We start from the raw sequence: 288,358 nt of genomic DNA, 5'->3' as shown, positions 1-288,358 counted from the left end.
GTCAAGGCAAAACAAGGTCAAACACTGGCAGGCTGATACAAAGGCTAAACAAGACGAGAAATGGCTGGAAGCGAAATACATTCAACAATCGAGCAAGGGACTATGAGACTGTGAGGGCTTAAATAACTGGTGGTGTGATCAGTGAAATGAGATGCAGGTGTCTGTGAAGGTTCTGGACGGGGGCGTGACTAGTGAACAGAGATATGCATGAGATAAGATAGTGAAGGCAGGAAAACAGAATGGGGTGATGAAACAGACAAAGATGCCTGTTTAGGTGCAAGAGCGGGAGTGAAGTGAAAATGCAAAGCAGACAGAATCAAAGTGTGGGAGACAAAGACACGAAACGGGTGCAGGAAGTGGAGTGAACATAAACAAATGAGGACGACGTAAGGACAGAGCAAATACCGAATATGATACGAGGGGACCAGGACAGAGCAAGAATCATGGGAACTAAAAGCAAACCAAGATACAAGGTCTGTCAATAAAGTATAGGTCCTTTTTATTTTTTTCAAAAACTATATGGATTTCATTCATATGTTTTTATGTCAGACATGCTTGAACCCTCGTGCGCATGCGTGAGTTTTTCCACGCCTGTCGGTGACGTCATTCTCCTGTGAGCATGCCTTGCGGGAGGTGTGGTCCACCCCCCTCGTCGGAATTCCTTGTCTGAGAAGTTGCTGAGAGACTGGCGTTTGTTTGATCAAAATTTTTCAAAACCTGTGAGGCACATCGAAATGGACACGGTTCGAAAAAATACAGCTTGTTTTCGGTGAAAATTTTAACGGCTGATGAGAGATTTTGAGGTGATACTGTCGCTTTAAGGACTTCCCACGGAGCGGGATGTCGCACAGCGCTCCCAGGCGCCATCGTCAGCCTGTTTCAAGCTGAAAACCTCCACATTTCAGGCTCTATTGATCCAGGACGTCGTGAGGAGAACAGAGAAGTTTCAGAAGAAGTCGGTTTCAGCATTTTATCCGGAGATTTTTTTTAATGAAAGACGTGCGGCTCGCAGCCGCCGCGACAATCCGCCACTGAAAAACACCTCTGTTGGAAAGCCTTAAGGACAAGTTGGAACATGCCCAGCTGTTAAACAATTTCTCAGATACTCACTCCACTGAAAGCCATCACTAGCCGCCTGGATTTTACAAATGGTTATCAACACGGAGGTGTTTTTTTTTCTGTGGCGGAGTGTCGCGGCGGCTGCGAGCCGACGCTGCAATCTGTCCGCACATCTTTCATTAAAAAAATCTCCTTTAACAGTGGAATATCCGGATAAAATGCTGAAACCAACTTCTTCTGAAACTTCTGTGTTCTCTCACGACGTCCTGGATCAATAGAGCCTGAAGTGTGAAGGTTTTCAGCTTGAAACAGGCTGACGATGGCGCCTGGAGCGCTGCGCGACGTCCTGCTCCGTGGGAAGTCCTTAAAGCGACAGTATCACCTCAAAATCTCTCATCAGCTGTTAAATTTTCACCGAAAACCAGCTGAATTTTTCGAACCGTGTCCACTTCGATGTGTCTCACAGGTTTTGAAAAAATTTTGATCAAACAAAGCGCCAGTATCTCAGCAACTTCTCAGACAAAGGAATTCCGACAAGGGGCTGGATGACTCCTCCCACAAGGAGTGCTCACAGGCGAATGACGTCACCGACAGGCGTGGAAAAACTCACGCATGCGCACGAGGGTTCAAGCATGTCTGACGTAAAAACATATGAATGAAATCCATATAGATTTTGAAAAAAAATAAAAAGGACCTATACTTTATTGACAGCCCTTGTATAATAAGTACAAAAGGAAAAAAAAAACTATGAGAACTGATCAGAAAGTCAATACTGAAGCAAAACTAAACAGGAACTGACTAATACAGAAAGCAAAACCCAATATAAAAGTACAAGAGGAAAACAACAGAAATGAGAAAAGCAGATAAACAAAACTGGTGACTACAGAATAGTGCAATAAATAAAAAGAACTAACTGATGAGCAATACGTGACAGAACATAATCAGAAGAAACACTTGAAGATAAATAATAACCAATACCTGTGACTAAAGCATAGTACCAAAAAAAAAAAAAAAAATGAAATAAACAGAATCAAACTAAGACTGGAGTGACTAACTGACCAAGAGTGAACAAATACAAGGTTAACAGAAACAAAACTAATGATAATATGAATATGGCAAAACATGGATAAAACACAGAAGGCATGGAATACAAATGTGGATACAGATCCATACTAATGACAGTGGCCCTAAAGGGCCGGATCATGACACATACATCAAATTTTCAGAAAGATCCTTGTGTTAAAATGGTGCTCCTGGAGTACAGGAGACACCACCTGTACACCACCATGGACTCCCAAAATTTCCTGTATTGTCAAGTGTGTTGGTAGCATGGCCCAAGCAGAGGGTCACCCCTTTGAGTCTGGTCTGCTTGAGGTTTCTTCCACAAATCATCAGAGGGAGTTTTTCCTTACCACTGTCACCTGTGTTCTTGTTCTGGGGGTTGGTAAGGTTAGACCTACTTGTGTGAAGCACCTTGAGGCAGCTTTGTTGTGATTTGGTGCTGTATAACTGAAAATAAATTGAATTGAAATTGAGTGAAAAACACAAAAAACATTAATGTACCGTAACACCTTTTTTTAATATATATATAAATGAAAAGACACCTTATCACAACTTAAAGAACAACTTAACTCTTACATTTGACAACTGCATGATAAGAAAGAATTGCCATTGAAAATAAATAAATAAATATTCTGTAAATAGAGGCACCGACACCACTTTAAACAAACTTAAACTGTTCTTATGACCCTTAAAATTGCATCATGTACAAGTAGTTATGAATGTCTTCTTGTGTTTTATGATTATTTACATCACACTAGTGGCCACTCATTGGCCACGTCAGGTGCAGACAGCAGTAAAGACGTAACAGTTACAGCCAGTCTGTACTTAAAGTGTGAGGGTAAAGATCCCGCCTCTTCTCACAGGATGAAGGGAGGTGAGCACTGAGATCTAAATACCCTCTGGTCACCCTGCAGGTGGCACATGGAGGTACTGAGGGACCGTTTGGACCCTGGGGGATGGTATCAAACTGGGAGGCGGCCACAAAAAGAGTCAACAATCATATTTGTGGTGATAATATGAATGAATGAATGACTGAATGAATTTATTTAGCACACAGACAAAAATGACAAATTAATCTCACAGCAAAAACAATGAATAATGTGATGACTAATATAATTTTCAATGGAGATTATTTACTTTTCTCTATTTCACGTCAATGACAACCATAAATGTGGGGAAACTCCATAAAAGACAAGACCAGTTTTGAACACCACCTGGAAAGAACAAGACTGACCACCAACCTATGTGACCATTGACCCCAGTTTCCCCTATCATTGCCTGGACTCAAAGCATACATGATCGCATTCAGCAGCAATTTTTATTCTCATTCAGGTTGATGATTTCATGAAGCAGCTTTTCAAACACACTGCTTTTTTGTGTTGTTCGTGCTTCTGTTAGTGAGCCTGTCTTATTGACATTATTTAACTTGTTATATAAGACCTAAAGACCTGACCCGAATGATTCTGTAAAAGAGCCGTCATCCTCCCACAGGGGTCGGGGGGTGGAGAGAGAGAGTTGGCACATGAGTCAACACATGATTAACACAATACTCAGAAGGGTATTGGAAACAATACCACTGGTTGAATGAGCAGTACACCAGGACTCGAACACCAGGCAGATCAACCTGAGCACAGCCTGGATTGACTACAGGACAGCCTATGACTCAATGCCTCACACGTACTGGAGTGTTTGGTACTATGCAATGCTAACAGTGCACTGATAACCTTCATCAGGAACTCAATGGGACTGTGGAACACGTCACTGGAGGCCAACACAAAGGCAATTGCACAAGTCACCATCAAGTGCAGAAAATACCAAGGTGATGGACTGTCACTGCCTCAACCCCCTCAGCCAACCCCACAAAGAGCAGATATAGATGTCAATCCAGTAGTGGATTAACCATCAGCCACCCCCTGTGCATGGATGACATCAAGCTGTACGCCAAGAGTGAGCGAGACATTGACTTACTGGTCCACCTCACCAGGATCTACAGCTGGGATATCGGATGTCATTTGGATTGGATAAGTGTGTCCGAATGATGTCAAAGAGATGGATGGTGATCCAGAATGAGGGGGTGAGTTGCCAGAAGGCAGGATAGAGGACATACAGGGTAACTTCAAGTACCTGGGAATCCCACAAGCCAATGGGAACCATGATGAAGATGCAAGAAGGTCAGCCACAGCCAAATACATTCAGATGGCAAAACAGGTGTTAAGAAGCCAACTCAATGGTGGGAATAAGAGCCGAGTCATCAATACTTATGCCCTACCAGTCATCAGACACCTAGCTGCGATAATAAGTTGACCTCAGGAGGAGTTAGATGCCACTGATGTCAAGACACGAAAACTCCTCACAATGCACGGAGGTTTCCATTCAAAGTTCAGTGACCTGAGGCTCTATGAGAAGTGCAAGGAGGAAGGGCGAGGATAAGTGAGTGTCAGAGTCACAGTACAGGATGAGACGAGAAGCATCCATGAATATATCAGAAAGATGGCCCCCCGAGATCAGCTGCTACAAGAATGCCTCAGGCAGCTGAAGACAGATGTGATAAGGAACAGGAGGAGGAGATATCATGGAAGACCAGGCCCCTCCAGACAGAGGGAGTGGCTTACCAGTGGCCAGAAAACACCTGAAGGACAGCACAGAGGCTCTGATCATGGCAGCACAAGAACAAGTCCGAAGCACCAGATCCATAGAGGCAGGAGTCTTCCACAGACAACAGGACCAAGTTGCAGCCTGTGCAAATGTGCCCCAGAGACAGTCCAGCACATAGAGGCAGGATGCAAGATGCAAGCCAGGACAGTGTACAGTGAGGGGCTCAACCAAGTGACGGGAATCATGTACAGGAACATCTGTGCTGCATACGGATTAGAAGTCCTCAAGTCCAGAGGGGGACAGCACCAAAGGTGGTTGAGAATGACAGGGCTAAGATCCTGTGGGTCTTCAAATTCCAGACAGACAAGCACTGTGCCTGGTCAACCAACCAGACACAGTGGTGGTTGACAAGGAGAAGAAGACCGCAGTTGTTATCTGACAGCATCAAAAAGAAGTGTCATGCTTGGCCGGCTCAGGGTTTAGGTCCTGATTTTTGGCACTATGTCCTTTATGGTTTTATAGTTTTGTTTTCATTTGTTTATTCTTTCTCTTGTAAATGTCATTGTGGTTCTGTTTAATGCTTTGCTTTGCTTTTCTAGGTAGTCACTGGTTCCATTCTTTATCTTATCATTTTGTTTTTCACATTTATTTATTCAAGAGTTCATTTTTGTATTGTTTATCATGGTCCTTTAGGTTTCTTTAAGTTTTGTTCTGTTTATCACATTTATTGTATATGATGGACACAGGTTTTTTATTATTTATCTTTGATGTTGCTTTTCAGTTTACGTTCCATTTGTTGTTTATTGTATTATTCAGTTGTCACCTGTTTGTTTTTTTGTTCATCCGTAGTTTGTTCTGCCATTTTTATTGGACCAGTTCCATTCCAGTTTTTGTTTAAGCAGTGGTTTCCTGGTTTTCCTCTTGTTACGGTAGTTCTTAGTTTTCCCCTTTTGGTTTGCTCACATTCATTTTTTGCACACGTCATGTTTCTCACAGTTAGTTTTTCCTTCACTCTCTTCTCTTGTTTTGCACCGCTTTGTTTTGTCCTGTCGCACTCTCTTGCCTTTCTTCTCTCTTTTTTGTTCACTTCACCACACCTCTTTGCTGAACTTTCCACACACCTGCTTCAGAATCAGAATCAGAATCAGAAGAAGTTTGTTGCCATTGCCAGTGAACAGGATTCACAGACTAGGAATTTGCTTCGGTACAATGGTGCAACATTAAGAAGCGATAAAATGCTAAGATAAAATATAACATATGTGTCAAGATAAAATCTAAGATAAAAAAAAAAAAAAGAAATATGAAATATGAAAGGCTGTGTGCAACAGAAAAACAGAGAAACAGAAAAAACAGTGCAGTGGGAGGAGTGCAATTAAAAACCAAAGTACACTGTCTAAAGTGACCCGTGATAAGATGATAAAGTGACAGAGTTAAGCTTAAGGTGACTGAGTTATGAGGAGTTCATGAGGTCTAACGGCAGAGGGGAAGAAACTGTTCTTATGCGGGAGGTTCTGGTCCGGATGGACCGTAGCCTCCTGCCCGAGGGGAGTGGTTTGAACAGACCGTGTGCAGGGTGAGAAGGATCAGCTGTGATCCGACCTGCTCGGCCCAGAGTCCTGGAGACGTGTAGGTCATGGAGAGATGGAAGGCTACAGCCGATCACCTTCTCAGCAGAGGCCACAATGCGCTGTAGTCTGTGTCTGTCCCTGGCTGTGGTCCCGGCGTACCACACCGTGATGGAGGAGCAGAGGATGGACTCGATGATGGCCGTGTAGAACTGCACCATCAGCTGGACAGGCAGCTTGGCCTTCTTCAGCTGCCGCAGGAAGTACATCCTCTGCTGGGCCTTCTTGATGAGGGAGCTGATGGTTGACTCCCACTTGAGGTCCTGGGTGATGGTGGTGCTGAGGAAGCAGTGACAGACCACAGTGGTGATGGGGCTGCTGGTGAGGGCGAGGTGAGGGCGGGGGGGCTGTGGCTTTCCTGAAGTCCCGATCATCTCCACTGTTTCTGAGCGTTGAGCTCAAAGTTGTTTGCTGCTGCACCAGGTCACCAGCGGTCCCCACCTCCCTCCTGTAGGCAGACTCATCCCCATCTGAATGAGTCTGATGAGGGTGGTGTCGTCCGCAAACTTGATGAGCTTTACAGAGTCGTGGCTGAAGGTGCAGCAGTTAGTTGTAGAGAGAGAAGAGCAGAGGGGAAAGGACACAGCCCTGTGGAGATCCTGTGCTGAGAACCCGAGTGTTCGAGACATTTTTTTCCCAGCCTTACACGCTGACTCCGGTCCGTCAGGAAGTCTGTGATCACCTGCAGGTGGAGTTGGGCACGTGGAGCAGAGAAAGTTTGTCCTGGAGCACAGCTGGAAGGATGGTGTTGAATGCAGAGCTGAAGTCCACAAACAGGATCCTAGCGTAGGTTCCTGGGGAGTCCAGGTGCTGCAGGATGGAGTGCAGGGCCAGGTTTTATGGCGTCATCTACAGACCTGTTGGCTCTGTAGGCAAACTGCAGGGGGTCCAGGAGGGGGTCGGGTGATGGACTTCAGGTGGGATAAAACCAGGCGTTCGAAGGTCTTCATGACTACAGACGTGAGAGCCACAGGCCTGTAGTCATTAAGTCCAGTGATGCGTGGTTTCTTGGGGACTGGAGCTATGATTGAGGACTTGAAACAGATTGGAACATGGCATGACTCCAGGGAGGTGTTGAAGATCACCGTGAAGACTGGGCCAGCTCATCAGCGCAGTGTCTCAGGGTGGCAGGAGAGACAAAGTCTGGGCCCAGGGCCTTACGTGGATTCAGCCTTTTGAAATGTCTCCTCACGTCCTCCTCTTGGACCGATGAGGGCAACAGGGGAGTGGGGAGGACAGCAGTGAGAGGGGGGAGGTCCAGAAGTGTTTGAATATCCAGTTGTGTGGGGGGTGGGGAGGTGTGAGTCCTTGTCTCAAACAATAGAACACGTTCAGGTCGTTGGCCAGCTTGAGGTCGTCAATAGAACGAGGTGCTTTGGGCTTGTAGTTGGTGATCTCTTTCAGCCCCCTCCACACAGAGGCCGAGTCGTTGGCAGAGAAACCTTTGCTGCAAACGTGAACTGTACATGGATTTAGCCTTTGCCACCTCCTTGCTAAATCTGTACTTTGCACCTCTATAGCTGTCTCTGTCTCCTTCTCTGAAAGCCACCTCTTTCTACATCAACTGATTAGTTTGCTCCTCTTTAAAACCCTCACAGTTCCACTGGCCGATTGTTGACTTTGATCACTTTCTCGCCTCTCGTCTTGTCCAATTTGTGCTCTAGTATTTTGACCTTGCTTGTGTATTCCGTCCTCCGCCTCGCCGTAGCCCTGAACTCTGCCTGTTTTTGACTTTGCCTTTGCTCTGCCTGCTATACTCCTTGATGCTGTTGGTACGAGCCCTGCTCGTTTCTTGGACACGACCCTGCCTGTTCCATGTCAGATACCTCTGCCTATATGTCTGACTTCATGTGTACCGAACCCACTGCTGGTCATCAGATAAAGCTATTTATCCTCCACAATCAACCATGTCTGCGAGTTTGCATTGGTCTGCTACTGCTTCTTGCATCAAACCATCACCAGCCTTGACAAGATGGAGCATGCGACATTGAGAAGTACCAAGGCTTGAAGGAGGAACTGGTGCAGATGTGGAAGGTAAAGTCCAAAGTGGTCCCAGTGGGAATCATTAAGAGCTGTAATCCCCAGATTGGAAGAGCAGCTCCAGGGGTCTCTGTCCAGAAGAGTGCAGTCCTAGGAACAGCTAAGATATTCCACAGTGGTTCGCCGACTCTGCCAGTGGACAAGAACACCGACGAGCACATGACATGTTATGAAGATGTTCAACAAACTACATGTAAATCCAACCACCGCTGTCACTAACCATCCACTAGGTGGCAGACACGTCTATGAGATATTACACAGGGAGAATAAAGTCACTTTATTGATTGATCTGGTACATCAAAATTCACTGAAGGTGACATAGTTCATTCTCATTAATTTATTTGAATCGTTTGACTTTAAATATGATCCGTTTGCATTGTTTTGAGTTAATGCTGACACAAGCAATGGAATAACTCACTAACCCACACACTGAAGATTTTACTGTCCAAACCAGGGAATTAAAGCCTGTTCTCGCCCACTTTTTGATACTAATTGCACCAGAATTAGTCTTCTCAGGAGAAAATATTTGCTGATGATTTTGAAACCCACAAAAACACAAAACATAGTCGTACAATAAGTTTCCTGAAATTTCAAAGTCACAGCAGAAGCACAATAAAAAGGCTGTTTTGATCAAACACCAGCTGAGAAGAGGGAAACAAGATAACAGGATGGAAACTCATCGTTCAAGAACATGACAGGAGGAGAAATATCCAGAATTAAAGAAGAAGAAAGTGACTGAAAGGAGAAACGAAATGGGCAGAAAGTTTCTCTCTCATTTCAAATGTTTTTTTCCTCCTCTTTTTATCATTTTAAAGTGAATGACGCATTTCCATCCAGAAGCCCGTCCAAGTCAGCATTCAGGGAGCTGCAGCATTTAGAGTGAATGCAGATGACTCTGCAGGAGTCACTCCCAACCTCCCTCCAACTCAGACTCCTCAAGACATCCATTATTAAACCATCAGGGGAAAGTGAGTCAGAAGGACCTCAGCCAATCGGTCAGAAGGTTCATCAATTAACCATCCATTTACTAAATACAATCAGGACCATCAGGCCTCCCCACGCCACGCTGTGCCACTTCCAGCAAACAGCTGATACAAATATGATTCAGGACCACTTTGGATTTTCAGCACAGACAATAAAACAGTATTTCGGGTCTTCTGGGGCTGTGATGAGGGAGCAGACTTTGATGAATGCATTATGATGATTTTCATTACTCGGATTAGTCCATCCTCAGGGAAGGCTGGAAAAATGGCATCACATTTTCACTCAGCGTACATGGAGTTTCTGTGACAGAACCTTTTTATCACAAATATGTTTCTCTTACAAGTGTAATGTATTGAGTTTGATTTACTCCCGTGGCTACAGCCTGTTCTGTCCAATGAGTTACCCATAGTGCTGTATCTTGCACATGCGCAGTTCAGGTAAAACCCCTGAGTTGGCGTAACCGAGCGTGTCCTTCGTCTGCAGTATATTACATGGAGTCAGAAGTCTGTAAGACACCAAAACTGAAAAAAATAAAGAAGAAAATGACTTTGTCTCAGTTTGAACACCCCAAGATTGATTGGCATGCCTCTGATTTATATCAAGAGTTTGAGAAATCCCGCAGTCACATCACGTTCGACTTTGATGGTCCCCTCGCCGACCTAGCAGCTAAACAACAAGCTGGCTAGGTACATGGATCAGAGAGCAAGGCAGAAGCCTGGGAAGAGGGAGACAAAGAAGATCCAACTAAGGTACAGGACAAGGTCGCAATCTATATCAGACCTCAGAAAAATAAGAGGATAGACAGGCACCGTTTTAAACAAAGAAAACAAGGGCCAAATGAAAGTTTTGATAACTTCCTGAAGGATTTAAGGCTAATTCTGATGGACTATGAGTACACTCAACCCGACGATATGTTAACTGATGGCAACATTGTGAGAGTGAGAGAGAAAGAGTCCGAGAGGCTGCTTAAAAGAGGCGAGAATCTCACGTTGAACAAAGCCGTAGAACTTCCTTGGCAGTTTGAATTATCACAGAAACAAATGAAAATCGTCAGAGATGAGGATTCACAAATATCAGCAGTGTCTGTTAAACCAAAGCACTTCCTGTCAAGTAAGGAAAATGCCATACAAAGGAAATTCTAATAAGCGAAGTGCGCAATGCATCTGCGCATGCATTCAACAGGGACAAAAATTCCAGCTACCAAACTCACACCGCTCCCACTGAATTTCGTATACAGTAGAAATTTGTTGTCTCCAGCTATCAACAAGTACTGGTCATTTTTGACAGCAGCTCTCTCTCCTCCTTTGTCGGCACCAACAGTAGTTTCTGTAACGATGCAGCATACGCAAGGACATCCAGCTCTTCTTTCCGTTTCTGTCCACTGCCTTATGTAGTCCTGGTTATAACAGGCAATCTGCGGATCTTACAAAAATGCTTTAAATTGTCAACTTTCCAGTGGTTGAAATGATCCAAATCATAGCCCTCCTCGCTGCTTAACTGCTGTCATAGTATGTGGATTGGTAGCCGAAAAATTTAGCGTACCCATAATGCACCATACGGTCCAAGATGTGCACTTTGCTTATTACCAGAAACAAGCATCGGTCCAGCTTGTCAAAAAAACTGCCACCAAGTGTGGAAAAGACCCACAGTACAGATGGAACCACGGCAAGTGCCCGGCAAAAGGCTCTGTTTGCTCCTATTGCCACAAACCAAGTCACTGGGTGGCTGTGTGGAATAAACGTGCAGTCAGCACAGTAAGTGCTGAACCTAAACGATGAATCCACCAGATGATGAAGAGAAATTCTGAGCATAAATGCGAGATTCAGCCTGATGATCCCAATGTTGACAAATGGGTGGTAGAATTGGAAATTCTGGCTAAAAAAAAGTGCCATTCAGAATTGATACAGGCGCAAAGTGCAACACATTGACTCTAAATAGCTACCAGTTGCTTGCCCACACAGGAGAGCTGCAGCACTCTGGAATAGTGCTCCGCTCATAATCCAATCACCAACTAAGCCTGTAGTTGGACATTGCCCAAGAGAATGTGCTCAGTGCCACTACAGCTGAGACATTGGGGCTGATTGCACGCCTTGATTTGCTGGAAAGTGCCACAAAGAAGCGCCACACCCCTGGCAATGCAGAAATGCAGTGGACTCAATGAATTCCCAGAACTGAAGAGCACCTAACTATGCCAGGTAAATACTCCATAAAGCTCGAACCAAGTGCAAAAGGTGTTGTCCACCCTGTACGCAGGCAACTAGCTACTCTCAGAGGAAAGATAATTGAAAAGTTGAATGAAATGGGAAAAGATGGCTACATTACCAAAGTTGAGCAGCCTAGTGAGTGGGTGAGTTCCATGGTTGCTGCAGTAAGGAATGGCGAAGTGAGGATCTGTATAGACCCAAGTGACCTGAATGAAGTCATAAAGACGAGAACACCATCCCATGTGCACTGTAGAGGAGGTGGTTTCAATGATACCAGATGCAAAGGTCTTCTCAGTCCTGCATGCAAAAATTAGGATTTCTACAAATAGAGCTGGACGAGCTGTCATCCCTTCTCAACAACTTTCAGTACGCCAGTTGGTTGGTTTACGAGGTCTGTGAGAAAAGTATCCGACCTTTTTATTTTATGCAAAAAATATATGGATTTGATTCATATGTTTTTACGTCAGCCAAGCTTGAACCTTCGTGCGCATGCGTGAGTTTTTCCACGCCTGTCGGTTGCGTCATTCACCTGTGGGCTGGCTTTGAGTGAGCACTGGTCCACCACTCTCGTCATTGTTTCATTGCGAGGAAATGGCGGAATGATTTGGGCTTTTTTCCATCAGAATTTTTTCAGAAACTGTTAGAGACAGGCAGGTGGAAACAATTCGAAAAATTTATCTGGCTTTCGGTGAAAATTTTACAGGCTTCACAGAGAATAAGGAGTGTTACTACAGCTTTAAGGACGGCCCACAATGGCACACGGCTTGTCACGTTCCGAGCCGCCATCGAGAGGCAGAAACCACCACATCATTCTAAACGGATCGCTGTGTGGAGCCGGGACTGTTGTGGCAATTTCTCTGGCTATCACAAGAGCTGGACATCAGCCATTTTCCGGCAGATTTCATTTTAACTAGAAATTTTGTCATGGAAAGCCGCGGGAGGCTTCGCGCATCACGACCGATTCGCTGATGAAGCGAGACAAGGAACATCTCCGTTTCGGAGTGTTAGAGGACAAATTGGGACATGCCTATCTCGGCTTTCAGTGCTTACCAGTCGAGTGAGTATAAGAGAAATTGTGGAGAGCTGGACAGGAAGAAACAGGTTTCTTCCTGTTAAAAGGGAGTTTTTCCTTCCCACTGTTGCCAAGTGCTTGCTCATAGGGGGTCGTTTGACCGTTGGGGTTTTTTATAATTATTGTATGGCCTTGCCTTACAATATGGAGCGCCTTGGGGCAACTGTTGTTGTGATTTGGCGCTATATAAGAAAAAAGTTGATTGAGTTGATTGAAGTTGAAATCCATATATTTTTGCATAAAATAAAAAGGTCGGATACTTTTCTCACAGACCTCGTAGATGGCTCAGACTTCCCTTTGAGATTAAATGCACCCTGGAAATCTACCAGCGCATCATGGACCAGATGCTTGAGGGGGTCTCAGGATCTATAAGCGTGATGGATGACATCCTTATAGCTTCTCCCACAGTACAGCATCATGATGCAGTTCTGCACAGAGTAATCGAGAGAGCTACAAGCTACAACCTGAGGCTCAACCTCAACAAATGCCACATACGCCAGTTGTCAGTGCCATACATTGGACACCCGATAACAGCTGATGGTCTTCCAGCAAAGTGGAAGCTGCTCAGGACATGCCGCTACCTTCGGAGAAGGAAGCTGTCCACACTTCTTGGGCTTCTTTACTTACCTGTTGAAGTTCATACCTAATCTCACTAAAGTGAATGTGCTGCTGTGCCAGCTCCACAAAAGGGATGTAGAGTTTGCATGGCAACCAGCACAGCAAGAAGCATTTGACAAACTGAAAGAACTGTGCACACATCCCCCAGTGCTAAAGTATTTAAATCCTGCAAAGCCTGTTATGATATTCTGTGACGCCAGAAGCAGTGGACTAGGAGTGGTCCTGCTGCAACATGACCAGCCTATTGCCTTCTCCTCAAGGTCACTTGACGCAAAAACGTGTTACGCACAAATTGATAAAGACACACTCTCCATTGTCCATGCCTGCACCAAGTTCCACAACTACATATTCGGAACACATGTATACAATGATCACAAACCTCTCGAAGACATATTCAAGAACCCTTACCAAAAAGTAGTACATGCAAGTATGTTTCAAGTATACGTCCAGTTTACTTTTATATACTTATCAGTACTATTTTTTTGGTAAGGGAAGTCCCTGTTGTCTACACTACACCAATGCATATACAGAGAATGCATCTTTGTTTGCAGTGGTATGACCTGACTGTCAAATACAGAAAAGGGAAAGACATGGAACTCCCTGACACACTGTCCAGAGCACAGGTATTGGAGAACAAACCAGAAATGGATGGCTTAGAGTGCATCTTCATGCTAAACTTTGTCTCTGTATATGGAAATTCAAGTATGGACAAAAGAAGACCTCAGCTGTCTCCAACAAGTCATTCAGCCAGGCTGGCCAGAGCACAGACGCAAAGTGCATGTTCCCGTGTAGCCATATTGGGACTCCAGAAGCCAGCTCGCATTGTGGACAGCTGCTGTCATCATTCTCCTCCAATGTGCTGTTTGCATCATCTGTATATGAGTGCAGTAATTAACGTGATATACTAAAGTGAACGAGGAAAAAGAGCATTGGTTAACTCAACGACAGACTGTTCATGAAGGTTACTTCGCTAATAAACTCCTGGGATAAAGTAACATGAATCCCCAACATTAACTTGAACTAAATCCACAAACTCCAGGCTTTTCGGTGTCTCAAGGTGAACCTTCCTCTGGTGGAAAACCGACTTCTGCTCCAGTGTCCTCCTTGGAAAGCGGTCGACCTCCAATTATTACTCCATTAATTCATAATAAGAGAAGCTGGTTAGAGCTGCGACACTTCTGCTCATTTTAAGCTTCTCCTTGTAGAAGCGGTTTTTAATTTGCTCAACTGATCTGCTGACTCCGGACACAAGTCTGTGCTGCCAACTTACGTCCGTCAAGCTTTTCCACTTATTTTAAATTCTTTTAATACGTTGAGCAGAGAGTCTTGCAAAGTCCAACTGTGTTTTGCTAGCTCCATTTTCACGAACACAGAGCAGGAAGCGTCACATGGTGATGTGATGTAACAGACATGCGCAACAAGGCTCCTCACAGGCGGACAATCCGACGTGCCATTTACATGGAAGCGATCGGGTTAGAAACAAGCTTACATCATCTCCTCTGACCCGATCGTAATTTCAATCGGATTGGGCGAATCTAATCAGATGGAGCTGTTTACATGGCGTGATTTTGATCTGAGTGTTCAATCAGATTCCTTCTGGCTCATGTAACCGCAGCTACTGTCTGATGTAATTATCTTCAAAACACTGCAAATAGTGGTGCCCCCACATGCGTGAACACCTGTTTGAAGCTCATACACCATCCGATGTCCACCTTTAGAGCAAAAATAAACATGTTTTACAGCCTGTGTACTGTCCAAATAGTAATAATAATAATAGTTGTAATAAAAGTAGTAACAGTCGCATCACTGAGATCCATGCTCCAGTGCAGTTACCAATCACACTACACTACACATGCACTGACCCCAGACCACAGATGTAAATGTGCTCAGACACTGAACTCATCGCCAGTGTAAGTATGGCCTAAGTCCTGTTTCCACTGAATGAACCAGGTCCAGATCAGGTTTGAGCTTGCAAATATGTTCATGTTACAATTGTTTCAACAACTGTTTCAAAGAACCAGGGAATCAGGGATCATATAAAATCATCCTCACTTTAATCCAGCTAATAATCCACATACAGAGGGCGGGCCTCTTATCTACGAGAGAGAAGAAGTCCTACACAAGGTCTGAGACCCCCTAGAACCTATGCTTGTCCTCAGATATTATACTGTGAAGCCGATGAGAGTCTATGCCTGCCCCTGGGTGGGGATGCCAGTTGATCACAGGTCGGTAGCCCCTTGCAGGTGTCTGGTTTGGGATGATACTGATGAAACCTCCAAGAATGGAGAAATGAAGCCTGATACATAAAACTCTGGAACTGAACCACAGTCTACTGTAGTGATAGTCCAACTCCTAACCACCAGAATCGCCTGCTGTCCTACAAGGAGAAAGAACGTAATGTGCATTTTATTGATGGTGGCAGGAAATGAGTGCACAGATAAATCGACACGACCATGGAGAGAACATGCAAATTTCACAAAGAGAACAGCTGGGCATTTGTGAAACAGAACCCAAGACCTTTTTGCAATGAGGCAAGTTTACTAATCACTGTGTCACCATGCTGCCATTATTAATAGTAAAAATGCAGTTTGTAAAAACAAAACAACAACAAAAAGGCACTACCTTTGTTCAAGCGAAATGTTTCCAATGTTCTCATATTTCATTATTTCAGAATTGGAAAAAACAAACTGTGGTTGACGTAAGTCAATGGAGTTAAGGTGTGTGTTTGTTTTTTTGTTTTTGTTTTTTTCTCTATTATAGTAAAACCAAAGAGGGTCATTCAGGTGAACATTCGAGGAGGATGTTAATTTTCCTCTGGAGAGTCATTAAGGCCACCTGTGGCCACAGTGGGTCACTGGCTGTGCTGCATTTGTGTGGATTGTTCATCTCTGTCCTCAAAGGACGGTTCTTCTTCCTTCATATGTTGGTAAACTGCTGCAGAACACAACGGTTCAACCTACTGAGGTGTTGTTGTTGTGAAACGGGATGAAATAAACAGACAGACGGACAGAATGCATCAGCTTTTACTCCAATGCTGTGTCGCACACCAGGTAGCTCAGTGCTAAAAAGTTGCATTGTGACCCAAATGACCTGGTTTTTATTTCCCACTGAAGCTACTCGTATGCGTCCCTTGGACAAAGCGTCATTAGGGTCCATTGGGACGGTGCTTATCCCTGGATACAACAGCGTGGAACAGATGACAGTCTACACGTCCCTCTGGACAGGACACCAGCCCCGAGCAGGATATATCCCCAGCCAAGGTCAGTACCCGTTACAGCCGGCAGGCCTGGGATGTCCTTGGACACAGATAGGCAGCTTGAAGCACACACCTAGAATTGGACCCGTGCCTCTATTTTGGTCATCCACGTCTACCCCGAAGCTCCACCTACTCAGTGCACTCCAGATCACCTGGGAATTAAAATACAGATTATTTATCCACATGGTACTTTCCAGGGCATTTTTGTACAAATGCTATGTATCATTATAATAAAAAATAGAATAATTACGATTAAGTACAATTATTGTCTAATTATAAATGCAGTGGTTCAGTGTTTCCTGTCATAATCGACCGTTTGATGTTGAAGCTGACAGTGGTGTCAAAAGTACACACATTTGTTACTTAAGTAGAAGTACAGATACTGCAATTTAAAACACTCTGGTAAAAGTTGAAGTATCAACTTGACCTCTTTACTCAAGTAAAAGTGAAAAAGTATGTGCTCCAAACCCTACTTAAAGTATAAAAGTATAAAGTAACCTTTTTTAAAAAAAAAAAAAAAAAAGGTAGATGCCACTATATGAACTGAAAGCTTCATTTAATAACTGATTCATTCTACATGTGGCCCAAGACCCAAAACCCAAAATTACCCCCCAACACCACCTGCATGAAATGTTTCAATTCTAGAAGCTGTGAAATGCAATCTGGGACTATTCCAGACGATAAACTGGAGTGAGTGCAGCATCCATTTAGTGAGAAAAAAAAAACAACTTTCCTTATTCAAATTCATATCCAGTAGTATTTCGCTCTTACTAGGATGCAGCAGTTTTCTAGTTTGGCAGATAGTCTGGAGGAAATCACTGAAGAAATTAACACATTGCAAATATGGTTTGACCGAAACAAACTGTCATTAAACTTAAATAAAACAGGGATGAAATGGAGGTGTAAGAGTCACTAGTGTTCACAGAAAACACTTATTTATTTTCTGTATTTATTTATGTATGTTCATTGTAGTTGCTTTTATATTTTATTTTCCGTTGTGTTTCTATTCAGGTTCTTTTTGTCTCTTTCTCTGAAATTGTATATAATAATCATTAGATTATTAACATATAAACAAAATAAATTTAAAAAATATTACAATTTGAAAAACAAATGCACCCGAACGTGAAGACAGCTGGAACTGCTTCATGCTAACTTTTAACATTGAAAATGCCATAGACATGCTAACTCGTTAGCGTCACTCCCGTTTTTAAGTTATAAAATACATCTATCAACTGTTTCAGAAGACCATAACAGGTCAGTTTAACATAGAAAAGGTAAATAATACTCACAGAAGTATGCTCTTTAGGGTTTTAGCGGGGGAAAATTAAGCGAAAGAAAGAAAGAATAAATGAAACAATAGGTTCGAAGCATTGCTTCAATCTGCGAACCACTGCTTCGATTGGTTCAAAATCCATTCCTTTATCTTCATTGATCCATGTTTCTGATATAGCAATTATGTTAAATTTTTTTTAAATTGACTTCAATATTCTTTAATGTTGTTAAAGTTTGCATACAGACTTCTGCTGTTGAAATGGATTATTGATAATTTGTTATCCGTTTTAATGATCCGATTAAACTGTTCATCTGTATAATAGCAACAACTGTCATTGATATTTGAGAAGAAATTATTGTCGGTCTATATCGTGCTCCAAGTCCAGTACATTGTGGTCTGTGTATTTAAATGTTCTCAGTTCTAGTTTTCCATGATCAGCAATCCTGTGAGTTATATCCTTCTTGTCTCCAGATGTAGATGATGTAGTAGATGAATAGCTTCCTCTGGTCTGTGTCATGGTGTTGTGATGTGTTTGTGTCCTCATACCTTATTGGTCGTATTTGTCCAGTTCCTTGATGTTCCTGATTACCATAACCTCGCTTGTTCTGGTGTTCCGTTCAGTTTGATGAATGTTTTGCAGTTTTAGATGTCCATGTCTGTTGAATTTTTTCCCTGCTTTTTTAAGAGACGAGCTTTCCTGGCGATGTCTGCGTTTCGTTTGGTCAGATGTTCATTGATGAATACGTTTGTTCCTTTGAGTTTCCGTCCGTTTTAACAATGCCATTTTATGTTTTCTGTTGACAAACCTCATTATAACAGCTCGCTTGTCTCCATCCTCTCTCCTGGGCAGGGGGTGGCACGCTTCCATGTTATTACAGTCCATTTGATACCTTTAGATTGCAGGGAGTCAGCCACCTGTTGTTCCACTGAGCTGGCCTCCTGCTCACTGGCCTCCCCGCCGCTGTCTTCTAACACCGCCCGTGTGTAGGATCGAGGTTTAATATGAATTCCTGTAATAATAACATCGTTCATCCTTGTGTACTGTTCCAACTCCGCAACACGGTTCTCCAGGTGCACCAGACGCCGGTCGTTCTCAGCATTCTGGATCCGGAGAGCCTTCACTATCTTCCACCAGCTCCATAATGGATTTCTGCTGCATTTTAACAACAGAGATTTCCTCAGACAAAAATCCAGGGACTTCAATCAATCAATCAATTGTAGAAGAATTTTAGGTCCATATTTGAACTGTGATGAACTATCAAGTGTCCTGATCCGAACTGTATGTCCTCTGGTTGAACTAGCAGGTGTTCAACCCAAAAAAAGGGCTCTATTAGTCATTTAGTCTGTCAGGGGCTTTCCCAGGCCTTTTAGGTGCTTCCCGCAGGCCGCGTGCAGGGGCCTCAGGCCACTGCACGTGTGGCTGAGGCCACGTGCGAGGGGGGCCTCAGGCCAGCTGCACACCTGTGGACATGAAGGTCCTTTAAAAAAATCAGTTGTAAATCCTTCATGTTTTAATGGGAGCATTTGTCACATTGAAATAATGGCCTAACACCTGCTTAGGGTTCACTAGAGGACGCTTCCAATAGAAAACCATGTCTTGGGAATGAAAAGAAATAAAAAAGTCGAAGGAGGAGCGATGCCCGCGGGTCTCCAATAAATAGACGAGCGCGGTTGTCATATTCGTCTCTCTCTAGGACTCAGTTTGTCTAAGCTTTGTGTCGAAGGCTTAAATAACTTAAAACTCTGTGCATTTATCTTGCTTAAGGCTGAATTATTCTAAAGTGTTGTGTCATTTTCTAGCAGATCACTGCAATTAGTTTGTGTTATCTAAAAGACGACTCCTGAGAAGACTAAAGACGAGCCGCGACAGAACTTGGCGAGACCAGCTTCAGGAGGGTCCAGGGGCATTCCGGCAGCCTGGAGGCGTCCAGCTCATCCCTCCAGACCGTAAATAACAGTGATCACGACTAAAAGGTAAGCAGAAACCTTTTATAACTTCTGCACGATCTGGAGAGTGAGTCGGGAGTTTCCGCCCAGTTGACAGCGTGATATTTTAAATTGCCTCTTACCCAAAGAACCTGGACTAAGAAAATTGATAAGAGACTAAAAAAAGATAAGATTGAAATTATCAGGCCTTGTAGATAAAATGCTCAGAAGGTGTGTGTGTTCCCGGGAAAAAGAACTGTCTGTGTAAGTGAAAGGTCAGGAATGTTCATGAACTCTGGTGCGGAAAGAGTGCGTGGAGAACTAACCTGGATGCTTGGGGAATAATTGGTTGTGAAATTCGTTCCTAACGTGCCGGCTGATAGCATGCACTGTAGGGGTTAATTTAGGGGAGTATACTGACAAATAGATACAAGGTAATACAAGGTTATTTAAAGAGTTTAACAGAGACTGAAGTGAAATAAGTGAGAAAAAGAGTTTAACAGAGAATACGTGCAGAGGAAGCACAAGATAAGCGCCTGAGGGGGCGCAGTAGAAATACCGTACATGATAAAGAGATTTAAAGAGGAAAGTGCAAAGTGGCACCACTGACAGTAAGTAAAAGAGCTCAATAAAGGACGTCATTTTTTAAGAAAAGAGAAAAACTATAAAAAAAAAAAAAAAAAATAAAATAAATAGAGAGTTAGTGCAGAATACATGAGAATTAATGAAGCAGAAAATAGTGCAGTAAGGCACCAAATACACGCTTGTGGGGCGTGGGAGAAGAATAAGTAATTAAGTACACAGTAATATGAGTTTTTTATAAGAAAAGAAAAAGAGAATATTTTCAGTGCAAAGGCACATTAAGCTCACGAGGAGCTCAGTAAGTGAAAAAAAAGGTAGAAGAAAGTGCAGAAAGGCACAGGATACGCACGCGAGGCGCGGTAAGGCGTAGAAATAAATGAAATATTGTATGCTCAGAAAGGAGCTTGTGAAAATAATATAGTAAGCACAGGATACGCACGCGAGGCGCGGTAAGGCGTAGAAGTAAAATGAAATATTGTATGCTCAGAAAGGAGCTGGTGAAAATAATATAGTAAGCACAGGATACGCACGGCGAGGCGCGGTAAGGCGTAGAAGTAAATGAAATATTGTATGCTCAGAAAGGAGCTGGTGAAAAATAATATATTAAGCACAGGATACGCACGCGAGGCGCGGTAAGGCGTAGAAGTAAATGAAATATTGTACGCTCAAAGAGGGCTTGTAAAAAAAGTAATATATGAAGTTGCTGACAGCGCCGGAGAAGCTGTCTAACGTGAAGAAGAGATACATGCTTAAACAGAACACATTGGTGTTAAGTGAATAAAAAGGTTGTTTAAAGCCGCGGAGTGAAAAGTGGCAGAAGTCTAGATAGAGATATATAGAAAGTTGTTTTTAATAATTTTTGTGTATAAAGCTGTTGAAAATTGTGTGTGGGAGAGTGGAGAGTAAGCGGGGAGGTGCAAGCAAAGCTGTGAGGGCTTGCAAGCTGGCTGACATACAAGATTAATGTGAAAGAGTACGAGGGGGAGGTATTTAGACCCAACAGGAGGACTTGGGAGGTGCATGACAGGCAGAGAGGAAAGTGTGAAACAGAGACAGTGAAGAAAAAGACAGGAGAAGAGTGCTATGTAAATACAGAGAAGGTAGATATTATTTCAAAGAGAGAAAACTAATAAACAAATATAGCAGAAAAAGACTAGAAGCAGAAAGTTAAAAAAAAAAATTAGAAGGAAAATAGAAAGTCGGGAGCAAAGACATTAGGAAGTGTTAGGGTTGTAAGAGGATTAAATAAATAAAATTGGTTATAAATCAAAAGAGATAAAGCTTAGATATAGTGAAAAAGCTGACAGACTGATCAATGCTTGGGACAGTCATTGATGGGAGACTTAAGTGATGATGAAATAATACTCCCAGAACATTACTTGACTGACGGAGACATCGAAACCCAGGGAATCAGGACACATTTTTGGCTGGAAAGGACCTATTTTGACAGGGTAGGAGCAGAACATTGGCAGGACGAACAAGAGATCAATCAGAAATTATGGCAGATTACTAAGGTAATCAATCTGAAGCAAAAGAAAGAACAATTCCCTCTAATTAATTGGGAGCTGCTGATAAGACGTCTGTGGCATCAGGGTTTAACCCCGTGGCTGGAGCTGCTTTGTGCTGACCCTAATAAAGAACTTAGCATACCATTAAATCATTTAGTAACACTACCACCGATCCAGGTGAAGAACTGTTTCCTAGGTTGACTCTGACTGTGGTCCCAAGGAAGGTTCGGTGGGAAACAGGTAAATTTTCGTATTTAGTTAAAGAAAAATCAGACGGGCATAACAGTTGGAAATTTAATCCTTTTAAGGGTTTAAAATACAAAACAGGTGTTACAGCCAGCAAGTTATTGGTCTGGATCAGGACAGCCCCCGAGGGACTACCAGAACACCATAGAAACACCTCACATAGCGTTTGTCAGGGTTACATGGGTAACTCTCAAGGTCAAGGTCGGGAAAGTACCCCGCTAGACTTAGTACTAAGAAAATATCCAGGAAAACGCACTAAGGCCAACCAATGTATGAGAAAGTGGCACAAAAGGTCACATGGGGGCAGGCAATGGCCTTTGGAGGGATCATTTGATCCGGTGATGTGTGAAGCAGTTGCGGTAGAAATACAGAAAAAAGAAATTAAAGATCAGCAGAAGAATGTAAAAAACACAAAAAACGCACTGAAGAAAAAGAAGTTTTGGCCTTGTTCAAGCAGGAAGCACAGAGGCTACAGCAGAAAAGAGAAAAAATGACAGAGGAAAGATCCAAAGAGACTAAAGCCAGTGCACCGAGCTGGGAAGCAGAGCCACCCCCATATAAACGTCATGATATGGGAAAGACAGCTGGACAATTTGTATTAGGAACTCGTGAAGAGGACCAAGGCATGGATGTGGAGGGCAAATTCACACTGACACTAAAAGCTTGAGAGCCACAAGGAGACAGGTCCTCAGTCTGTCAAATGGATCATACAGGTCTCCAAGTCCGAAAGTAAGTGGTCGCACACCACGACCAGCAGGGGGGGCCACAAATAACAGTGACACGGAGGCAGACGAGGATAAAGAGAGAGACCTGAAGGCTCCGCCTGCACATCGAGGTCCACTGAAAACCGTCCCCTCCCACCATAAGTCAGCCGACTGGACCTTCACAGGCTATAGAGGCTCCGAAGAGTGGCACAAGAGCTTCTGTGACACACTGGATCTGGCCAGAAGAGATAATGAAGAACTAGCTGAGCAACTTCGGCTAGCGAAGGAAAGAATACAAAGACATAGGGACGCTGAGGAAAGAAGAATATTACAACAATCGACGCCCAATCAAGGGAATCACATTATACAGCCACCCACCCGAAAAATTTCTGGTGAGATCATCATTGAGAGTGCAAAAGAGGCCCGACTCAGGCAAAGACAACAATGTGTAGCCAAAGACATAGCGGCTTTAGAACAGAATATAACCGACTGGATGGACTGCCTGGAACCAGTCAGTCGCACTCGATCTGGAAGACAGTATGGAGTCCGCACAGAAGAAGAGGAGGACGAAGACCTCATATGCCCATTGGTGGTTAGAAATGGTCATCATGTGTATACCCCATGGAGCTGGACAGACATGGTGGGGCTGGCCAACAGACTGCCAGACATCACCCAAGGAGCTGGGAGATGGATAACAGCCTTAGAAGAAGGCACTGCAGGGGTAACCTTGTCTTTAGGTGACATAAAAGCCTTGCTAATGCATGTCATGGGAAAACATGACACTGAAGAATTAGCAGGAAAGGTTGGACTAACACAAATGATGGGCACTAATCAACATGATGAAGTTCCCTTTAATCGCTATAGAAACTCCATGTGGGAAGGACTGAGAAGAAAGTACCCTGAGGTCTTGGATCCCTCTAAATTGGATGATGAGGAGTGGACACCTGAAGAGTGCCCAAAGAAGTTCCTGCACCGATTCCAGAAGAGATGGGCGGAGGAAACAGGAAATGCATGGAACCATTCTCCAGCAACTGAAATCCTGTTTAAAATAACTGTAAAAAAGGCTCTACCAGATGAGGTTCAGAAAGCCCTAGATGGAGTCGTGGGACTATCAAAAATGAATTGGGCTTTATACTCTGAGCATATTTGTCACCATCTTGAAATCTACAAGAAAGAAAAACAAAAAGAAGAAGATGCAGCAAAATCCCTGACGAAAAAATTGGTGCAGATGCAGTTGGGAGAGCTAACCAAAGTCAAGAAAGAAAAAACAAAGACCCAGGCACCAATGATGACCCCTGTTCCTTCTGAGTCGGCAAGCCTAGCCCCTACGACAAACACTGCTGCCACCATACAGGCACCTGTGGTAACAGCCACACAGAGCCCCCAAGGAGCAGCAGGGAGCACTGCTGCAGGAGAAGTCTCAGCACCAGTGGAGCATCACTATCACTACCATAGCACTGGCACACCCGGAAATGGACCCACCTACAGTCATGGGTGGAGAGGAGAGTCACGGAACTTTCAAGGTCAAAGAGGAGGGTGGCGAAGAGGATCTCGCCAACCTTCATTTGGAAGCAGATTCCAAAACTCAGCTCCCAGGAACAGTCAAGCGGGACCGCCTATGGGACCAACACCCCCAATAGGGGATCAACCCTCTAATGAGTGTTGGAGCTGTGGACAACCTGGACATCGAATGAGAAATTGTCCGGCCCGACCTTGGGTTGGACCCTCTGCCTATTGGCAATAGGGAGGCCTAGAGAAGACAGAGGGGGAAACGGTGGCATTGGCTATTTCGATGATACCTAAGGAAGAGCCAACCGTCACTGTTAATATACAAAACAGAGATTTCCCTTTCATGGTGGATACAGGGGCAACATACTCTTGCATAGGGAAAATGGGCGCTCATCTCCCCCTCTCTGGGTCTGTAATTAAGACCATCGGCGTCTCTGGGAAAACTCAAATAATACCGTTTTACACGCCCACTTCCTGTAACGATTGCAGGAAAAACAATTGAAGCACCCCTGTTATACTCACAAAATACACCTGTGAATTTGCTGGGAAGAGACATTTTATGTAAGCTACAAACCCAGATAGTGTGTACCCATCAAGGACTGCAAATACACTTTCCTGACGAAGCACTCGCCAACATTATGGTGCTTATGGACATGGAAAACAAGGTCCGACCTGTGCAACCCATGGTATACTGGCTGAAGTTACAACCAGAAAATTCAAATCTTCAACTGGAATGGGAAAAATGGAAGCCCTGGGCAGAACAACACTATGAAGCAGTATGTACACCTAGTTTACCTTTACATGTCACCCTGATGTTCGATGCAAACAAGAACAAACTGACTATGCATGCTGCTGGGATGCATTGATGAATCAACGGCTGTTTCACATAACCACCACAGAAATTTATTTAGGCCCCCAAGGGGCCGCAGCTTCTGTCAAGCTAACTTCAGCTGACAACAATGGTATCAAGTGCCGAATGCCATGCCTCATGTGACCCTTTTAGTCTCAGAAAAGTACGAATCCCATGACCTAGGTCCAATGGTAAAGACAGCCTCAGAAGTTGAAGAATGGCAAAACATGGAAAGTCCACAAGTACATCTGTCAAAAGACCAGCAGTTTATACGAATTAATTTAAAAGTAAATGATGAGGCTATAGCTCAAAAAGTGGAGCTCAATCCTAGATCCAGAGGACAGATGGTGTTATCGGCCCAACAAGAGAAATTGTTAGAGCAAATACCACCAGTGGTGTGGTCCAAAAGCAAACGATGTAGGATAGTAAAAACAGCCTTACCAGTAAAAATAAAGTAAAACCGGGAGCAAAACTGCCTCACCAAAGGCAGTATCCATTAAAACCTCAGGCTATTGAAGGCATAAAACCAGTAATTAAGGGACTAATGGCAGCTGGAGTTTTAATAAAAACTGCAAGCCCATGCAATACTCCTATCTATCCTATCCCTAAAAACAATACCAAAGAGTATCGGCTGGTACATGATCTGCGTCCTATCAATGCAATAATAGAAATGGATGCACCTATAGTACCTGATCCGCATACTATACTATCAAGCATCCCTGCTGGAGCAGAAATGGTACACAGTAATAGATCTGTGTTCAGCCTATTTCAGTGTGCCTGTGCACCCAGACTCACAACATTTGTTTGCATTCACATTTCTGGGACAACAGCTAACGTATACACGGCTACCTCAGGGACTGAACCTGTCCCCAGCCATCTTTAACAAAGTCCTGGCTGAAGATTTACAACACCTTGACATACCCAGTACATTGGTGCAATATATGGATGATCTCCTTATTGCATCAGAGACTCAAGAACAGTGTGAAAAAGATTCATTAATTGTATTGCATGCATTGGCAGATGGAGGTCATAAAGTAAGTAAGGACAAATTGCAGTTCTGCAAACAACAAGTAGAATACTTGGGAAGACAGTTGTGTGGGACCACGCGATGTATAGCCCCAAGCCAAGTGGAGGCTATAATCAAGGCTCCCAAACCCCAACAGTGGGACAGATGCTTTCATTCCTTGGGATGGCAGGGTACAGTCGGCCGTGGATTTGTGATTATGCTATAAAAACTGCACCTTTGCGTGCCATGATTAGAGCAGTGGGGCAAACAAGCAATGCAGCTCTCCTCGTCTGGACAGATGAGGCAACGGGAGCTTTTGAGGCCCTAAAAACAGACATGCAATCTGCTCCCGCGTTAGGTAACCCAGATTATGGGAAACCTTTCCATTTGTATGTTACTGAAAAAGCTGGTTATGCTTGTGCTGTACTAATGCAGGAAACAAATGAAGGAAAACAACCATTGGCCTATTATAGTACAAAGCTTGACAACATTGAAACAGGATTGCCACCATGCTATCAGGGTCTAGCAGCAGCTGCCTTTGCATTTCAAAAAGCATCATCCATAATCATGGGACATGCAGTAACGTTGTACACGTCGGCATCAGTTACATGCCCTGCTAACCAGTCACGTTTTGTCTTAACACAAGCTAGACGCACTGGATATGAAGTTGTGTTGTCCGCTCCAGAAATAACAATACAACGTTGTCACACGGTGAATCCCGCCACCAAATTGACCACACCGTTAGATGGTACTCCACATAACTGTGTGGCAGAGACAGAGAAATTTTTGAGAGCCAGAGAACATTTGTATAATCACGCCATAGATGCAGATCTAACCCTGTTCGTGGATGGCTCATGCTTTCGGGATGCCGCGGGATTGCATGCGGGTATGGGGATTGTTAAACTAAACATGGATGGCGAGACCTTTGAATTACTGGAGTCCCAAGGAATTGATCAGCCTTGTTCAGCCCAACTGGCAGAAATCAAAGCCTTAACTATGGCTTGCCAGATAGCTAAAGATCAACGTGTTAATATCTACACAGACTCAGCCTACGCTTATGGCGTATGTCATGTACATGCAAACATTTGGAAACAAAGGGGATTCCTGAGAGCAGATGGCACCCCTGTCACTCATGGAGAAGCGATTTCCCAACTGTTACAAGCTCTCCAATTACCGTCTGAGGTAGCCATCATTAAATGTGCAGGTCATCAAAGAATAATAACATCATAGCTCAAGGTAACAACTTAGCAGATGACGCAGCTCGCAAAGGAGCAAAGGAGAAAATATGTTTCCCCTGCTAACCATCCAAGATTGTGCCCCACTGGTTTCACTTGACGCACTGATAGTGGCTCAAAGTAGGGCCAGTGGAGAAGAAAACGAATGGTGGGTTAAACGAGGCGCTATTGAGACACGCAGTCAGGGGCCAGCGGACAAGCTGTGGCGCAGTAGTCATGAGACATTTTGTGTTACCCACCAATTATTACGACATGCAATCATTTGGGCCCACGGACCCGATCATTGTTCGCGAGTCCAAATTATGAACAAACTAAAAGCTGTCTGGTGGTCACCATATATGGCAGCAACAGTGGACCGTTCGTTGAATGAGTGTGAGGTATGTGCACAGTACAATGTCCGGAAATCATTCACAGCCCCTTTAGCCCACATTCCGGTCCCTGATGGGCCATTCAAACATCTTATGATGGATTTCATAGACATGGGAGCTGAAAATCGAGTTAAACAAATGAGATATGTTTTGGTAGTGATATGCAGATTCAGCCGATGGATTGAGGCAGTAGCCTCTGCAAATCAAGACCATAAAACGGTAGCCAAATTCTTGTGCCGAGACGTCTTTCCAAGATTTGGCATTCCAGATACTATCTCATCTGACAACGGTAGGGCTTTTGTAGCCAAGGTTACACAAGAAACATTCAAACAATTGGGTATCAAACAGAAGTTTGGGTGTGTTTATCACCCCCAATCAAATGGGGCGGTGGAACGGGCTAATGGCATTTTAAAGAACAAACTAGCAAAATCATAGCAGACAGCAATGGCAAACTAACCTGGCTGGATGCTGTGCCGCTTGCTTTATTGTCAATGCGCTCACAAACTAACCGACTAACCCATTTGACACCATTTGAAGCTCTTACAGGTCGGCCGATGCCTATTCCATACCTGAGAGGACCCTACGAAGGACCATCGCTGGAGCAGCTACAAGACGAATGGCATAATTATCTGAGACAGTTACCCAAATACACAAAACTATCTTTTTTGCAGGTCAAAGGTGCTACAGAAGACAGAGAAGCAGAGATTCCACTCGAAAATCAGAGCATCCGCCTGGTGATCTGGTTTACGTCAAGGTGTTCAAAAAGAAGTGGGACAGGCCCCGCCGAGAAGGTCCTTTTAAAGTTATTCTTGCCTCACGTACAGCAGTCAAAGTAGACGGTAAGGACACTTGGTTTCATTTAAACCACTGCTGTAGGGTTGGTGGCCCAGCGCCCCTGCGGCCTCGGCAAGCTCGTCTTGGCAGAGCCGCCGGGCCAAGGGGGGAAGCAGGAGAAGCCAGAGACCCTACAGCAGCACCGAGGGACGGCCACGCCTCCCTGCAGCCAGAAGAAGCACCGAGGGAAGGCCACGCCTCCCTGCAGCCAGGCGAACACTGGCCAAGGCGCTCACAGAGACTGATTGAACAAAGACGACGCACAGCTTCAGAGAGTAGTGGATCCCTGCCAGATAGAGCAGCGACAGACTCAGATGCAGACTCAGAAACAACTGGAGACGCAGGCCAACAGACAGACAGAAATACAGACCGACAGATAGACAGGCCACAGGAGACATCAGACTCGGACAGCAACTCAGTAGATTACCGACAGAAGAACCGCAGGAAGTACAACCCAGACAAAGCACAGATACACCACACATCCCTAGTGACAGCTCATCTAGTGACGGCTCACTTAGTAGCACATCTAGTAGCACATCTCAACAGTCATCAGAGCAATGATTAAGGAATTATTCAAGGGATTGACAATACTACTGGTGGTCAGTATGGGAGAAAATAGACATCCAAAACATACAAAGGACTGTGCCGTGGCCATGGCCGCAATAGCAGCTAAACAAGGCATTCTAAACACAGGAAAAACATATAATTTGGTATACATTAAATCAAAAGCCTACAAGAACATAGGAATACAGGGAAAGCTGGGGGATTACATATTAGGCGAAGCCATTAGCATCAAATGTGAAGAGGAAGGAAAACTCAACATAGAGGTAATTGTGATAAAGAGGATGCAGGGAAACCAAGCAAGACGTAACTGTTACAGTACATGAAGCCACAAAATGGGTAAAAATCAAACCAAGGAAAAAGAGGACAATTAGAAGCCTAGAAACAAGCAGTCACTTAGGGAGATGGGATCCCAGTACAGACCTAGCCCGCACACAAGGGTTGAAGACCAATTTATTTTACCAATGGTTGAAATTTTCGGCTAGGCAGATCAGTGAAAAGCCTTGCATAGCCTGTCACCGGAAAGGGTGTGATACCTCAGGCTAAACCCCTACCTGATATCAACAACTGTTATAGGAGTCCCCAACATAACTCAGACCAAGCAGAATGCTATACACAATGTGTTATGAAAATGGCAGTAGGTGATGAAAAATATGCTGCCGACAGTAAACTTTGTCCAGTGCCTCTAAGTACAGAAGGAACCGTTCCACCTATGATTAAAATAGAGAAAGGGATGATACACCCATTCTGTATAGCTAAAGGCTTAGTAGCACAATACATAAGCGATTGGCAGGTAGGGACGACCCAGCCAAAACACCACATACAGTGTATGCAAAAGCAGCAAGAATACAAACCGGCCAAAACAGCATGGAACATTACCGTCTGTCACACCCTGCCAGCAGCAGGCATACAGTGTGAACAAATAGTACCGGCCACAGGGGGGTCTGTAATTGGACTGAATCTCACCCATGCTTCATGGGTATCTACTCCAAATTTAGCTAAGGGAACGGTACCCTTAGCTGACATCTTTTGGATATGCGGACAAAAAAGGAAACTCCTGTCATCGCTGTCCCCGAATTGGAAAGGCCTTTGTGCTCCTGTGATGCTCACAGGAGCAATAACAGTAATTGAAATGCCAAATTCAATACAACCCATGCCACAGAAACTTCGTAAGAAAAGAGGAATAATGACGTTTAAAACAGACTACAACATCACAGTAAGAAACGGGATACCAGAAGGGATACCCCGACAGTTAGAAGCCATAGACAGTAGCAGAGTTAAAGCAGATGAAGATGCGGATAAATGGGGATGGGCATTGGCTCTGTTCGGGGTTACTCCAAAAATCCGTTCTAGGTTCCAGGAGGTGCAGTGGATTAATTACTTGTGGTATAATCAACAAAGATATTTGAATTGGACATTGGCAGCTGTAGGAGCCTTAACCGAACAACTGCACGCCACCTCGCTAATGACAATGCAAAATAGATTAGCTATCGAGATGATGATGGCTGATGAACAAGGAGTTTGTATTATGATCAAAGCCACCGAATGTTGCACAGCTATTCCCATGCGTACAGGGGAAGACGGAAATTTGACAGAGCTCTTAATCACACTTGAAGAGATGCAACAGGAACTGTTAAGTAACTCCATAGGAGGGGAGAAATGAAACTGACGATTCTGGATACATTGTAGGGAATGGAATGAATATTGGCCCACTGTTTTCACTGTTTGGGACTCTAAGGAGAGGGTGGATATCATGGAAAGACTGGTTATACCAGATAGGTGTAATCTTGGCACTAACAGGGGTGGCGGTCTTGCTGGTAATATGTTGTGGTATTCCCTTGATAAAATTTCTGGTCAATAAATTGCTTTCATCCACAGTAGGACAGCTCCCACTGTTAGCCATCCGAGCCCTAGAAGAAAGCACAAACGAAACAGACAGAGAACCAGAATATATGGAAATGGATGAAATACCAATTATCCTCCCCGACAGCCCCCAGCTCCCTAATATTGTGGCGTACACCCCAGATAGGGAGGACTGGGATGGACCGTGCTTGGTGATATTGTAGACGAGGAAGAAGACATGCACGCACATTTACATTCACACACATGCACCCACAAAAATGAGGGATAGGATAGACAATATCTGAAAGAATGACATGGAGCTGTAATAATGAACGTATATGTATATTACTAGGACACAGGAGTATGGCTGAGAGACCAGACTCCCCTGATCAGGGACCTATGCCTGATCTGCCTCTATCAAGTCTGATTGGACTCTCAGAACTGTTTGGAGAAGAGGATATGCAGGAGGATGGTCGAGACATGATTGGTCGCCACAGCCGCCATCCATCCAGCAGCTAAACCAGTTGGCAACAGAAGGATCTTCATCGTTCCAGCACCTGGCGATGACGGCTTCACAGAATCTGCCTGCAGCAAGAGTCGGCCCGAGGACTCCACCATCACCTGAAGGACCCTTTGGACTCAGGAACACACCCCTTCCGCAGATGCCATGGAGACAGTCACATGTGCCAGTGGCAACGATACCCTCCAGGGGAGGCAGCCAAGGTCGGCCATATGCAGCAACCGCCCGAGTGCATCCTAGACCCAATTCACTGCTAGGACCTGTCCCCAGCTTTCCACCCCAAGGCAGGAGAGATATTCTGATCAGCCCAGTACCTCTGGAGGAGGATCAGCAGGGGTAGACCTTAGCCGAACTCACCCACCAGGACAGAGGGGAGCTTTGTACAGGCTGCTAAATGCCCAGAGTGTCCCACCCACTTGCCTGTGCGACATCAACAATACTCCCCCCACACACAAAATGCCTTCCCCCTTGTACTTCCTGTCCCCTGGACTGCACAACCTTAATCTGGTCATGGTCACCCCACAGGACATGGCAATCTTGGTTCGAGAGCTTCGTCTTCCACAAGAGTCTGTTCCAAAAACCTTGGAGCAGCTCCTGCCCCTCACAAATCACATTCCCCATGAGCTATTTGAGGAAATCATGCCACAACTAAGTCAGACAGCTGCATACCTGTTCAGGATACACCGTGACAATGCCAACATCTCTTGTGCTCAGGAGGGCCTCCATACTCAACTGTGTGGTCTTCAGTCTAGTATGGACATGCTAGCCAGCATGATGGAGCATATGGAAAGGGAGCAGCTAGGACTGGCCACCACCACCCTGAATGTGGGCAAGAATTCTCTGGGGGCCCTGTACAACCTGGCCAAGCAGCACAAGGAGCTGGAAAGATCCATCAGAGAACTGCACGACTGTCTGAAAGCCAGAATTCCTGATCCTCCCCCCACTACCCCTGAAAGGCCAACCCCCCCCATGTCCCCCAACTTCTCCCAAACTTCAGATGCTGAGTAAATGCTGAGGAGCGCGGACTGACGTAATGGCACTGAACACGGACTATGATCTTGGTTCTTGAGTTTGAATTGCGGACTGGTTTCAGAAATCTGAGTGTAAATAAAACAAAGAAGGATATATGTTAGTAACGAAGGTTGGGTAATGTCTGTCCTTACCATCATCTGCGTAACACAGATAAAGCTAAATGCATACACATAGATATCACATTGCAAAGTTATAAAAGGGGACCCTTACACGGCGTGTTTGTAGATTTAGTAGTAAAGATGCACCATAGGGACCCCTTTTTTCTAAATTATAGCATGCCTCAAGAGACATGCATTGCCTAAATTTGGTGTCTGGCCAAAACGGGCATTAGAAAACAAGCTGAAAAGAAGAAAAACAAAGTGGAGAATGTTGAGAAATGGCCTATAATGAAAACCATTATACGATTGACTAAGGCAAATGACTTAAGGACGGACATGAAGGGAAACCATTTATTGTGTTTATCATTTAACTAGACATAGCTGCGCTAACCTTAGAATAGTTACTTGATTGGTTGACTAAATAGTGGTAACGTAGGGGTTATTTGATGCATTTAAATAATAAATGTGTGACGCTTTAACAAAATAATATGTAGAACCAAGTATAATGGGTTGGAGCCTCTGGTTGAGTGAGTCAATAGATGCCAGAAGATGATTGGTTGCACTGATGTCAATGTGAAGCCTTTACTTTGCCATGATTAAGAGGTTGATGTAACTTGTTTTATGTGGCCATTTTAAGTGCCTTGAATTACACCAAAACTCAATGTTTGAATGTCACCTTGTGTTGATATAATCCAGCTAATTGCTCACCTAGTGCCTTAGTATGTAGGTTCACCTGCACTGCAATATATTTACCGTGTGAAGTATCACTGATATTCATATCCGCACCAGAGTTATCAGTAAGTCGAGTGCTGTGTTTTTTCTTTTTTATTGCAATGCACAAATGAGGATGTCTTGTCAGTAAACAACCCAAGAGTATAGTTGATGTAATGGGACTCTTTCGAGTCCCAGAGGAGGGACTGTAGAAGAATTTTTAGGTCCATATTTGAACTGTGATGAACTATCAAGTGTCCTGATCCGAACTGTATGTCCTCTGGTTGAACTAGCAGGTGTTCAACCCAAAAAAAGGGCTCTATTAGTCATTTAGTCTGTCAGGGGCTTTCCAAGGCCTTTTAGGTGCTTTCCCGCAGGCCGCGTGCAGGGGCCTCAGGCCAGCTGCACGTGTGGCTGAGGCCACGTGCGGAGGGGGCCTCAGGCCAGCTGCACCTGTGGCTGAAGGTCTTTTAAAAAAATCAGTTGTAAATCCTTCATGTTTTAATGGGAGCATTTGTCACATTGAAATAATGGCCTAACACCTGCTTAGGGTTCACTAGAGGACGCTTCCAATAGAAAACCATGTCTTGGGAATTAAATAAATAAAAAAGTCGAAGGAGGAGCGATGCCCGCGGGTCTCCAATAATAGACGAGCGCGGTTGTCATATTCAGTCTCTCTAGAGGACTCAGTTTGTCTAAGCTTTGTGTCGAAGGCTTAAATAAACTTAAAAACTCTGTGCATTTTATCTTGCTTAAGGCTGAATTATTCTAAAGTGTTGTGTCATTTTCTAGCATATCACTTGCAATTAGTTTGTGTTATCTAAAAGACGACATCCTGAGAAGACTAAAGACGAGCCGCGACACAATCAATTTTTTATATAGCGCCAAATCACAACAAACAGTTGCCCCAAGGCGCTTTATATTGTAAGGCAAGGCCATACAATAATTATGTAAAACCCCAGCGGTCAAAACGACCCCCTGTGAGCAAGCACTTGGCTACAGTGGGAAGGAAAAACTCCCTTTTAACAGGAAAGAAACCTCCAGCAGAACCAGGCTCAGGGAGGGGCAGTCTTCTGCTGAGGGAGAGAACCAGGAAAAAGACATGCTGTGGAGGGGAGCAGAGATCGATCACTAATGATTAAATGCAGAGTGGTGCATACAGAGCAAAAAGAGAAAGAAACAGTGCATCATGGGACTTCTTGATATCATCTCCCTCCTCCGCCGTCAGTGCCTTCTTCGGACCCATGGTCAGATAAATCCGCGCTGGCACCTCAGGAAAGCCGTGCTGGTGGAACTGCGGTGGCGCCTCGGGCTTCAGGTGGAGCCGGGCCGGTGGATGTGCACTGGCACCTCGGTGAAACACCCTTGTGTGAAAATGTAATGAGTAGAAGTCAGAAGTAGGCAGAAAAATAAGTAATGGAGTAAAGTATAGATACCTAAAAAGTGTACTTAAGTACAGTAACGAAGTATTTGTACTTCGTTACTTGACACCTCTGGAAGCTGACAGTAATCTTGTTTGACTGTTTCTACAGTCAACAGATGAATGCTGTTTAGTGCACATCGTGACACCTGGGTAACGGATCATGCAGGGGATTTACTGTTGCGGTGAAACACAGTGGGGACCTTGTGTGCCCCATGGCCAGTGGCGGCGCCATCTCCTCTCAGCCCCCAATAATTCTGCCAATAATGTGAATAGCGACTGATATATTTGTGGATCTCAAATGCAGTTTTACGCTGAGAATGTCTCAATATTGCGTAACTCAGCAAAGTGATGAATGTGTGTGTTCGGTGATCCACCAATGCTGAATCACCCTTCACAAACAGAATTTTCAGTTTTGCAAATAAACATTTATTTGTAAAAATCCACACACAAGTTACAAATCAGAAATTTGTGTTTGTGGATCACAAAGCACATGTACAAATCAAAGGATATTTGTAAATCACCCTCTGTGCATTTGCAAGTATTAATGAGACAAATTTAACTCCATACTCCAGAAATTTAGGTTTCCTAAATATTTATTACGGCCACTCTTAAAACTTCACTTATCTTTATAATTTATTACTGGTAAATTTTAGAATTGATTTAGATGAGATATACTCATTATCTCACAGGAATATATCACAATTATCTGGAGCTACTTTTTTCCACAGGAATTCATTAAGCACATCGGCCGCAACCGCACACTAACACAGAATGTACAAAAGCTGTATATCATTGTTCGGCCAAAGCCTCGGTGTTAAATTGGTAATAAGTCTTTGATATAGACGATTTGTGTAAGGTTGATTCCATGCATTGTCTTGAGCACCATTTCAGTGAATTCAGTTTGTATAGCTATGTGCAAGTTTACTGAACTTGCAATCATTCTAAGTGATGTGTGTGTGTGCATTGATACCACATTTAGAGGAGCACGGGTGACTAAACATATACCTTGGTATTTATAAGCAATTTACTATATATTCGTTTATTTCACATTTTGTGGAGCCACTCCAACTTTTACCCCAGCCCCCCCAACAAAAACTTCCTGGTGCCGCCACTGCCCATGGCCCTTACAGGAACCATGAAGGCCCAACAGGAACACTGAACATAAGATGGCTAACGAGGCTCTGTTGAAACAAGAAGTCCTCAACGGTGGATCAGCTAGAGGAGGTGAAGGTTTGTAACCCAACGGCTGTGAAGGTGGATGAAGGCTGCAGCAGGTCCTCAGACCTTGATTGTCTGGGATTTCCCAGCCGTCAGACTAGGTTCAGGATTTATCAAAGACCATCTGTTTGTCACAGTGCAGCGACATTCCCACATTAAACAAACCAATGCACAGGCATCTCTAGATCGACCCTGGACGTAGATATCCTGAATCGATCCTTCCTCACCACAGAGAGACTGCCACGACAACGAGTCAACATATGAATGTTGTTTAAAACTGACATGACCAGACATATAATAAAAATAATAATGTAAAATTAGATGTAAATTAAACCTATAACATAAAAATATACGTAAAATAATATATGAAATATGAAAATATAAAAGCTATTAATTGTAACAATTTTTTCCACAAAAACTTTCTTTCTCTCTCCTTTATAAAATCTACAACTCATCTTACTGTGAAACCTGCATGAACCGTCATAAAGTTCTGTGGTGATCACACGACTCCTGCTGAACGGCCTCATCTGACTCAGTTGTACAGAAGTTCCCGATTTCACCTAGTGGCCAGAGCAAAGACTTTGAGGAAGCGAAAAGAAGCAAACTGTCCATCTCCAGCCTCCTCTGTGTGATGTTTGGTGACCTGGAAATAAACGCTAACAGAAGGCATTCCCGTCCACCGGTTCCTCCGGCACTGGGCTGCCCCGCTTTCTCACAGTCAGCCCCATGTTCACACATCATAGCACAGAAACACAAACACACACCACATTCAAGCTGAACATTGGTGTGGAAGGATGTGCAGTCCATCAACACGTCCACTCTGGCACTTTGCTCTGATGGAGAAGTTAGTAGCACCTGCAAGGTAAAGTCCCCCACTGTACGAGGAAAACAGGGAGGTTCCAGACCTGACAAAACACCTCCCGTCACCGACTCCTCCGCAAGGAAACCCCTGCTGGCTCCGCGCCCGGAAAACAGTCGAGAACTGAATGTAGAACTTGTGTATCTGTAAAGGTCTTCCAGGAGGCACAAAGCAGCGACTACGAAAGAACAGCAGTTTGCTGCTAAAGCAGCGTATCTAAGTATCTGTGACTCCTGCAGAAGTATTAGCTCACACAAATATTGACAAACATATTTTCAGGAGTGACCTTGGAGTACAACACGCAGACGTATCAGGTTTGTGGAAATAAAAACCCTGATCTGGAGATGGAGAGGAGCCTGCTGCTCTCACAGAAAGTGATGCAAAGAAGGTCACTCTGCAACGGGAGAGTTTTCTCATCACGGCCTCGCTTCAGCGTTTATACATCCGGCAGAATCCCTAATGGATTTTTTCCTCCACCCCCAGAGGATCATTCATCTTCTGAGGATCCTTGTCAGTCTCTTGACTCGGATACAGCACAGAGGACACTCCGTCTCTAATTCACAGTCAAAGACACGAGTGGACACGAAAATACTCTTTCCAGCTCCAAAGTTGAACTGCATCCGGGGACAGTACCTCGTCTTCCAGATCAAATTTATTTCATATTTGAGAGCTTTATGTAGGATGATATCCTTTATAAAATGTCAAAGTTTGATCCAGATCTGATTCTGGATTGTGGATTTTGTGGTCATTTAAATTTAGCATTGAAAAGCCCATTTAATGTACATTTTACATTATATCTCAATCAAAGTGCCTCAATCACTCTCATTTTTCTGTTATGGATTTGCCTACACCACCAAAATTGGATGGAGTTTCCAGTTTATGCCTGTCTTCTAGTTATCAGTCAGAAACCAAGTGCCAAAAAGCAAGACAAATTGTCCATAGCAGAGAAAACCAATGTTCTGTGAAAAATGTCTGAAAAAGAATTCAGAAACTGGAAAAGTTGAAAAAAAAAACAAAAAAACCGGACAATACAAAAAAAACTTTGATTCAAGTGCATGAACTAAATACATCCTCCTGATATTTGATCACATCTAAATTTATCTCATGTAGACTCTTGTAGATCTACAAGAGTCAAGACAGAAGTCAGACTACCAGAGCAAGAATTTTAGCTGAGGAAGCTTCTGCGATCTGAAGCGAAACGTCCTCGCGTCAAGTAACCCAGTCCTGTCGAAGATTCAAGCTTCTCTACTATGGAAACCACCTGGACAACTGAGAGCCTACACAGAAACAGAGAAAGAAACGTGTTTCTTATGTCTTCCATTTCAAGTCTGCTCTTTCACTTAAGTAACCATGGTTACCATATTGTGTCTTGATGTTAAAGCCAGCTGCCGAGAGATGAAATGGCTGAAGACGATAATAAATGTGGTCTGGAGGGATCAGAAAGGAGACTGCATGTGTTGACATCAGTAAAGGTCAGATATGTCTGTGCTCATTTCTTCAGGTGGGATTTTCAAAAAGCTCGTATTTCCCAGAAGTCTCTTGGCTATCCGCAATGGCTCCTACAGTATCTCGCTGTATTGTATTCTTCCTCTTTTCTTTCTCCCACAAGATGTCTCGACTTCACTGTGGATAAAATAGATCTATTCCTCCCGGTGTTGCTTGAGACTAACTTTATTTTGATGGGCTAAATAAAAAGCACGCATGCTGTGCGGGAGGAACCAACAGAAAGTTCCTGTCTGAGGAAAACAACATCAGGAGAAATGAAAATCCACACAAAGACGCATTTTCAGACATTTAGTTTTCTTTTCTTGCTCACAGTTTATTTCAGTTTATTTTATTTATATAGCTCCAAATCATAACAACGCTGCCTTGTGTTGCTTCACACGAGTCAGGTCCAGCCTTATACCCCTGGGGTTTATGTGAACATTTACAACCCCAATTCCAATGAAGTTGGGACTTTGTGTAAAACATAAATAAAACAGAATACAATGATTTGCAAATCCTCTTCAACCAATATTGAATTGAATACACCACAAAGACAAGATATTTAATGTTCAAACTGATAAACTTTATTGTTGTTGTGCAAATATTTGCTCCTTTTGAAATGGATGCCTGCAACACGTTTCAAAAAAGCTGGGACAGTGGTATGTTCACCACTGTGTTACATCACCTTTCCTTCTAACAACACTCAATAAGTGTTTGAGAAAACTGAGGACACTAGAGAGTGTCATGATTGGGTATAAACGGAGCATCCCCAAAAGTGCACCCGTTCACAAGCAAAGATGGGGCGAGTATCACCACTTTGTGAAGAACTGTGTGGAAAAATAGTCCAACAGTTTAAGAACAATGTTTCTCAGTCTTCAATTGCAAGGAATTTATGGATTTCTTCATCTACAGTCCATAATACAATCAGAACATTCAGAGAATCTGGAAAAATTTGTAAGCGGCAAGGCCAAAAACCAACACTGAATGGCCGTGACCTTTGATCCCTCAGGCAGCACTGCATTAAAAACTGAAATCATTGCGTAAAGGATCTTCAGAAAACCATTGTCAGTTAACACAGTTCGTTGTTACATCTACAAGTGCAAGTTAAAACTCTACCATTCCATAGAGATGGCTCTCACTAAAGTGGTGAATGATCTTCTGCTTATAATGGATTCGGACACCACTATGGTTCTGGTGCTGTTAGATCTCCGTGCTGCATTTGATACCGTGGATCATCATATTCTACTTGATAGGCTGGAAAATCATTTTGGGATTACTGGGAGTGCCCTTGCATGGCTGACATCATACTTGACCAGTCGTTCTCACTGTGTTTTGTACAGTAACACTACCTCTAACCTTAGTGACATGAAATTTGGGGTTCCACAGGGGACCGTCTTAGGCCCCCTGCTTTTCTCCCTTTATACACATGTAGCACCCCTTGGGCACATATTACGGCGTTTTGGGATTACCTTTCACTGCTATGCTGATGATACTCAGTTATACGTGCCGATAACTACTGGTAATCTCGTTCACATAAAATCCTTAGAAGATTGCCTTGCATCAGTGAGAAGTTGGATGTCTAGAAACTTCCTACTTTTAAACTCTGATAAGACTGAAATGATGGTCCTTGGTCCAGCGAGACATCAGCATCAATTTGACCAGTTAACGCTCAGCCTAGGCTCGTGTGTCATACATCACACTCACAAAGTGAGGAACCTTGGGGTAATTTTTGATCCTACATTGTCCTTTGACCTCCACATTAGAAATATTAGGAGGACTGCTTTCTTCCACCTGCAAAATATAGCGAAGGTTCGTCCCATCCTGTCTATGGCTGATGCTGAGACCCTGATCCATGCGTTTATCTCTTCTAGATTGGACTACTGCATGTTCTATTTTCGGTTTACCGCAGTCTAGCATTAGGGCATTCCAATTGGTTCAAATGCTGCAGCCAGACTTTTGACATGAAGCGAAAGTTCTACCACATTACACCAATTTGGCATCCCTTCACTGGCTTTCCTGTCCCAGTGAGATCAGATTTTAAGGTTCTGCTACTTAGTCTATAAACTGTTCACGGACTGGCACCTCCCTAATTAGGCTGACCTAATTTAACACCTTACGTACCAGCCTGGGCTTTGGCGTTCTTAGGGTGCAGGACTATTTGTGTCCCTATGGGGAAAAAGAAGTCTGCAGGTCCATAGCGCTTTCTCTTATTGTGCCCCTTTGAATGAGGCTTCCCTGGCATCATAAACAGTCAGGACTCTGTGGAGACTTTCCAAGTCCAGACAAAGAAGACAGTAGCCACTTATTTTCCCTTTCATATGGCTAGCATACTGGCATTGTATAGTTCTGCGCTTTTCACTCTTTTAATTCATTTTATCAGGAAATGGAGCGTGCCACGGCCTCAACTTTAGCTAAATTTTTGGGTCTTTTAGTGAAGCTTAGGGCTTGTCACTGGCAATCACTTTAGTATTTCCTGTTTTTCTTGTTGTTTATGCTAAGAAATTGTACAGTATTTCTTGTCTTTTGATGCCTGATTCTGTTTTCCTCTCTGTTTAAGGGCAGCTCCATCCAGAGATGAGAGTTGTATTTGTGCTGGCAACCCTCCTGCCTGTGCACCAACAACATTTCCGGTAATTTGTTTTGTGAATTGTTCTGTAATTTGTGTCTGTAGCATGGCCCAAGCAGAGGGTCACCCCTTTGAGTCTGGTCTGCTTGAGGTTTCTTCCTCAAAAGGTACTTTTCCTTACCACTATTGCTCTGGGGGTTAGTAAGGTTAGACCTTACTTGTGTTGAAGCACCTTGAGGCAACTCTGTTCTGATTGGCGCTATATGAATGAAAATAAATTGAAATTGAAAAATTACCATGCAAAGTGAAAGCCATACATCAACACATCCAGAAAACGCCGCCACGTTCTCTGGACCGAGCTCATTTGAAAGTGGACAGATGTAAAGTGGAAAAGTGTGCTGTGGACTGATGAGTCCATATTTCAAATTGTTATGGAAATCATGGACGTTGTGTCCTCTGGACAAAAGAAGAAAAAGACCATCCAGATTTTACCAGCGCAAAGTTCAAAAGCCAGCATCTGTGATGGTATGGGGGTGTGTTAGTGCCCATGCATGGGCAACTTACACATCTGTGATGGCACCATCAGTGCTGAAAGGTACATCCAGGTTTGGAGCAACACATGCTGCCACCCAAGCAACGTCTTTTTCAGGAACGTCCCTGCTTATTTCAGCAAGACAATGCCAAGCCACATTCTGCACATGTTACAACAGCGTGGCTTCATAGTAAAAGAGTGCGGGTACTAGACTGGCCTGCCTGCAGTCCAGACCTGTCGCCCATTGAAATGTGTGGCGCATTATGAAGTGCAAAATACGACAACAGAGACCCCGGACTGTTGAACAACTGAAGTTGTACTTCAAGCAGAATGGGAAGAATTCCACCTACAAAGCTTCAAGAATTAGTGTCCTCAGTTCCCAAATGCTTATTAAGTGTTGTTAGAAGGAAAGGTGATGTAACACAGTGGTAAACATACCACTGTCCCAGCTTTTTTGAAACGTGTTGCAGGCATTCATTTCAAAATGAGAAAATATTTGCACAAAACAATAAAGTTTATAAGTCTGAACATTAAATATCTTCTTTGTGGTGTATTCAATTAATATAAGTTGAAGAGGATTTGCAAATCATTGTATTCTGTTTTATTACATTTTATACAACGTCCCAACTTCATTGGAATTGGGTTTTAATTTAACCAAAAGGACGGGAAAATATTTGCTCGGTATTGATTTTTAAGAGGGCTGAGTTTCATTTATGACAGGCGATTTGCTGCAGGGCTGCAACACATTTCACTAGGCGTACCTAATAAAATGGCAAATGAGTGTATATGTGAAGCCAAATACAGCAACCTTACTAACTCTCTCACACACACAAAGAGAGGGAGAGACAGACTATTATGACATTAATTATTCAATATTTTTAACAATCACAGCTATAAACTGTTCAGGCGGTCCTTTACAGTGTGTTATTACAGTGCATCTGGAAAGTATTCACAACACTTCACTTTTTCCACATCTTATTCCAAAATGGATGAAATTCATTTTCCCCCCTCAAAATTCTAATCACAACACCCTATAATGACAACATGATGAAGTTTTTTTGTTGTTGCAAATTTATTACAAATAATTAAAAACTAAGAAATCAATTGTCCATAAGTATTCACAGCCTTTGCTTAATACTATGTTGATGCTCCTTTGGCAGCAATTCCAGCCTCAAGTCTTCTTGAATATGATGCTACAAGGTTGATGCACCTATCTTTGGGCAGTTTGGTCCATTCGCCTTTGCCGCACCTCTCAAGCTCCATCAGGTTGGATGGGGAGCGTTGGTGCACAGCCATTTTCAGATCTCTACAGAGATGTTCAGTTAGATTCAGGTCTGGGCTCTGGCAGGGAACGTCGAAACGTCTGTGAGTAAATGTGGAGATGTCTGAGTTATACTTGATGTGGACATGTCCTGTCTCTGGCAATCAGTCTGTGAGCAGGACCTTTATGGACGTTATTTAATACATTTGTGAGAGAAGAGCGAGGAGCTGCAGCAAAAGCTGCAATCAGCAGCATTTTTTTTTCTGTGCTCTTTTGAGCATGTAGTTTTACTGCATTGTGTACACAGTATAAAAACTATCCTGCCTGATTTATACTGCGGGAACAATGGAACACAGCAGGAATCGTAAATTGGCGTCGGGTAACGTTGTATTGTGAGTGTGTGGCTTCCAGTCACGTCGAGTAACATTGCTTTGCCTTGACTTGCGTTGAAACACTTCCTTCTGTGTTGAGGACAGGACACAAAAATTAAACATGTTAAATTTTTGGCGTCCGATTTGCTTTGTCCTTTGTGCCCCTCGCGTTGTTGTGGCATCGAGCTGCATCGTCTCTGCATTGGGTTGCTTCCAAGTCACGTTGTCATGACAACGCCCGATGCAACTCGAAGCAGCCCCGGTCTGAAAGGGGCTTAAGCAGTTTCAGTCTTTTGTTCATGGTAATGAGTCATTCATGTCGTCAGGAGAGGCGTCAGTCCCATCGTTAGGAGGAACAGCTACGCTGTCATTAAGAGGGTGCTAACTAGAGCACAATAGGTGGTAATTAGAGCAATTGTTAGTCACTAGCCAATAACAGTTTGCCTTTTGGGAGGAGGGGTCTGGTTAGGTTTAAAACTCCAGCTTTTGCTGGCTTCTGTTGTTCAGAAGTCGGACTACCAGAGCAAGAATTCTAGATTCAAGATTCAAGCTTCTCTACTCCCAGTTCCTGCTGCTGGAAAACATCCCCACAGCATGATGCTGCCACCACCATGCTTCACTGTAGGGATGGTGCCTGGTTTCCTCTAAACATAACGCCTGGCATTCACACCAAAGAGGTCAATATTTGCCTCATCAGATCAGAGAATTTTGTTTCTCCTGGTCTGAGAATCCTTCAGGTGCCTTTTGTCAAACTCCAGGTGGGCTGCCATGTGCCTTTTCCTAAAGAGTGGCTTCTGTCTGGCCACACTACCATACAGGCCTGATTGGTGGATTGCTGCAGAGATAGTTGTCCTTCTGGAAGAGTCCTGTTGGATCTGAACTACTTCCACTTACAGATGATGGAAGCCACTGTGTTCATTGGGACCTTCAAAGCGGCAGAAATGTTTCTGTATCCTTCCCCAGATTTGTGCCTCAAGACAATCCTGTCTCAGAGGTCAACAGACAATTCCTTTGACTTCATGCTTGGTTTGTGCTCTGACACGCACTGTCAACTGTGGGACCTTATATGTAGACAGGTGTGTGTCTTTCCAAATCATGTCCAGTCAACTGTATTTACTCCAGGTGGACTCCAGTTAAGCTGTAGAAATGCCTCAAGGATGATCAGTGAAAACAGGAGGCACCTGAGCCCAATTTTGAGCTTCACAGCAAAGGCCATGAATACTTATGTACGTGTGATTTCTTCTTACTTCTTTTTTGCGTTGTCCTCTTTTTTCCTGTTTTGAATTTTTGATGGGGTGGTGGTCTAGCACCCTCTCCTGCTCAGCCACCCCTGGTTGCTTGTGTTAACTTGAATTTTGCTCACTCAGCATAAAGAAATACTTTTCATTTGTGTCTGTTTCAATCTTCGTTATTTTATATTTAGACCTGGTGTGTATTTGAAGTGAAGCAGAGCATAAATACACTTTTGAAACACGCTGCTGCGTTTCTCCGCAAAATGAATCCAGGATAACAGCTTCCGATAGATCAGGAGGAGTTTTTTTTTTTTTTTACAGTGGAGGTGGTAAAGGCAGTGTTAGTCTGTGCTAGCAGGTATAATGTTATCGGCATCGGACAAGTTTTTTTAGGCATAAAAACTCTTCAAGGAGCTTGGAGCACTCAGGCAACATCAATATCAAACACTGAGTAAATACACACATACTCATACTTCCAACAACCATTCCAGCATTTTGATTCATGTGGACAGTCATCCATGAGCCGGTATGTCAAAAACCTACATAGAAAGTTACAATCAACATCCATAAGCAGCACCAAAGGCTCTGACCGAGTTTCCAATCAGAACCTGGAAATAAACGCTAACAGAAGGCATTCCCATCCACCGGCTCTTCACTGTTTTTATTTTGCACATTTTGGCCTTTTTTGACCCATGTCCATTCACCATGTATGTGGAATTGTGTCAGGAAGGGCATCCGGTGTAAAACCTGTGCCAAATCAACATGCAGATCCACCTCGGATCTGTTGTGATGACCCAGAGTGAACCTTAGTGACCATATTGACCCAGCTTTTCCAGATTTGGGGTTCGAGATCGAGTTTAATAAATTTAACACTCATTTCATATTGACTTTTATAACACCTGGTTTTATCTCAACCTGGTAGCATCCTACATTTGGCAGCTTGTTCCTGAGATCCTCCTCCTTCTTCTTATCCTTCTGCCTTAGCTTGTAGTGGTACAGTCAGCATGTGTGTGTGTGTGTGTGTGTGTGTGTGTGTGTGTGTGTGTGTGTGTGTGTGTGTGTGTGTGTGTGTGTGTGTGTGTGTGTGTGTGTGGCTCATTATATCATACAGTGAAATCATCCCACTGCTTGGATCTAATCTCAAATGAGTTTTTCCATTTGCTGCACAAAGTAAAATCTCCCGCTCCATCCTGGTCAGCCTGATTCAAGTCTGACTGCACTTTAGGTCCAGAAGCATCAAATAAATCCTTCTTTATATCTGAACAGCTTTACAAAAGACACTGATGCACTTTAAATTGACATATCCTCTCCTGAGTTCTGTCTTTTACAGTGTAGTCAGTTTAACTCTCATTCACGTGAGGCAGGAGCAGGACTGAAGGAAAGACCAGCTGAGTGAATGAGGGAAGCACAAATGTGACAAAGCACAAGAATGGAGATAGATGAGAACAGTAATGGTGAGTGTGAGGTAAAAGACAGCATGGCGAGGCAGAGCGAATGCCGAGCTGAAGAGCAGAGATGATGGGGGGGAAGGGTGGGCGTGGGAGAGACGCGAGCTGAGTCAAAGCTCCCCGAGCGCTGCCGATTTCTCCATGAAAGACACAGTACTCAAAAAATGGATAGCGTGTGCCCTCTGTGCCAAGGCATGCCCATGACAATGACATCATCACATCATCAAAGCAACAAGGACACGAGGCCAGAGCTCCAGAGTCACACTCGGATCTTTAATTCACCATTATTTCATTCACTTATTCATCACTTTTTCTGTGGCTCTGCACAGATCCTGACCAGGAAATCTTCATACATCATGGAAAATATAATATCTACATTCAGGAGTGCACATAGGCTGCTACGTCATCACACGAACAAACTGTTTACAAAATATCTTGCAACTCTAAATGACACTTTGGTGTGCAGCACAAGATAAGATTAAGTGCAGGATTACGCCTTAGGAGGAAGCTATATTTAAGGACTGTTAAATACTGCATCTGTTTGCTTCATACAGTACGTGCCGGGTCACGTAGATGTGGTGTTGATGCCGGTGTCCAGCTTCGATGGGCAGTGGTGTCACTGCAGGCGCTCCCCGCCTGCAAGCCTCTTTGTTTTTCTCTGGAGATATCGTACCTTACCCTCATCAAACTGTTTCTGCTCCTCCTCTCCAACAATCTGAAGAAAACACACAAAGAAAAAAGTAGACTGATAAACAATTAACATTTACACTTGCAGTACAAATAATGTCCTACAGTTGTTACTACAACAGTAAACATACACCTCTCAAGTACTCGATTGTTCTGAATATAAGACATGTTTTTTCTTCATTTAATACATAAAAAATGGGGTTGTCCTACATTCACATTCATATATATCAAACAAATATTGGTGAATGCGCAGCCCCTAAATTTAGTTTTCATTGCTGCATGACAGAGAGACACAACTATTATCCAGAAACAACATGGCTCAAAGTTAGGTTAACCAGCAGCTGTGAAGATGTTCTGATGCACACTTTAGGTTCATGGTGATAAATAAAAGTAATCAAACAACATCTAAGCAACGGCGTTGCTTTGCGCCATGCGGCTCCTTCCCGACGCGCGAATTCCTGCGCACGTCTGTCTCAATGTGCCGAAAAAGTGCTGATGTCCACGTCTTCTGCAATTTCTCTGGTATTAATTTGCCAGCATTAAACAACAAGAAAAACAGGAAATGCTAAGGTGATCACCGGCCACTAGCCCTAAGCTTCACTAAAAGACCCAGAATTTAGGTAAAGTTGAGGCCGTGGCACACTCCGTTTCCTAATAAAATGAATTAAAGAGTAAAAAGCGTAGAAACTATACTATGCCAGTATGCTAACCATACGAAAGGGAAAATAAGTGCATCTTAAGTCTGGACTTGAAAGTCTCTACAGAATCTGACTGTTTTATTGACGCAGGGAGATCATTCTACAGAACAGGGCACAATAAGAGAAAGCTCTATGACCCGCAGACTTCTTAGTCACCCTAGGGACACAATGTAGTCTTGCACCCTGAGAACACAAAGCCTGGGCCGGTAAGTAAGGTTTAATTAGGTCAGCTAAGTAGGGAGGTCCCAGTCCGTGAACAATTTTATAGACGAGTAGCAGAACCTTAAAATCTGATCTCACTGGGATAGGAAGCCAGTGAAGGGATGCCAAAATGGGTGTAATATGGTCGAACTTTCTGCTTTGTGTCAAAAGTCTGGCTGCAGCATTTTGAACCAATTGGAGATACTGGACTGCGGTAAACCAGAAAATAGAACACTGCAGTAGTTCAATCTAGAAGAGATAAACACATGGATCAGGGTCTCAGCATGAGCCATAGACAGGATGGGAGGAACCTTCGCTATATTTTGCAGGTGGAAGAAAGCAGTCCTCCTAATGTTTCTAATGTGGAGGTCAAAGGACAATGTAGGATAAAAAATTACCCCAAGGTTCCTCACTTTGTCAGTGCAATGTATGACACACGAGCCTAGGCTGAGCGTTAACTGGTCAAATTGATGCCGATGTCTCACTGGACCAAGAACCATCATTTCAGTCTTATCAGAGTTTAAAAGTAGGAAGTTTATAGACATCCATCTTCTCACTGATGCAAGGCAATCTTTTAAGGATTTTATGTGTACGAGATTACCAGCAGTTATTGGCACGTATAACTGAGTATCATCAGCATAGCAGTGAAAGATAAATCCAAAACGCTGTAATATGTGCCCAAGTGGTGCTACATGTGTATAAAGGGAGAAAAGCAGGGGGCCTAAGACAGACCCCTGTGGAACCCCAAATTTCATGTCACTAAGATTAGACGTAGTGTCACTGTACAAAACAGTGAGAACGACTGGTCAAGTATGACATCAACTATGCAAGGGCACGCCCAGTAATCCCAAAGTGATTTTCCAGCCTATCAAGTAGAATATGATGATCCACTGTATCAAATGCAGCACTGAGATCTAACAGCACTAGAACTGTAGTGGTGTCCGAATCCGTGGCAAGCAGAAACTCATTTACCACTTTAGTGAGAGCTGTCTCTGTGGAATGATATTTTCTAAAAGCAGACTGCAGTGGCTCAAAGAGATTATTCTCAGTAAGACAGTCCACGAGCTGCCATGACACCACTTTTTTCCAGAATTTTAGAGCAAAATGATAGATTTGATATTAAGTTTCTTAAGTAATGGTTAAATCACTGCAGATTTGAAACATTTAGGAACAGATCCAGAAGTTAAGAAAGATTAATAGTTTCCAGCACAGTCGGCCTAAGAATGGGCCACAGGTCCTTAAACAGTTTTAGAATAAAATTAACAGGTTGTGCTTTTTGTTGAATTACGAGTTTCATCAACATACCTAGAGAGATACTCTCAAATTCTGTAAATCTAGGTAATACCTCAGTAATGGCGGCCAGCTCAAGAGTGGCTGTAGAGGGTGTAGTGGCTGGGTTAAGGCATGCTGGGATATGTTTAACCTAATGTCTTCTATTTTCTTCTCAATGTAATCCAGGAAATCTTGTGCTGTAAAAGGAGAGTGAACTACAGGTGGTTATCCATGAATACGTGTTGCCACCATGACGAACAAGAACTTTGAGTTATGCTTGTTTTTGTTGATCAAATCAGAATAATAGGTCTGCTTTGTAGCCAGTAATGCATGCTTATAGTCTAAGATAGCATCACGCCACGCAAGGTGGAATACTTCTAATTTTGAACTACGCCATTTCCGTTCTAGACCTCTAGCCTTATGTTTGTAGTCACGCAAGTAATCATTGAACCAAGGTGACTGTGTTTTGGGGGAGTGCAGTTTTAACACAGGTGGTGCAATCATGTCGAGTGTAGTTTTGAGCACTGAGTTTAAACTATCCACAAGACTGTCTACTGACTGGGTATTTGCCAAATGTGAACCTAAGACATCAGGCAGTCTAGCTTCAAATTCAGTCTTAGTTGAGGAGTTGATGCATCACCATAGTGATACATAAGGTTGTTGTTCCACTAAACACGGCAGCGAAACTGTAAACTTAATAAGTGAGTGATCAGAGACCACTGATGTCAAAGGCATGATGTCAATATTTGTGACAGCAATACCACGTGCGAGAACCAAATCCAGGGTATTTCCACTAATGTGCGTCGAGTCCCAAATGAAGTGCCGAAATCCTAATGTATCCACAATTTCCATAAATGATTTGCAGAGAGGATCAGAAGGCTTATTTATATGAACATTAAAGTCACCAATGATCAGAATGTCATCTGCACTAGTTGACAAATTAGAGATGAACGCACCAAATTCATCTAAGAATTTAGAATATGGGCCAGGAGGCCTATATACAGTGACAAAGTAATACGGCTGATTTGTTATTCTTCTGACCTTGGCAATGCATAATAGCTTGAGCAGAGCGGAGAATCAGATGGTCACATGAGTTATATTTGTGACCCCCAACAGCTAATAAGCTAAACCTAGATTTATAAATAAGAGCAACACCCCTGCCTTGCTTCGCATCACGAGGGACGTGACTAAATGTATATGCTAGTGGGCAGGCCTCATTTAAGGGGAGGACAGCTGTAGGTTTAAGCCAGGTTTCACATAACCCAATCATATCTAAGTGATGATCAATAATTAGATCATTAATCAACAGTGATTTTGAGGATAGTGATCTTATGCTAATGAGACCCAGACTAAGGACCTCAGTGGGGTTGACAGTTGAACTGTTTGGGTTTAGGGGTGGTTCCAGAGTAGCATATATAAGATGCCTAGAAGTAGGTTTAGGTTTGAGACATTCCACACAAGTTGTAGGTAGCAGACACAAAATCTTTGATATTGCTGGAACAACCATTTGGCCATCCTCAATTTCAACATCATCCATTGTAGTAATGGGTATTAAGTATGCAAAGCACATCCCTCTATGATTTTTATGGACACGTCTATGGAAGCAGGCCACAGTCTCAACTTGTTGAATTTCCCTCCCTGGCAGATAAACGGCACTATCACCATAGTGGATTTTCTGCACTAATTTTCCCCACTAAGCTAATGGATTCCACACCCACATTTGTCATAAGCTTTGCAGGGTCTCTAATCATCTGTGCCGTGGCCTGCTGTAAATTCCTAATGTTACCCTCCCTGTAGAGCTCTATCTATGTTCGCAGACAAGATGGCGGCGCCTTCCCCAGTAGGGTGGAGGCCGTCCGGCATCAGCAAGCCACAGCAGCCCCAGAACAAAGGCCAGTTATCAATAAAGCTAAAGCCTTCCTGTCTACAAAACTGCGCCAGCCACCTATTTAACGATGTCAGCCTGCTAAATGCCTTATCTGTACCCCGGGAGGGGAGGGGACCAGAGACTATTAATTGCTTTTTTGCATTTACGCAATATCTCTAAAATTAGAAAGGTCTTGTCTCAGAGTGATGCTGAAAAACTAATTCATGCATTTATTTCCTCTAGGCTGGACTATTGTAATTCATTATTATCAGGTTGTCCTAAAAGTTCCCTGAAAAGCCTTCAGTTAATTCAAAAGTGCTGCAGCTAGAGTACTAACTGGGACTAGAAGGAGAGAGCATATCTCACCCATATTGGCCTCTCTTCATTGGCTTCCTGTTAATTCTAGAATAGAATTTAAAATTCTTCTTCTTACTTATAAGGTTTTGAATAATCAGGTCCCATCTTATCATAGGGACCTCATAGTACCATATCACCCCAATAGAGCGCTTCGCTCTCAGACTGCAGGCTTACTTGTATTCCTAGGGTTGTAAGAGTAGAATGGGAGGCAGAGCCTTCAGCTTTCAGGCTCCTCTCCTGTGGAACAGCTCCCAATTCGGATCAGGGAGACAGACACCCTCTCTACTTTAAGATTAGGCTTAAAACTTTCCTTTTTGCTAAAGCTTATAGTTAGGGCTGGATCAGGTGACCCTGAACCATCCCTTAGTTATGCTGCTATAGACTTAGACTGCTGGGGGTTCCCATGATGCACTGAGTGTTTCTTTCCTCTTTTTTGCTCTGTATGCACCACTCTGCATTTATCATTAGTGATTGATCTCTGCTCCCCTCCACAACATGTCTTTTTCCTGGTTCTCTCCCTCAGCCCCAACCAGTCCCAGCAGAAGACTGCCCCTCCCTGAGCCTGGTTCTGCTGGAGGTTTCTTCCTGTTAAAAGGGAATTTTTCCTTCCCACTGTCGCCAAGTGCTTGCTCACAGGGGGTCGTTTTTGACCATTGGGGTTTTTACGTAATTATTGTATGGCCTTGCCTTACAATATAAAGCGCCTTGGGGCAACTGTTTGTTGTGATTTGGCGCTATATAAATAAAATTGATTGATTGATTGATTGATTTATGCCGACACATCTTTCTGGCAAGGTCACAAGTCCTCTGTATGTCCATTTTTGTGACCTCTGAGTGCTTCATCCTGACATCATTGGTGCCAACGTGAATAACTACGTGACTATATCTCATGTCATGTTCCTTAGTCTGTCTTCCCTTCTGCAGCGTCAGCACCCTAAGATGGGATGCAATGTCGGGAGCTCTGGCCCCAGGAATACATTTAACGTCAGCCAGCATCTGTAACCTGACTTTGTGGGTAACAGAATCCCCTATCACTAAAGTCCGGCGTTTCGGCCTGGAGACAGGAGTGGAAGTCACTCGTGGGCTCAGAGAATTCACATCAGGCAAATCCAAGGGGGAGAACCGATTCACAGTTTGCAGTGGCAAGTGTGATCAGGGTACCACAACCGGGCACCAAGCCTTACGGGGCTTCCTCCGCCTAAACACAGTCGAAAGCAGTCCACCACAGCAGGCGTTTCTAGGCTGATGCTAATGGGCATGTTGTATGGCTGGGGGGCCTGGCTGCCGGTTTGTTTGTCTTTTTGTTTTCCTCCCAGGTGGCGTGCATTTGGGACTGAGTGGCTGTGTTGCTGAGGCTGTCAGGACCTCACCCTGATCACCTGCGACTCGTCAGGACTCACAGCTGAGGTGCATCTGGATGGATTGGAGCATGTTGGCATTTAAGACTGGAGTGCACAGTGTGTATTTGCCAGAGACTCGACCTTGTGACCAGACGGGTGAGATCGTCGTCTTGGGAGCCATCTCATCAGCAGCGGACGCTGAGAATGTCCAGGTTTGATGCACGGTCTGTGAAAGAGGAGGGGGTGAGGTCTCACGCTCGTCAGCACACTTCCTGAGGTACGTTAGATTTTGTGACTAACAGTTATACAGTCAGTAAATGTGGTGTCCTCACACCTTATTGTATTGAGCTGTTTGTTAGTCATGTATCAGCTTCCACTGCGGTGGAGTTTGTGAACTGGATGTTCCATGCCTGCAGGTTGGAAGCTGATCAGCAATCAAGCCAGGAAGTGTTTGCTGTTTGTACACCTTTAAGTGTTCTGTGTGTAGAGTGGTGGACTCACATAATGGTTCCTTCTTTCACAGACTCGGTTGTTGCGGCCACCTGGGGGGTGTCGGCGGGGTCCTTGGGTCCGAAACAGCTTCTGGCTCCGGACCATTAGCGCTGCTGGGAGCGCACCACGCCAGACCGCACCTTTCTGTATTATCACTGTTATGTATTAATTCAGTTAGCCTTTGTACCGTGCTCTGCTTATTTCATGCTGGGTCCTTCAAACGCTGGTCGGTTCTCCGAGCTGCGTCCGACACATAACAGGGCATGCTCGCCCGCCCAGCAATAAGCTCATCTGGAATGCCCGTAACATCTATGGTGTGACTAAATATACAGATACAAGCTGGTGAGCCCAAAAAGACAACAGAAAAGATTCTTGTCGTCAGTACGTGCTTTATAAAAGAAACTAGCTGCCATAAAATGTGCTGTAAGTAGCATTAGATTTCAAATACACACAAATCTAGAAAAAGGGGAATCATATTATAATCAGGGCCATCTTATATTCAGAATAACATGGTAGTTAGCCATCCCTGTTTTTTAACACGTAAGGTGTTTATTTTTTATGTTACATTGAGATTGTAAATCTTTTTCCATGCTGCTTTAGTGGATTGTTGGCTCTTGTGAAAGTATGCATTCTGATGAATGCTACTTTATCTCTGTAAAGCAGCACCTATTTGAAAGCATAGGCATTCATTGTGATTATTCAATTTATTATTTTTTCCAATTGTCCACCCTGTAACTTCAAAATTAACTTTGAATTTCTATCCATTTACATTCCATTAAACCTGAAAATGTGTAGTCAGGAAAATTTGAGTTTTGTAGCCAAGGTGTATGTAAACTTATAGCTGCAACTCCACATGCTGAGTAACTTTGGAAACACTAATATAATATTATCAACCTGTCAGTCACTTTACTTATTGCTGACAATCACATCAAATATTCTGCAAGAATCTGTGACGGAGAAATAAAGAATGAGGAGACAATGAAATGGATGAAGAAAAAAAACACAATGTTGATTCTAACTTAAAATTTAATGACTGGATTATTTTCTGCTGTAACTCCATTTCTAACATCTGATAAACAACGTGTTGAGTTATTTTCTTTCTTAATTCTGTGCTGCGCCTGCGAGGCTGCAGAGCCCAAACGGTTTCTTTCTGCTCGCCTTATTTCGCTCTGGCTGTGTATTTGTGGGAGGAAGCACTTGCAGAACACTTTAATTAGACTCCCTGGCAACCTCGTGACTTAAACAACAATAGCACCGGTGCAGTTGACACTTGCACGTCTGTTTTCCAACACCATCATCTGCACATTGTTCACTGGGCCGAGAAAAGACACACTGTATGTCAGTGTGCACATATATGTTTTGTCTCTTTTTTTTTTTTTTTTTTTTTAATAATATCATCTCTGACTGAATGTGAGCTTCATATGAGGGCGCTTTTCTGTGCACACACCAGGTGGTTGGTGGATTCGGGAGCACCTGCCACTCAGCAGCCCGATGGCTGCAAAACTGACAGATGGCACTTTAACTTTATGGAAAGAGAGCAGGGTGTGAACGGATACCACAAAACCCGATGCCAGGGACAAGCCTGGGGGTCACGACTCAAATGTGATGAGAATATTAAATTACTGTCACCACGCTACAAACCGAGCACCGCTGGGAATATGTTCTCTGCCGAGCAGGTCCAGGAGGAAGCAGCTGGAGAGTTGCTGAAGTAAATTTTCATGCTGGTTATATAACAGTTAACATAATGCTCAGTCAATTTTGCTTTTTCCATTCAAATGGAAGTAATGGAGAGTTCCAGTTCATTGACTTCCAAAAAAAAGAGGCCAAGTTTCTCCACACTGTTCTAAACCCCCCCCCCCCCAAAAAAAACTATATATATATATATTTTTTTTTTTTTTTTTAAAGTAGAAAGGCACTGAGTAACACTGCATAGAACACATTACACGGGGGAGAGGTTATCAAAAATGGGACTCACATCAGAAATTTGCATGCACTGCACAGAGAACTGCACAGACACATACATTCATGCGACATAGCACTGCACCCCCATCAGACACTTCTGGGAACAGGTTACACAGGCACTTTCATCCTTGCTGGACTGCCACATCCCATTATCTCCCGCACTCTGCTTGCTAGGGGGACACTTCAGTAATTACCAAAAAAACTATAGATTTCAAACTGGTCCTCATAGCTCTAAACCATCGCCAAGAAAACTATCCTCATGAACTGGAAAACACGAAACCGTATAAACATTAATTATTGGAGAAATCTTCTCACAGATTCATCACAATGCAATATTCTTCACCTCCCTACAATGACTCAGCAGAATCCCAACCCTCCCACTCAACATTAACTGACTTGGTATTGTTTTAGTTTCCTTTCGGGGAGGAGGGAAGAAGAAAGAAAAGGAAGGAGGGAGAAGGAGAAGGAGAAAGGAAAGGGAAAGAGAGGAAAGGGAAAGGAAAAGAAAGAGGGGGAAAAAAAAGGGAGGGGAAGGGAAGAGAAAAAAAAATCAAAACCACGTCACTCTTGACAGCACACTCACCTCTACCCCCCTCACAGAACCCACTGGCATCTGGTCAATATTAATAACTTTTCTCTCATAACCTCACACCAGTTGTATGTGTGTATATATATGTATGCGTATGTATATAATTTTTTTTTTAATTTTAGGTTATTTATATATTCATTATTGATAATATAATAATTATTGATAATATTACAATTATTTTTATATGATATATGTGTGTATGTGTATATGTATGTACTATGTATGTATATATCCTTCCTCAGTAACTGTTTTTTCACGAAAATTTTACGATTATTTATATGATTAACGGCTGCATGAAATACTAATAGTGACAACAAAACAAGGACAGGTTAAATTAATATATATTTAATATATATACATTAAAGATAATTAAAAATAAAACACAATGTTTTTAATGCACCATATGAGATGAGAGCCACACACAGACAAAAAAAAAATGACTGGGTCAGATACAATGCAATAATCAATGTCACACTATTTTGAAAGGTTGTTTAATCATTGTTGTTGTTGCTGTGCTACGGCTTGATGTTATGATTATTGCTATTAATATACACATATATATTTTGTATACGTGTGTGCATGTATGTATGTATGTGTATATGTATGCATGTATATATGTGTGTGTTATGTGCAGACGCGAGTTGAGGAGCGCGACCAGCGTCTGACTGAACCCAGCGCTAAAATAACCAGAAAGCGGTTCCAAAAACAAAACAAATTTATTTTCCTTCTGTGCAATAACTGTGTACAACATAAATGTGCGGTTATCTGGCGAGGTGAAGGACGGCGCGCTCTCCAGCGCCCAAATGGATCGAAGCCCGACGCTTCTGGACCCAGACTCACCGCCGAACACCCCCCAGGTGGACACGACAAACTGACTCTGTGAAGGATGGAAAAGGTGAGGTAAGTCAACAGCTACAACAAATATCCTTCAAAGGCACACACTATCAGCAACACATTCAGGTCTGAATTTAAGCTTTATGTAAATGAGCAGCCTCTCACAACAGGTGGAGGATCATCATTCCGTACGCCACGGCAGTGAGAAGCGAGCTACACAATTCTCATCAATGTTCAAATATACTGCGTAACAAAATACCAAATTACTGTTAACACTTATTCAGACAATCATCACCTCTGATGTGTGCTGACAGCATGTGTCCCTCACCCGTCCTCCTTCACAGGCACAATGTGTCAAACCCAGGCGCTGTCCTCAGCGTCTCACAAACGAACGTCACAAGGTCGAGTTCCCGGCAATTCTGCTTGAACCACTCATGGCTTAAATACAGAACGCCATCTCATTATCTGCTTCAGCTGAAAGTCTTTAAGTTTATATGTGAGCATCATCCACAGGTGCAGCTAATAATGCTGATGAGGGTGAAGGACTCTTCTGCCAGCACCGTCTCCACAGACAAAAACCAGTTTGCATACCACCTGGAGAGCAAAGAAAAGAAAACAACACCAAAATGTCCAGCCAAACCCCCCAACACACAACAGTGTGTGTATATACACTCAACAAAAATATAAACGCAACACTTTTGGTTTTGCTCCCATTTTGTATGAGATGAACTCAAAGATCTAAAACTTTTTCCACATACACAATATCACCATTTCCCTCAAATATTGTTCACAAACCAGTCAAAATCTGTGATAGTTAGCACTTCTCCTTTGCTGAGATAATCCATCCCACCTCACAGGTGTGCCATACCAAGATGCTGATTAGACACCATGATTAGTGCACAGGTGTGCCTTAGACTGCCCACAACAAAAGGCCACTCTGAAAGGTGCAGTTTTATCACACAGCACAATGCCACACATGTCGCAAGATTTGAGGGAGCGTGCAATTGGCATGCTGACAGCAGGAATGTCAACCAGAGCTGTTGCTCGTGTATTGAATGTTCATTTCTCTACCATAAGCCATCTCCAAAGGCGTTTCAGAGAATTTGGCAGTACATCCAACCAGCCTCACAACCGCAGACCACGTGTAACCACACCAGCCCAGGACCTCCACATCCAGCATGTTCACCTCCAAGATCGTCTGAGACCAGCCACTCGGACAGCTGCTGGAACAATCGGTTTGCATAACCAAAGAATTTCTGCACAAACTGTCAGAAACCGTCTCAGGGAAGCTCATCTGCATGCTCGTCATCCTCATCAGGGTCTCGACCTGACTCCAGTTCATCGTCGTAACCAACTTGAGTGGGCAAATGCTCACATTCGCTGGCGTTTGGCACGTTGGAGAGGTGTTCTCTTCACGGATGATGCGAAGGAGATGTGTTGCACTGCATGAGGCAAATGGTGGTCCCACCAGATACTGACTGGTATCCCCCCCCCCCCAGTAAAACAAAACTGCACCTTTCAGAGTGGCCTTTTATTGTGGACAGTCTAAGGCACACCTGTGCACTAATCATGGTGTCTAATCAGCATCTTGATATGGCACACCTGTGAGGTGGGATGAATTATCACAGCAAAGGAGAAGTGCTCACTATCACAGATTTCGACTGGTTTGTGAACAATATTTGAGGGAAATGGTGATATTGTGTATGTGGAAAAAGTTTTAGATCTTTGAGTTCATCTCATACAAAATGGGAGCAAAACCAAAAGTGTTGCGTTTATATTTTTGTTGAGTATATATATATATATATATATATATATATATATATATATATATATATATATATATATATATATATATATATATATATATGTGTGTGTGTGTGTTTGTGGGTATGTATGTATGTATGTGTACATATATGTATATATGTGTATGTACTGTATATATGTATATATTCCTCCTTGTGTATCATGTCTGTATTGTTTTATATTATATGGTTATTATCCTCATGCATTTATTTCTTTATATTACCGTTGTTGCCAGTGCTTGTTATTGCCTGTTTCGTTTTATGTTGTCATGTTGTCTTTGTCCTCTTGCCTTTATCTTTATTTATATTTGTTGCCAGGGCCTGTTATTGTTTGTCCCTATTTTCTGCACATTTATGATCTGTTAATTGTTTATTCTCCCAGATGTTAAATTTGTTGTGAAATAACACTCATGTACTTACTCTGTGCACACACACACTCTACACACATGCACATTCCTCCATATACTTTCTGTATCCCTTTATTTATTTGTGTTTCTGTCATGTTGTATGATTGTGCTATATGTTGTTTTGTAAAATAATAATAAAAAAAAAAGAAAAAAAAGAAAGGCACTGAGTATGGACCTCTACAGAGGGTGTGTAAATTAACCCGTACAAAGAACGCAAACCCATTATGAACAGGCCTGAGTACACTATGCTATATGAGTAGTGGGAAATTCCAGAATGAATGTGGGTACTGTGCACAAAATGGTTGGGATGACTGTGTTCATTATACAAGGGCAATTTGTAGTCCAAACATGAGCTCAGCCAATCAGAGTAGCACCTCTCCCTTCACTTTAAATTTATGAAATTGATTTGTGCCAACCTAACAAAAAAGCAGTGAACAGTACTGCTCCCTGAGGTGAAGCAGTGCAGAATCAAAGTCACTTTTTTCTTTTTCTTTCTTTCTTTCTTTTTCTTTCTTGCAGTACGTTGGGTCCCGAGAACCAGGACTGGGAAACACCCCACTGATTTTGGAGTCGTAGGCTTTGTTCAGACAGATTTTATTGCATATCTGATTCAAATCTGATTTCACAGATTGACTGTCCGCATTATTAGAAAGTGACCAGATCCAACCTATGTGTCCAAGCAGCAATCCACATTATCTGTCTTATCCACATTAGCTGCTATAGTAATAACATAGAACCTGGACTGCCATCTTAATCTCTCGCACCACTTTGTCACACCAGAGCGGATCCGGACCCATTCATACCATGTTATTATTTAGATACATGATATTTAGATATACCTTTGTATACTGGCATAGTTCCACCTTAGAATTGGAATATAATATATAAGATATACCTTACTGAATTTTCATGTGTCTGAAGCATGACAGACTCGGATTGCATCAGTTTATTATTGAGTCTGAAAAAAAGGGTGCACGCACGCACACACACACACACACACACACACACACACACACACACACACACACACACACACACACACACACACACACACACACACACACACACACCAATAGCTGAAGGTACAGTGGCTGGCAAAAGAATTCAGCCCCTTGATATTTCACACTGTTAAATTTGTTCATGGAATTTCAAATACAAAAAGAAAATCAGGATTCTCAATATAAACATTTCTAAAATTATTTTCCTTAGACTCAAACTCAAAGCAAATCTCTACAACTTGATATCAATTAATTAAAAATATAAAAGCCAAGATGATGGGTTATATAAGTAATCAGCCCCTTTGGTATAATACCTGTAAATAATCAGTTTAATTGCCAGTTTTCTTCAGACAAGTCAGGGGATGGATACATGAACATTTCCTAGTCACGGAATATGTCTTGAACTTTATTTACATCAGTTATGAAGAAATACAAACAGTATGACACTCTATGGTAAATCTGTGTGGAGTAGACAGTTCTCAAAAACTGAGTGACTGTGCAGAAGAAGAGTGAGGAAAGCCACCAAGACACCCAAAACAACCCAGCAGACGTTACAGGCTCCTGTGGCTGTGATTGAGAAATTGAATGCATGGAAGGCTGTGGCTGTTTCAGCGGAAGTCTCTCAGATCCATTTCCCATCAGCTGTGGTGCCAAACAGGGCTGTGTCCTTGCACCAACACTTTTCTCAATCTATCTCACTGCTCTCCTCCAAAGAATTGACTCATCAACCCATGACAAAGTCTCAATCCGATACAGATTTGATGGCACTTGTTCAAACTCCAGTGCCTCAAGTCCACGAACAAAACCTCTGTCTTGTCGATCGTCGAACTTCAGTAAGCTGACGACAACAATGCTGTGGCACGATCTTGTGAGTCGCTCCAAATCGTCTGTGATCATTTCGTCCAGGCATATGAAGATTTTGGTTTTTCCATGAACTACAAGAAAACGAAGGTTCTGTCCCTTTGCTCACCACAGGAGAATCAAGTACATCTCCAAATTACCATCCACAATGAGGTGGTGGAACACGTATCAACCTTCCCGTACCTCAGCAGTGTCATGGATCAATCCTGCAGTGTTGACCCTGAACTCGATAATCAGCTTTGGGTTGCTCATGCTGCCTACGGAAGATTGGCCAATCACGTATTCCTGGATCGTGATATCAAAACCTCAACCAAAGTCCTGGTTTATTGCGCTGTGGTTCTCCCATCTCTTCTTTATGGCTGTGAGAGCTGGACGCTGTACAAATATCAAATTCAAAAGCTTGAGCGGTTCCATCAGCAGAAGCTCAGGAGGATCCTGAACATCTCATGGGAGGAGAGGATTCCAAACACAGCTGTGCTCGAAAGAGCTGACCTCCTCTCCATTGAAACGACAATCAATCAGCATCAACTTCATTGGCTTGGACACATCAAGCGCATGGACCAAACCAGACTTCCAAAGAGAGTTCTGTATTCAGAGCTGACTGCGGGACATCGAAAAAGAGGTGGTCCGAAGAAACGATTCAAAGATCAGATCAAACGCACCCTTCAAGACTTTAAGATCAATCTGGACGTGTGAGAGGATCTCGCTCTGAATCGGAGTGCCTGGAGATCTGTCTGCATGATTGGTGCCAAGACCACTGAAGGGGAGCGACGCCAACAAGCTGATGAAAAACGACACTTGAAAAAGCTCTGAATTGCTCAACGAGAAGCCGGCACTGCACCCCCTCCAACTAATCCTTGCCCTTCCTGTCCTCATCTCTTCTACTCACATCTCGGTCTATTCTCTCACACCAAATGGAAACACCCCTGATTCCTGGAACTATCCTCGATTATCGAGTGATGCCAATGAACGAACTACAAGCTTCTGTGGCTGTGATTGGAGAAATTGTGCATAGTGCAAGTTTTGCATTTTGTATCCCCAGTTATACAGCTTCATGATGAAGTGGTACAGAGGAGGATTTTCTTTCACCGAAACATTAAATCTAGGCTTGCATCTAAGATGTACCTTCTGGCAAATTGTAGGTGAACTTTCAAGTCTTCCTTTTAATAAAATCCTCCTTTATACCACTTCATCATGAAGCTGTATAAATGGGGATACAAAATGCAAAACATGCACCATGTACAATTTCTCCAAACACAGCCACAGAAGCCTGTAACTTCTTTTGGGTTGACCGAGTGTCTTGATGGCTCTCCTCACTCTTCTCCTTCTTGCACAGTCACTCAGTTTTTGAGAACTGTCTACTCCACTCAGATTTACCATAGAGTGCAATACTGTTTGTATTTCTTCATTAAAGTTCAAGACATATTCAATGACTTGGAAATGTTCATGTATCCATCTCCTAACTTGTCTGAAGGAAACTGGCAATAAAACTGATTATTTACGGGTATTATACCAAAGGGGCTGATTACTTATGCAACCCATCATCTTGGCTTTTATATTTTTAATTAATTGATATCAAGTTGTAGAGATTTACTTTGAGTTTGAGTCTGATCATTTTAGAAATTTTTATATTGAGAAGCCTGATTTACTTTTTTATTTGAAATACCATAAACAAATTTAAAAGCGTGAAATATCAAGGGCTGAATACTTTTGCCAGCCACTGTAGGTGGTGTTGCTACTTGGTTTTTCTACATCATTTGTCATAATGACTTTTAGTCTACACTCTGTCTTCTGTGCCCATTTTTGGATGTGATTTTACAGGTTCATTTGGGCATATGTGTGTGTATGTGTTTTTCTCACTGGCTCATTTAGCTGAACAACAACTGTCACCCGACAGCACGTCTCTGTAAACACACCTCATACTGAATGTTTTCTTTTTTGGAGCGAGCAGTGACTGATATCATTGGCAGCGTACATTTCTCACTGCAGCTCTCAGACATAACAGTCCACTCTGAGTGTTTAGACCAAAAGGGCTTGCAAATTCGTTATTTGAATCACGTTTCAAACCACCGACGAATGAGGCTTGAAACTGATTTAGAAAAAAAAAAAGAGAGATTTCATGTGACTTTTGGCCATTAAGATTTGCAATATGGAATCAGATTCACATTGGATGTGCAAAAATCTGGGATTCTTACTGGAAGTCTGAACAGGGTCCTGGATGTGTCTGACCAGCATCTGGCCTGGTCAGATCAAACCTCTTCAGAAACAGTAGCTTCCATTTGGTAGATGATGAAACAATGTGACAAATCAAAGTGGTGTAAAACTGGAACAGGGACAAAGCCTGTTAAAAAAAAAAGAAAAAAAAAGACTTGTTCAGACAATGCCAGCAAAATGCCGGAGGGGTCCTTTGTGTTGGCACAAGCTGTTATTAGAGTGGGCATGGGGCATCAGTGTCTCAAGTAACCCGAAGCTTGAAGCAAGCGGCTCAACAAAGGGAATAGCCATCTGCACGAGCACGGGTTTGGAAACACGACCGCGTGTGTGTACCAGAGAGAGGAGGGCTACACACAGGCACAAAGGATGACATTTGAGACAAAGCAGGAAAGGTTCCCATTTATCAATACAAAAGGAATCCTTTCAACTGTGTTGGCTTTTTCTAAGTCCTCGACAGCTTTTTTAATCTGCACTCCTGCTCAGTGATGATTAATATTTTATGCTGTTGGTTTTTGTTGCTCACTGCAGCCTGGAACACAAATCACTGCAAATTCCTCACTAAGTTGGCGTCAATCACGACTCTCGACACCGCCTTTGTGTAAGAACAATATTTACGTTTTAATTCATAAATGACAAGCGGCACATGAACAAAGTAGAAGCAAAAAAGTTCTATATTCAGAATATTGTAATTCCACTGGTGAAAATTTTTCAGCTTTTCTGTTAAATTAAAATATGCATATAAATTAAAAGTTTTAAAGAGCAAAATAATGGAGTTCAAATCTGCAGGAAAACAGTCACATATTAATGTAATAAAACAAAATAAGCACTTGACAGAAAAGACAATTATCCATGTCAACGATTTCTCGTGTCATTTAGAATTTTGTTTAACCATTTGAAACTTTTGAGGGGAAGAAAAAAAATCCCACCATCATTCGCTCTGGATCACCACAGCAGATCTGATATAGTTCTGTATGTTGAATTAGCAAACATTTCATGACAGATATCCTTTATAGCACAACATCACATTACATGGAGACCGGGCACGGACGGAGTTAAACCGTGAAACTTCTGGTTTGGAAGCAAGTGCGATGACCACTTGAGCTGCCATGTTGCCTGATTGGACTATAAACCAAAATATATATTAAAAAATAACCTGATCTAAAGGCAAGTGCAAAGTTTTTCTGCTGTTTATACAGCACAATGTGCAGATGTGCTGTACTTAGGCAAGTTATACACAAAGGGTTGTGAGGTGGAGCATCAAACTACAGTGAAAATGAGCTGAAAACAACTATTAGAAAAGAAATCAAAATTATCAAAATAAATATTCAGCAAAAAAAAAAAAAAAAAAAAAAAATTCTATGCTCTTATTTCAAGATAATGATAAATGATAAGATCTATAGGAGTTAAAACAGCCATGTTCAAATTTCACAAAATGTAGTTTCTACTGAAATCCAAACATTATAATGTTGGTTAATTTTTGTAACATGTAAAATTCCAGCTCATTTTAATGAAGATACCATGTTTATTTGTGGGGAATTCCACAGCGAATATCGTCTTTTCCCTCTACCACCGTCGTGCAGACTGACTCCAGGAGGATGCACTTGCATAAAGTTTTGAGATCACCTTTGACCTGACTCGCTTGCTTGATGTATGTTCCCGGGGTGTGCACGCGAACATTTAATTTAATTTAATTTAATTAGCTTATAATACGCCAAATCACAGCAAAAGCTGTCTCAAGGCGCCTTACATAAAACAATTCAACATAAAATATAAATAAATAATTAAAAATGAATTTAAAAAAATTCAAATACATAATTAAAAACAGAAGTAAAAATAAAACAGATAAAAAATAAAAACTTCTTCTTCTTTGTCTTTCGGCTGTTCCCGTTAGGGGTCGCCACAGCAGATCAATCGTTTCCATCTCACCCTGTCCTCTGTATCTTCCTCTGTCACACCAACCACCTGCATGTCCTCTCTCAGCACATCCATGAACCTCTTCTTTGGTCTCCCTCTTCTCCTCCTGCCTGGTGGCTCCATCCTCAGCATCCTTCTCCCTATATACCCTGGGTCCCTCCTCTGCACATGTCCAAACCATCTCAATCTCGCCTCTCTGACTTTCTCTCCAAACTGTCCCACCTGAGCTGTCCCTCTGATATGTTCATTCCTAATCTTGTCCATTCTTGTCACTCCCAAAGAGAATCTCAACATCTTCAGCTCTGCCACCTCCAGCTCTGCCTCCTGTCTTTTTGTTAATGCCACTGTCTCTAAACCATACAACATAGTTGGTCTCACTACTGTTTTGTAAACTTTTCCCTTCACTCTTGCTGATATTCTTCGGTCACAAATCACTCCTGCCACCTTTCTCCACCCACTCCACCCTGCCTGCACTCTCTTCTTCACCTCTCTACCACACTCTCCATGTACTCACACACATGTACTCAGTCTTGCTTCTACTGACTTTCATTCCCCTTCTCTCCAAAGCATATCTCCACTTCTCCAGACTAGACTCAACTTGCTCTCTACTCTCACTACAGATCACAATGTCATCTGCAAACATCATAGTCCATGGGGACTCCTGTCTGATTTCATCTGTCAGCCTGTCCATCACCACTGCAAACAAGAAAGGACTCAGAGCTGATCCTTGGTGTAATCCCACCTCCACCTTGAATGAGTCTGTCATTCCAACTGCGCATCTCACCGCTGTTACACTATTCTTGTACATGTCCTGCACTACCCTAACGTACTTCTCTGCCACTCCAGACTTCCTCATACAATGCCACAACTCTTCTCTTGGCACCCTATCATAAGCTTTTTCTAAGTCCACAAACACACAATGTAACTCTTTCTGTCCTTCTCTGTACTTTTCCAACAGTATTCTCAGAGCAAACATTGCATCTGTAGTGCTCTTTCTCGGCATGAAACCATATTGTTGCTCACAGATCTTCACCTGTTTTCTAAGCCTAGCTTCTACTACTCTTTCCCATAACTTCATGCTGTGGCTGATCAGCTTTATGCCTCTGTAGTTACTGCAGCTCTGCACATCACCCTTGTTCTTGAAAATAGGAACCAGCACACTTCGTCTCCACTCCTCAGGCATCATCTCACTTTCCAAGATTTTATTAAACAATCTGGTTAGAAACTCTACTGCCATCTCTCCTAGACATTTCCATGCCTCCATTGGAATGTCATCTGGACCAACTGCCTTTCCACTCTTCATCCTCTTCATAGCAGCCCTCACTTCTTCCTTGCTAATCTCTTTTACTTCCTGATTTACTCTCACTAATCTCTTTTACTTCCTGATTTACTCTCACCACATCATCCAGTCTTTTCTCTCGCTCATTTTCTTTATTCATCAACTCTTCAAAATATTCCCTCCACCTTCTCAGCACACACTCCTCACTTGTCAGCACATTACCATGTGCATCTTTTACCACCCTAACCTGCTGCACATCCTTTCCAGCTCTGTCCCTTTGTCTGGCCAATCGGTACAAGTCCTTTTCTCCTTCCTTACTATTCAACTTCTTGTACAGCTCGCAATATGACTTTTCCTTTGCTTTTGCCACTTCTCTTCTCGCCTTATGCCGCATCTCCTTGTACTCCTGTCTACTTTCTTCATCTCTCCGACTATCCCAAAACTTTTTCGCCATCCTCTTTCTCCTTATGCTTTCTTGGACCTCTTCATTCCACCACCAAGTCTCCTTGTCTTCCTTCCACTGTCCAGATGTCATACCCAGTACTGCCCTAGCTGTCTCCCTCACCACATCTGCAGTACTTTTCCAGTTGTCCAAAATTGCTTCCCCTCCAACTAGTGCTTCTCTCACCTGCTCGCTAAATTTCACACAACAGTCTTCCTCCTTCAGCTTCCACCATCTGATCCTTTATTCAATCAATCAATCAATCAATTTTTTTATATAGCGCCAAATCACAACAAACAGTTGCCCCAAGGCGCTTTATATTGTAAGGCAAGGCCATACAATAATTATGTAAAACCCCAACGGTCAAAACGACCCCCTGTGAGCAAGCACTTGGCTACAGTGGGAAGGAAAAACTCCCTTTTAACAGGAAGAAACCTCCAGCAGAACCAGGCTCAGGGAGGGGCAGTCTTCTGCTGGGACTGGTTGGGGCTGAGGGAGAGAACCAGGAAAAAGACATGCTGTGGAGGGGAGCAGAGATCGATCACTAATGATTAAATGCAGAGTGGTGCATACAGAGCAAAAAGAGAAAGAAACAGTGCATCATGGGAACCCCCCAGCAGTCTACGTCTATAGCAGCATAACTAAGGGATGGTTCAGGGTCACCTGATCCAGCCCTAACTATAAGCTTTAGCAAAAAGGAAAGTTTTAAGCCTAATCTTAAAAGTAGAGAGGGTGTCTGTCTCCCTGATCTGAATTGGGAGCTGGTTCCACAGGAGAGGAGCCTGAAAGCTGAAGGCTCTGCCTCCCATTCTACTCTTACAAACCCTAGGAACTACAAGTAAGCCTGCAGTCTGAGAGCGAAGCGCTCTATTGGGGTGATATGGTACTACGAGGTCCCTAAGATAAGATGGGACCTGATTATTCAAAACCTTATAAGTAAGAAGAAGAATTTTAAATTCTATTGAGCTCTCACTCTCTTCTTCTTCTTTACCTCTAAAGTCATCCTACAAACAACCATCCTATGCTGTCTAGTGACACTCTCTCCTGCTACCACCTTACAGTCTGTGATTTCTTTTAGCTTGCATCTCCTATAAAGAATGTAGTCCACCTGTGTGCACCTTCCTCCACTCTTATATGTTACCCTGTGCTCCTCCCTTTTCTTAAAGTAGGTATTCACCACAGCCATTTCCATCCTTTTTGCAAAATCAACTACCATCTGTCCTTCCCCATTCCTATCCTTGATACCATATCTACCCATTACTTCCTCATCACCTCTGTTCCCTTCACCAACATGCCCATTGAAGTCTGCTCCTATCACCACTCTTTCATGCTTGGGCACACTCTCCACCACCTCATCTAACACACTCCAGAAATCTTCTTTCTCCTTCATCTCACAACCTACCTGTGGGGCATATGCACTGATGATATTCATCATCACCCCTTCAATTTCCAACTTCACACTCATCACCCTGTCAGACACTCGCTTAATCTCCAACACACTTTTAACATACTCTTCCTTTAAAATGACCCCAACACCATTTCTCTTCCTATCCTCACCATGGTACAACAACTTGTACCCACCGCCGATGCTCCTGCTCTTACTTCCCTTCCACTTGGTCTCTTGCACACACAATATGTCTACCTTTCTCCTCTCCATCATATCAGCCAGCTCTCTCCCTTTACCAGTCATACTACCAACATTCAAAGTCCCCACTCTCATTTCCACCCTTCTAGTTTTCTTCTTCTCCCGCTGTTCGTGGCAACGTTTTCCTCCTCTTCTTCGTCGTCTTCGCCCAGCAGTAGCCCAATGTCCACCAGCACCCTGTTGGGCAATAGCACCGGTGGCGGACGTTGTTAACCCGGGCCGCGACCGATCCGGTATGGGAATTCGATTCTGAGTCTGCATAGTTGGGTTGGCTTGTTTTATGCCGGATGCCCTTCCTGACGCAACCCTCCTCATTTATCCGGGCTTGGGACCGGCACTCAGAATGTACTGGCTGCACACCCCATGTGGCTGAGTTTAAGAAAGAGAATAAAAATAGGTTTTCAGTCTTGACTTAAAAATGTCCACGGACTCCGACTGCCTCACAGTCGCAGGAAGACTGTTCCACAGGGTGGGTGCACGATAAGAAAAGGCTCTTTGACCTGCTGATTTCTTCTTCACACACAGAGAATCCTGTGACCGCAAAGCCTGGGCCAGCACGTAAAGGTCCACCAGATCAGCCAGATAAGATGGCGCCAGTCCATGAACAACCTTATAAGTCAATAACAAAACCTTAAAATCTTAACATACGTAAGATGTCGATAAAGAGGTTTTATCTGGTTACAAAAACAGCATTTTTAGATTTAGAAGTGTTTAGTTCTCGCTAACATTTAAAATATATATAAGAAACATATTAGATTTAGTATACAGAAATGTCCCGCTGTCTTCCTTTACTCTGATTGGCTGTCGCCATGTCCTTCTCAGCATCCGTCACACGTCAGGGGAAACCCCCACATGATCTATGACTACAGTCACTACCAAATGTAGGTCATGGTGTCTGATCACTTGAAATTCTTCCCTTCAGGGGTCAATATTCTAAATTGCTTTTATTGTAAATTTTGATCACATTGACAAAATCAAATTATGGAGCCCGCATTTAAATGTCAAGGAATAAAATGATAGTGGTGCCAAAGAAAATTCTTTTTATGACTTAAATCTTTAAAAACCCAAAGGCCGTATAACTTTAAACCATTAAAAGTATGTTCAAATAGAGCGTGAAGTACATCTTCATCTGTATGAATGCAGAGAAAAAGGTACAAGTGATCCCAAACCGATGAATTTGCTCCACTGACGCACACTGAGATGCATCAGTAGAAAATGGTTGAACTTCAGCAAAAAATTTGATCAAAGGAGTCCCTAATAGGTTGGAAATCAGTCATCAGAGGCTGAAACTGCAATACAAATGCACACAGGCAGTGTGCACACTGTGAGTCATTAGATCCAGCTACAGTCTGCACAATCAGGATCAGGAAAAAAAAAATGAAGCCTCTGTTTTGTTTTCATGAACCCCCATAATTGGCTAAGAAATTGTGTGTCTTCATAAAATGAACAGGGCACTGCCTCAAACACAAACACGCTGTTATGGCTGTTAATTAACTGTCCTCTGCAGAGTTGTGCACAGAGTTAGAGCTGTGCATGGATTCACTCCAGCTCAGAATAAAGGGAATGATCCGTAAATTGGGGCAGAGTCTGCAAAATGGAGAGATGATGGGGAAAGATGCACTCTAATGAGTGCCGCCCTATTTCTAAAGTTAATCCATACATATCAGGTGTGGGATTCTGTAAGCATGTTCCAGGTTTGTCGGCAGAATGTCTTGGGTTTTTTATGTGCCGTGTCGTGGATTAACACAGAGTCAGAAATATCTGCAGCTCTGGCATGAGCGAACCCGTGAACCCGTTGCTGATTGTCTTGAATGGCAACGGCATCTAAAAATAAATGTGCATCACTTCATGTGAGCGCCAAAAGGTTGCCATGACGACCAGGCTTGTTTTTGTGTCGGGGAGGGGTGGGGGGAGCTTGCCAAGTCTCTGCTGGCGAGGAAGGAGGGAGCAAAGAAGAAAAAAAGGCTGCAGAGAGGAACTGGGAAATGGAGGAAAATGAAGGATGCAGCGAAAATGAAAAGAAGCATTCGGAGGGATGGATGAAAGGATGGATGCTGAAATGGTAAACGGGAGCGGTTGGGATGAAGAAAGACAGAACAAAATCTGGTGTGTGGTGCCCGCGAGGTATGAATGCAAGAATTCACCACTGATTCATGGAATGTTCAGAGTTTTCATTTATGTGAGATGACATCCTCAAATTCAGAAGAACAAACCCAATAAAATATTCAAACACAAAAAAGATCTACTTCTCAAAGGGGATTTCACACATTTTGGAATGTTTCTACTCCGGTGAGCTGTGCACGTTTCTTATTGCAAAGTGTTGCTGTGGGGAAGTGAAGGCGTGGACTGCCGGCCCCACCTTTGTCCTCATGCCGTCCTCACATCAGCAGCACCAGCTGTACACCAGCAAGAGTGACATCACATCTTCAGCACCCCCCCTCCCCCAAGCCAGACCTTCCACACACAGACGCTTCCCAAAACCCCCGGTGAGCTAAAACGGGAAACCTAAAAATAAACGCAGTTGGCTCACTTGAGAGAAAGTGAAGATGAGAGAAGAGGAGGGAAAACACCTGCAGTCAAAAATAGCAGATGAGAATATTTCAACACCACGGACCGAGCAAAATCTGACCCAAGAACATGTTCATTATTAAAGTCTGACAATTGAGTGTTTTAATATTAAAATATTCCGAAGGTTTGGCAAAAGCTGAGACATGTAGCCTGAAAAATGCAGCGAGTGAATAGACGGACGGATGGATGGATAGACGAACAGATCAGAGGAGTCCATCCTCTAACGTTTTTAACACAATAACTCAAAAACTCTTAGTGTATGTGTGTGTGTGTGTGTGTGTGTGTGTGTGTGTGTGTGTGTGTGTGTGTGTGTGTGTGTGTGTGTGTGTGTGTGTACAAGATCACTCAAAAACAGCCTGAAAGATTTCCTCAAAACTTTGTGGGAATATTACTTGGACAAATATTTACAGGTGATTACATTTTGGAGTAGTGTGGTCAAAGGTCAGAGGTCAAGGAAAGCACAATCTAAAAATAAATAAATAAAAATAATACACCTTATGTGTACATCCCAACAACCAAGAAGGCCAGATGGATCAAACCTTGTAGGAATATTACTCAGATAGATATCTAGAGGTGATGAGATTTTGGAGTCGTATGGTCAAAGGTCAAGGAAAACATTTCAATAAAAACACCTTTTTTAGTGTAACAACCAAGTAGCTCAGATGGATGATCTCAATCACATATTGATCAACAAAGTATCTGTGACTGATTGGTATGAATGACTTCATCATGAGGTCACACAGAATTCATGTGATGAAGTCACACATAGCCAAATACACCATTACAGACAGATGTCCACTTAATTAGGTATACCTAGCTAGTTTTGCAAACATTCCTCAGAGATGTTGGTCCATATGGACATGATGGCATCACACACTCACCCATTCAGCCAGTCTGCTCATAACCTCTGACATCAACAAGACATTTTTGTCCACACAACTGCCGCTCACTGGATATGTTCTCTTTTTTTGGACCATTCTCTGCAAACCCTAGAGATGGTTGTGTGTGAAAATCCCAGTAGATCAGCAGTTTCTAAATACTCAGACCAGCACATCTGGTACTAACCACCATGTCATGTTCAAAGTCACTTAAATCCTCTTTCTTGCACATTCTGATGCTCAGTTTGAACTTCAGCAAGTCATCTTCACCACATCTAGATGCCTAAATGCATCGAATTGCTGCCATGTGACTGGCTGAATAACTATTGTGTCAACAAGCAATTGAACAGATGTACCTAATAAAGTGGCCGGTGAGTGTATATTTACTTGTACGCTCATATTGTGGTGTGTAGAGCATGCAGGATGTGTATCAGCCCTCTGATGCCTTCCATTTATACTATGAGAGTAATTCTGTTTAATATAACCTGTCTCACCTCTTTCAGGCACATGACTGAGTGGGGGTCCTGGTTTGGACTCACATGTGACTCCTGCTTTGCCTCATTTAGTAGACGTACTTCATTTTTAGACAAATTTCGCTCATACACAAGCTTGATCTTTTTAGAAATGATTGAGAAAACAGAACAGAAGAGAGAACAGCTTCATTGTTAAGCCTGAGGTAAAAAAGCACTGCAGGAGGACACAAGTTCATATCATCCACAAGTATGTCTTCAGTTCTTCAGGTGTTACTGGGGTGTGTGGAGACATATCAGTCCCCTTGTGACCTGCACAATCTAAACACACTCTAGTCTGAAGTCTAGCAGCAAGCGAGTGGCCAGATGCTGCTGGAGAGGTGAAGAGTGGTCTGGAGAAGGAACGGCAAAATCAAGAGACAGAGGAACCCGCCAAAATGACGAGGACCTGTCCAGATTGGGGGGGGTTAAGAGGACAATCTGGAGACATGTTGACTCAATGTGACAGAGAGCGAAACGGAGCAGAAGGTCACAGTGGAACATGTGGGGTTTGATCAATTTAAATACTGCCATCTGTTGTGACCCATCAGGCATGAAGACGTAGAGACGGAGGAGGACGAGGTGTTGTCGGAATGAGGTGCCGCTCCTGTGATGTGCTCACGCTATTGGACGGTTGGTGTACAGATCTGTTATCTACTGACCCAGCAGCAACACAAGCACCTTCACGTGCAGACAGCTCTTTATTTTTTAGGTTTTTACTTTATTGAACCAGGTTAGTCCCATTGAGATTGAGATCTCTTTTGCAAGGAAGACCTGGACAATTCTAAAGTTTCCAGTCCATCTAACCTGCATCTCTTTAAATGTAGGAGGAAACCGGAGCACCCGGAGGAAACCCACACAAACACAGGGAGAACATGTAAACTCCACACAGAAAGGTCACAGGTGGGAATCGAGCCCATGACCTTCTGGCTGTGAGGCAACAGTGCTAACCACTTACCCACAGCGCTGCTCTTAAAGCAGTTTGGTTTAATTCATGGACCACCAAAACGTCCACATCTCTGGGTCCTCAGCCTGTGAGATCATCTGACACCTGGGAAGAACCTACGAAGTCATGAGGTTACTGGAGTGAGGTGTTTGATGATTCTGATATTCATGCAGGAGAACTAAGGTCCAAGCCTTTCGGGTCTTGATGCTTCCTGTCTTACTGCGCGGTTCAGACTTAGATACTTACCAGTGAAGGCAACGACAGGATGTCTTTGGTACGAGGTGTCTTCAGAAGTTCCTTTGGTACCACTGGAAAGATTTTGTGTCAAATGAACGGTTAAGGTCCATTCACACGATGACATGAAGCAACTGACGCACTCCAGTGGTCCAAATTTCCTGTCTCCAATGCAAGTTGATGTAGTACAGCAGAGGGTGCTGTTGTACTGTCTGAGCTCAATGTTTGGGGACGGCCCATTGACTCACACAGGACGCATGTGAACTGTTGTCATCAGAGGGCAGCGCTTTGGTAGCGCATTCCGCAGATCAGTGCTGTCACTTGGCAGAGCTGATCATGGATTCAACTTTTGAGACATCATGTGATGTTGCTTACATATATAAACTCGACATAACACAGGGATTGTGTCACTTGCTACCGATGCGTTGTCGAGACAGGTTCTACATATCTCTTCACATTTCTTCATGATTTTCATGCCCAAGCAATCCAGAGGATGTGGTGCATCCGTCAAGCCTCCAACGTGGGCCAGCAGAGACTGACGGATGGGAAACAGAGCAGTAGGTCAGCTAGCAGAGGTACTGTTGCAGTAGTGTGGCTCAACTCTTTCCGGTGTTTTAACATGAACATCAAAGATTTTACTGTAATTTCTGGACTATTAACCGCTACTTTTTTCACATGCTTTGAACACTGCAACTTTTACAATGATGAGGCTAATTTGTGGATTTTTACAGGCTTTTTCAAAAGTTGAAATACGTCAATTGATGCTGTCAATTGATTTCCTGAAAGCTGCGCTCCTCATGTGGTGTAAAATTACACAGTGTAAATATAAGATCTTAGCCATTCGTTTTAGTGAAGAAAAGTCCCTCTCCTGCACTTTGCGCCACAGTTGCACCGTCAGATTAGTTAGCGGAGTGGAGCCTTCTCCCCCCACTCTTCCAAACCGGTTCTCTGTCTTGGCACAACAAGTCAAAAAAGTCACAGCGCCTCATTAAAGTCTCATTTACCACAGACTCCATCTGATCCTGGCTGCGATGACATTAGTCATCTTCCCGCCATCACATCACCCTGATATAGTTGATGGCGGTAAATGTGATGTCAGTGGGAGTTTGCTTTATGACTCACTGAGCAGAGGAGATCGTGCACGTCGGGCAAACTAGTTCTCCCTGTAGTCTTTTTTGAAAAAAGTTTTCTCACTTTGTCACACTGCATTGTACAGAACCACCACAGGCTCTAGCTTGACATATAGCGCATCGCCTGAAGTGCACAATGCAACTACGTTTAGGGTGGATTCAGCACCACTGTTCTAATTACACAGTACATAATCTGAGCTCCACATCAGGTGCAGGGGACCAAGGGGCTGCATTTACACTTTTAAATAATCATGGGTTTGTTTTATATCAGGTCCGGGGGTTCGCAGTGGAGGCACACGTCACAGCAAACACCACACTGTGGAACCAAATGGATAACAAATACTCAGGAACCCAAATAAGCAATCATCTGACCTCCAGACCTTCTCCAACCACTGGAGTCCTCAACACTGAGGGATCTGCGTACTGGATCATAGCGGGAGAAACGCACCACAAATTTAGAAAAAGTTAACATTACTCAGTTCTCCATGTGGAGCAGAGACACCGTGTGTGTGCTGGATGATGTGCGCATCAATATTTACATGTAACACTTCAGGGGGGTATTTATGGTATTTAAAGTTACAAAATCTTTATGTCTAACATCTTTCTGTGTAAATATCTCATGTTACAATGTAGAGACCCACGGTTTATAGACAAGTGTGAGGGTCGTAATCGTCAGAGGGTCGTTAGGCAGACTCAGATGAGGAGGATCACTTGCATTGTGAGGGATGACCAATGATGATATTTTGACCATGTGGTGCATTTATCCGGCTATGATCCAGTATGCATATTCCTCCAGTGGGTGGAGAAGGTCAGGAGGTCAGATGATTACTTATTTGCATTCCTGGGTGGTTGTTATCCAGGTGGTTCCACAGTGTGGTGTTTGCTGTGACGTGTGCCTCCACTGCAATCCCCCTGAGCTGATATAAAACAAACCCATGATTATTTAAATGTGTAAATGCAGCCCCTTGGTCCCCTGCACCTAATTTGGAGCTCAGATTATGTACTGTGTAATTAGAACAGCGCCGTTGAATCCGCCCTGAAAGTAGTCGCATTGTGCACTTCAGATGACGTGCTATATGTCAAGCTACAGCCTGTGGCGTTTTTGTACAATGCAGTGTGACAAAGTGAGGAATCTTTTTTCAAAAAAAGACTACACGATCTCTTCTGCTCAGTGAGAAATAAAGCAAACTCCCACTGACATCACATTTACCGCCGCCAACTATATCAGGGTGATGTGACGGCGGGAAGATGACTGATGTCGTCGCACCAGACACCGTAATCAGATGTTTTTTTTTAAATCCTTCACATTTTCTCAACACTATCTAAAAACTAAGAATAAAAAAAATACATAAATCACAGAAGCTGGCAGTTTTAGACATCACTCGTCTCGGTTTTATAGACAAGACAAACTATTTTAAATATCAGCGCATCATCCAGCAGCAGTCATTTATATCAGCACACTCTTAGAAAGCACACACGCTGGCTCAACTTCAAAAATAAAGGTATCAATTTGCAAGGACCTTTTAAAGAAATGCCAACCCAGCCATTGCTGAGTAAAAGCCACAAGACGTTTATAGTAACTCATGTTTTGTAAATAAAAGCATTGATTTAAACAGTTTAGTGCACTTGACTTGCTTTGACCTGTACAAGGTTAATTAAAGCTGTACAGCCTTTCAAATTTCACTAAAATGATCAAATTTAGTTTCTACCAAAATCCAAATATTAGAATTTCAGGGGTTGCAACATTTCGCAAAATTCCAGCTCATTTTAATGAAGAGGACATATTTATCTGTGGGGAATTCCACGGCGAATATCATCTTTTTGTTCTAGCGCCATCATGCAGACGGACCGCAAGAGGAAGCGCACGTGCGCATGTGTCAGGATCTGAGATGTGCTTTGGCCTGACCTACTCGCTTGGCGCACGTCCCCGGGCGTGCATGCTAACACCGTGAGATGTGAGGTGTTATTTGGTTTCAAAAACAGAGTTTTTAGATTTAGAAGTGTTTATTTCTTTCGATAACTTTTACAAAATATATGAGAAACATATCAATCAATCAATCAATCAATTTTTTTTATATAGCGCCAAATCACAACAAACAGTTGCCCCAAGGCGCTTTATATTGTAAGGCAAGGCCATACAATAATTATGTAAAACCCCAACGGTCAAAACGACCCCCTGTGAGCAAGCACTTGGCTACAGTGGGAAGGAAAAACTCCCTTTTAACAGGAAGAAACCTCCAGCAGAACCAGGCTCAGGGAGGGGCAGACTTCTGCTGGGACTGGTTGGGGCTGAGGGAGAGAACCAGGAAAAAGACATGCTGTGGAGGGGAGCAGAGATCGATCACTAATGATTAAATGCAGAGTGGTGCATACAGAGCAAAAAGAGAAAGAAACAGTGCATCATGGGAACCCCCCAGCAGTCTACGTCTATAGCAGCATAACTAAGGGATGGTTCAGGGTCACCTGATCCAGCCCTAACTATAAGCTTTAGCAAAAAGGAAAGTTTTAAGCCTAATCTTAAAAGTAGAGAGGGTGTCTGTCTCCCTGATCTGAATTGGGAGCTGGTTCCACAGGAGAGGAGCCTGAAAGCTGAAGGCTCTGCCTCCCATTCTACTCTTACAAACCCTAGGAACTACAAGTAAGCCTGCAGTCTGAGAGCGAAGCGCTCTATTGGGGTGATATGGTACTACGAGGTCCCTAAGATAAGATGGGACCTGATTATTCAAAACCTTATAAGTAAGAAGAAGAATTTTAAATTCTATTCTAGAATTAACAGGAAGCCAATGAAGAGAGGCCAATATGGGTGAGATATGCTCTCTCCTTCTAGTCCCCGTCAGTACTCTAGCTGCAGCATTTTGAATTAACTGAAGGCTTTTTAGGGAACTTTTAGGACAACCTGATAATAATGAATTACAATAGTCCAGCCTAGAGGAAATAAATGCATGAATTAGTTTTTCAGCATCACTCTGAGACAAGACCTTTCTGATTTTAGAGATATTGCGTAAATGCAAAAAAGCAGTCCTACATATTTGTTTAATATGCGCTTTGAATGACATATCCTGATCAAAAATGACTCCAAGATTTCTCACAGTATTACTAGAGGTCAGGGTAATGCCATCCAGAGTAAGGATCTGGTTAGACACCATGTTTCTAAGATTTGTGGGGCCAAGTACAATAACTTCAGTTTTATCTGAGTTTAAAAGCAGGAAATTAGAGGTCATCCATGTCTTTATGTCTGTAAGACAATCCTGCAGTTTAGCTAATTGGTGTGTGTGTCCTCTGGCTTCATGGATAGATAAAGCTGGGTATCATCTGCGTAACAATGAAAATTTAAGCAATACCGTCTAATAATACTGCCTAAGGGAAGCATGTATAAAGTGAATAAAATTGGTCCTAGCACAGAACCTTGTGGAACTCCATAATTAACTTTAGTCTGTGAAGAAGATTCCCCATTTACATGAACAAATTGTAATCTATTAGACAAATATGATTCAAACCACCGCAGCGCAGTGCCTTTAATACCTATGGCATGCTCTAATCTCTGTAATAAAATTTTATGGTCAACAGTATCAAAAGCAGCACTGAGGTCTAACAGAACAAGCACAGAGATGAGTCCACTGTCCGAGGCCATAAGAAGATCATTTGTAACCTTCACTAATGCTGTTTCTGTACTATGATGAATTCTAAAACCTGACTGAAACTCTTCAAATAGACCATTCCTCTGCAGATGATCAGTTAGCTGTTTTACAACTACCCTTTCAAGAATTTTTGAGAGAAAAGGAAGGTTGGAGATTGGCCTATAATTAGCTAAGATAGCTGGGTCAAGTGATGGCTTTTTAAGTAATGGTTTAATTACTGCCACCTTAAAAGCCTGTGGTACATAGCCAACTAACAAAGATAGATTGATCATATTTAAGATCGAAGCATTAAATAATGGTAGGACTTCCTTGAGCAGCCTGGTAGGAATGGGGTCTAATAAACATGTTGATGGTTTGGATGAAGTAACTAATGAAAATAACTCAGACAGAACATATGAGATTTATACAGAACAAAACCTGTTTCAGACTGTTTTCTGCCATCTTGGTTTACTTTGTTCGAGCGAGCAGACAGCTGATGTCACACTGCCTTTCTTTACTGACTTAATTTTGCTGTCTGAGTGACACATCAGTTACACAACTTTAGATAAATAAATCTAAAGTTATCTTCCTTAAACTCAAACTGAAAGCAAATCTCTACAACGTGATATAAATTAATAAAAAAATATAAAACCCAGCTTCCTGATGAAGTGGTGTAGAGGAGGATTTTCTTAAAAAGAAGACCTGAACATTCAGGTACAATTTGCCAGAAAGTACATCTGAGATGAAAGCCTAGATTTGATGTTTTGGTGAAAGAAACTTCTGTATTTCTTCATAACTGATGTAAATAAAGTCCAAGTGACTTGGAAATATTCACCTACCCGTCCCCTGACCTGTCTGAAGAAAACTGGCAGCAAAACTAATTATTATTTACAGATATTATCAAGTTTTATAGATTTGCTTTCAGTTTGAGTTTGAGGAAGATAATTTAAGAAATTTTTATTCTTGAATTTTTTGTATTTCTTGTATTTGAATTGTATGTATTGTATTTGGCATAAAGAAATTAAAATGTGTGATATACCAAGTGTTCCAATACTTTTGGACGGCACAGTATCCTAACCTTATGATGAGTGCAGTATGAGCGTGGTATTATTACTGTTTTGTTTAAGAATGTTTAAATGTTCACTGTTGCTGAACTTTGTGTCAAATCATAGTCACAGCGTATATCATACTGATATGACAATATTGAGATATGATAATTTGGCCATATTGTACAGACCTACTGTCAACTAGCTGAAAACTTTGAATATTAATTTACATCTACATTTAAAAAAATGCTTAAAGTGACAGGGGGTTAAGAGGGCTGTAATTAGGGGGTCTGGGGGTGGAGCCCCCCCAGAAGCTGAACAGCAAAAAAAGAAAAATGCTTAAAAAGGTGGAGGGTCTGAAAGCTGAAAGTTTTTAACCATGCTAATGGTGAGATACTGAAGAGGTTCACTCGTTCATGTCTGTGACATATACACATTAATATTAAAGAATAATTTAAACATTGTCAACCTTTGTCAAATTGTTTTTGTTTCTTTTAAATGGACTATTTTGTTATCAACTTATTAAAATATGAACATGCAAAAATGCTGACTACCCTTCAGTTAAAGTTCCCCAAATGAACCCATGAAGCATTTTTTAGAGGGTGGAGTCGGAAAAAACCTGAAGTCTGTTTCATCTTCGGTTATGAAGTCAGAAATAACCCAGATTGAGCCTCGTTCTGCTTCATCTAAATAAACATGCATGCATTTGTGCTCAGTGACCTGTTCCAGAATGTGCACGGACACATGCAAAAAACAGTGTCACAAAGTGTGACAAATGTGCACTCAGAAGCTGCAAAGTTGAGCCTCGTCTGCGTGTTTCTGTCTGACGTTCTCTGTTTTCACCTTGTTTTTTTGTTTGTTTTTCTGACACGTGACATCAGCGCCCCGGCAGCACAGGCCACATTTACATTTACATTTATAGTGTTGAGAATGAATAATTAAAATCACCTGAAGATTTTTTTTTTAAAGCCTCTCTTTTCATAACACTGAAGTGAAGGGAGAGATTGAAATGAATTTAATTATCATTGTGTCACCAAAAGAAAAGCTGTGAGAGAAAACAGGTAATGAAACATCCGGAGGGCAGCAGACAAAAACAGGACGGGTTAGTCTGAAGTGGAAATAGGATGGTGCTTTTTAAAGACCACCGCGCATTTCTGCTTGAGAGCAACTCAAACACAGAAGTCCGTTTCCATGACGTTAATGCTTCACCTTTAAATGTACACGTGAAGATTCTTATAAGAACTTCAGCATCAGATGGTGAAATGAAAAAAAAAAGACCAAAACAAAACACAGTTCATTCTGATCCGAAATGATACAAGTAGGGTTGTTATTTATTTATTTGTTTTCAGTAATATCTTATTTCACATTTTTGTTACTCAAAGCACCGCAGGACATGCATTAATTAACGAGATATTAATTATTTTTACTAATCACAGGTTTGGCTGTGCAGAAGGTTTTCTGTAGGTTCTTGTTCACTTATTTAAATAATATTTAATCACATTAAATAATATTAAAAAATAATTTAATATTATTCAAAATCATACTAAAAAGGTTTCACTGTACTGTGCATCATTTCCTGCTTCCAGATGGGAAAATATAAGAAGAATAAACCTCAAGCCCTGTCCACCACCTCTGATTGAATTTTGGCTGGGCTGTGAGCAGTGTTGCCACAGTTACTTTGAAAAAGTAATCCAATTACTGATTACTCCTTGAAAAAGTAACTTAGTTACTTTACTGATTACTCAATTGTAAAAGTAACTAAGTTAGATTACTAGTTACTTTTTAGTTACTTTCCCCAGCTGCTGACAACAACCCACCTCAACATGACAATGATACCTGTTTTGCCAAAACTCACTTTATAGTCACCCTTTCTTGACTTCAATGAAAATAAATACTTGTTGTATAAAAAGTAAAATAAAGACCTCTTTCTTGACCTCATATTTAACTGTTGACAGCACTGTAACAGTAAAACTTGCAATTTCTAACCTACATTGTTTATAAATGTAACTTAAATTCATTCTAACATTTTTCTAACATTTAAATTCTCTCTAAATATTTTACTTGTCAAAATTAGTATTAGTAGCTGTAGTAAAAAAAAAGGCTTCAAAACTGGACCTTTAATCTAGGGGTGTTGTGGGGAGGGGGGCACATCCCTGCCCCACGCCCCCATTCCATCTGGATTCGCCCCTGCTTTGGCGTCTGAGCACAAAGAATGGATTACATTTATTTATGCAGAAAACATGACCAGATTTACAGGTAAGAAAGTTTTACTGCGTTTTCACATCATGTGGTACCCAGAAAGAGAGTTTAGGTGCATTTGAGTGGGAAATAGTGTTAGTTGTTAACGTGTCGCGGAGGATCAGCTGTTTTTAGCAGCAGATACGGAGCGGCTCGGAGAAAAAAAAAGCATAAAAATGTCTTTGTAAAGCTCAGTGCAGGTGTGCTGTTGTCACCGCGCTTTAAGAGGTGAGGACGAGTCGAGCTGCTGCAGAAAACCGTGGATGAAAAGCTCACAGTTCGCTTAAACCCCCTGCCCACAGACCAAGTTTAATGCTGCTATCGACCCACAATGTAAAAATAATAGTAACGCACAGTGACTTGGAGAAGTAACTTTATTCTGATTATTGATTTGGAAAGATTAATTTATTAGATTACTCGTTACTAAAAAAAAGTGGTCAGATTAGAGTAACGGCATCACTGGCTGTGAGTGGACAGTGTAATGTACTGTGCAGAGAGCAAAGCTCATCCACACCAGAACACAAAAACTCAAATTATAACAACAAACCTGAACAGAAATCTGTGCGGGAAAATGCACTACCTTTTTGAGATTTTGGTTAAAGTCGTCACAACATGTAAGAACCTAAAGAACCGACATGAACTCAACACCAAAGATGATTTATTGCTTCATGGAGATCAGACAAAAACACTGAAAAATGAAAAAAAAAAAAAATAAATAAAAACAGACGCCGCATTTCTATACCAGATGAAAGTATTCTGTATGGTGATAAGACAGATCATTCTACCAGCTTTCATACAGACTTGGATGTTCATTCATAATGTCCTTGTAAATATAATAACTTGTAACTCCAGTATGCTACAGAGAAACTGTCATTTATGTCATTACAGAAAAAATTGCCATCCGACAAAAAATAATTCATGTAATTTCTTTTTTGAAAATAAATTACAAAAGTGTAAAGTGAATTTTCTATATTATTCTCCAGCTTTTGTAGCTGCTTGTTTGTCTGCATACAAAATAACTCGGACGTCGGTAAGCAGGTTTTCACAAAATGTGACACCAATGTCAAGGGGATGTCATTGGGTGGTGATGGTCTAGTGGCTTAGTGTTGGGCTTCAGACCAGAGGATCTTCTTTGTCTTTCGGCTGTTCCCGTTAGGGGTCGCCACAGCAGATCAATCGTTTCCATCTCACCCTGTCCTCTGTATCTTCCTCTGTCACACCAACCACCTGCATGTCCTCCTTCAACACATCCATAAACCTCCTCTTTGGCTTCCCTCTTCTCCTCCTGCCTGGTGGCTCCATCCTCATCATCCTTCTCCCTATATACCCTGGGTCCCTCCTCTGCACATGTCCAAACCATCTCAATCGCGCCTCTCTGACTTTGTCTCCAAAACCGTCCCACCTGAACTGTCCCTCTGATATGTTCATTCCTAATCTTGTCCATTCTCGTCACTCCCAAAGAGAATCTCAGCATCTTCAGCTCTGCCAACTCCAGCTCTGCCTCCTGTCTTTTTGTTAGTGCCACCGTCTCTAAGCCGTACAACATAGCTGGTCTCACTACTGTCTTGTAGACTTTCCCCTTCACTCTTGCTGATATTCTTCGGTCGCAAATCACTCCTGCCACTTTTCTCCACCCACTCCACCCTGCCTGCACTCTCTTCTTCACCTCTCTACCACACTCTCCATTACTTTGAACAGTTGACCCCAAATATTTAAACTCATCTACTTTCACCACTTCTACTCCTTGTAACTGCACTATTCCACTGGGCTCCCTCTCATTCACACACATGTACTCAGTCTTGCTTCTACTGACTTTTATTCCCCTTCTCTCCAAAGCATATCTCCACCTCTCCAGACTAGACTCAACTTGCTCTCTACTCTCACTACAGATCACAATGTCATCTGCAAACATCATCGTCCATGGGGACTCCTGTCTGATCTCATCCGTCAACCTGTCCATCACCACTGCAAACAAGAAAGGGACTCAGAGCTGATCCTTGGTGTAATCCCACCTCCACCTTGAATGAGTCTGTCATTCCGACTGCGCATCTCACCGCTGTCACACTATTCTTGTACATGTCCTGCACTACCTTAACATACTTCTCTGCCACTCCAGAGTTCCTCATACAATACCACAGCTCTTCTCTTGGCACCCTGTCATAAGCTTTTTCTAAGTCCACAAACACACAATGTAACTCTTTCTGGCCTTCTCTGTACTTCTCCAACAGTATTCTCAGAGCAAACATTGCATCTGTAGTGATCTTTCTCGGCATGAAACCATATTGTTGCTCACAGATCTTCACCTGTTTTCTAAGCCTAGCTTCTACTACTCTTTCCCATAATTTCATGCTGTGGCTGATCAACTTTATGCCTCTGTAGTTACTGCAGCTCTGCACATCACCGTTGTTCTTGAAAATAGGAACCAGCACACTTCGTCTCCACTCCTCAGGCATCCGCTCACTTTCCAAGATTTTATTAAACAATCTGGTTAGAAACTCTACTGCCATCTCTCCTAGACATTTCCATGCCTCCACTGGAATGTCATCTGGACCAACTGCCTTTCCACTCTTCATCCTCTTCATAGCAGCCCTCACTTCTTCCTTGCTAATCTCTTGTACTTCCTGATTTACTCTCACCACATCATCTAGCCTTTTCTCTCGCTCATTTTCTTTATTCATCAGCTTTTCAAAATATTCCCTCCACCTTCTCAGCACACTCTCCTCACTTGTGAGCACATTACCATGTGCATCTTTTACCACCCTAACCTGCTGCACATCCTTTCCAGCTCTGTCCCTTTGTCTGGCCAATTGGTACAAGTCCTTTTCTCCTTCCTTACTATTCAACTTCTTGTACAGCTCGCAATATTCCTTTTCCTTCGCTTTTGCCACTTCTCTTTTCGCCTTACACCGCATCTCCTTGTACTCCCGTCTACTTTCTTCATCTCTATGACTATCCCAAAACTTTTTCGCCAACCTCTTTCTCCTTATGGAACCAAGTCTCCTTGTCTTCCTTCCACTGTCCAGTTGTCATACCCAATACTGTCCTAGCTGTCTCCCTCACCACATCTGCAGTACTTTTACAGTTATCCAAAATTGCTTCCCCTCCAACCAGTGCTTCTCTCACCTGCTCGCTAAATTTCACACAACAGTCTTCCTCCTTCAGCTTCCACCATCCTTTGTTGAGCTCTCACTCTCTTTACCTCTAAAGTCATCCTACAAACAACCATCCTATGCTGTCTAACGACACGCTCTCCTGCCACCACCGTACAGTCTCTGATTTCTATTAGCTTGCACCTCCTATAAAGAATGTAGTCCACCTGTGTGCATCTTCCTTCACTCTTATATGTTACCCTGTGCTCCTCCCTTTTCTTAAAGTAGATATTCACCACAGCCATTTCCAGCCTTTTTTGCAAAATCAACTACCATCTGTCCTTCCCCATTCCTGTCCTTGATACCATATCTACCCATTACTTCCTCATCACCTCTGTTCCCTTCACCAACATGTCCACTGAAGTCCGCTCCTATCACCACTCTTTCATGCTTGGGCACACTCTCCACCACCTCATCTAACACACTCCAGAAATCTTCTTTCTCCTTCATCTCACAACCTACCTGTGGGGCATATGCACTGATGATATTCATCATCACCCCTTCAATTTCCAACTTCACACTCATCACCCTGTCAGACACTCGCTTAACCTCCAGCACACTTTTAACATACTCTTCCTTTAAAATGACCCCAACACCATTTCTCTTCCTGTCCTCACCATGGTACAACAACTTGTACCCACCGCCGATGCTCCTGCTCTTACTTCCCTTCCACTTGGTCTCTTGCACACACAATATGTCTACCTTTCTCCTCTCCATGATATCAGCCAGCTCTCTCCCTTTACCAGTCATACTACCAGTTGATGTTCTTTAAAAAAAAAAAAAAAAAAAAAAAAAATCTGTATAAATTTTTTTGCCTGGTTTAAAAAAAAAATCTGTATAAAATGTCTTGCCTGGTAACTTATTTTTGTTGATTTTATTTTCTTTCAGGAATCATGCGATTTCGGAACATGCCCTACTTTGGCTAAATTTCACCGTTTTCACCAGCAATAGTGTTTATATTCAAAATTTCAAAGTCTGACAGAAAGAATTTTGAAAAGTATGAAGCAAATAAAAAAAACATCAGACCATTTATCAAATTTACACCACCAAAAAGTCTGCATTTCCCCCAAAATACAAAATTTTTAAATTCTGTGAGGAGGAACTGTGAACCAAAACCATCAGCATCAAAAATCCTTCAAGAACTGAAGAAGCAGTATTTCAAATGGATTTTACTGTTTTCTGTTATGTGGGCCGCTGAAGAGGAGGTACTGCTGGCCCACCACCACCAGAGGGCGCCCTGCTTGGAGTGCGGGCTCCAAGCACGAGAGGGCGCCAGACCCAGAAGAAGTGACAGCTGTCACTCATCGCACCAGCTGTCACTCATCATCATCACCATAAAGGCCGGACTGCAACTCCACCTCCTCGCCGAGAAATCGACTACCATTGGAAAGGTAATTTCTCTGCTGACTAACACTTTGTGTGTAATAACCTGAACTTCTATTGCAGCCGTTTTCCTGGAGTGTTGCCTTGTCTGGAGGATTGGCGTTTGGTGTGACAGCGACGGCTTCGCCTCACACCCCAACCCAGATAAGTGGTTGACCAGGAGCTGCACGAGTGTGTGTGATTGGAGGTGGAGGTGCTCCCTCCTAACTGTGTTTGGACTGTGGATTACTGAGTGTGCGGACTTACACCTATACATCTTATCTCTGCTTTCTGCCAGCAGTACCAGGGTCGACAGCCGAAGACAGAGGCCACCTGGGGACTCGGGACTTGGCGGCTCCGGTGTTCTTCAGACCGTTGGTGGTGGAAGCCGTGTGGGACGCGGCTTCTTTCTCGTCGGGGGTCTTCTATCTTCGAGCCTGCCCACACGTCACCTGGTGTTAATTGACTGTGCAAATTCAGTGAATTTAGTTGTGTATTATCACAACATTAAATTGTTACTTTTTGGCTTACTCATTGTCCGTTCATTTGCGCCCCCTGTTGTGGGTCCGTGCCACGACACCTTCACAACAGTTTTCACCAGAAAAAGTTGGCATTTTCCCCCAAAAAATTATAATTTCATAATTCTGCTTCACCAGAAAATCGGACAAATTATCGATTTGATTTTTGGTGCAACTTTTCCAACCACATCAAATTAAGGTTCTGTTCTGTAAGATCAGCTCCACAAGACTTTTGGACATTTCAAGTGTCCCCCGTTTGAATGTGGCTGTGGGGAAGTCGGACCTGCTGCAGATGCAGAAACAGTTTCAGGAACACATTAGAAGAACCAGAAGGTACCGACCTTCAGAGGAGGGACAGGAAGAGACTTATTGTCCTTGTCCAGGGAGATGAAGGTGAAGAAGGCAGACACAGCACGATAGTTCTCCTTTTCTGTGTTCATCAGAGAGCAAACATCTACAAACACTTCGATTTCCATCGACTTGTCACTGGTGAACGTGAGCCGCCCCGTCACAGTCACCACGCAGCCTGAGGGAGGACAAACAAAAACAACAAAAAGACACTAAGAGAAGAACATCTCCAGCTCCTTTCACCCATGATGCAACATTTATCAAAAGAGCTTCAACTTTAAGTTTTATTTTTGACTGAAGCACTGCTGTGTCATCGCCACCAAGAGATCATTTAGTTTGGATTCTACTATTTAGAGAATCAGTGAGAAGTTGGGAGCGCAATAACAGAATTTCTAAAAACAGAAAGATTGCAAGTACTCATATCTCTCAGAAGCATAATGGGAAATTCTGGGGAAAAAAGCAGAAAAACAACAATGCTCATCATGGCTGAAATCAAACTCTGGACACGAACTGAATACGAAATCAGATTCAGTCCAACAACCAGAACATGTCATATTTAGAATCTCTTCTTGCAATCTGCGTCATCTTCTTGCATCATGACCGTGTGGAAGCCAAGGCAGGCAAATCATCTCTGGTTAGAGGAATTAAAAATTTAATTGTCTGTCCTCTGCTGACGTTTTTGCACATGAATGCAAAGTAATAAGTTTAAGAAGTGATTTTTAACTTAATTTGTATGTTTGAAAATGGTGTGATTCTGATTATGTTGAGGATAATGTGATGTTCTCTGCAGCATTGTATTATCTCCAGTAGCTGATGAGTTCAACCTGATAGCTGTCAGATCCGTCTAATAACACCATCACATCCAAACGGCAGGGACGCGTGCAGAACGCGGTCCATTAATGGTTCTGTGGGCTGCTGATGTATTTCTGTATTCTCTTTGATCTGCCTGCAGTGTATTATTACTGCTAGTTGCCACAGAAACAAGGAGTGAAACTGCGTTATTGCTTCAGTCTGAGACAGCTCCCAAGTATGTGAGTGAGAACTTCGAAAACTGTCAAACACTTCAATGTGAAGCTAGAACAAAGTACATGTTACAAACTACACAGACGTCTCGGGTCCACTTTCAAAAAATGTAAAAACTGTTCAAGTGGCGTTGCTCAGTGAAGGGTCTCTCACAGATTGCATTAATCCACAGTTCAAAAATTCTGTTTATCACTAAGACAACGAACAACCAAGTTTTGGGGCCCTATCTGCTACACACAGCACAACGTGAGCATTATTTGTATTTTCCACAAGATGCAGTAAATATGGGATGCCTAAAACTTTTGAACAGTACTGTATATAGTCACTCATTCATTCATTTTCTTCCACTTATCCGGGCTCAGATTATAGTGGCAGTCATCCAAGCAGATCATCCCACACTTCCCTATCCTCTGATATATCTGACCTGTTCTCTTGAATTAAAAACCTTCTTTTAGTGCAGCAGATAAATGCATTTATCAAAAGAATCTTTCACTTTGTGATACAAGCACCAAATCTGGCACAATGTGTTGTGTGGCTGGGGGAGCCTGGCTGCCTTTTGTTTCTGTTTTCTGTCCTGTCTTTTGTTTTTCCTTCCAGGTGGTGCACATTTGGGACTGAGTGGCTGTGTAGCTGAGTTTATCAGGACCTCACCCTGATCACCTCAGGCTGATCACCTGCGGCTCGTCAGAACTCACAGCTGTGGTGCATCTACATGGATTGGAACATGGTGGCATTTAAGACTGGAGTACACAGTGTGTATTTGCCAGAGACTCGACCTTGTGACCAGACGGGTGAGATCGTCATCTCTAGAGCCATCTCCCATCAGTGGATGCAGAGAACGTCCAGGTTTGATGTATGTTAGTCATTTAAATCAGCTTCCACTGCAGTGGAGTTTTGTGAACAGGGTGTTCTATGCCTGCAGGGTGGGAAGCTGATTTGCAATTAAGCCAGGAAGTGTTTGCTGTTTGTACACCTTTGAGTGGTCTCTCTGTGTGTTGAGTGTGGACTCACATAATGATTTCTTCTTTCACAGACTCGGTTTGTCGCGGCCACCTGGGGGGTGTCGGCGGGGTCCTTGGGTCCGAACAGTTTTCTGGCTCCGGACCGTTAGCGCTGCTGGGAGCGCACCGCAATCCACCACGCCAGACCGCGCACTCTTTTGTTGTTTTCGTATCACTTCACTGTTATGTTTATTAAACTCTGTTATCCTTTGTACCGTGCTCTGCTTATTTCATACTGGGTCCTTCAAACGCTGGTCGGTTCTCCGGGCTGCGTCCGACTCATAACACAATGGTACTTCTTGGTTTATTTTTTGCAAACAAGCCGTTAGCCACTTTTTAAGATAACTCCTAGAAACATGTATTTTCATCTCATATTTGCACAATCTTGGTTTATTACAGTGTTGTACTTGTTAAATGTTGTACTGTGGATTTTAAATTAACTTTGAATGAAGCCTTTCGATTATCGGTGACTTTGTGGAACTTCCTGTTTTGAAACTTCCTTGGTCTTCAGACACAGGACACACAATCAACACTACAGCGTCGTTTACACACTAAAGACAAAAATGTCATGTGCCAGAAAACGTCCATGTGCACCTACATTAACATGTGCAGGTGGAGGAGCTGCGCATTTTGCCCTCAACATGCCCACAATTAACCAAAAGTCTTCAATGCAAAGCAACTCCTGTATAATGATATTGACTTTAACTTGGTGTCGATGTGTAAACATTTCAAACAGCTTGTTAGTGCACATACATGGGAATGCGAGCATCATTATAGCACTGCTGTGCAGCCTGGCTGTCAGCTGAGAAATCTGCTTTAAATGATGGGCTGTATAATAACCTGTTCATTCAGGCCATTCTGCGGCGTTACGTGTTAAATGCGCACTCCGTTGCTAACAAGACTTTCATTTTGAATGATTATATTCGCTCCAAGGACCTGGAATTTTTGTTTCTAACTGAAACCTGGCAGAGGGAAATGGAACACGCCCCCCTCATTGAACTCTGTCCCAAAAATTTCCGATTCTTCAGCTCGCCGTGTTTGTGTGGACGTGGTGCCGGACTTGCTACGGTCTGTAGGACCAGCTTTGTGTGTCGACATGTGAGTTCAGAATCGTTTCCATCTTTTGAATCACTGATTTTAAAAGTTGGGAGAACTAATCCTTTTTACTGTGTTTTAATATATCGTCCACCTGGTCAATGCACTTCCTTCCTCAAGGAGTTTAGTGACTTTTTATCTACAACTCTCAAGCTGTCCAGACTTTTAATTGTTGGTGATTTTAATTTCCATGTTGATGATGCTTCTGATAAATCTGCTGCTAAATTCATCAGTCTGATGGAATCTTTCAACTTGATCCAACACGTGTCTGGCCCCACACACAGCAAAGGTCATGTTTTGGATCTTGTTTTTACTCTGGGTCTTAATATTGAGTCTACTTATTCTGAGGATATTTTTATTTCTGATCATGTTTGTATTCTTTTTAATTTGTCTCTTAATCTGGATTGTCCGTCTGCTCCTCCTGTGATCTGCTCTCGCATTTTTAATCATTTTACTGCAGATGTATTTTCTGCTGCTTTTTACCTTGATGAGTTGTTTAGTTCAGATGATGTTGATATTTTAGTTAATTCTTTTAATCATCATTGTCTCTCAATTTTGGACAGAGTGGCTCCTTTTAAAACCAGACACGCCCTTCTGAACAACTCCTCCCCCTGGATGAATGACAGTATTCGTAGTGTTAAGAGATCATGTCGGAAAGTGGAGCGGTTGTGGAAATCTACAAAGCTCCAGGTCCACCTCCTTCATTTAAAGGAGCTTTTAATCTCTTTTAATAATATGGTGAAAGATGCGAGGGCTGCTTATTTTTCCACTTTAATTTCTAACAGCCAACAGAATCCAAAAATTTTGTTTGACACAAGCAGAGACATTGTTACACCTGCATCTCTTACACCTGCTGCTATCATTCAGTCAAATGAAGACTGTGACAATTTTGTGTCCTTTTTTATCAGCAAAATTCGTGATATCAGGGCAAATATTAATCCCTCTCTTTCTTCTTCTGTTCCCTATCTTACCCGGCCATCAGTTCTGGATAGTTTTAAACCTATATCACTGAAAGAGCTCACTGGTCTGGTGGACAGATTGAAACCTTCCTCCTGCCCACTTGATATCGTCCCTACCTCCTTTTTTAAAAAGGTCTTCCATTCTATTGGCCTGGTTGTCTTATTGATAATAAATAGATCACTGCTTTCCGGCTATGTCCTTCAGTATTTTAAACAGGCAGTTATTCACCCTCTTTTAAAAAAGCCTAATGCCGATCCTTCACTCCTTCAAAATTTTACACCAATTTCAAAGTTACCTTTTATTTCCAAAGTCTTAGAGAAAGTGGTGGCCAAACAGCTTAATGAGGTTTTAGCTGAACATAATATTCTTGATAAAATCCAGTCTGGATTCCGTCACTTTCACTCTACAGAAACTGCCCTTCTCAGAGTTTCAAATGATATTTTAATGCGCAGAGATGCAGGTGAATATTCTGTACTTGTCCTTTTGGATCTCTCTGCAGCTTTTGACACGGTGGATCATGGAGTCTTAGTTGAGAGACTAAGGACTTGGGTGGGCATTTCTGGGTCTGCTCTGGACTGGTTTTTGTCTTATCTTTCACACAGGACTTTCGCTGTTGCTGCTGGTAAATTTATGTCTTCCTCTGCCATGCTATCCTGTGGTGTGCCTCAGGGTTCTGTTCTGGGACCTATATTGTTTGCTCTATATTTGCTCCCACTTGGTCATGTCTTGAGTAGTTTTAAAGATGTCTCCTACCACTGTTATGCGGATGACATCCAGCTGTACATCTCATTCACTCCTCAAATGGTCTCTAGGGTATCTGCTCTTCAGAACTGTGTTGAGGTTATTGGTGACTGGATGGCAGCCAACTATTTGTCCTTAAATATAGCAAAGACTGAGGTCCTTGTTTGTGCCCCTGACGAGTTTGTTCCCACTGTGGTTGGGAATCTTGGTTCTCTGGCCCCTTTTGTTCGCTCAGCAGTGAGGAACTTGGGTGTTACGTTCGATCACTCCCTCAATTTTGACGCGTATGTTACCCGCCTGGCACAGTCTTGTTTTTCCATTTGCGCAATATTGCCCGTCTGCGCAGCATTGTGTCTCGGGCGGAGATGGAGATGATCATTCATGCATTTGTCATCACGTTTGGATTACTGTAACTCTCTATTTTTAGCCTTAGCAAGTCCTCTTTGGACCGCTTACAAACGGTTCAGAATGCGGCTGCGAGGCTGCTGGCGAGGTCATCAAAGAGGTCACATATAACCCCAATCCTCTCCTCCTTGCACTGGCTCCCCATCCGTTTCATACTCCAATTTAAAATTCTAGTACTGACTTTTAGAGCTCTGCATGGTCAAATGCCATCTTATATCACCGAGCTATTACATCCATATGTGACAAGTAGGTCTCTGACGTCTTCGGACCTGGGCCTATTGGTTGTGCCTAGGACAAGACTGAAGACCAGGGGAGACTGTGCTTTCGAGGTGTTGGCACCTAAAATATGGAATGCATTGCCTTTGGACCTACGCTCCGTGGACTCTGTTGAAACATTTAAAGTGAAGCTAAAGACCCTTTTGTATAGGCTGGCTTTTACCTAGTTTTTATGGTTTTATGTTTCTCCTGTTTTTAATTTCTCTGTTCTTATGTGAAGCACTTTGTGATTTCTATCTTGAAAGGTGCTATATAAATAAACCTTACTTACTTACTTACTTACTATTATAAAACCAACACGATCCATTTCTACAACCACAATAATTGTTTGTATTACAACCCCAATTCCAATTAAGTTGGGGCATTGTGTAAAATGTAAATAAAAACATATTACACTGATTTGCAAATCCTCTTCAACCTATATTCAGTTGAATACACCACAAAGACAAGATATTTAATGTTCAAACAGATTTCAATTTCAGATAAACTTTATTGTTTTTGTGCAAATATTTTCTCATTTTGAAATGGATTCCTGCAACACATTTCAAAAAAGTTGGGACAGGGCAACAAAAAACTGGGAAAGTTGATGAATGCTCAAAGAACACCTGTTTGGAAACTGGTGAATGTCATGACTGGGTATAAAAGGAGCATCCCCAAAAGGCTCAGCTGTTCACAAGCAAACATGGGGCAAGGATCACCACTTTTTGAACAACTGCGTGAAAAAATAGTTCAACAGTTTAAGAACAATGTTTCTCAATGTTCAATTACAAGGAATTTAGGATTCCATCATCTACAGTCCATAATATAATCAGAAGATTCAGAGAATCTGGAGAACTTTATACATGTAAGTGGCAAGGCCGAAAACCAACATTGAATGCTCGTGAACTTCAATCCTTCAGGCAGCACTGCATTAAAAACTGACATCATTGTGTAAAGGATCTTACCGTGTGGGCTCAGGAACACTTCAGAAAACCATTGTCAGTTAACACAGTTTGCCGCTACATCAACAAGTGCAAGTTAAAACTACCATGCAAAGTTAAAGCCATACATCAACAACATCCAGAAACGCCGTCACCTTCTCTGGGCCCAAGCTCATTTGAAATGGACAGATGCAAAGTGGAAAAGTGTGCTGTGGTCTGATGAGACCATATTTCAAATTGTTTTTGGAAATCATGGACGTTGTGTCCCCCGGACAAAAGAGGAAAAAGACCATCCAGATTGTTGCCAGTGCAAAGTTCAAAAGCCAGCATCTGTCATGGTATGGGGGTGTGTTAGTGCCCATGGCATGGACAATTTACACATCTGTGATGGCATCATCAATGCTGAAAGGTACATCCAGGTTTTGGAACAACACATGCTGCCATCCAAGCAACTTCTTTTTCAGGGACGTCCCTGCTTATTTCAGCAAGACAATCCCAAGCCACATTTTGCACAAGCAAGAATGGGAAAGAATTTCACCTACAAAGTTTCAACAATTACTGTCCTCAGTTCCCAAATGCTTATTGAGTGTTGTTAGAAGGAAAGGTGATGTAACACAGTGGTAAACATACCACTGTCCCAGCTTTTTTGAAACATGTTGCAGGCATCCATTTCAAAATGAGCAAATATTTGCACAAAAACAATAAAATTTATCAGTTTGAACATTAAATATCTTGTCTTTGTGGTGCATTCAACTGAATGTAGGTTGAAGAGGATTTGCAAATCATTGTATTCTGTTTTTATTTACATTTGACACAATGTCCCAACTTCACTGGAACTGGGGATGTAATAGAATAAAGGCCTTTATTGTCATTGTACATAGATAAATATATACAATAACATTTGTCCTCTGCATTTAACCATCCTAATTACAGTTAGACACAATCCAACCACTAGGAGCAGTGTGCAGCAACAGTCCGGAGCCCGGGGACCAAATTCAGATGTAGAGACACTGCCTTGCTCAGGGGCAGAGAAAGGAGCAGATCCACAGTGCTAACCACTAAGCCACATTGGTCCACTTAGGCAAGCAACTGATATGTCACCACCTCTCCAAAGCAACCATCAATATGCCTCAGTGAGGCAGCATGAAGTAACATCTCTTTCATTTAGTCGTTCATTTTCCACCATTTATCCAGGTCCGGGTCACAGTGACAGCAAACCAAGCAACTCTTCCCTCACTTCCGCATCCTCACCAAAGTCTTGCAACAACTCCCGGAAGACCCTGACATACTTTAAGTCCTCTACTTGGGGTAATCATTTTCCCCTGACTCAGAGGGGACAGTCCACCCTGTTGGAAAAGCGTGAACTGTCCCCTCTGGGTCAGGGGAGAGTTATTCATACAGCTCTCTTGGTTTTACTCTACCACCCAACACTGGTTTCCTCCACTTTCAAGCATGATACCTGTATATTATTTTATTTTTTACCAAAAATTGTCTTTGTCCAGTCCACAATGTCCACTTCAATGCCAGATGTGACCTCTACCTGTCTGTGTGCTTGGACAAGACCCCTCACCATCATAATCCCAGTCAGGCCCAGCTCTATATGGGTACTGGTCTTGGCTGGGGACGAGTGCTGCGAAGGACTAGTGTCCACTCCAGGACAGTCGTAGACTGTCATCTGCTTTATGTTACAGACTCCAGGGATAAGCATCGGCGCCTCAGATCTGGATGAGAAAACTTTAATCTATCTTTTGTTCCATCTCAGGGTTGTTTGAGCTTTTTTTTTTTTCAAATTAGAACCATCATACTATGTGAACATATATTCTCTGGTGCAGATAAGCCAATAGTTTTCTACTCAATGGCCTCACAAAAAAAATGAGCCTTAATCAAACAGACTTTTTTATTCTTTTAAAAAGACCATTCTAATTAATAATTGATTGGTGCACAAAGTAGATCTTGGTGCTAAAGGTCAACCACTGTGTGTGAGTCGGATCTCCAAGGAGGAGTCTGATAGAGTCCGTGCCGATTTTATCTTTATCCTGAGCGATCAGAGTCTACTCCTGATGGAGAAAACACACACACACTGGCTATAAACCCAAAATCAAAACCATTTCTTCCGTTTTGCTTATAGAGCTTCGTGGAAATTCAAAGTACGCAAGCAAACAAAGATGATGACAAAAAGAAAATCCTGCTCAAACACAAATTAAATGCTCTCTTTGTTGTGGGGTCAGGTGGTCTCCCCTCCCTTCTGTGTTTTCCAGCCAGTGGAGCAGACTGAATACACCTCGGCCAAAGAGCCATTACAATTAGTAACAATTATTATACAAGCCCACAAAAGTTGGGCAATTCAATGAAAAATGGGACATGACCAGGCAAAGATTATTTTCAGTTATAGATTCTGAAAAAGGATGGAACTTATTTATAAAACAACAACTTTACAATACAAGTTAAATTCATAAGGTAAACTCATTAGTTGCCTGGTTGGTTATTAGTTTTTGTTAAATTTTTTCATTTGATTTTTTTTTTTTTTTTTTTTACATATGTTCTTATTACATGCACCTGTAAAAATGTTGGGCCTGTAGGGGGAGTGGAAACAGCCAGCTCCCCCTGTATACCTGGCGTTCACAATCATGAATTGGTGCTAGTATTCAGACAATTTTGACATAAAGTTTGAGGAAATTTTCATGTCTTTTTTTTTTGGTAACGTCCGTCACACTCATATTTTTGATTTCTTAAACAACAGAAACATCACTGGATATCTTTTCTTTCCTGCCTGAATACCTCAAGATCTTAACTACGCTCACACACAAGATTGGGGAACTTATGGCTTCAACGTTCAGTGTAGGACTGGTTTACATGGCTCAGTCTCCTTACAAATGTAACGTCAGTCACGGTTTTATGTGCAACCATCAGAACTAAAATTTCCCATTTTAAAATAATACACTAATCTAAGTTTTATTTAACCAGGTTAGTACCATTTAGATCGAGATCTCTTTACTTTTGTTTTCAAGTCACCTAACCTGCATGTCTTTGGATGTGGGAGGAAGCCAGGGCTCCCAGAGGAAGCCCACGCAAACATGGTAGAACATGCAAACTCCACAGAGAAAGGCCACAGGTGGGAATCGATCCCATGACCTTCTTGCTATGAGGCAACAGTACTAACCACTAAGCCACCGTGGTGCCTAATAATATGCTAATACTTATAATATACTAATACTAAACTGTTGTGTGGGCCGCTGAAGAGGAGGTACTGCTGGCCCACCACCACCAGAGGGCGCCCTGCTTGGAGTGCGGGCTCCAAGCACGAGAGGGCGCCAGACCCAGAAGAAGTGACAGCTGTCACTCATCCTCTGCACCAGCTGTCACTCGTTATCATCACTACCATAAAAGCCGGACTGCAACTCCACCTCCCCGCCGAGAAATCGACTACCAGTACCAAGGTACACTTCTCTGCTGTGATTATTGCGAATAATAATCTGATCTGTTTTGCAGCTGTTTTTCCTGTTGGTATTCCTTATCTGGGATTTTTGGCGTTTGGTGTGACTGCGACGGCTTCGCCTCACACCCCAAAACCGATAAGTGGTTGACCAGGAGCTGCACGAGTGTGTGTGATTTGGAGGTGGAGGTGCTCCCTCCCAACTGTGTTTGGACTGTAAATTACTGAGTGTGCGGACTCACACTCATACATCATCTTTCTGTTTTCTGCCAGCAGTACCAGGGTCGACAGCCGAAGACAGAGGCCACCTGGGGACTCGGGACTTGGCGGCTCCGGTGTTCTTCAGACCGTTGGTGGTGGAGGCCGTGTGGGACGCGGCTTCTCTCTCGTCGGGCGTCTTCTATCTTCGAGCCTGCCCACACGTCACCTGGTGTTTATTGACTGTGAGAATTACGACACATTTCGTTGTGTATTGTCACAACATTAAATTGTTACCTTTTGGCTTACTCATTGTCCGTTCATTTGCGCCCCCTGTTGTGGGTCCGTGCTACGACACCTTCACAACAGGATTTCTTGGCCATCGTCATGGACTCCGAGGGGCGTCAACTTCAGCTTGAACGGCCAATGGAAGAGCCAGGAGCGCAGGCGTCAGCGGGAGGCGGGTTGAGTGAGCTGCAGCAGATCTTAACCGCCTTCAAGGCCCGGTTAGAATTAGTGACCGAGCAGAGTGTCCTCCTTAATCGGAGGGTGGAGGCTCTCACCGCCAGGGTGGAAGCGCGCGATCAGAGCGCTGCTGCAGCCACTCCTCTGGCTGGTCCTGGGCCCGTATCAAACGTTCCACTGGTCGTTCAACGAACCCCCCCACCATCCCCTGAAGCATACATAAGCCCTCCGGAACCGTACGGGGGCTGTGTCGAGACGTGCGCGGACTTCCTCATGCAGTGTTCACTCGTCTTTTCACAGCGCCCCGTCATGTACGCATCAGATGCTAGCCGGGTAGCTTATGTTATTAATCTGCTTCGAGGAGAGGCACGCGCATGGGCTACGGCGCTTTGGGAGCAGAATTCACGGCTCCTAACGTCTTATACTGGGTTTGTACGGGAATTCAAACAAGTGTTTGATCATCCCAACAGAGGCGAGACCACTTCGAACGTGCTGCTGTCGATGAGACAGGGGCGTCGTAGCGCAGCCGAGTATGCAGTCGGCTTCCGCATCGCGGCAGCGAGGTCCGGCTGGAATAACGTTGCGCTCCGCACCGCCTTTGTAAATGGACTGTCCCCGGTCCTTAAGGAGCACCTACTGGCCAAGGAGGAACCGCGGGAATTGGACGGGCTGATCGATTTGGTTATACGTTTAGACAACCGTTTAAATGAGCATCGTCGGGAGCAGGCCGGGAGGCGTGACCGGGCACGAGTCGTCCCTCCCCCTTCCGGTTCCGATAAGATGACGTCGTCCCCACGCTTCACTGCCAGAGAGCTCCGTGTGGCTACAGCTCCCCCTGCTGAGGAGGCTAGGGACACGAGCAGGGCCAAATTAAAATCAAACATTAGACAAAGGAGGCTGGCCCGCGGGGAGTGTTTCGTCTGCGGCTCTTGCGAGCACATGCAGAGGGACTGCCCTAAAACGGTCAAACTACAACGCCCGTCCTTAGAAACTGGGCTAAGGGTGGGTCATAACACGCACGCGGGAAAACCCCGCAAATCTGCACGAATCCCAGTAACCATCCTTTGTGGGGATTTAACCCTTCATGCCCCAGCACTGATAGACACAGGGTCTGAAGGGAATCTGCTGGACAGCAGATGGGTAAAGGAAGTAGGGCTCCCTCTGGTGGCTCTGCCGGCACCATTGCAGGTGCGAGCACTAGATGGCACCCTGCTTCCATTAATCACACATCAGACACAACCAGTGACTTTGGTTGTGTCTGGGAATCACAGGGAGGAGATAGTGTTCCATGTAACACCTTCTACCTCCCGAGTGATTTTGGGCTTTCCATGGATGGTGAAGCACAATCCCCGGATTGATTGGCCGTCTGGGGTTGTGACGCAGTGGAGCGAAACCTGCCACCGGGAGTGCTTAGGATCCTCGGTTCCTCCCGGCACTACGGCTAATGAGGAGGTCAAAGTTCCCCCCAATCTATCGGCGGTGCCAAAGGAGTACCACGATCTTGCTGACGTTTTCAGCAAAGATCTGGCACTCACTCTTCCCCCGCACCGACCGTATGATTGTGCCATCGATTTGGTCCCGGGCGCTGAGTACCCGTCCAGCAGGCTGTACAACCTCTCACGTCCGGAACGCGAATCAATGGAGACCTACATCCGGGACTCCTTAGCTGCCGGGCTGATCCGGAACTCCACCTCCCCGATGGGTGCTGGTTTCTTTTTTGTGGGCAAGAAAGACGGCGGACTCCGTCCATGCATTGATTACAGAGGGCTGAACGAGATCACGGTTCGCAACCGATACCCGTTACCTCTGTTACCCTGCATGGAGCCCAAATTTTCACAAAATTGGATCTTAGAAACGCGTACCACCTGGTTCGGATCCGGAAGGGAGACGAATGGAAGACGGCATTCAACACCCCGTTAGGTCATTTTGAGTACCTGGTCATGCCGTTTGGCCTCACTAACGCCCCCGCGACGTTCCAAGCTTTGGTAAATGACGTCTTGCGGGACTTCCTGCATCGGTTCGTCTTCGTATATCTGGACGATATACTCATCTTTTCCCCGGACCCTGAGACCCATGTCCAGCATGTACGTCAGGTCCTACAGCGGTTGTTGGAGAACCGGCTGTTTGTGAAGGGCGAGAAGTGCGAGTTCCACCGCACTTCTTTGTCCTTCCTGGGGTTCATCATCTCCTCCAACTCCGTCGCCCCTGATCCAGCTAAGGTTGCGGCGGTGAGAGATTGGCCCCAACCAACAAGCCGCAGGAAACTACAGCAGTTCCTAGGCTTTGCAAATTTCTACAGGAGGTTCATTAAAGGTTACAGTCAGGTAGTTAGCCCCCTGACTGCCCTGACCTCCACCAAGGTCCCCTTCGCCTGGTCGGATCGGTGCGAAGCCGCGTTCCAGGAGTTGAAACGCCGGTTCTCGACTGCACCAGTTCTGGTGCAGCCTGATCCTGATCGCCAGTACATAGTAGAGGTGGACGCCTCTGACTCAGGGATAGGAGCCGTGCTGTCCCAGAGCGTGGAGGCTGATAAAGTCCTCCATCCTTGTGCCTTTTATTCCCGCAGGTTGACCCCAGCTGAACGGAACTATGACGTCGGCAATCGGGAACTTCTTGCGGTGAAGGAGGCTCTTGAAGAGTGGAGACACCTGCTGGAGGGGGCATCGTTGCCCTTCACGGTTTTCACTGACCATCGGAACCTGGAGTACATCCGGACCGCCAAGCGGCTGAACCCCAGGCAAGCCCGCTGGTCTCTGTTCTTCGGGCGCTTTGACTTCCAGATCACGTATCGCCCCGGGACCAAGAACCAAAAACCAGATGCATTGTCCCGGGTACACGAAGAAGAAGCCAAAGCGGGGCTGTCGAACCCCACCGAGACCATCATCCCCGAGTCCACTGTCGTGGCCACCCTCACCTGGGACGTGGAGAAGACCGTCCGGGAGGCCCTGACAAGGAGCCCGGACCCGGGGACTGGCCCCAAGAACAGACTGTACGTCCCACCAGAGGCAAGAGCTGCCGTATTGGACTTCTGTCACGGATCCAAGCTCTCCTGTCATCCCGGAGTGCGTAGGACCGTGGCAGTAGTCCAGCAGCGCTTCTGGTGGGCGTCCCTGGAAACCGACGTCCGGGACTACGTCCAGGCCTGTACCATCTGCGCCAGGGGCAAGGCAGACCATCGGAGGACGACGGGACTCCTCCAGCCCCTGCCGGTGCCGCATCGCCCCTGGTCTCACATCGGCCTGGACTTCATCACGGGCCTCCCGCCGTCCCAGGGCAACACCGTTATTCTCACGATAGTGGACCGGTTCTCCAAGGCGGCCCACTTCGTGGCCCTCCCGAAGCTCCCGACAGCCCAGGAGACGGCAGACCTTCTGGTCCACCACGTCATGCGGCTGCATGGGATACCATCGGACATTGTATCAGATCGTGGTCCCCAGTTCTCTTCGCAGGTGTGGAAGAGTTTCTGTAAGGAGCTGGGGGCCACCGTGAGTCTCTCGTCCTGGTACCACCCCCAGACCAACGGCCAGGCAGAGCGGGCTAACCAGGAGTTGGAACAGGCCCTTCGCTGCGTCACCTCCGCGCACCCGGCGGCCTGGAGTCACCATCTGGCCTGGATCGAGTATGCCCATAACAGCCAAGTCTCGTCTGCTACCGGCCTCTCCCCTTTTGAGGCTTGTTTGGGGTTCCAGCCCCCATTGTTCCCGCTGGTGGAGGGAGAGGTCGGTGTGCCCTCGGTCCAGGCCCACCTCAGGAGGTGCCGCCGGGTGTGGCGGACCGCCCGCTCTGCCCTGTTAAAAGCCCGGACGAGGGCCAAGACCCATGCGGACCGCCGACGTTCCCCGGCCCCAACATACCAGCCCGGGCAGGAGGTGTGGCTCTCGACCAAGGACATCCCTTTGTGTGTCGACTCCCCAAAACTAAAGGACAGATTCATCGGACCCTTTCGTATCCTCAAGATCATCAACCCGGCCGCAGTGAAGCTTCAACTCCCGGCTTCACTGCGGATTCACCCTGTCTTTCATGTTTCCCGTCTCAAACCACACCACACCTCGCCCCTCTGTACTCCGGGACCTACGCCGCCTCCTGCCCGGCTCATTGACGGGGAGCCTGCCTGGACAGTCCGCAGGCTCCTGGACGTCCGTCGTAAGGGCCGGGGTTTCCAATATCTGGTGGACTGGGAGGGGTATGGACCTGAAGAACGCTCCTGGGTGAAGAGGAGCTTCATCCTGGACCCGGCCCTCCTGGCCGAATTCTACACAAGACATCCGGACAAGCCTGGTCGGACGCCAGGAGGCGCCCGTTGAGGGGGGGGTCCTGTTGTGTGGGCCGCTGAAGAGGAGGTACTGCTGGCCCACCACCACCAGAGGGCGCCCTGCTTGGAGTGCGGGCTCCAAGCACGAGAGGGTGCCAGACGCAGAAGAAGTGACAGCTGTCACTCATCCTCTGCACCAGCTGTCACTTGTTATCATCACTACCATAAAAGCCGGACTGCAACTCCACCTCCCCGCCGAGAAATCGACTACCAGTACCAAGGTACACTTCTCTGCTGTGATTATTGCGAATAATAATCTGATCTGTTTTGCAGCTGTTTTTCCTGTTGGTATTCCTTATCTGGGATTTTTGGCGTTTGGTGTGACTGCGACGGCTTCGCCTCACACCCCAAAACCGATAAGTGGTTGACCAGGAGCTGCACGAGTGTGTGTGATTTGGAGGTGGAGGTGCTCCCTCCCAACTGTGTTTGGACTGTAAATTACTGAGTGTGCGGACTCACACTCATACATCATCTTTCTGTTTTCTGCCAGCAGTACCAGGGTCGACAGCCGAAGACAGAGGCCACCTGGGGACTCGGGACTTGGCGGCTCCGGTGTTCTTCAGACCGTTGGTGGTGGAGGCCGTGTGGGACGCGGCTTCTCTCTCGTCGGGCGTCTTCTATCTTCGAGCCTGCCCACACGTCACCTGGTGTTTATTGACTGTGAGAATTACGACACATTTCGTTGTGTATTGTCACAACATTAAATTGTTACCTTTTGGCTTACTCATTGTCCGTTCATTTGCGCCCCCTGTTGTGGGTCCGTGCTACGACACCTTCACAACACTAAACCTCTGTTGTATGTTTCATTGAAGCAAATTATTGTCTGTCTCCTTATTACTGACAAATGGACGCATCTCATGTCATTGTCAACCAGGTGCTGCTGCCAGTGGCTCTGCTATAATGACCAATATGATATCATATTGATTATGGTGTATTAGTGTGCGTCCGGTCAACTGGACTCGTTATCTTCCTTCAAAATGTTTCACTCTTCATCTACAAAAGCTTCATCAGTTGTAGTTGGTTTGGTGAGAGGCTCAAATATTTACCCTCTCGGGTCACTGATGCAAGGAAAGGTCATAAGAGTCATTGGTCAACGGGGGTCACCTGAGTTCAGCTGTGAATGTTTTTCCAATAGAGGGGGCATTGAGGACGGTCTCTGAGTGTCTCAGAGTTTCACCCCTGTATACATCGTTATCTTCAAAAAAGTGTCCTTTTATCCTTCAGATGCAGGTAGACGGTTGAATCCCGAATCCTGAATCTCAACTCCTGAATTCTCAAGTGAGAAGAGAAAATTGAACATGAGCTCTGAGATTTTTCTGATTACCAGGCTACCTGGAAATCAGAAAACTACAGGAACACAGAAACTGCAGTTGGTGTGAGCCCAGGATGAAGTGAGCAGGAAAATCTCAGGCTTTGACTGCAACAGAGTAGAATGGCACCCCAGTCTGCCTGTGCTTGAAACTTCTCACAGTATTTGAACAGCGAGACATCCAAAATCTAGTCATTTTCACAGCAACTGACAAACCAACAACTTTTACACCTATAACTAATCATTATGATTGATAGATCCACTTTAGCATGAATAAAGAAAAGGTGTTGCACTGTAAGGGCAGAAATATGCCAGATTTTCCAGAGTACAAGTCACGTTTATTTATTTATTTTTTTTTACTAGTTTGGGAGGTCCTGTGACTTATACTATAGTGCAACTTATAACCCCCCCAAAAATCCCACATTTGTAAATAATAACAATTATTATCATTATTATAATAATAAATGCAGCGCTGTTGGCAAGGCAGTTATTGTGCTTGTTTACAATGCAAATTGCTGCCCATTCTCCAGGTAATGTGGAGTTGCACCTGGAAGGTCACCCAGTGTAAATCTTGTGCCAAATCAACATGCAGATCCACCTTGGATCTAAGAGTGGTGACTCCAAGTGGGGGAAAAAGGGAGAAGTCGAAAAGTCTATATAATAATAATAATAATAATAATAATAATAAAGAAGAAGAAGAAGAAGAATAGGTATTTACATAAGGCTTTTACTAGAATCAACATCAACAAAATAAAGTCCAATAATAAACAAATAAAGGCCAATAAAAAGTACACAACAACAGTAAATGTTCCCTAATTAAAAAGCTGATAAAAATTTTGTATTTTTGTATTTACTGTGCAATTTCCAACTCTGTAAGCCAGCAATCCATGCACAGCTGAGTCACATGTCAAGCAGTGTGTTGTGCAACATACCTTCACTTATGAATCTTGCTTATATTTGGAACTGAAAAGTCCTTTTGGCACACACCACAAGTTGAGGGCTTCCTGCAAAATCCACTGTTCAGGTTTCTATATGAGTCCATCTGATGTTTGCTTTTGTTTAAACTGCTTCAAATAACATCCAATATGTTGTCCAGTGCACATTTATTAGTCCATCTTGCTTAGTTTTTGGAATTTAAAAGTTCTGATGTTAAGTAACAGCACATGCTGTCATGTGCACATGAGCTAAAATGAATTCTTGTCTGTTGTTAAACCCACCCCCAGGGAAATGCTCTGTTAAAAAGTAAATCCTACATACAGAAACAAAGTACGACTTATACTCCGGTGCAACTTACATACAGTGAATCCAGAAAGTATTCACAGCGCTTTTTGTCATCATCTTTGTTTGCTTGCATACTTTGAATTTCCAGGAAGCTCTACAAGCAAAACGGAAGAAATGGTTTTAATTTTGTGTTTATAGCCAGTGTGTGTGTGTTTTCTCCATCAGGAGCAGGCTCTGATCGCTCGGGCTAAAGATAAAATCGGCACGGACTCTATCAGACTCCTCCTTGGAGATCCGACTCACACACGTGGTTGACCTTCAGCACCAAAATCTACTTTCTGCACGAATCAATTATTAATTAGAATGGTCTTTTTAAAGGAATAAAAAAGTCTGTTTGATTAAGGCTCATTTTTTTTTTGTGAGGCCACTGAGTAGAAACTATTGGCTTATCTGCACCAAAGAATATATGTTCACATAGTATGATGGTTCTAATCTGAAAAAAAATAATAATAATAAAAAAATAACATGTCGTGCACATGAGATAAAATGAATTCTTGTCTGTTGTTAAACCCACCCCCAGGGAAATGCTCTGTTAAAAAGTAAATCCCACATACAGAAAAAAAGTGTGACTTATACTCCGGTGCAACTTACATACAGTGTATCCAGAAAGTATTCACAGCGCTTCACCTTTTCACATTTTGTTATGTTACAGCCTTATTCCAAAATGGATGAAATTCATTTTTTTACTCAGAATTCTACACATAATACCCCATAATGACAAAGTGAATAAGTTTTTGAAATTTTTGCAAATAAAAACAAGCAAACAAATAAACAAACAAACAAACAAAAAATACAAAATCACACGTACATAAGTATTCACAGCCTTTGCCATGAAACTCAAAATTGAGCTCAGGCACACCCTGTTTCCACTGATGATCTTTGAGATGTTTTGACAGCCTAATTGGAGTCCACCTTGGGTAAATTCAGTTGATTGGACATGATTTGGAAAGACACACACCTGTCTATAACGTCCCACAGTTGACGGTGCATGTCATAGCACAAACCAAGCATGAAGTGAAAGGAATTGTCTGTAGACCCCTGAGATAGGATTGTCTCGAGGCACAAAACTGGTGAAGGGTACAGAATCATTTCTGCTGCTTTGAAATGTTCCAGTGAGCACAGTAGCCTCCATCATGTGTAATTAAAAGCAGTTGGGATCCACCAGTTGGCTGCCCATCTAAACTGATCAATCGGGGAGAAGGGCCTTAGTCAGGGAGGTGACCAAGAAATTGATGGTCACTCTGTCAGAGCTCCAGCATTCCCCTGTGGAGAGAGCAGAACCTTCCAGAAGGACAACCAACTCTGCAGCAATCCACCATTCAGGCCTGTATGGTAGAGTGTCTAGACGGAAGCCACTCCTTAGTAAATGGCACATGGCAGCCCACCTGGAGTTTGACAAAAGGCACCTGAAGGACTCTCAGACCATGAGAAACAAAATGCTCTGGTCTGATGAGACAAAGACTTTGGCGTCATGTTTGGAAGAAACCAGGCACCATCCCTACAGTGAAGCATGGTGGTGGCAGCATCATGCTGTGGAGATGTTTTTCAGCAGCAGGAACTGGGAGACTAGTCTGGATTGAGGGAAAGACAAATGCAGTAATGTACAGAGACATCCTGGATGAAAACCTGCTCCAGAGCGCTCTTGACCTCGGACTGGGGAGATGGTTCATGGAATGGACAAAACTGCCCAATGACAGGTGCACCAAGCTTGTGGCATCATATTCAAGAAGACTTGAGGTTGTGCTGCCAAAGGTGCATCAACAAAGTATTGAGCAAAAGGTGTGAATACTTATGTACATGTGATTTCTTAGTTTACTTTTAATAAATTTGCAAAAATGTAAAAAAAAAAAAAAAGTTTTTTCATGTTGTCATTATGGGGTGTTGTGAGTAGAATTTTGAGAGAACAAATTAATTTACTCCATTTTGGAATAACAACAAAATGTGGAAAAAGTGAAGTCCTGTGAATATTTTCCAGATGCACTGTATGTTTTTGAGAGATGTGCCTTAAACTCTGCAAAATTCCATGCATGTTTTTAATTTTGCATGTGGACACATGATCACTGCACGGTGGACAAACTGCACGGTGCATTCTGTGGCAGTTAAGTGAGTCAGCCATGCACATCCTCAGAAATAAACATGACGCATCTGCAAGATGCTGTACACATATGAATGGTACGGCCAGCATCAGGAAGATCAGCAGCAAAAAAAAAACTGATGCAAAAAAGTATGCTTTTAATCCTGATTTTAAAGATTAATTTATTTTTATATCATAACACCAATAGCAGATATTGGGTTGATTCTGCCTTTAACACCAATCATGATTGATTCTTCTTTTTTTTTTTCGTGGTGACATATTTTGGCATCGTGAACGTGGATCTCACCAAATCTCCACTCTTCAGTTTTTCTGTTCACTTGCTGTGTGTTCACTTGCTTAAGAATTCCACTCTGATCGTTCTATAGCTGTGCTGTTCTTGCGTTTTGATTGGTTGCGTGTGCATCACATTTTCACCTTAATTTTTCAACTTCAGAAGAATTCTAATCGACAAATGACTTGTGGAGAGAATGGAGGCATCTCGTAGCAGAAAACGAGCACTACAACTGCAACTGCAACTTCAGGGACACCAACCCGGTGTCCTGTGAATGAAAGTCTCAGGCCTTGTGAGAAACATGAACAACAAGACATACGCGCCCCCTTATAGAGGCAGCCGCTTGAGAAAGCTAGCCGCTATAAGAACAAGCAAATGAAGGCTTCATTTCTTGCATGTTCATTATCATGGTAAAGCCGTCGAAAGTGAAAAGAAAAAGAGCATGTGCCGACAGAGGGGTCACACATGGGTCAACTAACCACTTGTTTTTTCTACCTATCAGGTCACAGATTATGTTTGATAACCAACCCAGTCTCATTTTTTTTTTTTTTTTTTTGTGCTCCCGTCACAAAATGATTAAAATTTTTGTGACGGTTTTTTTTTAAACTCACTATTATTAACCCTACTCCTACCCCCAACCCTAACCTTAACCATAACCTAACCCTACTCCTTCCCCTAACCCTAACCCCCCCCACTTTGCTTTTAATTTCATGCAGCCGTCACGGAATGTATTAGAATGAATTTAGGCTCCCGTTATGAAAATGTGGTGCTTTTCCTGACAATATCACAAACCAATATATTAATGTATATTTCATGCTGCTGAATCACGACATGCCGTGAAATACGGTAGCTGAAAACAGCTACCAAATCATTTTTATGACAGTGTTGTGATATATGTACTCCAAGCTGTGTGGGGAGCTCTGTAGAGAAGAATGCAACCAAACCCCACCCCCACCCCCAAAAACAGCAAAAATAAATACTGACCAGAGATGAATAGCTCCTCTTTGAGAGCCGCCTGTGATTGATCGTGGTACGTTGCTATTTAGATGAGCATTAGATTCGACTCAGATGAGATGTGTTCTGTGAGGAAACTGATCTGTTTGAAAAACATCAAAGTCTGCAAGCCCATTGTTTGTTTTAGCGCAGCCATCTGGTTTCTTTATTTATGTTATACCAGAGCAAAACCCACAATTAATAAATAGATTAAATACAATCTCTCTTCACCCTCAACCTTATTTTGCACTCAAGATTACACAGTTTGAAAACAGGAAACTTGAGCTGGACGCGCCTCAGATTCACTCTCGACCCAATCAATTCTAATGTACATCCACGAGGGACAATCCTGTCTTGGGTACGCAGCACAACAATAAGATACAGAAAATAAGCGTTGTAATTCAAAACTGTCAAATCAAATTAACATTTTTGTGGCAGTTAAACCACAAAGTAAAATGAGAAATGCTCATAAAAACCAGTTAATGTTTAGATAAGTTAACACAGTGCTGTCTGGGGTGATTATTATTATAATTATGTGCACTGGCGAAGTAAGTGACAATAGCAGGGTATCATTTTCACTGGCGTGTCAGTCAGGCATGTCTGTGGACAAGCTAACTCAAAAACTGACAGATGGAGTTCTTTCAAACCTGTTGGGATAGACACCTGGAGGTGATTAGATTTTGGTGTTGTTTGGTCAAAGGGCAAAGGTCACAGTCAAGGAAAACCCCTCAACAAAAATATAAACGCAACACTTTTGGTTTTGCTCCCATTTTGTATGAGATGAACTCAAAGATCTAAAACTTTTTCCACATACACAATATCACCATTTCCCTCAAATATTGTTCACAAACCAGTCTAAATCTGTGATAGTGAGCACTTCTCCTTTGCTGAGATAATCCATCCCACCTCACAGGTGTGCCATATCAAGATGCTGATTAGACACCATGATTAGTGCACAGGTGTGCCTTAGACTGCCCACAATAAAAGGCCACTCTGAAAGGTGCAGTTTTGTTTTATTGGGGGGGGGGGGGGGGATACCAGTCAGTATCTGGTGTGACCACCATTTGCCTCATGCAGTGCAACACATCTCCTTCGCATAGAGTTGAAGAGAACACCTCTCCAACGTGCCAAACGGCAGCGAATGTGAGCATTTGCCACCTCAAGTCGGTTACAACGACGAACTGGAGTCAGGTTGAGACCCCGATGAGGACGACGAGCATGCAGATGAGCTTCCCTGAGACGGTTTCTGACAGTTTGTGCAGAAATTCTTTGGTTATGCAAACCGATTGTTTCAGCAGCTGTCCGAGTGGCTGGTCTCAGACGATCTTGGAGGTGAACATGCTGGATGTGGAGGTCCTGGGCTGGTGTGGTTACACGTGGTCTGCGGTTGTGAGGCTGGTTGGATGTACTGCCAAATTCTCTGAAACGCCTTTGGAGACGGCTTATGGTAGAGAAATGAACATTCAATACACGAGCAACAGCTCTGGTTGACATTCCTGCTGTCAGCATGCCAATTGCACGCTCCCTCAAATCTTGCGACATCTGTGGAATTGTGCTGTGTGATAAAACTGCACCTTTCAGAGTGGCCTTTTATTGTGGGCAGTCTAAGGCACACCTGTGCACTAATCATGGTGTCTAATCAGCATCTTGATATGGCACACCTGTGAGGTGGGATGGATTATCTCAGCAAAGGAGAAGTGCTCACTATCACAGATTTAGACTGGTTTGTGAACAATATTTGAGGAAAATGGTGATATTGTGTATGTGGAAAAAGTTTTAGATCTTTGAGTTCATCTCATACAAAATGGGAGCAAAACCAAAAGTGTTGCGTTTATATTTTTGTTGAGTATATGTCTCAATGGCAAAGAAGCGTAGATGGATTATCTGAAGTGTATATTGATTAGTAAAATATTTGTGATTGATGGGTAAGAAGGACTTCATAATGAAGTCAATATGATATAGTCAAAAACACTGTTACAGACATCCTGTATGTACATTCACTTGTAGAATTACATAGTTGTGTATAGAGTGTTTAGTCCTCTAATGCCTTTAACTTTGTAACTTTTTTTTTAGAAATTTAGAACCATTCAAGTCTTTGAAGCAAAACAATCATAACTGCAGAGTGTCATAAAGGGTGAAATCGCTGCACGTTTTAGAGCGTTTCCTTCAGAGCTGTGGGTTTTTTAAGTGTCACTGATTGCTCTTATTCATTCGTCTGTCCTCACCTTTCTTGATCTTGCGGTGGAAGTTGATGGCGTCCACGGCGGCGGTGACTATGTTGGTGTTGCAGTGCCGAGCTGCCACGATGCCGGCGACCTTGTCCATCAGATTCATGGTCAGACCTGTTACACACACACAACCTGGATTTAAATGCTGTGCGCACACACACACACACACACACACACACGATAAACTGTGCAGGTCCACCAGGATAAGGAGACAGTTTTACTGTATCTTGTTCAGAACTGTATAATTTTAGACTTTTTCTTAAAAATGTACAACCCCAATTCCAATGAAGTTGGGACATTGTGTAAAATGTAAATAAAAACAGAATGCAATGATTTGCAAATCCTCTTCAACCTATATTGAATTGAATACACCACAAACAAAAGATATTTAATGTTCAAACTGATAAAGTTTATTGTTTTTGTGGAAATATTTGCTCATTTTCAAATGGATGCTTGCAACACGTTTCAAAAAAGCTGGGACGAGGCAACTAAAGACTGGAAAAGTTGATGAAAGTTGGGACAGTGGTATGTTTACCACTGTGTTACATCACCTTTCCTTCAAACAACACTCAATAACTGTTTGGGAACTGAGGACACTCAAGATTGGGTATAAAAGGAGCATCCCCAAAAGTCTCAGCCTTTCACAAGCAAAGATGGGGTGGGGATCACCACTTTGTGAACAACTGCATGAAAAAAATAGTCCAGCAGTTTAAGAACAATGTTTCTCAATGTTCAACTGCAAGGAATTTAGGGATTCCATCATCTACAGTCCATAATATAATCAGAAGATTCAGAGAATCTGGAGAACTTTCTACATGTAAGCGGCAAGGCAAAAACCAACAGTGAATGCCTGTGACCTTCGATCCCTCAGGCGGCACTGCATTAAAAACAGTTCGTCGCTACGTCTACAAGTGCAAGTTAAAACTCTACCATGCAAAGTGAAAGCAATACATTAACAACATCCATAAATGCCACCGCCTTCTCTGGGTCTGAGCTTATTTGAAATGGACAGACGCAAAGTGGAAAAGTGTGGTGTGGTCTGATGAGTCCACATTTCAGATTGCTTTTGGAAATCATGGACGTCGTGTCCTCTAGAAAAAAGAAGAAAAAGACCACCCAGATTGATACCAGCGCAAAGTTCAAAAGCCAACATCTGTGATGGTATGGGGGGGGTAGTGTCTATGGCATGGGCAACTTACACATATGTGATGGCACCATCAATGCTGAAAGATACGAGGTGTTGGAGCAACACATGCTGCCATCCAAGCAACATCTTTTTCAGGGACGTCCCTGCTTATTTCAGCAAGACAATGCCAAGCCACATTCTGCACGTGTTACAACAGTGTGGCTTCATAGTAAAAGAGTGCGGGTACTAGACTGGCCTGCCTGCAAGAACACTTTTCACGAATGTGTCATATACAGTGAGGAAAATAAGTATTTGAATACCCTGCGGTTTTGCAAGTTCTCCCACTTAGAAATCATGTTGGAGTCTGAAATTTTCATCTTAGGTGCATGTCCACTGTGAGAGACATAATCTAAAAAAAAAACATCTGGAAATCACAATCTATGATTTTTTTAATAACTTATTTCTATGTTACTGCTGCAAATAAGTATTTGAACACCTACCAACCAGCAAGAATTCTGGCTCACACAGACCTGTTAATTTTTCTTTAAGAAGCCCTCTTATTCTGCACTCTTTACCTGTATAAAAGACACCTGTTCACACAATCAATCATACTCCAACCTGTCCACCATAGCCAAGACCAAAGAGCTGTCGAAGAACACCAGGGACAAAACTGTACACCTGCACATGGCTGGGATGGACTACAGGACAACAGGCAAGCAGCTTAGTAGAAGACAACAACTGATATGATTATTTATTAGAAAGTGGAAGAAACACAAGATGACTGTCAGTCTCCCTCGGTCTGGGATTCCATGCAAGATCTCACTTTGTGGGGTAAGGATGATTCTGAGAAAGCTCAGAACTACACAGGAGGACCTGGTCAATGACCTGAAGAGAGCTGGGACCACAGTCACAAAGATTACATTAGTAACACATGATGCTGACATGGTTTAAAATCCTGCAGGGCAACAAGGTCCCCCTGCTCAAGCCAGCACATGTCCAGGCCCATTTGAAGTTCACCAGTGACCATCTGGATGATCCAGAGGAGGCATGGGAGAAGGTCATGTGGTCAGATGAGACCAGAATAGAGCTTTTTGGAATCAACTCCACTTACCATGTTTAGAGGATGAGAGAGTGGTGAGAGCCAACCACTGGCGGTATTGTATCACTTCCTGTTCTGGAGCACAGCGGTGTTTTGCTGTATCTGTTAGCTGTTTAATCTGCGCAGTTAGATTGATCTAGTTAACTAGATAACGATTTGTTTCACAGTGTAATCTTCACGTGCCTTAACTAAAGCACTCCTTCTGCTGAATCACCTCTAAATTATTTACACATTATTCACTTTGTGTGTTTTTAGGAATCCGCTAGCTTAGCGCAGCTACTAGCTCTTAGCCGGTTTAGCATGGCGGCTTCTCCTGTCTCTCCCGCACTTTTCTGCTCTGGGTGTGAAATGTTTAGTTATTCCTCGGCCTCTTTTAGCAGTAATGGTACTTGTAATAAGTGTAGGTTATTCATAGCTTTGGAGGCCAGGCTGGGTGAATTGGAGACTCGGCTCTGCACCGTGGAAAATCCTACAGCTAGCCAGGCCCCTGTAGTCGGTGCGGACCAAGGTAGCTTAGCCGCCGTTAGTTCCCCTCTGGCAGATCCCGAGCAGCCAGGAAAGCAGGCCGACTGGGTGACGGTGAGGAGGAAGCGTAGTTCTAAACAGAAGCCCCGTGTACACCACCAACCCGTTCACATTTCTAACCGTTTTTCCCCACTCGGTGACACACCCGCCGAGGAACAAACTCTGGTTATTGGCGACTCTGTTTTGAGAAATGTGAAGTTAGCGACACCAGCAACCACAGTCAATTGTCTTCCGGGGGCCAGAGCAGGCGACATTGAAGGAAATTTGAAACTGCTGGCTAAGGCTAAGCGTAAATTTGGTAAGATTGTAATTCACGTCGGCAGTAATGACACCCAGTTACGCCAATCGGAGGTCACTAAAATTAACACTGAATCGGTGTGTAACTTTGCAAAAACAATGTCGGACTCTGTAGTTTTCTCTGGGCCCCTCCCCAATCGGACCGGGAGTGACATGTTGAGCCGCATGTTCTCCTTGAATTGCTGGTTGTCTGAGTGGTGTCCAAAAAATGAGGTGGGCTTCATAGATAATTGGCAAAGCTTCTGGGGAAAACCTGGTCTTGTTAGGAGAGACGGCATCCATCCCACTTTGGATGGAGCAGCTCTCATTTCTAGAAATCTGGCCAATTTTCTTAAATCCTCCAAACCGTGACTATCCAGGGTTGGGACCAGGAAACAGAGTTGTAGTCTTACACACCTCTCTGCAGCTTTTCTCCCCCTGCCATCCCCTCATTACCCCATCCCCGTAGAGACGGTACCTGCTCCCAGACCACCAATAACCAGCAAAAATCTATTTAAGCATAAAAATTCAAAAAAAAAAATAATATAGCACCTTCAACTGCACCAGACTAAAACAGTTAAATGTGGTCTATTAAACATTAGATCTCTCTCTTCTAAGTCCCTGTTAGTAAATGATATAATAATTGATCAACATATTGATTTATTCTGCCTTACAGAAACCTGGTTACAGCAGGATGAATATGTTAGTTTAAATGAGTCAACACCCCTGAGTCACACTAACTGTCAGAACGCTCGTAGCACGGGCCGAGGTGGAGGATTAGCAGCAATCTTCCACTCCAGCTTATTAATTAATCAAAAACCCAGACAGAGCTTTAATTCATTTGAAAGCTTGACTCTTAGTCTTGTCCATCCAAATTGGAAGTCCCAAAAACCAGTTTTATTTGTTGTTATCTATCGTCCACCTGGTCGTTACTGTGAGTTTCTCTGTGAATTTTCGGACCTTTTGTCTGACTTAGTGCTTAGCTCAGATAAGATAATTATAGTGGGTGATTTTAACATCCACACAGATGCTGAGAATGACAGCCTCAACACTGCATTTAGTCTATTGTTAGACTCGATTGGCTTTGCTCAAAATGTAAATTAATCATACCTTAGATCTTGTTCTGACTAATGGTATGGAAATTGAAGACTTAACAGTATTCCCTGAAAACCCCCTTCTGTCTGATCATTTCTTAATAACATTTACATTTACTCTGATGGACTACCCAGCAGTGGGGAATAAGTTTCATTACAGTAGAAGACTTTCAGAAAGCGCTGTAACTAGGTTTAAGGATATGATTCCTTCTTTATGTTCTCCAATGCCATATACCAACACAGGGCAGAGCAGCTACCTAAATTCTGTGAGTGAGATAGATTATCTCTCAATAGTTTTATATCCTCTTTGAGGACAACTCTGGATGCTGTAGCTCCTCTGAAAAAGAGAGCCTTAAATCAGAAGTGCCTGACTCCGTGGTATAACTCACAAACCCGTAAGTTGGAGAGGAAATGGCGTCTCACTAATTTAGATGATCTTCACTTAGCCTGGAAAAAGAGTCTGTTGCTCTATAAAAAAAAGCCATCCGTAAAGCTAGGACATCTTACTACTCATCACTAAGTGAAGAAAATAAGAACCCCAGGTTTCTTTTCAGCACTGTAGCCAGGCTGACAAAGAGTCAGAGCTCTATTGAGCTGAGTATTCCTTTAACTTTAACTAGTAATGACTTCATGACTTTCTTTGCTAATAAAATTTTAACTATTAGAGAAAAAATTACTCATAACCATCCCAAAGACATATCATTCTCTTTGGCTGCTTTCAGTGATGCCAGTATTTGGTTAGACTCTTTCTCTCCGATTGTTCTGTCTGAGTTATTTTCATTAGTTACTTCCTCCAAACCATCAACATGTCTATTAGACCCCATTCCTACCAGGCTGCTCAAGGAAGCCCTACCATTAATTAATGCTTCGGTCTTAAATATGATCAATCTATCTTTATTAGTTGGCTATGTACCACAGGCTTTTAAGGTGGCAGTCATTAAACCATTACTTAAAAAGCCATCACTTTGAATGAATGAATGAATGAAAACTGTTTATTTCGAACATTTGATACAACAACAATTACAAGATAGATCAGTAAAGACAACAACAAAAAAGTTCCTACTGTGTACCCAACATGTCCGAAAAGGGGTAGGGTGAAGCATCAGCTTATTTATCCCTACCCCTTCTTCCCCACAACCAGTAATACCCTTTGCCACATATACACATAAATTCCTACACACCTAAACCGATATCAATATATATATATATACATATATATACACACACATACATATACACATCAACATACACATATATACACATATACATATATACACGTATATATACACAAACATAAATATACACCTACACATACCTACTTACATACAAAATACTATATATTTACAAGCCGAAGCAAACAACAAAAACACCCTAACCCTCATTACCCTTCCTCCTCCCTATACCCAGAAAAAACCATATTTTTGTACCGCTGTTTGAACTGGTTCATGCTTGGACATTGCTTGAGCCCCACTCCCAATCTGTTCCACATCCTCACCCCACAGACAGAAATACAGAACCTTTTAATGTTGTTCGTGCCCACTGATGCTTTAAATTAAATTTCCCCCTCAGACTGTAATCCCCTGATCTGTTAAAAAACATATTTTTAATATTTGCTGGAAGTAAATTGTTTATTGCTTTATACACAATTTGTACTGTTTGAAAATGAACCAAGTCTGTGAATTTTAAGAATTTGGATTGTAAAAATAGTGGATTTGTATGATCTCTATAGCCAGTATTATGAATAATTCTTATAGCTCTTTTCTGCATTACTGATAGTGATTGTGTTGTACCTTTATAAGTATTACCCCATACCTCTGCACAGTACTGTAAATATGGTAAAACCAGTGAGCAGTAAAGAATGCGGAGTGAGTTGTGGTCCAGAATATGTTCGCTTTGTTTAGAACTGAAATGCTTCTTGACAGTTTACTTTGTATATGTTTTATATGAGTCTTCCAGTTTATCTTATCATCTATTATCACCCCCAGAAACTTATTTTCATGTACCCTTTCAATATCTACCCCCTCGACTTGTAACTGAACCTGTATGTCTGTATTACAATAGCCAAATAACATGTATTTTGTTTTACTTAAGTTTAATGATAATTTATTTCTGTCAAACCATATTTTCAATTTTCCCATTTCTATACTGATCCTCCTCAGTAACTCCTGCAAATCCCCCCCTGAACAAAAAATGCTTGTGTCATCTGCAAATAATACTAATTTTAATATTTTGGAAACATTGACAATATCATTTATATAAATTAGAAACAGTTTTGGACCCAATACTGACCCCTGTGGGATGCCACAAGCATTGTCCAAGCATGATGATGTATATTCCCCCAACTTCACAAACTGTTTTCTGTTACTTAAGTAGCTTCTCACCCAGTGCAACACCAACCCCCTAATCCCATACTGTTCAAGTTTACTGATTAATATGTCATGATTGATTGTATCAAAAGCCTTTTTAAGGTCTATAAATATTCCAACTGAATGTAATTTGTGGTCTATGGCGTTTGTAATCTCCTCAACTGATTCTATTAATGCAAGTGATGTTGAACTATGTGCTCTGAATCCATATTGACTATCAGTAAGTAATTTATGTTTATTTATGAATTTGTCTAATCTATTATTGAATAACTTTTCTAATAATTTGGAAAATTGTGGAAGCAAAGAAACAGGTCTATAATTTGTGAAGTGGTGTCTATCCCCAGTCTTATACAGCGGCACAACCTTAGCTATTTTCATTTGATTGGGAAATTTACCGGTTTGAAATGATAAGTTACAGATGTATGTTAATGGTTCTACAATCCATTCAATGACCTGTTTTACCACCACCATATCAATTTCATTTAAATCGGTAGATGTTTTATATTTACAATTATTCACAATGTCTATAATTTCATTTCCATCCACTGCTGTGAGGAACATTGAACAGGGATTTCTTTCTATGAGATTATTATCCCAATCCTCAGGTTGGGAATCGGGAATTTTTTCTGCCAAGCTTGGTCCAATATTTACAAAAAAATTATTAAAACCGTTGACTACCTCATCCTTATTTTCCTTCTTGACATTATTATCAATGAAATACTGAGGGTAACTCTGTTTTTTATTACCATTTTTGATAATGCTATTTAATATATCCCATATTCCTTTAATATTGTTTTTGTTATTATATAATATGTTACTATAATATTCCTTCCTACATACCCGTATAATATTAGTTAATCTATTTTTGTATTTCTTATATCTATTTTCTGCCTCTTTAGTCTTTAGTTTTATGAATTCTCTATACAGTGTATTTTTCTTATTACATGCATTTCGTAACCCTTTCGTCATCCATGGTCGAGCTTGGATTTTTTGTTTTCTGTAGTCTTGTTTAATTGGACAATTTTTATCATATAATGATGTAAATATTTGTAAAAAAGTTTCATATGCACTATCAACATCACTTTCACTGTATACCTTTTCCCAGTTTTGCTCCTGTAAATCCTTCTTTAGTGTGTTCATGTTTTCCTCTGTCCGCACTCGCCTGTATTTTATTTTCTCCTCTGGCTGATTCCGCCGATGGTTTCTATTATAAACGATGAAAACTGGTAGATGATCACTAATGTCATTGATTAATAATCCACTCACAGTGTTATTCTCAATATCATTGCTGAATATATTATCAATTAAGGTGGCACTATGGGATGTAATTCTGCTTGGCCTGGTGATTTTTGGATATAAACTCATACTGTACATTATACTGATAAATTCATCTGTTATTTTATGCTTATTTGGATTGAGCAGATCAATATTTAAGTCACCACAAATGAACACAGTTTTTTGATTAGTTTTTGAGAACATTTTTCCCATACAGTCAGTGAATGTTTCAATACTAGATCCTGGTGCTCTATATATACAGCTGACTAATACATTTTTGCTTTTTTCTTCACATATTTCAATAGTTATACATTCTAATAAGTTATCAATCACAGTTGTCATATTGTCTACTATTTTATAATCCATGTTCTTATCCACATACACAGCCACTCCTCCTCCACTCTTATTTTTTCTGTTTACACAATTAAATTCATATCCATCCAGTTCAAAATCCATTCCTTTATCTTCATTGATCCATGTTTCTGATATAGCAATTATGTTAAATATTTTTTTAACTGACTTAAATATTCTTTAATGTTGTTAAAGTTTGCATATAGACTTCTGCTGTTGAAATGGATTATTGATAATTTGTTATCCGTTTTAATGATCCGATTAAACTGTTCATCTGTATAATAGCAACAACTGTCATTGACCCAGCTATCTTAGCTAATTATAGGCCAATCTCCAACCTTCCTTTTCTCTCAAAAATTCTTGAAAGGGTAGTTGTAAAACAGCTAACTTGATCAATCTTCTTCACAGACTAAGGTTAATTATGGAGTTCCACAAGGTTCTGTGCTAGGACCAATTTTATTCACTTTATACATGCTTCCCTTAGGCAGTATTATTAGACGGCATTGCTTAAATTTTCATTGTTACGCAGATGATACCCAGCTTTATCTATCCATGAAGCCAGAGGACACACACCAATTAGCTAAACTGCAGGATTGTCTTACAGACATAAAGACGTGGATGACCTCTAATTTCCTGCTTTTAAACTCAGATAAAACTGAAGTTATTGTACTTGGCCCCACAAATCTTAGAAACATGGTGTCTAACCAGATCCTTACTCTGGATGGCATTTCCCTGATCTCTAGTAATACTGTGAGAAATCTTGGAGTCATTTTTGATCAGGATGTGTCATTCAATGCGCATATTAAACAAATATGTAGGACTGCTTTTTTGCATTTGCGCAATATCTCTAAAATTACAAAGGTCTTGTCTCAGAGTGATGCTGAAAAACTAATTCATGCATTTATTTCCTCTAGGCTGGACTATTGTAATTCATTATTATCAGGTTGTCCTAAAAGTTCCCTGAAAGCCTTCAGTTAATTCAAAATGCTGCAGCTAGAGTACTGGACTAGAAGGAGAGAGCATATTTCACCCATATTGGCTTCTCTTCATTGGCTTCCTGTTAATTCTAGAATAGAATTTAAAATTCTTCTTCTTACTTATAAGGTTTTGAATAATCAGGTCCCATCTTATCTTAGGGACCTCACAGTACCATATCACCCCAATAGAGCGCTTCGCTCTCAGACTGCAGGCTTACTTGTAGTTCCTAGGGTTTGTAAGAGTAGAATGGGAGGCAGAGCCTTCAGCTTTCAGGCTCCTCTCCTCTGGATCCAGCTCCCAATTCGAATCAGGGAGACAGACACCCTCTCTACTTTTAAGATTAGGCTTAAAACTTTCCTTTTTGCTAAAGCTTATAGTTAGGGCTGGATCAGGTGACCCTGAACCATCCCTTAGTTATGCTGCTATAGACTTAGACTGCTGGGGGGTTCTTTTTGCTCTGTATGCACCACTCTGCATTTAATCATTAGTGATTGATCTCTGCTCCCCTCCACAGCATGTCTTTTTCCTGATTCTCTCCCTCAGCCTCAACCAGTCCCAGCAGAAGACTGCCCCTCCCTGAGCCTGGTTCTGCTGGAGGTTTCTTCCTGTTAAAAGGGAGTTTTTCCTTCCCACTGTCGCCAAGTGCTTGCTCATAGGGGGTTGTTTTGACCGTTGGGGTTTTTCTGTAATTATTGTATGGCTTTGCCTTACAATATAAAGCGCCTTGGGGCAACTGTTTGTTGTGATTTGGCGCTATATAAATAAAATTGATTTGATTTGATGAGAACAACCCCAAGAAAACCATCCCAACCGTGAAGCATCTGGGTGGAAACATCATACTCTGGGGGTGCTCTTCTGCAAAGGGGACAGGAGGACTGCACCGTATTGAAGAGAAGATGGATTGCGAGATTTTGGCAAACAACCTCCTTCTCTCAGTAAGAGCATTGAAGATGGGTCATGGCTGGGTCTTCCAGGTCCCCTGTTTCCAATTAACCTATTCACCTGTGGAATGTTTCAAACAGGTGTTCTTTGAGCATTCATCAACTTTCAGTCTTTTGTTGCCCCTGTCCCAGCTTTTTTTGAAATGTGTGGCAAGCATCCAGTTCAAAATGAGCAAATATTTGCACAAAAACAATAAAGTTTATCAGTTTGAACATTAAATATCTTGTCTTCGTGGTGTATTCAATTGAATATAAGTTGAAGAGGATTTGCAAATCACTGTAGTCTGTTTTTATTTATATTTCACACAGCATCCCAACTTCATTGGAATTGAGGTTGTATATCCACATCTGACATGAGAAATTCCACAACATAGATGTTCATACGTCACCTTTTGTTTTTGGGTTCAACAGAGTTAATATTTTATGATAGCAGGAAAATAAGAATTTATCAATATTAACAGGCCTTTGGCAAATCTTTTGAAATGTTTCTTGTAGAAAGTATGATGGTCATGCCAGGGTGGTGGCTGCAATCAGGGTGGGATCAATGAAAGGTGTAAGAGTGTTCCACGATGCATAACACAAAATGGCTGAAGCACAAAATGTCCTTGTATTTGGCAAAACTACCAGATCCTTTTACAGCTGCCTAAGTGATAAAACCATCTTATCTTTTTATACATGCTTAATTGATAAAACTAAAGTATTCATGTGTATTTGGAAGAAGAATCAGCATGATGCAACACTGTTTTATTGCGTGAAACTACACTACATAGATAAACACATACTATAAGATTTTTACATAACCATGAACACACTGCGACGACACCGCCCCCTTTCACCTCCCTGCAGCCAGCTCACATGGACACTGACTCAAGCCAGGTTCAGGACCACCCATATGGGGGTGGCTTAGGCTGGTTATAAAAGTTAGAGAACAAAGAAAGTCTGGGTTCTTTGTTCCTGATGTTTGCATGCGACCAGCAAAGATCCCAGCGCTGAAGATAACTCTGTACCGGTGCAACAACTCTTTTCAATACAACATCTAAACTTTGAAGTCCGTTTCCTGTCCAGTTCTTTTTGGAGGTCTCACCGTGATAAAAGAACCTAACAATGTTTAAACAGGGATCAATATTTTAACATGCTCCAATCACATTGAAAAGTATACCACAGTATTTGTCTGATCATAAAGATTCCAAAAAGGTATTTTCTGGATAATTTATGACTGAATGTTATGGAGATATATGGTAGAGCATGAAAATATTGTCTGAAATTCCCAGTTCAGAGTACATTATTTATGAACCAAGATTGTGCAAATATATGATGAAATACACATTTCCAGGTGCAATCTTGAAAAAAAAATGTCTGCTATCTTGAAGACAGCAGTAGCTAATGGCTTTTGTTGCAAAACATAAGACCAAGAAATACCATTGTGCCAAATTTGGTGCTTGCATCACAAAATGAAATATTCTTATTATATTTGCACTGATGTATCTGTTGGATTATTATGGGGTGAAAACAGAAAAAACTGCAACAAAGATCCATTTCAGTTTGTACAGGACTTAAAAGTTAAAGTTGCTCTGATTATTGGTTGAGTTAATGGGCTTCTTGACAGAACTAGCTTGCAGTATTTGTTATACTTAGTTCTCACGATACAGGCTAACACATCATGGACTCCAATGGATGTTGACCTTGTTTGACCTTTACTTTGGAGACAGGAGGAGCCTTAAAATTTGATCCATGCCACACTATCAAATATTGGGATAAGTACCAGCACCAACGGGCCTCAGGGGCCTAAATAGGACTTACTTCTTCTTTATTACCTCCGCCAAGGAGGTTGTGTTTTCGGTCACGTTTGTTTGTTTGTCTGTCTGTCAGCAGGATAACTCAAAAAGTTTTGAACAGATTTTGATGAAATTTTGTGGAGTGGTTGGAAATGACAAGAGGAACAAGTGATTAAATTTTAGTGGTGATCCGGATCATGATCCGGATCCCGATGCTAACACATTAGCATGTCTATGGCTTTTTCAATGTTAAAAGTTAGCATTAAGCAGTTGCAGCTGTCATCACGTTCGGGTGCATTTGTTTTCAAATTGTAATATTTCTTAAATTTATTTTTGTTTATATATTAATAATCTAATGATTATTATATACAATTTTAGAGAAAGAGACAAAAAGAAATAGATCACTGTGCCAAGGAGGGAATCTCTTTAGGGTCAGTGACCCTATAGCCTTGTTTAGAGAAGTGTTTCATAAATGTTAAAAAATTCATATATTTGCAGTTTAATTGAATAATAAATTGAATTTTGTCTCTTATTTGTTTTTGTCTATAAGCACATGCAATATCAATATCAGTGCTCAGATGACAGTAGCTTCTGGGAAAGGTGCAAGTTGCAATAAACTGTGATGCCAAGCGCTAAGGATACATGCTATCCAGTCACAGCACATGAAACTTTTTTTTTTTACTACTGAGCAAACATCATTGTTAGACTTTTTTAGGTTCAATGATTCCATGACGTGTAGATGTTATGGCGTCAGTGACCCCATGGCCTTGGCGGAGGTTTGCACTCTCTGAGTGCTTCTAGTTAGTGTTTAATTCTTCATATTGTCAAACACTTTATATCTACATTAATAAAACACTCCATAAATACATCGTTGTTGTTGATGACTTGGTAACTTCAAGGTAAGTGGGCGTGTTTGAGCTTCTTTCGCCCTGCCCAAATCACACCTGTCTTAGCCATGTTCCACCCCTATTTTCATTTATATGTTCCTTCATTTTTGCTTCAAACCTGCTTTTCTGAAAACCTGTGAGTGATGTTGTGAAGGACTTGTCCGTTATATGATTAGATGCAGTGGTGTCAAAAGTACACACATTTGTTACTTAAATAGAAGTACAGATACTGCAGTTTAAAAACACCCTGGTAAAAGTTGAAGTATCAACTTGACCTCTTTACTCAAGTAAAAGTGAAAAAGTATGTGCTCCAAAACCTACTTAAAGTATAAAAGTATAAAGTAACCTTTAAAAAAAAAAAAAAAAAGGTAGATGCCACTATATGAATTGAAAGCTTAATTTAATAACTGATTCATTCTACATGTGGCCCAAGACCCAAAACCCAAAATTACCCCCCAACACCACCTGCATGAAAATGTTTCAATTCTAGAAGCTGTGAAATGCAATCTGGGACTATTCCAGACGATAAACTGGAGTGAGTGCAGCATCCATTTAGTGAGAAAAAAAAAACAACTTTCCTTATTCAAATTCATTCCAGTAGTATTCTGCTCTTACTAGGATGCAGCAGTTTTCTAGTTTGGCAGATAGTTCTGGAGGAAATCACTGAAGAAATTAACACATTGAAAATATGGTTTGACCGAAACAAACTGTCATTAAACTTAAATAAAACAGGGATGAAATGGAGGTGTACGAGTCACTAGTGTTCACAGGAAACACTTATTTATTTCTGTATTTATTTATGTATGTTCATTGTTAGTTGCGTTTATATTTTATTTTCCGTTGTGTTTCTATTCAGGTTCTTTTTGTCTCTTTCTCTGAAATTGTATATAATAATCATTAGATTATTAACATATAAACAAAAATAAATTTAAAAAATATTACAATTTGAAAACAAATGCACCCGAACGTGAAGACAGCTGGAACTGCTTCATGCTAACTTTTAACATTGAAAATGCCATAGACATGCTAACTCGTTAGCGTCGCTCCCGTTTTTAAGTTATAAAATACATCTATCAACTGTTTCAGAAGACCATAACAGGTCAGTTTAACATAGAAAAGGTAAATAATACTCACAGAAGTATGCTCTTTAGGGTTTTAGCGGGGGAAAATTAAGCGAAAGAAAGAAAGAATAAATGAAACAATAGGTCGAAGCATTGTTTCAATCTGCGAACCACTGCTTCGATTGGTTCAAAATCCATTCCTTTATCTTCATTGATCCATGTTTCTGATATAGCAATTATGTTAAATATTTTTTTAAATTGACTTCAATATTCTTTAATGTTGGTAAAGTTTGCATACAGACTTCTGCTGTTGAAATGGATTATTGATAATTTGTTATCCGTTTTAATGATCCGATTAAACTGTTCATCTGTATAATAGCAACAACTGTCATTGATATTTGAGAAGAAATTATTGTCTGGGTCTATATCGTGCTCCAAGTCCAGTACATTGTGGTCTGTGTATTTAAATGTTCTCAGTTCTAGTTTTCCATGATCATCAATCCTGTGAGTTATATCCTTCTTGTCTCCAGATGTAGATGAATGAGATGTAGTAGATGAATAGGTTCCTCTGGTCTGTGTCATGGTGTTGTGATGTGTTTGTGTCCTCATACCTTATTGGTCGTATTTGTCCAGTTCCTTGATGTTCCTGATTACCATAACCTTCGCTTGTTCTGGTGTTCCGTTCAGTTTGATGAATGTTTTGCAGTTAGATGTCCATGTCTGTTGAATTTTTCCCTGCTTTTTTAAAAGACGAGCTTTCCTGGCGATGTCTGTGTTTCTTTTGGTCAGATGTTCATTGATGAATACGTTTGTTCCTTTGAGTTTCCGTCTGTTTTAACAATGCCATTTTATGTTTTCTGTTGACAAACCTCATTATAACTGCTCGCTTGTCTCCATCCTCTCTCCTGGGCAGGGGGTGGCACGCTTCAATGTTATTACAGTCCATTTGAATACCTTTAGATTGCAGGAAGTCAGCCACCTGTTGTTCCACTGAGCTGGCCTCCTGCTCACTGGCCTCCCCTCCGCTGTCTTCTGACACCGCCCGTGTGTAGGATCGAGGTTTAATATGAATTCCTGTAATAATAACATCGTTCATCCTTGTGTACTGTTCCAACTCTGCAACACGGTTCTCCAGGTGCACCAGACGCCGGTCTTTCTCAGCATTCTGGATCCGGAGAGCCTTCACTTCTTCCACCAGCTCCATAATGGATTTCTGCTGCATTTTAACAACAGAGATTTCCTCAGACAAAAAGTCCAGGGACTTCTTGATATCATCTCCCTCCTCCGCCGTCAGTGCCTTCTTCGGACCCATGGTCAGATAAATCCGCGCTGGCACCTCGGTAAAGCCGTGCTGGTGGAACTGCGGTGGCGCCTCGGGCTTCAGGTGGAGCCGGGCCGGTGGATGTGCGCTGGCACCTCGGGCCTCAGTGAAGCCGCGCACTGACGCCTCGGGCTTCAGGTGGAGCTGCGCCGGTGGATGTGCGCTGACACCTCAGCAGCGCACATCCACCGGCGCTGAAGCCAAGAGTAACGAGGCTGTTTGTTTTAAAAATGTAAGGAATAGAAAGTACAGATACTTGTGTGAAAATGTAATCAGTAGAAGTCAGAAGTAGGCAGAAAAATAAGTAATGGAGTAAAGTATAGATACCTAAAAAGTGTACTTAAGTACAGTAACGAAGTATTTGTACTTCGTTACTTGACACCTCTGGAAGCTAAACTGATAAAGTATCCAAAAAATTATTGGAAGCTACAGTTAACTGATCATTTTCAGTATTGTCTCCGGTACACTTGCAACTAACAAGCTGAATTGCTTCTGGTACCACAGACCCAAACAATCAAATCAAATCAAATCAATTTTATTTATATAGCGCCAAATCACAACAACAGTTGCCCCAAGGCGCCTCATATTGCAAGGCAAAAGCCATACAATAATTACAGAAAAACCCCAACGGTCAAAACGACCCCCTATGAGCAAGCACTTGGCAACAGTGGGAAGGAAAAACTCCCTTTTAACAGGAAGAAACCTCCAGCAGAACCAGGCTCAGGGAGGAGCAGTCTTCTGCTGGGACTGGTTGGAGCTGAGGAGAGAGAACAAACTGTCTGGGCCTCAAACTGTCTTTGAGACCCTGGCCACTGCTGGAAGCTCCTGTTTACTACATAGCTTGTAGCAGTGCAGCAGCTGAGAGTAGCAGCGAACCTCAACTCTCTACTCAATAGCAGTGTAGCTGTGACATAGAGGTCTTGGAAAATAAAGCAGTGCTGACTTATGGTTATGAAGTGTAAATAAAATGAATACAGATAGAATAACTCCATTAATGTCAATTCTGTCATTTGTACAAAGTTAAAATATAACATATATCTTTTAATTTTAAATAATTCACTAATTCTGAAGTTTTGTAACAAACACAGACAGATGCCAAAGGGATTATGGGTAAATGAGCCTCCACTAACACTGATTGGTTGACCCATTCATTCTATGTAAAAACCAACACATGAGGTGTGTGTGTGTGTGTGTGTGTGTGTGTGTGTTGCTGTTTACATATAAATGTGCTTTTGTAAAATATGCCATTTTTTTTATTTGTTAATAAAAAGCCATAAGCCAAAACCCAAAAAGTTGATTTGACAACCGTCTGATATAACCAGGGTCAAAATAAATAGAACACTGCCCATTGTACCACTCTACTGGTGCCCAGATGCTTAGTACTTAGGCCATGAACACTACTGGCCAGTAGATAGCAGTAGAGAGCCTGAAAACTTGCAGCTTTCATACAGATCATTTATTATTCCAAAAAAATAATCCGTCCGTGTCTGTTACTGTTTAAGATGCATGGAATTTAATAAACACAAACCGAATTTCTTATATATATTACTCTGGAACAAAGAGGACAGTCAGTGTTTGACAAAAGCAAGACGTTAAAGAAATGAAGCATTGCAGCTCACAATGATTCCAACTGAAAATAATGGAGAAGCAACTTGAGCTTCTTCTGGCATTTTTACATAAAACAAACACAATAACAACATCTATAAACCTAGAGAATATATTTTTTAGGCACAATATACAAAGAGTTTAATGCTGTTGTCCATGTGGAGCCTGATCAGAGCATGGCAAATGCATTTCTCCTGTGGTGAATGTACTGAGGTTACCCATAATGCACTTTGTGGAGACACAATGTCCACACTAAAACCTTCAAAATTAGTGCATAACTTTAAAACTAAAACATATATCTGATATTTTCACTTTATAAAATTTCAGACGTGACGTTAATTTAAATAACAAAATGTTAACCATAAGTTAAAACTGTATGCCTCTGGATGACTTGGGTGATATTGCCACCACATCTGTATGGGGTCAAAAGAAATGAGCTTTACTTTTCTGTGATCAGTTCTCATTTGCTTGCAGAAGATAGAGCAGTTTCTCCTGGAATCAGCTCTCCTGTTTTTGCAGAGGATAGAGTGGTGCATCTACTCGTACTACAAAACATTTAACAGGTAGGTGCTCAAATCTTTGATTTTAGACTTCATAAATGTTTGTAACTGTTAATCTTTGTTCACCGCACCTGCAAAAATAGGTCTAAAACAAACAGACCTAAATAGGTCTAAAATTTATCGGAACATAATTAACCCGCTGATGGTTTTTAAAGTTATCTGAAAAGCTAATCCGATAATGAAAACATTAGCTTTGATAATCATCGGTTAGCATATTAGCAGAACTGTGCCCACCACTGCTTCTGTGAAGCACCTTGAGGCAACTTTGTTGTGATTTGGCGCTATATAAATTAAATAAATTGAATTAAATTGAATTGACTAAAATGATTTGTAACTCCTTGAGGCCGTCCTTGAGTAGCCCATATGCGTATCCTTATTAATCACTGTCATCCGTGAAACTGCTAAAGTGACTCCTTGAAATAAGCCCTCTCCTTGTACAGGCGATATGGAGAAGGTTGAAGTGAAGCACAAAGTGAGACTGAAAATCAGGACACACACGACCAAGACAGCCTTGGGCACAGTGCTACACATTCACAGGGTGACATGGTGCACCATGACGCTCCCTTTGCTGCAGGGAACATGAAGCACTGCGCGGGGGAGGAATGGAGACGGCAAACGTAAAGACAAAAGACAGCTCACTTCATGGGGGAGGGGTTGGTAACAATGTGGCCAGTGCAGCCCAATTGGCCAGCGGGCAGAATACCTCCGACTATGTTCCTCATGACCAGGTTCACGTATCTTCTGAATGTAATCCATACTTTCCAGGGAACAATGAAAATACAGCCTTCCTTTATGGCTGCTTATTCATTTTCAGTACAAACTTCAAACCGTGTCAGATTGAATGGTTTTATACACAACAAACAATGTGGCACACATATCAGACTGCCAGGGGGTGCTAATGTGATGGAAAACATGCAAAAAAGTGTTGTGCAGAGAGTGCAAGCACATTTGGGCCTGTCTGTTTTATAATGATGCTTCATATTCACCCAGTGCTCTGCCAAACACACACACACACACACACACACACACACACACACACACACACACACACACACACACACACACACACACACACACACACACACACACACACACACACACACACACACACAGTGTCAGCATGCTGCCATGCCAGGCGCTTGCTCAGAGGTCTGACCTTGCTCATATGACTTTAGTGAGTTGCTGTCTCATGGGGAATCAAACTGAGGCTCCTCTGGTCACAAGCCCACTGGGCACAATGACGCCCGAACATGCTATTGTTGAATGACAGTGGCACCTGCCCTCCCTTTAAAATGGAGTGTTGCCCAGTGTTGTAGCACTGCGGAACTGTGCACAAGTGAAAGGATTTATGGCTCGTGATCAGATTAGCACCACCCTGGACAGTGGCCACCAAAGGTACCCGAGGTGAAACCTGCAGCAAGACAAAGGGTTTTTTCCCCCATTAAGAGTGTTTATTCTTGTTTTGTTTAATGGTTGTCGTCACTTTAATTTGACTGTTTATGTTACACACAAATGTAAAATGTTTATATATAATTCATGTTTATATAAAAATATAAACATAAAAAGCAGGGCAGCTAATCAGAAGACAGTATGACATCAGCTGGCTGCTCACTCAAACAAAATCAAAAAACATATTTATAAGCTGCATTTATAAAGCTCCTGGATCCAACAATTTTTATGGAAAAATTGACCGATATGTTCAACACTTTTAAAAATAATAAGCTTTTGTTTATCTGTGGATACTTTAATGTAGATTTCCTAAATCGTCACAATCACATATAGATTAATTTATTAATTCTGTATTTTGTATGGGATTGTATCCAGTAATTACTCATCTAACTAGGATAACTAGGAATACATCAACACTTATTGACAATATACTGACAAATATTACAGTGGGAAATATAACGGGCGGACTTCTCATTAGTGACATCAGTGACCATTGCCTGTTTTTGTTGCTTTCAAATCATTAGTTGATTAAATTGACCATATTAACATTACAAACTTCACAAGGAAAATAACAAAGGAAATCTTAGAATGGATTTAATACAGCAAAACTGGAGTGACATTTATACTGAGGATGTAGATCAATGTTACAAATCATTCATTTGTATTATTTCCAATTTATACAATAAACATTGCACTTGTGTGTTAAAATATGGAAATAAGCTGTGATAAACCGTGGATCACCAAGGGACTTCAGAATGCATGTAAAAAGAAAAAAAAAATTGTACAAGCAGTTTTTAAAATTTAGAACAACTGAAGCTGAGAGAAGATATAAGACATATAAAAGCAAACTAACATACATTATGCAATCTTGTAAAAGGCAGTATAATAGTGATTTATTGGAAAAATAAAACAAATATAAAGAGTACTTGGAGGGTTTTAAATGAAATCATAAATAAGAAAAAAGTTGTTAAAGAATACCCTGCCTATTTTGCCCACAATTGTTGAAGAAAACAAAGCATTTTGTTAGCATGGGTAAAAACGTAGCAAATTCAATCTTAACAAATTGTATTTTCTAAAACAGGCTCCTTGGATCACAGCAAAACAATAAAAACAGTTCTGGATTCAATGTTCATTAAAGGAATGGATGAAAAAGAGATTATTGACATAGTTCATAAACTTAAGGGGAAAAACTCAACTGATAGTGATAGCTTTGATACATTTTTGGTTAAAAATATTGATTGCATTGCTAAGCCTTTAACATATATCTGTAATTTGTCATTAATGACTGGGAAATTTCCTTTCTAAATGACAATAGCGAAAGTGATGCCACTGTTCAAATCTAGTGACAAACATGTTTTTTCAAATTATAGGGCAATCTCCCTCTTACCACAATTTTCTAAAATTTTGGAAAATGTATTTATAATGAGGTTAAATGATTTCTTAACTAAACATCATATCCTTAGCAATGGTTTTAGAAAGAATCGCACTACTTCATTGGCTGTAATGGATTTCGTTGAACAAATTTCCAACGCAACTGAAAATAAGCAATATACTATAGGGTTTTTTTTATTATTTACAGAAAGCATTTGATACTATAGATCATACCTTGCTACTGGAGAAATTATAGAAGTATGGTATCAGGGGATTGGCACATGACTGGATAGCGAGCTACTTACACAATAGGTATCAGTGTGTCCACATTTGGTGGGACAAATTCAGAGTTCATGAAGATTACTTGTGGGGTGCCCCAGGGTTCTGCCCTTGGGCCATTGTTGTTTCTTTTGTATATTAATGATAAATGTTTAGTTTTCAAGTCCGTAAGTTGTATTTTATTTACTGATGATACGACTGTGTTGTTGTTGTGGTGTGGATCATTTGGGACAACTCCTGGACACAGTGGAGAATGAATTACAGAAATTTAAACAATGGTTCAAGTCAAACAAATTATTGCTCCATTTTGGTAAAACTAAATGTATCAAATTTGGGATTAAGTCCAGGAACCTGAGCAGAAATCTATTACATGATATTGAAATTGTAACAGATACAAAATTTCTTGGTATTTATAATGATGATAAATTAAGATGGAAAATACATATTAACTCTGTTAAATCTAAAATGTCAAAAGCCATTGCAATTCTGCATAAAGTACAAGACTTCCTCTCGCAACATTCATTAACCACTTTCTATTATGCATTACTTGTTCCATATATGACATATTGTGTTACGGTTTGGGGAAACACATATAGAACTACTACTAAACAATTTTTCTGTTGCAAAAGAAAGCTATAAGAATTATCAGTAATGAACCATACCGTGAGCCAACAAATCCGTTATTTGCTTGTTTGCAAATTTTACAATTCTGGGACTTGATTTATTACATCACAATACAAATTATGCATAAAGTCAAAAATAAGCTTTTGCCTCTATATGTCCAGGATCGGTTTAAAATTTGGGACTCTTGCTACAGTTTGAGAGGAAAATTATTATTTGAGAAATTAAAGATCCAAGCTACAGTAACAAGTCATTGTGTTTCCGTTTGGGATGTTAATATCTGGAATAATTGTCCTACTAATATATAAATACCTGGTACATTGGTTGGTTTTAAAAGACCTTACAAAAAGAATATATTTACCCATTATATTTTGAAGGATTAGGTTTACCATTTTTGTCATTGTGCACTATTACTTGTCTGGTTGTGTTTTGAAATTTTAGTGATTGATTAAGTTTAATTGTTCATGCACATTTTTTGTATTGTTGTTATGAATTATATATATATATATATATATAGGGTTTCCTAGGGTTTGTAAGAGTAGAATGGGAGGCAGAGCCTTCAGCTTTCAGGCTCCTCTCCTGTGGAACCAGCTCCCAATTCAGATCAGGGAGACAGACACCCTCTCTACTTTTAAGATTAGGCTTAAAACTTTCCTTTTTGCTAAAGCTTATAGTTAGGGCTGGATCGGGTGACCCTGAACCATCCCTTAGTTATGCTGCTATAGACGTAGACTGCTGGGGGGTTCCCATGATGCACTGTTTCTTTCTCTTTTTGCTCTGTATGCACCACTCTGCATTTAATCATTAGTGATCGATCTCTGCTCCCCTCCACAGCATGTCTTTTTCCTGGTTCTCTCCCTCAGCCCCAACCAGTCCCAGCAGAAGACTGCCCCTCCCTGAGCCTGGTTCTGCTGGAGGTTTCTTCCTGTTAAAAGGGAGTTTTTCCTTCCCACTGTAGCCAAGTGCTTGCTCACAGGGGGTCGTTTTGACCGTTGGGGTTTTACATAATTATTGTATGGCCTTGCCTTACAATATAAAGCGCCTTGGGGCAACTGTTTGTTGTGATTTGGCGCTATATAAAAAAATTGATTGATTGATTGATTGATCTGTACGTTATTCTTTTTATGTTTTGTTATTGTCTTTGTTGTTCATCTGTGTGCCGAATAAATAAATTCATTCATTCATTCACGTATTTTGTGAAAGTTACAGAGAAATAAACACTTCTAAATCTAAAAATTCTTTTTTTGATGGAAATGTACATCAAGCAAGTGGGTCAGGTCAAAGGTCAACCTATTCACCATGGAATTTCCCCCAGATAAATATGTTCTCTGCATTAAAATGAGGTGGTATTTTAATAAACTGACATCAGAATGCTTTGGTTTCAGTAGAAACTAAATGTTGTCCATTTTGTGAAATTTTAACTTGGCTGTACAGCTTTAAATTAAGTGTCTAAATTTTCTGACTGTGCATATGAGGGGATGGATAAATAGTAACAATAACGTTTTTATAAATGACAAATAACGACTTTATTATCAAAGTATTTCATTATTTTTCTGATGAATTACTAATTAATTGATCTCATTTGGTATTAACAAACTAAGTGCACGCAACAGACATCAACAGCAAAGCACAAGTGATTTTCCTCATATCTCTTCATCAGTTTCAACATCTTCCTATCAGGCGTGGCACAAACCAGAGGGACACAAATGCAAGCTCACAAGACTGATTAAGTTCAAATGGTTTAATAACAGGCAGGGGTTCGGTACACAGGTGGTCCAGCAGTGAGGCAAAGGTAGAAAGAAGGCGAGAGGCTGAGACTTGGTACAATAAACAGGCACAGGTCAAAAAACACGGTGTAAGGACTATCAGAGGTAAGGCAAAATCAAAGTCAAAAAACGAGGCAGAGTCAAAATACATGCAGGCAAAAACAGAGCGAGGAACAGGGCTGGAAAGTGTACAAAGATGAGGATCTGGCAGTGAAACAAGATGCAGGTGTCAGTGAAAGTTCTGGAAGGGGGTGTGACAAGTGAACAAAGATATGCATGAGGCAAGATAGTGAAGGCAGGAAAACAAAGTGGAGTTATGAAAGAGACAAAGACACGTGAGCAGGTGCAAGAGCGGAAGTGTCATAGTGCATAGTGCACAGAGCAGAAAGAGTCACAGTGAGAGACAAAGACACAAGACCTGGTGCCGGGGCAATCAAAGAAGATGAGGCAATAACAGAAACCATGGACAGAATACAATACAACTATAACCAGGACCAGGAAAGACATGAACATAAGAACTGAAAATAAAACCCAACATTATAGCATAACTGATGAGCAAAATAAACAAGTGAAAACTAATGATCAAAAACACAAACTGGCTGAACAAAACTAGAACGAAACTGAACAATGGCAAAAGTATGTAAAGTAACAAAGAATAAATGCAACCGGTGACTATAGAATAGTGCAGTAAAGAAAACAAGATAACTGATAACCAGAAAATGCAATAAGATAGATAACAGCAAAAACCTGTGACTAAAGCCTAATACAATAAATGTGATAAACAGAAATAAACTAAGACTAAAGTAACTTTAGGGACCAAGAGTAAAAGCAAACAATAAGCAAAACTAAATATGTGGCAAAGAAAAGATACACACAGAATAAATTAAACAAAACCAGTCATAACATGAACATGACAATGATAATATGACATGACACAGAGGCTCAGAACATGGAAAAAGGTCCAGAATCATAACAGCTGGCCCCCAAAGGGCCAGGCCATGACACTTCCCCAACATCTCTCAGTCCTTCTCATCCCATCTCCTACAAGCACTTTAATCATGGGCAAAATCAAACTGCCTCTGAATGACTAGTTACTATAGAAACAGCTCTGGTTAACATGACTGCCACGCAGCTTCCCACCCACCTTGTCTTCAACTGTCCCACAAGTCACATATTTTCTTGTATATTTTAGCATTCCAGCTGTGTTGAGACTTATAGAACACTCAGAGGCACTTTAACAAAATTGGTTTATAGTTTGGCAAGATCCCATCATGTAAAGATCACATTTTTTATTCCCAGATATTGCTCAGAGCCCTTTAATATCGAGTGCCTGCTGAATTGTTCATGCACAAAAACACATTCATCCTGCAACAAGCATCTACTAAATCTACTACCACAAGAAAAAAGTGTTTGAATAACTGCATCGTTAAATACACCACCGGATGTATTTTAGTGACATTAATTACAGCTGGTGAGGAAAAACAGAAATTTAATTATAGATTAATTTTTTTTTAACAGAAATAGAAGTCAAAGGATTTTAAGCTACGTAACATATGAAAATTGCAACAAGCAACTGATCAAGTGATGATCAACTACAGTATCTGATCCTCACTTCTTCAGTATTCACTCTAGTTCAAATTCTAAGAACAATATCAACATTATTTGATGTCTTGCAAATTAAAACTGGTGTATTTTTTTTCTTCATTGTTTCATTCTCAGACTGAATGAGCTTGTTTTTGATTAGAATAAAAACCTATTAAATTGCCCACAAGAGCAGGCACACAACGTAACTTATTTTTGCCAAAAGTTAACTTCTCAAATGAATAAACAGCCAAGCTGTTGCCACACATTTGAGCAGCCTTTGTCACCATCTAGTGGGTGATGTGAGCATTTCAAGGCTTCTGTACATTTTCTACTTGAAACCAAAAATTCACAAAAAAGGTCAGAAATGCATGATTTTTTTTTGGCAGCTGATCTTTGACCTCCCAGTATTAATGTAACAAAATTTAGCTTTTGAGAATTTTACAGTTTTTGAGTTTTAAGACGCAAAAGGTTTTGCCAGACAGACGGATGGAAGGACAGCAATGTCTCTTGACAAGCATAACTTACAGCTGTGAACAAATGATATTTAAGGTACAGTGCATTTGGAAAGTATCCGCGGCGCTTCACTTTTTCAACAATTTGTTATGTTACAGTCTTATTCCAAAATGGATGAAATTCTTTTTTTCCCCTCAAAATTATACATACAATACCCCATAATAACAATGTAAAAAAAAGTTTTTTTTTTCTTTTTTAGATTTTTGCAAATTTAAAGAACTCACGTGTACATAAATATTCAGCAGGGTTCGGTGCAGAATGTTACTGCTTCAAACCCCACCCCTGCCACTTTTCTCCATGTAATGAGGAGTTGCGCCAGGAAGGGCATCCGACATAAAAATGATGCCAAATCAACACAACATCAACTTGAATCTGCTGTGGCGACCCAGAGTGAAAACAAGGGAGCAGCCAAAGGGATTTACATGTACATAAGTATTCACAGCCTTTGCCATGAAGCTCAGAATTGGGCTCAGGTGCATCCTGTTTCCACTGATCATCCTTGAGATGTTTCTACACCTGGGGTAAATTCAGTTGATTGGACATGATTTAGAAAGACACACACCTGTCTACATATAAGGTCCCACAGTTGACAGTCAGAGCACAAACCAAGCATGAAGTCAAAGGAATTGTCTGTATCCCTCAGAGATAGGATTGTCTCGAGGCACAAATCTGGTGAAGGACACAGAAACATTCCTGCTGCTTTGAAGGTCCCAATAAATACAGTGGCCTCCATCATCTGTAAATGGAAGAAGTTCGAATCCACCAGGACTCTTCCTAGAGCTGGCCACCTGTCTAAACTGAGGGATCGTGGGAGAAGGGCCTTAGTCAGGGAGGTGACCAAGAACCTGATGGTCACTCTGTCAGAGCTCCAGCATTCCTCTGTGGAGAGAGGAGAACCTTCAAGGACAACCATCTCTGCAGCAATCCACCAATCAGGCCTGTATGGTAGAGTGGCCAGATAGAAGCCACTCCTTAGTAAAAGGCACATGGCAGCCCACCTGGAGTTTGACAAAAGGCACCTGAAGGACTCTCAGACCATGAGAAACAAAATTCTCTGGTATGATGAGACAAAGACTGAAGTCTTTGGTGTCATATTTGGAAGAAACCAGGCACCATCCCTACAGCGAAGCATGGTGGTGCAAGCATCATGCTGTGGGGATGTTTTTCAGCAGCAGGAACTGGGAGACTAGTCAGGATTGAGGGAAAGATGAATGCAGCAATGTACAGAGACATCCTGGAAGAAAAACCTGCTCCAGAGCGCTCTTGACCTCAGACTGGGGTGACGGTTCATCTTTCAGCAGGACAATGACCCTAAGCACACAGCCAAGATATCAAAGGAGTGGCTTCAGGACAACTCTGTGAATGTACTTGAGTGGCCCAGCCAGAGCCCAGACCTGAATCTGATTGAACATTTCTGGAGAGATCTGAAAATGGCTGTGCACCGACACTCCTCATCCAACCTGATGGAGCTTGAGAGGTGCTGCAAAGAGGAATGGATATAACAGCCCAAAGATAGGTGCACCAAGCTTGTGACATCATATTCAAGAAGACGCAAGGCTGTAATTTCTGCCAAAGATGCATTAACAAAGTATTGAGCAAAAGGTGTGAATACTTATGTACACATGATTTCTAAGTTTTTTATTTTTAATAATAGATACGTGACCCAGATATCTGACTTAAGCCAGTCTCTCCTGTCACCCACAACACAGTTAGCAGGACATCAGCCGAACGATGCGGAATTTTAAAGTACAAGATGCTCATCAGAACAAGGTGAACCCTGCTTGCTAACGGTCTTCATATTTTAACATTCAACTTGGAAGATCACAAAACACAATGTAGCTGTAATGACGGTTACAGTGATGAAAGTGGCTCAAACACCAGAAGGAGTAAAGCCTTCACTCCTTCTGCATTTAAATTCACTGCACTTGAAATGAAAGGATGAACTCCTGGCAGGACACACACAATTCCTGTCAGGTTACTCAGACAATCTTTCCAAATTTAGATCCAAGCTGTTGGTGCAAAAGTTGCTATAAACTGAATGGAAGCACAGAGTGTGGCAGAACGTGTGCACAGTGAGACAACCAGCTGCTGCTGCTCTTAGGTGCAGGAGAGAGGGAAAGAAGAAAATGGAAACAAAACAATAAAAAATAGCCAAAAAAGAACCATAAAAAAACTTCACTTATAATAACCAATAAAAAGACATTACAGCTTCTAAAGAGGAGTCTGTTTGGTAAAGGTATAACCATCACCAAACACTTCTGATCATAGATATCCGACACCACAAGCTCTTCCCAGATACAAGTTTGTCTTTCACCACATACAAATACACTTTAAATGTCCTAGTCCAGGAACTCACTCAAAGTCTGCATCTTATATTGATCCAGGAAATTCCAACTCATTGTTCAGTGACTCAAATGCTGCAACTTTACAAAGACCTCAGTGAAAATATACGTAGGCCCCAAGAGCGAAACTCTGAGCAGTCAGTTGAAGTTTGCCTGACTTTTACCAGGTTCTCAGTCATCCAGGTAGCACATACCTGAGTGTTCCCTCGACAGCCAATGGATTTATTGCTGTCTTCCAACAAGAACAAGTCATTCAAATGGCTTTAGTTTTAAACAGTAAACAGGTATGGTAAGGTGTTGTGCACCATCTCACTTTTGGGGAGAAAGAAAGTCTTGTGAAACAAACAAGGTCAATCTGGAATGTTAGGCTTTGAGTTAATTTGAACAAGAACTGTAACGTTTTGTGAGCTTGACATAAAACAAAATTTAGTGTAATTGCCCAATGAGCCATAATTTGCTCAGAGATCATTGTTTATACTCTAAACAGCATGTATGATATTGAGCTTTTAATTAGACACATTTCTCAGTGAAGTCTACAAATTAAAAGGACATCCATGACAAATGTGATGTTTCTGTGTTCCACTGTGATGCTTCGCACAGACGTCCATAGTCAACATTTCTCTATCCAGTATCTCTCTAATGGCCTCTTTACATTGTTGACCTCAATACGATTAGCAGTATGAGGCAGCAGCATCCCACCACAAGCGATTTACCTCCACTGACACCAAGCACACATTCTGTACTGATAAGATGTTGGATGTGTTGCCAATGTCAGTTTGCTTTTATGACAACCAAAATTTTGATCAGGTGTATTTAAACCAACAAGTCAAGTATATGATTTTCTGGAGGAAAATTAGTTAGAAAATACTGACATTTTTATGTTTTTTGCAAAATAGTATTTATTTTCTTTAACTGTGTGATGGCTCAACTGGTCCTCCAGGGATGTGAGGAGCTGTTTTAGTGTAACAGCACTTTTTAAAATGCTCCACTGTTCAAAAATACTAGGTGGTGTTTTTTCTTCCCTTGCAAATAGATGTAAAAAAAAGTGGGGTCATATTCCATTGTGATACATCCAGAGCAGTAGGTAGCACCAAATACCCAAGAAACAAGTGTGTACCACGGCACTGAAGCTAACCTGCCAGCCTCGCTAATTTTCCACAGAAGCAGTTGGACAAGTGTAAATGTTGTGGGGCAGCATTGTATTGTTTTTTTGTTTTTTTTTTTAAATCACTGTGCACATTCTAAGGCTGTTAACTGATATTGTTGCCATGAAAACAAAACCCACCTGCAACCCTTTTCACTAAAAATGTTGGGATAAAGCACGCCACCATACCATAAAAACAATATGCCATATGAGATGGTGGAGAAGTTATTATGCCAACTTTAAGCTTATGGTGATAAATGCAGTGTCGTCATGAAACAACTTTCAAGCATCCAAGAAATAACACTGTAGCAGAGCGTTAAGCTAGAACAGAGGGAGCACAAAACACTAAAAATGCTATCAGTCAGAAAGCTTAAAAAGTGGCGATTTAAAAAAACAAACATTCGGAGTTGAAGAGTTTTTAAGCCATGAAGTTAGGGTTGTGGAAGGTTTGGGTGACAGCTTGTTTATCGCCTCTAAGCTTTTTTTTTTTTTTTTTTTTTGAGCATTTCATTACAGATATCTCTAATAATATGGCCTGTTGTCTGGTTAACTCTGCTAATGGATCATGTAAGATGTATGTGTGCCAGTACTTGTATCAAGTGAAATTATTGTGTGATTTAATTGTTGGATGTTTAATGTGAACACTTTAAACACCTATCACTAGCTTAATGACATAAGGTCCAGTTAATGAAAAATAAGCAGGCCATCATTTTTAATGCCCACACCAAAGCAAAACTGTTATGAGAAACACCACTTAGTCCCCCAAAATACAGTTAAATAAATACCCAAACTGAGGCTAGCCTATTATCTTAGCTTGTCTGTAATTCTTATTAATCTGTCACTAACCTTGGGATCTGTTCCTAAATGGTTCAAATCTGCAGTGATAAAACCATTGCGTAAGAAACCTAACCTTGAGCATAGTCTACTGAAAAATTATAGGCTGATATCAAACATCATTTTGGGATTACTTTTCATTGCTATGATGATGACACTCAGTTGTACATGCCGATAACTGCTAGTAATCTTGTACACAAAGTCCTTAGAGGATTGCCTTGCATCAGTGAAAAGCTGGATGTCCAGCAATTTCTTACTTTTAAACTTAGACAAGACATCGGCATCAGTTTCACCAGCTAACGCACAGCCTAGGCTCGTGTGTCATACATCACACTGACAAAGTGAGGAACCTTGGGGTAGTTTTTAATCCCACATTTTGCTTTGACCTCCACATTAGATATATTACGAGGACTGCTTTCTTCCATCTGTGAAATATAGTGAAGATTTGTCCCATCCTGTCTATGGCTGATGTTGAGACCCTGATTCATGCATTTGTCTTTTTTAGACTGGACTAATGCAATGTTCTATTCTCTGGTTTACCACAGTCCAGCATTAGGGGTCTCCACCTGGCTCAAAATGCTGCTGCCTGCATTTTTACAGGAAGCAGAAAGTTTGACCACATTATGCCGATTTTGGCATCTCTTTACTGGCTTCTTGTCTCTGTGAGGTCAGATTTTAAGGTTCTGTTACTAACCTATAAAATTGTTCATGGACTAGCACCTCCCTACTTGCCTACTAGCTGACCCAATTAAACCCTATGTACCGGCCCGGGCTTTGCATTTTCAAGGCACAGGACTACTTTGTGTGCCTTGAGCGTATACAATGTCTGTGGGCCACAGAACCTTCTTTGATCATGCTCCTGTTTTGTGGAATGATCTCCCTGCATCAATAAAACAGTCAGATTCTGTAGAGACTATCAAGTCCAGACTTAAGATGCATCTATTCTCACTCTGGTATGGCTAGCATACTGGCATAGTATGGAACTGTGCTTCTTATCCCTTTAACTCATCTTATTAGAAGCAGAACAGTCTCGGCCTCACTTCATCTAAACTGTGGGTCTGTTAGTGAAGCTCAGGGCTAGCTGCACCTTAGTATTCTCTCTGTTTCCCTTTCCATTTACTGCTGCTGAACTCCTATTTTAGGTGCAGTTATTTGTGGCTGCCTAATTCTGCACTTTTTCTTTCTTTCTGAGGCACTGATGATGGCGCACAAGGCTGATGGCTATGCACCACAAGGCGCTGGACTGACTACTAGATGCCCTGGCTGAAGCTGACGCAGCACATTGCAGTCTGCTATTGGAATGTACTCTTCCATGGGGACAGTTCGTGTTGTGGCCCAATGATGAGCTAATGGATGGACACTGGCCCTGCACCCCAGGGCACTGGACGAACCCTGCCTGTGGCAGCAATTAGTTCGTGCCCATCTAAATAATGCATTTTATTTTTGATGTTAGTCTGGTTTTTCTGTTTCATTTTTCTTCAGCTTGGCAAAAACGTTGTAAAAATCTTATAACTGTTAGAATGGCCTAAGCAGTGCGTCACTCTTCTGAGTACGGTCTGCTTGAGGTTTCTTCCTCAATATCATCAGAGGGAGTTTTTCCTTACCTCTGTCACCTGTGTGCTTGTTCCATCAATTTCTATTGAATCCGCTAGATGGCAGATGCAGCCACTGAGCTGTTGTCAGGCAGCCGCCATCTTGCTTAGCGTTATTATGCATCGTTAGGTATTTGATTAAATATAAATTGATGATGCGCTGACTTGAACTTGGGTTAAAGTGATCTGAAATGCCATTTTGTGCAGCGTTCGGGTGCAGCAACAAGCTGAGAAAGGATTTTGGAGTGAGCTTTCATAAGTGAGTATTATATGTACTGTTAATGATGTGGGGAAATAAAAAAATTGCTGAATAAAGGTTAGAAAATGATTTTATTTTTTGTGTCAATCTGTATTCAGTAAAGTCGTGACTTCAGTTTTGCTGCCTGAATGCTTTGTCATGAGAAATAGCATTCTTTTAGGGATTCAATTAGAAATCTCACTTTCATAAGTCTCAGTTTATCCCTTCTTAATTAGCCTCGATTTTTCCTACACATCAAGTTTTCCATCCTGAGATATTCTGTAAGAGCAAATTTATAGAATGGAAATGTTTTTTCTCTCAATTTGGTGGGTCACATGACAGTCGCTAACCACCTTTGACATTAATATTCTACTACTAATATAAGAATATACACAAATGAGATTAATTTCTCTATGATGTACTCTATATTCCACTGTAGTTATTTCAGATTTCTTTCAAATTGGTCCAGAAATTATTGAATAATCTTGCTTTCACCCTGGCTGGCATGGCTGTTTCATTTTATTTATTTAATTTGAAATTTTTACGAAGAAGCGCTCCGTAAAGTGGCGGCGCAGGTGGGTTAAAGAGCAGTCTTTAATATTAATACAAGCGATGCGCCTCGAAGCACCACGCAGCTCGCTCATGGCACATGGAGTTCCAAAGAGGAAGTGCCAAATTTTGAGGCCACAGTGAAACACTTCATACTATTACTACTACCAATACTACTTATAATAATAATAATAATAATAATTTCAACAACTAAAATGTTTAGAAAGAATTTAAATGTTAGAAAAATGTTAGAAAGAATTTAATAATTACATTTACAAACAATGTAGGTAGGTTTTACAGTTACAGTGCTGTCAACAGATAAATATGAGGTCAAGAAAGATGTCTTTATTTTTTTTATTAAACAAGTATTTATGTTCATTGAAGTCAAGAAAGAGTGACTATAAAGTGAGTATTGGCAAAGCGGGTTATTTTCACGTTGAGGTGGAAGGGGGTGTTGTTGTCGGCAGCTGCTGAAAGTAACAAGTAATCTAACTTAGTTACTTTTAAAATTGAGGAATCAGTAAAGTAACTCAGTTACTTTTTTCAAGGAGTAATCAGTAATTGGATGACTTTTTCAAAGTAACTGTGGCAACACTGTTGGACCTAGATGACTGACATGTCACAGCACCACATGTCTGGTTGAAAAGAGCTGCATTTTTAAATCAGTGACCCAGGCTAGGTCTCTCCTGTACAGCAGTTGGCACTGTCTACCACCAAGTTCTAATCCACCTTAGTAGAAGAAGAAAAATGTTTGACTAAGATTTTAAACTGTAAGCATTGTCTGAAAGACAGACTCAAAATGACACCAAAGTTATATTGGTGAGTAAACGACCGTATTTTATGCCAGAAATGAGGTCCAGATTGTTAAAAGCAGCATGTCTCCTTTAATTCTGGTTGTCTTATATATATATATATATATATATATATATATATATATATATATATATATATATATATATATATATATATATATATATATATATATATATAATAAGTATTTGAACACCTGTGATTTTGCAAGTTCTCCCACTTAGAAATCATGGAGGGGTCTGAAATTTTCATCTTAGGTGCATGTCCATTGTGAGAGACATAATCTAAAAAAGAAAAAAAAAAAAAAATCCAGAATTCACAATGTATGATTTTTTTAATAATTTATTTGTATGTTACTGCTGCAAATAAGTATTTGAACACCTGTGAAAATCAATGTTAATATTTGGTACAGTAGCCTTTGTTTGCAATTACAGAGGTCAAACGTTTCCTGTAGTTTTTCACCAGGTTTTCACACACTGCAGCAGGGATTTTGGTCCACTCCTCCATACAGATCTTCTCTAGCTCTTTCAGGTTTGGAGTTTCAGCTCCCTCCAAAGATTTTCTATTGAGTTCAGGTCTGGAGACTGGCCAGGCCACTCCAGGACCTTGAAATGCTTCTTACGGAGCCCCTCCTTAGTTGCCCTGGCTGTTTGTTTGGGGTCATTGTCATGCTGGAAGACCCAGCCATGACCCATCTTCAGTGCTCTTACTGAAGGAAGGAGGTTGTTTGCCAAAATCTCTCAATACATGACCCCATCCATCCTCCCTTCAACACGGTGCAGTCGTCCTGTCCCCTTTGCAGAAGAGCACCCCCAGAGTATGATGTTTCCACCCCCATGCTTCATGGTTGGGATGGTTTTCTTGGGGTTGTTCTCATCCTCTAAACATGGTAAGTGGAGTTGATTCCAAAAAGTTCTATTCTGGTCTCATCTGACCACATGACCTTCTCCCATGCCTCCTCTGGATCATCCAGATGGTCACTGGTGAACGTCAAACGGGCCTGGACATGTGCTGGCTTGAGCAGGGGGACCTTGCTGCCCTTTAGGATTTTAAACCATGACAGCATCATGTGTTACTAATGTAATCTTTGTGGCTGTGGTCCCAGCTCTCTTCAGGTCATTGACCAGGTCCTCCTGTGTAGTTCTGAGCTTTCTCAGAATCATCCTTACCCCACAAAGTGAGATCTTGCATGGAATCCCAGACCGAGGGAGACTGACAGTCATCTTGTGTTTCTTCCACTTTCTAATAAATAATCATAACAGTTGTTGTCTTCTACCAAGCTGCTTGCCTGTTGTCCTGTAGTCCATCCCAGCCTTGTGCAGGTCTACAGTTTTGTCCCTGGTGTCCTTGGACAGCTCTTTGGTCTTGGTTATGGTGGACAGGTTGGAGTGTGATTGATTGAGAGTGTGAAAAGGTGTCTTTTATACAGGTAACAAGTTCAAACAGGTGCAATTAATACAGGTAAAGAGTGCAGAATAAGAGGGCTTCTTAAAGAAAAATGAACAGGTCTGTGAGAGCCAGAATTCTTGCTGGTTGGTAGGTGTTCAAATACTTATTTGCAGCAGTAACATACAAATAAATTATTTAAAAAAATTATACATTGTGATTTCTGGATTTTTCTTTTTTTTTTTTTTTAGATTATGTCTCTCACAGTGGACATGCACCGAAGATGAAAATTTCAGATCCCTCCATGATTTCTAAGTGGGAGAACTTGCAAAATCACAGGGTGTTCAAATACTTATTTTCCTCACTGTACATGTTTCTCTGGTGATCTCAAATGAGCAGACAGCTGTTGATTCATGAGATATAACGTGAAGACGCTCAGATGGAAAGAAATACAGGTAATTTACTCCTCCTCTGTTCTGTATAAAACCTGTGTAACCTCTTAATTTTGCCCTCTGAAGGACTAATTTTTAAATAACCTCTTAATTTTGCTGTCTGAGTGACACACCAGCAACACAACTTTGGATAAATAAATCTAGTTATCTAAGTTATCTTCCTTAAACTCAAACTGAAATTTCAAATTTCTACAACTTGACATAAATTAATTAAAAATATAAAATCCAGCTTCCTGATGAAGTGGTGTAGAGGAGGAGGGGTCTGGGGGAGCAGACCCCCTCAGAAGTTGAAAGGATTTAGCCATGAAATAAATTGAAATTAAAAATTGATGGAGGCATGTTCGGGCTTCATTTGTCCAAACCACATCAAACTCCACCTCTTTATCCAAATATGGGTTGGCCAAGACGTAGGCAGAGTAACTGCTGCCAACATGGCAACACAAACAGCAGCAATTTTTGGGCTTCATAACAGTTCTTCCGGGTGTCTATAGAAAACCTATGAGTGATGTTACACAGGGTTTGTCTGGTATATTATCAGTCTGGGGTCAGTACATTGAAAGAAAGAAATGAGGGGCTGCCCATAAAATGTGCTTATATTTGCATAGTTTTCAAATAAAAGCATTTTAACTTGATTTTTTTTTTTTTTTAAGAAAGAACTGATATTAAGAAAGCCTTGTTCCAAAAATATGTCTTGAGGAAAAAAAAAAAAAAAAAAAAAAAAAAGGGGGGGGGGGTTCCGGGGGAGGCGGGTGTTTTATAACCAGGGCTCTTATATTCACAACAAGACACTTTATGCGAATACATCTCTCACAAATATTTTCACTTATTGCAAATAAAAGGTTGTGATTTTGTTTTTAAACTGTGTTTTAAGAAGAACTGTTTTTCTAAAAAAAGAAAAAAAAACTGAATAAACAACTATTTTAAGGAGGTCTAAAAACAAATCGACAGATTAACTGGACGAGCTTTACAGCAAATATAAATACTGGAACCACCATTAGCAAAAGTAATTTTCCATTGCCAAGACTTTCTACTTGATACTTCTTTTCATACAGTAGCTGTCCATCTTCAACTTTTTCCTTGTTATTCTGTTCTTCACCTTTATAACCATGCTCATTACAGGAGAGAATGCTGTCAGCACAGGAACACAGAAATAAAACACAGGCTGCCATTTCACCAGTAGACACACACACAAACACACACACGCAAAACCCCAAAGCACTGACAAGACCAGATAGAAATTTCTTACTTTCCTAGACCTGGTGCACTCATTCAGGAGCATTAAAGGCCATAAAATCTCTTCAAGGATGTTCCACTTTGGATTAAATTCGGCAGCATTTTTCTGTCTCCACCGTGTCACCACAGGAGGCGCTGCTCCGACTTACAGCCTGGAGATGATGCTAAAGGTACCAAAACTCAAAAATCACATTAGTGATTCATAAACAAACTGCTCATACCAAAATAGATGGAAGATGATAAATACTGTGAATGCATGTAAACGTGCATGTGGCCACGGTGCATTTGTAAAATCCCACTGATCTGATGTGCTTAGGGTAGCGTTATTTGATCACTGCTTTCAGATGTTTCTCTCCAGCTCAAACACATCTTGACTCTCTTATGTTTTTGTTCAGCTATGAATCCTCTCTCATAATCTATAAATCCCCCTCTCCCCTGGCTGTCTGTCGGCGCGTTTATTGTAAATTCTTTGCTGCGGGATGCTTCTTCTACCCACTCAGGTCGTGTTTAGGCTACTCAGTACACACCCAGAATAACAAATACAGCCACTGTTAATGTTCATAGGTTTGTCAGAATTCCACAAATGTCAATGGGAGGAAATTCTAACACAATCTGGCAAAATCAATCACTTTGCCAGATTTTCTCAGAGGCAGTGTACTCACTTGAATAATTTGCAATACATATTACAAGACTGATTCAATTTGATACTCATGCTGTCTTGCTACTGTTGGCATTTGATGATGTTGGTGCCAAAGTACATCTCCACATTCTGTAGCGTGAAGCAGTAGTAGTAGTCTACGACTCTCCCAGACAGGATGGTAGTCCGACGCAAGTTACTTCCTCAGCAAAGGCCGGGACCCAATTACAGCTAGGTGGACTGGAACCAAGCAGATTAAGTGTCTTGTCCAAGGACAAAGGCAGGTAACATGAGCAGGATTCACACCCAGGTCTACATATTGGCAAGGCCAGCAACTTTTCCACTAAACTACCTGCACTGCCGACATTTTGATGGCACAAATGTAAGGGCCGCTTCACACATAGTGCGAATACATACAACTCCAGTGTGACACACGGCAGTAGGGCTCATATGAGCACACCACGAAACATCGTGCCGACAGACAGGCGTGCACAATGCTGGGGCAATGGTTCGTGCACATGGTTCGTGCCAGCAGCTGCAAAATGTGTAACTACATTGCACAGCTGCATGATGTAGTTACACATCGTGCAGCTGTGCAATGTAGTTACACATCGTGCAGCTGCTGTGAAGAAAAGTAAAAAAAAAATTAAAAACACATGCAGCATGCTGTGATGGGAACACAGCAGCTTTTCACAGCAGCTGTGCGATGTGGTTGAAAATAAATAAATAAATAAATAAATAATTACATGCCACCCACGGGAATTGAACCCGCACCTTCCAAAAGCTCTGATTTCCAGCCAGAAACTTTACCTCTGAGCTACCGTCACTGTCCTGTGAAAGCTGCCGGAAACTGCCTCATATCAGAAAGGACATGGATGTATTAAAAAAAATAAAATCACACACCATATAAAAACACTGCATTTATCAAGCGGGCAATACAAATATGATCTGTGTGTTCCTCTGTAGATGCCCCAAGGTCACTGATGTATAGTCATGAAATGACATGAATGAGAAGCAGTGTGCTCTGATCATGTCCACATCTGTTAGCGTGTGTCCTGCCGGTGTGCTGCACGACTTACACTGCGTCATGTGGAATAGAGCTCATGTGGGTCACGTGACAGTCAGATTGCCCGCTCCGTGTTATGATCTGACAGTCCGTTTCAACCTGGGGGCAGCCTGTCAATGGGCTGCAGCATGTGCGCGCTCGCTGCAGCCCGTCGCCAAGCGATATGTTTTTATTTATGTCCACATGATGACAGCAAGCAGACACACCACGTCACAGTGGGCAGTTGTTAGTCCATGTCCGTCCAAACACATTACGTGTTGTCCAGCAGGGATGTCCAGATCAACAAATCTTCACAGCCGCTTCTGTCAGCAGACACACCTCCTAACAGTTTAGCGCACACACCAAAGCCACACTCATTGGGCACTTAGACAAATTTCACTGCCAGCACAACAGTGATTGTCTGCAGACTGTTGTGTTAATAGTGCGAATGGCCACACATTTTCTAAGTGACAAACAAGCGGTGTTAGATGTTCATGTGTGTCAGCTGGAATTTGGCTGACACCTGCCATGAGAGGGATCGATGGGTTTGCACAGCGCACACTCTGTCTTTCTGGTGTGCGCAAACAGATGTAGCAACAGGTGTACGAGGCAGCTACAATTTTACATGTTTGGCACATGATTCCTGCTTCATGCACACTTTATACGCAAACTGACCAAATTCACACTATGTGTGAAGGGGCCCTAAACAATGTCTAAAATGGCAGTGGCTAACATGTTAGCGAGCTGTAACCTAGAATACAACTGTATAAAAAAGTTAGCCTGAACCAAGCATAAAATATTCCGAATCAGACAGAGCTAGCTAGCTAGCACAGACATTAGATGCATCAATAATTTAATAGCTCAATGGGCAGATTATATAGATACCTAAATGGATAGGTAATTCAATAGATAGATAGATAGATAGATAGATAGATAGATAGATAGATAGATAGATAGATAGATAGATAGATAGATAGATAGATAGATAGATAGATAGATAGATAGATAGATAGATAGATAGATAGATAGATAGATAGATACATACATACATACATACATACATACATACATACATACATACATACAGTGGGGCAAAAAAGTATTTAGTTAGATTGTGCAAGTTCTCATACCTAGAAAGATGAGAGAGGTCTGTGATTTTCAACATAGGTACACTTCAATTATGAGAGACAAAATGAGGGGAAAAAAAATCCAGAAAATCACACTGTAGGATTTTTAAAGAATTTATTTGTAAATTGTGGTGGAAAATAAGTATTTGGTCACCCACAAACAAGCAAGATTTCTGGCTCTCACAGACCTGTAACCTCTTCTTTAAGAAGCTCTTCTGTCCTCCACCTGTTACCTGTATTAATGGCATCTGTTGGAACTCATCTGTATAAAAGACACCTGTCCACAGCCTCAGTCAGACTTCAAACTCAACCATGGCCAAGACCAAAGAGCTGCCAAAGGACGTCAGGAAGAAAATTGTAGATGTGCACCAGGCTGGGAAGAGTGAGTCTACAATAGTCAAGCAGGTTGGTGTGAATAAATCAACTGTGGGAGCAATTGTAAGAAAATGGAAGACTTACAAGACCATTGATAATCTCCCTCGAGCTGGGGCTCCACACAAGATGTCATCCTGTGGGGTCAAAATGATCATGAGAACAGTGAACAAAAATCCCAGAACTACACGTGGGACCTGATGAATGACCTGCAGAGACCTGGGACCAAAGTAACAAAGGCTACACACTATGCAGAGAGGGACTCAAATCCTGCAGTGCCAGGCGTGTCCCCCTGCTTAAGCCAGTACATGTCCAGGCCCGTCTGAAGTTTGCCAGAGAGCATATGGATGATCCTGAAGAGGACTGGGAGAATATCATGTGGTCAGATGAAACCAAAACAGAACATTCTGGTAAAAACTCAACTCGTTGTGTTTGGAGGAAGAAGAATGCTGAGCTGCATTCCAAGAACACCATATCTACTGTGAAGCATGGGGGTGGAAACATCATGCTTTGGGGCTGTTTTTCTACAAAGGGGACAAGACGACTAGGGCAGAATGAACAGGGCCATGTATAGTGAGATTTTAAACCAAAACCTCCTTCCTTCAGTGAGAGCATTGAAGATGCAACGTGGCTGGGTATTCCAGCATGACAATGATCCCAAACACACCGCTCAGGCAACAAAGGAGTGGCTCCGTAAAAAGCATTTCAAGGTCCTGGAGTGGCCTAGCCAGTCTCCAGACCTCAACCCAATAGGAAATTTATTGAGGGATTTGAAAGTCCATGTTGCCCAGCGACAGCCCCAAAACATCACTGCTCAAGAGGAGATCTGCATGGAGGTGTAACCCAGAGGAAAAAAATCAGATCATTAATTATGTTGTATTTTCACTAGTACAGAGGAAAATTGAGATTTTCAACATTTTTCAATGTCCCTGAAGGCAACCACGGTCACTTGGTTACTTCCAGCCAGTCACAGGTTTTGGAGGGAAAATGCTCTCACTTCCTCTCCTTGTGAGTTGTGTGGGAGAGGAACTGAGTACAGCTGCTGCACAGGTTAGTCTTTGCAAACAAATATCCAAAACATTTATAATAATTATAATATAATAATAATTATTATTATAATTATAATAATAATAATAATAAACATTTATAATTGCTGTAGTAACTTACCTTTTCAATGTAACGGCTTTTAGATCCAGGCTACCTAAACTTGAGGATTGTGGGACTTGTCTGGAATTTATGTTGTCTTGGAATTGGTGAGCATGACTATTTTGACTTTGTCAAATGCTAAAAATGCTACATGTGCTAATTATGCTAAAATTCTAACATGCGGTCAAGGGCCCTAGAAAGGCCTCATAGTAATGAATGATCTTTGGGTAGTCTCCATTTTGAATGCTAATATATTGATTTTATTTTTGAATGTTTTTCAGTGAATTGGAATTCTTTGCTTTTGATATCAAGTTTGTATGAATTGTGTATACAGGGAATTGTTGTAATCTGAGCTTTGTACTTTATCATGAATTTTGTATTACTGTCATGAATTTTTATTGGGACCTGCTCATTTTATACAGGCCAGGTATCCTGATTTAGGCCTTACTATCCTCATGTTTGGTCCCCCTGATGGTGAGCTTGTGAATTACCAGGAGCCTCAAACCTAAATGCACTGGTCTTTTCAACAGTCTGGTGCAGCCTACTTTCTTCCCTTCCACCTACTGCAACTCCGGTTCACCACTGCCCATACTCACCCTGTTCTGGACAATTGTGTGCTGTTCAATTTCATCCATTTCCAGTTTTCAAGCTGGACATTTGCAGTGAGTGAATAGAAACTGTTGCAAAATACTGGACATAAAGTCCAGTCGGACTGAAAAAGACCTTGTGGACATTTTGATTTTTCTTGGTTCATACCTACCTGGAACAAACTGAGCTCAATTAATGTGCACATCTTCACTGTAAATATTGATGGGTTATTGTTGGTGGTGATGTTATTTTTTTTTTTTTTTTGTTCCCCTCCCTTGCAATACAATACATGGTATCATACTCATTTCATATGGTTGTCTTGTGTTCACCTACCTTCGCCCTCCAATAGTTGTTCCTGGTCTTCTGACTTATATTTACTAGCTTCTATCTACAGGTAATAACTCCAGAGGTGTTACAGAGGAATGGGCCAAAATACCAGCTACAGTGTGTGCAAACCTGGTGAAGACTTACAGGAAACGTTTGACCTCTGTCATTGCCAACAAAGCTTATGCTACAAAGTATTGAGTTGAACTTTTGTTATTGACCAAATACTTATTTTCCACCATAATTTACAAATAAATTATTTAAAAATCCTACAATGTGATTTCCTGGATTTTTTTTTTCTCATTTTGTCTCTCATAGTTGGTGTATCCATGTTGAAAATTACACACCTCTCTCATCTTTCCAAGTAGGAAAACTTGCACAATCAGGGACTGACTAAATACTTTTTTGCCCCACAGTAGGTAGGTAGGTAGGTAGGTAGGTAGGTAGGTAGGTAGGTAGGTAGATAGATAGATAGATAGATAGATAGATAGATAGATAGATAGATAGATAGATAGATAGATAGATAGATAGATAGATAGATAGATAGATAGATAGATAGATAGATAGATAGATAGATAGATAGATAGATAGATAGATAGATAGATAGATAGATACTTCGACAGACAGACAGACACTTCAACAGACAGACAGATGTCACCACCACCAGTCCATCTACAGTGTCTACTTTGGTATCATCACTTTGACTGTCACAGCATATGTTAACTTATTGTCAAATTAGATCATTCATTTGCATTTTCTCTCTGGTTTAGACCACTGCACTCCAAAAAAAAAAATCTGTCTTTAAGTGATAGACGTTTGATTTTTGTTAGTCACTAGATTAGTTTGTCTCTGCACACACGTTGCTTTCCCTGAACTTGTTTTCTGCAGTTTAATGACCGTGATTTAATGTGGCAGGATAAAAGCTTGTTCGAGCTGCAGAGAGCAGATCCTCTGTGAGGAAAGCATTTTAAGTTTCACATTACCTCGAGGCATTAAGTTCAAGGTTAATATCAAATTACTCTTAATAGACCATTAAAGATTTAGCCTTTGGACTCAAGCAATATCTCTTGAACTTGATATTTTCCTTTGTGAACACATGATGTAGGAGCAGCAGGACTCACCTCCTTGCACATAACTGTGCAGTGTGCAGTCTGTAAGACCCACCAAATGGATCAGGCTGGACTGGCTGAAGCCAACTGTGTATTGTTCTGCAATGCAAATCCACAAACACACACAAAATAAATGAAAACCTCAGCAATTTGTGTCCGAAACAACTAACGATACATAATGTACATATTGAAAGCAACACTGACAAAAACGGCACACCTGCGTGAAGTGCTGAGCAAAACAACTTACCTGTTCGTAGATCCTCTGCAGTATCACAAATACATAATAGGAAAAAAATTGGTCATAACCTTAAAAAAGTACATAACCTTTCAACCAAAACAGCACAATATATCCCTGTAATAAGCAAGAAAGACCGTCAGATGTGCGACCTGTGCAATGTCAAAAACACCCCAAGTCAATGTCAAAAAAAGTCTTGAAATACTCTCAACAGCCACTTTATTAGGTACATCTGTTCAACTGCTTATTAACAATTAACACTAATCAGCCAATCACATGGCAGCAACTCAATGCATTTAGTCATCTAGATGTGATGAAGACAACTTGCAACGAGTATTAGAATGGGGAAGAAAGGGGATTTATGTGACTTTGGTGAGAAGTGAGGAGTGGAAACAAAGTGTGCTGGTTCCTATTTTTAAGAAAAAGGGTGATGTGCAGAGCTGCAGTAACTACAGAGGCATGAAGTTGATCAGTCACAGCATGAAGTTATGGGAAAGAATAGCAGAAGCTAGGCTTAGAAAATGGGTGAAGATCTATAAGCAGCAATATGGTTTAATGCCAGCAAAGAGCACTACAGATGCAATGTTTGCTCTTAAAATACCTTTGGAGAAGTACTGAGAAGGTCAGAATGAATTACATTGTGTGCTTGTGGATTTAGAGAAAGCTTAAGACAGGGTGCAAAGAGAAGAGTTGTAGTATTGTATGAGGATGTCTGGAGTGGCAGAGAAGTATGTGTGGGTAGTGGAGGACATGTACGTGGATAGTGTGACAGCGATTGGATGTGCAGTAGGAATGACAGACTCATTCAAGGTGGAGGTGGGATTTCACCAAGGATCAGCTCTTAGTCCTTTCTTGATCGCAATGGTGATGGACAGGTTGATTGATGAGATCAGACAAGAGTCTCCATGGACTCTGATGTTTGCAGATGACATTGTGATCTGTAGTGAAAGTAGAGAGCAAGTTGAGTCTAGCCTGGAGAGGTGGAAACATGCTCTGGAGAGAAAGGGAATGAGAGTGAGTAGGAACAAGACTGAGTACATGTGTGTGAATGAGAGGGAGCCCAGTGGAATAGTGCAGTTACAAGGAGTAGAAGTGGTGTAAGTAGATGAGTTTAAATACTTGGGTCAACTGTCCAAAGTAATGGAGAGTGTGACAGAGAGGTGAAGAAGAAAGTGCAGGCAGGGTGGAGTGGGTGGAGAAAGGTGGCAGGAGTGATTTGTGATAGAAGAATATCAGCAAGAGTGAAGGTGAAAGTTTACAAGACAGTAGTGAGACCAGCTATGTTGGACAGCTTAGAGATGGTGACCCTAACAAAAAGACAGGAGACAGAGCTGAAGATGTTGCGATTCTCTTTGGGAGTGACAAGAATGGACAGGATTAGGAATGAACAGAGAGGGACAGCTCAGGTGGGATGGTTTGGAGACAAAGTCAGAGAGACGAGATTGATGGTTCGGACATGTGCAGAAGAGGGACCCAAGGTATATAGGGAGAAGGATGCTGAGGATGGAGCCACCAGGCAGGAGGAGAAGAGGGATGACAAAGAGGAGGTTTATGGATGTGGTGAGGGAGGACATGCAGGTGGTTGGTGAGACAGAGGACGGGGTGAGATGGAAACAACTGATCTGCTGTTGCGCCCCCCAACAGGAGCAGCTGAAGGAAGAAGGACATGGCATGGTGGTTAGTAGAAGACGGGCTGGACTGAGTATTTCAGAAACTGCTGATCTAGTGGGATTTTCATGCACAACCATCTCTAGGGTTACAGAGAATGGTCCGATAAAGAGAAGATATCCAGTGAGCAGCAGTTGTGTGGATAAAAATGCCTTGTTGATGTCAGAGGAGAATGGACAGACTGGTTGAATTGGTGACTGCATGATACCATCATGTCAATATGGACCAAGATCTCTGAGGAATGTTTCCAACACCTTGTTGAATCTATGCCACAAAGTGTGGCATAGATACATATTTACCCAAGTGTGTTCAAAATAAATAATGAGACACCACCACATTTACAAACTAAACTGATGAAAATACCTGCTTTCACTCAGATCATTATTAACACATTTCAATAGAATACAAAGAAAATTATTTTTCCTTATATGCCTCAATGCAACTGCAAATGCAAGTACTGTAATTTCCGGACTATAGAGCGCACCTGAATATAAGCCGCACCCACCAATTTTAAAAGGAAAAAAGAAATTGTACATAAATAGGGTGCACTTGTCTATAAGCTGCAGGTCTCCACATTGTAACATAAGATATTTACACAGAAAGATGTTACACAGAAAGATTATTTTAACTTTTCATTAAATGTTTTTTTTCTGACAAGTACATCTTCCAGCGCACAATGTTGCACAGCGTCTCTACTACACATGGAGAACTGAGTAGTTTTCACTTTTTTGTTTTTCTCTGTGGATCATGAGGTAGTGTCATCACGTGCAGCCAGGATTGCCTGGTGTCTGTGGTAAATGATACAAGGCGCTGTGACGTTTCCAACTTGTGGCGCAAAGATGAGACCCAGTGGAGGAGGGAGAGAAGGCTCCACTGACTGATCTGACGGAGGCACAACTGTAGCACAAAGTGCCAGAGGGACTGGAATTAAAGTATTTTCAGACTTCGTTTTCTTCAGGACGTGTTGATGAATCCACTAAAACTAACAGGTAAGACTTATATTGATTGTGTGTGTGTGAATTTACACCGCATGAGGACCACAGCTTTCAGCAAATTAATAGACAGCATCAACTGATGTATTTCAACTTATGAGAAAGCCTGTAAAAAAACATAAATTAGCTGCATCATTGTTTAAGCTGCAGTGTTCAAAGCGTGTGAAAAAGTAGTGGCTTATAGTCCGGAAATTACAGTATATATCTGTCTGTAACTTTGGTCAATGGTAGTTTTTTAAATCTGCTATAGAAAAAGCAATCTGACTTTAAAAATTCAACAATTCAAATTATGAACAAAGTAAGACATAAAGATAGAAGTAATTATATGGCTCTTAAGCAGATACAAATGGATGGATGGATGGATGGATCTCAATGTTAATGAACCTGACACCTTTGATCGATACCTTTACTGTATATTTGGGATGTATTTGGGACCTTTGAATGCACGGTGGTCCTACCTGGGTTGGATGGAGGTGACAGCACATGTTCAAGCTTTGCTTTGGTCTCCAGTCTCTCTGCTTTCTGAGCCTCATACCGCTTCCTGCCCTCCTTCTCTTGTTCTTCACTGGTGTACTACAACAGCATAGACATACACACAGACACGTTGAAATTATGCAGTCTGCAGGGCTGCATACATAACCTCACTCTATATATATGTGTGTGCGTGCGTGTGTGTGTGTGTTCGTAGTACATATGGCCCACGGGATGAAGCTGTTGGTCAGCCTGCTGGTGTGGGTCTTTGTTGGCAAAAATAATTTTTTTTTAGCAATAGAATTGTCACATTGTGGAAGAGTCTACCAAACCATGTGGTGAATTCGCCCAGTGTCAATGTTTTTAAAAAATAGGTATGATCAGTATTATTATGGATTTTAACTTTGGACGTGTGCTTTTATGTATTTTATGTACAAATTAGTATTACTATGGATTTTTACATATTATTGTTATTATTATTATGTTTTTTAACTTTTGAACTGTGCATACAACATTAAATGCAATGAGTTTCATTCAGTGTGTCTACTGCAACAGTGGTGTGTGATCCGACAGGATGTTTCACTGCACAACAAGCCAGAATATTCCATGTTTGTCATAAAATACTCCAAACTATAGCACCACGCTCATAGAGCGCAGAAGTATTTATATACGAGGTCTGTTAGAAAAGTATCTGACCTTTTTTTTTTTTTTTTTCAAAACCTGATGGATTTGAATCACGCATGCTTGCATGAGCCAACCTTGAACCTTCGTGCGCATGCGTGAATTTTTTCATGCCTGTCGATTGCGTCATTTGCTGGAAAGCAGCATTTGTGTGAGGACATGTGTTGTGCTCTCGGTGGTTTTTCATTGCAAGGAAAATGGCGGAACGACTGGAGCAGCGCTACTGCATCAAATTTTACCAGAAACTGGGCGACAGCCAGGTGGAAACCATTCGGATGATTCAGACGGCTTTCGTGACGATGCTATGGGCATCACACAGATTAAGGAGTGGTACAACCGGTTTAAAGACGGCCGCACAACGGTGGAGAGCGAGCCACGCTCCGGTCGGCCATCAACATGCTGAAATGACCAGGTCATTTCCAAAGTGAACGCTGTGGTGATGCGGGACCATCGTGTGACTATCCGAGAAATTGCAGAAGAGGAGGACATCAGCACTTTTTCGGCACATTCCACTGTGACAGATGATTTGGCCATGAAAAGAGTGGCGGTGAAATTCATGCCGAAGCTGCTGACGACGGAGCAAAAGCACCTTCATGTTGAAGCCTCACAGGACATGCTGGACTCCAAAAAATGATGCCCACCTCTTCCACAATTTCTTGGATAGTCACACGACTGAAAAGCCACCGAAAGTCATCTGAATCTTCCGAATGGTTTCCACCTGGCTGTTGCCCAGTTTCTGGCAAAATTTGATGCAGTAGCGCTGCTCCAGTCATTCCGTCATTTTCCTTGCAATGAAAATCCGCCGAGAGCACAACACACGACCTCACACAAATGCTGCTTGCCAGCAACTGACACAATCAATAGGCGTGAAAAAATTCAAGGTTCAAGGTTGGCTCATGCAAGCACGCTTGATTCAAATCCATCAGGTTTTTGCAAAAAAAAAAAAAAAAAGGTTGGATACTTTTCTAACAGTCCTCGTATTTAATTCATATTTAGTATCCACTGTCACATGCCTGCAGTGATGTGGGTGTGGCCATGAACTGAGAAAGAAAGCATCACAATTGCTCTTAGAGAACCATCAAATCAGTTTCACTCATTGTTTGATTTATAAAAAAACTAATTTCGGATAGTTTGTCAACATTAACAGCAACTCTGTCATTTTTACTAGGGATGGAACCGATCCGATCCCAGATCGGTATCGGGTTCCAATACAGATATCATTCACGTATCTGAAAATACCAATCGAACCTGTGACATTTTCCAATACCGCGCAGGAGGAGGGGGAGGTTTTCTGAAGCAGGGCTGTTTGAGAGAGCTCTCTTCCGCAGTGTTCAATATGTGGTTAGTGGCAAATTTCTGCCCAGCTCTCGACTTCAAATTGTCTGTTCGTCAAGCACGGATTTTCTGAAAAATTAACTGAATTCTTGCTGAAAATGTGTGCTAAAAAGTTAGCCGCTTCACTGTCCCAAGAATGTAAACCGCTATGAAAAGCAAGCTCAGCGTGCAGCCGAGGAGGACAGCGAACAGAGATTCTGTCCGCTGAAAAGGAAAAAAGTCTCCATTAAAATCCTGTGCATGAGCATCGGTGATAATACATTTATTTTACAGTTGAAAGGCTTCGTGTTTCCCAAAAGTTTGCAGTTTGTGCAGCACAAAAACAGCGAGAGAGAAAAAGAGAGAGAGGTGGAGGGACAGCGAAAGCGAGAGAGACGGAGGGAGAGCGAAAGTGAGCGAGAGAGAGAAAGCGAGCAAGAGAGAGAGGGAGAGACACAGGCAGACAGAGGGAGAGAGGCAGAGAGAGAGTGTTGTCCTTTCTCTTTATGTCTATAAAAATAAGGCTATAAAAGTCTATAATAGATAAAAGTACTTAATTCTTTCACCAAAACATGAAATCTAGGCTTTCATCTTAAATGCACCTTCTGGGGGGGGGGGGAAAAAAAAATTGTAGCTCAATTTTCAGGTCTCCTTTTTGAGAAAATCCTTATAAAATCAACAATGATAATAATATGATTAAAGCAAACACAGCTCTGGTATCAGATCAGAAAAGTGTCAGTATTGGCAGATATACAAATTCAGGTATCGGGATCAGAAGTGAAAAATTGTGGATTGTGAATCCCTAATTTTTACAAAGTGAAAATATGTCACATATCTTTTAAAGTAACACGATAATTATGAAGGTTTGCACGTTAACCAACACATGTGCCAAAAGGCATTATGGGAAATGATATTCTCTGAGTCGCCGTCTGATCACTTCTTCCTCGACCCGGCATCACTCTGAACAATCGCTGAAAAAGCTTCTCCCAGCAGAGCAATATACGGATCAGTGGGTGATATCCTGACATCGGGGTGAATGTGAGGCATAATTGTAAAGCGCTTTGAGCGTCTGATGCAGATGGAAAAGCGCTATATAAATGCAGTCCATTTACCATTTCCATTTGATATCCATCACTCGCTCTTCTGCTTGTGGTTATGACTGACTGTTTTGCTTTTTTTTGCCTCTCGATAGTGACGTAGAAATCTCCGCCCACCATGTTGCCGCTCAATGCATGCAAAGGCACCACAATGCATAAAACAACACTGCCATCTACTGGATGGCAGTATGAATAGCGAAGTACATAATTGTCAAACTGAAATGCAGTGATCTGTGCTCAGAATGTCTCAAAATTCCTCAGCAAAGTGATGAATGCGTGTGATCGGTGACCCACAAATGCCAAATCACACTCCACAAACAGAATTTTCAGTTATAGCAATACATGGCATAAATAGCATAAACAATCTAAAATGCATGAAATACCAAGGGGCTGAATACCTTTGCAAGGCACTCTCTCTCTCTCTCTCTTTTCTCTCAAAGATTCTTGAGAGGGTAGTTGTAAAACAGCTAACTGATCACCTGCAGAGGAATGGTCTATTTGAAGAGTTTCAGTCAGGTTTTAGAATTCATCATAGTACAGAAACAGCATTAGTGAAGGTTACAAATGATCTTCTTATGGCTTCGGACAGTGGACTTATCTCTGTGCTTGTTCTGTTGGACCTCAGTGCTGCTTTTGATACTGTTGACCATAAAATTTTATTACAGAGATTAGAGCATGTCATAGGTATTAAAGGCACTGCGCTGCGGTGGTTTGAATCATATTTGTCTAATAGATTACAGTTTGTTCATGTAAATGGGGAATCTTCTTCACAGACTAAAGTTAATTATGGAGTTCCACAAGGTTCTGTGCTAGGACCAATTTTATTCACTTTATACATGCTTCCCTTAGGCAGTATTATTAGACGGTATTGCTTAAATTTTCATTGTTACGCAGATGATACCCAGCTTTATCTATCCATGAAGCCAGAGGATACACACCAATTAGCTAAACTGCAGGATTGTCTTACAGACATAAAGACATGGATGACCTCTAATTTCCTGCTTTTAAACTCAGATAAAACTGAAGTTATTGTACTTGGCCCCACAAATCTTAGAAGCATGGTGTCTAACCAGATCTTTACTCTGGATGGCATTTCCCTGACCTCTAGTAATACTGTGAGAAATCTTGGAGTCATTTTTGATCAGGATATGTCATTCAAAGCGCATATTAAACAAATATGTAGGACTGCCTTTTTGCATTTACGCAATATCTCTAAAATCAGAAAGGTCTTGTCTCAGAGTGATGCTGAAAAACTATTTCATGCATTTATTTCCTCTAGGCTGGACTATTGTAATTCATTATTATCAGGTTGTCCTAAAAGTTCCCTAAAAAGCCTTCAGTTGGTTCAGAATGCTGCAGCTAGAGTACTGACGGGGACTAGCAGGAGAGAGCATATCTCACCCGTGTTGGCCTCTCTTCATTGGCTTCCTGTTAATTCTAGAATAGAATTTAAAATTCTTCTTCTTACTTATAAGGTTTTGAATAAGCAGGTCCCATCTTATCTTAGGGACCTCGTAGTACCATATTACCCCATTAGAGCGCTTCGCTCTCAGACTGCAGGCTTACTTGTAGTTCCTAGGGTTTGTAAGAGTAGAATGGGAGGCAGAGCCTTCAGCTTTCAGGCTCCTCTCCTGTGGAACCAGCTCCCAATTCAGATCAGGGAGACAGATACCCTCTCTACTTTTAAGATTAGGCTTAAAACTTTCCTTTTCGCTAAGGCTTATAGTTAGGGCTGGATCAGGTGACCCTGGACCATCCCTTGGTTATGCTGCTTTAGACGTAGACTGTGGGGGGGTTCCCATGATGCACTGTTTCTTTCTCTTTTTGCTCCGTATGCATCACTCTGCATTTAATCATTAGTGATCGATCTCTGCCCCCCTCCACAGCATGTCCTTTTCCTGGTTCTTTCCCTCAGCCCCAACCAGTCTCAGCAGAAGACTGCCCCTCCCTGAGCCTGGTTCTGCTGGAGGTTTCTTCCTGTTAAAAGGGAGTTTTTCCTTCCCACTGTAGCCAAGTGCTTGCTCATAGGGGGTCGTTTTGACCGTTGGGGTTTTTCATAATTATTGTATGGCCTTGCCTTGCAATATAGAGCGCCTTGGGGCAACTGTTTGTTGTGATTTGGCGCTATATAAAAAAAAAGTTGATTGATTGATTGATGTGTGTGTGTGTGTGTGTGTGTGTGTTTGTTTGTATAAATATTTCTTAGAACTTTTCAGCCTACCCTCGTGTGTGTGTGTGTGTATATATATATATATATATATATATATATATATATATATATATATATATATATATACGAGGGCTGTCTATAAAGTATAGGTCCTTTTTATTTTTTTCAAAAACTATATGGATTTCATTCATATGTTTTTACGTCAGACATGCTTGAACCCTCGTGCGCATGCGTGAGTTTTTCCACGCCTGTCGGTGACGTCATTCGCCTGCGAGCACTCCTTGTGGGAGGAGTCGTCCAGCCCCTCGTCGGCGCTTTGTTTGATCAAAATTTTTTCTAAACCTGTGAGACACATCGAAGTGGACACGGTTCGAAAAATTAAGCTGGTTTTCAGTGAAAATTTTAACGGCTGATGAGAGATTTTGAGGTGATACTGTCGCTTTAAGGACTTCCCACGGTGCGAGACGTCGTGCAGCGCTCTCAAGCGCCGTCGTCAGCCTGTTTCAAGCTGAAAACCTCCACATTTCAGGCTCTATTGATCCAGGACATCGTGAGAGAACAGAGAAGTTTCAGAAGAAGTCGGTTTCAGCATTTTATCCGGATATTCCACTGTTAAAGGAGATTTTTTTAATGAAAGACGTGCGGACGGATTGTAGCGTCGGCTCGCAGCCGCCGTGACGCTCCGCCACAGGAAAAACACCTCTGTTGGAAGCCTTAAGGACAAGTTGGAACATGTCCAGCTCTTAAACAATTTCTCATATACTCACTCCACTGAAAGCCATCAAAAGCTGCCTGGATTTTAGAAATGGTTATCAACATGGAGGTGTTTTTCCTGTGCCGCCGTACCGCGTCGGCTGCGTCCCGATGCGCGGACCTGTCCGCACGTCTTTCATTATTAAAATCTCCTTTAACAGTGGAATATCCGGATAAAATGCTGAAACCGACTTCTTCTGAAACTTCTCTGTTCTCTCACGACGTCCTGGATCAATAGAGCCTGAAATGTGGAGGTTTTCAGCTTGAAACAGGCTGACGACGGCGCCTGAGAGCGCTGCGCAACGTCTCACACCATGGGAAGTCCTTAAAGTGACAGTATCACCTCAAAATCTCTCATCAGCCGTTAAAATTTTCACTGAAAACCAGCTTAATTTTTCGAACAGTGTCCACTTCGATGTGTCTCACAGGTTTAGAAAAAATTTTGATCAAACAAAGCGCCAGTCTCTCAGCAACTTCTCAGACAAAGGAATTCCGACGAGGGGCTGGACGACTCCTCCCACAAGGAGTGCTCACAGGCGAATGACGTCACCGACAGGCGTGGAAAAACTCACGCATGCGCACGAGGGTTCAAGCATGTCTGACGTAAAAACATGAATGAAATCCATATAGTTTTTGAAAAAAATAAAAAGGACCTATACTTTATGGACAGACTTCGTATGTGTGTGTGTGTGTGTGTGTATTTTTGTTTGTATAAATATTTCATCTGCATCTTGTGTCTCAATCAAAATTGTGATTAAAGGTTTGAGCAGCCTACAGAATATTTTTCAGATTTTGGCATTCTTGAGTTTGGGAATGGCTCCTGCACAGGAACCTATGAAATAATAAAATGTTAAAAAGTTATTTGATGCACCTTGATGGGTGGAACCTCCATGATCTTCTCAACGTTCTCCATGGAAAAGGGGACATACCACAGCACTGCCTTGCTTGCCAGCTTTTTGACCCCTAAGGGCACAGAGAAAATACTTTTTATGCACTATATAAACAGGAACATTTATGGTAGAAAATAAAAACTATTTAAGAGTTTTGCAACTGGAAACCAATGAGTAAAATGAACAGAAGAAAAAACATTTATACCAATTATATTTCTAATCAAATTATGAGCTCTGCTTAAAGATTAAGTTTTCATTTGCAAACACAAAGTAATGAGGTATCTAAATAAAAATAAATAAATAAAATAAAGTTTTGCATAATTCCTGAAATTTTGCATTTTAATGCGCTGATTAGAAGACCAGATGAGATGCAGCAACAATCCCAACAGATTTATTCAATGGTCAGTGAAACATAAATGATGCTTCGAGATTCATTCTTTTGGCTTTTATTTTCTCAAATAATTGAAAAAGTGCTGCAATCGGTGACCAGCTGTATATTTTATAGGCTTTTGGTGAATATTTAGTTGAACATTACTGGAAGCTGGTTGTAAATTAAGATGTTGCTTTTTTCTTGGGGTGACTCAGAGTCTTCAGAGCAGATCAGTTATGGATCCACATGTTGATTTGGCACCAGGTTTTTATGCCACATGACCATCCTGATGCCACTCCAAATACAGATTGTGAATCAGAGGCAGGTGACCTTGAACCAGGAACCTTCTCTTTGGTCAGCAATTACAACTGCTAGATCTACAATGTGGTAAATAAAGGATGTCAATGATTTGCATAAAATTTTCTGCAAAGGCTGGGTTTAGTGATTCTGCCATTTTAATTTGATGTTAATTCTATTTAAATTGTAAAACACATATCCAATTTTTAAGGTGCTTAATGAATTAATCTGATTTTGCCACTGACCATAGTTGAATAATAATAATAGTTTATCTATACCTCTATTCCATCGAGGCCCTTTGTCCAGTTTCCACCATACTTGATATACAGATAAAAGTCAACCATGGACTTGCCCTAAAAGTATTTGCTTTGGCAAAAATCAAGGTCATTGTGGCCACAGGTCAAAATAGTGATTTTTCACCACCACTGCACCAAACTTGGCCCATATGTGTACGTGGGTTCTGGAATAGCCCAGGTGAGGTCAAATTTGCCAGAGGTCAATCAAAGGACATGTTTTCCTGTCTGTCTGTTGGCTAACTCCTCCCAGATCCTTCAGCTGATTTCTACCAAACTTGGCAAGCCAGTGAAAGTTGGCCTCAACATTACCATCAAATAATTCATTTCAGCAAGGTCAAGGACTTTATTTTTCCAAAAGTAGCACACACTTAGGTGGACTCCTAAACTGTCCTGACAAGGTCAGCCAGAAGTCAATCATTTGGACGAAGGTCAAGGTCATTGGGGTCAAATGTCATATTGCTGTAGCCCTAACTGTCTTGATGCCCACAGGTACTATGACCCAGTTACACCAAATATGAATGAAATACACTGAGTGGCTTCTGAGATCTAGGTCTGGACACATGGGCAGACCCTCCTCACACTAATGTTCTCATCCCAACCTTTTTCTGCAGCCTCACTTAATATTTTAACTTTCGTGGCTGCTTTGTGTAACCTAAAAACGCAATGCAGCCAAAGCATCCATAAAACTATTTGGCCGCAACAAGCTAACTTAATTTGCCACATCACCTTCCGCAATAGCTGCCCCCACCACCACCACCACCACCCCCAGGGGACGTGCCCCCTACTTTGGGAACCAGTGATATCTTTTACAATAATGTCGCTGAGTGGAAGACGGGCTATTTTGGTTGTGTTGCTTTGACCCAAAGGGAGCTACAGCGAGCAGAAGACAATGAAAATAAATGACTGTCTGAAAGTGTTAAAGAACATTTATTTGTGAGTGGAGACAGCAGGTTGAAGAATATTCATTCGTTGGATATTAAGACAGTAGTGTTTTTGTTTTTAAGTTCTTGCTTTACCCATATTTTTACGAAATATGCACATGACAAATGTGCAGACACTGATGACTGTACGGACGTGCTCTGCAGCGTGGACGTGCGCTGAAGGTGATGGCGGATGACAGCCGCAGAGACGCTGTGCAGCACCACGGAGGGAAAAATCAACTTAACAGCAAGGAAAGCTACTCACGGGGAATAACATTTGCATTTTACACCCGAGTTAAGATGCTGCAGACAGCCGGGCCACGTTTCTATGCCAACCGCGGCACTCTCCTTCTATTGGCTCCCACACTTGCCAGCAACCAGGAAGCTGCTCACAGGAGAATATTTAGATTTACACATATTTAGTACATGTCCTCATCTCTGCCCAGACGGAATGACTCCGGTCTATTATTAGCTCCAGCTACGGAGTCAACTGTGGGGGAAAATGGAGGGGGGAGTGAAGAAAGGAGGGGTGAGAGTGAAGACCTGGAATGAATCAGAACCATTCCCAATCCAACGGATGATCTTTGTGATCAGAACACAATCTGTGGTCCAGAAATCCAGCTTTGGAGTTCAAATACAGCACACTCCAGCTCTTACACGAGACGACAGCTGACAATCAAACGGTTTTACGTCATTTTATGTCCAAAACTAATTCAGTGACTACAACCCTTTGTATCCTTCACCACGTAAATAGCTAAATGTAAGTGGACACACCCCGAATGCACTTGTGCAATTGGAGCAATTTGACTTCACTCCTCCCACTCACTCCAATGTCCGTCATGGGAGGTCGACTCTCTCACCAGAAGGCAAAAAGTCAGGGCTCTGGTCTTAGAATCCTTAGCTATTGGGGGAGTGACGAGGATTGACTACTATATGCACAACGACCCCTGCTGGGCTCTATCACACAATGTGCTGTAGACAGAGAAGACTGAGCACTTTGACTTAAACCCATATGATGTTGAGTTTGATCTTTCAAGGCCACACAGAGTCAAAAGGTTAGGTGACCAACAGAAAGGTGACATATGACTTCACATTAGTGTTTAATATTAACCACTAGACCTCTTGGCAAAAATCTACTGCACCTGCATTAATGGTAAATGTCCACCAGGGGGTGATATTGTTCCATTTCAAGAGCCTTGAGTACAGGCTGCTGTGGGATGTTCTCGGCTAACTCTCAATGATTTCTCCAAGTCAGGTCTGGGAACAGGGCAGCACAGGTGGCTTTAGTGGTTAGCACTGTTGTCTCACAGCAAGAAGGTCATGGGATCACTTCCCACCTGGTCCTTCTTGGATGGAGTTTGCATGTTCTCCTCATGTTCACGTGGTTTCCATCCGGGTACTCCAGCTTCTTCCCACTTCCAAAGACATGCAGGTGAACTGGTGACCTGTGGCCTTGTGAAAGACTGCTGGAATTGGCTCCAGTCCTCCCCGGCAAATGAAAAATCTGCTGGTCCACAGTTAACAGTTCAGTGAAGTTTAGAGCACTGTGGCTTTGTTTGGTGGAACTGTCAGAATGAGGCACTCCATGAATTTAAACAGGCGCTCTGGCAGCAGCGGTGACAGCTGAGACAAATGACACCGGCCATAGGAAAGTGTTTTTATTATCAACAGTGTAACAGTGGAGAAAGCTGTGATGGATGTGCAGCAGTGCACCGAGTGCATAAACAAGTAAAACAAAAACCAAGTGTGAAAGAATGACGATCAGACTGCCATCTGTGCGGTGATTTTATAGTCCACGGACCAAGCTGGTTTTCAGGGCCACTTAAGGGGACTAAACACCTAGAATCAAGATGCAGTGTTATGTGTCGGACGCAGCCCGGAGAACCGACCAGCGTTTGAAGGACCCAGTATGAAATAAGCAGAGCACGGTACAAAGGATAACTAAATTTAATTACATAACAGTGATGTGTAAAAATATAACCAATGAGTGCGCGGACTGGCGAGGTGGTAAACGGTGCGCTCCCAGCAGCACTAACAGTCCGGAGCCAGAAGCTGTTCGGACCCAAGGACCCCGCCGACACCCCCCAGGTGGCCGCGACAAACCGAGTCTGTGAAAGAAGAAATCATCATGTGAGTCCACACTCCACACACAGAGAGACCGCTCAAAGGTGTACATAAACAGCAAACACTTCCTGGCTTAATTGCTAATCAGCTTCCCACCCTGCAGGCATGGAACACCCTGTTCACAAACTCCAACTGCAGTGGAAGCTGATTAAACGACTAACATAACAGCTCAATATAATAAGGTGTGAGGGACACCACATTTACTGACTGTATAAATGTTAGTCACAAAACCTAACGTACCTCAGGAAGTGTGCTGACAAGCGTGAGACCTCACCCCCTCCTCTTTCACAGACCATGCATCAAACCTGGACGTTCTCTGCATCCACTGATGATGAGATGGCTCTCGAGACGACGATCTCACCCATCTGGTCACAAGGTCGAGTCTCTGGCAAATACACACTGTGCACTCCAGACTTAAATGCCACCATGTTCCAATCCGTGTAGATGCACCACAGCTGTGAGTCCTGACGAGCCTCAGGTGATCAGGGTGAGGTCCTGATAACTCAGCCACACAGCCACTCAGTCCTAAACGCGCACCACCTGGAAGGAAAACCAAAAGACAGAAACAGAAGACAAACAAAAGCCAGCCAGGCACGCCAGCCACAACATGCAGTGTGCCATGGCATACACAAATGTATGGTGGCCATCCCAGGATGGCAGGGGGTCAAGATATATACAGTTGTATGTAAAAGTTTGGGCACCCCTGATGATTGCCATGATTTTCCTTTATAAATCATTGGCTGTTTGGATCAGCAATTTCAGTTAAATATATCATATAGCAGACAAACAGTGATATTTGAGAAGTGAAATAAAGTTTAGAGGATTTACAGAAAGTGTACAATAATTCTTTAAACAAAATTAGGCAGGTGCATAAATTTGGGCACCCCAACAGAAAAAAATACATCAATATTTAGTAGATCCTCCTTTTGCAGAAATAACAGCCTCTAAACACTTCCTATAGCTTCCATTGAGAGTCTGGATTCTGGTTGAAGGTATTCTGGGCCATTCTTCGTTACAAAATACCTCAGGTTTTTTGGGTTCCGAGCATGGACAACCCGCTTAAAATCACACCACAGATTTTCAATAATATTCAGGTCTGGGGACTGAGATGGCCATTCCAGAACATCGTACTTGTTCCTCTGCATGAATGCCTTGGTCTTGTTAAAAGATCCAGCCCCGGCGCAACTTCAACTTTGTCACTGATTCATGAACATTGTTCTCAAGAATCTACTGATATTGACTGGATTCCATGTGACCCTCAACTTTAAAAAGATTCCCAGTACCTGCACTGGCCACACAGCCCCACAATATGATGAAACCACCTCCAAATTTTACTGTAGGTAGCAAGCGTTTTTCTTGGAATGTTTTTTCAGCCATGCATACCGCCCCTTGTTATGTCCAAATAACTAAATTTTAGTTTCATCAGTCCACAGCACCTTATTCCAAAATGAAGCTGGCTTGTACAAATGTGTGTAGCCAGTGGTGGGCACTGTTCAGCTAATTCGATAACCGATAATTATCGAAGCTAATGTTTTTGTTAGCAGATTAGCTTTTCAGATAAGTTTTAAAACCATCATTGGACCAATTATCTTCCGATAAATTTAGTTCTGATAGCTTTTACACCGCTAACATTTTTTTTACATAGCTAGTAACTTGAAAAACATTAATAATCCCTTTGTCTCCTGTGTGCTATGTTTTTTGCACAAAAAAAAATTTGCCACAAAAAAAAAACAATCAATATTCTTTAATCCTATACAATTGTTGGGAAGGTGTCGTAGCACGGACCCACAACAGGACAATGAGTAAGCCAAAAAGTAACAATTTAATGTTGTGATAATACACAACTAAATTTACAGAAATTTGCACAGTCAATTAACACCAGGTGACGTGTGGGCAGGCTCGAAGATAGAAGACCCCCGACGAGAGAGAAGCCGCGTCCCACACGGCTTCCACCACCAACGGTCTGAAGAACACCGGAGCCGCCAAGTCCCGAGTCCCCAGGTGGCCTCTGTCTTCGGCTGTCGACCCTGGTACTGCTGGCAGAAAGCAGAGATAAGATGTATGAGTGTGAGTCCGCACACTCAGCAATCCACAGTCCATACACAGCTAGGAGGGAGCACCTCCACCTCCAATCACACACCCGTGCAGCTCCTGGTCAACCACCCACCTGGGTTGGGGTGCGAGGCGAAGCCGTCGCTGTCACACCAAACGCCAATTCCCCAGACAAGGCAACACTCCAGGAAAACGGCTGCAACAGAAGTTCAAGTTATTACACACAAAGTGTCAGTCAGCAGAGAAATTACCCTTTCAATAGTAGTCGATTTCTCGGCGAGGAGGTGGAGTTGCAGTCCGGCTTTTATGATGGTGATGATGACGATGAACGAGTGACAGCTGGTGCAGGGGATGAATGACAGCTGTCACTTCTTCTGGGTCTGGCGCCCTCTCGTGCTTGGAGCCCGCACTCCAAGCAGGGCGCCCTCTGGTGGTGGTGGGCCAGCAGTACCTCCTCTTCAGCGGCCCACATAACAACAATGGTCCAACGATGAGGCAGAGGTCTTGAAATGGGAAGTAGGTTTCACTTATGGTTTTGCTTCATAAGTAAAATTATTCCGGATAGAATAACTACATTAATGCAAACTCTTAAAATGTACGAAGTGGATATATAACACATATCTGTTAATTTTAAAATAATGCACTCATTCTGAAGATTTGAACATTAACACACAGGTTCCCAAAAGGGATTATGGGTAAACTTATCCTCCGCTCATACTGACTGGTTGACTAATTCATTCTATGTAAAAACTAACACAAGTGAATCAATGTGTGTTGGTGTTTATAAATAAATGTGCTTTTGTTAAATATGTCTTTTTTTTTTGAGTTCCGGTGATGACGCCAGACTGAGAGCTGCATGGTCAGATAGCTCCCGACCACTAAAGTGATATTTTTATGATACATCTGCACGTTAGTGTGAGTACAATCAAAGTTTTAGGGGTTGCAACAATGTCTGGCAAAGGTATGGCTTTGGAAGGCACCGACAAACAGAAGAATTCAAAAGGTTCCCGCAGGCAAGCTAATACCGAAGCTCCCTCCAAAGATGGCAATGCTAATGAGGCTAACACTAGCGATCTTAAACCATGTACACAGGCGGACTTGCTTTCACTTTCAACCCACTTATCAGACAAAATTACTGCGGTGATTGATAAAAGAATGACACAGATCTCCAACAAGTTGGACGCAATCACTGCCAAGATTGAGAGTGAGGCTCGATTGGATGAGGCCGAACAGCGCATTTCCAACACAGAGGATAGCATTGTGGAGCTGGAGGCTAAAATAGCTAGTGCTGAGGAGAGGCTGGCTAGCATTACTAACCAACTAGACGACCAGGAGGCAAGCCGTAGGGACAACATTAAGATTTTCAACGTGAAAGAAGGCAGTGAGGGACGCGACGCTTTAACGTTCTTTGAAACCTGGATACCCAAGCTGTTGAACCTGGATACTCCCAACAGCCGTGTCATCTTGGATAGGTGTCACCGTCTCCCCTGCCCCACGTCAGGTGCTCCCAGGCCGGTGATAATAAAGCTTCATTACTCGGCGGATAAAAGGAAGAGCCTGGCCCTCAGTGCAGGGCGTAAGCTGGAATTTGAGGGAAACACAATTTTTTTTCATCAAGACTTTCCTCAAAACATTACTCAGCAACGGAGAGCTTTCAATGAGGTGTGCCAAAAGCTTATCGCTAAAAACATAAAATTCAGGATGAGATTCCCAGCGACCCTGCAGTTTATTGTTTATTGTTTATTTCATTAATTTCATTCAGTTCCAACCACACAGCTAAAAACCATTCCAAAAGAAAACATAACAAACGTAACAATAGACCTGAATGAAATGGGGTAGAAAGAAGTGAACTTATATTATCTACCCCTTTTTACAGAAGATTAATTTACAAATTAAATAATCACATTATTAACATTACAATCAGAATATCTAAAAAAGGAAAAGAAAAATAAACAGTAAAAATATACATGTGGTTTCATTATTACATCAGGTCGTATTTCTGAATCATATTCATTTTAACTGCCTTTTTAAATATATTGCTTGATTTAGCTTCTTTAATTTCCTTGTTCAGATTATTCCATAAACTGACTCCCTTGATAGAAATGCAGCGTTCCTTCAATTTAGTTCTGAATCTTGGTTTGTTAAATATCCCTGTTCCTTTTAAGTTGTACTGGCTTTCTCTTTTTTCAAATTTGTTCTGGATGTTAGTTGGTAGTATTTTTTGTGAGCCTTAAACATTGTCTGGAGAATAGTGTAATCACTACTGACAGTGACAATGACAGTGCAGCTGCGGCTACGGCCGCTGTGAATGCACTTGAGGAAGAGTTATGTGAGTGACTGTATATATTTCGTATTACTGTAAAGCTTACGATATTATGTTAATTTGGTGGTTTGTGTCGGGGGTGAGTGAGCACAGGTACTAGAGACAATGCTCAATAGCGGTGTGTTTTCCTGTGCTTGCAGTTTGCGTTGTTTCCTCCCAGTATCCCGGAGCTTAGCTTGGCCCTTTTCTGTGTGGGACGTCGGTCCCTTTGTTTTTATATTTTGTTTGATTTATGCTGTTACTGAGTGTACGTTCTTTGCGCTCAGAACTGATGTAAGTCTTTTTTTTAATTTATTTATTTATTTATTTTTTACACTGAGCAGATTTTCTTTATATTTGGGAGGCTTATTTACTCATGTTTTTTGGGGGGGCTTTGTATAAAAACTACTGCTGCACAATTAGGTACATTGTTTTTCTGTAGTTGTTAAATATGTGTGCTACTAAATATGTATCTTTCAATGTTAAGGGTATCAATAATGCTGTTAAACGTAAAAAGCTTTTAACTTGGCTTAAAAAAGAGAAGGCTAATATTGTGTTGTTGCAAGAAACACACCTTACCGACACTGAAAATGAAAAGTTGCATATAGAATGGGTTGGACAGGTTTATTACTCTTCATTTTCTTCAAGTAAGAGAGGAGTGGCTATACTCATCAATAAGAACACTCCACTCACTTTAGACAAATGTGGAAAAGACAAGTTTTGTTATGTTTATGTTTTACTTGTACAGTGAACACATTTTTATTGGATGTGTGTATGCTCCTAATATTTTCCAAAAAGAATTTTATTCTGGCTTGTTGGCTGATGTCCTAAATTTGTCAATACCGTTTAGTATCATGGCTGGTGACTTTAATTGTACTATGAATGCCGAGGTGGACCAGATCCCCTTCTCTAAACCTATTCAGTCTAAAATGAGAGACACAACCAAACAGCTCTGCTTGGACCTTCAATTGCTGGATGTTTGGAGAGTTATTAATCCCACTGGGAAAGATTAAACGTTTTTCTCTAACCCACATCAGAGTTACTCTAGAATTGATTATTTCTTTTCTACAAGAGAGGTACTGGACCGAACTATACAATGTAAAATAGGTTCTCGTTTACTTTCTGATCACACTGAAGTTTGTATGGTGGTGTCACCCCCCTCCACGCAAACCACATCAAGGCAGTGGCGTATGAACACCTCACTTTTGCAATAACCCTTATTTGTTACCTTCCTTAAAGATCAGATAAAAGATTTCCTTGCTAACAACAATAATGATGAGACCAGTGCCTCTATACTTTGGGATACTTTAAAAGCGTATCTTAGGGGTTTTATTATTTTGTACCGTACAGCTCGTAAAAAGGAGGCTTTAAAGGCATAACTTGATCTAGAGACACAACTTTCAGTACTTGAAAATCAAATGAAAATTTGTCCATCTTCAGTGTTGGCAAAAGAACTGGAAGTAACACGCTCGTCCTTAAATATGAAATAAATAATGAAATAATGAGGTTGTTTTACAAAAAATTATACACCTCAGAACATAAAGCTTCGGAGGGACAAATACAGGATTTTTTAAGTGGTCTGAACCTACCTGAGCTTTCTGATGCCGATAGGTTGACTTTGGGAAAGCCAATTACTATTGAAGAAATTGCAACTTCGATTAAGAATTTGCCAAATGGAAAGGCCCCTGGCCGGACGGCTATTGCACTGAATTTTATAAAAAATTTCAAGATTTGTTAAATCCACTTCTGTTGAACATGTACTTACACTCATCGGACAAAGGCTCTCTTCCTCAATCACTCTATTCAGCTGACATTTCACTAATATTAAAAAAGGATAAGCTTGCTGATAAATGTAGCTCATATCGCCCCATCAGTTTAATTAATGTTGATAGCAACATTTTTTTCTAAAATACTTGCAAAAAGACTTGAAGTTTACCTTCCCACGTTGATTAATTCAGATCAGTCCGGTTTGATTAAACATAGGACACCATATACCAATGTGAGGACACTGCTTAATATTATTCAATATGCTAATTCTAAACACTTGAAAGGTTTAATTGTCTCACTTGATGCAGAGAAGGCATTCGACCAGGTCGAATGGCCTTATTTGTTTATGGCTTTACAGAAATTTTGGCTGGGTTCAAATTTTATACATCTTGTGAGGTTATTGTACCAAGCCCCAAGAGTAAGTGTATTGGTTAACGGGGTTAAATCAGCAGAGTTTTCACTGGGTAGATCAACCCACCAGGGGGATTCAATTTCACCACTAATCTTTGCTCTGGCTGTAGAGCCACTCGCTGCAGCCATTAGATCACATAAAAGTATTTTTGGTTTTGAAATTAATAAACACATTTTTAAAATTGCACTCTATGCAGATGACATATTGTTGTTTACTAGTAAACAAGATGTGTCAATACCTCAGCTAATGACTACTATTCAATCCTTCTCATTTATATCAGGGTGTAAAATAAATGTTGATAAATCAGTGGCACTGCCTCTTGGATATGCTCCAGATCCTCCCTCTCTAGTTAACTTTCCTTTCTCTTGGTCCCCCACAGGATTTACCTATTTAGGAATAAAGATTTCACCGTGTGTTGAAACAACACTGAAGTCTAATTTTCAAGATGTATGCAAAAAAAGTTAAAAGTGACCTTATGAGGTGGAAAGATCTGCCAATATCTTGGATGGGTAAAATGAGTCTGTTAAAAATGAATGTTTTTCCTAGAATTTTATATCCCTTACAAATGTTACCTATATATTTGACTAAGAAGAAAGCTAGGGAGATTGAAAGAGACCTCTCAGGTTTTATTTGAAAGGATAAAAAACCGAGGTTGAAATTGATTGGTACCGGCAGGCCAAGCGTGCCGCAGCCCGTGCGGTCGCAGAGGCAAAAACTCAGGTCTGGGAGGAGTTCGGGAAGGCCATGGAGGAGGACTATCGGTTGGCCTCGAAGAGATTCTGGCAAACCGTCCGACGCCTCAGGAGGCGGGAGCAGCTCTCCACCAGCACTGTTTACGGTGCGGGTGGGGAGCTGTTGACCCTGACTGGGGATGTTGTCAGGCGGTGGAAGGAATACTTCGAGGATCTCCTCAATCCCATCGTCACGTCTTCCGAAGAGGAAGCAGAGACTGGGGACTCAGAGGCGGACTCATCCATTACCCAGGCCGAAGTCACCGAGGTGGTTAGAAAGCTCCTCGGTGGCACGGCTCCTGGGGTAGATGAAATCCGTCCTGAGTACCTTAAGTCTCTGGATGTTGTGGGATTGTCTTGGCTTACATGCCTCTGCAACATCGCGTGGCAATTGGGGACAGTGCCTCTGGATTGGCAGACCGGGGTGGTGGTCCCTCTGTTTAAGAAGGGGGACCAGAGGGTGTGTTCCAACTATAGGGGGATCACACTCCTCAGCCTCCCTGGTAAGGTCTATTCCAGAGTACTGGAGAGGAGAATTCGACCGATGGTCGAACCTCGGATTCAGGAGGAGCAGTGTGGTTTTCGTCTTGGTCGCGGCACACTGGACCAGCTCTACACGCTCCATCGGGTGCTCGAGGGTTCATGGGAGTTCGCCAAACCAGTCCACATGTGTTTTGTGGATCTGGAGAAGGCATTCGACTGTGTCCCTCGGGGCACCCTGTGGGGGGTGCTCCGAGAGTACGGGGTCTGGGGTCCTTTGCTAAGGGCTATCCGGTCCCTGTATGACCGCAGCAGGAGCTTGGTTCGCATTGCCGGTAGTAAGTCAAACCTGTTTCCAGTGCACGTTGGCCTCCACCAGGGCTGCCCTTTGTCACCGGTTCTGTTCATTATTTTTATGGACAGAATTTCTAGGCGCAGCCAGGGTGTAGAGGGGGTCTGGTTTGGGAACCACAGAATCTCGTCTCTGCTGTTTGCGGACGATGAGGTTCTGTTGGCTTCATCAAATCAGGACCTTCAGCATGTACTGGGGCGGTTTGTAGCCGAGTGTGAAGCGTCCGGGATGAAAATCAGCACCTCCAAATCCAAGGCCATGGTTCTCGACCGGAAAAAGGTGCTCTGCCCTCTTCAGGTCGGTGGAGTGTCCTTGCCTCAAGTGGAGGAGTTTAAGTATCTCGGGGTCTTGTTCATGAGTGAGGGACAGATGGAGCGTGAGATCGATAGACAGATCGGTGCAGCATCTGCAGTGATGTGGTCGCTGTATCGGACTGTCGTCGTGAAGAGAGAGCTGAGTAGGGGGGCAAAGCTCTCGATTTGCCGATCGATTTACGTTCTGATCCTCACCTATGGTCATGAGATTTGGCTCATGACCGAAAGAACGAGATCGCGAGTACAAGCGGCCGAGATGAGTTTCCTCCGCAGGGTGGCTGTGTGCTCCCTTAGAGATAGGGTGAGGAGCTCGGTCACTCGGGAGGAGCTCGGAGTCGAGCCGCTGCTCCTTCACGTTGAAAGGAGTCAGTTGAGGTGGCCCCTGGACGCCTCGCTGGAGAGGTGTTCCAGGCACGTCCCATTGGGAGGAGACCCCGGGGAAGACCCAGGACACGCTGGAGGGACTACATCTCTCGGCTGGCTTGGGAACGCCTTGGGGTTCCCCCGGAGGAGCTGGGGGAGGTGTGTGTGGATCGGGAGGTCTGGGTGGCTTTGCTTGAGCTGCTGCCCCCGCGACCCGACTCTGGATAAAGCGGAAGAAAATGGATGGATGAAATTGAGTGTTTTAAAATTGACAAAAGAGAAAGGTGGACTTGCCTTACCTGATATCAGGCTGTATGGCTGGGCTTGTCATGGCAGAATTATAAGAGAGTGGATACAGGCCTACTTAAATGGGGGTTTGGATCCTCTTGAAGCATGGTCATGTGCTCCATATAATCTCTTAGGAGAGCTTACATCTAAGAACATTACAGCAGAGGTGCATTGTAATCCCCTCCTGTTAAATACAGTCAAAACTTGGCGAGATATGTCTTCGTATGTTGGGAGGAAGGGTTGCTTTTCACTTCTGTCACCTATTTTAAATAATCAAATGTTTTTTCCTGGAGTAAGCAATGCAGTGTTTGTTGATTGGTATGGAGGAGGTCTTCGTATTGCAAAATATCTTTTCAGTGAAAATGACAGTCTCATGTCTTTCTTACAGGTGAAGGATGCTTCTGGCCTCCCTAGTAATGCCTTTTTTGCATATTTACAAGTTCGGCATATTATAGATAGCAATGTGAAATCTCTGTATAAGGATGAATCATTGTTAAATCCACTTGAGAGTTTTTTTGTCCACATCTAATTACAAAAGGGTTTATTTCTCGATTTTATAGTATGTTACTTAAATATACTAGGGACAGTGTGGAGAAACTTGTTAAGAGATGGGAGGAGGATATTGGTCTTTCTTACAATGAAGTGGACTGGCAAAGAGCAATCCGTGATATCTACTCAGTTTTTTTGAGTAACAGATTAAGAGAAATGCAATTTAGAATTTTTCATAGGCAACATAGAACCCCTTATGTTTTGAATAAATTTGACTCTTCCAGATCTTCTTCATGTCGAAACTGCAACCAGACTCCAGGTACCTATTTTCATTTTTTCTGGACATGTCCTAAAATATCAAGATTTTGGTTCCTGATAGCAAAGGAGATTGGTGCAATTTTGAAATGTAAAATCTTTTTGGACCCCGGTCAGTTTTTATTAGGACTGCCAGCTAAAACTACATACTTCAACAGTAAATTACTCAAGAAGTTTCTCTCTTTGGCTAGGAAATGTATTCTGAATAAGTGGATAATGGACAAACCCCCTACAGTCACAGAGTGGTATAATGAAATTTTTAGTTATGCCAATGGAAAGAATAAGCGCAAAACTGAGGGGCAATGACAACTTGTTTAAAGAAATGTGGCAGCCTCTTATTGATTACCTTCCCAGGAACCTTGCAGACACTATTGTTAAAAGTTCTTGTACACTGACCGGACGGTTCTGCTTTGCGGTGTGATGCCCATGTCTACTTTAACAGTTGTGTTTTGTTTTTATTTTACGCCCTCTGTGTTTTTGTTGTGTAACCTCTTTTTTAAAGTTACTTCCCATGCAGTCTGCTCAGTGTTGTTGACATTTTTTTTGTTCTGATTTGTTGTTTCTTCTTGATCATGTTTAAAACCAAATAAATTCTCATTATAAATATGTCATTTTTTTATTTGTGTAAAAAAGCATTTAGAAAGCCGAAAAGTCTTAAATTGTGATTCAGGCCATGTGATATAACTGCCATCAAAATGCATAGAACACTGCCATCTATTGGTGACCGGTTATATCACAGTGTTGTCAAGGATTTTAAAATTATCTATAGGTTTCCAAAACCTGAGAGACCACGCACGTGGAGATAAAAAAAAACTCATAGATCTGACAGGTATAGTTGTACAGTGTGTGATGTCAGTCACACGGTAAAAACAACACACACAAACAGATTTCACACACGAACATTCCAGGTCAGACACCTCGCTTTCTGATTGGCTGCTCGCGTCCTTCTGAGAAAATCAGAGCGCACTTAACACACAACACACACGGAGGGAATATCTAATAAGATTATATTTAGCGTCATCATGATTGTCAGGGCGTCCTTCGGAAGGGGAAGATCAGGTCCGATGTCGGCCGAATTATCTTGCCACGTGAACCACGCTTGATGTTATGACCCTGACGGAGCAAGTGATTGATCAGTTATGACACCGCACCGAGCCGCTAAGTGATCGGATGTTATGACACCGTACGGAGCGACTGATTGATGCGTTATTATGACACCGCACCGCAAAGTTCAACAACCAAAATACTAACATTCTGGGCACAATGAACATGTTTTCACTATTATTTGGTTTCTTTGTGTGACTGACATCATTTTTCAAGCATTCAAACAACGATTCCTATCGCCACACAACTCCAACCACACACGCAAAAGTTTTTTGACAGTTCTTGTTATTGAAAGAAACCTTGTCTCCCTAACAGGAAAGAGTTGTGATGTCATCACGCGTGCGCTTAGGCGCTAACGGGATCTTGAAAATTTCTTTCTTGTTTTTATACAAATAAAAAAAAAATGTCATTTTCCAAAAGCACATTTATTTGTAAATACCAACACCTTACATTGATTCACTTGTGTTGGTTTTTACTTAGAATGAATGAATCAACCAATCAGTATGAGCGGAGGCTTAGTTTACCAATAATCCCTTTGGGCATCTGTGTGTTAATGTTCAAATCTTCAGAATTAGTGAATTATTTTAAAATTAACAGATATGTGTCATATATCACTTTGTACATTTTAAGAGTTTACATTAATGTAGTTATTCTATCCAGAATCATTTTATTTATAATTCATAATTCAAACCTGCTTTCCATTTCAAGACCTCTGCCTCATCGCTGACCATTATCCTGTCAAGGTAAATGACGCTTCCCTACAGCATGGGGCAGAGCGCACAAAGACAGAAGCGCTGGTTCATTGGTTGTTTGGGTTTGCGATCGCCTTTGTTTCTATTAGAAGCTCTGGCGGTGTTTAAACTCAAAATCGGCTAATTAGTAGCTGACAGCATATGGGAGGCAAAATTGAAAGTTATCGTTTATCGGTTAGTTGTAGCTTCCGATACGTTTTTAGGCAGTTTATCGGTAGTTTATCGGTTTAGCGTTAAAAAGATAACTTTTCAGTTAGCTGATTAATAGCTATCGAATCTAACTTTTTGGTTACCTGTGCCCACCACTGGCTTTAGCATACCACAAGCAACTCTGTGGGGTGTACGCAGAAAAGGCTTCCTCTGCATTACAGCATCATACAGCATCTCCTTGTGCAAAGTGTGCTATATAGTTGAACGATGCATAGAGACACTATCTGCAGCAACATCATGTTGTAGGTCTTTGGAGCAGGTCTGTGGGTTGACTGTGACTGTTCTCACCATACTTCGTTTCAGCTTATCTGAGATTTTTCTTGGCCTGCCACTTTAGGCCTTAACTAGTACTGTGCCTGCAGTCTTCCATTTCCTATGTTCCTCACAGTGGAAACTTGACAGCTGAAATCTCTGAGATAGCTTTTTGTATCATTCTTTTGAGAGTTGTTTAGAGGCTCCCATGTTGCCACTCATTAGAAGAGATACAAAGAGGGGAAACATTTGCAAATGACCACCTTAAATACCCTTTCTCATGATTGGATTCACCTGTGTAAGGAGGTCAAGGAACAATAAGCTTACCAAACCAATTTTGTGTTCCAATAATTAGGTTTAAATGTATTCAAATCAACAAAATGACAAGGGTGCCCAAATTTATGCATTGTTTAAATAATTACTGCACACTTTCTGTAAATACTAGAAACTTCATTTCACTTCTCAAATATCAGTGTGTGTTCATCTGCTATATGATATATTTAACTGAAATTTCTGATCCAGACAACCAATGATTTATAAAGGAAAATCATGAAAATTATCAGGGGTGCCCAAACTTTTGCATACAACTGTAACCAGTGTACTGTGAAAATTATCTGAAAAAGAATTCAGAAATCAAAAAAACTGAAAAAATAAAAATCTGACAAAACTACAAAAAAAAAAAAAAAAAAAAAAACCTTTGATTCAGGTGCATGAACTAAATAAATCCTCCTGACATTTGATCACATCTAATTTAGCGTATGAAAAGTCACTTCTAACAGGACTTTGACCTGGAAAATGTTTTACAAGGTAAAAGTTTGTGGAATTGGAAGCTAGTGTTGGCAGAGATTTTCACTCTATGAGCGCGGTGCTCTAGTTTACTTTTTGTATTTGAAATGGCATTCAAAAATAAATTTAAATGTGTGAAATATTAAGCAGCCCAGTACTTTTGGAGGGCACTGTAAAGGCTTCAATCATATTGAAAAGTATATCATATTCTTTGTCTGATAATAGAGTTTAAAAAGGTATAGTTTGGACTATCTATAGCAGAATGTTATGGAGGTATGGAATTAAAAACAGCAAAAATGGTGTCAATTTCAGCTTGTACAGTGGTCAAAAGTCAAAGTTGCTTCAGTTTTGGTAACAAAAAAGTGATGGAAATTCTTGGTTGAGCTAACAGGATTAATAAATGGAATAGTTTTGACAGCACTGAATGTTTGGTCTCCACAGTAAAGGTCAAACAAGATTGATATCCATTGGATTGTTGTTACCCCATAAGATGAAAACTAAGCATAACAGATGGTGAAAATTATTCCTTTTTAAAACCTTATTAACTCAACCAACATTTTTGTCAGGTCAGGGTCATTTGACCTTGCTACTGGTAACATTGTAACCCAGTACAACCTGCCTCATGGACAGGTGGTCAGCGTCTAAATCGGCTCCCCCACCAGTTTCGTGCTGGTGAGGAGGGTGGCATGTCACCCTGCTGAACAAAAAACAAGACCTGTCAAAAGGGCTGATGAGCTTCCTGTGAGCCAATGGCCAACATGCAACCAAGCGCCTGTGGAGCGCTCAGGGCATAGCTGGACAAACTCATTCTGTTGGCCATCCACTGCATCCTGTCCTATCTCTGGCCGTCTCGACTACATCTTGCTTCTGGGTTCAGATACTTCAGGACAAGAGAGTGATGCTGACCCTGCACAACTCTCCCTCACTTTAATCAAAGTCAAGCGCATGTCATGACTTCAAACGATCAACACAAGGCATTGGCTTTGCTTTTAAGTCCAGCTTGACCAATAAGCTGGCAGTTTCCCCCTAAGGGGATAAACGATTGCCTGATGACTGTCCGCATGCCACTTCCGATGAATAGATTTGTTACATTGATTAGTGTGACAAACCCTGACAATGTGAAGGAAAACTTCTACCAGGATCTCAAGAACGCCATCATTGCTGTACCTAGATCAGATAAGCTCATCATTCTCTGCGATTTTAATGCCTGTGTTGGCAGAGATCACAAGTCATGAGAAGGCGTGCTGGGGAAGCATAGCATTGGCAAGTATAACAGCAATGGACTCCTCCTACTTTGAGACCTGTGCCGCCCTTGACCTTCTCATCGCCAACTCAGTCTTCCGTCTTCTGACCCACAATAAGATGTCGTGGATGCGCCCTTGCTCCAAGCATTGGCATCTCTTGGACTATGTCATCATCAGGCAGAGGGACAGACAAGATGTTAGGGTCACCAAGACCATGTGCGGAGTTGAATGCTGGACTGACCATACTCTATTGATCTCCAACATGAATCTTCGCATCACTCCACTAAGAAGGCCCCAAGGTGTCAGAGTCCCCAAGCGGTTTAATGTCTCCAAACTTAAGAATGATCTCATCAAGCATGAACTGGCCGAGGAGCTTGATAAGAATTTATTAACTCCCAACACAAACCCAGAGACTGATGTGGAAACTCAGTGGGTGTGTTTTTGTGATACTGTCTACGTTACTGCCTCCGTTGTTGTCGGTCCTAGTACCTGAAAACACCAAGATTGGTTTGATGACAATAATAGTCATATCATGTCTATTCTGGAGGAAAAACGGCGTCTCCACAGAGCACTTCTCAATGATCCCTCCTCTTCCTCTAAGAAAGCTGCGCTCAGAGAGGCCAAGCGAGCTGCCCAATCCGAGTTACGTCGTATGTGTGATGAATGGTTCTGTATGAAGGCCAGTGCCATTCAGGCTTATGCAGATAGCAATGATATGAAAAACGTCTACAGCGCCCTTAAGACAGTGTACGGTCCCACTTTGTCTGGAACGTCCTCTATCCTCAGTGCTGCCAGGAACACAATCATCTCGGAAAGGATCCTCAAGCGCTGGGCGGAGCACTTTAACAGCATCCTCAACCGCCCATCCACCATTAATGAAGAAGCCATAGTAAGATCGCCACAAGTCCAAGTGAACGAGACTCTCCCTGATCCTTCTACTGAAGCGAAAGTATCAAAAGCCGTCAAGTCCATGTCCAGTGGGAAGGCACCTGGTGCTGACTCCATTCCAGTCGAAATCTATGCTTCTGGAGGACCTAAACTGGTCGAGACCATCACAAGCCTGTTCAATCTGATGTGGTCTTAACAAAGGCTCCCACAGAATTTTAAAGATGCTTCCACAGTCCACCTTTACAAGCGCAAAGGGAAAAGATTTGTATGTGATTACCATCATGGTATTTCCTTGCTCTCCATCCCTGGAAAGATCTTAGGCTACATTCTGCTCAACCGCCTCATCGAACACCTGGAACACGGCCTGCTACCTGAAAGCCAGTGTGGATTCCGTACTGGACGAAGTACCATCGACATGATCTTTGCAGCTCGGCAACTCCAAGAAATGTGTCTGTGAGGGGTTGTGGAAGATCATGTCCAAGTATGGTTGCCCTCGCAAATTCAGTGCAATGGTCCAGCAGTTTCACGATGGCATGAATGGAAGAGTACCGGACAATGGGGAGTTCTCCCAGTCATTTCCCGTCACCAATGCAGTCAAGTAGGGCTGCGTGCTGGCCCCCACACTATTCAGCATGGTGTTCTCAGCCATGATGACAGACGCCTACCGCAACATCAGTGTTGGCTTTCATTATCATACGGACGGAAAACTCTTCAACCCTCAGATGCTGCACACAAAGACAAAAGTTCACAAAGAGACAGCTCATGACTTCCTCTTTGGTGATGACTGTACACTGAATGCTAGCTCAGAGTCAGAAATGCAGCGCAGCCTGGACCGGTTGGCTAAAGCCTGTGATGACGTCGATCTCACAATTTCAACCAAAAACACTGAGGTCCTCCATCAACCAGCCCCTGCAGCTCCCTATATAGAGCCCCACATCACTGTCAGTGGTCAGAGTCTAGATGTGGTAGACAAGTTTGTATAACTTGGCACTACTCTTTCACACTCTGCTAATATTAATGAGGAAGTGGAATACAGAATTGCGAGAGCTAGCACTGCCTTCGGTAGGCTTAGGGACAGGGTATGGGGGCACAGAGGACTGAGCCTTGACACCAAGCTCAACGTCTACAGAGCAGTAGTACTGCCATCTCTGATATATGCCTGCGAGACTCGGACCGTATACAGTCGTCATGCCAAGCAGCTCAGCGCCTTCCATATGAGATGTCTCAGGACCCTACTCCATGTGACATGGCGCGACAAAGTCCTACGACAAAGACTACTCTATGGCGAGCTGCCCACAGGTAAGCGCTGTCTTGGTAGACCAAAGCTACGCTGCAAAGACACTTTGAAGACATCCCTCAAGCTTTGCGGCATTCTGTATACATCCTGGGAAAAGTTGGCTGAGGACCGTCCTATCTGGCACTCCCTCATAATATCTGGCGTGACTGCCTTTGAGGAGAGGCACATCAGAGAGAAAGAGCTACAACAGCAGAGAAGGAATAACACTGATAGTTCCACCTCCACCCTTGGCTCAGCTCCACTCATCCATGTCCCCACTGCAACAGATTCTTCAAGGCCTAATCAGCCATCTTCGCACTCACCCCACGCCCCTGTGATTCGTAAAAGTCATCGTTATCTTCGGAGCCAAAGGATGAACATCAACTCAACTAACAACTTGCATCATGTTTTACCAAAATTAGGGCAATGTCAACTTTTGACGCCTGTATAAACTAAAATTGACTTTTGTTTATTTTTGCTGTTTTTACCTCATAACTCCTAAATGGTCAGTCATACATTCCAAACTATGCTGTTTTGGAATCTCTATGGTCAGACAAATAATGTGGCATATTTTACAATATGACTGGAGGATTTTTAAATGTGGACCTTTGGGTAATCCTTTATTGACCCCTACCTGGGTATAGCTGCCACCCAGGGATGGCCACCATACCTCTTTGTGAAGGTGATGGTATATTGAGGCTAGACAGTAAGGGCTGATTAGTCCTACTGCTTGGCCCATGGACTATCGAGCTCCGACACTTTGAACAGCTTTGACATGGTCGGGTCGACATTAAACACTGCAGATGTTTCCAGACTATCGTAAAACGTGTTTTTTCTTTTCTTTCACTTTGTTAGCGCTGTCGTCCCTTTTGCCCTTACTCATCCTTTACCTCTAATCACTTTCCGGTTCAGCCCCAATATTTCTCCCTCTTCCAGCACTTATCTGCTTTTGACACGTTTGCCTTGTTCAGCTCTGCTAATCTCCCACTTGTCTCCTTCCCGTTATCCTTTATCCTTCACGTCCCTTCATGTTTTCTTTCAGATTAGAACACAATGTTCAGGAAGCAGCAGAAACTACACAGTCAGGGCTGTTCTTTGAGTTTGATCCCCAAAACCACAGATGTTTTTCCACCACGCTGAGCCAAAGCTCCATCACTTCTCTCTGCAGTCCCATGGCAGGAATCATCCCAGAGGTCACACGTCCATATCAACCTTTTTTGTTGAGGGAGTCATTTTGCTCTTAACCACTGAATATTGTTGGGGTTACATCAGAGTTTGTCCTGCTGGATCTGTCCACCAGCTGAGACCAGCTGACCAAGGAGACCAGCTGACAGACCGCAAAGCGATTCAACATAAACACTTTGTATTTATACTCAAGTGACCTTTATTCTTTAATAATTGAACCATCTGTCCCATCCCAAACCTCACTTATGCCCTCAGGAAATTCTTCTGTGTGCTCTCAAAGTCAAACTAGCCTCATTTTAAAATGCCTGTTGGCTTTTTGAAAAATTTGTACTTTTTTTTGTTTTGTTTTTAAATTTTGATGAATTTCCATAATAATTCAATTAGATTATATTCAATTTTATTGTCACTGTGCAGAGTACAGGTATAGGGCCAATGAAATGCAGTTAACAAAACAGGACAACAGGCAAGCAGCTTGGTCGAAGACAACAACTCTTATGATTATTTATTAGAAAGTGGAAGAAACACAAGATGACTGTCAATCTCCCTCGGTCTGGGATTCCATGCAAGATCTCACTTTGTGTGGTAAGGATGATTCTGAGAAAGCTCAGAACTACACAGGAGGACCTGGTCAATGACCTGAAGAGAGCTGGGACCACAGTCACAAAGATTACATTAGTAACACATGATGCTGTCATGGTTTAAAATCCTGCAGGGCAGCAAGGTCCCCCTGCTCAAGCCAGCACATGTCCAGGCCCGTTTGAAGTTCACCAGTGACCATCTGGATGATCAAGAGGAGGCATGGGAGAAGGTCATGTGGTCAGACGAGACCAGAATAGAGCTTTTTGGAATCAGCTCCACTTACCATGTTTAGAGGATGAGAACAACCCCAAGAAAACCATCCCAACCGTGAAGCATGGGGGCGGAAACATCATACTCTGGGGGTGCTCTTCTACAAAGGGGACAGCACGACTGCACCGTATTGAAGGGAGGATGGATGGGGTCATGTATTGAGAGATTTTGGCAAACAACCTCCTTCCTTCAGTAAGAGCATTGAAGATGGGTCATGGCTGGGTCTTCCAGCATGACAATGACCCCAAACACACAGCCAGGGCAACTAAGGAGGGGCTCCGTAAGAAGCATTTCAAGGTCCTGGAGTGGCCTGGCCAGTCTCCAGACCTGAACTCAATACAAAATCTTTGGAGGGAGCTGAAACTCCAAACCTGAAAGATCTAGAGAAGATCTGTATGGAGGAGTGGACCAAAATCCCTGCTGCAGTGTCTGCAAACCTGGTAAAAAACCACAGAAAACATTTGACCTCTGTAATTGCAAACAAAGGTGACTGTACCAAATATTAACATTGATTTTCACAGGTGTTCAAATACTTATTTGCAGCAGTAACATACAAATAAATTATTAAAAAATCATACATTGTGATTTCCAGATTTTTTTTTAGATTATGTCTCTCACAGTGGACATGCACCTAAGATGAAAATTTCAGACCCCTCCATGATTTCTAAGTGGGAGAACTTGCAAAATCGCAGGGTGTCCAAATACTTATTTTCCTCACTGTACTTCTAGGCATCTTATATATGCTATTCTGGAACCACCCCTAAACCCAAACAGTTCAACTGTCAACCCCACTGAGGTCCTTAGACTGGGTCTCATTAACATAAGATCACTGTCCTCAAAATTATTGTTGATCAATGATCTAATTATTGATCATCACTTAGATATGATTGGGCTATGTGAAACCTGGCTTAAACCTACAGCTGTCCTCCCCTTAAATGAGGCCTGCCCACCAGCATATACATATTTAGTCACGTCCCTCGTGATGCGAAGCAAGGCGGGAGTGTTGCTCTCATTTATAAATCTAGGTTTAGCTTATTAGCTGTTGGGGGTTACAAATATAACTTGTTTGAGCATCTGATTCTCTGCTCTGCTCAGGATATTACACATTGCCAAGGTCAGAAGAATAAAAATCAGTCGTATTACTTTGTCACTTTATATAGGCCTCCTGGCCCATATTCTGAATTCTTAGATGAATTTGATGCGTTCATCTCTAACTTGTCAACTAGTGTATATATATATATATATATATATATATATATATATATATATATATATATATATATATATATATAATGTTAATGTGTTTTTGTTTTTAATCTTGTGAAGCACTTTGAGTTGCTTTGTGCATGAAAGGTGCTATATAAATAAATTTGCCTTGCCTTGCGTATTTCCTGTTTTTCTTGTTGATTAGTGCTGGTAAATTATACAGTATTTCTTGTCTTTCTGATGCCTGGTTCTGTTTTTTTCAGTTTAAGGTGCAGCTCCATCCAGAGATGGGAGATGTATTTGTGTTGGCGACCCTCCTGTCCTGTGCACCAACAGCATTTCCTGTATATTCATTTTGTGAATTGTTCTGTTTCTGTGAACTGTTCTGTAATTTATGTCTGTAGCATGGCCCAAGCAGAGGGTCACCCCTTTAAGTCTGGTCTGCTTGAGATTTCTTCCTCAGAGGGAGTTTTTCCCTTACCACTGTTGCTCTGGGGGTTGGTAAGGTTAGACCTTACCTGTGTGAAGTACTTTGAGGCAACTCTGTTGTGATTTGGCGCTATATAAATGAAAATAAATTGAAATTGAACTGAAATTGTGTGGCGCATTATGAAGCGCAAAAATACGACAACGGAGACCCCGGACTGTTGAACAACTGAAGTTGTACATCAAGCAAGAATGGGAAAGCTCGGGCCCTGCGTTCTCAGGGTGCAGGACTTCTGTGTGTTCCCAGGGTGAATAAAAAGTCTGCCGGTCACAGAGCTTTCTCCTACCGTGCCCCAGCTCTGTGGAACGATCTCCCGACACACATTGGGCAGTCGGATACTGTGGAGACTTTTAAGTCACCTTTAAAGACTCATTTGTTTTCCCTGTTTTATCATTAGTGTTATGATGTGTTTCTATTTTTGTATTCTTTTATGGTGGTCTTTTTATTGTGTTTTAAATTTTTAATTGTTTTTTATGTTGTGTGAAGTGCCTTGAGATGATTTCTTCGTGAACTGGCGCTATATAAATTAATAAATTTGATATGATTTGATTTTGAAAGGTGATGTAATACAGTGGTAAACATACCACTGTCCCAGCTTTTTTGAAACGTGTTGCAGGCATCCATTTCAAAATGAGCAAATATTTGCACAAAAACAATAAAGCCTATCAGTTTGAACATTAAATATATTTTCTTTGTGGTGTATTCAACTGAATATACGTTGAAGAGGATTTGCAAATCATTGTATTCTGTTTTTATTTACATTTTTCACAATGTCCCAACTTCATTGGAATTGGGGTTGTACCCTGGGTTCCCTCCTCTGCTTCTGGTTGTTGAGTGCCAGGTTATTGTGTTTGCACCACACGGCCAAGTGCTGGATCTCATCCCTGTATGCTGTCTCATCCCTCCCTCTAATCTGATCCGCCACTGTAGTGACGTCTGCAAACTTGATTATGGCATTGGAGCCACAAACAAAGATGCAGTCATGGATGAAAAGAAAGTAGAGAAGAGAGCTCAGCACACAGCCTTGTGGCATGCCAGTGTTCAGTGTGATTGTGGAGGAGGAAAGTCTTCCCCATTTAACAGCCTCGGCTCTGTTAGTTAAAAAGTCCAGAATCCTGTTACAAAGTAGTCTGCTGATGCCAAGATGACTGAGCTTGGAAATCAGCCTGGAGGGGATAACAGTGTTAAATGCTGAACTGAAGTCAATGAAAAGCATCTTAATGTATGTGTTAGGGTGGTCCAGGTGGGTGAAGGCAAGGTGGAGTGCTGCAGAGATGCCATCCTCGGTTGATCTGTTGTAATGACTGGCAAACTGATATGGGTCCAGGGAAGCAGGCAAGCAGGTTTTTGGTTGTGAGAGGACCAGCCTCTCAAAACATTTTGCAATGATAGGGGTCAGGACAACAGGGCAGAAGTCATTCAGTTCCTTGGCTGTGGAGTGTTTGGGCGCTGGAACAATGATGTCAGACTTAAAGATGGAGGGAACTGTAGTTTGGGCTAGAGACCCGTTGAAGATATCAGTGAAGACTCCAGCCAACTGCTCTGCTCAGACCTTGAGCACATGTCCAGGAACACCATCAGGGCCAGCTGCCTTGTGCACATTTACCCTTTTTAAGATGTTGCAGACTTCAGAGGTGGATAATTGGAGAGTGACCTCGTCGGGTGAAACTGTCGTCTTCGAAGCTACCTCCTTGTTTTCCTCCTTGTTCTCCTTGTTCAGGTCATCTGGGATGGAAGTGGAGGAGGGTAGGGAAGCATTGTAGGGTGGTTTGTTAGAAATTCTACCTAGCCCTTGCCACATATGCCGGGGGTCAGAGAAGTTGAAGTATTCTTCCTACCTTTTCTTGTAGATGTATTTGGCCCAAGATTGTTGTGTGGGCCGCCGGAAGAAGAGGTACTGCTGGCCCACCACCAGATGGCGCCCTGCCATGCTGGCACCTTTGGGCCTCTGGAGGGTGCTCAGGCCCTTCTGTCACACCTGGAGGCTGTCATCAGCTGGGGATCATCATCATCATCACCTTTTCCATAAAAGCCTGGGTAGGACTCTACAACCCTGCCGAGTTATCAGCTTACCATACAGGTAAACCAACTCAGCCATTTTGTGTCGTACACACATTCATTGTTACTGAAGTCTTTGCAGTTGTGACTTATACTTGCAGCTTGTAGCCGAGTTTGTGGAAGTTGGAGGAGTTGGCGTCGCCACTCCTCACTTCTGACTTACTGAATATAACCATTGACACTGCACGTTCTCCAGTTTTCCTCTGCACTCTGGGAGTATCTGGATTTATTCCTTCAGGAGGATTTCTGTGAGTTGCTGACTGTTTGCTGGGTGTACACACACCCACCTTAACCTGTTTTTGCTCCTGCCAGCAGTACCGGGTCTGACAGCCTCGAGCAGTGGCCACCTGGGGAATCAGGACTTGGTGGCTCTGGTGTATTGCAGGCCTCCGTTGGCGGTGGAACTTTGTTGGTCCTGGCTCTTCTCTGGATAGGCATCTCCTACTCTCGGGCCTGCCCACGTGTCACCATTTTGTTGTTAATTGGACTCAGCATATTTGGTTTTGTGTTGCACTTTTGCATAATAAATTGTCATTTATTTGTAATCCTATTGACCATTCATTTACGCCCCCTAGCGTGGGTCCGTGCATTCACTTTCCCAACAAGGATATTCCTTTCCTCACGTTGGATCTAGCTGAGCAGTAGGCCTCCTGGTCTCCAGACCTAAAGGCTGCATCTCTAGCCTTGAGGAGAAGGTGAATGTCCTTGTTCATTCAGGGTTAAAATAATAATAATAAAATATCACACAGCTTATGCATCTGGGCCTGTATCTACTGACATCATTCTAAGAAAAAAAATCTTAGAATTCCTCAAATTCTTAGACATTTCTTAGAATTTTCCTTTTGTAAGATGAAAGTTGTCCGCAAAGCACCTTAGGCCTTAAGAGAGCTCCTAAGGTGCCAAACTGGTAAGAGTAGTGAGGAGGACTTTTAAGAAGCCTAAAAGTATCTTAAGCAGACAAGATGGTGGAAAAGACAGAGAGGAAGCAGAGATAGTCTCCGTATATAGGACGACAGTGAGTCCATAACAAAATACCAGCTTGTTCTACGTAATTATTTTATGTTAATTTACTCTTAATGCATTTATAAATTGTTTAGGTTGCAATTATCAAATTCACACATTAACATCATCATTATTATATTATTATCAGTATTACTGACATTATTTTATTTTTACTTTTATTTTGTCATTTGATTTTTAAATAGACCACAGTGAAAATAATTGTTTTCACTTTCTTGTGTCATGCATGTAATTTTAACATATTTACAATTATATTATGTACTTACATTGAATTTATTAATAAACACTCACACTTTTAATATGTAGATAATCGGCATGTGAATGAGATATGTTCAAACATCTTCAAGCTGTGGAACAATTGGTGAGCTGTGTGAAATAATGAAAGACAAATGGCAGCTTTTGCCTTTTTGGCACTTTTCTGCTTGGAGCCGCTCTTATTTTTCATATAAAACACAGGAACGCATCAAACAGGATACACTTTTCACTAATGGTGACACTTAACTCACTAAACCAATTGAACTACAAAAACACAATAAATCAACAACACTAACAACACTGTTACACAAACATGAACCACAGTAACAACATTTAACACCACAAAACCCAGAACTCCCATAATGCATTGTAGCACAACAATTTACAGGTTTAGCGACAGGCCCGGCCATTGCTCCAATTTAATTTTGCTGAGTATCATCATCATCATGACATTAAATTATTTCCACGATTAGGCATTTCTTAATGCAGTTATATGATCTGTTGATTTTACTGTTCATTCATATGTAGGAGCGCAAAGTGCATTTTTTTTATTTCCCCTTCCCTTTCTGACAACCAATCACAGCTCTTACAGGACCACATCATACCTAGCAACAGGGTTCATTTAATTTTTCATTTTCATTTATTAATTCATTTCAAGCAGTGTAACAGAATATATGAACCTAGTACATATTAACCAATCAGATACATTTCATTTTTGCTCGAAAAGGAGTGGGAAGAAGAAAACTTACTGAATCCCACCCCTATCTTACATTAATACTTAACTATATTTGACTTCCAATTTCCATATCAGTTGAGAAAAAAAAAACACACACACACAAAAAACAAAATAAATAACACACCAAAATAAGAAACAAGTCATTCACATCGAAAATATTGATAACTAAATGAAGAGTAGATTAGTAAATACAATAAATGCTCATATAAGAAATGACAGGCTACATACCAACAATGGTAAGAACAATGTTACCAACAATGGTAATACAAAAGAAAGAACTCACATACCAACGATGGTAAGGAAACGTCAGGTATCAAACACAACACTGATACAGACAAGTGCACAACAAGACATTTAAACTCTACTATAACTGTATTCTGACCAAACTGCATTTTTATACAAGGACTTAAATTTGTTAATATTTGGACAAAGCTTTCGCTGTAGATCCAGAGCATTCCACATTTTGACCCCACATACTGTCACACAAAAACTTTTACGAGTGGTTTGTACCTTAGGTAAAATAAAATTTCCATTACCTCTCAGATTATGAATCTTCTTTGTGAGAAAATAATTTTTTCACATTTTTTGGAAGCTGATTATTGAATGCTTTAAATAACATACACTCAACAAAAATATAAACGCAACACTTTTGGTTTTGCTCCCATTTTGTATGAGATGAACTCAAAGATCTAAAACTTTTTCCACATTCACAATATCACCATTTCCCTCAAATATTGTTCACAAACCAGTCTAAATCTGTGATAGTGACCACTTCTCCTTTACTGAGATAATCCATCCCACCTCACAGGTGTGCCACAACAAGATGCTGATTAGACACCATGATTAGTGCACAAATGTGCCTTAGACTGCCAACAATAAAAGGCCACTCTGAAAGGTGCAGTTTTATCACACAGCACAATGCCACAGATGTCGCAAGATTTGAGGGAGCGTGCAATTGGCATGCTGACAGCAGGAATGTCAACCAGAGCTGTTGCTCGTGTATTGAATGTTCATTTCTCTACCATAAGCCGTCTCCAAAGGCGTTTCAGAGAATTTGGCAGTACATCTAACCAGCCTCACAACCGCAGACCACGTGTAACCACACCAGCCCAGGACCTCCACATCCAGCATGTTCACCTCCAAGATCGTCTGAGACCAGCCACTCAGAGAGCTGCTGAAACAATCGGTTTGCATAACCACAGAATTTCTGCACAATCTGTCAGAAACCGTCTCAGGGAAGCTCATCTGCATGCTCATCGTCCTCATCGGGGTCTCGACCTGACTCCAGTTCGTCGTCGTAACCGACTTGAGTGGGCAAATGCTCACATTCGCTGGCGTTTGGCACGTTGGAGAGGTGTTCTCTTCACGGATGAATCCCGGTTCACACTGTTCAGGGCAGATGGCAGACAGCGTGTGTGCCGTCGTGTGGGTGAGCGGTTTTCTGATGTCAATGTTGTGGATCGAGTGGCCCATGGTGGCGGTGGGGTTATGGTATGGGCAGGCGTCTGTTATGGACGTAGAACACAGGTGCATTTTATTGATGGCATTTTGAATGCACAGAGATACCATGACGAGATCCTGAGGCCCATTGTTGTGCCATCCAAGAACATCACCTCATGTTGCAGCAGGATAATACACGGCCCCATGTTGCAAGGATCTGTACACAATTCTTGGAAGCTGAAAATGTCCCAGTTCTTGCATGGCCGGCATACTCACCGGACATGTCACCCATTGAGCATGTTTGGGATGCTCTGGACCGGCGTATATGACAGCGTGTACCAGTTCCTGCCAATATCCAGCAACTTTGCACAGCCATTGAAGAGGAGTAGACCAACATTCCACAGGCCACAATTGACCAACTGATCAACTCTATGCGAAGGAGATGTGTTGCACTGCATGAGGCAAATGGTGGTCACACCAGATACTGACTGGTATCCCCCCCCAATAAAACAAAACTGCACCTTTCAGAGTGGCCTTTTATTGTGGACAGTCTAAGGCACACCTGTGCACTAATCATGGTGTCTAATCAGCATCTTGATATGGCACACCTGTGAGGTGGGATGGATTTTCTCAGCAAAGGAGAAGTGCTCACTATCACAGATTTAGACTGGTTTGTGAACAATATTTGAGGGAAATGGTGATATTCTGAATGTGGAAAAAGTTTTAGATCTTTGAGTTCATCTCATACAAAATGGGAGCAAAACCAAAAGTGTTGCGTTTATATTTTGTTGAGTGTAATTACAGTACAGTATTTTACAAGGTCATGAAATTTTAATAATTTGGACTGGATAAAAAGATCATGGGTGTGCTTAAAGAAACCAATCTTATCAATAATCCGCATGGCTCTTTTTTGCAAAAGAATAACGGATTTGTTGAACATTTATAGTTATTGCCCCATATTTCGACACAGTATATGAAATAGGGGAGAACCAGAGAACAATATAAAATACGGAGTGCTATTTGGTCAAGGAACTGCTTAGCTTTGTTTATAATAGAAAGATTCTTAGATATTTTAGTTTTTATGTGCCTGATATGGACTTTCCATGATAATTTGCTATCCATAATTACACCAAGAAATTTGTTTTCCGATACATTTTCAATTTGTACACCATCAATAATAATTTGAAATTCATTTCTATGTTTATAATTACCAAAAATCATAGCTTTTGTTTTACTTAGATTTAACAGTAATTTATTGGTGTCCATCCATTTCTTTAATTTATTCATTTCCATATTCACAGTTTCCAGAAGCTCGTTATAATCTAAACTACTATAGAAGATATTTCTGTCATCGGCAAAAAGAATGAGCTTTAAAAATTTTGATGCATTGAATGTATCATTAATGTAAAGACTGAACAAAATTGGACCCAGCACTGACCCCTGGGGGACACCACAGGTAATACCAAGATGTTCAGATGCATAATCTCCCATTTTCACATACTGTACCCTTCCGGTCAAATAATTTTGTATCCAATTCCCTGCTACTCCTCTGAGTCCATAATTTTCAAGTTTGCCAATCAAAATTGAGTGGTTAATCATATCAAACGCCTTTTTAAAATCAATAAAGATACCAACTGCATATTTATTATGGTCCAGAGCATTCGTTATTTCTTCTACAGCCTCCATTATTGCCATAGAAGTAGTTCTTTTGGACCTAAATGATGTGAAAGTGTAGTGACACGGACCCACAACAGGGGACGTAAATGAACAATCCGACCAGGTGAAGGAGACTTTAGTGGAGGTCAGGGCTGTCAGGGGGCTAACTACCTGACTGTAGCCCTTGATGAACCTCCGGTAGAAATTTGCAAAGCCGAGGAACTGTTGCAGTTTCCTACGGCTTGTTGGTTGGGGTCAATCCCTCACCGCCGCAACCTTGGCCGGATCAGGGGTGACGGAGTTGGAGGAGATTATGAACCCCAGGAAGGACAAAGAAGAGCAGTGGAACTCGCACTTCTCGCCCTTCACGAACAGTCGGTTCTCCAACAACCGCTGCAGGACCTGACGTACATGCTTGACATGGGTCTCAGGATCCGGAGAAAAGATGAGTATATCGTCCGGATATACGAAGACAAACCGATGCAGGAAGTCCCGCAAGACGTCATTAACCAATGCTTGGAACGTCGCGGGCGCATTGGTGAGGCCGAACAGCATGACCAGGTACTCAAAGTGACCTAACGTGGTGTTAAATGCCATCTTCCACTTGTCTCCCTCCCGGATCCGAACCAGGTGATAAGCATTCCTAAGATCCAGTTTAGTGAAAATTTGGGCTCCATGCAAGGGCGTGAACACTGAATCCAACAGAGGTAACGGGTATCGGTTGTGAACCGTGATCTCGTTCAGCCCTCTGTAGTCAATGCATGGATGGAGTCCGCCGTCTTTTTTGCCCACAAAAAAGAAACCAGCAACCATCGGGGAGGTGGAGTTCCGGATCAACCCGGCAGCTAACGAGTCCCGGATGTAGGTCTCCACTGATTCGCGTTCCGGACGTGAGAGTTTGTACAGCCTGCTGGACGGGTACTCAGCGCCCGGTATCAAATCAATGGCACAATCATACGGACGGTGCGGGGGCAGTGTGAGTGCCAGATCTTTGCTGAAGACGTCAGCAAGGTCATGGTACTCGGCTGGCACCGCCGCCAGATTGGGGGGACTAAAACCTCCTCCTTAGCTGTCACACCGGGTGGAACCGAGGATCCTAAACACTCCCGGTGGCAGGTTTCGCTCCACTGCGTCACAACCCCAGACGGCCAATCAATCCGGGGATTGTGTTTTAACACCCATGGAAAACCTAAAATCACTCGGGAGGTAGAAGGTGTTACATAAAACACAATCTCCTCCCTGTGATCACACACCAGACACAGCCAGTGACATTGGTTGTGTCTGGTGTGTGATTAGTGGAAGAAGAGTGCCATCTAGTGCCCGTACAGACAATGGTGACGGTAAGGCCACTAGAGGGAGCCCAACCTCCTTTGCCCATCTGCTATCCAGCAGATTCCCCTCCGACCCCGTGTCCACCAGTGCTGGGGCATGAAGGGTTAGATCCCCACTCAGGATCGTAACTGGGATGCGTACAGATCGCTGGGGTTTCCCCGTGTGAGTATTATGACCCACCCTTAGCCCAGTCTCTAAGGACGAGTGCTGCTGTTTTGACCGTTTGGGGCAGTTTTTCTGCGTGTGCTCGGTTGAGCTGCAGTGAAAACACTCCCCACGGACCAGCCTCCTTGTCTCTGATCTGATCTCTTTTTGGCCCTGCTCGTTTCCCTAACAACGGCAGCAGGGGGAGCTGTCGTCACGTGGAGTGCCCTGGCTGTGGAGCGTGGGGAAGACGGCTCCCTTTCGGACCTGGGAGGAAGAGGGACGTAAATGAACGGGCAATGGATAAGCCAAAAATAACAATTTAATGTTGTGAATTGCACAACAGAATACAGACAAGTGTAGTTGAGAAGTACAGTCAATTATACGAAAAGGTGACGTGTGGGCAGGCTCGAGGATAGAAGATGTCTGTCCAGAGAAGAGTCGGATCCCACACGGCTTCCACCGCCAACGGATCTGAAGAACACCGGAGCCGCCAAGTCCTGAGTCCCCAGGTGGCCACCGTCTCCAGCTGTCAGACCTGGTACTGCTGGCAGGAAACAGAAACAGTTAATGGTGGGTGTGTGAGTACACACCCAGTAATCTCTCAATACTCAGTTCCTCCGGGAGGGAGAACCTCTACCTCCAGAAACAGAAACACCCGTGCAGCTCCTGTCAGTCGCTTCTCTGGAAGGAGTGAGAGGCGAAGACGTCGCAAACCCACACTGTACGCCAATCCAGCAGAAGGCTGTATCCACAGGGCAAACGGCTGCACACAGAACAATATTCAGTAAATCACAGCAGAGATGGTTACCTGAGTGGTAGCTGATTTCTCTGCGGGGAGGTGGAGTTGCAGTCCAGCTTTTATGGTGATGTGGATGATGATAGTAGAATGAGTGACAGCTGGTGCTGTTGATGAGCGACAGCTGTCACTCTCTGTTGCTCCGACGCCCTCTCGTGCTTGAAGCCCGCACTTCAAGCAGGGCGCCCTCTGGTGGTGGTGGGCCAGCAGTACCTCCTCTTCAGCGGCCCACACAACACTAAAGCCATATTGACTTTCATTTATTATTTGATGTTTGTTAATGAAATTTTCAAGCCGAAAAGTGAATAATTTTTCCAAAATGTTTGAAAACTGAGGGAGGAGGTAAAAGTATGTTTGTTTCCATTTTTAAATAATGGTATCACTTTTGCTATTTTCATTTTGCTAGGAAAACAACCAGACTGGAAAGACAAGTTGCAAATATGAGCAAATGGAATTACAATATTGTCAACAATTCTCTTTACTAAATACATGTCAGTACCATCACAATCTGTGGAATATTTACTTCTACATTTGAGAATTACTTCTTTTACTTCCTGATCATTGGTTGCAGAGAGAAACATTGAAAATGGATTCTTAATCACAGTGTCATTTGCTAAGGGCTGACTTTGGGAATGGTGTTGTATGGCTGGGGGGCCTGGCTGCCTTTTTGTTTCTGTCTTTTGTTTTTCCTTCCAGGTGGCTTGCATTTGGGACTGAGTGGCTGTGTTGCTGAGGTTATCAGGACCTCACCCTGATCACCTGCGGCTCGTCAGGACTCACAGCTGAGGTGCATCTATATGGATTGGAACATGGTGGCATTTAAGACTGGAGTATACAGTGTGTATTTGCCAGAGACTCGACCTTGTGACCAGACGGGTGAGATCGTCGTCTCGGGAGCCATCTCATCATCAGTGGATGCAGAGAACGTCCAGGGTTTGATGCACGGTCTGTGAAAGAGGAGGGGGTGAGGTCTCACGCTCGTCAGCACACTTCCTGAGGTACGTTAGATTTTGTGACTAACATTTATACAGTCAGTAAATGTGGTGTCCCTCACACCTTTATTATATTGAGCTGTATGTTAGTCATGTATCGGCTTCCACTGCAGTGGAGTTTTGTGAACTGGATGTTCCATGCCTGCAGGTTGGGAAGCTGATTAGTAATCAAGCCAGGAAGTGTTTGCTGTTTGTACACCTTTAAGTGTTCTCTCTGTGTGTAGAGTGTGGACTCACATAATGGTTCCTTCTTTCACAGACTCGGTTTGTTGCGGCCACCTGGGGGGTGTCGGCGGGGTCCTTGGGTCCGAACAGCTTCTGGCTCCGGACCGTTAGCGCTGCTGGGAGCACACCACGCCAGACCGCACTTTCTTTTGTTGTATTTTGTATCACTGTTATGTATTAAATTCAGTTAGCCTTTGTACCGTGCTCTGCTTATTTCATACTGGGTCCTTCAAACGCTGGTCGGTTCTCCGAGCTGCGTCTGACACATAACAGTAGTCTCTGGCCAAACATCACGGACCCAGCGGTAGCAGAGACGGTAACGTGCCGGGAAGGCGGCAGCAGACGTTCAGTAGTTATCCGGATCAGTTGCGGGTGCTCTCCGCCCGGATGGTGCGCGTTTGAGACCCATTACTGAATACTGATTTGTGCTCTCTTGCAGCCGTGTTCCTGTGTTTGTGCCTTATCCGTGGGTCATGGTGGAGTGTGACTGGCGACGGCTTCGCGTCGCACTTCGACCGGATAAGAGGTTTGAACGGGAGCTGCAGGAGTGAGTCTGTAATGGGTGAACGCGCACGGCGGAGCTCTGTGGCACGGGTCGCGGTGCTTCCTGTGTTACAGTCGTAGCCCCGTTTCCCCAGGTAATGATAGCTACTGCGTCTGTTGTGTCAGCTCCGGTGTTATTTAGTTGAATCACATTTTTGGTTGTGTGTTGCTCACAGCTGCGCACAGAAAAGCAGCTCGTTTGTTTTCTCTGTCACCAAAGGGGTTTTTTTATTTTTTAGCATTCTGGCTCCCTCTGTTGGTGACTGAGTCACATTACCGTCAAGCTCTTAAGTTGGAACAGGTGTGTTCCATTTGTTTGAGCTTGACGGTATAAATCACTTATTTGTTTTGTGTTAGTTCATTTTGTGTGGGTGTTTTTTGAGTTGGTTTTTGTGTGGGGTTTTATTTTTTGTTTTACACTATTTAGTGTCTGGGGGCGTGACCTTGCAGTTCTGCCAAAAAAACAAAAAAAAACAAAAAAGGACCCGAGCAACCTTATGTCAGTCTGTTAGTCTTTCTTTTTATTTTTATTTTTTTCAGTTTCACCTCCCAGGGTTTGATGGGACGGTCCCCTGGGGGGTCATGGGGGGGGGGGTATTTGAGTTGTTGTTTTTTCTTTCTTTTGTTTTGTTTTTTGTTATGCCCTCTCTTCTCCTCTGACTCCAGCCGTGTGAGCCGTAGTGTCGGCGTTGCTGGAGTGGTGCAGTTAGGTTGTGCTGGGCGTTTCCCAGGTAACCTCTGCACCCGGGAGGGGAGGGGGGGGTTTGGGGTATTTTCTTTTTGTTCCCTCTCTTCTCCTCTGGCTCCAGCCGTGTGAGCCGTAGTGTCGGCGTTGCTGGAGTGGTGCAGTGTGGTTATGCTGGGCGTTTCCCAGGTAACCTCTGCACCTGGGGGGGGGGGGGGGTTGTTTTCCCCCCAGTTTCCGCCCTCAGGGTTTGACTGTGGTGTCCTCTGGGGGGGAAAGGGCTGTGGGTCCATCTAGCCATAGACGGCCGGGGCTGGGTCCGTTGGTCGTGAGGGGAGGCGTCTCCTGGGGTTGACGAGTGGTCCTCTGGGAGGCGCTGGGAGTCCCCGTGGGTGACGTTGGATCCCAGAGGGACCTCGGCTGTGGTTATTACTCCTGGAGCTGGCGGGAAGTCCTCTGGGGGGTGTTGGTCCCTACATGTCGTTTGGGCGGGGGGGGGTGTTTTAGCGCTTTTATTTGTAAGCTTAAGTTTGGGGTTTTTCTTTTCTCCTCATCCCGGGGTTTGATAGGACGGTCCCCTGGGGAGGGGGGGGGGGGGGGTGGTTTGGTTGTTTGTGTTTGTCTTTTTTGTTTTATGACTAATGACCGCACATGGTTGGATAAAGGCTGACTGCACAGGTTTAAGAACTCCTGGCCACACCTGTGCTAAGTGACTGACTGAAACAAAGGCAAGGATGCAGCCAGAGGAGAGGACATCAACCATTCTATTGGAAGACGAATGCAGATGCGGTTTCCAGCCATGGTCCCTGGAGGGGGATGTTTCTCCTGGGCCAGGTTTGTGTGGTCGCCGGGAGGCTTCCCGTGAGGGTGGGGTACTGTTGTATGGCTGGGGGGCCTGGCTGCCTTTTGTTTCTGTCTTTTGTTTTTCCTTCCAGGTGGCTTGCATTTGGGACTGAGTGGCTGTGTTGCTGAGGTTATCAGGACCTCACCCTGATCACCTGCGGCTCGTCAGGACTCACAGCTGAGGTGCATCTATATGGATTGGAACATGGTGGCATTTAAGACTGGAGTATACAGTGTGTATTTGCCAGAGACTTGACCTTGTGACCAGACGGGTGAGATCGTCATCTCGGGAGCCATCTCATCATCAGTGGATGCAGAGAACGTCCAGGGTTTGATGCACGGTCTGTGAAAGAGGAGGGGGTGAGGTCTCACGCTCGTCAGCACACTTCCTGAGGTACGTTAGATTTTGTGACTAACATTTATACAGTCAGTAAATGTGGTGTCCCTCACACCTTTATTATATTGAGCTGTATGTTAGTCATGTATCGGCTTCCACTGCAGTGGAGTTTTGTGAACTGGATGTTCCATGCCTGCAGGTTGGGAAGCTGATTAGTAATCAAGCCAGGAAGTGTTTGCTGTTTGTACACCTTTAAGTGTTCTCTCTGTGTGTAGAGTGTGGACTCACATAATGGTTCCTTCTTTCACAGACTCGGTTTGTTGCGGCCACCTGGGGGGTGTCGGCGGGGTCCTTGGGTCCGAACAGCTTCTGGCTCCGGACCGTTAGCGCTGCTGGGAGCGCACCACGCCAGACCGCACTTTCTTTTGTTGTATTTTGTATCACTGTTATGTATTAAATTCAGTTAGCCTTTGTACCGTGCTCTGCTTATTTCATACTGGGTCCTTCAAACGCTGGTCGGTTCTCCGAGCTGCGTCCGACACATAACAAATGGTCTGGAATCCCAGCAGACAGCTCCGGACCAACATTCACAAAAAAATGGTTAAAATTGTTAACTTTTCCATATCATGCTTATTTCCACTTACATTTTCAAAATAGTTCGGGTACTCAGTTTTTGTTGAGCCCTGTTTAATAATACCATTTAGTATCTCCCATGTCTTCTTTATATTGCTTTTGTTATCATACAGCATTTGTTTAAAATATAACTGCTGAGCATTTCTAAATATATCAGTCAGTTTGTTTTTGTATGTCTTGTATCTGAGTTCAGCATCTTGAGTTTTAGATTTGATAAACAATTTGTACAGATTTTGCTTTTTTTTTGTTTTGTTTTTTTACACGCATTCAAAACTCCTTTTGTAAGCCAGGGGCTATTAATTGATTTCTTCTTTATACAGTATTCTTTGACTGGACAGTGTTTGTTATACAAGGAGATAAAAGTCTTCAGAGATAATTGAACTCCAGTCCTGATCTTTAAGAGCGTTGTTGAAAGCATCAATGTTTTCTTCAGTTCTTATTCGCTTAAAAGTCACCTTCTTATCCTCTTTGACCTTATTGGGTTTGCAGTCACACAGAGTAAAAACAGGTAAATGATCAGTGATGTCACATAGTAGTAAGCCACTAAATGTAGGAACCCCAATATTATTAGTAAAGATATTATCAAAGTCGAGGTCAACCCCACCTCCTCACTAAGATAGGAGTTTCTGTCAACTCCTTGCCCAGAGTTGCTCTCAGACGCCTCCTGGGTGTCTCTGAGGCTGGAAGTCCTTGCCAGGATATTTTAGGCTATGTTAGGAGCTCTTTGAGATGCACTGAGGATACGGGCCCTGGCTTTTAGTGATAACCAAGTGGAACACATTACATGATTGTTTTGGCACCTGTACAAAATGCTACTTCTGTGTTCTTGCCACAGTTTTCCAAAATGCTAAAATGTCTTCATTAACATATCCCCTCGGTCCCCACAAATCACTAATACAAAGTGTAGGGGGATCACTCAAGTACACCCTTATGCTAAATATGAATGAAATCGGTCAACTCTTGAGATATTGCGCTAACAAATGAAAACGGACAGACGGACGTACAGTCCCTTTATACAGAGAACAGAGACAACTAAGAATATGGCGCTATTTTAGAGACAATTGTGCAAAACTACTGAAGTGACACTTGCACAGGCGCACTATAACTATGCATGTCTAATGTCACTGCATGAATATGAGATAGGTTAGGCAGTACTTTGAACATTATTAATTTTTTCTTTCTGGGGTGGGGGGATTGCTTGGTTTTGCTTTTTGTTTGTTTATTGAAACTGTATGTAGAGGAAGGTCTAGACTATGAGTATAAACTCCAGCATCAAATCGCTTGTAAAGGGACATTGGTTTGGTTGAAAACCTGCCTGAGCAGCAAATAAGTGAGAAGACTGATGATTGTGAATACGTGTAATTATCCATGATGGTAACAATAATCATTTGGGTTCTGGCTTTAAAAATACACCTTTGAAAAGTCATTAACTTTACTATCTGAAGAAAAAACAGAGGCAATAAGCTCATCCATACAAATATGACGCATTAAGACACGTGCACACACATAGGAAAAACACACACACAGGCTCTGGGTCAAGTAAATTAACCTTTTCAACATTTTTTGTTAACACTTTACTTCAAGGTATCATCATAAATGTTACATGTCACAGTCATGAAGGTGTCATAAATGTTTATGACACTTTAATGACAAGCATGCCATTAAGTGTTATTTGGTTTTTGTAATGACAAGTTGATAAGTTGGCACACAACCAAAGACCAAAAAGGCCAAAGATAGCTTCTGCTCATGTCACTTTGATTAAAGTCAAGTTGTTTATAATCAAGACAACCCAAAAAGATGTCAACTTGTCATTATAAAAATCGAATGACACAATGACAGCAGTCATAAATGTTTATGACATTAACATAATGTTTATGACATGTTCGTGATTGTGTCATGTCACTGTTATGACGATACCTTCAAGTAAAGTGTCCATTTTTTTAACAGTCAATCACAATGAGCAACAGATTTGTGCACAGGTACAATCACACACACACTCGCATGAAAATGATTAAGTTGCTTCCATTCCACACAGCTGACTTTATTTTCCCAATTTTTTTTCATCTGTTGGGATCTGAAGTGAATCTGTTCATCTTGAAGCCCTTGTGTCTATTTGTGCACCCAAATGCACAACAACCCGCCATTTTCAGTGAATAAATAAACTGAATATACAACAACCTTCTGTTGAAGACCTCAACAGGCTTTTTATGGATTTCATGGTGCAGAGGAGGGTCAGAAGGAGGTTTCTGCTATGAGAACAGTACGTCTGATTACTGCATACTATACCCGCCTCACCTATAAAAGTACAAGTTTTGGTCTGCTTTGGTTAAATCCAGTTATTCATGTTTTGTGGACCACAATTTAACCCGACGCCCATTTCCAGGTCCCAATTGGGGATCTGATGGTTTTTTGTTTTTTAAACCAACAAAAATGTGTACAATTGGGTATCAAACATTAGCAGTGGCAGACCATCCCTTTGCAGATAAATACACTTTCCAAATAAATTTCTACCTTTTTCAGAGTGATCCGTTGTTCTGACGATTCCTCACTGTTTCTGACATTGTTTAACTGCAGTTTTCAAGTGTGTGGAAAGACCTCCGGATAACATCTGGCAATTCATTTTAACAACTGTACAAATGTTTGTCATGAACTGTCCCAGTTCCTCACTCAGCCAACAAAACAGAATTAAACCTCAGACCCCTTTGCAACCACACAAGGACACAAGGAATCATGGGATCCGTGAGTTTCAGTCAGAGCTCTATGTGTTCCCACGCATAGGCAGCGCACTACAGTCTGTGTGTGTGTGTGTGCTTGTTTGGCTAGGGGGCGCTTGTTTGCATGTTTCTGTTGTGGAGGGCTGATTGCGACTTCTCATGCATGCTTATACATACGTGTTTATGCAAATGTTTGGGTGGCAAGTCCAGCAAGAATGTGAGACTGTGCACGAGTGTATGCTGGTGCTCATGTGGAATCCACCCAGCAGGGACAATCATCACGGCTCGTGCCCACAGTGGGCAGCCTACCCTGGAGGGCCCTGACTGAGGCCTGCCTGATGAGATGCTGCCTGACTGACTCTAGAACCTGGATGCTTTTCTCCTCCCACAACTCACACACACACAAGCACGCACGCACACTAAGCATGAATACAAAGATGCATGCACACAGTGTATAATTGTAGTTACTGTGACATGCATGAATCATATCACACATGCAGAAGAATGCGTGCACGAGTGCACAAATGTAGATGCAGATGTACATAAAACAAACAGCACAAACCCCATAAACCTGCAGTCAACAAACAGGAGAACTCTGATGTGTGTGAATCCCAGCCAGCCCTCCCACAGCGCTTTTAGAAAGCGGGTAAGTGGGTGTGAGAATTAATTAGACTTTTCGGTGTGTCAGCATGTGGATATGAAGTTGTGTGTACGCAGTCCCCTCCCACTGCACAATCTCATGCATGCACATGTGCGAGTCAGTGTGTGCTTCGTGTCGAAACATGTGCGCAAGTACATCCAGTCGGTGTCGGCGTGCAACTGGGCCACACTGTGCAAGGCCTGACGCTAAGTCGACATGACAGAAGCAAATAATGTCTGCTGCCGTTATCTTCTCTTCCCCCTCAACCCCAAAGGAAACTTTTAAAGGGCCAAACGCAGCTGAAAATATGTGCACACCCACATACTGTATGATGCACGCATGCACGTGTACCCGGGCGAACATGCACACGCTTACACAGAATTGGGCATCTAAATGCACATATCCAACATTAGCTTTTTACCCCGTACACGAGCGAAACAGCGAAAGCAGGGCATTAGTGTGTGTGTGTGTGTGTGTGTTAAAAATAACTCAAAAATGTCTCGATGGATTTCTTTCAAACTTGGTGTAGATATCAAGAGGTGATTAGATTTTGGAGTTATTTGGTCAAAGGTCAAGTAAAACAACAGCGTTTTTTTGTTGTTGTTGATTTCATCACAACAACCATAACACCACACAGAAGTCATATGATGAAGTCATACACAGTCAAAAACACCATCACTGCCATACGTATATTTACGTGTCCATTTATATAGCGGTGTGTCAAATGCACATCAGCCCTCTGAAGCCTTTAATTTTTACAGTTTATAGTTTAAATATCAATGTCTACAAATGGAACAGGAAGACACAGACCTAAACACATGCACTGCTGTGCACGTACGCAGCCCCACACGCACAAAATGCACAGACAATCCTGCAAATGTTTGGGTACCACGTCATTGACCAGGAAGCTGCAGCATCTCCTCTGGCTTGGATTTCAACATCAAAGGCGCCTGTCTTCATGATCTGAGGACCACATCAAATCCACTCACTGCTCACAGAACTCAGCCTGACGGCATCACTCTGAGGAACGTTCTTATCTCAACACACATTTCCCAATAGCATCCTTATTTAAGATGCCCATTAAAATGAGTGTTGATTAACGAGTGCGTCTTGATCATAGAAGCTTTACAGGTCTTAAGAAGTTGCAGACGTGGTGTTTGATCTAAAAAGGTCAGATATTTACAAATACACAAAAAAAATACATACACACACTCACCGGCCATTTTATTAGGTACACCTGCTCAAGCGCTCAAAACTGCTGACCTGCTGGGATTTTCAAGCACAACCATCTTTAGAGTTTACAGAGAATGGTCTGAAAAAGAGAAGATATCCATTGAGTGAAAACACGTGGTTGAATGGGTGACTACGTGATGCCATCATGTCCATAGGGACCAACATCTCTGAGGAACATTTCCAACACCTTGTTGAATCTATGCCACTAAGAATTAAGGCAGTTTTGAAGGCAAAAGGGGGTCCAACACAGTACTAGAAAGGTGTACTTAATAAAGTGACCAGTGAGTGTATCTGCCCATATATACATACATAAGAACTGCAAGGATTCTTAATGTTTCATTATCAAACCTTTATGACAAAGAACATTAATTGAGGTTACATGTTTGATAGTTTAAACATGAACTTTATTTTAGGTAACTATAAATATAACCAACAACCAACCAATGTACTCCATGGTACTTTCACTCACATTGGCAGCTTCCATGTTGAATCACTTAGCATTTGCATAAAATAGAATTCTTGTCTATTTTGGTCCTGATTAGCTGGCGGCACAATGAGCACTTGTCTCTTGTCCCTGTAAAATGCCCACTCTCTCTGATAATCAATGGCAGCTGGTCAATTTGACTATTGTAGCAATTGCGACCAAGGGGAGATGGGATCCCAGCCATGCTTGACAGTGTTTTCAACAATGTCGTTGGAGCACCCTCTGTTGGACAAATCACATAGTGACACCATTTCCAATAGCCAAAGTGTTTTTCTATTTTGTTAATTCAGAAAAATAAAATTTCTCATATTAGCAAAAATAACGCCAGCACTCATAACGTGGTGAAAATGCTGCCACAGTTGAAACAAGACAACGCCACAATGGCAGAATATCCTGGTTCACCACAGACAACCTCCCAGAGCCTTTAACGTTTCCAATGTCAAAACAGTGACAAGTGCACCAGACCCTTTATTCTCTCCTTGTGGGTGGTAAATGCACATGGAGGTGACACCATGTGGTTCTTTTGGGCTGAAACCAAGCGAGCTCCATATCTGTAGAGATCTGGCTCCCAAGAGCTCAGCTGCGAGTCCTTCCTCCATAGACCAGGCACCAGGAGGAGCTCCAGTTTCCATCTTCAGGGTAGAGTGACTCTTTATATTTTTGTGCCATTCATGAAGGATCTTTTTTGAATCACCCTTTGTCTGCCTCCTCAAGTGGGACCATGTTGCCCATGGAGACCCTATCAGGAGCTAATGTTCCAGATATGAATGAATGAATGAATGAAAATGAATGAATGAATGAATGAATGAAAACTGTTTATTTCGAACATGTGATACAACAACAATTACAAGATAGATCAGTAAAGACAACAACAAAAAAGTTCCTACTGTGTACCCAACATGTCCGAAAAGGGGTAGGGTGAAGCATCAGCTTATTTATCCCTACCCCTTCTTCCCCACAACCAGTAATACCCTTTGCCACATATACACATAGATTCCTACACACCTAAACCGATATCAATATATATATATATATATATACATATATATACACATACATATACACATCAACATACATACACATATACATACACATATATACACATATACATATATACACATATATATACACAAACATAAATATACACCTACACATACCTACTTACATACAAAATACTATATATTTACAAGCCGAAGCAAAAAACAAAAACACCCTAACCCTCATTACCCTTCCTCCTCCCTATACCCAGAAAAAAACATATTTTTGTACCGCTGTTTGAACTGGTTCATGCTTGGACATTGCTTGAGCCCCACTCCCAATCTGTTCCACATCCTCACCCCACAGACAGAAATACAGAAACCTTTTAATGTTGTTCGTGCCCACTGATGCTTTAAATTAAATTTCCCCCTCAGACTGTAATCCCCTGATCTGTTAAAAAACATATTTTTAATATTTGCTGGAAGTAAATTGTTTATTGCTTTATACACAATTTGTACTGTTTGAAAATGAACCAAGTCTGTGAATTTTAAGAATTTGGATTGTAAAAATAGTGGATTTGTATGATCTCTATAGCCAGTATTATGAATAATTCTTATAGCTCTTTTCTGCATTACTGATAGTGATTGTGTTGTACCTTTATAAGTATTACCCCATACCTCTGCACAGTACTGTAAATATGGTAAAACCAGTGAGCAGTAAAGAATGCGGAGTGAGTTGTGGTCCAGAATATGTTTCGCTTTGTTTAGAACTGAAATGCTTCTTGACAGTTTACTTTGTATATGTTTTATATGAGTCTTCCAGTTTATCTTATCATCTATTATCACCCCCAGAAACTTATTTTCATGTACCCTTTCAATATCTACCCCCTCGACTTGTAACTGAACCTGTATGTCTGTATTACAATAGCCAAATAACATGTATTTTGTTTTACTTAAGTTTAATGATAATTTATTTCTGTCAAACCATATTTTCAATTTTCCCATTTCTATACTGATCCTCCTCAGTAACTCCTGCAAATCCCCCCCTGAACAAAAAATGCTTGTGTCATCTGCAAATAATACTAATTTTAATATTTTGGAAACATTGACAATATCATTTATATAAATTAGAAACAGTTTTGGACCCAATACTGACCCCTGTGGGACGCCACAAGCATTGTCCAAGCATGATGATGTATATTCCCCCAACTTCACAAACTGTTTTCTGTTACTTAAGTAGCTTCTCACCCAGTGCAACACCAACCCCCTAATCCCATACTGTTCAAGTTTATTGATTAATATGTCATGATTAATTGTATCAAAAGCCTTTTTAAGGTATATAAATATTCCAACTGAATGTAATTTGTGGTCTATGGCGTTTGTAATCTCCTCAACTGATTCTATTAATGCAAGTGATGTTGAACTATGTGCTCTGAATCCATATTGACTATCAGTAAGTAATTTATGTTTATTTATGAATTTGTCTAATCTATTATTGAATAACTTTTCTAATAATTTGGAAAATTGTGGAAGCAAAGAAACAGGTCTATAATTTGTGAAGTGGTGTCTATCCCCAGTCTTATACAGCGGCACAACCTTAGCTATTTTCATTTGATTGGGAAATTTACCGGTTTGAAATGATAAGTTACAGATGTATGTTAATGGTTCTACAATCCATTCAATGACCTGTTTTACCACCACCATATCAATTTCATTTAAATCGGTAGATGTTTTATATTTACAATTATTCACAATGTCTATAATTTCATTTCCATCCACTGCTGTGAGGAACATTGAACAGGGATTTCTTTCTATGAGATTATTATCCCAATCCTCAGGTTGGGAATCGGGAATTTTTTCTGCCAAGCTTGGTCCAATATTTACAAAAAAATTATTAAAACCGTTGACTACCTCATCCTTATTTTCCTTCTTGACATTATTATCAATGAAATACTGAGGGTAACTCTGTTTTTTATTACCATTTTTGATAATGCTATTTAATATATCCCATATTCCTTTAATATTGTTTTTGTTATTATATAATATGTTACTATAATATTCCTTCCTACATACCCGTATAATATTAGTTAATCTATTTTTGTATTTCTTATATCTATTTTCTGCCTCTTTAGTCTTTAGTTTTATGAATTCTCTATACAGTGTATTTTTCTTATTACATGCATTTCGTAACCCTTTCGTCATCCATGGTCGAGCTTGGATTTTTTGTTTTCTGTAGTCTTGTTTAATTGGACAATTTTTATCATATAATGATGTAAATATTTGTAAAAAAGTTTCATATGCACTATCAACATCACTTTCACTGTATACCTTTTCCCAGTTTTGCTCCTGTAAATCCTTCTTTAGTGTGTTCATGTTTTCCTCTGTCCGCACTCGCCTGTATTTTATTTTCTCCTCTGGCTGATTCCGCCGATGGTTTCTATTATAAACGATGAAAACTGGTAGATGATCACTAATGTCATTGATTAATAATCCACTCACAGTGTTATTCTCAATATCATTGCTGAATATATTATCAATTAAGGTTGCACTATGGGATGTAATTCTGCTTGGCCTGGTGATTTTTGGATATAAACTCATACTGTACATTATACTGATAAATTCATCTGTTATTTTATGCTTATTTGGATTGAGCAGATCAATATTTAAGTCACCACAAATGAACACAGTTTTTTGATTAGTTTTTGAGAACATTTTTCCCATACAGTCAGTGAATGTTTCAATACAAGATCCTGGTGCTCTCTATATACAGCTGACTAATACATTTTTGCTTTTTTCTTCACATATTTCAATAGTTATACATTCTAATAAGTTATCAATCACAGTTGTCATATTGTCTACTATTTTATAATCCATGTTCTTATCCACATACACAGCCACTCCTCCTCCACTCTTATTTTTTCTGTTTACACAATTAAATTCATATCCATCCAGTTCAAAATCCATTCCTTTATCTTCATTGATCCATGTTTCTGATATAGCAATTATGTTAAATATTTTTTTAAACTGACTTAAATATTCTTTAATGTTGTTAAAGTTTGCATATAGACTTCTGCTGTTGAAATGGATTATTGATAATTTGTTATCCGTTTTAATGATCCGATTAAACTGTTCATCTGTATAATAGCAACAACTGTCATTGATATTTGAGAAGAAATTATTGTCCGGGTCTATATCGTGCTCCAAGTCCAGTACATTGTGGTCTGTGTATTTAAATGTTCTCAGTTCTACTTTTCCATGATCAGCAATCCTTTGAGTTATATCCTTCTTGTCTCCAGATGTAGATGAATAGGTAGTAGATGAATAGGTTCCTCTGGTCTGTGTCATGGTGTTGTGATGTGTTTGTGTCCTCATACCTTATTGGTCATATTTGTCCAGATCCTCGCTTTAAGAAACACTATTGTTCATATTTGTCCAGCTCCTCGATGTTCCTTATTGCCATGACTTTTGCTTGTTCTGGTGATCCGTTCAGTTTGATGAATATTTTACAGTTTGAAGTCCATGTGTGCTGGATTTTTCCCTGTTTCTTCAAGAAGCGTGCTTTCCTGGCGATGTCGGCATTCCGTTTGGTGAGATGTTCATTGATGAATACGTTTGTCCCTTTCAGTTTTCTTCCTTGTTTTAACAGTGCTGTTTTGTGTTTTCTGTTGATGAATCTCATGATGACGGTTCGTTTATCACCGTCATTTCTCCGGGGCAGAGGGTGGCACGCTTCAATGTTATTTAAATCCATTTCTATACCTTTAGATAGGAGGAAATCAGCAACCTGTTTTTCCACAGAGCTGACCTCCTGTTCACTGGGCTCCCCTCCGCTCTCATCTGTTACCGCCCGTGCGTAGGACCGTGGTTTGATATGAAGACCTGTGATGATGACGTCGTTAATTCTGGTGTACTGCTCCAATTCAGCCACTCTATTTTCCAGCTGCACCAGATGCCGGTAATATACCGGCATCTGGGAGATAATACCGCTCCCAGGATCAATGGAGCCCACAAACCCCTCCCCCAAGATAAGGTGTTGATTCAGGGAGTGTCATGTGAAAGGGTTCAAGTACCTCTGTATCTTGTTCACAGTTGGGGTAAAATGGAACGTGAGCTTGATGGACAGTTTGGGGCTGTGCTTGAGGCTCTGCCGATGCTGTACCAGATTGCATTAGTGAAGAAAGAGCTCAGCCAGAACGTGAAGCTCTCACTTTACCAGTTTTCACTCTGATCCTCACTCACTGTCACGATCATTGGGTAGTGATCAAAGGAACAAGGCTGCAGATACAAGCAGTGGAAATGAGGTTCCTCTGTCGAGTGTCTGGGGTTACACTCAGGGACAGGGTGAGAAATTCAAATATCCGAAAGGGACTTTGAGTTGAGGCACTGCTGCTTCACATCAAGAGGTGAGTTGATACAGGCATCTGGACAGGATGCCACCTTCCAGCCATGTCCAACTGGGAGGAGGCCCTGGGGAAGACCATGTATTTCCCAGTTGGCTTGGGAATGCCTTGGAATCCCCTAAGAAGAGTTTGAGGACTTGGCCAAGGAAAGGGACATGTGGGCGGAGCCGTTTGGGTGCTGCCACCATGACCTGGGCCCAGAGAAGCGGCACAAAACAAATGAGTGAATGAACGGAGAAGGTTCAACGACTTTGTGGCTGCTTCACAATCAACAAACGTGTGGACCTAGTCCAGGGGTGGGCAATCATGTTCCATGAAGGGCTGAGACACTGCAGGTTTTCCTTGCTACCAATTGCCTCAACAGGTGATTTAATTGATAATCAGATGTTTATGTTCAGGGGAGAAGCTCATCAGAAACCCACCTGCTGAGGTGATTGGTTGTAAGGAAAACATGCAGTGTTTCAGCCCTCGTTGCCCACCCCTGACCTAGACACTCTATTTATGGGGCAGAGTTAGAAAAGAGGGGCTGGAAGTTCAAGACTGTGGTGGCTCTTCCTGATACGCCCATCTCAGAGTGGTTCAGATGCACCGTGGGCAGACTGTCCACACCGGCGCCCGTTCTATGCCGCCCTCCACCTGTCATCTCACATCTCTGCCTCTATCAACCTGCTTCCAGCACAGCAACCAGCCAACCAACGAGTACAAGCCAGTTGCTAGGGCAACGGCTGTCTAGGAGATAGTTCTTTTGTTTCTCACACCTCCTTTCCTTCACCCTTCTGTCGATATCTTTCCTCCCATCACTCCCGACTCATTTCATTCCCTCTGCAGTGATGCTTATCCATACGTCTGGTATTTCTTGTCCATTCTTCTTGCTCCATTTGACTCTATGATAAAAAATAAGTGCACCGTCAGTGCTGAAGCCGCACGCTGACATTCCCTCTGGAACTGCACATTCACAAAAAACAGAATATTTTTGGCCTCTCCCTGTTTCACATGATTCGGAGCAGATATACAGCAGAGACTCCACATGACATTTTGATTTTTTTTTAATACAGTCACTGAATCTCCATCTCCGCTGGCTTTCAAGGGCTCAGAGATAACGCAGCAGTGCTATAAATGCACTCAACAAAAATATAAACGCAACACTTTTGGTTTTGCTCCCATTTTGCATGAGATGAACTCAAAGATCTAAAACTTTTTCCACATACACAATATCACCATTTCCCTCAAATATTGTTCACAAACCAGTCTAAATCTGTGATAGTGAGCACTTCTCCTTTGCTGAGATAATCCATCCCACCTCACAGGTGTGCCATAAAGATGCTGATTAAACACCATGATTAGTGCACAGGTGTGCCTTAGACTGCCCACAATAAAAGGCCATTTTGAAAGGTGCAGTTTTATCACACAGCACAATGCCACAGATGTTGTAAGATTTGAGGGAGCGTGCAATTGGCATGCTGACAGCAGGAATGTCAACCAGAGCTGTTGCTTGTGTATTGAATGTTCATTTCTCTACCATAAGCCGTCTCCAAAGGCGTTTCAGAGAATTTGGCAGTACATCCAACCAGCCTCACAACCGCAGACCACGTGTAACCACACCAGCCCAGGACCTCCACATCCAGCATGTTCACCTCCAAGATCGTCTGAGACCAGCCACTCGGACAGCTGCTGAAACAATCGGTTTGCATAACCAAAGAATTTCTGCACAAACTGTCAGAAACCGTCTCAGGGAAGCTCATCTGCATGCTCGTCGTCCTCATCGGGGTAAGTAAGTAAGTAAGTAAACTTTATTTATATAGCACTTTTCACAGACCAGGGTCACAAAGTGCTTCACATGATAAAATCAATAAATACAAAATAACACATACAAACATTTAAAAGAAAATCAAGCTAAAATGCAATTTTAAAAAGGTGAGTCTTAAGTTGCTTTTTAAAAACATCGACAGAGTCTATCGAGCGAAGGGAGCAGGGAAGCTCATTCCAAAGGCGCGGCGCCACGGCTTTAAAAGATCTGTCCCTTCGAGTTTTAAAACAGGTACGGGGAACCATCAGCAGGTTCAGGTTGGAGGACCTCAGGCCCCTGGTGGACACATACGGTTGGATCAGTTCCTTGATGTATTCCGGAGCCTGCCCATGCAGAGCTCTAAATGTAAGCACCAGGATTTTATAATTTGTCCTAAACGAGACAGGGAGCCAATGCAGGGACTTGAGTATTGGGCTAATATGGGCTCTCCTGTGGGTGCAGGTCAGAAGCCGTGCAGCGGAGTTTTGCACAACCTGCAAACGAGCCAGTTCTTTCTTATTAAGACACGTGAACAGGCTGTTACAGTAATCCAGTCGCGAAGATATAAAAGCATGTACAATCATCTCTAACTCTTCAAAAGACACCATTTTTCGAAGTTTAGAGATATTCCGGATCTGGAAAAAACAATTCCTAACTAACTGTTTCGTATGATGTTCCTGAGACATCCCTTTATCCAAGATAATGCCAAGATTGCGCAGGCTGCCCTTAACTGAACTATTCAGTTCACCAAGGTGCAGCCTAATAGCAGGCACGGCACTCTCCGGAGCAACAATCAATGTTTCAGTCTTATCAGAGTTCAGCTGCAAGCTGTTTTCACTGAGCCATTCCTTAACTTTGGTGAGACAATTGGTTAAAGAATTGAGTTTCTGGGTCTCAGTTGTTTTAAAGGAGCAGTACAGCTGCAGGTCATCAGCATAGAGATGATAGGATACGTCACAAAACTGCTGGATCAACTTGCCGAGAGGGATGATATACAAAAGAAATAAAATAGGTCCCAGAACCGAGCCCTGCGGCACACCCCACAAAAGGTCAGCAGACTCAGACATCACATTATCAACAGACACACTAAAAGTTCTACCAATCAGGTAGGAGCTAAACCACTCTAATACAGGACCCGACATCCCCACCAGATCCTGTAGTCTCCTGATCAGGATGCCATGGTCAACTGTGTCAAATGCAGATGACAAATCCAACAAAACCAAGACAGTGCATTTGCCAGTGTCAGCGGCCATAATAATGTCACTCGACAGTTTCAACAGAGCCGTTTCAGTGGAGTGAAACTCACGGTACCCAGATTGAAAAGTGTCATAAATGTTGTTAGTCTGCAAAAAGAAAGTTAGTTGGGCACAGACCAATTTTTCCAGGACTTTAGCCAGGAAGGGGGTTTTTGATATTGGCCTAAAGTGCTTCAGATCTGTAGGGTCCAGTCCAGCTTTCTTAAGCTGTGGCTCCACAACAGTATGCTTAAAAGAACTGGGGAACACACCAGTCGACAGGGACATATTAAACATTTTGGCAACACATGGCCCAATAGAATCAAATACATTCATGAAAAGTTTAAAAGGAAGAACATCTAGTGTACTAGAAGATGGTTTCATTTGCTCGGGGTCTCGACCTGACTCCAGTTCGTCGTCGTAACCGACTTGAGTGGGCAAATGCTCACATTCGCTGGTGTTTGGAGAGGTGTTCTCTTCACGGATGAATCCCGGTTCACACTGTCCAGGGCAGATGGCAGACAGCATGTGTGGCGTCGTGTGGGTGAGCGGTTTTCTGATGTCAATGTTGTGGATCGAGTGGCCCATGGTGGCGGTGGGGTTATGATATGGGCAGGCGTCTGTTATGGACGAAGAACACAGGTGCATTTTATTGATGCCATTTTGAATGCACAGAGATACCGTGACGAGATCCTGAGGCCCATTGTTGTGCCATACATCCAAGAACATCACCTCATGTTGCAGCAGGATAATGCACGGCCCCATGTTGCAAGGATCTGTACACAATTCTTGGAAGCTGAAAATGTCCCAGTTCTTGCATGGCCGGCATACTCACCGGACATGTCACCCATTGAGCATGTTTGGGATGCTCTGGACCGGCGTATATGACAGCGTGTACCAGTTCCTGCCAATATCCAGCAACTTCGCACAGCCATTGAAGAGGAGTGGACCAATATTCCACAGGCCACAACTGACAACCTGATCAACTCTATGCGAAGGAGATGTGTTGCACTGCATGAGGCAAATGGTGGTCACACCAGATACTGACTGGTATCCCCCCCCCCAATAAAACAAAACTGCACCTTTCAGAGTGGCCTTTTATTGTGGACAGTCTAAGGCACACCTGTGCACTAATCATGGTGTCTAATCAGCATCTTGATATGGCACACCTGTGAGGTGGGATGGATTATCTCAGCAAAGGAGAAGTGCTCACTATCACAGATTTAGACTGGTTTGTGAACAATATTTGAGGGAAATGGTGATATTGTGTATGTGGAAAAAGTTTTAGATCTTTGAGTTCATCTCATACAAAATGTGAGCAAAACCAAAAGTGTTGTGTTTATATTTTTGTTGAGTGTATTATTCACACCTTTGGGCTTTTACACATTTTAAAGTTCATTCTGCCATTTTCAGCTGAAAAAAGAATATATTGTATTAAAATTTCTAAAACAGACCCTCTTTTAACTCGAACTGAAAGCAAATCTTTACAACGTGATATAAATTAAATAAAAAAAATGTCAAAACCAAAATGATGTAGTAATGGCACCCTTTGGTATAACACAGGTAAACCATCACCTTTACAGCCAATTCATTTTATTTTATTTCTTAGTTTTCATAGTTTTCCCCCCAGACAAATCAGGGGATGGATACATGAACATCTCCAAGTCCTGAACATGTCTTGGACTTCATTTCCATCAGTCTTTAAGCAATACAAACAGTATGGTACTATGTGGTAAATCTGTGTGGTGATCATGCAAGAAAGAGATGAGTGAGGGAAGCCACCAAGACACCTGACAATTCTGATGGAGATATAGGCTTCTGTGGATGTGACTGGAGAGTGCATAGTGCAGCATTTGCCTGCTACACCACCACCAACAGCTTCATAGTGAAGTGGCACAGAGAAGGACCTTCATACAAGGAAATAGACCTGACCCAGGCTCGAGTCTCCCTTGCGTTTTCTGGCACATTGTAGCTAAACCTTCAAGTCTTCTTTTAAGAAACTCCTTCTCTGCTCAACCCAGCCATGATGCTATTAACTAGTGCTGCAAAGCACAAAACTTGCACTGCTCCCAGTTTCTCAAGAATTTAACTCCTTGAGAGTTATCAGGTGGCTTGCCTCACGAGTCACTTTCTTGCAGTCACCCAATTTTTTGAGAAAAGCCTGCTCCAGACAGATTTACCACACAGGACGATACGGTTTGTATTTCTTAACGACTGATGGAAATGAAGTCCAACACACGTTCAATAACTTGGAGATGTTCATGTATCCATCCCTTGTCTGAAAAAAAACTGGCTGTAAAAGTGATGATTTAAATGTGTTCCACTAAAGATAAGATACTTTATTTCAGACACCAGGTCCATATTGAGAAAACACATAAAATAACTACGATATAAAGAAAAAAAAAAATAATTACCAGTGGTATATAATGTGAAATGCCAGTGTTCCCATAGCGATGACTTGTATATAACAAGCTGATTCACATCATTGATCAAGGTGTTTTCACTGCTTTTAACATGCTTACAAAACTCAAAAATTGCTTTCCTGCATACTTCACCAAAACTAGGCACATCACTAAAAACAAACATTCCACTGGCACTACATGAACGGGGCAGGTGAAATATACATCTGAAGGAGTTATTGTTGCCAACAGTTAACTTATGAAAAGTAGATTTTTTGAAATAAAACCAATCAATCAATCAATCAATTTTTTTATATAGCGCCAAATCACAACAAACAGTTGCCCCAAGGTGCTTTATATTGTAAGGCAAGGACATACAATAATTATGTAAAACCCCAACGGTCAAAATGACCCCCTGTGAGCAAGCACTTGGCTACAGTGGGAAGGAAAAACTCCCTTTTAACAGGAAGAAACCTCCAGCAGAACCAGGCTCAGGGAGGGGCAGTCTTCAACCAGAGATGACTGCAATACATATTAGTACAAAAATCATTAAACAGTTGGCATTTAACCTCCAAGGAACACACACTGAAATTCCTTAACAGAAAGTTACCCCTAACATAGAAAGATCTCATCTAGCGTTCCATATCTTTGTCATCAGAGATGTTATGAACGATGAACATCCCCAAATACTTATAATTCTCCACAAAAGCGAGCTGAGTATTTTCAATGAAAATCATGGGAGAATTCAGAAGGGATCTACCTTTAGGTAATATTGACATGCATACAGTTTAACCTTATTATACAAAATATCATGCTTAACACCATAATCAGAACAAGTGTGAAGTAATTTCTGTAGGCCCTTAACTGAGGGAACTATATCATCAGCATAGAATAAGTGGTTAATAAATCTATTACCAAGCATACACCCAACTTTATCATTAACCAGGTTACGACTTAGATCATCCATATATATGTATTAAAAAGTCTTGAAGACAAAACACCTCCTTGACGAACACCGTTACAGACCATAAACAGGTCAGATGTATGGGATCCCCAGCGGACACAGGCCAAATGGTTATGATACCAAAATACTATTATTCTTACAAAAATTGTGGGTAGACCCCTGTCACAGAACTTTTTAAAAAGTGTCCAATGATTAACACGGTCAAATGCCTTAGAGGCATCAATAAAACAAAGATACACAGGACTATTTCTTTTTCTATAGTAATCAATCACTTCACAAAGTAAAGGAAGTGATTACTTATTACTTACTGTTGTGTGGGCCGCCTGAAGAGGAGGTACTGCTGGCTCACCACCAGAGGACACCCTGCCTGTTGTCGGGTTTCAGGCACCAGAGGGCGGAGTTGCCGCAGGAGTTCACCATGAGCCCGGAGCTGACAGCTGTCACAAATCTTCCATCATCACCACCACCCATAAAAGCCTGGGAGAGACATCAGAACTCTGCCGAGTTATCTGCTTACCCTAAAGGTAAACTTACTCAGTCGTTCTGTGCTGTACGCACACGTTTTTGCATCTGAGCTTTTTGCAGTCGTTAACCTTTTGTACACTTGCAGCTTGTAGCCGAGTTTGTGGAAGTTGGAGGAGTTGGCATCTCCACTCCTCACTTCAGACTTGATTAAGTGATACATAAGGCACTGCACGTACTCTGTGTTCCTGTGTTTGGAGGTGGAGGATTTTCACTCAGAAAGGAACTGTATCGTAGCTGATTGTGTCACCTGTGTCTGTTCCTGCCAGCAGTACCGGATCTGACAGCTGGAAGCGGTGGCCACCTGGGGACTCAGGACTTGGCGGCTCCGGTGTATTGCAGGTCTCTGCTGGCGATGGAACATCGTTGGTCCCTGCTCTTCTCTGGCTAGGCGTCTCCTACCCTTGGGCCTGCCCACGCATCACTGAGTTTTGTGATTGACAGACTAAAAGCATATTTGGTTGTTTGTGCACATTTGCAGAATAAATTGTTATTTATTTGGACTTCCTATTGGCCGTTCATTCACGCCCCCTGGCGTGGGTCCGTGTACTTCACTTTCCCAACAGGATAACTCGGCCACGTCATGGACTCCGAGTGGCGTTTTCCACCAGTTGAACCACTAATGGAAATGCAAGGTGCGCAGTCTCCACCAGGAGGTGAGTTGGGTGAGCTGCAGCACATTCTCACCAAAATCATTGCTCGGTTGGATCTGTTAACCGAGCAGGATATTCACCTCACCTGTAGAATGGAGGCTCTCACCGCTCAGGTGAAGGCGCGCGCGTCAGGCACGGCTGCAGCCACTCCTCCTGCGGACCTGTCACTAGATAATGAAAATCCAGTGGGAGTTCACAGGTCTCCCCCCCTTTCGCCCGAAGCTTACATTAGCGCCCCGGAACCGTACGGGGGTTGTGTCGAAACGTGCGCGGACTTCTTGATGCAGTGCGCGCTTGTTTTTTCACAACGCCCCGTGATGTACGCGTCAGACCACAGCCGGGTGGCTTATGTGATTAATTTGCTTCGGGGCAAGGCACGCACCCGGGCTATGGCGCTCTGGGAGCAGAACTCACGGCTCCTGTTGACGTACACTGGGTTTATCAGGGAGTTTCGACAGGTGTTTGATCATCCTTTCAGAGGCGAAGCCGCTTCAAATGTGCTACTGTCAATCCGACAGGGGCGCTGTAGCGCAGCCGCATATGCAGTCGCCTTCCACGTTGAGACAGCGAGGGCCGGCTGGAATTTGGTGGTGCTCCGTGCCGCCTTTGTAAAGGGGCTGTCTCCGGCCCTAAAGGAGCACCTGGTGGCGAAAGATCAACCGCGGGATTTAGATGGGCTGAGAGATCTGGTTATACGATTAGACAATCGATTAGCCAAACATGGACGGGAGCAAGACGAAGGACGTGGCCGGGTGCGCGCTGTCCCTCCCCCTTCCGGGTCCAAAGCAGCCCCGTCCTCTCCCCACTCCAAGGCCAGGGCTCTCCACGTGACACCAGCTCCCCCTGCTGACCTTGCAATGGAGACGAGCAGGGCCAAATTGAGAAGGAGGAAACAAAGGAGACTGGCACGTGGAGAGTGTGTTTACTGCAGCTCGAATGAGCATGCACAGAATCAGGGGCCCCAGGCGATCAAACAACAAGACTCAACCTTAGAGACTGGGTTAAGAGTGAGTCATACAAACCACACGGGTGTCCCACACAAATGCACATGACTCCCAGTCACGATCCTCTGTGGGGATTTAACCCTTAACACCCCAGCACTGATTGACACGGGGTCAGAGGGAAATCTACTGGACAGTAGATGGGCTAAGGAGGTAGGGCTCCCTCTGGTGGCCGTTTCTTCACCACTGAAGGTACGGGCACTAGATGGCACCCTCCTCCCAGTAATCACACACCAGACACAGCCCTTAACTTTGGTTGTCTCTGGTAATCACAGAGAGGAGATTGTGTTCTTAGTAACACCTTCTACCTCCAGGATTATTTTGGGTTTTCCCTGGATGGTGAAGCACAATCCTCGGATTGATTGGCCGTCTGGGGTAGTGGCTCAATGGAGCAAAACCTGCCACCAGGAGTGTCTAAGATCCTCGGTGACACTGCTAAAGAGGAGGTCCGAGTCCCCCCCCAATCTTACAACGGTGCCGGCTGAGTACCATGATCTTGCTGACGTTTTCAGCAAAGATCTGGCACTCACGCTTCCCCCGCACCGACCGTATGATTGTGCCATTGATTTGGTTCTGGGCGCGAGTATCCGTCCAGCAGGCTGTACAATCTCTCACATCCTGAGCGCGAATCAATGGAGACCTACATCCGGGACTCTTTAGCTGCCGGGTTAATCTGAAACTCTTCCTCCCCGTTGGGTGCAGGTTTCTTTTTTGTGGGCAAGAAGGATGGCGGACTCCATCCATGCATTGATTGTAGAGGGCTGAACGCGATCACGGTTCGCAACCGATGCCCGTTGCCCTTATTAGATTCAGTGTTCACGCCCTTGCATGGAGCTAAAATCTTCACCAAGCTATATCTGCGTAATGCTTATCACCTGGTTCAGATCCAGAAGGGAGACGAATGGAAGACGGCATTTAACACCCCCTTAGGTCACTTTGAGTACCTGGCCATGCCATTTGGCCTCACTAACACTCCCGCAACGTTTCAAGCATTTGTTAACGACGTCTTGCGGGACTTCCTGCATCGATTCGTCTTTGTATATCTAGACGATATCCTCATCTTCTCTCTGGACCCTGAGACCCATGTAAAGCATGTACATCAGGTCCTGCAGCGGTTATTGGAGAACCGGCTGTTTGTGAAGAGCGAGAAGTGCGAGTTCCACCGTACTTCTTTGTCCTTCCTGGGGTTCATCATCTCCTCCAACTCTGTCGCACCCGATCTGGCTAAGGTCACAGCGGTGAGAGATTGGCCCCAACCGGCTAGCCGTAGGAAGCTGCAACAGTTCCTCGGCTTTGCAAATTTCTACAGGAGGTTCATTAAGGGCTATAGTCAGGTTCTTGGTCCCCTTACTGCCCTGACCTCCACAAAAGTCCCCTTCACCTGGTCGGATCGGTGTGAAGCCGCGTTTAGGGAGTTGAAACACCGGTTTTCGACTGCACCAGTTCTGGTGCAGCCCGATCCCAACCGCCAGTTTATAGTTGAAGTGGATGCCTCAGACTCAGGGATAGGACCTGTGCTGTCCCAGAGTAGGGAGTCCGACAAGGTTCTCCACCCATGTGCCTATTTCTCCCGCAGGTTAACCCCCGTTGAACGGAACTACGACGTTGGCAATCGGGAACTCCTGGCTGTGAAAGAGGCCCTGGAGGAGTGGAGACACTTGCTGGAGGGAGCTGTGGTCCTATTTATTGTTCTCACTGACCATCGGAACCTGGAATACATCCAGACCGCCAAGCGTCTGAACCCCAGGCAAGCCCGTTGGTCACTGTTTTTCGGTAGGTTCAACTTCAAGATCACCTATCGCCCTGGGACGAAGAACCAGAGGTCTGACACACTGTTCCGGGTGCATGAAGATGAAGTTGGACCAAAGCTGTCAGACCCACCAGCTACCATCCTGCCGGAGTCCACTATCGTCGCCACCCTCACGTGGGACGTCGAGGAAGTGGTCAGGGAGGCCCTGACCCGACATCCTGATCCCGGTGGTGGACTACCAAACCGGCTGTACGTCCCACCAGATGCTCGGACTGCAGTTTCAGACTTCTGTCACGGTTCCAAGCTCTCCTGTCATCCAGGGGTGTGCAGAACTGTGGCAGTGGTCCGGCAGCGGTTCTGGTGGGCGTCAGTCGAAGCTGACACCTGGGATTACGTCCAGGCCTGTACGACCTGTGCCAGGGGCAAGGCAGACCATAAACCTGAACGAGGACTCCTCCAGCCGCTTCCCGTGCCTCATCGCCCCTGGTCCCACATCGGCCTGGACTTCGTCACGGGCCTCCCTGCTTCCAAGGGAATGACCACCATCCTAACGACAGTGGACCGGTTTTCCAAGGTGGCCCACTTCGTGGCCCTCCCGAAGGTCCCGACAGCCCAGGAGACCGCAGACCTCCTGGCCCACCACGTTGTGCATCTGCATGGTATCCCAGCGTATCCCAGTTCTCCTCGCAAGTCTGGAGGAGTTTCTGTAGGGAACTGGGGGCCACCGTGAGCCTGTCATCCGGGTACCACCCCCAGACCAACGGCCAAGCAGAGCGGGCGAACCAAGATCTGGAATAGGCCCTGAGGTGTGTTATCTCTGCGCACCCGACGGCCTGGAGCCAACATCTGGCCTGGATCGAGTACACTCATAACAGCCAGATCTCGCCAGTGACCGGCCTCTCCCCCTTTGAAGTCTGCTTGGGGTACCAGCCCCCATTGTTCCCAGCTGTGGAGGGAGAGGTCAAGGTCCCCTCGGTCCAGGCCCATCTCAGGAGGTGCCGTCGGGTGTGGAAGTCAGCCCGCTCTGCTCTCCTCAAGGCCCGGACGCGGGCGAAGAGGCATGCAGATCGCCGACGAGCCCCGGCCCCAGCTTACCAGCTCGGGCAGGAGGTGTGGCTCTCAACCAAAAACATTCCTCCGCAAATGGACTCACCTAAGTTAACAGACCGGTACATCGAACCCTTTCCCATTACCAAGATCATCAGTCCCGCCGCAGTGAAGCTCCAACTCCCAGCTTCACTGCGGATACACCCGGTCTTCCATGTCTCCAAGATCAAACCACACCACACCTCAGACCTCTGCCCCCCCGGACCAGCGCCGCCTCCTGCCCGCATCATTGACGACGAGCCGGCCTGGACTGTGAAGAAGGTGCTGGACGTGCGTTGGAAGGGTCGGGGCTTCTAATATCTGGTGGACTGGGAGGGTTACGGACCAGAAGAGCGCTCCTGGGTGAAGAGGAGCTTCATCTTGGATCTCGCCCTCCTGGCGGACTTCTACCAGCGACACCCCGACAAGTCGGGTCGGGTGCCAGGAGCCGCCCGTTGAGGGGGGGGTCCTGTTGTGTGGGCCGCCCGAAGAGGAGGTACTGCTGGCTCACCACCAGAGGGTGCCTTGCCTGTTGTCAGGTTTCAGGCACCAGAGGGCGCAGTTGCCGCAGGAGTCCACCAGGAGCCCAGAGCTGATAGCTGTCACAAATCTTCCATCATCACCACCACCCATAAAAGCCTGGGAGAGACATCAGGACTCTGCCGAGTTATCTGCTTACCCTAAAGGTAAACTTACTCAGCTGTTCTGTGCCATACGCACATGTTTTTGCATCTGAGCTTTTGCAGTCGTTAACCTTTTGTACACTTGCAGCTTGTAGCCGAGTTTGTGGAAGTTGGAGGAGTTGGCATCTCCACTCCTCACTTCAGACTTGATTAAGTGATACATAAGGCACTGCACGTACTCTGTGTTCCTGTGTTTGGAGGTGGAGGATTTTCCCTCAGAAAGGAACTGTATCGTAGCTGATTGTTTGCTGGGTGTTCACACACCCACCTTTTCACCTGTGTCTGTTCCTGCCAGCAGTACTGGATCTGACAGCTGGAAGCGGTGGCCACCTGGGGACTCAGGACTTGGCGGCTCCAGTGTATTGTAGGTCTCCGCTGGCGGTGGAACATCGTGGTTCCCGGCTCTTCTCTGGATAGGCGTCTCCTACCCTCAGGCCTGCCCACGCATCACTGAGTTTTGTGATTGACAGACTAAAAGCATATTTGGTTGTTTGTGCACATTTGCAGAATAAATTTTTATTTATTCTGACTTCCTATTGGCCGTTCATTTACACCCCCTGGCATAGGTCCGTGTACTTCACTTTCCCAACACTTACTTTGCTTTGATATTTTTAATTCATTTCTGTCAAACTACAGACATTTGGCTTCTTTTTGCATTTGAAGAGGATAATTTTAGAACTTTTAATACAGAAAAGCCTGAATTACTTTTTTTGTTTTGAAAATGTGTCAAGAAATTAAAATGTGTAAAAGCTCAAGAGTGTGAATATGATTTATAGGCCCTGTATGTCAGCTCACTGTTATCCTCCCTTTATGGACACAAAAATATAATACTGCTGCTGTAACTTTGAGAAAAAGCAAGCAATTTCAGCATAACATGCCTGTTTTGGCTTCCCTACACCGACTCACTGTGACTGCTGCAGACATACTATATAACACTCTTAATGCTTGTGCACACGCCTGTCTTGATGAAGGTGTTTAGCAATATGTGCCTTCTCGTGCCCGCAGGATGCAGGTTTACACCCTCAAAGTTAAAAAGAAGTCACCAGGCTTCACAGCCTTTGCCTGCTGTGATCTTTGTGGAACATTATGCATGTTGATATTAGACAGCACACATTGACTGAATCTTTTACAGCTTAAAACCTATTTATTTTCTGCAGTCTGTTGTTAGTTTAATGATTTAATCTTTTTTTTTTTTTACATCTACTGGTTATTATGTTTCCACATTTTAATTGTAACTGGCCTTATGAATGTAGGAATTTGTTTTTTGTTGTGTCTTGATGTGTTATTGCATTTTATAGTTTCTGTATTTAATGTGATCTACAACCCCAATTCCAATGAAGTTGGGATGTTGTGTAAAATGTAAATAAAAACAGAATACAATGATATGCAATCCTCTTCAACCTATATTCAACTGAATACACCACAAAGACAAGATATTTAATGTTCAAACTGATCAAATTTATTGTTTTTGTACAAATATTTGTTCATTTTGAAATGGATGCCTGCAACATGTTTCAAAAAAGCTGGGACAGTGGTATGTTTACCACTGTGTTACATCACCTTTCCTTCTAACAACACTCAATAAGCGTTTGGAAACTGAGGACACTAACTGTTGAAGCTTGTAGGTGGAATTCTTTCCCATTCTTGCTTGATGTACGACTTTAGTTGTTCAACAGTCTGGGTTCTCCGCTGTCGTATTTTGCACTTCATAATGGGCCACATGTTCAATTGGCGACAGGTCTGGACTGCAGGCAGGCCAGTCTAGTACCCACACTCTTTTACCACGAAGCCACGCTGCACATGCAGAATGTGGCTTGGCATTGTCTTGCGGAAATAAGCAGGGACGTCCCTGAAAAAGACGTTGCTTGGATGGCAGCATGTGTTGCTCCAAAACCTGGATGTACCTTTTAGCATTGATGTGCCATCACATATGTGTAAGTTGCCCATGCCATGGGCACTAACACAACCCCATACAATCACAGATGCTGGCTTTTGAACTTTGCGCTGGTAACAATCTGGATGTTCTCTTTCCTCTTTTGTCCAGAGGACAACGTCCATTTCCAAAGACAACTTGAAAAGTGGACTCATCAGACCACAGCACACTTGTCCACTTTGCGTCTGTCCATTTCAAATGAGCTTGGGCCCAGAGGAGGCGGCGGTGTTTCTGGATGTTGTTGATGTATGGCTTTGGCTTTGCATGGTAGAGTTTTAACTTGCACTTGTTGATGTAGCGACAAACTGTGTTAACTGACAATGGTTTTCTGACGTGTTCCTGAGCCCATGCGGTTAGCTCCTTTACACAATGATGTCGGTTTTTTAATGCAGTGCTGACTGAGGAATCGAAGGTCACGGGCATTCAATGTTGGTTTTCGGCCTTGCTGCTTACATGTAGAAAGTTCTCCAGATTCTCTGAATTTTCTGATTATATTATGGACTGTAGATGATGGCCCCAGTTTGTGAGGACCAAGAACTGCGTGTCTGACCTCCTGACCTGCAGTGTGGGGTCCTCGCGCCCTTCCTCTTCACTCTTTACACTGCAGACTTCAGACACAACACGGACAGCTGTGTCCTGCAGAAGTTTTCCAATGACTCCGCCCTCATAGGACTCATTATGGAAGACGATGACGCGGAGTACAGAGGACTAAAGCAGGACTTTGTGGACTGGTGTCAGAGGAACCACCCATCAACGCGGGGAAGACCAAGGAGATGGTGGTGGACTTCAGACGCCGCCCCTCTACACTCCCCCCCAGTGAACATCCAGAGAAGGGACATTGAGAGAGTGGACTCATTTAAGTACCTGGGTGTTCATCTGAACAACAAACTGGACTGGACTCACAACACAGACGCACTTTACAGGAAGGGTCAGAGCCGCCTCTACCTCCTGAGGAGGCTGAGGTCTTTGGAGTGAGGTGGCCACTCCTGAGGACCTTCTATGACTCTGTGGTGGCTTCAGCCATCCTGTACAGTGTGGTCTGCTGGAGCAGCAGCATCACAGAGAGGGACAGGAAAAGACTGGATAAGATCATCAGGAAATCCTGCTCTGTCCTGGGCTGTCCTCTGGACTCTGTGCAGGAGGTGGGGGACAGGAGGGTCCTGGCTAAACTTCATCTATGCTGGACCATGAGATACCCCCTGCAGGATGTTCTGTCTGCTCTGGAGAGCAGTTTCAGTGACAGACTCATCCACCCTCACTGTGTGAGGCAGAGATTCCGCAGATCGTTTCTCCCGGCTGCTGTAAGACTGTACAATGAACAATGCTAGTACTGTGGTAACCATAGCAACCAGGACAATAATCATGTCATTACCTGCTGTATTTATTAGGTGCAATAATTTAACTTATGATGCAAACTCAAGTCACTTTACCTACTATATTTTAACCTGTCCATATTGTAAATATCAGAGTAACTTATCGTACATTTCACGCTGAAGTCACTTTATCTGATCACTTTCACATCCCGACAGTGTATATCATCCTGACAGTGTATATCATCCCGACAGTACAGCACTGAACTGAACAATGGTAGCCTTAGCTTTACCCGGCACTCAGTGCTTTTTTTAGTTGTTGTTTTTTAAGAGATACTTGTTTGTTTTATTGCATGCCCTTCTGTCTATTCCTACTGTTCTATGCTGCGAAGTGACACTGAAATTTCCCCATTGAGGGATGAATAAAGGCTTTCTTATCTTATGGAATCCCTAAACTCCTTGCAATTGAACATTGAGAAACACTGTTCTTAAACTGTTGGACTATTTTTTTCAAGCAGTTGTTCCCAAAGTAGTATTCTGTTTTTATTTACATTTTACACAACGTCCCAACTTCATTGGAATTGGGGTTGTATAAATAAACTGCTGCTATTGTTATTGTTATTCAACTATGATTAAGATATTAAATATGGATAAAAAAGAACGCTACAAACTTCTTTAATATGGGCAGCACGGTGGCTTAGTGGTTAGTACTGTTGTGTCACAGGAAGAAGGTCATGGGATCGATTCCCACCTGTGTCCTTCCTGTGTGGATTTTGCATGTTCTCCCTGTGTTTGTGTGGGTTTCCTCCGGGTGCTCCAGCTTCCTCCCACATCCAAAGACATGCAGGTTAGGTGGATTGGAGACTTTAAATTGTCCAGGTTTCCCTTATAAAAGAGATCTCAATCTCAATGGGACTAACCTGGTCAAATAAAGGTTAAATAAAATATGAAAATTAAAATGATTCTTAGTTTCATGTGATGCCTCTCCAGCTGCCCAGCCTTGAATTACTTGTACTGTGCTGCCCTCTAGTGATCAAACGGCAAAATCCAAGGTCACCACTTGATGTTTCAGTTGGTGGTGTCCCAAAACTTTCCAGAAAAGGCCAAGAGGGGGCAGGATTTCTTTGCAGCCACTGACTCCAGCAGGTGATTTCACTGATTAACATCCCTTGGAGCAGATGGGACGAGTTCATCAGTGAAATTTGGGTTCAAATTCAACACTAACATTCATACATACTGTCACCATAAAAATGCCCCAGATTTGTGTCTGTCTCTCGGCTGGACTATGCAAAATAAATAACTAAATAAATAGAATTATACAGGGTGAATACAAAAACACTCCTTGGTTTCAAATATGTATAATATCAAAAGTCACATGAATAATTTTACAATTTTGGTATCAACAGTTGCAGAATCTCATCAAGTTTTTTTTGTCTTTTGCATATTCTTCTTCTTCAAAATTCTAAAGTTATTCATGTAACTTTTGATAAATATCTGAAAGCAAGGAGTGTATTTGTGTTCACCCTGTATATAAATCCTTGTGGACCAATTTGTATTTCACTGGTGGAGCCACAGACCAAGAAGAACGCACAAACATTACATAGGTGAAGGTCCAAGATCCAAGATGTGTGCTTTGTGCAGTGGATGCAGGTATCATATTGTATGTTTGCAGCTCTTGGTCCTGTCTTAAAGTCCACGCAAAGCTCAGCACAAGCATCATTTCCCATTCCTACCTGATGCAGTTGTCGTTACGCTCAGTGCCTGCATCCTTAAAATAACATTTCCACTTGTGCTCCTGTAGGCATGGTGGTCCAAAAAAAATTGAGGTGTGGTCAGGCACAAGTATTTGCACCTTAGACCACAAAAAAACACATCTAAAGTTCAGCCATGTCTACCACTATACAAACAGCATAGATGTGCCTTACATAAGCAGCTTCACAACACTCATACAATCGGTCTGTGCACATCGTCACCACACGATGGTGCATTATGGCCACTGCAGGGTCGGAAAAAAAAACATAAGAGAGGGGAAGTGCACTAATTTGTTAAGCAACCAGAAATCCTTTTACTTGGATCCACTTTCTTCATATTAACGGAAGGTTTGTCTTTATCATATTCATACTACTGTACAAAATGTAATAAACGGTGTGTGAAGGCTTGACTTGTTGCGTCCTCCGTGCTCAGACGTACCTGTCAGTATGTTCTCAGCAATGACTTTGACCTGCACCTCCAGAGAGTGTTTGGAGGTGTAAGTGATCTCAGCGCTGACGTGGGCAATCTCACCAATAAACATGGGACACAGGAACTCTGTCTTCTCCACCCGAACCAGCGCTGCCACACAGTGGTCCTATGAAGAAAAACAGCATCTTTGCTTTCATCTCTTTTGTTAATTCCTTTAATATTGTGACAGGTTGTTCTTTCTTTGCCCTTTTTTTTTAACTTCCTGATCCACCTGCCTTCACGTGTATATGTGGTGATTTGTCACCGTAACTATGGCATGTATGATGGCACCAGTCCCCCACCTGCTGAGTGCTTGCTGGTTTTCTCTCCTTCTTTAAGATTCTTACTTTATGACATCACAAAGACCTGGTGGGGAAAACTCTCCTGACTGCACCTTTCTGTCTACTGACAATAGTGGGATGATCACTTCTAACCCAGTGGAGGTGTGAGCTCTCACCGTGACCTGCTAATTACCCTGCGTGCCACTGCATAAGCAGGATATTGTAATCGCTCCTGTGTGTGTGTGTGTCTGAGTCTGCACAAAATAACTTCTAGGAAGATTGTCACCAAATTTGGTGTGAATGTCACTTGGAATAGTGTCTCCAGATGATTAACTTTTGAAACAGATTAGTCAAAGGTCAAGCAAACCATAACCCAAAAAATATATATTTACCACCATATATATTACCATCAGTGGGTCAACGTTTAGACGCACCAAGAAAAATGCCTCTTTAAACAGCATTGAAGAGCTCAGAAGACTCCAGAAACTGATACAATTCCTGATGAGTAACTGACATAAATTATGTTTCTGGCTGCAAAAAGATGCATGCAATTCCCAGCATCCCGGTCCAGAGTCAAAAGACCCTGTTAAGCTACAAGAGATGTGGTAGACCTTCAGCTGTGACTGAAAGTTCAAATATGGAGATATTTCACATGAAGGTTTTGCTGGATCTCTGCTGGACAGATAAGACGGCAATCACAGGTCTGTTGTGTTCTTTGTTGGTATGTACTAATGTAAATTACAGCTACAACATTTGGGAGACTGACCATCATTATATTAAAAGTATTTTTCCTTGTTGTAGGTCAGAAATTCCAAGTTCCCAATTTTCAACTATTGCAGCATGAACTTTGAACCTTGTTCATGCCCTTATCGCTTCTTCAATGAATGAATGAATATATGTTTCAGATCATCCATCTAGGCTCCTTGGTTATTGAGATTTACAGAAAGGTGTTTGTTTTTTGTACTTTTTCCTGTTTTATCATTAGTGTTATGATGTCTTTTGATTCTTGTATTCTTTTATGGTCGTCTTTTTATTGTGTTTTAAATTTTCAATTCAGTTTTTTTTTTTATGTTGTGTGAAATGCCTTGAGACAATTTCATTGTGAATTGACGCTATATAAATTAATAAATTGGAATTTGAATTTTACTGTTTTTATTTTGACCTTTGGCCAAACTACTACAAATTCTGATCACCTGTAGATATTAAAGTAATATTTTGGCCAAGTCTGAAGGACATCCAGCCAGCTGTTTTTGAGTCATCTTGTCCACACGTGCACATGCACACACACATGCAACTGTAACCTGCTTCACCGGCAGGCAGGAAAAGATTCTAAAGTCGCCAGTCATTCTGGACTTCCAGGTATTTTCAGGTAGTCACTATTCATCAACTAGGACCAATTTTATTCACTTTATACATGCTTCCCTTAGGCAGTATTATTAGACGGTATTGTTTAAATTTTCATTGTTACGCAGATGATACCCAGCTTTATCTATCCATGAAGCCAGAGGACACACACCAATTAGCTAAACTGCAGGATTGTCTTACAGACATAAAGACATGGATGACCTCTAATTTCCTGCTTTTAAACTCAGATAAAACTGAAGTTATTGTACTTGGCCCCACAAATCTTAGAAACATGGTGTCTAATCAGATCCTTACTCTGGATGGCATTACCCTGACCTCTAGTAATACTGTGAGAAATCTTGGAGTCATTTTTGATCAGGATATGTCATTCAAAGCGCATATTAAACAAATATGTAGGACTGCTTTTTTGCATTTACGCAATATCTCTAAAATTAGAAAGGTCTTGTCTCAGAGTGATGCTGAAAAACTAATTCATGCATTTATTTCCTCTAGGCTGGACTATTGTAATTCATTATTATCAGGTTGTCCTAAAAGTTCCCTAAAAAGCCTTCAGTTAATTCAAAATGCTGCAGCTAGAGTACTAACGGGGACAGTCTAAGGCACACCTGTGCACTAATCATGGTGTCTAATCAGCATCTTGATATGGCACACCTGTGAGGTGGGATTGATTATCTCAGCAAAGGAGAAGTGCTCACTATCACAGATTTAGACTGGTTTGTGAACAATATTTGAGGGAAATGGTGATACTGTGTATGTGGAAAAAGTTTTAGATCTTTGAGTTCATCTCATACAAAATGGGAGCAAAACCAAAAGTGTTGCGTTTATATTTTTGTTGAGTGTAGTTAGTGGACCAATCACAGCCCACGCTGTCTCTGTCATCTCGACGTATAGTTAAAATTTTTTTGAGGTGCACATCAGGCTATGCAGAAGGGGCTCGGAGGGGGTTCGCAATGATGCAGCGAGCTCTGCACAGCTACGGAGTTGCAGATACAGAGTAGTGTAAATGGGGTTTGATGGAGTGGTACAAATGTAAAAAGGCCTTTGCTTCTTCTGCACAGCATCCCCTGCTGGCCCCATTAAAACATAAGAGAGGTCACATCAACACAGACTGTAAGTGTTCCTTTAGTCACGTCAGGATAGAGATCTGTCAACCTGTTATTTTCAATGGCTGAAACTTGAAGTTGTCAGGTAATTTTCTGCATCGATGGGGTTTGACAGAGTGCTGAGGTTGCGTTTTGATGATGGCAATGCTGCACAGCAAGTGTGCTGCATCCAACACGGCATGTAAAATCCACCACTACAGATTTTGTTTAGCCTTTCAAAAGCCGTGTGCAGAGCTCACATTAGCTCCATCACGCTGCACTATGTAGATAGAACGTTTGGAGAGATACAGTGTCAGAGGTCACGGTGGTGACCCTCCACAAAAAACAGAGTGTGACCATCTCCAGCTGAAACACAGCCATTAATCAGACGAACGAAACATTACTGTCTGATTATATAAACATGGACACACAGCAGCAAAAGCTTCTTGGTCTGTCTTTCTGTGGCTTTGTGAGTGCAGGGCTGCCCAGTGCGTGGCCCGCAGATCACATGTGCCCAACTTGCTGTTTGGCCCACTGAAATAAAAAATTACTTAAAAAAATAAGAAAGGAGTGATTTTATTATGGTGAAACTACATTTTACATTTAGAATGTTAGTTTTCTACAAAATATAGCGCATTTAATTGAAATTGTGTGTAATTAACAAGATTTAATTTAATTTAACCACGTTAGCCCCACTGAGATTGAGATCTCTTTTCCAAGGAAGACCTGTACAATTATAGTTTCCAATTCTGCTAACCTGCATGTCTTTGGATGTTGGAGGAAACTGGAACACCCGGAGAAAACCCACATAAACACAGGGAGAACATGCAAACTGCTAACCACTAAGCCACCGTGCTGCCAAAAGATGAATATTTTTGGCCTGTGGTGCTCCAGACAGATTCAAAGGGAAGAATCCGGTCACAGGTGTTTTTAAAGGAACATTTACATTTATTTCATTTATATAGCACCAAATCACAACAACGTTGCCTGAAGACGCTTCACACAAGTAAGGTTTAACCTTACCAACCCCCAGAGCAAGCACACAGGCGACAGTGGTAAGAAAAAACTCCCTCTGATGATTTGAGGAAGAAACCTCAAGTAGACCAGACTCAGAGGGGTGACCCACTGCTTGGGCCACAGTTACAAGGTTTTTACAAAGTTTAACAACATTTTATAAATTTAAAAAAGGACCAAAGAACAAAATAAATAAAAATGAAAAGAGTCATAAAATCCCTCAAGACAGACTGCACAGCCTTTTTTAAAAGCCTGTGATGACGCCAGTTTTGTTTCATTTCTTTTGTACATAATTATTTGTATTTTAAGTTAGTGTCTGCTATTTCTGTGAGGAATGAGAACAAAAGGTGAAAAAATGTTTGTCTTTGTGAAGCAGATGCATGCAGGTGATGAACAACAACAAAGGTGCAGATGAAAATCTGGCACGTGTGCGTCATATCAGAATATGACCAGAATGTTGTCGGTGGAGCAATAAGACACATTATAACAGAAGCAGTTGAAAGATCACCAGGGGCCTGTACTACGAAGCAGGGTTACTGGCTTATCAGGGTAACTTCTGGAGTAAGTTGATGACGTATGAAGTAACTTCCCGGTTAACCCGTACTACGAAAGGTGGATAGGTTTTGATCGAGGTATGCTGCCATGGCAATTTATGCTGTGTGCCAAACCTGCTCCGAGCAGGTTATGTTCTCGGTTAGCTTGAGGTTTTCGCTTAACCACTCCCCTTATAAGTACCGTCCATCCACCTTCAATCACTCCGAAGACAATGCCGGCCTACCGGGATGATCCGTTTGATATTGGGGCACAAATTGTGAGGGGCTCTCTCCGCAGGGCGAGGGTTTTTAAAGACTGCCAGAATATGATGACATACCTGGATGATATTCTCTATGAAAGATATAGATTCTCAGCCGAGGGAATTCGTTATCTTTGTCAGCTGATCAGGCCAGAAGTCTGTAACATCACCCATCGTACACTGTAAAAAAAAAAGACTGTTGTTTTTACAGGAAAACACTGGCAGCTGTGGTTACCAGGGAATTCCTGTAAAAAATACAGCAGTTAAATGTACAAAAAAAAGAGAGCTCTTGTTTGTAGATTTAACAGTTCATTTAATGTGAGTCAGCCATGGTTCATTCACTGTAAATCCATATACATATTATGTCTGTAATGTTATCTACTGTGCTGCTGTATGTTTTACAGGAATTCCCTGGTAACCACAGCTGCCAGCGTTTTCCTGTAAAAACAAGTCATTTTTTACAGTGTAGCAATGCCCCGACGATCGAGCAGATAATGTACCTTGTGCCTATTTTGCCAGTGGACAATTTATGTATTCCATCGGTGATGCTGAACATCTGAGCAAGAATACTGTATGTCGTATGATTTGCAAGGTAATACGTGCTGTCTAAACTGTTGGATGCATTTGTCATTTTCCCTGGCCATTTATCCGCAATGCAAATCAAAGAAGGGTTTTATGCAATCGCGGGTAATTACTAATATCAAAATGGGTCTAATGCATGTCCATTAATTAGGCGAAGTGGGGCTTATCAAGCTATGAATATAAACCTACCGTTCTGAAGGATGTTTTTATATTTCATCTTCACCTGCTGCCAGGTGCGTTTGGCACTGCTATTGCATCTGACAGGATTAGGAATAGCAATCATACAGTCAAGGTAGCCTATTTAGGAAACATTAAATTAACCTAACATCTATTAGTAGGCCTATGCCCACTTCTGAATCGTGTTGCATCTGGGCGTAATTAATGAAAGGTCATTTTTTTTACACATATTAGACATTCCACAGGTTAATCATCTGTAACAGATTTGGGGAACAATTGAATTGTACGTACGCATTTACCCGATCAGCAATACATTGCCAACAAGCCTGTCTTGCTTTATTGGCAGACGATGTGTTCGATTTCCCCCTTAACATTAATTTAAATTCCTCGTAGCTCCGCATAATAATCGTGCATTCTTCTTCAGTAAAGTAAGGTGACCACGCCATCACTGAAAAATGGTGACGTGCACTGCAACCTGCCCCTTTTTATGTGAACACGCACAAACTCCAATTAGGTTAACACAGGTTCAACAAATCAACATCTTATTCAGCGTGGTAGTACCGATTAACACCACTTGAGGAAACCAGGTTTTGTCAACCCTGGTTTAGGAGGTTGACCCTGGGTTACATCTGAGTAAGTTAACCCCGCTTCTTAGTACAGGCCCCAGTTGAAACATCAAACCGACACTGAGAAAGAAACAATCCTGATGTTAAACTTGAAAAAGATCTGTCATTATTTTCACACATATTACATTCACATAACTTCAGCAAACATCCAAAAAAAAATAAAAATAAAATAAAAACCCTGTATCATTTTAAGTGTTTTAATATCTATTTATTGGGAGGGTTGGTGGTCTCTAACTGGCAGCCTGGGGGACCTAAATAAGGCCTATAAGAATGTACTTTATGGTTCTCAATGTGACTTATCAAGTATCAATAAATGAACCCTACAAGATAATCACCGTTCTGGAACTGTATGCAGGTGTATAAAAGTCATTAATATCAGCATAGTTTTCATTTGTTCAATGACTTTTTGGCAGCCCCATTGGTTTTTTTTTGTTTTTTTTTTGTGCAGCCAATCAGACATTTGAGAAAGTTGTTGAGTGAACAGTCGACATCAAGCAACTCGAGGCTTTACTACAGCAGAAAGTAATACTCACCGGCCACCTGGGGAAGATCTCTGCTTACAAATTACAGCATGGCTTTTAAATTACAAGGGGCGAGTTTTGAGCCTGACCCAGAAAAGGTAACGTGTGGTTTTTCATTCTGAGAAACCAACTTTTCTCAGCTTTGTACCCAGTGAGTCAAAACTTCACACATTCTCAGCACTTGTGACTGAGAGTAACGATGCCTGACAGATTTATATGTAATTCGCTGTTGTTGTATCTGGATCGTGGTTTTGTACTGCATGTCAGCTCACTTGTTTGGCTGCTTTTCTCAGTTTTTGATACCATCTTTGATACCATCATGAACGTCTGTCCTCCACTGTCTGTGGTTTGCACGTCTTCTTCTATAAAACATGTTCAGGAATGTGACTGTCAGTCGCACCCAGCTCACCAAAACTGTGACTAACAGAGAATCTCAACATCTGCTACTTTAGCTTACTTTAGCATGTTGCCATTGCTTAATCGATTAGTGCATCTTACAAAATAAAATAAATCTGGCAAAGATGGGACAGGGGTCTGAGAGTCCAGGTCTCAGATCCATAGACTCCAGAGAGTCAGAATGGTGGCTTGATATGCGACCGTTTTGGGGTTTTTGCTTCAATTTCATGGGATGTCCACAGGCGGCCCCAGACTCACACAAATAAAGTACAATCAGTCCTTATATTAATACAGCCATATATTAGCATGACGTTGTACTCAGCACATATCTGTGCTGGAGAACATGTAAATTTGAAATCGTATTTTGGGATAGTTTTTGTCTCCAATCAGACTCCCCCAACAGATACAGTGATCAGACAGTTTTAGTAGAATTTAATGTTTTCCTTTTCAATATGTCGTTTTATCATTATCCCCCTGAACAGGACACCAATCCAAAGCAGGTTACTTCCACAGTTGAGGCCACGGAACACACACACACACCCACACCAATTTACAGCTGGGTGGACTGAGACAATTTAAATTAAGTGTCTTGTCCAAGTACACAGACAGGTAGCATGAGCAGGATTCGAACCCAGGTGTACAGATTGGCAGGACAGCTACTTATCCACTCAGCTACCAGCATTAGAATCGTAAGACTCCAGAAAAACCACAGCACATTTATTTAAATGTGTATGACAGTTGAATAACTAATATGAATGTTCAAAGCAGATACTGTCTGTCATTTATTTAAATGTGTGTGACAGTTGAATAACTGTAATATGAATGTTCAAAGCAGATACTGTCCGTCATTTATTTAAATGTGTATGACAGTTGAATAACTGTAATATGAATGTTCAAAGCAGATACTGTCCATCATAAAAAGGCTGTATCCAGTGGTGGACACAGTTAAGCTAATCTGCTAACTGCTAATTATCGAAGCTAATGTTTTCATTATCAGATTAGCTTTTCAGATAACTTTGAAAACCATCATTGGACCAATTATCTTCCAATAAATTTTGGTCTGATCATTTTTAGACCTCTAACATTTTTGTAGACATAGTTTTTTGTAGTAGATGCACAGTTCTAGCCTCTATAAACAGAGAAGAGCTTGTTCCAGAATAAACTACTTTATACTGGTCACAGAAAAGAAAAAACTAATTTCTTTTGCCCCCATACTAACACACTGGCAATAGCACCCAAGTCATCCAGAGGCATAACGTTTTAACTTATGGTTAGAATTTTAACCAAACTAATTTCGGACAAGTTATTTAAATTAACGTCACGTCTGAAGTTTTATACAGTGAAAATATCAGATATGTTTTAGTTTTAAAGTAATGCACTAATTTTGAAGGTTTTAATGTGGACATGGTGTGTGCGCAGTGCATTATGGGTAAAGGTTCATGACAGGAGAAATGCATTTGAGACGCTCTGATCAGGCTCTGTCCTTCTGAGCAGATCAGAGTGCTCTTACAAACCACACACAGCATGAATATCTTAAGATTATATTTAGCGTCATCACGATTGTCGGGGCGTCCTTAAGATTGTCGAAGGGCAAGATCGGGCCCGATATCGGCCTAATTATCTTGCCATGTGAACCAGGCTTGATGTTATGACGCCTCATGGAGCGATTGACTGATCTGTTATAACACCACACCGAACATGTTTTCACTATTATTTGATTTCTTTGTTTGACTGACATCATTATTCAAGCATTCAAAAGGCGATTCATATCACCACACAATTCCAACCACACACGAGAAAGTTTTTTGACAGTTCTTGTCTCCCTAAACCTTGTCTCCCTAAGCAGATAGAGTTGTGATGTCATCACATGTGCGCTTAGGCGCTGTCTAGCGGGATCTTGAAAATTTCTTTTTTTTTTATACAAATGAAAAAAATGACATATTTTACAAAAGCACATTTATTTGTAAACATCAACACGTTACACTGATTCAGTTGCGTTGGTTTTTACATAGAATGAATGAATCAACCAATCAGTTGAGTGGAGGCTTAGTTACCCATAATCCCCTTTGGGGATCTGTGTGTTAATGTTCAAATCTTCAGAATTAGTGCATTATTTTAAAATTAACAGATATGTGTCATATATCACTTTGTACATTTTAAGAGGTTACATTAATGTAGTCATTCTATCTGGAATAATTTTATTTTTAAAACAAAACCATAATTCAAACCTGCTTTCCATTTCAAGGCCTCTGCCTCATCACTGGACCACTGTATCTTGTCAGAGTAAATGATGCTTTGCTACAGCAGGGGGCAGAGTGCAAAAAGACAGAAATGCAGGCTCATTGAAACTCAAAAACACCTTCTTAGTAGTTGAGAGCATGTGGAAGGCTAAACTTAGTTATTGGTCATCTGTAGCTTCTGATAAGTTTTTAGGCAGTTTATGGGTTTAGAGTTAAAAGAGATAATTTTTCAGTTAGCAGATTAACAGTTACTGAAGTAACTTGGGAGGCGCTTGGAGTGGAGCCGCTGCTCCTTCACGTCGAAAGGAGTCAGTTGAGGTGGCTCGGGCATCTTTTCTGGATGCCCCCTGGACGCCTCAATGGAGAAGTGTTCTGGGCACGTCCCATTGGGAGGAGACCCCGGGGAAGACCCATGACACGTTGGAGGGACTACATCTCTCGGCTGGCTTGGGAATGCCTTGGGGTTCCCCCGGAGGAGCTGGGGGAGGTGTGTGTGGATCGGGAGGTCTGGGCGGCTTTGCTTGAGCTGCTGCCCCCGCGACCCGACTCCGGATAAAGCGGAAGAAAATAGATGGATGGATGAAGCTAACTTTTTGGTTAGCTGTGCCCACCACTGCCTGTATCACACAAATACCAATATTATGGATCAACTAACTGCTAACTCTTTGACTGTTATTATTATAAAATTATTTTTATTGTTATTTCAAAATTTAACCCGCATACAGGAACAGAAGAACAAGAGAACAATAGAACAAGCATTGGTGCTTTCAAGTATGCAAAAAAAAAAAAAAAAAAAACAGACCACATTAGGGTAAACAAATAGATAAATGATGATGGCAACACAAATGTTCAAGACAACAAAGAAACATCACAACCAGTCAGACTGTAAGGTTCGGGGCTGGACTCTAAGGTGGACTTTTTTTAAAAAAAAGATTAACAAAAGGTTGCCAGATTTTATTATAAGTCTGTAGAGAGCCGTTCATGGTGTGCCTTAAATACTCCAGTTTTAAGTGGGAAATAACATCTTCCAGCAGGAGTTTATGAGAAGGCGGAGCTGCTTTTTTCCAGTTGAGCAGGATCAGGCGTCTTGCGAGCAGAGTTATAAAGGCGATCGCGTTGGCTTGCTGGGCTGTCACAGCTGTATCCGGTGGGGTGACACCAAACAGGGCCACCATGCAGTTTGGACCGACAGGCTTGTTACATAGGGAGGAGAATGTTCCGAATAGTTCTTGCCAGAAATTCTGAAGTTTAGGACACAACCAAAACATATGACTGAGGCTTGCCGGGCCATAGCCACACCTTACACAGGATGAGTCAGAACCTGGGTATAGTCTGGAAAGTTTACTTGGAGATATGTGTAGTCTGTGTAATATCTTGAACTGTATTAAACTATGTCTGACATAAATCGATGAGGTGTGAATTCTAGTAATTGCCGATTGCCAGGCCCGATCAGTGAATAGTTCGCCTAATTCCTCCTCCCATTGATTCCTCAGGTGCTCTGTTGATGGGGATGACGCACCTTGAATTTTACTATACAAAGATGACACCAGACCTTTATCCCATGGGTCCAACTCTAAGCATTCGTCCAGCCAGTTCTTTTGTGGAAGAGTCAGGGAAAAAGTTGTTTTCACAAAACTGCGAATCTGTAGATATCTAAAGAAATCCGATTGTGATAAGTCAAAGTCCTTTTTCAACTGCTCAAATGAGGCCAATTCGCCATCTTTGAAAAGCTTCTTTACACATGACAGACCCTTCCTGTGCCATGATAGAAAAGACGGGTCTATCAAGGAGGGGGGGAAATTAACATTAGACTGAATGGGAGTTGCAGCTATGGCGCCTTTAAATCCAAAGTGAGTACGGAATTGAAACCAGATTCTCAGTGAGCCCTTGACTATCAGATTGTTTGTCCAGTGATGTTTACTCAGAGGTAGCGAGCTACACAATAACGAGCCAAGTGATGCTGGGTTGCAAGAATGCTTCTCCTGTTGTGTGGGCCGCCAGAAGAGGAGGTACTGCTGGCCCACCACCAGAGGGCGCCCTGTCTGAAGTGCGGGCTTCAGGCACGAAAGGGCGCTGCCGCCCCACAAGAGCGGCCGGGGTGACAGCTGTCACTCATCGGCTATGACAACTGTCACCAATCATCTGCGCCTCACCCCTAATAAAAGCAGGACGACACCTCCACCACGTCGCCGAGATATCGCTCTACCAAGGAGGTAAACGAGACGAGGGGCGTGGGCGGGCACGCGCCGTCCCTCTCCCTTCCGGGTCCGAAAAAGGTCCGCCCTTCCCACGCTCCATGGCCTCTACGCTCCGTGTGGCTACAGCTCCCCCTGCTGACGAAGCTATGGACACGAGCAGGGCCACATTCAGACCACCGAACAGACAGAGGAGGCTTCCCCGCGGGGCGTGCTTTGTCTGCGGCTCAATTGAGCATCAATTGAGAGACTGCCCCGAATGGTTAAACACCAACGCCCGCCCCTAGAAACTGGGCTTAGGGTGGGCCAAGACATTCATGTGGGACACACACATATTTCCACACGACTCCCAGTTACAATCCTTAGCAGGGATTTAACCCTTCAGGTCCCAGCACTGGTAGACACAGGGTCAGAAGGGAATCTGCTGGACAGCAGATGGGCCAGGGAGGTAGGGCTCCCTCTGGTGGTGCTTCCTTCGCCATTGCAGGTGCGAGCACTGGATGGCACCCTACTCCCTTTAATCACACACAGGACACTACCAGTAACTCTGGTGGTGTCAGGGAATCATCGGGAGGAGATAAAGTTTTTTGTGACTCCCTCTACCTCCCGTGTGATTCTGGGGTTCCCATGGATGTTAAAACACAATCCCCGGATTGACTGGCCGTCCGGGGTGGTGGTTCAGTGGAGCGAGACCTGCCACCGGGTGTGTTTAGGATCCTCGGTTCCTCCCGGTTCCCAGGCTAAGGAGCAGGTCAAAGTCCCTCCCAATCTGTCGGCGGTGCCGGTTGAGTACCACGATCTTGCTGACGTTTTCAGCAAGGATCTGGCACTCACCCTTCCCCCGCACCGTCCATACGATTGTGCCATCGATTTGATTCCAGGCGTGGAGTTCCCATCCAGCAGGCTGTACAACCTCTCACGACCTGAGCACGAATCGATGGAGACCTACATCCGGGACTCCTTAGCTGCCGGGCTGATCAGGAACTCCACCTCCCCGATGGGAGTAGGTTTCTTTTTTGTGGGCAAGAAAGATGGCGGTCTTCGTCCATGCACTGATTATCGGGGGCTGAACGAGATCACGGTTCGCAACCGATACCCGTTGCCTTTGTTAGAGTCGGTATTCACCCCCCTGCATGGAGCCAAAATATTCACAAAGCTGGATCTTAGAAACGCATATCACCTGGTTCGGGTCCGGAAGGGAGACGAGTGGAAGACGGCATTCAACACCCCGTTAGGTCATTTTGAGTACCTGGTCATGCCGTTCGGCCTCACTAACACCCCTGCGACATTCCAAGCTTTGGTAAATGACGTCTTGCGGGACTTCCTGCACCGATTCGTCTTCGTATATCTGGACGATATACTCATCTTTTCCCCGGACCCTGAGACTCATGTACGGCATGTACGTCAGGTCCTGCAGCAGTTGTTGGAGAACCGGCTGTTTGTGAAGGGCGAGAAGTGTGAGTTTCACCGCACCTCTTTGTCCTTCCTGGGGTTTATCATCTCCTCCAACTCCGTCGCCCCGGATCCGGCCAAGGTCGCGGCGGTGAGAGACTGGCCCCAACCTACGAGCCGTAGGAAACTGCAACAGTTCCTCGGCTTCGCAAATTTTTACAGGAGGTTCATTAAGGGCTATAGTCAGGTAGTTAGCCCCCTGACAGCCCTGACCTCACCAAAGATTCCCTTCACCTGGTCGGATCGGTGCGATGCCGCGTTCAGGGAGTTGAAACAGCGCTTCTCGACTGCACCCGTCTTGGTGCAGCCCGATCCCAGTCGCCAGTTTGTGGTTGAAGTGGACGCCTCTGACTCAGGGATAGGAGCCGTGCTATCCCAGAGCGGAGAGAACGATAAGGTTCTTCACCCGTGTGCCTATTTTTCCCGCAGGTTGACCCCAGCAGAACGGAACTATGACGTGGGCAATCGAGAACTCCTAGCGGTGAAATAGGCTCTTGAGGAGTGGAGACATCTGTTGGAGGGAGCGTCAGTGCCATTCACGGTTTTTACTGACCACCGGAACCTGGAGTATATCAGGACCGCCAGGCGGCTGAACCCCAGGCAAGCCCGCTGGTCACTGTTCTTCGGCTGTTTTGACTTCCGGATCACCTACCGCCCAGGGACCAAGAACCAGAGGTCGGATGCCTTGTCCCGGGTGCATGAAAATGAAGTCAAAACCGAGCTGTCGGATCCACCGGGACCCATCGTACCAGAGTCCGCTATCGTGGCCACCCTTACCTGGGATGTGGAGAAGACCGTCCGGGAGGCCCTGGCACGGAGCCCGGACCCCGGAACAGGGCCAAAGAACAAACTGTACATCCCACCAGAGGCCAGGGCTGCCGTCCTGGACTTCTGTCACGCGTCCAAGCTCTCCTGCCACCCAGGGGTGTGAAGGACCGTGGCAGTGGTCCGGCAGCGCTTCTGGTGGGCATCCCTGGAGGCTGACGTCCGGGAATACATCCAGGCCTGCACCACCTGCGCCAGGGGCAAGGCGGACCACCAAAAGGCACAGGGACTCCTTCAGCCGCTTCCTGTGCCTCATCGCCCCTGGTCCCACATCGGTCTGGATTTCGTCACGGGCCTCCCGCTGTCCCGGGGGCACACCACCATCCTCACGATAGTGGACCGGTTCTCCAAGGCGGCCCACTTCGTGGCCCTCCCGAAGCTCCCGTCGGCCCAGGAGACAGCGGACCTCCTGGTCCACCATGTCGTACGTCTGCATGGGATACCAACAGACATCATCTCAGATCGTGGTCCCCAGTTTTCCTCGCAGGTTTGGAGGAGTTTCTGCCGGGAGCTGGGGGCTACCGTGAGCCTCTCGTCTGGGTACCACCCACAGACCAACGGACAGGCAGAACGGGCTAACCAAGAGCTGGAGCAGGCCCTGCGCTGTACTACATCCGCACACCCGACGGCTTGGAGTGAACACCTGGCCTGGATCGAGTATGCGCATAACAGCCAAGTGTCCTCTGCCACCAGCCTCTCCCCATTCGAGGTGTGTCTGGGGTACCAGCCCCCTTTGTTTCCTGTGGTGGAGGGAGAGGTCGGTGTGCCCTCGGTCCAGGCCCACCTGCGGAGATGCCGTCGGGTGTGGCGCACCGCCCATTCGGCCTTGTTGAGGGCCCGTACGAGGGCGAAGACCCATGCAGACCGTCGACGGTCCCCGGTCCCCGCATATCAGCCCGGGCAGGAGGTGTGGCTATCTACGAGGGACATCCCCCTCCAGGTCGATTCCCCCAAACTCAAGGACCGGTACATCGGGCCCTATAAGATCCTCAAGGTCCTCAGTCCCGCCGCAGTGAGGCTCCAACTCCCGGCCTCACTGCGGATCCATCCGGTATTTCATGTGTCGAGACTGAAACCGCATCACACCTCACCCCTCTGTACACCCGGCCCGGCGCCACCTCCTGCCCGTATCATCGACGGGGAGCCAGCTTGGACAGTGCGCCGGCTCCTGGACGTCCGTCGAATGGGCCGCGGTTTCCAGTATTTGGTGGACTGGGAGGGGTATGGACCCGAAGAACGCTCCTGGGTGAAGAGGAGCTTCATCCTGGACCCGGCCCTCCTGGCCGATTTTTACCGTCGGACAAGCACTGCCGCCCCACAAGAGCGGCCGGGGTGACAGCTGTCACTCATCGGCTATGACAGCTGTCACCAATCATCTGCGCCTCACCCCTAATAAAAGCAGGACGACACCTCCACCACGTCGCCTAGATATCGTTCTACCAAGGAGGTAACTTTCTCAGCCTAAGTGTTACTAACGTTGTTTTCAGTAAATACGTTGTTGCAGCTGTCTTCCTGAAGAACCGGCGTATGCCGCGACTGCTTCGCTCTGCATCCCGCCAGATAAGTGATTGACAGTAGCTGCACGAGTGTGGATGAGAGGTGGAGGTGGAATAACCACCATACTTGTTACGGGGTGTACACACACCCACACCTGACCGTTTTTGTTCTTCGCCAGCAGTACCAGATCCGACACGCAGAGACGGTGGCCACCTGGGGGACTCGGAACCTGGCGGCTCCAGTATTCTCCTGGTTCGGTGGCGGAGGAAATCGTGTGGTTCCGGTTCTTCTCCAGACGGACGTCTCCTATCGTCGAGCCTGCCCACACGACATCTTGATTGATTGACTTTGTATACATTCTATAATCTGCTGTGTGTAGTTGTGGCATTCACAACAGTAAAGTGTTCAAATTTGACTTCTCCTATTGTCCGTTCATTTGCGCCCCCTGTTGTGGGTCCGTGTCACTACACTTTCACAACATCTCCATCGGGACCCAGGCTGGAACCTTTTTACACACCTTAAAGGGGAAGCTCCGGAAGTCCAACTGCTGCGCATTCCTATTTATTGTAAAGAGAACGCTCTTAGAAAGATTCAACTTATAACCTGACCAAATGAACTGAAGATTTTAAGAGCACAGGGAATGGTGCTGAACGGATCTGAAAGAAAGAGGAGGAGGTCGTCAGCATACATAGATAGTTTATGAGTTTGTCCTCCTCTTCGTACTCCAACTAGCTGCGGATCGTTTCTCAGTCGTACTGCCAAAGGTTCAATAGCAATATTGAATAATAAGGGGCTAAGCGGGCAACCTTGTCTGGCTCCGCGAGATAGAGGGAAAAGACTGGACAGATCCTTGTTTGTGCATATTGCTACTTGTGGCGATGCATACAAAATACTAATCCAGGAGCAGAAGACAGGACCGAATCCAAATTTTTTAAGTGTTGCAAACAGAAAGTTATATTCCACTCTATCAAAAGCTTTTTGCGCATCCAAGGAAATTACTATTCAGGTTCGAAGGTGTTACGCTGATAGATCACATTGTATACCCGACGTAAGTTACTAGATATCTGTCTCCTTGAGATAAACCCTGTTTGGTCTGGATGTATCAACTTTGGAAGAGCCTTGTCAAGTCTGCCTGCCAATACTTTTGCTAGAATCTTATAATTGCAATTCAGGAGGCTAATTGGGCGGTAGGATTCACACAGCAATGGATCTTTTACTTTTTTAAGCAGTAATGAGATTGTGGCATGTGTCATTGTTGCAGGTAGAGTCTTCCTGTCATAAACCTCTTTGAAAACTTTCGATAGCAATGGGACCAGTTTGGTTGCAAATAGTTAAAAAAATTCAGCCGGGTATCCATCTGGGCCAGGTGCCTTGCCGGATTTAATTTTTGTAATGACATTACTTATTTCTGACTGAGTGATGTTGGATTCTAACACGTTTTTGTCATTGTCTTCTAAGATGGGGAGGGGTAGGGTGCTCAAAAATTTTCAACTTGAGTTGGGTCGGCAGCTTCAGAAGCGTACAACTTCTCATAGAATAGTCGGAACTCATTGTTTATGTCCTGTTGGTCTGTTAATACATGTCCGTGGTCATTTTTTATTGCAGAAATAGAGCCTGCAGCGGTTATTGCTTAATTTGGTGGGATAATAACTTGTTAGCACGATCGCCATGCTCATAGTGGGTGAGCCGAGACCTCAGATGGAGATCAATTGCTTTGACATTCGTAATCGAGTCATATTCGGTCTGGAGTAAGATTCTCTTCTGATGTAATTCATCAGAGGGCGATTCTGAGTGCTGCCGATCCAGTTCCTCTATGTCCACTAAAATTTACGACGCTCAAAGTGGAAGAAACACAAGATGACTGTCAATCTCCCTCGGCCTGGGATTCCATGCAAGATCTCACTTTGTGGGGTAAGGATGATTCTGAGAAAGTCCAGAACTACACAGAAGGACCTGGTCAATGACCTGAAAAGAGCTGGGACCACAGTCACAAAGATTCCATTAGTAACACATGATGCTGTCATGGTTTAAAATCCTGCAGAGCAGCAAAGTCCCCCTGCTCAAACCAGCACATGTCCAGGCCTGTTTGAAGTTCACCAATGACCATCTGGATGATCCAGAGGAGGCATGGAAGAAGGTCATGTGGTCAGATGAGACCAGAATAGAGCTTTTTGGAATCAACTCCACTTACCATGTTTATAGGATGAGAACAACCCCAAGAAAACCATCCCAACCGTGAAGCATGGGGGTGGAAACATCATACTCTGGGGGTGCTCTTCTGCAAAGGGGACAGGACGACTGCACCGTATTGAAGGGAGGATGGATGGGTCATGTACTGCGAGATTCTGGCAAACAACCTCCTTCCCTCAGTAAGAGCATTGAAGATGGGTCATGGCTGGGTCTTCTAGCATGACAATGACCCCAAACACACAGCCAGGGCAACTAAGGAGGGGCTCCGTAAGAAGCATTTCAAGGTTCTGGAGTGGCCTGGCCAGTCTCCAGACCTGAACTCAATAGAAAATCTTTGGAGGGAGCTGAAACTCCAAACCTGAAAGATTTGGAGAAGATCTGTATGGAGGAGTGGACCTAAATCCCTGCTGCAGTGTGTGCAAACCTGATGAAAAACTACAGCAAATGTTTGACCTCTGTAATTGCAAACAGTTGGTAGAATACATCTCTAGGATGCTCCTGAACACATCATCAGTGATGGAACCTGGGGTCCTTGGGTGTTTCGGGTCTTTCAACATCAGACACCCTCACCCAGGCGACCCAACCATGGTTGATCAGACCCGGCTTTGTGTTCACGTGGCATTTGCTACTCCCCATGGATCACCTTTCCTGATCCAGAGCCATCTGGAGGCTGTCTCCACTTCCTCCGTGAGGTTCTTGATGGCTCTTTTCCTCTCCATCCCGGTAAATGCTCAGTGCACTCAAGGTTTTATAGAGGATTGGCCCGCAAACCCTCTGCAGCCAACCTCGATGGGCATACACTTCGCCTTCCAGCCCTGCTTGCAGCAGTCTATGACCAGCTCCTCGTACTTGGTCCTCTTTCTCTCATGGGCCTCATCCAGTCTGCTGTCCTCCCATGGCACTGTCAGCTCCATCAGGATGATGTTCTTCGGTTTCCTCTGAGACCAGGAGAATGTCTGGCCTCAGGGTGGTTGTGACAATGTGTTGGGGGACTTCAACTGCTTCTCCAGGTTGACAGACAGCTGCCAATCCTTCGCAGTCGCCAGTAGTCCTGGTGGGTTCCTGGCTCCTGCTGTTTTCCCCAGGCGCTCGCCAGCCTTCACGAAGGCAATCGTCTGGGTGGTGGAGCAGGACCGTCTACTGCTGCTGATTCCATGCTGATGGCTTCCGCAATGGTCTCAGGACCTGGTTGTGGCGCCAGGTGTATCGCCCCTGCCCAAGAGCTACTGTGCAGCAGGTCAGGATGTACTCCAACGTGCCCCTGCCTGGGCACTGCGGACATTTGGGAGACTCCGTCTTACCCCAGATGGAGAGGTTTGCGGGCTAGGCAGGATGTCGTATACTGCCTGGACAAGGAAACTTTATGCGCTGTGGCTTCCACCCGCCACAGCTCTGTCCATGTTGACTTTTCGGTCAATGGCCTGCTCCCCACCTTGTCCAGGCACCCTGCTGCCTCTGGCCGACAGCTCTGCTAGTCCTCCGCTCCACCACCTCTGCCCTCACATCCTCCTGCCAGCAATCTGCGTCTCTCCCTCCCCTTGGCCTTCTCATACTGTGATGTTGTAAAGGTCCCCCAGGCCAGCTCTGCACGGGCCACTGTTCCAACCAGGGCTCTGTGTCGTATCCGAGACTCTGCCTGTGATACAGCTTCATCGGCTCTCCACTTCCTCCCGGTTTTTCACTTTAACCCCTGCCTGGGCCACCCTGGGGTTGCTGGAGTCCCTGTACATCATTACTTACTCTAGCACTTGTCACCTTAAACTCCTCTTCCAGTGAATCTCAGGGGCAGTTGGAGCTTGGTGTTACGTCCATAGAGAGCAATGCTGCTAAGGCTCCTCAGGCAGACCCAGCCACCTCCTGAGGAAGCTGCTGACTTTCCTCTCTAAGCCCTCCACGATTGAGATGGAACCTCGTAGACGAGCAGAGGCCTAAGTACCCTGGGCAGGATGCCATGTTGGTAGATCCAAGCCTTGAACTTACCAGAAGCCCAGACCCGGTCCACTGCTCTCAAACAGCTCTCCGCTCCTGACAGGTTTCCTGAACCGATACTGAATCCTTCAGGCTGCTGTTAAATACCTTGCCAAGGCTCTTCACTGGTCTCTCAGAAACAGTTGGGATTAACGCCCCTCCGATGCTGAAGCGGACCTGTCCACGAATTTGCCCCTCTTCAACACCAGTGACCTTGATTTTTCGGGCTTGAACCTCATCCTTGCCCATCCAAACCATCCACAAAGGCTACTGTACCAAATATTAACATTGAATTTTCACAGGTATTCAAATACTTATTTGCAGCAGTAACATACAAATAAATTATTAAAAAAATCATACATTGTGATTTCTGGATTTTTTTTTTTTTTTAGATTATGTGTCTCACAGTGGACATCAGTGGCGGCTGATGAAAAACAGTCTTGGTGGGGCTACTGTGCCAATAGATTCCCTTGCCTTGTCCAGTACAGACATTCAAGTGAACAGTCGGAAAATTACTACAATTCCACAATAATCATTTCATGTCCTCAAAATCAGCAGTTTTACAGATAAAGTTAAACCATTTACAGCTATACGAGTATTAGGCCCCATTTCTACTTTGGAAAGGAACAGTATCAAATACAACACTCAAGGTTCTTGAGCAAAGAACATTTCACCATTTGACACCAATTACACACATAGTACACCAACTGTACTGCACTGCCATTATCTTCAGACAAACCAGATCCTGGGGTTCACAATGACACCCCCTTAACAAAATAGAAAATATCACCAAATTTACAACTCTTTCAAAATATGGAAAAATTCTTCAATTGACAAAAGAACATTATGTACATACTACAGTGTTCACACCACCTTCAAGAGAGAGAGAGAGAGAGAGAGGAGAGAGAGAGAGGAGAGAAAATGTTTGTGTGTGTGTGAGAGTGTGAGAGAGAGTGTGTGTGTGTGTGTGGTGTGTTGTGTGTGTGTGTGTTGTGTGTGTGTGGTGTGTGTGTGTGTGTGTGTGTGTGTGGTGTGTGTGTGTGTGTGTGTGTGTGTGTGTGGTGTGTGTGAGCGAGAGTGTGAAGAGAGAGTGTGTGTGTGAGAGAGAGAGAGAGAGCGCGAGAGAAAATTTTAAGGTAATATTTTGCATGAACATTACTAAGTGGAATGGAGGCAAACTAAAGAGCTTGAAAAACTTAAATATCAGCCCGGGCAGGAGGTGTGGCTATCTCTACGAGGGACATCCCCTCCAGTCGATTCCCCCAAACTCAAGGACCGGTACATCGGGCCCTATAAGATCCTCAGGTCCTCAGTCCCGCCGCAGTGAGGCTCCAACTCCCGCCTCACTGCGATCCATCCTTATTTCATGTGTCGAGACTGAAACCGCATCACACCTCACCCCTCTGTACACCCGGCCCGGCGCCACCTCCTGCCGTATCATCGACGTGGAGCCAGCTTGGACAGTGCGCCGGCTCCTGGACGTCCGTCATGGGCCGCGGTTTCCAGTATTTGGTGGACTGGGAGGGGTATGACCCGAAGAAACGCTCCTGGTGTGAAGAGGGGAGCTTCATCCTGGACCCGGCCTCCTGGCCGATTTTTACCGTCGACAAGCACTGCCGCCCCACAAGAGCGGCCGGGGTGACAGCTGTCACTCATCGGCTATGACAGCTGTCACCAATCATCTGCGCCTCACCCCTAATAAAAGCAGGACGACACCTCCACCACGTCGCCTAGATATCGTTCTACCAGGGAGGTAACTTTCTCAGCCTAAGTGTTACTAACGTTGTTATCAGTAAATACGTTGTTGCAGCTGTCTTCCTGAAGAACCGGCGTATGCCGCGACTGCTTCGCTCTGCATCCCGCCAGATAAGTGATTGACAGTAGCTGCACGAGTGTGGATGAGAGGTGGAGGTGGAATAACCACCATACTTGTTACGGGGTGTACACCACCCCACACCTGACCGTTTTTGTTCTTCGCCAGCAGTAACCAGATCCGACACGCAGAGACGGTGGTCCACCTGGGGACTCGGAACCTGGCGGCTCCAGTATTCTCCTGGTTCGGTGGCGGAGGAAATCGTGTGGGTTACCGGATTCTTCTCTCCAGACGGACGTCTCCTATCGTCGAGCCTGCCCACCACGACCATCTTGATTGATTGACTTTGTATACATCTATAATCTGCTGTGTGTAGTTGTGGCATTCACACAGTAAAGTGTTCAAATTTGACTTCTCCTATTGTCCCGGTCATTTGCGCCCCCTGTTGTGGGTCCGTGTCACTACACTTCACCAACATCTCCATCGTGACCCAGGCTGGAACCTCCATGTCCGAAGCATCCGCAAGCCAAAGTAGCAGTTTCTGAATGTTCGGGGCTCAATAGTAGTTGAAGAAAATTTGGTAAAGCAAGCCCACCATCGTCTCTCGATCTTCTAGAAAACTCTCTCCTAATTCGAGGTATGTTTCTATTCCAGAGAAACCTGGGCATGTGACCATTCAAATCTTTAAAATAGGATTTGGGAATGAAAAACCGGTACGGCTGGAATAAATAGAGAAGTTCGGCAGAATTACCATTTTAACTAAGTTGACTCTTCCGACTAGCGACAACGGGAGTTTGGACCAGTTTTCCATGTCCTGTTTAGCTTTATCCAGCGCGCCTGTAAAGTTCTTGGAGAACAACGACTCGTAGTTATAAGTACGCTGACCCCTGGTAGCTAAAGTGTTTTTACACACCTTAAAGGGAAGCTCCGGAGTCCACTGCTGCGATTTCCTATTTATTGTAAAGAGAACGTCTTAGAAAGATTCACTTATAACCTGACCAAATGAACTGAAGATTTTAAGAGCACAGGAATGGTGCTGAACGGATCTGAAAGAAAGAGTAGGAGTGGCGTCAGCATACATAGATAGTTTATGAGTTTGGTCCTCCTCTTCGTACTCCAACTAGTCTGCGGATCGTTTCTCAGTCGTACTGCAAAGGTTCAATAGCAATATTGAATAATAAGGGGCATAGCGGGCAACCTTGTCTGGCTCCGCGAGATAGAGGGAAAAGACTGGCAGATCCTTGTTTGTGCATATTGCTACTTGTGGCGGTGCATACAAAATACTAACCAGGAGCAGAAGACAGGACCGAATCCAAATTTTTAAGTGTTGCAAACAGAAAGTTATATTCCACTCTATCAAAAGCTTTTTGCGCATCCACGAAATGACATTATTTCAGGTTCGAAGTTGTTACGCTGATAGATCACATTGTATACCCGACGTAAGTTACTAGATATCTGTCTCCTTGAGATAAACCCTGTTTGGTCTGGATGTATCAACTTTGGAAGAGCCTTGTCAAGTCTGCCTGCCAATACTTTTGCTAGAATCTTATAATTGCAATTCAGGAGGCTAAGTTGGGCGGTAGGATTCACACAGCAATGGATCTTTTACTTTTTTAAGCAGTAATGAGATTGTGGCATGTGTCATTGTTGCAGGTAGAGTCTTCCTGTCATAAACCTCTTTGAAAACTTTCGATAGCAATGGGACCAGTTTGGTTGCAAATAGTTTAAAAAATTCAGCCGGTATCCATCTGGGCCAGGGCCTTGCCGGATTTAATTTTTGTAATGGCATTACTTATTTCTGACTGAGTGATGTCGGATTCCAACACGTTTTTGTCATTGTCTTCTAAGATGGGTAGGGGGGTGCTCAAAAATTTTCAACTTGAGTTGGGTCGGCAGCTTCAGAAGCGTACAACTTCTCATAGAATAGTCGGAACTCATTGTTTATGTCCTGTTGGTCTGTTAATACATGTCCGTGTTCATTTTTTAGTGCAGAAATAGAGCCTGCAGCGGTTATTTGCTTAATTTGGTGGGATAATAACTTGTTAGCACGATCGCCATGCTCATAGTGGGTGAGCCGAGACCTCAGATGGAGATCAATTGCTTTGACATTCGTAATCGAGTCATATTCGGTCTGGAGTAAGATTCTCTTCTGATGTAATTCATCAGAGGGCGATTCTGAGTGCTGCCGATCCAGTTCCTTATGTCCACTAAAATTTCGACGCTCGCTTCATCCGCCTCTTTTTCTCTGCTGCCGTATAAGATATCACCTGCCCTCTCAGATAGGCTTTCAGAGCTTCCCAAATGGTAGAATAGCTTATCCCGGGGGTCAGATTCAGTTCCAGGAAGAGTCAATTTGACTATTGATAAATTCCACAAACCTTTCATCAGATAAATACCTGATATTTAACCGCCACGGAGGGGGACGAGCGATATTTTCTGGAAAATTCAATTGTAGAATTACTGGTGAGTGGTCTGAAATGACTATACTGTCATAATCTGTACGGGTGGCCAGAGGCAGCAGCTTATGGTCAATCAAAAAGTAATCGATTCTCGAGTAACTTTGGTGTACTGGCGAGAAAAAGGAAAATTGTTTGGATGTCGGGTTTTTAACCGCCATGGATCCACCAACCCATAAGCTTTGATGAAATTGTTGACACACAAGGCGGATTTACTTAACGTTGACACTTTGGAGCTAGACCGGTCCAGAGCCAGGTTCAGGACACAGTTCAAATCGCCCGCCAGTATTAAGTCATGGGAATCCAAGTCAGGCAGATTAGAAAATAAAGTTGTAAAAAAGTTTACATTGTCCCAGTTAGGGCCGTAAACATTGGCAAGGACGACTGGCCTATTGTACAGGGGGTAATGACAAAGCGACCATTCTTATCCCTTATTCTCCTAGTCTGTATTGCACCTCCCTGTGAATTAAAACTGTTCCTCTACTCTTACTCTCGAAATCCGAATGAAAGCACTGTGTAAAACCGCCCCTGAGAAGTCTTGAGTGGTCTTTATTGACCAATTTGGTTTCTTGATAAACTATCTGGCTATGTAATTTCTTTAAGTGGGAAAATATTTTATTGCGCTTAATGGGACTGTTTAAGCCACGAACATTCCAGTTCACCAGTGTAGGGGGGCTACCTGCCATTCATAAGATATAAGAGAGATGGTAGTAAGTTGATGAAAGAGTAGCGGCCCATAAACGTGAGAAAAAAAAAAAAAGACACACACAAGCACCTAACCGTTCGCCAACAGCAGAACGCAGAACACAGGGGGGGAACATCTCAAAAAACAAGAAGAAATTGGAAAAAGAAAACCCAGCCCAGAAGGGGACTTGTGTGCTTCCTGGTCTCCAGTGCTTACCATGGCGGCCCCCACAGGCGGCAATATTAACATACTGATTATAACGCAACCCGCCTTGTGGTAAGTATTGCAAACAAGATATATATGTCTATATATACAGGTGCCCGCACACCTACACACCCTCATATATATATTATATATATATATATATATATATATATATATATATATATATATATATATATATATATACACACACACTCACTTAGAATAGGAAAAACATCAAAGCGTTCCTTCTGTCCACTCTTAAACTTGAGGCAGTCCAGTGAAGCGAGCGTAAGAGAAATAGTAAAATCATCCTTAATGCTTCACCTGGTTCCAATAGAAGTCTTCATCTGACAGTTCAGATGGACCGAACACGGCTCCATGCGTAACTGGCTCGGAAATTACGAGCAGAATGTCCTCCGTATTTATACCTTCATTATTTCTCTCAGGATAAAGTCCTTTGCACGCTTGGGATCTTTAAACGTGTGTTCTTTCCCATCCGCCGTGGAGACTCTCAGCGTCGCCGGATATCTCAGCCCATAGCGGACTCCGACACAGCCCCGGAGCATGTTTCTCACCTCCGTGAACTCAGCGCGTTGTTTACTCACAGCTTGCGTATAATCAGGCAGGATGCGGTCTCCCTCGGTGGTTGTTATCCCCCGTGCCTCGGCTGCCTTCTTCAGAAGTGCCTCTTTTTCAGTAAAATAATGACACTTTACAACAAAAGCGCGTGGTGGCTGGTCATCTTGTGGTTTTGTGCGGAGGGTCCGATGCGCTCTGTCCAAGCACAGAGGCTTCTCCAAACCGAGCGCAGCTTTCAGCATGTCCGCCACGTACCTGGAGGGGGGCTGCCCGTCCTCTCTGCCCTCTCTTACTCCAGTGATCCGGACATTGCAGCGACATGAACGTGCCTCTAGGTCCTCACATTTGGATTTGACCGCAGCGAGCTCCTTCTTCACTTGTGCCATGTCTTTCTCCAAAGTGGCAATAGAGTCCGACTGAGCCCCGACATTTTGTTCCAGCAGTGTTGTGCGGTTCTCGGCCTTGTCTAGCCTCAGATTAATTCGCCCGATGGCGTTGCACACCTCCGTCTGAGTCTCACTGGCTTTTTCTTCTATCTTATCGAGCAGTTGTTGCTTCAGCGCTTGGATTGCTTCCAGAACTTGTTTGTTAGACTCAGAAGTCTCCGGTGGCTCTGTATGAGTTGTGCTAGCATCGACCGGGCTAGCGCTAGCTGCGGCTCTCGTGTCTTGCTCGTTCCTAGTGGTGTTAGGCGATTTTTTTGGCGGCATAATAGAGGTGAGCCGGTAGCGGGCTAATATTCGTCACTCCACTAAAGTGTAATTAGGTTGCGTTGTTTCGGAACGTAATAGTCAGAAAACAAGGAGTTCGCCTGCGGAGCCCGACAAAACGTGTCTTCACACGGCGCCGCCCATCCCGGAAGTCCCCCAACTCTTTGACTGTTGACACACACACCCCCCCCCACGTCGCCCGGGTCACCAAGTGATGATAACTTAAATCTTCAATCTCTCTCACCCCATCCTGCGTGTTGCAGTGTCGCGTTCCCACAATGCATCCAGCATCCTCAATCATCTTGAGGATGATGCCTCCGTGGACATTACCCGCAATGTTGGCATCGTCTGGGCACATGAGCCTGTGGTGAAGAAAGAGATAGTTTGGCATCATCACATAAAGAAAAACAAATATTTAAAATGGGGAAAAATAAACAGGAAGCAATGCAAGAGATACAAATAGTAACAACAACAACAATAGTAACAAATAGTTACACGCTTTGCGATTAATTAGTCAAAATTAATCACAAGTATAATTTTTGTGAAAATATTGGCCTTCCAGCTGCAAGGCACATAGATCTTAAAATGAGGTTCTTAGAAATGTAAAAATAATGGACCAAAAAATGTTAGTTTTATTAAAACAACTGCAGAAATATTTTAATGTACAAAAATAAACTGTGCAATCGATGAACTTTGCAAAAACAGTACATCATGAACATTCATTCATTCACTCATTTTCAATCGCATATCCAGGCTGGATATAATCTCTCCAAGCATCTTCTAGGTCTTCCCCGGGGCCTCCTCCTGATTGGACATGCCTGGAAGAGACGACCAGAGGGCGTGCTCACCAGGTGCCCGAACCACCTTAACTACCTCCTTTCGATTCGAAGAAGCATCGGCTCAATTCTGATTTCCTCTCAGATAGTTAAGCTTCTCACCCTGTCCAGGAGTGTAAGCCCAGATACCCGGTGGAGGAATCTAACTTCTGCCGCTTGTATTTGCGATCTTATTGTTTCAGTCATTACCCGAAGAACATTACTCCATGAACATACTGAGAATTATTATTACTGCACTACAGAGAGTGTTTAAAAAAAAAAAATCACCTCAATTAAGGTAGGAGGCTTTGGAGACAAAGTCCGATAGGTGAGACTGAGATGGTTTAGACATGTGCAGAGGAGGGACCCAGGGTAGAAAGGGAGAAGGATTCTGAGGATGGAGCCACCAGGCAGGAGGAGAAGAGGGAGACCAAAGAGGAGGTTCATGGATGTGCTGAGAGAGGACATGCAGGTGGTTGGTGTGACAGAGGAAGATACAGAGGACAGGGTGAGATGGAAACGATCGATCGGCTGTGGCGCCCCTAATGGGAGCAGCTGAAAGAAGAAGAATTGAGAGAGAGTGTGTGGCTTTGCTATGGGGGAGCTTTTAATAATCTGAGGTAAAAATTAGAGCATTGGGTTGAGGAGTTATTTCTGTTACATATGTCACAGGAATCTGAAACAAGCTGTGCCAGCCATAAATTCTGCTTTAATCAGGAGAAAACCTGTGAAAACATTCACAGAATTGTGGGATGTTGGAGATGTTGAACATTAAATCAAACATGTGAACATATAAAACGATGATAAAAGTGATTTAGCAGAATATGATCCTTTTAATAATAATCTTATCGGGTCCAAGACCATTTCATTTTCAAATCTACTCACTGAACATTAAAATCCGACAGAAAAACCAGCATGAATGACATTTCAACACCATTTTAAAACTGTAAGTGCTCGACGTGGCTGTCTAATTAATGACTGTTACAGCTGAAATAACTTCTACATCCTCACCATGCCTGAAACTGCCCCGGAGAGTGACGTGGTGCCGCGGCATTGACTCAGCATCGCAACTGGTCCAACCGGATTGCACCACACCCAGTGATCACAACATCAGCAGCTGATCAATAAGAGATGTGATTATGATCATCACCTCAAGGCAGCAGAACAGAAACAGCGAAGACAATTGGACTATTTTTTCACGCAGTTGTTCACAAAGTGGTGATCCTCGCCCCATCTTTGCTTGTGAATGGCTGAGCCTTTTGGGGATGCTCCTTTTATACCCAATCATGACACTCACAATTAGTGTCCTCAGTTTCCAAATGCTTATTGAGTGTTGTTAGAAGGAAAGGTGATGTAACACAGTAGTAAACATACCACTGTCCCAGCTTTTTTGAAATGTGTTGCAGGCATCCATTTCAAAATGAGCAAACATTTGCACAAAAACAATAAGGTTTTTCAGTTGGAACATTAAATATCTTGTCTTTGTTGTGTATTCAATTGAATATAGGTTGAAGAGGATTTGCAAATCACTTTATTCTGTTTTTATTTACTGGTTCTCAATGTGACTTATCAAGTATCAATAATGAACCCTACAAGATAATCACCGTTCTGGAACTGTATGCAGGTGTATAAAAGTCATTAATATCAGCATAGTTTTCATTTGTTCAATGACTTTTTGGCAGCCCCATTGGTTTTTTTTTTTTTTTTTTGTGCAGCCAATCAGACATTTGAGAAAGTTGTTGAGTGAACAGTCGACATCAAGCAACTCGAGGCTTTACTACAGCAGAAAGTAATACTCACCGGCCACCTGGGGAAGATCTCTGCTTACAAATTACAGCATGGCTTTAAATTACAAGGGGCGAGTTTTGAGCCTGACCCAGAAAAGGTAACGTGTGGTTTTTCATTCTGAGAAACCAACTTTTCTCAGCTTTGTACCCAGTGAGTCAAAACTTCACACATTCTCAGCACTTGTGACTGAGAGTAACGATGCCTGACAGATTTATATGTAATTCGCTGTTGTTGTATCTGGATCGTGGTTTTGTACTGCATGTCAGCTCACTTGTTTGGCTGCTTTTCTCAGTTTTTGATACCATCTTTGATACCATCATGAACGTCTGTCCTCCACTGTCTGTGGTTTGCACGTCTTCTTCTATAAAACATGTTCAGGAATGTGACTGTCAGTCGCACCCAGCTCACCAAAACTGTGACTAACAGAGAATCTCAACATCTGCTACTTTAGCTTACTTTAGCATGTTGCCATTGCTTAATCGATTAGTGCATCTTACAAAATAAAATAAATCTGGCAAAGATGGGACAGGGGTCTGAGAGTCCAGGTCTCAGATCCATAGACTCCAGAGAGTCAGAATGGTGGCTTGATATGCGACCGTTTTGGGGTTTTTGCTTCAATTTCATGGGATGTCCACAGGCGGCCCCAGACTCACACAAATAAAGTACAATCAGTCCTTATATTAATACAGCCATATATTAGCATGACGTTGTACTCAGCCATATCTGTGCTGGAGAACATGTAAATTTGAAATCGTATTTTGGGATAGTTTTGTCTCCAATCAGACTCCCCCAACAGATACAGTGATCAGACAGTTTTAGTAGAATTTAATGTTTTCCTTTTCAATATGTCGTTTTATCATTATCCCCCTGAACAGGACACCAATCCAAAGCAGGTTACTTCCACAGTTGAGGCCACGGAACACACACACACACCCACACCAATTTACAGCTGGGTGGACTGAGACAATTTAAATTAAGTGTCTTGTCCAAGTACACAGACAGGTAGCATGAGCAGGATTCGAACCCAGGTGTACAGATTGGCAGGACAGCTACTTATCCACTCAGCTACCAGCATTAGAATCGTAAGACTCCAGAAAAACCACAGCACATTTATTTAAATGTGTATGACAGTTGAATAACTAATATGAATGTTCAAAGCAGATACTGTCTGTCATTTATTTAAATGTGTGTGACAGTTGAATAACTGTAATATGAATGTTCAAAGCAGATACTGTCCGTCATTTATTTAAATGTGTATGACAGTTGAATAACTGTAATATGAATGTTCAAAGCATACTGTCCATCATAAAAAGGCTGTATCCAGTGGTGGACACAGTTAAGCTAATCTGCTAACTGCTAATTATCGAAGCTAATGTTTTCATTATCAGATTAGCTTTTCAGATAACTTTGAAAACCATCATTGGACCAATTATCTTCCAATAAATTTTGGTCTGATCATTTTTAGACCTCTAACATTTGTGTAGACATAGTTTTTTGTAGTAGATGCACAGTTCACTAGCCTCTATAAACAGAGAAGAGCTTGTTCCAGAATAAACTACTTTATACTGGTCACAGAAAGAAAAAACTAATTTCTTTTGCCCCCATACTAACACCACTGGCAATAGCACCCAAGTCATCCAGAGGCATAACGTTTTAACTTATGGTTAGAATTTTAAACCAAACTAATTTCGGACAAGTTATTTAAATTAACGTCACGTCTGAAGTTTTATACAGTGAAAATATCAGATATGTTTTAGTTTAAAGTAATGCACTAATTTTGAAGGTTTTAATGTGGACATGGTGTGTGCGCAGTGCATTATGGGTAAAGGTCATGACAGGAGAAATGCATTTGAGCGCTCTGATCAGGCTCTGTCCTTCTGAGCAGATCAGAGTGCTCTTACAAACCACACACAGCATGAATATCTTAAGATTATATTTAGCGTCATCACGATTGTCGGGGCGTCCTTAAGATTGTCGAAGGGCAAGATCGGGCCCGATATCGGCCCTAATTATCTTTGCCATGTGAACCAGGGCTTGATGTTATGACGCCTCATGGAGCGATTGACTGATCGTTATAACACCACACCGAACATGTTTTCACTATGTTATTTATTTCTTTGTTTGACTGACATCATATTCAACGCATTCAAAGGCGATTCATATCACCCACACAATTCCAACCACACACCGAGAAAGTTGTTTTGACAGTTCTTGTCTCCCCTAAACCTTGTCTCCCTAAGCAGATAGAGTTGTGATGTCCTCACATGTGCGCTTAGCGCTGTCTAGCGGGATCTTGAAAATTTCTTTTTTTTTTTATACAAATGAAAAAAATGACATATTTTACCAAAAAGCAAGATTTTGTAAACATCAACACGTTACCTGATTCAGTTGCGTTGGTTTGTACATAGAATGAATGAATCAACCAACAGTTGAGTTGGAGCTTAGTTACCCATAATCCCCTTTGGGGATCTGTGTGTTAATGTTCAAATCTTCAGAATTAGTGCATATTTAAAATTAAACAGATATGTGTCATATATCACTTTGTACATTTAAGAGGTTACATTAATGTAGTCATTCTATCTGGAATAATTTTATTTTTAAAACAAAACCATAATTCAAACCTGCTTTCCATTTCAAAGGCCTCTGCCTCATCACTGGACCACTGTATCTTGTCAGAGTAAATGATGCTTTGCTACAGCAGGTGGGCAGAGTGCAAAAGACAGAAATGCAGGCTCATTGAAACTCAAAAATACACTTCTTAGTAGTTGAGAGCATGTTGAAGGCTAAACTTAGTTATTGGTCATCTGTAGCTTCTGATAAGTTTTTAGGCAGTTTATGGTTTAGAGTTAAAAGAGATAATTTTTCAGTTAGCAGATTAACAGTTACTGAAGTAACTTGGGAGGCGCTTGAGAGTGGCGCCGCTGCTCCTTTCACGTCGAAAGGAGTCAGTTGAGGTGGCTCGGCATCTTTTCCTGGATGCACCCCTGGACGCCTCAGATGGAGAAGTGTTCTGGGCAAGTCCCATTGGGAGGAGACCCCGGGGAAGACCCATGACACGTGGGAGTGACTACATCTCTCGGCTGGCTTGGGAATGCCTTGGGTCCCCCGGAGGAGCTGGGGAGTGTGTGTGTGGATCGGGAGGTCTGGGCGGCTTTGCTTGAGCTGCTGCCCCCAAGCGACCCGACTCCGGATAACGCGGAGAAAATAGTGGATGGATGAAGCTAACTTTTTGGTTAGCTTGGTGCCACCACTACTGCCTGGATCACACAAATACCAATATTTATGGATCAACTAACTGCTACTCTTTGACTGTTATTATTATAACATTATTTTTATTGTTATTTTCAAAAATTTACCCCGCATACAGGAACAGAAGAACAAGAGAACAATAGAACAAGCATTGTGGCTTTCAAGTATGCAAAAAAAAAAAAAAAAAAAACAGACCACATTAGGGTAAACAATAGATAAATGATGATGGCAACACAAATGTTCAAGACAACAAGAAACATCACAACCAGTCAGACTGTAAGGTTCGGGCTGGACTCTAAGGTGGACTTTTTTTAAAAAAAAGATTAACAAAAGGTTGCCAGATTTTATTATAAGTCTGTAGAGAGCCGTTCATGGTGTGCCTTAAATACTCCAGTTTTAAGTGGGAAATAACATCTTCCAGCAGGAGTTTATGAGAAGGCGGAGCTGCTTTTTTCCAGTTGAGCCGGATCAGGCGTCTTGCGAGCAGAGTTATAAAGGCGATCGCGTTGGCTTGCTGGGCTGTCACAGCTGTATCCGGTGGGGTGACACCAAACAGGGCCACCATGCCGTTTGGACCGACAGGCTTGTTTACATAGGGAGGAGAATGTTCCGAATAGTTCTTGCCAGAAATTCTGAAGTTTAGGACACAACCAAAACATATGACTGAGGCTTGCCGGGCCATAGCCACACCGTTACACAGGATGAGTCAGAACCTGGTTATAGTCTGGAAAGTTTACTTGGAGATATGTGTAGTCTGTGTAATATCTTGAACTGTATTAAACTATGTCTGACATAAAATCGATGAGGTGTGAATTCTAGTAATTGCCGATTGCCAGGCCCGATCAGTGAATAGTTCGCCTAATTCCTCCTCCCAGTGATTCCTCAGGTGCTCTGTTGATGGGGAATGACGCACCTTGAATTTTACTATAACAAAGATGACACCAGACCTTTATCCCATGGGGTCCAACTCTAAGCATTCGTCCAGCCAGTTCTTTTGTGAAGAGTCAGGGAAAAAGTTGTTTTCACAAAACTGCGAATCTGTAGATATCTAAGAAATCCGATTGTGATAATCAAAGTCCTTTTTCAACTGCTCAATGAGGCCAATTCGCCATCTTTGAAAAGCTTCTTTACACATGACAGACCCTTCTGTGCCATGATAGAAAAGACGGTCTATCAAGGAGGGGGGAAATTACATTAGACTGAATGGGAGTTGCAGCTATGGCGCCTTTAAAATCCAAAGTGCGTACGGAATTGAAACCAGATTCTCAGTGTAGCCCTTGACTATCAGATTGTTTGTCCAGTGATGTTGTACTCGAAGGTAGCGAGCTACCATACGAGCCAAGTGATGCTGGGTTGCAGAAATGCTTCTCCTGTTTGTGTGGGGCCGCCAGAAGAGAGGGTACTGCGGGCCCACCACCAGAGGTGGGGCCGCGCCTGTCTGAAGTGCGGGCTTCAAAGGCACGAAAGGGCGCTGGCCGCGCCCACAAGAGCGGCCGGGGTGACAGCTGTCACCATCGGGCTATGACCAACTGTCACCAATCATCTGCGCCTCACCCCTAATAAAAGCAGGACGACACCTCCACCACGTCGCCGAGATATCGCTCTACCAAGGAGGTAAACGAGACGAGGGGCGTGGGCGGGCACGCGCCGTCCCTCTCCCTTCCGGGTCCGAAAAAGGTCCGCCCTTCCCACGCTCCATGGCCTCTACGCTCCGTGTGGCTACAGCTCCCCCTGCTGACGAAGCTATGGACACGAGCAGGGCCACATTCAGACCACCGAACAGACAGAGGAGGCTTCCCCGCGGGGCGTGCTTTGTCTGCGGCTCAATTGAGCATCAATTGAGAGACTGCCCCGAATGGTTAAACACCAACGCCCGCCCCTAGAAACTGGGCTTAGGGTGGGCCAAGACATGCATGTGGGACACACACATATTCCACACGACTCCCAGTTACAATCCTTAGCAGGGATTTAACCCTTCAGGTCCCAGCACTGGTAGAACACAGGTCAGAAGGAATCTGCTGGACAGCAGATGGGCCAGGGAGGTAGGGCTCCCTCTGGTGGTGCTTCCTTCGCCATTGCAGGTGCGAGCACTGGATGGCACCCTACTCCCTTTAATCACACACAGGACACTACCAGTAACTCTGGTGGTGTCAGGGAATCATCGGGAGGAGATAAAGTTTTTTGTGACTCCCTCTACCTCCCGTGTGATTCTGGGGTTCCCATGGATGTTAAAACACAATCCCGGATTGACTGGCCGTCCGGGGTGGTGGTTCAGTGGAGCGAGACCTGCCACCGGGTGTGTTTAGGATCCTCGGTTCCTCCCGTTCCCAGGCTAAGGAGCAGGTCAAAGTCCCTCCCAATCTGTCGGCGGTGCCGGTTGAGTACCACGATCTTGCTGACGTTTTCAGCAAGGATCTGGCACTCACCCTTCCCCCGCACCATCCATACGATTGTGCCATCGATTTGATTCCAGGCGTGGAGTTCCCATCCAGCAGGCTGTACAACCTCTCACGACCTGAGCACGAATCGATGGAGACCTACATCCGGGACTCCTTAGCTGCCGGGCTGATCAGGAACTCCACCTCCCCGATGGGAGTAGGTTTCTTTTTTGTGGGCAAGAAAGATGGCGGTCTTCGTCCATGCACTGATTATCGGGGGCTGAACGAGATCACGGTTCGCAACCGATACCCGTTGCCTTTGTTAGAGTCGGTATTCACCCCCCTGCATGGAGCCAAAATATTCACAAAGCTGGATCTTAGAAACGCATATCACCTGGTTCGGGTCCGGAAGGGAGACGAGTGGAAGACGGCATTCAACACCCCGTTAGGTCATTTTGAGTACCTGGTCATGCCGTTCGGCCTCACTAACACCCCTGCGACATTCCAAGCTTTGGTAAATGACGTCTTGCGGGACTTCCTGCACCGATTCGTCTTCGTATATCTGGACGATATACTCATCTTTTCCCCGGACCCTGAGACTCATGTACGGCATGTACGTCAGGTCCTGCAGCAGTTGTTGGAGAACCGGCTGTTTGTGAAGGGCGAGAAGTGTGAGTTTCACCGCACCTCTTTGTCCTTCCTGGGGTTTATCATCTCCTCCAACTCCGTCGCCCCGGATCCGGCCAAGGTCGCGGCGGTGAGAGACTGGCCCCAACCTACGAGCCGTAGGAAACTGCAACAGTTCCTCGGCTTCGCAAATTTTTACAGGAGGTTCATTAAGGGCTATAGTCAGGTAGTTAGCCCCCTGACAGCCCTGACCTCACCAAAGATTCCCTTCACCTGGTCGGATCGGTGCGATGCCGCGTTCAGGGAGTTGAAACAGCGCTTCTCGACTGCACCCGTCTTGGTGCAGCCCGATCCCAGTCGCCAGTTTGTGGTTGAAGTGGACGCCTCTGACTCAGGGATAGGAGCCGTGCTATCCCAGAGCGGAGAGAACGATAAGGTTCTTCACCCGTGTGCCTATTTTTCCCGCAGGTTGACCCCAGCAGAACGGAACTATGACGTGGGCAATCGAGAACTCCTAGCGGTGAAATAGGCTCTTGAGGAGTGGAGACATCTGTTGGAGGGAGCGTCAGTGCCATTCACGGTTTTTACTGACCACCGGAACCTGGAGTATATCAGGACCGCCAGGCGGCTGAACCCCAGGCAAGCCCGCTGGTCACTGTTCTTCGGCTGTTTTGACTTCCGGATCACCTACCGCCCAGGGACCAAGAACCAGAGGTCGGATGCCTTGTCCCGGGTGCATGAAAATGAAGTCAAAACCGAGCTGTCGGATCCACCGGGACCCATCGTACCAGAGTCCGCTATCGTGGCCACCCTTACCTGGGATGTGGAGAAGACCGTCCGGGAGGCCCTGGCACGGAGCCCGGACCCCGGAACAGGGCCAAAGAACAAACTGTACTCCCACCAGAGGCCAGGGCTGCCGTCCTGGACTTCTGTCACGCGTCCAAGCTCTCCTGCCACCCAGGGGTGTGAAGGACCGTGGCAGTGGTCCGGCAGCGCTTCTGGTGGGCATCCCTGGAGGCTGACGTCCGGGAATACATCCAGGCCTGCACCACCTGCGCCAGGGGCAAGGCGGACCACCAAAAGGCACAGGGACTCCTTCAGCCGCTTCCTGTGCCTCATCGCCCCTGGTCCCACATCGGTCTGGATTTCGTCACGGGCCTCCCGCTGTCCCGGGGGCACACCACCATCCTCACGATAGTGGACCGGTTCTCCAAGGCGGCCCACTTCGTGGCCCTCCCGAAGCTCCCGTCGGCCCAGGAGACAGCGGACCTCCTGGTCCACCATGTCGTACGTCTGCATGGGATACCAACAGACATCATCTCAGATCGTGGTCCCCAGTTTTCCTCGCAGGTTTGGAGGAGTTTCTGCCGGGAGCTGGGGGCTACCGTGAGCCTCTCGTCTGGGTACCACCCACAGACCAACGGACAGGCAGAACGGGCTAACCAAGAGCTGGAGCAGGCCCTGCGCTGTACTACATCCGCACACCCGACGGCTTGGAGTGAACACCTGGCCTGGATCGAGTATGCGCATAACAGCCAAGTGTCCTCTGCCACCAGCCTCTCCCCATTCGAGGTGTGTCTGGGGTACCAGCCCCCTTTGTTTCCTGTGGTGGAGGGAGAGGTCGGTGTGCCCTCGGTCCAGGCCCACCTGCGGAGATGCCGTCGGGTGTGGCGCACCGCCCATTCGGCCTTGTTGAGGGCCCGTACGAGGGCGAAGACCCATGCAGACCGTCGACGGTCCCCGGTCCCCGCATATCAGCCCGGGCAGGAGGTGTGGCTATCTACGAGGGACATCCCCCTCCAGGTCGATTCCCCCAAACTCAAGGACCGGTACATCGGGCCCTATAAGATCCTCAAGGTCCTCAGTCCCGCCGCAGTGAGGCTCCAACTCCCGGCCTCACTGCGGATCCATCCGGTATTTCATGTGTCGAGACTGAAACCGCATCACACCTCACCCCTCTGTACACCCGGCCCGGCGCCACCTCCTGCCCGTATCATCGACGGGGAGCCAGCTTGGACAGTGCGCCGGCTCCTGGACGTCCGTCGAATGGGCCGCGGTTTCCAGTATTTGGTGGACTGGGAGGGGTATGGACCCGAAGAACGCTCCTGGGTGAAGAGGAGCTTCATCCTGGACCCGGCCCTCCTGGCCGATTTTTACCGTCGGACAAGCACTGCCGCCCCACAAGAGCGGCCGGGGTGACAGCTGTCACTCATCGGCTATGACAGCTGTCACCAATCATCTGCGCCTCACCCCTAATAAAAGCAGGACGACACCTCCACCACGTCGCCTAGATATCGTTCTACCAAGGAGGTAACTTTCTCAGCCTAAGTGTTACTAACGTTGTTTTCAGTAAATACGTTGTTGCAGCTGTCTTCCTGAAGAACCGGCGTATGCCGCGACTGCTTCGCTCTGCATCCCGCCAGATAAGTGATTGACAGTAGCTGCACGAGTGTGGATGAGAGGTGGAGGTGGAATAACCACCATACTTGTTACGGGGTGTACACACACCCACACCTGACCGTTTTTGTTCTTCGCCAGCAGTACCAGATCCGACACGCAGAGACGGTGGCCACCTGGGGGACTCGGAACCTGGCGGCTCCAGTATTCTCCTGGTTCGGTGGCGGAGGAAATCGTGTGGTTCCGGTTCTTCTCCAGACGGACGTCTCCTATCGTCGAGCCTGCCCACACGACATCTTGATTGATTGACTTTGTATACATTCTATAATCTGCTGTGTGTAGTTGTGGCATTCACAACAGTAAAGTGTTCAAATTTGACTTCTCCTATTGTCCGTTCATTTGCGCCCCCTGTTGTGGGTCCGTGTCACTACACTTTCACAACATCTCCATCGGGACCCAGGCTGGAACCTTTTTACACACCTTAAAGGGGAAGCTCCGGAAGTCCAACTGCTGCGCATTCCTATTTATTGTAAAGAGAACGCTCTTAGAAAGATTCAACTTATAACCTGACCAAATGAACTGAAGATTTTAAGAGCACAGGGAATGGTGCTGAACGGATCTGAAAGAAAGAGGAGGAGGTCGTCAGCATACATAGATAGTTTATGAGTTTGTCCTCCTCTTCGTACTCCAACTAGCTGCGGATCGTTTCTCAGTCGTACTGCCAAAGGTTCAATAGCAATATTGAATAATAAGGGGCTAAGCGGGCAACCTTGTCTGGCTCCGCGAGATAGAGGGAAAAGACTGGACAGATCCTTGTTTGTGCATATTGCTACTTGTGGCGATGCATACAAAATACTAATCCAGGAGCAGAAGACAGGACCGAATCCAAATTTTTTAAGTGTTGCAAACAGAAAGTTATATTCCACTCTATCAAAAGCTTTTTGCGCATCCAAGGAAATTACTATTTCAGGTTCGAAGGTGTTACGCTGATAGATCACATTGTATACCCGACGTAAGTTACTAGATATCTGTCTCCTTGAGATAAACCCTGTTTGGTCTGGATGTATCAACTTTGGAAGAGCCTTGTCAAGTCTGCCTGCCAATACTTTTGCTAGAATCTTATAATTGCAATTCAGGAGGCTAATTGGGCGGTAGGATTCACACAGCAATGGATCTTTTACTTTTTTAAGCAGTAATGAGATTGTGGCATGTGTCATTGTTGCAGGTAGAGTCTTCCTGTCATAAACCTCTTTGAAAACTTTCGATAGCAATGGGACCAGTTTGGTTGCAAATAGTTAAAAAAATTCAGCCGGGTATCCATCTGGGCCAGGTGCCTTGCCGGATTTAATTTTTGTAATGACATTACTTATTTCTGACTGAGTGATGTTGGATTCTAACACGTTTTTGTCATTGTCTTCTAAGATGGGGAGGGGTAGGGTGCTCAAAAATTTTCAACTTGAGTTGGGTCGGCAGCTTCAGAAGCGTACAACTTCTCATAGAATAGTCGGAACTCATTGTTTATGTCCTGTTGGTCTGTTAATACATGTCCGTGGTCATTTTTTATTGCAGAAATAGAGCCTGCAGCGGTTATTTGCTTAATTTGGTGGGATAATAACTTGTTAGCACGATCGCCATGCTCATAGTGGGTGAGCCGAGACCTCAGATGGAGATCAATTGCTTTGACATTCGTAATCGAGTCATATTCGGTCTGGAGTAAGATTCTCTTCTGATGTAATTCATCAGAGGGCGATTCTGAGTGCTGCCGATCCAGTTCCTCTATGTCCACTAAAATTTACGACGCTCAAAGTGGAAGAAACACAAGATGACTGTCAATCTCCCTCGGCCTGGGATTCCATGCAAGATCTCACTTTGTGGGGTAAGGATGATTCTGAGAAAGTCCAGAACTACACAGAAGGACCTGGTCAATGACCTGAAAAGAGCTGGGACCACAGTCACAAAGATTCCATTAGTAACACATGATGCTGTCATGGTTTAAAATCCTGCAGAGCAGCAAAGTCCCCCTGCTCAAACCAGCACATGTCCAGGCCTGTTTGAAGTTCACCAATGACCATCTGGATGATCCAGAGGAGGCATGGAAGAAGGTCATGTGGTCAGATGAGACCAGAATAGAGCTTTTTGGAATCAACTCCACTTACCATGTTTATAGGATGAGAACAACCCCAAGAAAACCATCCCAACCGTGAAGCATGGGGGTGGAAACATCATACTCTGGGGGTGCTCTTCTGCAAAGGGGACAGGACGACTGCACCGTATTGAAGGGAGGATGGATGGGGTCATGTACTGCGAGATTCTGGCAAACAACCTCCTTCCCTCAGTAAGAGCATTGAAGATGGGTCATGGCTGGGTCTTCTAGCATGACAATGACCCCAAACACACAGCCAGGGCAACTAAGGAGGGGCTCCGTAAGAAGCATTTCAAGGTTCTGGAGTGGCCTGGCCAGTCTCCAGACCTGAACTCAATAGAAAATCTTTGGAGGGAGCTGAAACTCCAAACCTGAAAGATTTGGAGAAGATCTGTATGGAGGAGTGGACCTAAATCCCTGCTGCAGTGTGTGCAAACCTGATGAAAAACTACAGCAAATGTTTGACCTCTGTAATTGCAAACAGTTGGTAGAATACATCTCTAGGATGCTCCTGAACACATCATCAGTGATGGAACCTGGGGTCCTTGGGTGTTTCGGGTCTTTCAACATCAGACACCCTCACCCAGGCGACCCAACCATGGTTGATCAGACCCGGCTTGTGTTCACGTGGCATTTGCTACTCCCCATGGATCACCTTTCCTGATCCAGAGCCATCTGGAGGCTTTCTCCACTTCCTCCGTGATGTTCTTGATGGCTCTTTTCCTCTCCATCCCGGTAATGCTCAGTGCACTCAAGGTTTTATAGAGTGATTGGCCCGCAAACCCTCTGCAGCCAACCTCGATGGGCATACACTTCGCCTTCCAGCCCTGCTTGCAGCAGTCTATGACCAGCTCCTCGTACTTGGTCCTCTTTCTCTCATGGGCCTCATCCAGTCTGTCCTCCCATGGCACTGTCAGCTCCATCAGGATGATGTTCTTCGTTTCCTCTGAGACCAGGAGAATGTCTGGCCTCAGGGTGGTTGTGACAATGTGTTGGGGGAACTTCAACTGCTTCTCCAGGTTGACAGACAGCTGCCAATCCTTCGCAGTCGCCAGTAGTCCTGGTGGGTTCCTGGCTCCTGCTGTTTTCCCAGGCGCTCGCCAGCCTTCACGAAGGCAATCGTCTGGGTGGTGGAGCAGGACCGTCTACTGCTGCTGATTCCCATGCTGATGGCTTCCGCAATGGGTCTCAGGACCTGGTTGTGGCGCCAGGTGTATCGCCCCTGCCCAAGAGCTACTGTGCAGCAGGTCAGGATGTACTCCAACGTGCCCCTGCCTGGGCACTGCGGACATTTGGGAGACTCCGTCTTACCCCAGATGGAGAGGTTTGACGGGCTAGGCAGGATGTCGTATACTGCCTGGACAAGGAACTTTATGCGCTGTGGCTCCACCCGCCACAGCTCTGTCCATGTGACTTTTCGGTCAATGGCCTGCTCCCACCTTGTCCAGGCACCCTGCTGCCTCTGGCCGACAGCTCTGCTAGTCCTCCGCTCCACCACCTCTGCCCTCACATCCTCCTGCAGCAATCTGCGTCTCTCCCTCCCCTTGGCCTTCTCATACTGTGATGTTGTAAAGGTCCCCAGGCCAGCTCTGCCACGGGCCACTGTTCCAACCAGGGCTCTGTGTCGTATCCGAGACTCTGCCTGTGATACAGCTTCATCGGCTCTCCACTTCCTCCCGGTTTTCACTTTAACCCCTGCCTGGGCCACCCTGGGGTTGCTGGAGTCCCTGTACATCATTACTTCTCTAGCCCTTGTCACCTTAAACTCCTCTTCCAGTGATCTCAGGGGCAGTTGGAGCTTGGTGTTACGTCCATAGAGAGCAATGCTGCTAAGGCTCCTAGGCAGACCCAGCCACCTCCTGAGGAAGCTGCTGACTTTCCTCTCTAAGCCCTCCACGATTGAGATGGGAACCTCGTAGACGAGCAGAGGCCTAAGTACCCTGGGCAGGATGCCATGTTGGTAGATCCAAGCCTTGAACTTACCAGGAAGCCCAGACCGGTCCACTGCTCTCAAACAGCTCTCCAGCTCCTGACAGGTTTCCTGAACCGATACTGAATCCTTCAGGCTGCTGTTAAATACCTTGCCAAGGCTCTTCACTGGTCTCTCAGAAACAGTTGGGATTAACGCCCCTCCGATGCTGAAGCGGAACCTGTCCACGAATTTGCCCCTCTTCAACACCAGTGACCTTGATTTTTCGGGCTTGAACCTCATCCTTGCCCATCCAAACCATCCACAAAGGCTACTGTACCAAATATTAACATTGATTTTCACAGGTATTCAAATACTTATTTGCAGCAGTAACATACAAATAAATTATTAAAAAAATCATACATTGTGATTTCTGGATTTTTTTTTTTTTTTTAGATTATGTGTCTCACAGTGGACATCAGTGGCGGCTGATGAAAAACAGTCTTGGTGGGGCTACTGTGCCAATAGATTCCCTTGCCTTGTCCAGTACAGACATTCAAGTGAACAGTCGGAAAATTACTACAATTCCACAATAATCATTTCATGTCCTCAAAATCAGCAGTTTTACAGATAAAGTTAACCATTTACAGCTATACGAGTATTAGGCCCCATTTCTACTTTGGAAAGGAACAGTATCAAATACAACACTCAAGTTCTTGAGCAAAGAACATTTCACCATTTGACACCAATTACACACATAGTACACCAAACTGTACTGCACTGCCATTATCTTCAGACAAACAGATCCTGGGGTTCACAATGACACCCCCTTAACAAAATAGAAAATATCACCAAATTTACACTCTTTCAAAATATGGAAAAATTCTTCAATTGACAAAAGAACATTATGTACATACTACAGTGTTCACACCACCTTCAGAGAGAGAGAGAGAGAGAGAGAGAGAGAGAGAGAGAGAGAGAGAAAATGTTTGTGTGTGTGTGAGAGTGTGAGAGAGAGTGTGTGTGTGTGTGTGTGTGTGTGTGTGTGTGTGTGTGTGTGTGTGTGTGTGTGTGTGTGTGTGTGTGTGTGTGTGTGTGTGTGTGTGTGTGTGTGTGTGTGTGTGTGAGCGAGAGTGAGAGAGAGAGTGTGTGTGTGAGAGAGAGAGAGAGAGCGCGAGAGAAAATTTTAAGGTAATATTTTGCATGAACATTACTAAGTGGAATGGAGGCAAACTAAAGAAGCTTGAAAAACTTAAATATCAGCCCGGGCAGGAGGTGTGGCTATCTACGAGGGACATCCCCCTCCAGGTCGATTCCCCCAAACTCAAGGACCGGTACATCGGGCCCTATAAGATCCTCAAGGTCCTCAGTCCCGCCGCAGTGAGGCTCCAACTCCCGGCCTCACTGCGGATCCATCCGGTATTTCATGTGTCGAGACTGAAACCGCATCACACCTCACCCCTCTGTACACCCGGCCCGGCGCCACCTCCTGCCCGTATCATCGACGGGGAGCCAGCTTGGACAGTGCGCCGGCTCCTGGACGTCCGTCGAATGGGCCGCGGTTTCCAGTATTTGGTGGACTGGGAGGGGTATGGACCCGAAGAACGCTCCTGGGTGAAGAGGAGCTTCATCCTGGACCCGGCCCTCCTGGCCGATTTTTACCGTCGGACAAGCACTGCCGCCCCACAAGAGCGGCCGGGGTGACAGCTGTCACTCATCGGCTATGACAGCTGTCACCAATCATCTGCGCCTCACCCCTAATAAAAGCAGGACGACACCTCCACCACGTCGCCTAGATATCGTTCTACCAAGGAGGTAACTTTCTCAGCCTAAGTGTTACTAACGTTGTTATCAGTAAATACGTTGTTGCAGCTGTCTTCCTGAAGAACCGGCGTATGCCGCGACTGCTTCGCTCTGCATCCCGCCAGATAAGTGATTGACAGTAGCTGCACGAGTGTGGATGAGAGGTGGAGGTGGAATAACCACCATACTTGTTACGGGGTGTACACACACCCACACCTGACCGTTTTTGTTCTTCGCCAGCAGTACCAGATCCGACACGCAGAGACGGTGGCCACCTGGGGGACTCGGAACCTGGCGGCTCCAGTATTCTCCTGGTTCGGTGGCGGAGGAAATCGTGTGGTTCCGGTTCTTCTCCAGACGGACGTCTCCTATCGTCGAGCCTGCCCACACGACATCTTGATTGATTGACTTTGTATACATTCTATAATCTGCTGTGTGTAGTTGTGGCATTCACAACAGTAAAGTGTTCAAATTTGACTTCTCCTATTGTCCGTTCATTTGCGCCCCCTGTTGTGGGTCCGTGTCACTACACTTTCACAACATCTCCATCGGGACCCAGGCTGGAACCTCCATGTCCGAAGCATCCGCAAGCCAAAGTAGCAGTTTCTGAATGTTCGTGGCTCAATAGTAGTGAAGAAAATTTGGTAAAGCAAGCCCACCATCGTCTCTCGATCTTTCTAGAAACTCTCTCCTAATTCGAGGTATGTTTCTATTCCAGAGAAACCTGGGCATGTGACTATTCAAATCTTTAAAATAGGATTTGGGAATGAAAACCGGTACAGTCTGGAATAAATAGAGAAGTCTGGGCAGAATTACCATTTTAACTAAGTTGACTCTTCCGACTAGCGACAACGGGAGTTTGGACCAGTTTTCCATGTCCTGTTTAGCTTTATCCAGCGCGCCTGTAAAGTTCTTGGAGAACAACGACTCGTAGTTATAAGTAACGCTGACCCCCTGGTAGCTAAAGTGGTTTTTACACACCTTAAAGGGGAAGCTCCGGAAGTCCAACTGCTGCGCATTCCTATTTATTGTAAAGAGAACGCTCTTAGAAAGATTCAACTTATAACCTGACCAAATGAACTGAAGATTTTAAGAGCACAGGGAATGGTGCTGAACGGATCTGAAAGAAAGAGGAGGAGGTCGTCAGCATACATAGATAGTTTATGAGTTTGTCCTCCTCTTCGTACTCCAACTAGCTGCGGATCGTTTCTCAGTCGTACTGCCAAAGGTTCAATAGCAATATTGAATAATAAGGGGCTAAGCGGGCAACCTTGTCTGGCTCCGCGAGATAGAGGGAAAAGACTGGACAGATCCTTGTTTGTGCATATTGCTACTTGTGGCGATGCATACAAAATACTAATCCAGGAGCAGAAGACAGGACCGAATCCAAATTTTTTAAGTGTTGCAAACAGAAAGTTATATTCCACTCTATCAAAAGCTTTTTGCGCATCCAAGGAAATTACTATTTCAGGTTCGAAGTTGTTACGCTGATAGATCACATTGTATACCCGACGTAAGTTACTAGATATCTGTCTCCTTGAGATAAACCCTGTTTGGTCTGGATGTATCAACTTTGGAAGAGCCTTGTCAAGTCTGCCTGCCAATACTTTTGCTAGAATCTTATAATTGCAATTCAGGAGGCTAATTGGGCGGTAGGATTCACACAGCAATGGATCTTTTACTTTTTTAAGCAGTAATGAGATTGTGGCATGTGTCATTGTTGCAGGTAGAGTCTTCCTGTCATAAACCTCTTTGAAAACTTTCGATAGCAATGGGACCAGTTTGGTTGCAAATAGTTTAAAAAATTCAGCCGGGTATCCATCTGGGCCAGGTGCCTTGCCGGATTTAATTTTTGTAATGACATTACTTATTTCTGACTGAGTGATGTCGGATTCTAACACGTTTTTGTCATTGTCTTCTAAGATGGGTAGGGGTAGGGTGCTCAAAAATTTTCAACTTGAGTTGGGTCGGCAGCTTCAGAAGCGTACAACTTCTCATAGAATAGTCGGAACTCATTGTTTATGTCCTGTTGGTCTGTTAATACATGTCTGTGTTCATTTTTTATTGCAGAAATAGAGCCTGCAGCGGTTATTTGCTTAATTTGGTGGGATAATAACTTGTTAGCACGATCGCCATGCTCATAGTGGGTGAGCCGAGACCTCAGATGGAGATCAATTGCTTTGACATTCGTAATCGAGTCATATTCGGTCTGGAGTAAGATTCTCTTCTGATGTAATTCATCAGAGGGCGATTCTGAGTGCTGCCGATCCAGTTCCTCTATGTCCACTAAAATTTACGACGCTCGCTTCATCCGCCTCTTTTTCTCTGCTGCCGTATAAGATATCACCTGCCCTCTCAGATAGGCTTTCAGAGCTTCCCAAATGGTAGAATAGCTTATCCCGGGGGTCAGATTCAGTTCCAGGAAGAGTTCAATTTGACTATTGATAAATTCCACAAACCTTTCATCAGATAAATGCCTGATATTTAACCGCCACGGAGGGGGACGAGCGATATTTTCTGGAAAATTCAATTGTACAATTACTGGTGAGTGGTCTGAAATGACTATACTGTCATAATCTGTACGGGTGGCCAGAGGCAGCAGCTTATGGTCAATCAAAAAGTAATCGATTCTCGAGTAACTTTGGTGTACTGGCGAGAAAAAGGAAAATTGTTTGGATGTCGGGTTTTTAACCACCATGGATCCACCAACCCATAAGCTTTGATGAAATTGTTGACACACAAGGCGGATTTACTTAACGTTGACACTTTGGAGCTAGACCGGTCCAGAGCCAGGTTCAGGACACAGTTCAAATCACCCACCAGTATTAAGTCATGGGAATCCAAGTCAGGCAGATTAGAAAATAAAGTTGTAAAAAAGTTTACATTGTCCCATTTAGGGCCGTAAACATTGGCAAGGACGACTGGCCTATTGTAATGGGTAATGACAAAGCGACCATTCTTATCCCTTATTCTCCTAGTCTGTGTATTGCACCTCCCTGTGAATTAAAACAGCTGTTCCTCTACTCTTACTCTCGAAATCCGAATGAAAGCACTGTGTAAAACCGCCCCTGAGAAGTCTTGAGTGGTCTTTATTGACCAATTTGGTTTCTTGATAAACTATCTGGCTATGTAATTTCTTTAAGTGGGAAAATATTTTATTGCGCTTAATGGGACTGTTTAAGCCACGAACATTCCAGTTCACCAGTGTAGTGGGGCTACCTGCCATTCATAAGATATAAGAGAGATGGTAGTAAAGTTGATGAAAGAGTAGCGGCCCATAAACGTGAGGAAAAAAAAAAAAAGACACACACAAAGCACCTAACCGTTCGCCAACAGCAGAACGCAGAACACAGGGGGGGAACATCTCAAAAAACAAGAAGAAATTGGAAAAAGAAAACCCAGTCCCAGAAGGGGACTTGTGTGCTTCCTGGTCTCCAGTGCTTACCATGGCGGCCCCCACAGGCGGCAATATTAACATACTGATTATAACGCAACCCGCCTTGTGGTAAGTATTGCAAACAAGATAGTATATGTCTGTATATACAGGTGCCCGCACACCTGCACACCCTCATATATATATATATATATATATATATATATATATATATATATATATATATATATATATATATATATATATATATATATATACACACACACTCACTTAGAATAGGAAAAACATCAAAGCGTTCCTTCTGTCCACTCTTAAACTTGAGGCAGTCCAGTGAAGCGAGCGTAAGAGAAATAGTAAAAATCATCCTTAATGCTTCACCTGGTTCCAATAGAAGTCTTCATCTGACAGTTCAGATGGACCGAACACGGCTCCATGCGTAACTGGCTCGGAAATTACGAGCAGAATGTCCTCCGTATTTATACCTTCATTATTTCTCTCAGGATAAAGTCCTTTGCACGCTTGGGATCTTTAAACGTGTGTTCTTTCCCATCCGCCGTGGAGACTCTCAGCGTCGCCGGATATCTCAGCCCATAGCGGACTCCGACACAGCCCCGGAGCATGTTTCTCACCTCCGTGAACTCAGCGCGTTGTTTACTCACAGCTTGCGTATAATCAGGCAGGATGCGGTCTCCCTCGGTGGTTGTTATCCCCCGTGCCTCGGCTGCCTTCTTCAGAAGTGCCTCTTTTTCAGTAAAATAATGACACTTTACAACAAAAGCGCGTGGTGGCTGGTCATCTTGTGGTTTTGTGCGGAGGGTCCGATGCGCTCTGTCCAAGCACAGAGGCTTCTCCAAACCGAGCGCAGCTTTCAGCATGTCCGCCACGTACCTGGAGGGGGGCTGCCCGTCCTCTCTGCCCTCTCTTACTCCAGTGATCCGGACATTGCAGCGACATGAACGTGCCTCTAGGTCCTCACATTTGGATTTGACCGCAGCGAGCTCCTTCTTCACTTGTGCCATGTCTTTCTCCAAAGTGGCAATAGAGTCCGACTGAGCCCCGACATTTTGTTCCAGCAGTGTTGTGCGGTTCTCGGCCTTGTCTAGCCTCAGATTAATTCGCCCGATGGCGTTGCACACCTCCGTCTGAGTCTCACTGGCTTTTTCTTCTATCTTATCGAGCAGTTGTTGCTTCAGCGCTTGGATTGCTTCCAGAACTTGTTTGTTAGACTCAGAAGTCTCCGGTGGCTCTGTATGAGTTGTGCTAGCATCGACCGGGCTAGCGCTAGCTGCGGCTCTCGTGTCTTGCTCGTTCCTAGTGGTGTTAGGCGATTTTTTTGGCGGCATAATAGAGGTGAGCCGGTAGCGGGCTAATATTCGTCACTCCACTAAAGTGTAATTAGGTTGCGTTGTTTCGGAACGTAATAGTCAGAAAACAAGGAGTTCGCCTGCGGAGCCCGACAAAACGTGTCTTCACACGGCGCCGCCCATCCCGGAAGTCCCCCAACTCTTTGACTGTTGACACACACACCCCCCCCACGTCGCCCGGGTCACCAAGTGATGATAACTTAAATCTTCAATCTCTCTCACCCCATCCTGCGTGTTGCAGTGTCGCGTTCCCACAATGCATCCAGCATCCTCAATCATCTTGAGGATGATGCCTCCGTGGACATTACCCGCAATGTTGGCATCGTCTGGGCACATGAGCCTGTGGTGAAGAAAGAGATAGTTTGGCATCATCACATAAAGAAAAACAAATATTTAAAATGGGGAAAAATAAACAGGAAGCAATGCAAGAGATACAAATAGTAACAACAACAACAATAGTAACAAATAGTTACACGCTTTGCGATTAATTAGTCAAAATTAATCACAAGTATAATTTTTGTGAAAATATTGGCCTTCCAGCTGCAAGGCACATAGATCTTAAAATGAGGTTCTTAGAAATGTAAAAATAATGGACCAAAAAATGTTAGTTTTATTAAAACAACTGCAGAAATATTTTAATGTACAAAAATAAACTGTGCAATCGATGAACTTTGCAAAAACAGTACATCATGAACATTCATTCATTCACTCATTTTCAATCGCATATCCAGGCTGGATATAATCTCTCCAAGCATCTTCTAGGTCTTCCCCGGGGCCTCCTCCTGATTGGACATGCCTGGAAGAGACGACCAGAGGGCGTGCTCACCAGGTGCCCGAACCACCTTAACTACCTCCTTTCGATTCGAAGAAGCATCGGCTCAATTCTGATTTCCTCTCAGATAGTTAAGCTTCTCACCCTGTCCAGGAGTGTAAGCCCAGATACCCGGTGGAGGAATCTAACTTCTGCCGCTTGTATTTGCGATCTTATTGTTTCAGTCATTACCCGAAGAACATTACTCCATGAACATACTGAGAATTATTTATTACTGCACTACAGAGAGTGTTTAAAAAAAAAAAATCACCTCAATTAAGGTAGGAGGCTTTGGAGACAAAGTCCGATAGGTGAGACTGAGATGGTTTAGACATGTGCAGAGGAGGGACCCAGGGTAGAAAGGGAGAAGGATTCTGAGGATGGAGCCACCAGGCAGGAGGAGAAGAGGGAGACCAAAGAGGAGGTTCATGGATGTGCTGAGAGAGGACATGCAGGTGGTTGGTGTGACAGAGAAAGATACAGAGGACAGGGTGAGATGGAAACGATCGATCGGCTGTGGCGCCCCCTAATGGGAGCAGCTGAAAGAAGAAGAATTGAGAGAGAGTGTGTGGCTTTGCTATGGGGGAGCTTTTAATAATCTGAGGTAAAATTAGAGCATTGGGTTGAGGAGTTATTTCTGTTACATATGTCACAGGAATCTGAAACAAGCTGTGCCAGCCATAAATTCTGCTTTAATCAGGAGAAAACCTGTGAAAACATTCACAGAATTGTGGGATGTTGGAGATGTTGAACATTAAATATCAAACATGTGAACATATAAAACGATGATAAAAAGTGATTTAGCAGAATATGATCCTTTTAATAATAATCTTATCGGGTCCAAGACCATTTCATTTTCAAATCTACTCACTGAACATTAAAATCCGACAGAAAAACCAGCATGAATGAAGCATTTCAACACCATTTTAAAACTGTAAGTGCTCGACGTGGCTGTCTAATTAATGACTGTTACAGCTGAAATAACTTCTACATCCTCACCATGCCTGAAACTGCCCCGGAGAGTGACGTGGTGCCGCGGCATTGACTCAGCATCGCAACTGGTCCAACCGGATTGCACCACACCCAGTGATCACAACATCAGCAGCTGATCAATAAGAGATGTGATTATGATCATCACCTCAAGGCAGCAGAACAGAAACAGCGAAGACAATTGGACTATTTTTTCACGCAGTTGTTCACAAAGTGGTGATCCTCGCCCCATCTTTGCTTGTGAATGGCTGAGCCTTTTGGGGATGCTCCTTTTATACCCAATCATGACACTCACAATTAGTGTCCTCAGTTTCCAAATGCTTATTGAGTGTTGTTAGAAGGAAAGGTGATGTAACACAGTAGTAAACATACCACTGTCCCAGCTTTTTTGAAATGTGTTGCAGGCATCCATTTCAAAATGAGCAAACATTTGCACAAAAACAATAAGGTTTTTCAGTTGGAACATTAAATATCTTGTCTTTGTTGTGTATTCAATTGAATATAGGTTGAAGAGGATTTGCAAATCACTTTATTCTGTTTTTATTTACATTTTACACAATGTCCCAACTTCATTGGAATCGGGTTTGTATTTAGACTATCCATCGTTACTAAATGGTAAATGGACTGCATTTCTATAGCGCTTTTCCATCTGCATCAGACGCTCAAAGCGCTTTACAATTATGCCTCACATTCACCCCGATGTCAGGGGTGAATGTGAGGCATAACTGTGTTACTATTTACTATGACCAAGATGATTGTATTTTTGTATGTTATTCATCATTAATGTTCGCATTATGATGTTAATCTATTATGACGTTTGCTGCTGTCTTTCTTTGCCAGGTCACCCAAAAGGTTTTGATCTCATTGGGCTTCTATCTGGTTAAATAAAGGCTATTATTATTATTAAAGTTAACAGACGTGCTATAACAACCGTTCTGTTCTCTGTGTTCTAACGGTTCAGGCAGGATGCCAGCATGAGCAATGTTGACCTTCAAATGGTCTTTGAAACGTTTATGAGGACTTCCTTTGTTTCTTTTGCAGAACCAAGGTTCACCATAAAGAAATGGAATATTCTACACAGAACATGAACACCATAATGAAAATACTCTTATAAAGTAAATAGTTGGATTATTGTTGTCCATAAAAGTACATGAATATATATATAATGTGCCAAATTTAAACTTTTCTGCAAAATTTGATGTATATTATTATGTCTCATGAGTCAAGGTCTCAATGTTTTAAATTTAATCACACCAATGTTTGGTTGATGCGCTGTAAGAAATAGAACTGATTTTATTGTTTTGGTGGAAATAATCATATTGGAGAAGACAGATTTCAAAGCATTAATCTTTAAAAAAAACCTTCTGATAAAGTAGTGAAAGTCTTTTCAGTTTTGTGTTTAGAGTTTAAAGAAATTAAGTCATATTTCCTGAAATGTGTTTAAATTCGTGTAATTTTCAGTAATTTCCCTTCTTCCTGTCACGTAGTATTCAAGTACTCACAGCGCTACTGCAGCGCCATCTAGTGGCCTGGTTGACAAACAAATAAATGCAAAGTGCAGTACAATTATTGGCAGTACTGAGCTCAGATTTACTTTGGAATACAGTTTATGTAATAATATGCTTACTAGGAATTTCAGGGGGAGAGGTGACTGTGTCGAGGCTAAAGCGGTCGGCGTGAGACCAGAGGATCCTCAGTTAAAATCCCCATCGGACCAGAAAAATCACCAAGAGTCCTCGAGCAAGGTCTTTATTCCCCAAGCTGCTCCCGGATGTGCACCTGAACACCGTGCATGTTGGCACACTGACATCAGTGTGCGTGTGCAGGTGAATGTAAGGCATCATTGTAAAACACTGACTATAGTAGGGATGAGACAATCTCCCGATCGAGGCCTGCATGCGCATTCCATCGATGCGTGTTTATCTTTGTGCGCAGTGTGCAGAGGATTCCCCACAAAGATCGCTTTTTTCATTGTCTCGCTGGGGTATTTCCCATGGAATTCCTTGTAATGACGTAGGCAAGAAGTTCCTGTTTGACCTCGTTTTTTCAATTCTGCCATTTCTTTCATGTACTTCGTTCGTGCTGAAAATTTTGCTCAACTTTACTAAGCGTAAAAACCATGATCACCTTTACAACACTCATTCAAAGGTAAGTACCCCTAAAATATAATATTTTGTCGAGCATAATGATGAAGTTTCATGACAATCCGATATTGAGAACGTGGTTTGGAGAACACGAAAATTACCATGCGTAACTGATCGATAGGAAAAAAAAAAATACACATTTTTTAGACTAAAATTACCATAACTTCCTTATTTCTTAACCAATCTTGACAATCCTGGTGTCAGTTTCTTTGTTTTTTCATGCTCTATCAATTGCACCTGTAAAAACAACAATTTATGGACTTTTTTTTGTCTCTTCCCTACGATATAGTCATTTTACCACTTAGGAATTCAAGCCTAAAAACCAAATTATATACAGAAAATAAATATAACATCAAAGATTAAATTTATTTGTTGATTTTGGACAGTAATCCTGGGCATCACTGATATCTTTGAGTTTGGTGGTGAATTCAAGGACATAAATATCTAAACTGAGATGGTGAAAAGCAGCATTTTAATAGAACTATATGAACGACACAACTTCACATTAAAACTACAGTTGATTAAAGTGGGTTTCCAAGTCCTGTGCTCAAGTTTTGGATCTTAATACATGTGTGCTGACCACACCCCCAAACAGATGACACCTGCATGTTGAACATCAGCAACTTCTACATATGTTGTACCCGGATAACTGAGAACCTCATCCACAGTAAGTCTTATACAGGTCCTGAGGCCCATCGGGTCGGTTTTGAATAAATCACTGCTTTTATTTTTGCACACAGGAAGTTCAACTGCGAAACAGGCAAAGTTAAACCGGAAGCAGACACCGCCACGGCTTTAGTTTTCAAAATAATTCTGGAGTCTGCCAATAATTACAGAATAACCTGCGAGATTTCAGCCCTGTAGTTCACGTAAATGTTTATTATAAAAGTTTAAGTATTACAACTCCTTACTAAGTAAAACTGAAATGGTTTTCGTTGTGATTTTAGCAAGGTCAGCTAGTGCTTTTTATGCTAACCGCGTTGAGATCATCACATCCGCATCCACAGACTCTGTGGTCCTAAAAAATTAATAAAATAAATAAAAATAAAAAAGCTTCTGAAAAAAATTTAAATTAAATCATCACGTGCCTTTGCTCATTTCCGTAAATTATCTGTACTGCGCGAAACGCTTGCCCGCACTGTGTGGTGAGTTTTGGCGCACGTGCGAACATCCTGCCGGTCCAAGTCCGACCGGTGTCCTACAGCCGGAAATCTACCTGCATAACTGGAGCGGGAATCCCTCCACCGCCGGCGCTTCGGACACAGACATGACGATGATGATGAGGCTCGAATACAACTCCGTTCCTGTGTCCGGTGCGTCTCTGACGCGTCACCGGTGGGATATAAGCCGCGGCTGCGCGTGTGACGTCATATATATATATATATATATATATATATATATATATATATATATATATATATATATATATATATATATATATATATATATATATATATATATATATATATATATATATATATATATATATATATATATAATTAATTCTGTTAACCATTAAAAGGTGTCAGGGCCTGAGAGGTCACGAATGAACATAGTAGAAGCAGACTTGATATCAAGCATAGTTTTTCCAATACATTGAATAATTAACCAAGTCCCTGTGATGTTGTTTCATTTAAACTTAATAATGACCATTTTTGTATTTCTTTTTATGCACGATGTGTACGTTTTATGTACTATTGTACACTTTTATCGCCCGAAAAGATGACTCATGAATATTATTATTACAAATAAACGGGTTTTCCCGCTACTATGTCTGTTTTTTGTTTGTTTGTTTTGTCGTGTTTACGTTTTGTTTGTATGATTTTTATTATTGATGGAATAAACAAAACAAAACCGATATTTCTGAGCAAAAATTTACAACATTTGAAAATGTCTACAACTAGAAACCTTTGTTGTCATTTTAGTTGACTTCACTTATTGTTTACTTCCGCTTTTCAGCGCATGCGCACTCGCTGCTAGGCGAAAGATTGTTGTTAGCCTGTTAGCCGCGCTGAAGTTAGTTTGTCGGTAGTTGTTGTTTTAACTCGGTACCTTTAGTCGTTTTTGAACGAAACGTTTTCATATCGCCTTGCTTTGAGCGCAAACCTGAATGTTGTCAAAAATATGAGGAAAAGCTGAACATAGCGCAGGTAGCAGTACAGATTAGCCTGGTACATCGGACACACAGACTGTTACTCCAGGGCCTGATGGAGAATCAACCCTTCGAGTCACTATTTTGTGAATGGACGTTACGTGTGAGGGAATGTTGCCACCAGCACTGTAACGTCAACCGAAGCGTCACAGAAACACCACGTGGTGAGTTCACGGTGTCCCCTACTGACATGACCCCCGTACCAGATTTGTATACTGTATTCGTTGTCTGTGCTAAGTTTAGCCTTTCTGTGTGCGGAAAGGACTGAGAGGTGGTTTAAATTTATGGGCAAAAAATAATCCGCCTGTAAACCCGATTTTGTTCCGTACACAGAACAAACTTCCCCTTTTTGTGCGCATGCGCAGTCAGCGAATATACGAAGCTGGTACGGGGGTCATCTCACTACGTCACAGTGACAACAGCTTCGTGTTTCAAAACATTTGATATCATTTGAGATGTAAATATCTGAGTAACTACATAGTCTCTGCACATGAAAACAAACAGGCTTTTGAGCACAATAAGATTTATTTGTCAAAATTTGAATGAGAATTTTAAAGGTTTGGATTTCATGCACAATTTCTCAAGTTTTTAATGTGTGCACTGCCTGTGACACGGCACATGTCAAGTTGGTCAACATGCCAAACTGTCATTGGAGGAATCTGGGTTTCCAGACTTTGTGTAAATGTTTCCTGACCCCGCTGGAACTGCTCGACCGATACAGGTGGTCATCCAGATCCTTTGGCTCTGTGCAGACAGACTTCCTCTTTGAACGTTTTGTGCCGTGTCCAAATCTCCATTGCAGCTGGTGCATTTTTTGGGGGAATTCACAGTCTGACAGTTTGACTGTGTTCAAGCATACGCTAACACACAATCATGGCATTTGATCATTTGAACAAAAATTTGTCATTGTTGGATTGCAAAATGATATAAGCTTTTCTGAAGCATCCTGTATGATCAGATGATACCTATCATCTCATAGGCCATGAAAGTGGTTCCCATTGCAGTCCTTGGTAACTCCCTAACATGCACATTTTCCATCCCTCCATGTTCAGCCATTCGCTGGTATCTGTTGGCTCTTCTGAGCCCAGGAGATGATCAGCAGGGACAGCTAGGGAATGTACAAGTTAGGTGTCCCCACAGACCAGCTATGACATGTACATGTAGTGCACCCGATACTAGTAATGATTACTACATCGCACAATCATATCTAATCATATGATGGACAGCCATGTGTAGTCAAATGCCGACATCAACAATGAGCCCCAACATTGACTTAAATATTAACATCTGGTGAGAGGACAGTGAGATCAGGAAGACTATTCCATTAACAAATGACTCTGTTGGTGAAACAAAGCTTTCTCACTAATAGTATTATACTACTTCTAACTTCAACAGTGTGTTTGCACAAACTGCCAAAGCCAGGTACGTTAAAAAGACAGTCACCAATACTAGATTTCAACCAGGTTTCAGTTTCAAATATTACATCAGGTTTGACATCTTTCCGACATACTCTAAATTCATCAGTTTTACTCAGCAGGCTCTCCAAATTAGTTGCAGTGCATTTAATGTAATTAAATATTAAAAGTGTCACAGTTCTAGTACACTTAGAACTTGCAATAGTCTCTGGCTGAGACGGCTCAAAGGTAAAATCATCAAGATTTTTATGATGTGTGCAAACACCCCACGCATTGTCCCGGTTGTGGTTGGGTTCACTGTCCTGGTTTCTCCTGTTGCTCCTGTCATTCATCACCACCACGTGTAAATTTCTAATCATTAAGTTCAGTTCACCGTGACTTTTTTCTTCTTTTCAGTTCATCCTGTGCTGCTCTACCAAGCTCCCTCTGGATGTTTGTCAAATCAGGATTGACACAAACACTCCTATGGCACTGGGCGGCTGATTGTCTCAGGGATCTTGCATTGGCATGCAAACATCATCTTGTTTCCATGTTATGGACTTTCACTCACACACACATACTGGTTCTGGCAACCCGTGGATGATGGCATTAGCCTTCCTCTTCTCAATTTCATCTTGCTCACATACATATATATTCCTTCACAGTAGACTGGACCATCAGTCTTTTCAAGTCTACCACTTGAGTTCTGCTTCTGTCACACATTTAACAGAACCATTTCATTACTTTGTCTTCTAACACAGTGTACATATCCGTGTCAATGTTGCAGCATGGCTTCAGGTGAAACCACATGAAACAGGACTCACTCGGCATCTCCTCATGTATTCAACACACTAAGCAGGATCCTTGCTAGCCGCTGGTTGATGTCTTCGCTGTGAGGGGTTAGCCGCACTTTGCAGACCTGTCTCAGCTTTCACCTGTCCTTTTGCGTCATTTTGTACGCCACCGTCACGGCTTGTCCTCGCCAGGTATTCATAGCAGCAAAACACCTTGAGCGTTCAATATTTGTTTCTTTTGCTTTTTGCAGCAGACACACACTCCTCCTGTATCTCCTGACATCGACCTCCCACAACTTTCACTACGAAAAACAGATTTTTCACAGCAAAACCGCACAAAAACTACTCACACAACTACAGCGTTTGGCATTCAAATACAATCACCAGTTGACATCACCTACTTGAAATAACATTTTGTTTTATTTTTTGCAGGATCTGACGTTGGCTGGCTTTGCACCCATATTGTTAACAATAGAGACCTTTGACACAAAACTAAAATCCTCATCTCTACAAAGCCATTATCCTGCCAACCCTAGTGTACAGATCTGAGAGCTGGACAACCGACAAGACCACCACCTGAAGACCTTCAAGCGATTCCACCAATGCTGCCTGAGGAGTATCCTCTGCATCCGGTGGGAAGACTACTGTACCAACATCAGCATCCCGGCTGAAGCCAAGCTCCAGACCATCAAGTGTGCCATCATCAAGAACCAGCTTCGGTGGGTGGGTCACATTGTTAGGATGGATTTCAACTGACTTCCCAAGCAGATCTTCTACTCCCAGTAGAGTGACAGAAAACAGTCCAGAGGAGGGCAAAAGAAACACAACCAAAACAAAAACAAGAAGAGTATATACTGTAACATGTCTTCTATTTGTAAGAGTTTTATTTTTTAACTGTTAGGAGTACTAAGTCTACCAGAGACTTTTTGAATGTTTATGCTAAAATAAAAGAATTTATTTATTTGTGAGTAAAACAACCTGAAAATCATTTAATAATGTAGAGTGTGCATGCCTTCATGTGGTGCTGCTTTTTTTATTACATCCACCAAGGACGTAATTAAATCGTCGGCATTTATTTATTTATTTGTCTGTCTGTCCGTTAGCAGGATTATATCAAAACTACTGCACTGATTTTGATGAAATTGTCACCACAGATAGATATTAGGCCATGGAAGACTTCATTAAGTTTTAGAGGTGATCCAGATCCTGATTCTGGATCAAGATTTCAACTTGTACGCTTCACTTTGTTAGTTTTTGAGAATTGTGTAAAAAAACAAAAACAAATGAACGGATTTTCACCAAATTTTCACAACACATTGGTGTTAGGCCTTGGAGGTGATCTGGATCCAGATTATGGATCAAGATTTCACTTTATGTAGGCTTTGAAGGATTATGTCAAAGGTACTTCACAGATTCTTGCTAAATTTGTACCACAGATAGATATTAGGGAACGGAATACACCACTAAATCTTGGAGGTGATCCACATCCGGCTTGGCAGACGTCAGAAATCTCAGTTTGCTCTTGTTGTTTTGTAGTTTTCTCAAGCATTCTTTGTCATTCTAACCAAATAACACATAAAAGATCAACATCAGGACTCAGCAGTCATTATGATCATTAATAATAAACAATAAATACCTGATAGAACACAAATATATTACAAACCATTAAACTGTGTCAATATGACATCCAACTGCTATAAATTTAATATGATAATGGAAAGACCAAGTAAAATTACCAGGGCCTCCATAAAACCATATAAAAGCATATAAAATCTATTCTAAGATCCTATAAAAGGCACAATTCTTCCTGGAAACATATTGATGGGGGTCAGTTGTCACATCGATGTTCTTCCTTATGTGTGTCATTACCAGCAACAGTGCACTTCATAATTATTGGGTGAGTGCAAACAGGCGGTAATTGTTAAGGCAGGACACTGTTGAGGACTTTGGTGCAGGGAAGGAGATGAACATCTTAAAGCATGTTGGAACAGTGAAGTGTTGATTGTGTCCTTCAATACCTCCAAAAGTTGATGTGCACAGATCCTGAGGGTCCTGCCCTGGATCCTGTCCGGGCCTGTGTTCTTACGGGGGTTTACTTCCTGCAGGGTCCTCCTCACATTTGCTGCTATCACGCTGAAGGGGAACTTACCTTATGAGAGGGTGAACCTGAAGGTAGAAGCAGTGTTGAATGTCTCAAAATATGTATAGAATACAGGGCCGTATATAGGAATGTGAAAGGGGGCGTTCAAATCCTTGATTTGGGGGTCCAGTGGGCCGCAGGGCCCCCGGTGGGGTCGAGGGGCAACGCCCTCGTGGGAGGGCCCCCTGAAGCAGAAGCTTTTTGAGGATTTCGAGGGGTAAAAAGCTACATAAATTTCATTTGAAACCCAAAATGTATCATTTTAGGAAATACATTTTTATATACAAATAGTCCTTGCTTGGGATTGGATCAGTTGCCATAAGAACCACCCAGGAAGAACCAAGATAACATTAATGCAAACTTTATACCTGCCTGTCGGTTGCGAATGACACAACCGACAGGCGTGAAAAAACTCATGCATCCGCATGAAGGTTCAAGCTTGGCTGATGCAAGCGCACATGATTTAAAGCCATATAGTTTTTGCAAAAAATAAAAAGGTCGGATAGTTTTCTAACAGACCTCATATTTAGCGGTATTAATATTTGTGTTTACATTATGAATATGTACGTTATGTATTAAATAGGATACACACCAATTAGCTAAACTGCAGGATTGTCTTACAGACATAAAGACATGGATGACCTCTAATTTCCTGCTTTTAAACTCAGATAAAACTGAAGTTATTGTACTTGGCCCCACAAATCTTAGAAGCATGGTGTCTAACCAGATCGTTACTCTGGATGGCATTTCCCTGATCTCTAGTAATACTGTGAGAAATCTTGGAGTTATTTTTTATCAGGATATGTCATTCAAAGCGCATATTAAACAAATATGTAGGACTGCCTTTTTGCATTTACGCAATATCTCTAAAATCAGAAAGGTCTTGTCTCAGAGTGATGCTGAAAAACTAATTCATGCATTTATTTCCTCTAGGCTGGACTATTGTAATTCATTATTATCAGGTTGTCCTAAAAGTTCCCTAAAAAGCCTTCAGTTGGTTCAGAATGCTGCAGCTAGAGTACTGACGGGGACTAGCAGGAGAGAGCATATCTCACCCGTGTTGGCCTCCCTTCATTGGCTTCCTGTTAATGCTAGAATAGAATTTAAAATTCTTCTTCTTACTTATAAGGTTTTGAATAATCAGGTCCCATCTTATCTTAGGGACCTCGTAGTACCATATTACCCCATTAGAGCGCTTCGCTCTCAGACTGCGGGCTTACTTGTAGTTCCTAGGGTTTGTAAGAGTAGAATGGGAGGCAGAGCCTTCAGCTTTCAGGCTCCTCTCCTGTGGAACCAGCTCCCAATTCAGATCAGGGAGACAGATACCCTCTCTACTTTTAAGATTAGGCTTAAAACTTTCCTTTTCGCTAAGGCTTATAGTTAGGGCTGGATCGGGTGACCCTGGACCATCCCTTGGTTATGTTGCTTTAGACGTAGACTGTGGGGGGGTTCCCATGATGCACTGTTTCTTTCTCTTTTTGCTCCGTATGCATCACTCTGCATTTAATCATTAGTGATCGATCTCTTTTTCCTGGTTCTTTCCCTCAGCCCCAACCAGTCTCAGCAGAAGACTGCCCCTCCCTGAGCCTGGTTCTGCTGGAGGTTTCTTCCTGTTAAAAGGGAGTTTTTCCTTCCCACTGTGGCCAAGTGCTTGCTCATAGGGGGTCGTTTTGACCGTTGGGGTTTTTCATAATTATTGTATGGCCTTGCCTTGCAATGTGGAGCGCCTTGGGGCAACTGTTTGTTGTGATTTGGCGCTATATAAGAAAAAAGTTGATTGATTGATTGAAAATAGCGGTATTTAATTTGCCGACCTTGTTTAACTCGTGAAATTCGCATAATAAATCCCACGCGAATATTTGCACCTTTACAGTATTTGCAACAGGAAGGAGAAGCTCCCTTTATTTCTCAGCTTATACATGCAAACATGTTTTACAAACCAGACAAGTGTAATTGTGTGTCTACATGGGTATTTACAAGCCTACTAATCTGTTTGTTCCCTGCTCCCTATCCGCCTCTGATATCAAAAATTCTCAACCCCCATGGGAAAAGTTTATCTAGCAGTTTCCCCTTTCATCACTTAAGGGATTACTCTGGCAGAGGAAATTGAAACTTGAGGGTGTGTGATAATAGCTGTGTAACAGTTAGCGCTTGTTGCTTATTATCAATGAAAAGAAAATACATAACGATATCCAGATCAGAAAAAAATCAGCAGAATTCGGTTGAACCCCCTCTATATACGGGCATGGAATACATTCAGGTTCATCAGGTGGTGTTGGGTCCTGGGGGCATTGTGCATCCTTTTTGTTGTAATCAGTGATGCACTGAATGTCCAACCCTGTGCTCTGGGGGGTCATTTGTCAACATGATCCTGCATTCTGAGAGTGTAGGTGGATTTTGTCCTTTTCCACCCACTGACAGGTTCCTTCTTGCTGCCCTAACTGTCTGGTTCTGATTGGGGTAGATTGTGACAGTTTGACCTAACAGATGATGTGTACTCTTCCAGGTCCACCCAACCCCCATCTGATGCTGTCTCTGAAGATCTACCGGTCTGTGGTCTCAAATCAGTCTTGCAACATTGAGATAGCTTCACTGAAGGACCATGCAATGAAAGTCTTCTGTGAAGGTTTAGCACAAGATAGCAAGCGGGGACCAGCCAGATGGAAATGTGATCTAGGAAACCAAGATGGAGACTGACCGGATGGCAGCTCTGTATCTCCCATGTCTGTTATTGCATTGTCACCCCGAGTGTCAAAACGTGCTGTGCCGATGGAACATCTTGCTGCAAACACACACACAGTGCATCCGGGTACTTTGTTTGCAGCGAGCTAAGGTTAATGCTATGAAGTTCGTCATTAGCATTACCCACGCAGTAGATAGCGTGGGCGGCATTTATCGGTCAGTTTTTAAATTCTGTAACAAATGTTTAATTTTTACAAGTCAAAAGGCAAAATACAAAAAAAATTTAGGTTCCACCGAGATTTGAACTCGGATCGCTGGATTCAGAGTCCAGAGTGCTAACCATTACACCATGGAACCGATATACCCCGGAATCTGAATCCAACCCTGAAGAGGGATCAACACAGAGGATGTTTCTCATAATAGGCGAGTTTCTTTTTTTTTTTTTTTTTGCTATTATTGTTGTTTTACAGGTATTTCTTTATATAATTACGCCATATGTCGTGTGGTAATGAAAACGCGAACAGACAGAAAAGACGCTGTGCGTCGCAGTAGTTCATTGTCGTGTAGTGACTTATTGCTGCCGAATGAGGGCAGCAGACACCACATTTATTTGAAGAAAGGTAAACTGCAGTGTTCACATGTCGCCAGCTGTTGGCGCATGAGTACACACAAAAAAATCACCGTGAAGGCACAGGAAAATAATTTGTTCAAAATTATTTTTCAGTAGTCTCACAAGCGGTACAGTAAACTAAAAAAAACAAAACACATTTTTTTCAGACAGGTACAT

General features: G+C 43.1%; 1 protein-coding gene, 1 long non-coding RNA gene and 1 other non-coding gene across 3 annotated transcripts; 1 reads left to right on the top strand and 2 right to left on the bottom strand.

Moving 5' to 3' along the window:
• Window positions 1-46,163: 46,163 nt before the first annotated feature.
• Window positions 46,164-253,862, bottom strand: acot7 (acyl-CoA thioesterase 7). The gene is made up of 9 exons (XM_034173174.1): window positions 253,701-253,862; window positions 252,842-252,959; window positions 226,917-227,073; window positions 161,129-161,220; window positions 154,230-154,344; window positions 150,889-150,975; window positions 109,123-109,239; window positions 86,113-86,297; window positions 46,164-46,430 (listed from the first exon to the last, which is right to left on the bottom strand). The coding sequence occupies exons 2-9, from the start codon at window positions 252,953-252,955 to the stop codon at window positions 46,332-46,334; spliced, it is 966 nt and encodes a 321-aa protein (XP_034029065.1). The 5' UTR covers window positions 252,956-252,959; window positions 253,701-253,862; the 3' UTR covers window positions 46,164-46,331.
• A 26,517-nt stretch (window positions 253,863-280,379) lies between these two features.
• LOC117511718 lies at window positions 280,380-283,800 on the top strand. The gene is made up of 3 exons (XR_004561056.1): window positions 280,380-280,725; window positions 282,373-282,941; window positions 283,182-283,800. It is a non-coding gene; the product is annotated as an uncharacterized LOC117511718 (long non-coding RNA).
• Window positions 283,801-287,856: 4,056 nt separating this feature from the next.
• Window positions 287,857-287,928, bottom strand: trnaq-cug. The gene has a single exon. It is a non-coding gene; the product is annotated as a tRNA-Gln (tRNA).
• Window positions 287,929-288,358: the final 430 nt, after the last annotated feature.

This window comes from Thalassophryne amazonica, chromosome 6, assembly GCF_902500255.1.
Source record: "Thalassophryne amazonica chromosome 6, fThaAma1.1, whole genome shotgun sequence".
NCBI lineage: Eukaryota > Metazoa > Chordata > Actinopteri > Batrachoidiformes > Batrachoididae > Thalassophryne > Thalassophryne amazonica.
Note: the sequence above shows the minus strand (reverse complement) of the source record. Positions and strands in the feature narration are given on the sequence as shown.

Bases quoted from the DNA above. Each gene is read 5' to 3' on its own strand.
- acot7 (XM_034173174.1), bottom strand. From the start codon at position 252,955: ATGTGCCCAGACGATGCCAACATTGCGGGTAATGTCCACGGAGGCATC. The intron at 227,074-252,841 runs GTGAGAGAGATT...TTTTCTTCATAG, and splicing joins ACTGCAACACGCAGGATGGG to GACCACTGTGTGGCAGCGCT. The intron at 150,976-154,229 runs GTAGGACCACCG...TTTGCATTGCAG, and splicing joins GTCACCTCCATCCAACCCAG to AACAATACACAGTTGGCTTC.